The 288358-nt window shown below is 45.7% G+C and overlaps 6 protein-coding genes across 16 annotated transcripts in view; 5 read left to right on the top strand and 1 right to left on the bottom strand.

Moving 5' to 3' along the window:
- Positions 1-53050, top strand: part of LOC126543126 (A disintegrin and metalloproteinase with thrombospondin motifs like) — a 53789-nt gene extending 739 nt beyond the window's left edge. Inside the window, exons 2-13 of one of the 2 annotated variants that reach the window (XM_055062251.2) lie at positions 7551-7735; positions 8229-8321; positions 12820-12958; positions 13705-13862; positions 20788-20859; positions 20951-21078; positions 21176-21225; positions 24253-24361; positions 41976-42143; positions 51261-51399; positions 51520-51648; positions 52788-53050. In XM_055062251.2, coding sequence (XP_054918226.1) covers positions 7551-7735; positions 8229-8321; positions 12820-12958; positions 13705-13862; positions 20788-20859; positions 20951-21078; positions 21176-21225; positions 24253-24361; positions 41976-42143; positions 51261-51399; positions 51520-51648; positions 52788-52856 — 1439 coding nt within the window. In that variant the 3' untranslated portion in view covers positions 52857-53050. The remainder of the gene's footprint in view (positions 1-7550; positions 7736-8228; positions 8322-12819; positions 12959-13704; positions 13863-20787; positions 20860-20950; positions 21079-21175; positions 21226-24252; positions 24362-41975; positions 42144-51260; positions 51400-51519; positions 51649-52787) is intronic. The other variant, XM_055062252.2, reaches the window with a different exon arrangement.
- Positions 53051-88628: 35578 nt separating this feature from the next.
- Positions 88629-101170, top strand: LOC129380243 (uncharacterized). The gene is made up of 6 exons (XM_055062253.2): positions 88629-88691; positions 91658-91766; positions 92741-92908; positions 99530-99668; positions 99788-99916; positions 100922-101170. The coding sequence occupies exons 3-6, from the start codon at positions 92805-92807 to the stop codon at positions 100973-100975; spliced, it is 426 nt and encodes a 141-aa protein (XP_054918228.1). The 5' UTR covers positions 88629-88691; positions 91658-91766; positions 92741-92804; the 3' UTR covers positions 100976-101170.
- A 10091-nt stretch (positions 101171-111261) lies between these two features.
- On the top strand, positions 111262-163413 carry LOC126543114 (carboxypeptidase inhibitor SmCI). Of its 2 annotated transcripts, none has more exons than XM_055062250.2 (5): positions 111262-111383; positions 121519-121674; positions 128089-128253; positions 129130-129365; positions 163316-163413. In XM_055062250.2, the coding sequence occupies exons 1-4, from the start codon at positions 111311-111313 to the stop codon at positions 129357-129359; spliced, it is 624 nt and encodes a 207-aa protein (XP_054918225.1). In that variant the 5' UTR covers positions 111262-111310; the 3' UTR covers positions 129360-129365; positions 163316-163413. The 2 variants fall into 2 exon arrangements, with proteins under 2 accessions (XP_054918225.1, XP_050046217.1); XM_050190260.3 differs by lacking the exon at positions 163316-163413 and adding an exon at positions 138558-138742 and having other exon boundaries at positions 111270-111383.
- Positions 139348-170449, bottom strand: LOC126543109 (venom metalloproteinase antarease-like TserMP_B). Of its 3 annotated transcripts, none has more exons than XM_050190249.3 (13): positions 170360-170449; positions 168171-168346; positions 163683-163775; positions 160906-161044; positions 156828-156985; positions 155675-155746; positions 155465-155592; positions 155323-155375; positions 152279-152387; positions 151184-151351; positions 148889-149024; positions 141184-141306; positions 139348-139615 (listed from the first exon to the last, which is right to left on the bottom strand). In XM_050190249.3, exons 1-13 carry the CDS (start codon positions 170403-170405, stop codon positions 139496-139498), a joined length of 1521 nt encoding a protein of 506 aa, XP_050046206.1. In that variant the 5' UTR covers positions 170406-170449; the 3' UTR covers positions 139348-139495. The 3 variants fall into 3 exon arrangements, with proteins under 3 accessions (XP_050046206.1, XP_050046207.1, XP_054918220.1); XM_050190250.3 differs by having other exon boundaries at positions 168171-168343; XM_055062245.1 differs by lacking the exons at positions 139348-139615; positions 148889-149024 and having other exon boundaries at positions 141221-141306.
- A 19165-nt stretch (positions 170450-189614) lies between these two features.
- On the top strand, positions 189615-213621 carry LOC126543112 (uncharacterized). Of its 4 annotated transcripts, none has more exons than XM_055062247.2 (6): positions 189615-190383; positions 192124-192431; positions 203615-203723; positions 204907-205166; positions 207442-207601; positions 212863-213621. In XM_055062247.2, exons 2-6 carry the CDS (start codon positions 192255-192257, stop codon positions 213063-213065), a joined length of 909 nt encoding a protein of 302 aa, XP_054918222.1. In that variant the 5' UTR covers positions 189615-190383; positions 192124-192254; the 3' UTR covers positions 213066-213621. The 4 variants fall into 4 exon arrangements, with proteins under 4 accessions (XP_054918222.1, XP_050046213.1, XP_054918221.1 ...); XM_050190256.2 differs by having other exon boundaries at positions 189615-190637; XM_055062246.1 differs by lacking the exon at positions 212863-213621 and adding an exon at positions 208687-212825 and having other exon boundaries at positions 189615-190637.
- Positions 213622-216369: 2748 nt separating this feature from the next.
- Positions 216370-268915, top strand: LOC126543113 (uncharacterized). 4 transcript variants are annotated; one of them, XM_055062243.2, is made up of 8 exons: positions 216371-217178; positions 223866-223958; positions 231408-231808; positions 232153-232255; positions 239674-239753; positions 246174-246200; positions 262090-262304; positions 268693-268915. In XM_055062243.2, the coding sequence occupies exons 1-8, from the start codon at positions 216980-216982 to the stop codon at positions 268796-268798; spliced, it is 1224 nt and encodes a 407-aa protein (XP_054918218.1). In that variant the 5' UTR covers positions 216371-216979; the 3' UTR covers positions 268799-268915. The 4 variants fall into 4 exon arrangements, with proteins under 4 accessions (XP_054918219.1, XP_054918218.1, XP_054918217.1 ...); XM_055062242.2 differs by having other exon boundaries at positions 216372-217178; positions 223863-223958; XM_050190257.3 differs by having other exon boundaries at positions 216379-217178; positions 223863-223958; positions 262090-262297.
- Positions 268916-288358: the final 19443 nt, after the last annotated feature.

Genomic DNA, 288358 nt, shown 5'->3' with positions numbered 1-288358 from the left:
GAATCTCAGTTCTGAAGTCACAGTTTCGCCATATCACAGCGTCGTCATAAGGGTGAATCAGTTAAGGCGATAGTAACATGTTAGAATATTACTCGAAGTGTAAGACTCATAGCTGTAGTGACAGTATAAATTGAAGTAAACGTAAGCTAAGTAAAAAGGGGCTGTTGTGCTAGGGGTCCTGTGTCAGAATACTGACATCAGACGATTTCATTTATCTTTAATTAATAAAGCCAACGTCTTTCTTAGTAACTTCACATCAACTCTACCGTGTCGGGTTTGTTCTTTCAAACATGTTTGCTGTGCCGAACCTGGCGCTAGTGCAATAAACTTACGTCAATAAAATTACGTCACTTTGAGGTTTCAGCTACGTTATCGTTTAGCACGTTGAATGTCCAAGTCTGAGAGGATTGAAGATAAAATGCATGCTCAGTCGGTGTTTTGCTTGATGACATTAGTTTCTGACCTGCCATTCTCAAAACTCTGAGGAAAAAGTTTCTCAAGGGTGTATGACCTGTTATGAGCAACTTTAGTGATTGAATAGTGTGGCAATATCTCCCGCATATACCGCATGTCCTATAGCATGGCATGCCATGTAACATGCATATACCTAAATATATACGCAACTTCACGAAGGTGGTGACGGCGAATATTTGCTTGGTGTGTCCGTATAATTGCTGCCTCAATAAAATCAGACGAAGATACTTCTTTCCACGCACCGGCACCTGTTTTAAAGGACGCCAGCGAAGCAGCAAACTAAGACCCTTTGATCCATGCGCCTGCGCTTGGTTTTTTTTTTTTTTCGTGTGCTTCATTGACGATTAGAATCATGAACTTAACACTTGCAAGAACTAAAGCTCATCTGTTTTACAGCGACGCTGTGTGAAGTGATCTTTAAAGGGAGATGGAAGAGAAAAGTGCAGCGCCGTAACTACAGCGACGTTGTACACCTCTAGATCCTAATGCATTTGTAGTGTCCGTGGGCAAAAATGTGGGCCGACCCCGGAGGTATTACTATACCGGGCCGACACACGGCGGAGTTGAAGCAGGCTTCAAGCACTCCGCACCTCATAATAATCAATAGCAAAAAATGAATTACAGAATGAAGATTTCGATGTATTTTTCCTGTTTGTGCGTCCACAGTAAGGTGACCGTGGGCCGATTCCGGAGATCGCTAAATACCGGGCCATCACGCGTCGAAGGAGAATCCCGCTTCAGCATTTTTGTGCCGCTAATAGTAATTATCATTCAGACAATCAAATCAAAGGTGTTTATTAAAGTGTCCAGGTAGAACCTCGAGGGTCTTGGTGCTGGCGCACTCGGCAAAACAACACACAGGATAAACAATGCAAGTTCGCACACGTACCCACACGCACGTGGACACATAAAAATAGTATATTAATTTCGCGAATACAGATTTTAACAGCATAAGATGTGTACACGAAGAGAATACAAAGCAGAAGCGGAGAAACAGAAGAAAGGATTACAGAATGACGGAACACACAACATAATATGAGAACTTTGTTTCTGCAGTTATTGAAATTCCTCTGCAGCTCCTTTCAGAAAAATATTAGTTAGGCACGAAAATATCCAAGCACTCTGAATGGGCGCTATATGTCCCTTGCACTCTAGACAGAGGGTCACAAAAATCTCAAGGCTGAAAGGCGCGCTGTTTCCTTGTGCCTTTCTGCGAAATGTAAAAGCGAACATTATAAAGCAAGTGCGATTAGCAGATTTTTCCATGTATTAATTGAGGAACAAAAAGAACATCCGATTTATTTCTTCTATAGCTGAGGGTAGGTAAGGTGAGTGTCTGTGTTAGCTCTATGGAGATGGAATGCTTTTGACTGAACCGATGTTTAAACATAGATGTGAACTTTTTGCCCATTTTCGGGAAGTTCACAATTTGACCTAAAAGTACCGCCCCGAATCACGGAGGCGTGCTCAAGAACTGGAAGGCATGCGTTCTTATATAAGGTTACACATGGCCCAGGTCGTTTGAAGACTCTCATCACCCGACATACTGTGCTGAGCGTTTGAAGCGCGCGCGGCCTCGTCTGTTGAGCGTGGGGCGAGAAAATTAGAAAGCTACTGGACACTCCAGTGTCCTTCATCCCCTTAGCTCTTATCAGGAGAATGACTTTAACGCTATAGGGAAATAAAGTCATGTTAGTCTTCCGCGTGAAACTTACAACTTTCGTTTCTGATGCATTTATGAACAGCTTCTTTTCAGCACACCATCACCTAAAATTTTCAGTGTCCTTCTGTAGAGCGACGCAATCACAAACATTTTTTACCGCTTTGAAACGTTTTGCGTTATCAGCATATAACAAAATTGAAGAGCTTTGAATGACTGCCGAAACGTCATTAATAAACAGCGGAAAAAGAAGGCCCGTACAGACCCTTGACGAATTCCCCTTGTAACCGCATAAAGTTCTTACGACTGACCATTTACATTAACGTAGCAGTACTGGTCGCGTAAGTAGCTTCTTATCAGCGCTGTGACAGAGTGGTGAAGATCAAGTTGCGTCAACTTTTGAAGGAGTACTTCTTTATGGTGTTTTACATGCCAAAACCATATCTGCTTATGAGGCACGCCGTAGTGGGGGACACCAGAAATTTGGACCATCTGGGGTTCTTTAACGTGCACCTAAATCTAAGTAGACAGCTGTTTTCGCATTTCGTCCCCATCGAAACGCGGCTGCCGTCGCCGGGATTCGATCCCGCGACCCCGTGCTGAGCAGCGCAAGAAGGAGTATTTTGCGGCATACGACATCAACCCTGTTACTGTTGTCAAAATAAATGACATCTAGGTATCCTTTCTTATAACTGCTTGAGAGGCATACATGATGAAGCTACCGAGGCTGGTAGTTGTGGAGCTTCCCGATATGAATCCATGCTGCTGAGAAATGACAGTGTTTTTAATAGAGGATGAAATTATTGAGCGCCGCGTTGACTGGAATAATTAGGATGCTGCGTAGAGGAGGGACATTGGCCTGTAGTTACTCGCAGCAGTTTTTACCCCTGACGGCAACGACTCGCGCTGTTTCCCAAGCCTTTGGGAATGTGCTCATCCTTAAAGCAGAATTAAAAATACAAGTAAGCACTGCAACAGGCAAGGACCCATACATCTTAGTGAACTCAGGCGGAATTTCATCAGGGCCGCACGAAAAAGACTGTTTTAAGTGTTTGGTGCTCCTAAAGACAAGTTCCCCTGAGACATATAGCCTTGAATCCAAGGAAGGGTGATTGGAAAGCCAACTAAGTCCCTTTACCCTTCAGCGTACACAGACCCGAAGTGTAGTGCGAAGGTGCCGGCATCATCTGGGACAAGTTGGCTGTCGCCACTAAGTAGATACATTTCTTGTTTCGTATTGTTGGATGACTGTTCATGAACATGTCTCCAAAAAGACTGATTAGCAGACTTAGGTGGGCTAGTTGGTTGCTGGCTTGATGGAGCATGGTTAAACGACGCGTTTTGAGGGCAGGACACAAAAAGAATGCACACAGGACAGTCGCCGAACTTCAGGTGAAGTTCAGTGACTGCCCTGTGTGCATCCTTTCTGTGTCCGGTCCTGAAAACGCTTCGTTTTAACCATGTTCCATGACTTCAAAAAGACTAATTTTTTTTTAAGTACTAGTTTCCAGGTGGGCTATATAGATGGGATGATTACGCTTATAAAGACGTTTAGGGAGTGCCCTGTACATTTCAGAATGTATATGCCAGTGTTCCTGATTCGTGCGGTGTGCCTTTCTGTAAGCACAGTCTTTTAGGTTGAAACTTATTTTCAGTTCAACAGAAAACCAGCGGAGAAATTTAGTGCGTTTAGCACCTTTTAGTGGTATAAAGGTCTTCATTTCATTGTGAATGATACTCGTGAATGCCGTGACTTGGTCATTAACATCATTTAGTTCTACTGCTGAAGACCAGTCCACATTACTAAGACAGTGCTAAAGACCCACGTAATCTCCGCTTGAGATATTAGAATAGCGAGGTGTTGCTCTACCCTTTAATCTCCTGCTCCTAGGTTTCGCGAATTGTAAAGAAATATGAAGCGGGGGATGATATTTATCTGGCTTAACAAGGAGAAAGTCGCGCAGGACACATTCACACCTTTTGCGTTACTAAGGCATAGGTCTTGTACATTGCCTCAACAGTTGAGAATCCGTAACAGTATTGCAAAATTGGCGCAGAGATGTAAAAGATATAAGATCAAGTAACGAGTTGCACTTGGCAGATAAGTACAAAGAATGGGTTGCAACTTTACCAGTTTGCCAGGACAAGCCAGGCGTTATAAAATCACCAGTCACGAGTATTTTATCCTTAGCATCGGCCGATATAGCATTTCTAATATTGGCTAGAATAGTCATGTACATCTCAATATTCATATCAGGTGCAACATAGAAATTTCGTGCTAATAGCCTATGACAATCAACCCCAAAAATTTCCACCCAGAAACATTCCGTTCCATGTTCTAAATCAGGGCGCCGAACGGATCTGAATGAATGGTTACTCACCATCAGGACCTCACCACCCTTTGATTTCAGCGAAGAAGTATAGCGGTCTCATCGGAAAACTTGATAAGTGGGCGGTAAAGCTGAACTTGATAGTATTTCAGGGAACAGCCAGCTCTCTGTTAAGGCAGTGATAAGAAAACAAGATGAAATGACTTTGGAAAAAAATTTGTTCACCTTTGTGCGTAATCCACGAGCTTCTTTTAATCTCGCTGAACATTTTTCACTATCATTGTATCGTAAAGTTCACCTGTGAAGGGCTTGTAGAAGCAGGAGCGCCGCCACAGGGAAGGATCCCTTAGACGCTGATAGCAGTAGTCATTAAAAGACACTTGAAATGACACGTAAGAATCGTACTTGGTTTTTAGTCTAGTGCACGACAGGGGCTTTGCACCAACTGCTGTTAGGTGGGCGGCGATCTGTAAGGGATGGGTGTCAGGCGCACGTTTTGTCAGAAAGATAGCCCGAGGGCCCAGAGAGCGAGAAGCAGCACCCATCCCAGCGGTATCAGAGAAGCCAGCACACAGTGTTGACTTTCGCTTTAACTTTGGCTGACTGGGAGGTTACAGGTCCACTGTAGCAGGTAGGCACATCAACTGGTAAGCAGCTGGGAGCTTCGATGAAGCAGGCCGATCCTGTGCAGTAGGTAAGCGCGGCAGCTGGTCAGCGGTCTTCGTTGAAGCCGTCCGCACAGCATACGTCGTTGCCTTGGACGGGTGTGCCGGTGCCTAAGCAGGAGAAGTGGCCAATGACGCCTTGCGCTCTTTGGCAAGCTTGTCTCGTAGAACGCGCACCTCCGCTCGAAGAGCACCCATAGCTTCGGCTTGCTGTGCGGATACCTGTGCGCTTTCCCTGTGTAACCGTGCATTATCATTCCGCTGAGGTACGATATTCCTTCAAGCACCTGGAGGAGATGGCTGCGAAGGGTGGTCAGGTCAAGTACCGAAATTCGGAATGTGTCACGTCGGAAGACGCGGCCACAGATGGCGAAGCTAGCGTGTGGAGGTTGGGCAAGGCTAACAGCAGAAATGTCGACCTTCTGGAACCAGACACAGGTTAATGCCTGCTCACCCGACTTCAGCAGCTCCAGGTCTTTGTCTGGCCGTGCAATACACGGCCGTGCAAGAAAGACAGCAAAACAATTGCTGTTCGCCGAAAAAATGCCGGGAGCACAAAATACAGACGTCCTTACTCGGTGCCATCTTAAAAAAAATAAGAATACAAATAATAAAAAATAATAATGAAGAAATGAAAACAAAGAAAGGTAGAATAATAATAAAACAAGATGCAATGTTTCAAGTCTATGTGTATACTGGAAACGTTTCTTAACAACACATGGACTCACGACCAGACGGCATTGCCATATGCACAAACGGCAGTGTATGTATAGCCATACACACTTCACTCGCAAGAGGACAATGCCACCAACTGTAGGGATGTCTGTTCCGTGAAAACGAAAGGCTGATTGGTGATATCCACTCTGTAGATATATCCAGACATACCTAAGTGTGACATCGAGAAGTTCACGACCACGTAATTTGCATAGTTTAGCCGTGATGACATTACCCGGTGATCATCGTTATAGACTTCAGTGTGTACATATAAAAATCATACAAGAAATGGTTCACTCAGTTTCCGCTAGAAGAATTTGGTGTGAAGTGCCATACCAATCCAAGTCACTGAACTACTCAACAACGATTTAACTTTGTCCAATATTCTGTCTAACGTAACCAAACAAATCAGTCTATATCACTGTAATCACAAAGCTATCGTAGGTACTATTACCAAATGATAAAAGTAAATACAGGTACCCGTGTCTAACCCCCTGTGAGGTGCTACACCTTCCCTGGTCATCCACCTTCACACAGTGACATGGCTCCTCAATTTTTTTTTTTCTGGAACGTGAAATTTTATGGTGAAGGTGACCGGTAACCTCGACCTATGCAACAAACCTCTCGAAGCATAAGGAAGCCTCACATCGGAGCTTACGCCAGTGCATTGTGCGAGCTTGATAATTCGGGGACTGGCCGCTGAGATTGTACTATCATCTGAGAAGGGAATGGCCACAGCAAAAGGTATGGAGGCCACAGTACCGACTCGCAACACGCTGCAAAATCACCGAGTGCCAAGTTCCTTCCAGGGCGACCTTCTTGGAAACGCGGAAGGCTAGCTGGACGACTTTGAGCAAGTCGCAGCTTTCGACGAGTGTGACAACAAAGCGAAACTAAGGAACATGTATTTCAGCCTCGAGGACGGTGCTGGCATCTGGTTCCAGGACCACGAACAGGTCGTGACGTCATGGCGTGAGTTGCGTCGGTGATTCGGAAATCTACTCGATCGCTGGCAGAGCGTGCCCTTCAATCGCCCAATCAGATACCTAATAAAAGAAAGTGTGGCTGTGTAAGTGGAAGACCTGACACGTCGGCACGTTAGACAGCGCCTCAGAAGACCCGGCCTAACTACAACAAAAAAAGGTCTTTAAATAGAGCCCAATATATGTTTTGGTGATGATGTTGATGATGATGGCACTTCAGTTTCTTTCGTGTACTTGGTTGACGGTTCAAGACTCGAAGTCAATGCTTGCATCAAGTAAAGGTGAGCTGTTCTTTATAGAACATGACAATATGAAGCCACCGCCGTTTGACCACTTTCTCTTTCTAGACACTTCCTCCTTTCACATTCTTAAACAGACTGCTTATTTTCGCCCTGCTTTCTTGAAAGCAAGCCCTTCTAGAACATTGATTCGAAACGAGTAAGTTGTGCATGCCACTGCACAACTGCACCACAGGCGCGAAATCGCGCAACTGAGAATACTTTCGAATACAGCCCGACAGCACCATAGGCACTGAAATGGAGAATAACTGGACATATTGAAGCGTCATACTAAACGTTATGTTCGTTTATCAGAGTTATGAACACCCGTGCTTTCTTTATGCAACAGCCCCAAAATGAAAGAACACTACTTTATCAAGATGCCACCATGTACGTAACCTTTGGTTCTTACACGCATGTACTGGATGGCGATACCTACACTGCAGACGTGCTGCCTGTGACTGAAGCGTTCACTCTGGTGTACCCTCGCCTTCTTGAAGAGCGAGGACACGATGGTGCACTTGTACTTCACGTAACGGACGAGCTCATACTTAATCTGCAAAAGAGCTCGATAGCGGCACCCCTACTACGTGTGGTTCGTTACGAGAATGGCAAGCACATCACAAGCCTTGTAAGTAGCACTCCGTTGCGAAAACATTTTGCATTTTCTAAGAGTAATTTCAAGATGCGCAGTAATCTTCCTCACCCTGTAACTATCATTTCGCAAATACAAAGAGGGCTAAATCGACGTAAACTTTGCTTCCGTGGCATCGACTAGCATTAGGAAATAAATGTTTTTCAGTGGCTAAGAAAGAAGCCCGCTTTTTTATATAGCCGCGTTGTGAGACGTCTGCGTCAAACTTGACACCTGTTTATTTAGTTATGGCACATCAAAAAGTGATACAAATTTCACTATAGTCATTTAGAACTGCGACTTTGGTGGGAACAAAATAGTCTTTTTCCATCTGAACAAAGATATCTGCTGCTGTATTCATTTTGAAATGTTTCTGGCATATTGTAAGAAACCCATCTAGTCCACCTTCTTTGTGCCAATTATAAACTAGGAACACCCTCCCCAAAGCCCTGCCATATACAAGGCATAAAAAAACACCTTCCATTTGCAGCACAAAGGCGAAGAGTTTGATGGCAGCCTGTACCACAGCAAGGACAAGTTCGCATCAGTGCACGTTTCGCGTTCAGAGGACGGCATTGAAGTGGTGAGAACACACAGGAGCTTGCTTTCTTCTAAATGGCAGTCCTTTTATCATACGTATACTTTCATCATACGTTGATCATGTGAGCTATCCAGGGTGTAGGACGTCCGTGCAGATTAGTTATTTAAAATTGTTCAAGTGTACAATTAAGCACAACAGGACATGACGACTTATTGCCAGCCTTAGGACAGCGGCATATATGGAATGCTTGTCCTGCTGGAATTTTTGTGTTCTTTTAAAAAACTTTCTTTCCCTACCAAGCCATGGTTTAGAGTGTTGTAGTCGACAAATGTCTTATTGAGTAAAACTATTGCTGTCAGATATACGATCTCTTTCATGACAATAGGGATCATAGCGCTGGAAGACACGGACAAGGCCGAGACAACAGGACAAGCGTTAACTTCCAAAAAGTAAAACTTATGGGGTTTTACGTGCCGAAACCACGATCTCAGTATAAGGTACGCTGTAGCGGGGGACTTCAGAAATTTGTACCAGCTGGGGTTCTTTAACATGCATCTAAACCTAAGCACACAGGTGTTTTCGCATTTCTCCCCTATCGAAATGCGGCCACCATGGCCAGCATTCAAAACCGCGATCTCGTGCTTAGGAGCCCAACACCATAGCCACTAAGCAGCCATGGTGGGTAGCGCTGAATTTCAATTGAGTGTTTATTTGCAGGTAAACATCGTATTTGTAGGCCCGCACACCGAAAAGGTCCAATCACCACACATGAAAACCAGCCGCTTCCAGCCTCGCCAATTCATTTGTAGTCAGAGCAACTGAAGGGGAACTAGTGCAGTTATCAGCATTTCTCGCTATCAAAGCAACTTCAATATCTCATATAACTTTATTTATACTGCTATACAAAACGGAGCACTCCTCAAACAACGATTTACGCCTGCAATCACCACAGTGCAAAGGCACATGACCATCCCGGTATAGGTTAAGTTTTTGATTGCGTTCTCTTAACCTATCATTCAGGCATCTCCTGGGTGCCCAATGTAAATTTTCGCGTACGATAACGGAAGGTGATATACCACATTCTTTGCGCATGATACAAAAGGGGGCCGCGGGTGCTTTTTACAACCTGCGCATTTTTTTGGCAAACTGATCTATAGCACTGCACAACCTGAGCAATTTCTCGGAGCGGAAAATACCACCTCTGCTTTAACCGTTCGTCCAAGTTTCCGTAGTGCGTGTGATACCTCATGCAAATACCGCACAACCACTTTTTTCATATTGTCACAACTGCTCATGTGCGAACCATTCTGTTTCTTTAATTTCTTCGACGCACTTTCTGCTATCGAAACAAATACATAGTCCAGGTAACCTGCGTCTGATACACGCTCTTTCTGTAAGTCAAGTCTTCCAGACTTCTTATGGGGGCATGAGTTCCTGAGCACATCATGAAAACACAGGTTAGCGATTGCTCTTTTCACTAGCTTAGAATGACATGAATTTTTCGGAAGCAGCATCTTACTGTCAGGCGGATGATATTGCCAACGAACATGATTCTCGAACAAAGAAATAACTAAGTCTAAAAACTGGATAAAATTATTGACTGGTACTTCATGTGTCATCCCCACACTGTCAAGACATCGAAAAAAAATTCAACTAAATAGTTTTCGGAATGAGTGGAATCAAACAGGAAAGGCAACTGTTAGCATATTTAAGGATTTTGGTGATCATCACATCTGACATACAAGTTTCTATCATCTTGTCATAATGGGCCAAGAAGATATCACCAAGTATAGGTGCCAGACACGACTCAATGCAAACCCGTCTATTTTGAAGATAGATGTGTCCATCGCATTCTTTGTAGGTTTAATTCAAATAGAACGTAAGAAGTTACTGAAATGTCGGTCTTAGTTTGAAACCCAATTACTCCAAAATGATCAATGCATTCTACATAACATGTCAAAAGCCGCTTTGCGATATGGAATAATAGAAGTGCTTTACGTCAGTAGAAGAGGCTCATATCCCCTTGTCACAATTGGTTCTAAAGAACGCACCACTTTGCTCGAGCTTCTTGCAATAAACGAATCATCAATGTTCGACAAGCGTAATGCACCCTGTAGAAAACCGACAACAACTTTCTGCCAAATGCCTATCTCTGACACTATCACTCTGAAAGGCTATTCCGGTTTGCGACTTTTTAAAGAAAACATTACTTTTAAGTGAACTTCCTCACTTTTGCCCAAACACCTGCCTAACCGAGATAGGTTGAGGTGAGAGCACATTTTTTCCCCTCAGCCTTTATTTTCTTGAATGAAGCCCCCTCAGATGTTTTTATTAAGGAAGATACCCCTTCAAAAGCTTTTGATGCAAATTCACCCTCAGTGAGGACAACAAAACCACTGTGTTTATCCGCTGGTAGGACGCACAAGGAATTATCTTGCAAGGACTACTGCTGTACGCGACGAATAGGCTGATGGGTAGACGCAAGTTTCTTTCGGGACACCACAATGACGCATTCATTCACAACAATGTCATGATCACTATCCCAGCGGCCTTTGCCACACGCCTTGCCATGGAAATCAGCTGGGGGGGCGATATTTTAGTTCTGTTGCGAACTTTGGTCCCAGGCCAAGCGTCTTTTTGACGAAGTCAGGAAGGCGAACATTCCCTGACGTCTTGACACCCTGAGTCAACCCACGCCGCCGCTTTGGCGGGCTGGCTCGCAGCCTCACCAGAGTGACGGACCACAACCGCTCTGTTGAACGATCCATAATGTGACGGAATTCTCGGTAGCGACCGTAGAACTCCGAATTGTGCCTCGAGGATAAATTGATGTGCTGTTATGGGATGCTCCTGTAAATGCTGGCCTGCCTTTGCTACTAAGATCTAAGGATTCCTTCGATCCTCATCCCGTGACCAAATGAGGCCGCAAAACATGTGAATAATAACTTGACTTCATCTGGAACAACTTGTGCTCTGAAGTAGAAGGATAGCGCTCTGGCATGCCCGTGGTAAATGCGATGAGAGGTACAATTGCACATGAAGCCCGATGTACTAGAAATGAAGTTTAAAAGTATGGTTGTTTGGGCTAGCTGGTTAGATACAGCAATGAGGCTAATAGCACTGGAAGACAAGGGCAAGAGCTATACAACAGGATGAGCAGTAACTTTCAACAGAGTGTTTACTTGCAGAAACGCACCATACTTGTAGACCCGGACACCGAAAAGGCCCAATCGCCGCACATGGCAAGCAGCAGCTTCCAGCAACGCAAATAGATTTGTAGTCCGAGCAACTGAAGGGTAGCTGATGCAGTTATCAGTGGCACTCGCTATCAAAGCAGGTTCAACAACTTCAACACTCATTTAATTAAGCCATGGTATTCAGCAAGTGCTATGAAGTTATTTGACGGCATTTCTTTACAGGGTGATAGGTTTCGAACATTCGGACTATTGAATACGAACAATGCGTTATTGAACTTGTATGTCATCAACTGTATTTTCGATGGTAATTACATTTCTTGCGCGTCCACGGAATATTTTCTCGAATGGTCCTTTTGTAGAGCCCCCTTCTGTGGCTGCTAGACAAACTAATGTACGCGGCACTTGAGCCGAGGACTAAGCTAACAAACGTGAGCTCTGAAGCACTCAGAATATATAGCGAGGCTAGTTTGGTCGAAAGAATGGTGAGACCGAACTTGTTCAGCTTCGTATCAGCTTTACATTTAGGTGTCACGGCTGAGTGAATCAGGAATCCATTGCATCATATGGTATGCACAACGAGGCCAGGTATACATTATTTAGGCAGTTCATACCCGTGTGTCTTGCCATTCGCATGATGGGCAAGTTCCTACTTCACTAAGCATGAGCGATTTATCTAAGCATATCCAATAGTTTGGTTTTTATGCATTTGCTCGTTAACATAAGCTACAGGTCTTTTTCTTTTCCTGTATGAATAGTCTTTTTTTGGGTGCATCTGCTAGAGCAATTCTCTTCTTCAGCGCCAATGATTGGCATATCCCCTTTAGTCGCGGCGTAAAGTAGGCGACTTCTGATTCCCATTTCTGCGCAATGGTTGCAAAGAAAACAATATAGATTAAACTTTGGGTAAACTGACCCGTCTCCATATTTATTCGGGCTTTACTTCACTTGAATTTATTCAGCGTTGCTACACAAGACTTCTTGAAAGCCATTACACGGTTTTACGAAATGACCGACGTGCTCCGTTTTCTCATCAATGTTGAAGAAATAGTGTTTGCTTTCCTGCAATACCTGCAGTTATTAATCGACTTGCCCATGTGCTCTGCATTCGTGGCTCAAATCTGATTATAAAGAAGACACCATGCTTTATTGTGCAATTTTTATGGCTCATTACAATGCACACAACAGCGCATCCGACCACGTTTAGTATTGTTAATATAGCCTGCGACAATATGAAACCAAACGATGCAACACATTTCAGGTCGTCTATCCTAATTCGTTATTATTGGAGCATACATCTGATTACACAATTTTTTCAACAGTAGCTCTGCCTTTTCAATTCGCAGGAGGGCATCATTGGTCCATATAAGCGCATTGAACCGATGCCAACAATGGCAAGAACCACAGATGGACGAATTGCCCACATTGTACACAACATCGACGCAGGTGGAACGACTAATCGGGGTTCCTTTGACAATGAACTTGGTTGGTATTCTCTTACTCGCTTACGGCGAAGGCGCCATAAATGATGCCAAATACATGGTGCGCTTAATCACGAAATGCAGGTGGATAAAGAAAAGAAACTCTCATATTTCAAGATTGTCTGGAAGACGTCTTCCAAAACCTTGATTCAATGAAAAAGATAGTTGCGAAACGCGACATTCCACGATATTAACGCATACGTTTTATTACTCCTGCTTTTTGACATTGTGAAAAAGCTAAGAAAATTTAAGCATGAGCTTCATTCAAGTAACTGCTGCTCTAAACTTCGTAATTCTCGTTTATGTTCTAACGATGAAATCGCATTTTTAAATCTGCAATATCAAACAGTGGTATTTCGCAGCATATGAAACGTGTCTAAATGCTTTCATTCTCTCTAAAAAACGTATATGAGAAAGCATTGGGTATAAATTCACTATTTACATTCATCGTGCGCAGCTTCTTCCTACCTTGACAGCAAACTAGCTCCACTAAAGCAACTTCGGCGAGATAAATATGAAAGTAACATGTTTTTCACCTTGACACAAGCATTTTGTCTTTACGCCAATGCGTACATGACCCGTAATATTACTGAAAGACAACAAACACAGTGAAATCAGAGTTATTCTGCGACCGCGTTTCATCAATAGGCTTTTATCATACTATTTTACGTCATCTATAACAGTCATCTTTGTGCACAATCGTCCTAAGAGGAACATCCTATTTTAATTTCTGATAAATCCATATTTCAGCTCCCCGTAACGACAATTCTGCCACTAGCACTGGGACGCCGCAAAATGTTCCAGAAACTGTTGAGGTTGAATTGTTTGTCATGGTGGACACATTCCACAGCAGACATTTTCATGAAAGAAAGAAGCTTATTGCCTACGTCTGCATAATGATGAACACCGTAAGTGACGAAGGCCATTTCTTTAAATAGCAACATAAGTGGCGTTATACATGTTTTCAGGAATTGATGCCATGCTTTTCACGTACTTCAGAACTACTCAGCTTCAAAGGAGTCGCTCAGCAGTTTCGACAATGCTGCAGCCCCGGCTGCTCACTGAGTTAACGGTTTGAACAAAACTTTGTGAATAAGCTCTACTTCTGCAGTTGCTAACGGCCTCTAGCAGTCATGTGGTTAATATCGTGGTTCAATCTGGTGGAGAGCAACTAAGCTGAAGATTGGTATAAGCCGCGGCTTGATGCGTTCAAATAGGCTGTCACCAGTAAAAACAAGCACTCTTGCTCAGCTTGTTACAGAGCTAAAGCTTTAGCTTTCGCCCTTATTTATGTGCCCAGCAAGTGGAACGATAATGTGACTGTTTGGACGTGTTCGTAAGACATGACAAAAAAACTGACAGGAGACGCACTAGCGCTATCAATCTAGATACCTATCAATATCTATCTATCGATTGTTGTCTATTACAGTTTTCTATCATAGTTATCTGTATAATGATATATAACTATCTATGGATGGCTAGCTATTGCTCGCTATCTCCACATTATCGATGCGCTGCCAATTTCTTTAGCTGAGAACCAGAGCGCATGGGGCATTGCATGTCTTGAAATGAGCACATGAAGCCCCCCCATGATGATCCGGCATATAGACTAATACGCAAGAGATTCTAGAACGGCACAATGTAATGCCGACCTCAAAACTAGTTGCTAGAATAATAATCCTACCTCGAGCGGAACCAGCTCACAAGATATGGGCGTTGGTCACATCATGCAAAAAGCACAGTCTACAGACAAATACACGCCAGTTATCGCTATCAGGGTATGCGTCGCGGTGAACAAAGGAGTGTTTAAGCACCGTAACAATTCCGCCCGGGATCTTTTGCTCTCTCCAATATTTCCGGGCGCAAATACACTCTGTAGAAAAATTTACCCACGCAGTCAAGGGATGGTTGCTGACGGCGATTCCGTATTTTCGACCCGTAGCCCGTCGGCGGCCAATCATCGATACACAGTCGTCCTGTCTTCGTTAGTCTACTGCCTTTTTTCACCCCCCTCATCTGGTTGTGCACCTAAAAGTTTTTTTTTTGGTAGTGGAAGTTATCTATATTCACTACAAGAAGCGAGTTCGTCGAGAGGACTTCCCGTTCAAGATCTGACCATGACGAAAACAAGAACAAGCAAGGTGCCGAGTCTCTGAAGTCATTGCTTGTGTTTTAAATGTGATTAGCATTCTTTCGATACTACACCAACTCCGGTATCAATCTATGTTCATATATACCCATTTTCTTTCACGTTTTGGCACTGCCTTTGTGCCAGTGAATTTGTGCCGCTATTCAATAAATTTTGGGCGACAACTTGCGCTACTTATAGCTAGAATACGTGCAAGTTCTTGTCACCCTTGGGCAGAGAACTCAAATACTAGCACGCTTCCTAGCACTGGGTAGGTGCCAGTCTCCAATGAACCTCTTTGACGCCAACTTGGGTCACTAGGTATTCGCCATTGCACATGAAGCAATATTCACAATAGGCATCAAAACTTATAAAACCTATCACAAGATAAGCGTTCATCATAAGATAGATTTCAAATCATATTAACGCGGCCAGTTACCTCAAAATGGTCGATGTGCTGCCAATTTCTTCAGCTGTGAACCAGAGCGCACGAGGCATTGCATGTCTTGAAATGAGCATATGAAGCCTCCCCTGATGAAGCAGCATATAGACAAATACGCAAGAGATGCCAGAAAGGCACAATGTCATGCCGACCTCAAGACTGGCGGCTAAAATCATAATCATACCTCAAGAAGCAGAACCAGCTAACAGGATATGGGCCTTTAGTTACATCATGCAACAAACACAGTGTACAGACATAAACACGTGGCTGTAAGCAAAGGAATTTTTATGCCGCATAACAAATTCGTCCGCGAAATTTAGCTCTCTCTAATGTTTCCGGGTGCAAATACCCTGTACAAACATTTATGCGCGCAGTCAAGCGATGGTTGCTGACGGCGATTCCGTATTTCCCGCCAGTAACCCGTCTGCAACCAGTCGTCTATAGGCAGTCAGTTTCAATACCTATAGTAATGTCGATCAGATGGGCACTAAGTTTGCTTTCGTGCGTTTTTATAAAATTAGTTGGTTGAATTGTTATCCCCAGGCCATGGTCCTGAATTGCTTTTACCAAATAGAATAGACACGCAAAGTAAGCTTTCCTAGCAGCATGACGTCTCATGCCTTCAGGTTTGCTCTAAACTCGCAGCATGCCCAATGTTCGTCTAGAACTTACAGCGCACAACATTCGTACATTGCAAAGCCTTTATTCCTATTTCGTTATATACAATGCAAATGACGAATCTTTCAACGAGCGATATATATGCACCAGAACTCACCCAACAAGGTGTTTAGTCGCTGGTCGGCCCCAAATGCATGCGTTCCTAACAGTCATAACTTTCTAATAAACTTCATAGGCCTAAGCTAGTCTCTTTCAATGACGATCAAGTGTGAATGTGCTTGCTCTCTGCCTTCATTCACGTTCATGAAAACTTGCATTAAGTTTGATGTGCCTTATTGTTGGCTGTGTACAAGGTTCCTTTTCTTTAACACGAACGCGTTTTATGACGCACCCCTCCAATAATGTGTCCTATACCCGTACGTCCCAACTACGATAACAGGTTAAATATGGCGCACAGCACTGTAACAATCAACACTAGGCATTACTTTAAAAGACAGAGAGAGAAAGTGTATATCGCAGAGCAAACAGAGATGGCCTATATTCTGGTTGACATTGCGAGAAAAAAATAAATGAGCTATGTATGCCAGGTAATGCCTAGGGCAGATAACTGGTCAACCGATCAGTTACAGAATGGGCGCTAAGATCTTAGTCGAGGTCGCCAGAAAAGTAGATGGGCTGATAAAATTAGTAAATTTGCAGCGCAAGTTGGAATTAACTAGCGCTAGACATGGGTAATTGGAAATCGCTACGAGATACCTTCCTTCTGGTGGTGGACATTAAAATGGGGCGATGATGATGACGTACCTTACACGATCATCATCAGGCAAATCTGTGAGGTGGAGATACTTTGTCATTTCATGCCTGCTTATTGGCCAGGAAAGTAGGCCTAGAAACGAAGAAAGGTTTGCTTTATTAAAGGAATTGTGCTCTTGATGATGTATATTGGTAGTAATGAGGAAATTTCGAAGCGATTTGATTTATCCCTCAGTAATTTCGTTGAGAGTATGGCCGGCAGCCTATAAATAATGTTAGTAAAGAGAGTAGTGTTTGTAAGTGTATTACCGCCTAACTCAGTCGGCATTTGCGTGCGACGGCGTTTCTGCGGCTTTTTTCGGAAAGTGATCCCCTACAAATGCCACACCTCGGTGGCGGCTTACGCCGTCTGCGCGCTTCCGCTCACCTTAGGCCTCTGCTAATTCTCGCTTGAGCTGGTTATCGCTTTTAAAAACAACCTCCGTTTCATTAAACACGCGAACGCACCCGCATTCTCTACAATAAATTTCCTCATCGCAAGCTCCAGATGCTTTTAGGGACGCCTGGTGCTCTCTCGGACGTACGTTGATTGAGCGCTAATATTGGCCTACATACGCCTTGTCGCAGCTAGACGGAATTAAGTATACAATGCCTGTAAAACATTCCATATTTTACAGTGTACAATAGTACATTCGTATGGCATTCTGTGAATTTCGAAGCCAAGACGACAAAGTTTATCCCATGGCTAAAGGCTGTACGTCAACTATACAGGCTGTCCCAGCTAATTTTAGCCAGAGTTTAAATGTATGCAAATGTCACGTAGCTGAACAGAGCAAATGTAATTTGTTTGCGATCGTTTGGAGATACTCCGACTATTTTTTCATACCACCTAATTAAATAATTAGTCTCCATATTTATTCAACTTCTCAAATATTAAAGTTAGGTTAAAAGTTTCAATGAAAAAATTGTAGAGCGACATGAGAAACTCTCGATACAGCTTTCCGTTGCTCAATACGTGCTAATAAAAAGTTTTTTCTAGAGTAAACGAAGCCCACAAACACATGCAAAACGGCCGCGCGACTGGCCGCTCGAGGCACTTTGCATGCATTTGCGGGCTTCCTTCACTCTCGGAAAAACACTTTGGAATAAATCTGGCTAAAGTTAGCTGGGAAACTGCATATCTGAAACCTGCATGTCATTTGTGATTTAATTTGTGAGTTGTCCTATGTACATGCGGAATTATTTGGAATGTTTTCTAATGGCCACCTCTACGGCTGTGTGCCCTTCGCTCGATGCCATTCATTTATTTATAGTGCTAAGACAAACTGGTCAAATGGCAATCTGTGGAGAGCGAGGCTGTTGCTGTTCAAACTAGTGGACCGGCCGGTGAAAACTACTTGATTAGATGTTCACATCATTCTTTTTTTTAAGCGGAGGTTCCGAATTTTTTTTTTCAGCGAGGGCTTTAACCATTTCTCTTTTCGACAGGTTCGAGTGATCCATCGCGTGATCAAGAATAGACTTAACAAATCGGTGCCGATAATGCCAACTTACGTGATGTGGTTGAAAGGCCAATCTGAGACCAAGTACTTTAACTGTTTATCATGGGGTAATCAATAAGAACTGTTTTAAACATTTTAAAATCTTCACAGCGTCGCTGAAGGTAATATCAGCCTTAGTAAACTCTAGAATATCATCCACCATATTTAACCACATTCTTTCTATTTCTATAAATATGTCGTTGCAGGTGTGCATCATGCTTGTCAAACAATACTATTTTTACTTAATATTGGAGTGATTGACGGTCTAATGCATATATCTGAAGGTTGGACATAAAGGCCTCCCTTGACTATGGCGTTGGGCTGTTAAGCGCGAAGTCGCGGGATCGAATCCTGGTCAAGGCGGCCCCATTTTAATGGGGGCGAAATGCGAAAACACCCGTGTACTTAAATTTAGGTGCAGGTTAAAGAACCCCAGGTGGCCCACATTTCTGGAGTCCCTCACTACGGCGTGCCTCATTATCAGATCGTCGGTTTGGCTCGCAAAACCCCATGTATTAATTATTTAATTAAAGGCGTCCCCATCAACACACAACCGTAGACTTTAAATAAATGTAGTGCAACTCAAGAAAACTTGCGATCGAGGTTCCACAATTTATGTAAAAAGCTTTTTTATCAATATCGTGCGTGACAGATTCCCGGACACTGGTTATCAGTTCACTCATGTCGGATAGAATTATACGAACATTCCATATCAATATTATATGCAGTGAAACTCTTATGATTATCTATTTTCAAACACTTAGTAACACATTAGGCTCCACGAGGTATGAATGCCAGAGCAGAAGGAGTTTCAAGATAGATATTATGTATGAAACGAGTTATGTAGGAGGCATGTGCTGCAATGGGATATCTCTTTTGTACTTTGATAAGAACGCTCGACGCTATGCGCTCACGACAACGAGGTAAATTATATGACGTACGACAATAATCACCACGGCTGCAAACTCCATACACGGGTCTCCTTTCTCACAAAGAAAGGCGACGTTGAAGAATCGTGTGCATCCTGAAATAGCGAGCTTGTTGAGGCGCGACAGCATAAACACGATGAAGAAGCCCTGCAGTGGAGGCGAATTGCCAGGACCTCAATGAAACTCTTTCAGCAATACAAACACATAAATAGCTGGACAAGTCATCCATTGCCGCAGCTTCTGTTGAATTCTTCGATTGCAATTCCTCAACAAGAATGGCCGCCAGATACGCGTCAGTACCTTATTTAGCAAAATTTTGAACTAGTGGGGTGCAAGCTGAAAAGGTACGTGCGTGACCTGGCGGTTCCAGCGTTCCAGGCAGCGTTCGGTGTTATGTCACACCAGCCATTCCAGAATCGCTAGAATTTTTTTTTTACCTGTATAATGCGGTACACAGAACATGGCTCGGAGCAGTGCAGCAATCAGCTATGATCGCAGCTCGTGCGGACGAGTGTGCGGCAATTGATGAGATTATGATACTTTTTGCCTACTTAAGGCGTTTTGAGTCTGTCTGTCTATGCTATTGTATCACTGTTAGACAGTGAATTTCACTATCTTCTAAGCATGTGCGCCCATCCCAAGTAGCGCTTTTTCTTGTTTAACTTTCAATGGTTTCCCTTCTTTGTGATATGTTCATCTGTGCACTGATATTCTTCAGACCATGTGACATTTCTTTGCTAGGACCGTTGTTTGCAAACACTGATACATGTTGATCGTTTCAATAAAGATTTAGTTGACAATTCGCGCTCGCCCTCTTTGCTTCTAGTCTTCGTCTCTGTCCATTCACGCTCTATATCAACAATACGCTTGCATACCAACTCGCCCAACTGTTCATCCTTTATTATTTTATTTCCTATAACCTTTACCACCATACAGAGTGGCCAGCCAGCTTGAGTAAAGTTTCCTGTCTTCCTTCCTCTCTTCATCTACCTTTCGTTACTCCTCTTTGTATGTTTACGGTGCGCTGTGACATCTTTGGCATGAATTGCAAGCCATTGTATCCTCAAATTTGTCTCGTCTAAAATCATTTGAAACGTGATTCATGGAATTTTTATTCAGACATGCGCAAAGTTGTTCATACTCTTCTGGAGCAGTGCCTTTCTTCATGTGTCTTCAGCCGTAATTTGTTCTCGTGTTCATGAAAGCATGTTCTGATAACACGTCTAGTGATGAACCCCAAATCTGTACCACGGAAATCATGTAGATATGCTGTTTCGCGAATGTGACAATTTGCTGCCTAAGGTAAATATTTCCTCATTTTCATTTATTCAATGATCACACGATCGAGGAATAGTTTTTCTCGCAACCTAATGCCCGCTGTAATGTCAATTTGTAATGAAGGTAACTTACAAATACTTTCAGGTTAACCTGTATCTTGCTGAGACTAAGCAACCCACAATTAGGCTCCTGCTCACCGGTGTGGAGACGAGGGAGGTGAGTGTTTTCTTTTTCTTCCTGCATGTTCCTACGTTTAGCCTCCATACGTGTCCCCTTACGAACCGCATATTCATTTGATTTTCTGCAGGATGAGCCGTACCTCAAATCAAAAGCAGAGTCTATTAGCGCAGAAGAAACTATCCAGGAACTCAATAATTATGCTACTGCAAATAAGGATACGCACGGGAATCCTGATATCGTATACTTGTTGTCCGGGTACATTATTTCATCTTTGCATGTCTGTGAGCGTGCTTAAGCATGAAAAATCGGTCTTCGCAATTATACTGGGCCTAATTTTTTTCTTTTGCTTTAGCCGAGACCTGTACGGCCAAAGGTATGGGAGGGCAGACAGAGGATTGAGAGGTGAGAATCAATAACTACAGAAAAAAAGATCTCAATTTTTTTACGAGCCGTTATTCTTGCAAGATGTTTGCGCATATGCTACGTCCTGACTGTCAGTGAAAAAAAAATATTTTTTTTTGCGTTTCGCTTTTGTACCATAAGCAAATGTTACCTGGGAGATCGCGTATGCCCCGCGGCAGCTTCCCATGTCGAGCTTTCGAATAACCGTCTTTTTACTTCCGGCTGCACGGGTTCATCACAAAAATTCTTCAGCTGGTTAATGCCATACTTAATCTTAATACGGCACCGTTTTTGTCGGCGTCGTCATTAGTCACTTTTGTAATTACGGCTCCGCCGATTCATGACTGAAACTTTTCACCCCTGTTTTTGCTATGCTTGTAGTCTGCTTTGTATTTCTTGTGTCAGTCCCATCCTCACTGCTTAAGATGTGTTTTCTTCAACAGTAACCTTTTTAATGTCGCCCTTCCAGCCCTGCTTTTCAGCTACTGAGTGCTGCCCTCATCATTGCAGGGGATTTGATACGCGCGCTACGCATTGCCTTAGCATTACACACATAACGTTTCCAAATAAGTTGTAACATAAATAGAAGCAAGTAACAGAAACAGGCCTCTCCACTTGAACCTGTCAATACTTTATGCTATCTAGACGTAAGACTTTACAGCGGAAACGTAATTATCCGGACATGAAATCGGATCACCAGCAGCAGCCCCTATAATATTGCGCACTGCAGGACGACAATGTGTTTCAGCAATCTTGACTTATCCTTGTCTCGGATCAAGCAATTACATCCATTCCCTGAAAAAGTTCTAGTCTCATCGGGACATTTTAGGAAGCTGACGACGGCGTTGTTCGCGTGCTAGCCTAGCTTCGTATTTTCACTTTTCTGATTATTTTTATAAATCTGACATCATTTTATCAAGTCCACCTTAATTTTCACGAAGAGTTTATCCCTACCGGGTGAACACTAGCTCGGCATGGGTTACTGCGCAGTAAGCCTAGTAGGAGCCTAGTAAGCCTAGTAGTAAGACAATGTTGTCCTATTCTGAATAATATTCAAGTGTCTCGATGACGTGTCTGATGGATCAAACATTCTGGCAAGGCGATGGCGTGATCACGAAGTGCCTCACTGGGCTGACATTTTATTTGATGCTGATGACTCAACGATTGCTGATGCAGAAGAGTACGTGACCAATACAGATGTTCTAATGAATGAAACTGTTAAGGTGGTTAGTCATCGCAGAAATAAGACACTTCGTGAGTGACGTAAACAAAAATGTGCTTATGGCTTTCCTAAACTGGCCTTCTACCTTGATCCACCATAACTCTATCATTGCTCTCTGTAGAGCCTCTTGCTTATTGGTCGCCTGGCAGAAACATGGACGTTAGTGTTCATATGTTATGCTTCCTGAATATATCCAATGGTGACAGATCGAAGAAACTTAGAATGCGATGACTGCCTGAAGGGCAAACTCACTAGATGTCCCACAGGAAAGTGTACTGCTTGCTCCCCAACAATCCCCAATGTTGCTATGGGTGGTTTACTTCTTGCCATATAGTCTAGTACACACACGCCATTACACATAGGAATCATGCGAATAGCATCTGCTTTTGACTTTATAGAAAGCAGCACAAATGTTTCACAGTGCTGCCTCAACGAACTGTTCTTCGTACAGACGCACCTTCCGTCCGTACGTTTAATTATTTAAACCTACAAATCCCTGCATTGTGCTCTTCCTAAAGCTGTGTGAATCAGTATTGAAGAAGATCATTTCAGCAGGTTAACTATGTGCGACTTCTTCGCATCGAAATTGACTCCGGGGTATACAGATGACATGCTGCAACAAACTCCTTTGTTTCCTCACTTGAAGAGTGGGCCAGTGCTATGCGCCGAATGCACAGCGTCACTTTTATTGTTTTCCAGCGGGTACCCTAATATGCGATGAGGCTACCGGTAGTCTATAGCGCACAAGTTGAAGTTCAGATCAACAAATAATGCTACTGATTAATCAAAAAGAAGTAATACGAAGGCCTTGTTCAACTAGTTCTCCTCTGTAAATACTACGCTTAAGCTGTGTCATGAGGAACTCTGCAGCACCAATGCTGCCCTCATTTATTCCACGTGGTCAGCGTAAACTCGTGCATGGTCGGGAAAAACAGGGCTTAATGCGTCGTCGTCAGTTGTGCAATGTGATGTTCTTGTTGATCCTGGTCATTCCTTTTAGCGCACTTAATTTTATATAGAACGTAAACTGTTTGCAGATGGAGTGCACCATAGAATCGCCTCAAACACCAGCGCAAGTGATGGACGGGGAAATACCCGACGCTGGCGTTGTAAAAATAATGCATGTGCTGAAATTTGTCTAGACAGCAGTCAACCTCCAGAGGGAAGGGTACAATAATCCACAGTCCCTGATTCGCGTCCCTCTCACCAATGGTGTTCAGCTGGCTTGCTCGCATGAATCATTCAAACTACGAAATATAGTAAAGGTATTTCTGTGGAGCTTTCACATGTATACGTGTTGCAAATTCAAGCTTGCCGTAACCATTGACCATGGCACTCCTGAATTTTTTCACGAAGCATAGACTTTGGCTCTCAACAATGGTTTCAGCGCAAACGTGAACCGATAGAAAGAAGCTCGAAAGACCACTGTGCTGGCTCACAACTAATTGTTTATTGGTAACTATGGTAAATATGCATTATTACTCAGACTACTACTACTTACTTACAACAAGGCGGATACAATTATACAAAAACAAAAGTACTGGTGTCGAGAAATCCAAGTCATCTTACAGCAATTGTACACTCAACGTTCCATAATTTAATTTTTCTTCGGTAAACATACCAGATGACTGGTTTACTGGTGCGTCAAGTTGCTTCCAAATGAAAACGATTTTAAAATTTTTCGTGTCGACCACTTTTCGTGTCTGAACAGCACTCTTGTCCTGTCATACTCAGTGGCAAACCGACATCATCCCAACTACGTAATTCAGTTTGCTGCCTTGCTAAATTTTCGCATTATTATCAAGGTCTTGGCTACAACAGCGGCCTCTGTGCCTATTATCACGTCGCCCTCGGTGAAGACAAGGCTGGGACCTACAGTGGGGCTGACACTGCTGCCCACGAAATTGGCCACCTGTAAGTACAGCACCAAAATTTTCATTTCATTTACGAGCAAATGATATGGAAACATTTGTGAAACAAATCTGTGGTTCTATAGTTAGGTCGTATATTCATTAAGACTAAGCTACGTTTTCCTACGTTTTTATATTCATTGCTTCGAGTTTCTTTCCAAGTGTTTCGTATTTTCCTGCGAAACTAAACCGAGCGCAAATTTTGCAACTCGTGCAAACTGTCTATGTGCGTTTGACACTGTTTCTAGATGCACCATGGCGAGCAAAAGTTGAGAGAAAACCAAAACATTTAAAATACCTAATGGCATAACCACGCAGCGTGCAATTCTGCTTGAATACACTAGAAAAAAGTTCGGCCACTTCACTACCCTAGTCGCACAACCTGGCATGGGGTGAGCCGTACCAGTTGACTTCAGGCTTCCTGCCTTAAAGGTTGCGTAAATAATATGTATTCGCGGCATCTCTGACATCTAGCTTAGGCGGTGGACCAACATTCTTAGAATTTTCAGAAGTGTCAGTGATGTACCGCGACATACACTATTCCAAAAACCGTGGCAAGCCCTGTTGTGGAATTGCCCAGGCACATGCCAAGTTCGGGAACCGTCGCCAGAGGACGCTCGTTACAGGACCTTACTGGCCTTCCTGCACAATGTGCGTTTAGAAATATTTTATATGCTTTTTGTACTGTGCCTTAAAGCCAGCCATTTCAAAATATGAAAAAAAATATCATTCCTGATACGTGCCACGCTAGTACGAAGACCGAAATATAGATTACAGAGAGCTGCACCTAATGTGTTACGAAAAAAAAAACAGATGAAACCAAAACTGGCTATGAAGAATGCACGGCAGAATGACTCCTGACGAACATGTGCAATAATTTACATGTGCAATGTTCCTAAATTCCCTTCATTGACATGAAATTCTCCTCGTGGCAAATTTCGACCAGGGGTGCTATTCAGGATGCCCCGAGTTACTCGTACGTTGGAGTTTTACCCGAGTTTGCTCGATCGCAGTGAGCGAGTGGAGATAGCATAAAAAGAGCAAAAGCAGCAGGCAAAAATAAACATGCCGAAAACAACCTTCGTATCGTAACATGACCGCACCGTGCACGGCACACCGCTTCCGCGTTTCAAGCACAAAAGGCTGCGCAACGAAACGCGTCAGCGCCGCCTATTATTATCAGCGTGCTATCGCAACTTAGGAATGCCGTGACTGCCTGGCTGTCTATATGCACACTTTGCGTGAGTCGCTTACAACGCCTTTCTCGGGCGCGCAAAGGGTGTGCCCCTTCTTTCGGGCATTATCTTTCTATCCTTCGTCGAACGCGAACAAGGCACATGTGACGCATTCTTGGACCCACACTTCCCCTCAATGGAATGCGTTTAAATACAATAAACAAAATAAACTATAAAGGAGGTTTATTGGGGTTCGTAGCGACCGCCGGTTCTACGATGCACCGAGCACAGTCCCCGAGCTCGAGCCTCTGCTGCGCGCTTGATGCTGCCGATGCTGCTGACTGCGCGCACGTTCCTCATCTTCCTTACAATGGCCCCGCGGAAATAAAGGAGCCATCCTGGCGACTTAGTTTTCTGGAAGGATGGTAGAATTGTGATACGGCTTGAGACGCTGAACGTGAACAGACAGACAGACAGACAAAAAACTTTAATTAGTCCTAAGGGACTACGTTGTCGTAGTCGCGGGCCGCACCCGCGCCGGGGGCGGAAGACCGTGATCTTCAGCCCTGTCGCAGGCCCTTTGGACAGCCCGAAGCTGGACTTGAAGGTCGTCGCTCTTGACGGCTTCCTCCCAGTCTTCTTGCCTGTTGAAAGGCGAGTGGCGCAACGCAGAACATCGCCGCAGCATGTGGTTCAACGTGGAGCGTTCCTCGCCGCAGTCTGGGCAGCGGGGATCCACACCCGGAGTGCAGTGGCTCAGCCTTGAGCGAGACGGAAAGGAGCCCGTCTGCAGCATTCTCAGCACCGAGGCCTGGGGTCTGCCTAGCTTCGGGTGAGGAGCCGGAAACAGTCAGCGTTCCAGCTGGTAGTGAGCAGTTATCTCGTGGAAAGTAAGCAGCGGGTCCATCGTTCGGTCGATCCCCTGCAAAGCCGGGCCCCTCGGACCGGCGCGGTTAATGAGACCTCGCGCCTGGTCGTGGGCCAGCTCATTCGGGTTGATCGAGCCGGGGGAGACGTTCCGGCCCATGTGAGCCGAGAACCAAGTGATGACGTGACGGGCCCTGCCTGTCTTGCGGGTCCTCAGCACTGCCGCAGCCTCGGCCGAGACCGAGCCGTCGAGAAAGGCCATCGCCGCCGACCTGGAGTCCGTGAAGATCTGCGTGCGCCCGGGTTCACACAGAGCCAGCGCTACAGCGACTTGCTCTGCGACGGACGCCGTCGAGCGTTGGATAGACGCCGCATTCAGGATCTTGCCCTGGGTGTCAACCACCGTGGCCACGTAGGAGTTTGATCCGGGATACCGTGCCGCGTCGACAAAGGACGCGAGCTCTGGGTTCTGCAGGGCAGTCTTGATGAGTGCTCGGGCTCTGGCTGCGCGCCGGGCCTCGTTGTATTGTGGATGAACGTTCCTCGGGAAGGGGGAGACTCGAAAGCAGTCCCTTTCACCCTCGCAGAGCGGGACCGCGCACGACTCCTCGAGCATGGCTGCCAGACCCGCCATTTCGAGTATTCGACGGCCGGCCTTGGTGGTAGAGAGGCGAACGATCTGAGCCGTTTTCTGTGCTTCGATCACTTCGCTCAGGGTGTTGTGGACCCCGAGTTGCATCAGCTTCTCCGTGCTGGTTGTCACGGGGATGCCGAGGACTCGTTTAATGCTCTTCCTCGTGAGTGCGTCGATCTTGTTCTCCTCCGACCGCGACCAGCTTAGCGCAGAAGCCACGTAGTTGATATGGCTCATGAGGAAGGCGTGGTAGATCCTTATAAGGTTGGCTTCGCTGATGCCCCCCTTCCTGCTCGTCACTCGCGAAACGAGTCTGAGCATGTTCTCCGTCTTCGCGCTCAGGCGCGCGATCGTCTGCGCGTTGCTGCCCTTTGCATTGAGGACTAGTCCGAGCACCCTGAGAGAATCCACCCTCTGGATGCACTGACCCGTCTTCGTTCTGAGTTCAATCGGGACCTGGTCCAGCGTCGTGTCGAACTTGCGGCCTTTTCTGTCGGGCCGATACAGCAAGAGTTCAGACTTGGTCGGCGAGAGGACCAGCCCCGTGCCCTCGAGGAATTCTTCCGTGACGTGCAAGGCCTCTTGCAGGGCCCGCTCCACCACTGCGTCCGACCCACCGCCGCACCAGACGGTGATGTCGTCCGCATAGAGAGCGTGCTTGAGATTGACGGCCCCGATTCGGTCGAATCAGACTGATAGGTCTCTCATGGCGATGTTGAAGAGCAGTGGAGATAACACCGCACCCTGCGGCGTGCCGCAGGCTCCCAGCACGTATCCATCCGACTTGATCTGGCCCAACTTGATCGTGGCCTTGCGATCTCTTAGGAAGGAGCTCACGTACGCGTGAAAACGTTCGCCAACGTTCAGTGTCGTCACAGAGTCGAGGAGGTGCTTGTGTTTGACCGTGTCGAAGGCCTTGGCGATGTCCAGCGCCGAGATGCCTCGGACGTCTCTCATGACCACGTCGACTATCTGCCTCTTGATCAGCAGCATGACCTCTTGAGTGGACAGCGTGGGTCTGAAGCCGACCATATTCGGCGGGAGGAGGTGTCGTTCCTCGATATGCCTCGATATTCTGTTGTGGATGACATGCTCCGCCACCTTGCCCACGCAAGACGTGAGCGAAATGGGTCGCAGACTGTCTGTGGCTGGTGTCTTGCCCGGCTTCGGAATTAGGATTACCGTGGCTTCCTTCCAGGCATCCGGTACGATGCCGGCCTCCCAGACATCGTTGATTTCTTTGGTGAGCAGTTCGATCGAGCCGTCGTCCAGATTTCGAAGGAGTCTGTTCAAGATTCCATCCGGCCCGGGCGCCGATCTTCCGTTGAGGCTTTGAAGGGCCGCTCTGACCTCCGAGACGGAGAAGGGGGAGTCGAGCTCCTCGTCCGCCTTGCCGCCATAGGCCGGGTAATCATCTGGCCCGGACTGCCCAATGGGGAGGTAGCAACGCGCGACTTCGTCCTTCACTTCGTTCGTAGATGCGCCTTCGCTATTGAGCTTGTGGACCAGCCTGTCGATGGCCAGAGTGTGGTTTCTCTTGGACTGCGTGTCGTCCAATAACTGCTTGAGGAGGTTCCACTTGCCTCCCACACGCATCTGGCCGTCGACCGACGCGCAAACTTCGTTCCATTGCTGCTGGCCGAGCTCTTTACAGTGCGATTCGATCTCGTGGTTGAGGGCCGCGATTCTCCTCCGGAGGTTGCGGTTCAGCTTCTGCGTCTTCCATCTGGCCGTGAGGGAATTCTTCGCTTCGAGCAGGTGCGCCAATCGAGCGTCCATGCGGTCGACCTTGAGGTCCGTTTCGACGGTCCTGGTGACCGCAGCTACGTCCTTCTTGAGCTGCGCTACGAGGTCCGCAAACGACTCGTATTTTTCGTGGTCGTCCTTCCTTCTCTTTCGGAAGGCGTCCCAGTCGACTATTTGGAAAGCCCTCTGTGGGGCCGCGCTGACCGGTAGGGAGATTTCTACGATGTAGTGGTCACTTCCCAGGTTCTCTTGTAAGTTGTGCCACTCCGCTCCCGGCGCGTTCTTGACGAAGGCCAGGTCTGGGGTGGTGTCTCTCGAGACCGAGTTTCCCATGCGCGTGGGGTAATGGGGGTAGGTTATCAGTTCTAGGGAGCTGTCAGTCGCTGCCTGCAGGAGTCTGCAGCCTTTGGGAATGCTTCTCACATAGCCCCAGGCTTCGTGCGGCGCGTTGAAATCTCCAGTCAAAGCGAGCGGCGTCTCCCTCGCCTTGGACGATGCCTTGGTTGTTAGGCTGTAGAAGGTCTGCCGGTTGTCCCTAGGAGAGCAGTACACACTGATAACGTAGACGCTGTTCTTCAGCCAACTGTTGGGTATGATCTCGACGAGCAACGCTTCCAGTTTGGTGTTGCCAAGACGGATATCATGCTCCTGGAAGGCGCACTTCTTTTCAATAAGTATCGCGATGCCGTGCCCGTTCTCCGCCAACGAGGAGACAGCTCGGTAGCCCTGGAGGGAAATCATTTCCATCCCCGTTTCCTGCAGCAAAATGACGTGGGGCCTCTCTTGCGGCTCCCGGGCCTTGATGAACTGCAGCAGTTGAGGCCTGCGCCTCCGGAAGCTGGCGCAGTTCCACTGCCACACGATGAGCTTACTATCCGGTCTGGCCATGGTTGGGCATGTTGGACCGGAGGTGGGCTGGGGTGCCATCTTGTCCGTCAGCCCACGACTGCTGATTGTCTTGTATCATGTCACTGGACACCGCCTCCGGCCTGGCGGCGTCGCCGTAGTGTAGGTCACATCGCTTGGCAAGCTCATTCTCAAGCAGTTGCACTCTAAGTAGAAGGGTCTGGTTACTCTGTACCAGCTCAGCAAAGGATTCTTGCATGCGGTCCAAGGACCTCTGCATGGCAGCCTCAGCCGTGCTCACATCCTCAACCGTACCCTGGGAAGAGGTGGCTCTGCGCTTGACCGCCCTTGCTGTGGCCCCTTCTTCCGTAGACGTTTGCTTTGCCGCGGCCGCTTGGACGGCGCTGGCATTTCATCATCATCATCATCATCATCAGCCTGGTTACGCCCACTGCAGGGCAAAGGCCTCTCCCATACTTCTCCAACTGCCCCGGTCATGTGCTAATTGTGGCCATGTTGACCCTCCAAACTTCCTAATCTCATCTGCCCACCTAACTTTCTGTCGCCCCCTGCTACGCTTCCCTTCCCTCGGAATCCAGTCCGTAACCCTTAATGACCATCGGTTATCTTCCCTCCTCATTACATGTCCTGCCCATGCCCATTTCTTTTTCTTGATTTCAACTAAGATGTCATTAACGCGCGTTTGTTCCCTCACCCAATCTGCTCTTTTCTTATCCCTTAATGTTACACCTATCATTCTTCTTTCCATAGCCCGTTGCGTCGTCCTCAATTTAAGTAGAACCCTTTTCGTAAGCCTCCAGGTTTCTGCCCCGTACGTGAGTACTGGTAAGACACAGCTGTTATAAACTTTTCTCTTGAGGGATAATGGCAACCTGCTGTTCATGATCTCAGAATGCCTGCCGAACGCACCCCAGCCCATTCTTATTCTTCTGATTATTTCACTCTCATGATCCGGATCAGCAGTCACTACCTGTCCTAAGTAGATGTATTCCCTTACCACTTCCAGTGCCTCGCTACCTATTGTAAACTGCTGTTCCCTTCCGAGACTGTTAAACATTACTTTAGTTTTCTGCAGATTAATTTTTAGTCCCACCCTTCTGCTCTGCCTCTCCAGGTCAGTGAGCATGCATTGCAGTTGGTCCCCTGAGTTACTAAGCAAGGCAATATCATCAGCGAAGCGCAAGTTACTAAGGTATTCTCCATTTACTCTTATCCCCAATTCTTCCCAATCCAGGTCTCTGAATACCTCCTGTAAACATGCTGTGAATAGCATTGGAGAGATCGTATCTCCCTGCCTGACGCCTTTCTTTATAGGGATTTTGTTGCTTTCTTTATGGAGGACTACAGTGGCTGTGGAGCCGCTATAGATATCTTTCAGTATTTTTACGTACGGCTCGTCTACACCCTGATTCCGCAATGCCTCCATGACTGCTGAGGTTTCGACTGAATCAAACGCTTTCTCATAATCAATGATAGCTACATATAGCATTTCGGAAGGCCTCAAAGTCGGCTTTCATTCTCTGAATTTCCTCCTTGAGACTGGCGTTTTCGCTCATCAACTGCGCGATCCTTCGATCGTGCGCCCGCTCGCTCTCCTGTGTGGCGGCGTGTTGCGTCTGGCCTGTCTGCTTCGTCTGTTTCACTTTGTCGGTCCAGGTGGGACCTCCTGCGACGCGCACCTTGGACTTGGAGCGGCCTCTAGATTGAGAGCGCCCTCGTTGCACGGAGCGCCCACGTGAGCGGGAGCGCGTTCTAGAGTGGGAAAGACTGCGCGAGCGGGAGCGCCCCCTCGAAGAGCTCCTCTTCCATAGCGCTGACGTCAGTGCCTGGCTCATCTCGCGTGCCGCATTGCCGCCCTTCTTGGCGTCGCCAGTTTTCTTCCGCCGGCGCCTTCGGCGTCTCTGCCTGACGACATACGGCGTTTGGAAACGTTGCTCGCACCTACGATCAGCCGTTGGGTGAGGGCCTCCCCATATGCCGCATTTCGCCTTACACTGGTGGCCTTCAGTGGGGGACGCGGCTCCGCATCCCCTGCACTTCTTCACACTCGGGGTCGGACATACATCGGCCCTGTGGCCCAGTTCCCCACAACCGTAGCACACATCAACTTGCCTTCTGTATAAAGAGCAGGGCAGCATGCCCGCTCCACACATGACAAAGTTCGGCGCCCTCAGTCCGTCGAACAGGATGATAACCGTGGTGGTGGTCTTGATGCGACGCACTTCCAACGCGGTGGGGTTCCGCTGGTGTACGATCATTGCGCGGAGCTGAGCGTCGTTGAACTCGATGTCGACTCCCCTCACAACACCCTTGTATGTATTGTCCGAGGCGGCCATGTACGCGGCCACTTCAAAGACCCCTTCGCGCAGGTGGATCTTTTGAACCATCGCGTAAGCACGCGCGTTCCTTTCTTCTGGTGTTGAGACGACGTAGATGTTTTGCACGTTATTTGGGCAGACGATGTCTTCGCCAACCTCGTCGGGTGAAAGCGCCGCCGCCATGGCCAGCGCTTGTGCCACTCTAATAGTGCTAATCTTTATCACGTCGAGGCCACGCCTTGGCCTAACGATGATTCGAATATGGTCCCGTGGCAGTCTCGGGAGCCTTGAGGCAGCGGCAAGCTTCTTCAGCGCGTTCCGCGGGGCTGCCGTGCGGCGGCCGCCCCTGCCGCCTCCCTGCTTTACCGGGCTCGGCGTCGACTTGGAAGTTTCTTGCCTTGACTTCTTACTCTTGCCCGTTGCCGTGGTCCAGCCGGGGCACCTTGCTTCTTCGGGGGTCATTTCTACCCCCTCCACCATCTCGACTTCGGGCATGATGCCCCACCACCCCGGAGTTAGGCCAAATGCCTAGCCCGTACTCGTCACCAGCGTTAACCCGTTAGGGTTAGATCCGCCTGGCGTCGCGAAAAGTTCAAGGTCGTATAAGAGTTCGAGAAAAGCACCTACCAATATAAATCCGGTATCGGCTTGATCGCCACAACAAACTGCGTCGAATGATGCACAATGTTCAAGCGTTTTGGCGGACTGTACCACCGAAAACATTTGAGGAAACGGGAGCCGATGTTTGCGCGTCCGCACTTCTCGGCGCCCCCTGGCGATCCTGAACGTGAACGACTTCGCGGTTACGACGTCGCATGTCGGACGGTGGCGTTAGCGGCTCAACCAGATAATTAACGGGTGATGTTCTCTCGAGAACGCGGTATGGACCGTCGTACTTCGGAAGGAGTTTTGAAGCCAGCCCAGGCGTGCGGTCTGGCACTAACAACAAGACGAGAGCGCCCGGGAGAAAAGTGGGAATCGAGTTCTGGGCATCGTGAACGGCTTTTTGGCGGTTCTGGTCGTCCGAGGTGAATCGGCGGGCAAGCTGGCGACATTCCTCTGCTTGTCTGGCGGCTTCTGAGATCAGCAGGCATTCAGATGGGTCCGGCCGGTAGGGCAGAATGGTGTCGATGGTGTGCGAAGGATGACGGCCGTAAAGAAGGTAAAAGGGTGAGAATCCGGTAGTGGCCTGAGTCGCGGTGTTGTAGGCGTAGGTGACAAACGGAAGAACTAGGTCCCAATTAGAGTGATCAGGTGAGACATACATGGCGAGCATGTCACCAAGAGTTCGATTAAAGCGTTCCGTGGTACCGTTAGTCTGTGGATGATAAGCAGTGCATTTACGATGAACAATAGCGCATTCAGCAAGCAGTTGTTCGATGACTTCAGATAAGAAGGCGCGGCCGCGATCGCTTAAATGTTCACGTGGACCTCCATGACGAAGGAGAAAACGACAAAGTAGGAAACTGGCGACCTCCTGCGCTGTAGCATTTGGTAGAGCAGCAGTCTCCGAATAACGGGTTAAGTGGTCTACCGCAACGATTATGCACCTGTTGCCGGCAGGAGTCAACGGAAGCGGCCCGTAGAGATCTATGCCCACGCGATCAAAGGGTCGGGATGGGCATTGTAAAGGCTGGAGTTCACCGGCGGTATTGTGCGGTGGCGCTTTCCGGTGTTGGCACTCATGACAAGAGCGGACGAACTTTCGAACGAAATTATACATTCCCCGCCAGTAATAGCGGTGGCGAAGTCTTTCGTAGGTCTTGAAGACTCCCGCATGGCCACACTGTGGGTCGACGTGGAATGAGGAGCAGAGCTCTGCTCGCAAGATTCTCGGAATGACGAGTAACCAGGTGCGTCCCTCTGGGGCATAGTTGCGTCGATACAGTAGCTGGTCGCGAATCGCAAAATGAGGCACTTTGCGCCGAAGCGTACGTGACGCTGGAACTTTCGACGTATCCGAGAGAAGGTCGAGCAGAGATACAGTCCGGGGATCATTACGCTGTGCAACAGCGATAGTGTCAACGTCCAGAGAGGATAATGTGCACTCGCAGGGGGAGTCGTCACTGGACTTCAGGGAAAGCGGTGATCGGCATAGCGCGTCAGCGTCGGAGTGCTTTCGCCCGGAACGGTACACCACGCGGATGTCGTATTCTTGGCCCGATGGATCTTTGAGCGTCGACAGCCAACATAGTGCGTGGTGGTCGGTCACTACGTCAAAAGATCGGCCGTATAAATATGAGCGAAACTTGCCAAGCGCCCTCACAATGGCCAAACACTCCTTTTCTGTAACGCTGTAATTGGTCTCCGCCTTGGTTAACGTGCGACTCGCGTATGCGACGACGTATTCTGGGTGGCCAGGTTGACGCTGTGCCAACACAGCGCCAAGGCCTACACCGCTTGCATCGGTATGGATTTCGGTTGGTGCTTGTGGGTCAAAATGGCGAAGAATGGGTGGCGTCGTGAGAAGACAGCGCAAGGTTGTGAAGGCGTCGTCACACTCTGGAGACGTTGATGAGAGATCTCTAGCGCCGCCAAGGAGCTGCGTGAGAGGCGATATAATTGACGCAAAGTTTCGAACGAATCGCCGGAAGTAAGAGCAGAGGCCGATAAAACTGCGCAGCTCTTTCATAGTAGTAGGTTTTGGGAACGCAGTAACAGCACGTAGCTTCTCGGGATCCGGGCGAATGCCCTCCTTTGACACGACATGGCCTAAAATTGTTAGCTGACGAACAGCAAATCTACACTTCTTCAAGTTAAGTTGTAACCCGGCGTTGGTCAAGCAAGTGAGTACGTGCTGGAGGCGGAGCAGGTGTGTTGGAAAATCAGGGGCGAACACCACAATGTCGTCAAGATAGCAAAGACATATTTTCCATTTGAGGCCACGCAGAACACTATCCATCATTCTTTCGAACGTAGCAGGTGCGTTGCAAAGTCCGAAAGGCATGACGGTGAATTCAACAAGCCGTCTGGTGTAACAAAGGCAGTTTTCGGGCGATCGGCCTCTGCCATCGGAACCTGCCAGTAGGCTGACCGCAAATCCAGCGAAGAAAAGAACTCGGCTCCCTGCAAACAGTCCAGAGCATCATCGATGCGTGGTAATGGGTAGACGTCCTTCAGTGTGATCTTGTTCAACCGCCGAAAGTCAACACAGAAGCGGATGGAACCGTCTTTCTTTGTGACGAGGACCACGGGAGAGGCCCATGGGCTTTGGGAAGGTAGAATGACGCCTCGACGGAGCATGTCATCGACCTGGTCTGCAATGACGCGACGTTCCGTAGCGGACACGCGATATGGTCTTTGTCGCAGGGGTGAGTGAGTGCCTGTGTCGATGTAATGCTTGACTGTCGATGCACGGCCAAGAGAGGTTTGCGCAACGTCGAAAGAAAGGTGGAAGTGCTGAAGGATTGCGACAAGTTGAGATCGCTGCGAAGGCGTCAGATCTTCAGCGGTGAATGGGCTGAACACACCAGTCGATGTTGAGTCTGGTAAGGAGAGGGCACTCAGTTCATGGGCGGCAGTAGAAGACACTTCGTCGAGGACGGAGACAATTCGTGTTGAATCGACCGACTCGACGTAACCAAGGCATTTGCGGCGGAGCAGTGATAGCGGCGATGAAAGATGATTGTAAATGGGCATCGTGCTCACACAGGCGGCAAGGTCAAGAGCTGCAAAGGGCAAAGGAAGCGCTTTTCGGGTAACAAAGTGAGGAGAGGGCATGAAGGAGACCGTCCCATCGGATATGGTACTATAGAAGACTGGTACGAATGCTGACGAGCACGGGGGGATACAGGTGTCTTCTTTCACGACAATTTTAGCGGCAGGATGAGCATCGACCGAGGCCAGGTCACCAAGGTGGAAGAGTTCAGTCTCAGTCCGAGCGCAATTGATGATGGCATTGTGACGTGACAGAAAACCCCATCCTATAATAACGGCGTGGGAGCACGATGAAAGAACTATGAATTCAATCGTGTACAAAACGTCCTGTATGATCACACGGGCAGTAAAAGCAGCGGTAGGGTGAATGGGTTGAGCACTCGCCGTTCGGAGCGACAATCCAGACAGAGACGTCGTCACTTTACGAAGCGAACGGCAAAACCTGGCATCCATAACTGAAATAGCGGCACCGGTATCGACTAAGGCGACTGTAGCGACATCTTCGATAAGCACATCAATGACATTGGCAGGTAAAGGAGGAGGACTTCGGCATGTCGACACTTGCGCAGTTCTTGCCTCAGGAACTGCGTCATCTAGTTTCCCTCTTCGTTAGAGACGGGTCGTCGACGCATAGGGGAAAGCGATCGACGACGTGGGGAGGGTGACCGGAGGCGTTCGAAGCGAGGACGGCGATCAGTCTGGGAGCGAGCTGGTGATGGGTCGAAAGGTCCGTAAGGCGCATTTGAATCAGGCGGCACATAGGGCGCTCGGCGATCGTCATTGAATGCCTGCGAGCGGCGGCGGCAGAACCTTGCGACATGACCGGGACACCTACATGCGAAGCATATAGGGCGATTGTCCGGCGTACGCCACGAGTTAGCGACGGCAGTGCTGGTCCAGGGGACGGGAGGTGGAGGGCGGTGCACAGGCTGCTGGAAGCGACGCACGGGCACAGTGCGAGGGGCCATTAGAGCAACCGTAGCATAAGTGACTGGTGTAGCCACGTCATCCTGCTGGTGAACAGCCGGCAGCGCTTCCGCGACCTCTTCATGGACCACGTTACGGATATGAGACGGCAAAGTGCTGGCAGACTCCTGAGTGACGGACACCAGAGATAGCTGTCGTGCGACTTCTTCGCGGACGAAATTCTTGATTTGCGTTATTAGGGAGGCTTGTTCTGGGCCGGTGGTAAGGCTGCAGAGTGATGCCGCATTTGGTGTGGGATGTCGCCTTGTCAGAGCTCGCTGCTTACGCAATTCATCATAGCTCTGGCACAAGCTGATGACGTCGCCAACAGTGCGCGGGTCCTTGGCCAGAAGCATTTGGAACGCGTCATCGTCGATTCCCTTCATGACGGGCTTGATCTTTTCCGCTTCCGTCATGGCAGCGTTCACGCGCCTGCACAAATCGAGAACGTCTTCTATATAGCTGGTGAATGTCTCAACCGTGTCCTGTGCGCGTGTACGCAAACGCTGCTCGGCTCGGAGTTTCCTGACGGCGGGTCGGTCAAATACTTCTGTAATCGACGTCTAGAGCGCCGACCACGTTCGTATATCCCTTTCATGATTTCTGAACCAGAGACTGGCCACGCCCGCGAGGTAGAATGACACGTAAGCCAGCTTGTCCGAGTCATTCCATTTGTTGTGAACGCTCACCCGTTCGTAGGACGACAGCCACTCTTCAACATCGTTGTCGTCGGTTCCGCTGAAGATGGGAGGCTCCCGCTGGCGAACGGTGCCAGCGCAAGGGACGGGTGGCGATGGAAGGGTCTGCTGGTCGGCGTCCGGCATGGCAGAGGGTAGCGTGCGAGAACGGAGTTCCAGGATGGTAGAGAGGAACGTTACCCCGCACGGCTCCACCACTTATAAAGGAGGTTTATTGGGGTTCGTAGCGACCGCCGGTTCTACGATTCACCGAGCACAGTCCCCGAGCTCGAGCCTCTGCTGCGCGCTTGATGCTGCCGATGCTGCTGACTGCGCGCACGTTCCTCATCTTCCTTACAATACGTTTATTTCTTAACGTATCCTTTTGCGGTTTCCGTGCTATAAATTTCTGATGACAAATGGAGATCGAGCGAATTAATAAGTTTTGTACTTTCTTCCGCGATTGGCGACAGTGAGGCGAAAGCTTACAAGCGGATACATTCTAGAGAGCAGCATTCCGGGCAAGTTGGTAATCCATTACTCAAATGATATTGCGTAACAGAAAACGACACGGACGTGAGAGGACGACATACAGAACCAATCAATTGCGCTTGGTGTGTCATCCTCTCACGTCGGGGTCGTGTTTTGTTGCGCAATATCATTTGAGTAACATTCTAGATGGTCGCACACTCGAGGGAGTTCATACGGTGAGCAGTCGCCAGGGAAGCTGCAGTGCTATTCTCAATAAAATCAGTCATTACAATAATGTTACCATTTTTCGTTTAACAAGGGAATGACAACGCAGTGCCTCCGGCATGATTGTTCAACGCAGGCAAGTCACTGAGGCTATTAAGTCTGCCGCTATGCAAACTCAACCATCTATCCATAGAGACGGCAGCAACGGCTCTCGCTGCAAAATGGTGATATGCTACGTGTTCCAGGGCCTGTAGTAACGCAGCACAGTGAAAATGTGCCAGTTTACCTGTGTGCACGAAGCCTCACCGATGCGCTGCGAGTTATAATGTGCTGTCCAGCGACTCAACTCATCTGTTGTCGTCGCTTTCCCAGCGAAGGTGCATCTGTGCGCATGTACGCACTATTTGAATATGTTGCGCATTTCAAGGTGCTGGCCGATTGCCTCTGCTGGAGCTTACAGCAATTACAGATGGATATCGTAGACACCGCGGCAATTGCATTTTGGCAGGTGAGGGCTCTTGTATGCAGTTATGAAATGAGAGTTCGAACGGTGGAAGGTGCTGCAATTGTTTAGTACGCAGTGCTTGTGAAGAAGAAATGCCATCGCACTGGGCCTAGCAAAGGCAGCGATTCTCGACGCTGACCGTGTTTGCGACACTGCGGCTCCGATACATCACCAATGACAGACCAGCCACCTGAAACGACAGCTGCGATACATTGTCATTCGATAACACTGCCTTTCTCCACATCGTCGTCCACCACAGCGCATCGATGCCTTGGAAGCAGCTACAGTGACGTGCCGATAATTATTTGTCGTGCGCTCCGTCGCCACAATGCAGGCAATGAAACTGTGCTCTGGGGCCATCACAGCCCGAGAAGATATATGCGTAAGCCAGCGAAAGTCGCCGCTTTGTTTTTGATAGTGGCGCTCAGTACATCACCGATAACACTGCGTTGTGCGTGTTTTATTTGGGCGCTCAAGAAAATCCCGTCAGCTTAGCTTCACGTTGCTGTTGCCGAAATATAAGTTGGGCGTGGCCCAACCGTGGTGAGTGCACGCACAAAAGTTATACGCCTCACGCCGGGTGTGACCTACGGTTTTAATTGACAGGCGAATTCGTGCCAAACTAGTACAATTGCGAACCTGCCTTCCACCCTACCTCGAGTTGAACTCGGGAACATGGCGGCGACCGCAGGAGCCTGTGGCATTGCATCCAGCGGCAACAAGCGTCAATATGACTGTCTGGACTCGCTGACCTACATAACCGACTTAAAGTTTCAGCGTCATTTTCGCCTTTCCAAAACATCAGTGCCCTGGCTTTATGATGAGTTAGGCGAAGACCTTCATCTGCTTAGACAGCGTGGCGGGCAAATTACGCCTTTCGAGCACAGATTTCGCTGACTTGGCTGCGGCGGAACAGTTAGTGCTATCGCTTCGAGTTCGCCCCCGCTTCAACCATTGTGCATCCACCACGCCCCAGCGCCAGGCCAGGTCCGGCTGCGGCGTTGGAGTACTCGGGCACCCTCACGGACCTGGGATTCAATCCAGACCAACCAATCTGAAAGTCGAAGTGGTCACATTATATACGAAGACTCATAATTTACGCCAGGCTCCCTTCCGGTGCCACAGGTACCCAAATCAGTTGTCGCAGTGGCCTGCCGTGGTTGCTTAATGGCTATGGTCTTGGGCTGCTAAGCGCGAGGTCGCGGAATCAAATCCCACCCACGGCGGCCGCATTCGATGGGGGCGAAAACGCCCGTGTTTTTAGGTGCACGTTAAAGAACCCCAGCCCCACACTACGGTGTGCCTCATAATCAGATGGTGGTTTTGGCACGTAAAACCGTATAATTTAATTTTTAACCACCTCGGCCGTCCGACCGTCCACCTCTCAAGGCAGCAAGTAATTTGGCTAACGTACTTCGTGAGCAAAAGCAAGCAGGTGTGGCTGTTGAAGGAGATGACCGGCGACTTTTTTCCTCTGTCGGAGCTTACCATCGCCAACCGGAAGACATATGCCTGGGCGGACGTTAGGGACGAGCTGCTAGCGCCACCTCCACCCGGTGGCCTGGGGAAGTTAGTGCCAATTGGCGAATGCCTTCTTTTCGGCAAGTGAAAGTGCAATAGAGGCCACCTGATGACAGGAGATAATGTTCCGCCGAGCAGCCAAAATTACGGTGGTGTTGCAGATCGTGGACCATGCGTCTTCGGCCTGGTTGGCGTGACCACAGGAGAGCTGCGACTTTTCAAGGTCCACCGACGTGACACGGCGACGCTACCGCATCTATATGACAGCAAGTGTTCAACTGGGGATCATTAATCACAGTGACGAATGGGCCGCAGACGATTGTATACCATATTTAGTGGATGGTAATGGGGCCAGACGCAATTTGCATAAGGAGACAGTGAACCACAGCGTAAACCTTTGTGCACCCCATCACCGGCGTTCACACGCAATAAAATAGAGACATTTTCTTAAAAAGTGAAGTGCCACCTCGTCAGCTGCGGGTACAGGGCAACTGCACCGCTACTGGAGTCTCAACTAGCATGGATGTCGTCGCAGTCAAATAACGGCGACGTACCCTACAAAGACATTTCTTGCGTTTGCTAGAAGACATAGCTCGCTCGGGGCTACCTAGTATGATGGCTCTTTCCACCGATTGTTAGAAGCCATCGCAGTATGAAGGAGCGTCATGGCGGATCCCACGCACTGTGACAATCGATGTAAGCGAAGCATACGGTTCGCTTTGACTGACGTGGCAGAAATGCTAAAATTTTATTGAATTAACGGGCTCTGCATAATACAATTCATTTTATAATTGTATTTATGCATTGTATGCATACATTCACGGTCGGCATCACGTTCCGCTGCAAAGAGAAGACGCTCCTGGGACGCTTCTTTCTGGCCTGGATGTCCTAGACGCGCCGTGCACGCTTTGAAGTCATTTCGCTCGCGCATGTTTGCGTGCTCCTTCTGCACACGTGGCCAGCACGCTGTTGAGAAGTCAGCTCCAAGCGCTCTCTTCGGGCTTTGGACGATTGTATTGCTTACACTATCACAGCCCAGCACGTGATGTCCACAGCCCAGCACCTGCATTTTTATCGCGTAAGAAAGCAACTACAGCACAGGACATACGTACAAATCGTGAAACGCTGCCGCGGCGGCGCCGGCCTGGATGCGTGGAGGCGAGCGCCAACTGGTGCTGGTGCGAGAAACCCAGCGGTGCGTGCGAGCAAGACCACAGCAGCAGCAGCGCCCGGCAAAGCAGGAGAAGAGGCGAAAAGCTTCATTTTATTAAGGCGTCGTTGTCTGATCGTTTGCTTGTGTGAGTGTTTTAGTGCATTCCTGCGTGCTTGCACGGTAAGGGCGCGGCAAACCCCTTCTGCGCTAGCCGACGCTCACTTCGTCTGCAGCCTCACTTTAGCGGGAGCAACGAGCGATATTTTGGAAACCCAGTGTGAAAATCAGGCACTCACCAATCTGGCTCGCAAATGCGAGCGCAAGCATGCAGCGAGCTGCGCCAATACAATCCAAAGGAAAAAGGAGGGGGGAGCGTTCTCTCGTAGTAGAAAGCGAAACACAATAAATTACAAATTAGTGAACTACACATTCAGTGTACACCTTGTAAACTTTAAAATGCTTATAGACCATATTAAAGGCACCAAAATTTGTATACTAAATGCATTTATTTTACAACTTGCTTGTACAAGTAATGCACTCGGTGGAACAATAAATAACTGAAAGAAGGCTCCGACCATGCAACGACGGTATGATCACGTGAGTCCCAGTTTGTCGACCACCCATAAGGCAACTCCCAAGGCATGATAGCTACACATACTGTATCGGGATATATCAAATAAACTAAAGGCGTGCCGAGGGACAAACTTCGTCATGGTACCATTCGTTCTTTCATCTTGCGGCATTGCCAGAGCTCGTGAAGATACTAAGTTTCGCCAAACTCGGCGCATCCTGCATAGCACCTCAGCTATGTTGGTTTTCTTTCTTTTGTTTTTCAGGCTAGGAGCAACGGATGACGGGTCGCCTCCTGAGCCTCACTATCCCGGTAAACCAGACTCACGGAGGTGCTCAGGTTGGTATGGCTTCATCATGAGCTACATAAAGACGGGTGCGGCGAGCTACCACTACTCAGACTGCAGTCTCCAGCAGATGCGATATTGGGTCAGGTGAGATAAAAAATTTAATTTCCTAATTAGGTACAATCCTTGCTGACATATACGTAATGTTGAGCATTCACGGCTTGATGGAGAATGACTTTTGTGGCTCATATAACCGTTCCACAGCGAATGTTTAATGTTTATGCGACGTCTTCCCAACTTATGCGGAGTGCCGCGCATCGCGCGATTTGTTGTTGTTGTGACATCTACAAACACAAGTTTGTGCCAAAGAGGTTTAGTAAAAATCGCCACGTACCCAATGCATGCCTGCCAACCTGTGAACTTTAAAATTTGTGAATTTCACACAAACTCATCGCTCCCCCAACTCTTTATAAACATGCATCCGACAAATCACCCGGAAAGAAGAAGAGAAAGAGCCAAAGCCAGTCACAGAACACAAAGACGATAGACGGGTATTATACGCAGACGCTACCTGGTACAATGACAGAAAATCCGCAGTGGCTGTGGCCATAAATTTGGCCGAGGACACCGAAGCCACCATTCCGTGCGATTCCATAGAAGAGGCGGAGGAAAGCGCAATAGCACTAGCTTTCAACATAGAAGGGGAGGGAACAATTATCAGTGATTCAGAGAAAGTGATAATTAATTACGCAAGCGGCACAATATCAGGAAGAGCACTTAGACTCCCAAATTCAATAAAAAAAACATGTTAGAAAGTTCTGGAATGTGCCCCGCACATTCAGATCTCCCCGGCAACGAATCTACTGACGCCCTCACCCTAGGAATCGCATACCGGGTTAGAGGAGTACGCGCAGACAAAGATGAAGTGGGCAAAAACCCGGCACAGCCGCTACTCAGCTACAACGAAATCACCCAGCAGTAGAAACTCGGTACATAGAAATTTCCACAAGGACATAAAGCATTACATAAAAACAGTAATGGTTATGGAGGCGATTGAAAACGCAGACGCTTCTAACGCCAGCCTCTATGCACAGAATATATCAGAGATCCACGATCCCCATTGCAACCTCTGCGGTGGCATCACCACAAAATTTGGGAATGCCCCGAGAAAAAACATGCATTAAATATCAAGAACGAAAACAACCGGGAGACAACCATGGCTAGCTCATACCTGAAATCCCAATTGAATATCAACTGTCCGCTGAAGGCTGCGCCGCCTCCGTCCACGCGACCGAGGTCGCCTCCAGTGCATGAGCGAATGGGCGTAACCAACTCCCGCTAATCTTCCGAAATTTTGGAAATAAAATTTGTACTCACTCATTCCTCAGACACGACACGCGAGTAGGAATTGTTTCGACTTACTTTAGTCTGCTCTGGGCACGAACCTGTTGTGCTGGGCCTGCGAATTTTATAACAATCATTTATCTTTAGATAGAGAGCACAACTCGCAAGAAAATGACAAGCAGCACATTGTTTTTGAGATACCAGTGACATTTACGGCGACATTGTTTTTACCTATTTACATAGTACAGAAACATGTCTGACATAGGAGGAAGAGAAAGAAGTTCCCAGAGCTCACTGGTGCTCTGGGCCTCTCACTGTTATGCATTTTAGTACGTTCTTGCTATTTTCGTCAGAGTCATTTTATCAAGGATGAGCAAGAAGATGTACCCACGACCACCTGAACAAGGTCAGTCGCCAACTTCATCGCTCATTTTTGGGCGACGGGCCTTTGGAAGCTCGGACCAGCTCGATTCCTGGGAAAGCTCAACGCCAGAAGCCATGGACTCTGACGGCGAGTACACCGTAGTCATGGGCCGCCGTATGTCTACTGAGGCGACTTCATCGAATCAGAGTGAGCAGGAATCATTCATGGTTTTTTTACGTGCCACTCTCGACGTCACACAGCAGCAACTGCCTCAGCGGGCAGTTTCTAACCGAATATTTTGAAAGTGTGGCCCCTGGGTAAATCAACAAGATCAGGATCAACGTTCGCAACAACATCCTGACATTAGATGTGAAAAATTCTGCAATACTTGAGAAGTTAAGCACCATTCCACAGTTAAGCGCAATCCCCATCCGCTCCTTTATTACTTACTGGAAGGAGACAAGAACTGAAGTGATTTCCGACGTGGACCTTGAAATCAAGCATGCGGACCTCAAGAGTCTTTTGATGTCATCGGTGCGCATTCTTGAGATTCACCGCTTGGTGCACTCCCGATGCATCAAGTTAATATTACTTCTTCGACATTAACAGCGTCTGTCAAAGTGGGCTACGTGATACACTGAGTACGACCATTCGTTTCGAGGCCTATACAGTGCCGGAAATGTCACAAGATAGGACACGTGAGCGCTGTTTGTAGAGGCCAAGCCACCGCTCGCGTTGCGGTGGAGAGCATGATACCACCGACTGTAAGGCGTCCTCATTTAAATGTCCCAACTGTACTGGCTCTCACGAAGCAACTTCAAAGGAATGCCCGAAGATGAAACAAGAAGTTCGTATTCTTCGAAAAATGGCAAGAGACCAATCTTCACGTAAGGAGGCTGCTCAATCTGTTCGCCAAAGTGACCAACGATCGCGACAGAAGCATCACAAAACCATTCCAGGAGAACTACATAGCGTGGCACAGGCACCACGACCACTTCTGCCTGTGCGGGCATCGAGGACGGTAACGGCGCCTACTGATAATTCAAGGTCAACGAGAGCACGCGGCAAACGTTCACCTTCACCGGCTGATACAGACACGGAATGGCAATTGCTGCCATCTAGGCCCACGGCCATGCTAGTGGGCCCTAGTGGTCCTCTGCGCCATGAAGCCAAGAATTATAGGGCCAGTGAAACCGGTGACACTACGGGCAAGCAAGGAGATCAACACAATGAGAAGGAGAGTGTACTGAAAATGCTGAATCACCTGGTAGAATGAATGCGCGTGATTCTCGGTGGTCTCGAGAATCCGGCCGCTAAATGTCTCCTGCAAGTTCTGGCCGTGCTGGAGCCGCTTATCGCAGCTCTTTATATGCTATAAAGCTTTTGTTTGGCGCTTGTGCTGTTTGCGCAGGGGAGGCCCACACACCAGCTTCGTCCTAGCGCCGTTATTTTTAAGTTCCCTTGAATTGGTGACTACAGACTTGATACGGAACCTGATAGTGGCTTCATGGATGACATTTGTGAACGTTTATCATCAGAGTGCTGAACTTGCTTTCACCCTTGCGCATCCCACTATGTCATCATCATCCCTGGTCACGCCTTTATGTCCCCGTTCCCCATCCTCCTGTGCAGAGTAGCAGGCTAGAGCGCCTTAGCTCAGGCCGACCTCTCTGCCTTCTTCCAAATAAATTATATATCTCTCTTGTCTGACATAACCTGTACGAAGCAAACATCACTCTACCGTCCTTCGATCACCTGAAGATGTCTGAAAAGATATTTTTGTAGCCCGACGCGCAAAAATTTTTACGAACCAAATTTGTCGTATAACTTCACGCAGCTTTCTTAAAATAGTTAAATGAGCCCAAATATGAAAACACTGCCAAAGATTCGGGAGAGTTGGCAAGTATGCCAGCCCAAATACCCAGTGGCCCCAGGGGTACAACCTAGTGGCACATACCCAGTAGTTCCAGTGGCCACATACCTATTGACACATACCCAATTTGGCCTCAAAAAGGTTCCTTGAAGAGCCGCAAATACCCAGTGGCACACACCCGTGGGAATGGCCCTCAGTTCCTGATTTCACTACCTCTAGGATCGGCCAAGATTTCTAGACTTCACTTTCTTTGGTGTCGGTCCCCAGTTTGAGATAGCAGGTAGTGACGGGGACGGTCCAGATAGTAGTTACGCAAAGGTCGGTTGAACTAACCGAGAATAGTTCGTATTAAATATTGTTTGCATAAATGCCGCCGCCGCTGCAGTTAAGCGAGCCCTCGAATACTTTTTCAAGCCATCGTCTTTCCGTTGCAGGTTGCGTAGAGAGACGGTGGGAGAGATAAATGCAGCGACGGCAGTGATAGGGGTACGCAGCCCGAAGTTCTTCAGCAGAGAAATTTTGTAATACAAGAAAGAGTATTTGCCATCAACTCAAATTTTGTAGGCTATCTTGTCCCCATTTGTCTCACGCACTGACGTAATTCCTCGCTGCCAACTGCAAGAGCTTGAACCGCCAACGTAAGGGAAGTTTGCACTCCATGGTTGCCAGTACCATGTTCACGGACTGTGGTGTGATGATAGTGTCGTTACCATGGCAAGAAACCACGTGAAACTGCACCACACTGTTTGCCTATACCCTTTAGTGGAAAGCCGCTGTAAGTTATGAGCTTGGAATCCATAAGCTCTTTTTCTCCCAACACCTTCGGCGTCAGGGCTGCTCGTAATGGCGGCCATTGTTCACAGCCTTCCAACCAACGTGGAAGAAAATGAACCGATTCGGAGGCGTTGCTGTCACCGCGGAGCCATTCTTAACGATAGTACGGCTCAATGCATTTGCATGGATGCTCCTGTTTCACGGAATCATTCCATTACTGCCAGGACGAGCAGCGGCGGTAGCAACACGGCAACAACTACTCACCGCACACCATTCAGTCCGACCGGTGCATACTTACAAGCGACTCTAGAGGTTGTCCAAGTAGCTAGAAATGGTCGCCTCGAGCATCGCAGCCATCTACACATATACACGAATTCGCAAGACGCCGTACGCGAACTAGGCAAGAGGGACGCAGGCCCGATGGCAAGCGCCATCCACGAAGAAGCGGCCGTTTTGCGGCACAAAGGAACTGAGCTGCACATTCATTGGACAGCGAGTCACATGGGCGCACGAAGGAATGAGCGAGCGAGTGCTCTCACTCGCAAACTTAGGCACCCCCCTTCTCCTTGTCCCGCCTCCGTTCTAGCCCGATCGGCAGATGTAGACCATGTCGATGCTCACCTGCAGCTTCGACAGCGTAGAAAGCTCGCACTACAAGCGTTTCTGCCCGAAGGCCACGCACCCCTCTCACCTGGGCTTCCACACCGGGAACGCGGCGCAATTCCGCCGTCTGCGCACCTGCAAGGCAGTAACGCCTGCATTGAAATCCCAATGCCTTGACACGTCGCAAGACCCAACCTGTGTGACTTGCGACACGAGTGAGCCAGCCACAGCACACCATATGCTATAGATATGTCCTGACCTATCCTAACTGCGAAGAATTTGCCTTGCTGGGTTACAGAGCTAAGTCTTCAAGCTAAACGACTGCATCCTTTCAAGACTGACCTCTGAACACCCCAAAGCTATATACGACAGCTTGCCGCTCTGTCTAATAAGGAGCGAAACAATTCACCTAATCTAGGCACCTCACAGGAAAAACCACTGACGTTGACTTTGAACATACGTATATTTTTTTTTATTTATTAACGTCTTTCTTTCTATCTCTCTCTCTCTCTCTCTCTCTCTCTCTCACTCCCTCTTGATTATACTGACTGAGATGCACGGTTTGCTAGTGCCACATAAGCATATGGGACTGCGCAACCTCTTTTTCCTTCTTTCGTAGCCTGCGCAGGCAGTTCAGCACAGCAGCGCGAACAACGAAGAGGTTTCGGCAATAATGGGGCGATGTGAGAAACTTGCACAACTTGAACGACACTCACATGAGTGCTGCACATGCACGTGCAAAACGAGGCGACGACCAGGCGAGATTGCTCACAAACCTCGACAAGTGAGAAGAGAAGCTTTAGAATAAATCTGCGTGCACATTTGTCTAAGACAAGTGCGCAGTCTCAGAGGCCTGAAGCTAAAGAGCAGGGGTCGCGCCTCTACTGTGTTTTGTAATTGTAGAATTCTCTTTTACGCCTGTATGTCACGCGGAGTATGTGCCGAGGGGGTCACTCCTTATGTGCTGCTCTTCGCAAAACCTTTTCACACCAACTTTCAAACCTCTTTCATGACAGTGGGTATGCGCGGACATCGTGGCCGCGCCGCTAGATGTCGCAGTGTGTGCAGAGGTATCTTTGGGGCTTCAAGAAATATTAGGGGATGCGTGAAATCTGAAAAGTGTAACCGTGCCGCGCTAACGTTCGCCACTGCCATTCTGTGCTTAAAATCGAATATCTTGTCGGGCCTAAAACTTAACCAAAGATCGGTAGGCCGGTTGGCTTTGGGAGCCCCCGGCAAAACCACGAATGAGGCAGGGCATGGTTAGATGGGTTGGGCCTCGTTTGAAGTCTGAGAAGCGCAGAGCAAAATTCGTTTTGTAGAAATACTCTGCAAAATGGTTGTAAATAAATGCTCTGCTAAGGCGCATAAATTTCTGTACCTGAAAAGCGTGGACACAGAATGCACGAAGAGGTCAAGAAAGTTGGCAACCAGGTGCAGTCTAATCGAAAGTGTAAATAGACTAGTTGGAGTCATCAGAAAGAAAGTCAGAGAAACGCAAACAGTGAAAAGGATGCAAAGGATGCCAACAAGAAAGTGCATGGAGATGGAGAAGGCTGAGAAAAAAGAAATTAGAAGAGAAAGTCGGATAACACGAAGAGAAGTCCCTTGCTATTTGAGGCTTGAGCCGGGTACCTAAGGACAAAAACATACGGGAGCAAATATTCGTAACAGGATGAGGTATATGTATTATGCAGCAAAAACCCGCAGATCGCTCAGCAAATCTTAATAGGATGCGAAGGAATTCATTCAGTGAAACTCGTGAGTAACGCACACCTTTCCGAAGCACATGGATTTAAGCTGGAAGGACGCATCGACCGGTCAGCAGTCGAGATAAGCTAGAAAGGTTTAGTGTATTGGTGAGAAGAAAACCAGCAAAAAGGGGCACGACATTATCCATTGCTGGCATATCTATCGTAGAAAATAGATTGAAAGGTTTCCAGGAAGAGAAAAAGTTTAAGAGATGAATACAAAAATTCACAGTCACTTAAATATCCTTACTTGATTTGAATGCGAAAGCATTATGACTTGTCTAAGTTATCACCATAAATGAAAACTCCACCTTAATACACCTTGCTCTAATTTTTACCAAAATTATTCCACCTTAATCCATCCTAACTTACTTTAGTCCCCCTTAATCCGTTTCAATCAACCTTACTCCAATTTTGGGAGCGGGCAGTCTGGGAGTCTGGGAGTGGCCAGTTTTGGGAATCCGTCCGGCGCCGTGGCTGTTCACCGTAGGTGTACGCAGTGCGAGCCAGGTCCAGCGACGGAAACGGGACGTCTTCACTTCGTCACGTGGATTTTCTTGCCATCCGAGGTTAATGCCGGACGCTGGCCGGATTTTCCGCTTCATGGGACATATAAGGCTTTCGTCTTGAAATGCTAGAATGAAAAGTATGTATAGCATGTCTGAATAACTCAAGCAGACTAGGTAAATATTTCCCACCACCCCATTTCAAAAGGAATGCCAATAAGTCATCATCATCGTGGGTGCGAGATTGGAGCACGGCAGCAATACCCAGCGACACATACCCGTGGGAATGGCCTGTGGGATCGCCTGAATGTTACGCGTTTCGGCTATCATACATTTCAGGGTTTCGCAGTCATCATAGGTGAGGAAGCGCAAGCGTTGGCCACCGCGTCGCGCATCACAGGCTTAACGGATAGCGTTTACCATTATGGCCTTGGGAACGCCGTTGCGGTGCCTCGCTCGGCGTGTCGCTGGGAATCCGGCTTCACTCGTGCATGCTTAGAAAGTGTGCCAGCACCTGAACGTCGCAGAAGGGTGTTATAGATTGAACTAGAACGTTGTAAAACATCATTTACACTGAAATGTCATGGAGGAAGAAGGACCTCAGACTCCCAAGTGACTGGGCGAGCTCGAAATCGGGAACCAAAGCGCCTATCCCGCACCGCAGTTATCTCTGAAACGTTTGCGTTACACACTAGTAAACATCCTGCGAGCTTTTTGATTGCGGAAGCGTCAAATGGCTCGTTGAGGGAGAAGTCCGGCGCATGTCACGTGTAGCAGAAAGTGGAAGGTAAATTCCCACTGGCTCCCACGTCACTAGCGCGCGTCGACGTCGCCTCGACGCAGAAGAGCGGGCGAAAGAGAACACATACTGCCGCCTTAGCGCGCGAGGTGTTGCGCGAGGGGAGAGGGCACCGCCGCGACGCCACGTCACCCTCGCTCTCGCAAGCCTGTGTTATCCGCATGTTCATTGTCAGCGCAAGCTGTCGCCTGCGTTCTAACTGCGCCTCGCTAAGGCCAAGTGAAAACGCACCAGGTGTGTCAACGCGCTCGCTTGCCGGCGAGAAGCACCACTCAGCGGCTTTCAATTAGACATTAATGCTTTCGATTCCCGACTGATCAGAAGTGCTTAGGTGCCGTCGGTTTTTTGTTGTTGTTGTTGTTGTTCCGGTAGTGTGACGCGAGTAGTGACGACAAAGGACAAGAAATACAGCCAACAATGCGAGTTAGCAACCTAACGTTTCTCTTAGTGAACTTGTGCACAGAAAACAGCAGTGCGCAAGGCTGGCGAATCTCACCTCACTGGGGAAGTTCCCCCTCTAATTTTCTACGTAATCATAGTGCATACGGCAATAACCTTTTACAGCAGCTCGATCGTGTTGATAATGCAAGCCGCAGCGCCTTTGGACGAGTAGCAACTTACGCGAACGAGGGTCACGGCAATACAGTGATTTTTTTTTTTCTGTCACTCATGCAATGGCTCCCTGTATGAAAAACGCCCACAGCTTACCTAGTATTCTTGTTGCATCAATGACGCAAAGTTTGTTCAGCCATATTTAAATACAAAGCACAACCTGTTCTCTCAAATAAAAAAAAAAAATCCGGAGTTTTACGTGCAAGGATCGGGCTCTCACTGCGAGCCACGCTTAGTGTGGGGCGCTGAATTGATTTCCGCCACCTCCTGTTCTCTCAGGTGCACCCATTGCATAGTACACGAACGTATTAAAATTTCACCTCCAACGAAATGCGACCGTCGTGTCCGGAATTCAACCAGTGGCCTGGTCACAGCGGCACAACGCTACAGACATTAGGTGACCAAGGCGGGTTCTCTATCCCTAGGTAATCCGTTTCCTGAAATGTCCGAAAGAACCTTCATGTACCGCAGGCGCGTCTTCTACCCAACGATAAATTAATAATTAGGCTGCTAACGCGCGAAAAGCAAAATAATGCACGCGTGAGGATATTATTAGCCGAAAGTTAAATCATGCAACGCAAGTGGTAGCTCTTTTCTAAAGTTGTCATACATGTATCTGTATTTTTTTTTTCTTAAAGCCGTGTGGGACCTTCATGCTGGCGAGTGAACGCTAAAAAGATATACAATGTAACGAAAAAATATCCTGGCATGGTGATGACGCCAGAAGTTTATTGCCAGAGGTTATTTCCTAATGAACAGAATGTTACCGCTGACCCGGTAAGAACTTCTGAAAATTTTGTACTTCTACAAATCCCGCCTCTAAAATATTTAGCTTTGGTGAAATTCTCGAGCTGATTTCAATAGTGAATTTCAATATTTTTTTTTTCTGATTATTAGGGTGAATGGTTCAAGGCCACGTGCATGGTGCGTTGCTTGTACAATCCAAGCGGTGAAGTGATCCACACGGGGCATACCAAGTACAAAGACGTATACGCGCTGGAACATACGCCTTGCGGAGAAGAGAAGGTAATTTTTGCCATTCAGTTCCAGTCAAGCCGTATCTCCATATTACACATGCGTGTGTGTTGGGGGGTAGAGGGGAGGGAGGACTGAGAGGGAGTGAAGGATTGAGTGAGTGAATGATTGATTGAGTGAGCAGGCCGATGTTAAAGTTTTACTGATATCTTTCGATTGCGCCAACACGAAGAATTCTGCGCTCCCTGCTAGACACGTTCATAAACCATAGTGTTTTATTATATTTGTTATTATGAGCCGCACTATCATATTATACTTCCCACTTGCTGTCCCTGTTCCACCGTTAGGTTCTTTAGTGGTTCGTATTGCAGCCTAATTCAAAAGTTCAGCGCATGCATACAACGTAGGCATGCTCGCGCTTGTTTAGCATCGCCATAGGTAAGACCATATGTGCTATCTAGGCGAGATGTTGCCTCCTTCTATCTAGCTGGTTACGCGGGGCACGTTCACGTGGTACTATTGCGGTGAGTATAAACACAGCCATTAGAAATAATGAAAGAACTTTAAAAACTTCTCATTCAGCTAGATGCGTTCGCAGTGATCGCATTTACGCAGACTTCAATTAAAACGTCTACGCAGCTGTGAAAGGGCGACGATGCAGTTCTTGAGTTCCGCGGCACAATTTATTCATGTCGGCTACTGCGTCCAAAAAGAAAAAAAAAGAAAATTAAAATTACACGCGAATGGTGCCTTCTGCACCGTGAAAAATGTATCTTGACAGTTGTTGGAAAGCACCGGCCAAACATTGGTTCTGCTTTACGTATCTAAGGCGACAAAAAGCGTTGCAAACAGCTCCGTGGCAGGGCCACACTTCTACTAATAAAGTGAACCCAAACACAAATAAGGTCCGAAAAATAGTTTCTTCTCACCAGTGCATCTAAGGAACACATTACTTTCTTTGCACATTTATAGGAAAAATAAACATCAGTCGGCAATATTTACGGAAATGCTAAGCGTTGCGGGGTTTTTTTTTTCTTTTCCTTTTTTACGTTACTGGCACTAAAAGCTGTGTCCGAAATAACGAATGTTGAATGTGTGACCATGAGAAAAATTACGCTTCACTAGAGCATATATAGTGATTCATTATTTAGCATGTCTTATTGCCGTTTTAAATATATATCCCTTTTCAGGCGTGTATACAAGGCTTCTGTACAGAGAAGCCACAGAAGAAGCCCCCAGAATCAGAGAGAGGACAATGATGTGTTCAATTCCAACCAGTTCTATAATTCGCTCAAATTGAGATAACACATAATAACGAATACTTGAAAAATGCTGCCATCGTTTTATTTTTTCACAAATGTTGTCCGGCTAATACTGTCACTTAATCGGTGCAGTAACTTTTGCTCTTGGTCATTAAAAACCAAATCAATGAATAAATAAAGTTAAAATTTGATACGGTGAGGGTCTTCTCTTTTATTTTGCTTGCAGTAGCCAGTTACCCGCAAGAAAAAGTTAATAAAAGTTAGTCTGTAAATCATTACATCCTTGCATTTATAACAACGCCTCATTGCTATTTCAGTTTGTTAGTTCTGTTTTACATATCGTGACACGTGTACATTGCAGTCCTCAATTAACGGGAACAACAAAGCGTGCGGATGTCCACACTCTAGCTGCAACGAAGGCCTTGGTTTTCCTGACTGGAGGCTCCTGAAGCTACTTGTAACATTACCTCCCCTATTTTCTTTTGCGCACCAGTTCCTCGCTAAATGAGCTTGTGATCAATCAGTTTAAACTCGACAGAAGATGGCATATGTGATATTATTTTATGAATAATAGCTCATGGCCTATCGCCTAGGTTCAATAAGCCCGCAATACCATCGTATCTTAAGGACGCTGCACTTCAAGTACACAACTAAAACGCTACTGCGCTTCCAGAATTGTTGGTGACGTTCACCAGACAACACTGTTGTGCCGGGTGTAAGTAGCTACCACGTCCTAGCAAACATAAGATGACGGAAACCCTACTCGGAATAAAAAGAGCACAACGAAAACAAGAACGAATAGTTCCCAGGCCACAAAATTGCGTAGAGACCGTCCACCATGACTGCCAATGTAAGCGAATAGCTGAACGCATCTGGAGAGCTCTTCTCTTTATTAAAGGAGTGATACGTACGCTTCAAGGCTTATATTTGTAGCAGTGAGAATATTTAGGTTGCGTTTGTTGTTTCACTGCGTAATCCTGCAGAGAACAGAGCCGTTAAGTATACTCTGTCTCACAATACATTGTCAGCGAAGGGGAGGATGCGGTGCATATAAGCCAATCAGGAGCGATATAATGCGAAGGCTTTCTGTTCCTCCGCCGTGGAGCAAACATTTGTAACCTATAGCCTCTGAGACCTAGCAGCGCTGGTATGTAGACTCCACCGGCTGCTGATGGAGTCCAAAAACATCCAGCACCCCGTGCACAGCCTTAGTTACTTAAGAGCCATTTTTCACGTCTTTTCAACCACTACACGAAGTTGTCATAAGTGCAAGAAAGAAGAACGGAACCAGAAAGCTCCGTTGCCATAGCGCGTAGTTCGGCCACTTCGCCCGTCCAGCTGAGCTATCGTTGCTGCCGCTGTGTTCCTTGTTATCGCTGGGCGATTCCAGCAAACCACGTCACAATTGGTGTACGTTCATGGTACACCTAGAGACTTCGAACTTCAAAACAGTACTCTGCCATCCATTCACGTCATGACAAAAGACCCACCACCGTGTCCAACGGTTCCTATGCCTGCCGTGGCCAGCTCGAGTTCATTGCGTCAGCGCGACCCTGTCATTTTCAGCAGGATAGCCGACCATGACGTGGAGGACTGGCCTGCCTCCTACGAAAGGGTGAGAAACCACAGCAAGTGCGACGAGGCTCCAAAAATGAACAATGCCATATTCTATCTGAGCGACACTGCCAACTTGTGGAACCGCAACAACGAACCTGACCCATCGACTTAGGTGGTGTTCAACACGAGCTTCATAGAGCTGTCCGGGTGGCCTGCTGAGGCAAGCTTAGGGCCGAGCAACGTTTTCGAGAACGAGCGCAGCAGAGTGGTGATACATGCGAGAGTTATATCGAGGATGTCATGGATGTCCGCAAGCGTGTCAATGCGACAATGCCGGAAGGCGACAAAATCACGCATATCTTAAAGGAGGTTCATAACAATGTCTTTTAGATGCTGTTGGCAAAGAACCCCAGCACAGTGTCTGAAGTAGTGACCCTCTGCCAGTGCTCTGCCAGTGCTCTGCCAAGCGCAATTCATTAGTAAGCTCTTTCTCTAGCTTTACTGTTACCGCCTTTGACCCTTCGCTGATGACGCAGATTAAGCAATTTGTTCGCGAAGAGGTGGCCCGCCAAATTTCATTGGTGCCTCTGACACCAGACGTCCTCCTCTTCGTTGACGCCCCCGCTGTAGCACGCATTCCAGGAACAAGTCACTAAGTGCATTCCCATTCTCTCTCACAGCGCTCCTGCTGCAACAATCAGCTATGCGCAGCCTGCGACGGTGCCCGCATCGCCCACCCGTGCAGCGTTCCATGCACCAACGCAAACATCACCACCTCCCGCCCGATTAGTGCCACAGCATCCCCACGTGCAGGACCCATGGCGTGCACCAGACAACTGGCTGATTGTTACTCCTGCAGGATTGTTGGTCATGTGGCTCGTTTCTGCCACCGCCGGATGCCACCTACTGCTCGCTTCTGACAACCAACTTTCTACTACCCACCAAGAAAGTTTCAACGCCCTGCATCAACGCATCCACCTTTCGATTCTATGAGCCCATCGGACGAATCAGCTTTCGCCAGTCGTCGACCGCCTTCCCCTCGCCACCACTCCAAATGGCGTGTCAGAAAGAGGAAGGAACACAACCTCGGCAGTCAGTAAAGGCATGATCGCTTAAAAGAATATCCCACCCCAAGATGACGTCGCGAAAACAGAGGGATAAAGCAAAAGAAAATCGACACAAAGTTCCCCTTCAATGACGACGCGGGCTGTGCACGGTGGGTTGGCCGTCGCACATGAGGCGTCGGCTTACCACTAATCCCCAGGAAAACTAATCAAAGCAGTTCGGAGGCGAGAACTGCTTGTCCTGTGAAATCTTCAAGGCCTACGACTTCTCCTCGTAACGTGATTGATGTGATCTGGAAAGGAGCACAGACACATACCACTTGCAGGCACAGGAGCCGCACTTGTCGTAATGCACGCCGCCTCTGCCACAGACATCAGAAAGTGATGACGTCGCTTTCAGGTCTGTCACTGTGCACACAATAGGTCATTAGGAGCGGGCACAACCCGAGTCGTCGTTGAAGAAGATGTAATTTAATATCAAGCATTTCTTGGACAACATTTGACACTTTGACAATATCTATTTATCAGTGGCGTAGCCAGAAATTTCGTTCGGGGGGGGGGCTAACGTTGCAGCTCGGCCTCCTCCTAAGAGGAAACATTAGGTCGGATGCTCTTATCGAAATACATGTAGAAGGAGAATTGGTTTTTCTCTGCAACCACTGCACCAAATTTGATGAGGTTTGTTGCATTTAAAAAAAAAACTTAAATTCTAGTCACTGTTTGTTTCGAATTTTCGATTTAGGTAGTCAATATTTTATTGAAAAGTGGCAAAATCGAAAATTTTCAGGAAACGAAACAATGCAGTTTACAACTCTGTATATCAGCAATGAAAATTGATATCACAATTCTGTGATTTGCACATAACAGGACATCTACAGCGGACAAAGTTGATATGTTACACATGAGTCTAAAAAAATGAAGTCTTATGGAAATACGGCTTTTGCAGAACCCTTGTACATAACATAACCAATTCACGTAAGATACAAATAGACATATCGAATTTGTCCGCTTTGAATGGTGCAATGGATGCTGTTTACAGAAGCGGGATATCTGTTCTTGATGCAGAGCTATTAATTTGTAAACTTCGTTTTCTATTTTTTTCGAAGTTTCGAATTTTTCAAAATATTTTAAACAAAGTTCAGGCCCTAAATCGAAATTCCGCTTCCAACAGACACTAGAATTTAACTTACTCTCTGAAATGCGACAAATTTCATTAAAAGCGATTCAGGAGTTATCTCAGAAAAGCGTTTCTACGTTTTACATGTATCTGAATAGGCCACGTCGGAGTTCGGCCCGAGCTAAAGCTTCCTCTTAAACAATTTGCCTATGGATCAAATACATGAATAATAACTGCATTATCATTGCCAAAGATGCTGCAAACGAATTCTTGAACGCTACGCACTGTCAATACAAGTAAAATATGTATTCTTTTTATAAAATATTATACTCGTATGTGCCAAAAATTGTACCCAGCATAACTGGTGTCAATGCTTCCATGTTTTTCGTCTATTTAATAAGTAAAGAAAATATCACACGAACTTTAGAACTACATCAGTTCGAAACCACCAAAGCATTCCATGCCGCTGATATGAAAAATGTAAAGGCCATGAAATGAACAAGTTGAGGACAAATATGTTAATGAAACTTTGTCATTCAAGATCCTTGTTTACATTCTTGTACATATGCAACGGCCAGTGAAAAATCTCAATGACGCTGTCATTTGTTCCAATGTATTACGCAGGAGCAGCTGTCACCGGTCGTGTATCGTGAGTAATTGCACCGAAATTATAGTCGCAACAGAGAGCACGTATAAAAAGCAGGAGTTTTGCAGAATATACGAGGGTGAGTCAAATGAAAGTGAGCCAGTGCGAATATATGAAAAATGGGGTACTTTGTTTAAAAGTAGCCTTCATTTTCATTCAGACATTTGTCCCATTGACAAACGAGTCGCGTAATTCCCGTCTCATAGAGTTGCTTGGGTTGCTGCTTCAAAACGTCTGCAACTGACATTCACGTCATCGTCCGAGCCGAATCTGGCTCCCTTGGGCTGTTTTTTCGGTTGCCCAAAAATGGGGAAGTCGCAAGGCGACAGGTCTCAGCTGTCTGGCGGATGTTGCCGCGTTCCCCGCTTGAACTTTGCCAGTTTTGTATTAACCACATCAGCGACGTAGGGACGGGCATTGTCGTGGAACAAGATGACCCCATTCGTCAATTTGTCACGTAGTTTGTTCTTGATTGCGACACGCAGCCGATCCGGCGTTTAGCAATATCGGAAACAATTGATAGTCTCTCAAGATTTAGCAAATTCTATCAGTAATGGCCCCTGACAATCGAAAAATAAAAGTCAACAATACCTGTCCGGCGGAAATGACGGCCTTTGCTTTCTTTTGGGGTGGTGAATTCAAATGTTTCCATTATAAGATTTGCTGTCGTGATTCAGGCTCGTAGTAGTGGCGTGATGATTCGTCTCCGATCACAATTGCAGACAAGAAATCGTCACCCTTATTGTCATACCGGATCAGATGAGTGAAGGCAGCGCCGAACATCTCCGCATTCTGGCGGTGGTCCAAAATCTTGGGCATCCATTGCGCATACAAGAGCCGATAGCCGAAATGTTCATGAATTACGGCGTGAACGGTGACGGTGAACCGAACCGTGAGCGATGTTCACACGCTCTGGCAGTTCATCGATGCTTATCCTCCGTTCTTGTGTCATCAGCTCATCAACCTTTGCAATTTTGTTAGGTACCCGCCGTGGTTGCTCAGTGGCTATGGTGTTGGGCTGCTGAGCGCGAGGTCGCGGGATCGAATCCCGGCCACGGCGGCCGCATTTCGATGGGGGCGAAATGCAAAAACACCCGTGTGCTTAGATTTAGGTGCACGTTAAAGAACCCCAGGTGGTCAAAATTTCCGGAGTCCCCCACTACGGCGTGCCTCATAATCAGAAGGTGGTTTTGGCACGTAAAACCCCATAATCTAATCTAATCTAATCTAATCTAATTTTGTTAGGTGTGATTGCACGATGGCTTTGGCCCGGTCTGGGATCGTCTTTGCAACTTTCACGTCCTTCTTCGAACCGTTTGTTCTAACGCTTCACAGTGGCCAATGAAATGCAATGTTCGACGTACACGGCAGCCATACGGTGACTTAATTTCTTTTTGGGAAACACCTTCAGCTGTAAAAACCCTCACGGCACTACGCTGCTCAACTTCTGGAGCGTCAATTACGTCACGCAACCATGTTCATCCCAGTGTATGAGAGCGTTAAAGAACATTTATCCTCAAACCTGCGTGTCACTTTTGTAAATCACAGATGCCTGTGTGCTACGCGCAGGCCTTGCAGATAATGAACAGAACCATAATTGCGCGGGGTGGGTAGGCTCACTTTCATTTGATTGCCCTCGTACATTACAAATGCGAAGATACAATGGAATATACAAATGCGAAGACACAGCTTGATAACGGGCAAAAAAAGTGCCACTGGAAACATAGTTCACTGCACGTATACACAAAACATACGTATAAGTCTCCAATAAATCTACGTATCTCAGAAAGAGTCACGCTATATAATGGGTCAAACAAGGCAAATAAACATGTTACGCAATCACAGATTCACAGAATCCTAGATCCCGCCCCCATTCCATCCACTCCCCCCGATGTATTGTGCGCGACCGAAGGCGGCGCGCTTGCTCCTCACTTTTCTCCCTTGCGCACCCAAGACTGAGCCACCATCGTCAGCTCACCCATTCCCCCTCACCCCCCACATGCTTTCACTCGCACATACAGCATGCGGTGCACGGTCACGATGTTGTCGCCCTTAGAATTTATGCGGAACATGAGGGCGACGGCGACGGCAGGAATGCGCCTAGAGCCTCCATATAATTGCTATTGCAATAATATAATAAGAGTATCCGCAGCTGAAGCGTCCCATGGCCCATTACTTTCCGCAAAATAAGTAACAAAATAGAACTTTCACCACGCGACAATTCGCTGCGCCTCAACGTTTTTTTTTTTTTCTTTTGTGGGGCGGGGGCACCATAATGAACATAAAAACGCGAAGGAAAGTATGTTAATTACAATCGAATGCCTACTTTGGGCAACTAATGTGGCTATTAAAGGAATATCGAAGAAAACACAAGACGCTTGGTCCACCAAGAACCATGCGCATACTGCTCGGTATCCTACACCGGCGAGGCAAGACATTCTGGAGAGGTTGCGCTCAAGCGAACGCGGTGCAATCCGTCGTCTCCACAGTGATGGCGGCGAGCGACCATTGTTTCTTTTTCTCGTCTGCTAGCCAGAAAGCGTCTAAATCTGCCAGACGAAAATGCACTCGGCCAGAGAAAACCGAATGTGCACCGAAGTGCGCCGCGCGGTGGTCGGGGCAACACGAGAAAAACGCATGCGCTCTGGCTGGCTCTCGCAGCCCGCGGGCAGGGGAGCGAGAACAAAAAAATTGAAGGGGATCAATGTGTCCTCGCGATTAAAAGTCAAAGTAGAAAAAATAAATAAGAACGTAGTTACCTTGGCTGGCTTTAGTGCCTTCACTGGATGCTTTGGCGCAGGTGAAAAATATGTTATTTTTTTATGTGACATGACAGCAAGAATGAAACACCACAACGCTTCGTCCCATCGGGCCTCGCTGCGGGCTTTGTATAACTTGTCGGATAGTGTGTTGATTTGGCTTGTCTCGTTGTATGGCCCGATGTGTTACATTGGAAAAGTTAATGCACCTTTGGCGTCAAATATTTATGGGAACATTAAACTTACAAAATTCCGCAATTGAAAATCTAAAGCACACGTTTGAAATATCAATGCACCTTTCACATCAAAAGTTTATGAGAAATTTATACCCATAAAGTTTCGGAATTGACATCCACGCGCTCCGTAGATACCATGATAGAGTGTAGATTCCGTGGCCTCCGCGAGATGCCGCGCCAGCCCGTTCGCTATCAAAAGGTCCTTGAAATTTTGTGCTCGGATGGGGCTGCTAGCGTTATGTGACTCCCGGTGCATGGGCGTTGCCGCGAAATCCAGCCCCAGTTAGCAATTTTCGCGTGAAATGGCTTTTCGAGCGTGAAAAAGACGTTCTAGACAAAATCCAGAATGATTTCCGGCGCCGGGGCTTGCTTTGATCGGCGGTGAATGGACAGCACGAAAAAATTTTGGGGGGGGGCTGAAGCCCCATAAGCCCCCCCCCCCCTGGCTACGCCCCTGCTATTTATATATAGCCACCCACGTCTTGGTGATCTCATGGTTGTTTCGTTAACTCGGTATGTACCAAAACAGGCATAGTCTGAGAAGAGTATATGACGAAAATAAAGGATAGGTCATGACATGCGTGTCATATACGTGCTGAAACAGCCGCCTACGTCTTGGTGCTCTCATGGTCGTTTCGTTAACTTGGTGTGCACCGCAATTGCCATACTATGACAAGAGAGTATGAAGAACATAAATGATAGGTCATGACACGAATATCTTGGCATATTTATCATGTAGGTCATGAAACAGCCGCTTGTATACGTTTGTGAGATTTAGGTGCACGTTAAAGAACCCCAGGTGGTCGAAATTTCCGGAGTCCTCCACTACGGCGTGCCTCATAATCAGAAAGTGGTTTTGGCACGTAAAACCCCCCAATTTAACGTTTGTAAGTAGTGACATGAGGAGAACAAATGCTTGGGCGTTGGTGTCCATAAGACGAATATGCGCTGGTTGCAGGGAGAACAACTGCGCTATGTGACGAGGGTGCCAACGCGGGCTTGCTGGTTAGTGGTACTGAATTGACATTAAGTGTAATGAAACATCAGGACAGGGACATACGAAAGAACGACAGAAACACAGCGCTTACTTTCAACATCTGGGCAAAGTAAGCGCTGTGCATCTGTTATTTCTGCGTGTAGCTATATCCTGATGCACTCTTCGTGTGCATATAAGTATATTTTGCAGGCGTTCAGATGTTTGCAGTGTCAGGGGCTTCGACCCCTTTTTTCTTAGACAAGAAATATTCTGTCACTGCCGCGGCAATGATATGCTAGAGATCTCAAGCCTAGACTTACAGCTGTTTCTTTGACATGAGAAGGTACCCTGAATTTCGGTTAGCCAAAAAAGCTTAGGGGCAGAAGACCTTGCACAAAGTGTCCGGTAATTGTCACTGTAAGCCCACCCAACGCTAGCGGCAGAATGTTAAAGACACATGTTTCACTATTCGTTTCTCATGAAATGGGCAGGTGGCGCAAATTCACCTCTCAAGTAAATGCGAAAGCATTTTCTTCAGTGATGAATTTGCGCAAAATAATGCGAAAGCATTACACCGCTTTAGGCTTTCGAACGTCATGAAGGCGCTCATTTCATACATTCGTGAAGCGGCGCTACATCCTCCCTACTGGCTGCGCCGTCAAGTGCCCGATGACGCACGCACTAGGCCAAGTGTATATTCAGCCAGATCGCTGTGACGTAACGTGTGCAATGACGCAAGTACTAGGCACATCTTTTGTCACCCGGAACTGTGGAGCCACCGTGGCCTCGCAGAAGCGTGTTCGCATCACACCCGGGAGGGCCGGATTTGATTACCACACACACCAAAATGTGCCGCATTTTCATTTCGAGGCCATTAATTTACATTCTTGACAGGGACCTCTCTGAGAAACCTGACGTCAATGCGAGCATTTCTTATGTGTTTTTAGTCTTTGCGCCGCCGGCCATATTTCTTACCGTCTTTTGGTCACGCCGAGTGCAACGGATCTATGACGCTTTCGAATTCAGACTTGTAAGCTAAAAAACACAGCTGCTCATCATTAAAAGCAAGGCGAGATGTGTGGTCCTAAATATAATTGCTCAATGCCGTCAATCTTGTTGTTCAGATTTCGTTTCTGCGCGTATGAGATGACTTTTCAGAAAACGGCCGATACAAATTAGCTGAGGCGCACAGACGTCAATACACGTTTTTTCTAATAACATTTTGCTGACTATTTCACCCCATAATGCTAAGCTGCTTTCCTCTTAACCTGCAGCTAAGTCGATTTCTGTATTTGCGTTGTTACGCGGGAATTTTTTTTCCTTCATTTTGCAGTCGATCTATCTGCATCCACGTCACAGAAGGACAAACGATTGATCACTCACTCTGGGACCGCGCACCGACATTAGCGATCTGTCATTGCAAATATCAGAACACGATTGACAACTGTGACGTTCGGCTCCGCTATTACAAGGGAAACACCATACTCTCGCGCCTTCTTCGCATAATAAGACTGCCTTTTTTTCCGGCTAATATTTAGACCCAACTGTCGTAACTGTCGTCATTGACAGTGGCCTGGAAGCACTCGCTCTCTCTTGTTTTTATATGGAGCAAAACCAGCACTAGCGCTCACTGACCATATTCACGATGCACGGAGCAGCCGCAGTTCCTTTGGTTGTGACATCATTGACAAGTGAGTAATGCCACTGCGCGTTAATCAAGCAGGATCGACTTTTACAAGTGTTTTCTGTTAATGTGCATAAAAAAACTCAATAGTTACTTGAAAGTGCCTGAGCTTCCATTCCAACTATTCTAGCACCACTCTGCTTTTTTTTTTTTTTGCCTGCTCAAATATGTCACACTTTTGCACAACAACTGCTTATTCGCATACCCGTGCTTAATTTTCAGATTCACTTTTCACGGCAGCAACTACCGCGCTATATTAGGCGTTTTGGCAATCTTTTTGCTCGCCATTAGATCAGCACATATGCTGGGAAACTCGCAGGGCCAATATACACGTATAATTAACATTGGCTGGCGACTTTTTGTAACATCATACGTGCTGTCGCAGTTCCACCTTCCTCGTGAAAATTTCACTCGTGTATGCGTAAAATACGGGCACCCACTTAGCTGTAGTAAAGCGAATTCCCAAATTAAAAAAAAAAAATACATTATTCATGCGGCTGAACTTCCTCGTTGGCTATAAGAATGTATAAATATTCACGATATATTGTCGCTCCTTGCAACACGTGACGTTGAATGAGAAATTTGCATTAGCAGGATGTCTGCGCTTGTCTGTGGCACTTATTTCTTCGTGTCCTTGTTTTATTCGCGCCCTTCAATCTCAGTTCTGAATTAGAAAACATCACAGTTTCGCCGTAAGGAAGAATCAATTATAGCGATCGTGATATGCTACACTATTAGTCGAAGTATAAGACTCGTAGCTGTAGTAGCAGTTTGAACTGAAGTAAACTTAGGCTAAGTAAAAACGAGCTGTTGTGCTAGGGCTCCTCTCAATCCTGCTATCGGACAATTTCATTCATGTTTACTAATTGAAGACCACGTCTTTCTTAGTGACCTTACCGACGCTTTAGCGTATCGTGTATGTTTTAAACCTCGTTCCTGTGCTAATCCCAGAGTGTGCAACCGCTCCAATAAAATTACATCATCTTGAGCTTTGAGCTACGTCGTTGTTTAACACTTTTAACATCTAAGTTTTAGAAGATTTAAGATGCAAGGCATGCGCTGTCGGTGCTCTGTTTCCTGGCGTTCGTTTCTGGGCTCCCATTCTGGAAATTCTGAAGAATGACTCTGTTAAGAATGTAAGACCTGTTATGAGCAACTTTAGCGATAGAATGGTGTGTCAATATAACCCCCACCTACCGCATGTCATACAGTATCGCACGGCACGTACCATGCATATACCTAAATATACACGCGACTTCACGACGGAGGCGATGGCGAAAATTCGCTTGGAGCTTCTGCATAATTGCTATAGCAATAAAATCAGACGAATATGTTTCTTTCCACGTGCGCGCACCTGTTTTATCGGACGCCAGCGAAGAAGCAGCCCGAGACCTTTTGATCGACGCACCTGAGCTTAGAATTTTTCGTGTACTGCATTGATGGTTGGAATCTCGAACTCAGCGCTTGCATGAACTATAGGTCAGCTGTTTTTAGTGACAGTGTATACGTCTACATCCTAATGCATTTGTCGTATTCGTGGGCAAAAATGGGAGCTGATCCCGGATGTAGTGCTTTACCGGGCCGACACGCGGCGGAGGAGATAGAGGCTTCAAGCACTCTGCCCCTAATAACAATATTGATAATAATAACAGCAAGACTTGCATTAACTTGCAAGTGGGCAATGCTAGTGACTGTGGGTATGTCTGGGCCGTACAAATGAGAGACTGAATTGGGACATCCACGCACACCAAAGTGTGATATGAAGAGGTTCGTGAACACGCACTTGGCATGGTTTAGCAGTGATGACATTACCCCTTCGATCATCGTAGGAGGATTCAGTGTGGACATCTCGAAGAGAGACAAGAAATGGTTCCCTCATTTCGTGCTCGAAGAGTTTGGTGTGAAGTGGCACACTAATCCAAATCACTGAACTCAACAACCATCGTGTATAGATTTAACTTTGGTGAAGATTCTGTCTAAGGTTGTGACCGAGGCAATGAGTGTATATCACAGTAATCACAAAGCTATCATCGCTACCATTACCAAATTATGAAAGTAAATACGTGTATCCTTGTCTAATTCTGTGTGAGGTGCTACAGCTTCGCTGGCCATACACCTTGCCAGAGTGGAATGGCCTATTTTAGAGAACGTGACATTTCTAGGGAAGGCGCCAGGTCACCTCGACATATGCAACAGGCCTACCCAAGCAGCATGAACAGTAACACAGCTTACACAATTGCACCGTGCCCGCTTAATAATTCAGGGAGTGGCCGCTGACATTCCACTACAGTCTGAGAAAGCAATAGCCCCGGCAATAGGCTCCGGCTCTCCTGACCTCCTACGGCAAGCAAATTTTTTTCATCCCCTGATTTAAAAAGCGGCTATTGGCAGATTCAGGTCGACGAGTGGGTCCGTGAAAAAGCTGCCTTTGTCACTCCGGACGGTCCTTACGTATTCACGGTGTTGCCATTCGATCTATGCTCTGCCCCTCCAGGTTTGCAACGGATGACAACACTGAGCTAGCCAATGTGGAGTGGCAAAGCTGCCTTGTCTACCTAGAGGATGTGGTTGTTCTTTCAGCCAGCCTTTCCGAGCATCTTATCTGACTACGGCATGTACTCGAGGCAATCAGATCGGCTAACCTTACATTAAAACCTCAAAAATGCTATTTCGGCTACTCGGAGCTGGAGTTCCTCAAGGATGTCGAGAGCGCCAAAGGCGGCCGTCCCGATCCTGATAGAAGTGCCACCGTGGCGGCTTTCCAAGCCTCTACCGGTTAGAAAAGTGTCCGACGCTTTCTGGATTTGTGCGCGTACGACCGCCGCTATATGTAATTTTGCAAAGATTGTCTCACAACAGACGATATGCCATTCATTTGGAGTGCAGAACAAGAAACATCTTTCACCGATCGCCGGCACCGCCGGGCTTAGACGCCCATTCTTCCACAGTTTGACGAACAGGCCGAGACTGAAATTCACACAGACCTCAGTAACATTGGACTTGGTGCGGTACTCGTACAACGGCAGGAGGTCGTTGAAAGAGTTTGCAAGAGAGAGAGAAAAAAACTAATTTTTACGCCAAAGTCCTACGTTCACCTCTGGTCGGTCCTCGCCCAGCATGTTTCTAACGTGCTGGATAAGCACTGGTAGGAGAATGTTAGCTGCATGGAGTGGTGGAGTGAGCCCGTCCATTCATGACCATGGCTGCGTAAGAATGGTGGAGAGGGATGAATGCAGCTTCGGTTGAACGAAAGAATAATGCCATGGGCAAGGCTCTAGGGACGGATATTCGATGCAGTTCGGGCATTTTGGACGCCTAGTTTGGCGCCCAATTGCCTGTTGCCCTCTATTACGCCCAGAGTCCAACTACAACACTACGGAGAGTGTCTTGCAGCCGCATAGGCCCAAGCAATGGTTCGGCCTTACTTTTACGACCGCCCATTTCGGTACCTGATGATTACCACCCATTGTGGTGGTAATCAACGCAAGAGGCTGACACGTTGTCGCGCACATTCGTCCAACGTGCCGATCAAGACATCGATGACGATAGCGCTTTCATTGGGGCTGTAAGCCTTACAGATTTGTCCGTACAGCCGGGCACAGACAAGAAATTACGACTTCTAATTGAAAGTGTAGAAGGTCGCAAGACATCTCTACCCCGGAAAATAGCTCGCTGACTATCGTCCATTTGTTTACGACAGCTGGTTCTGTAAAAGAACTCTGCTATCAGCAACAAAACCTATCTTCTCGTCGTACCAGCAGACCTTCGTGACAAAATCCTGTGCGCCTGCCATGTCGAGCCTCTGTCTGGCCACCTAGGCTACATTAGAAATCTCGCTAGAGTGCGAAAATTGTAGTATTGCCCGAGTCTCGCCACTTGTGTTAAACGGTACGGCCAAGCTTGTCGTGGGCGCCAGCGCTAAAGGTCTCCAGCTGCGAAGCCTGCGGCATTAGTGAAATCCATTGACCTGCCTCGAAGGTCCTTGGACCAAATCGGCTTAGACCTGTCGTGCCCATTTCTTTTGTCATATTCAATAAACAAGCGGACAATCATCATTACATATTGTTTAACGCGCTATGCTGAAGCAATGGCTATTGCTGGAGGCACTGCTTCCAATGTAGCACAAGTTTTCATAGAACACATTAGCCCTGCTTTCTTGAAAACATGCCATCCTTTAACGCTCATTCAAAAAGAGTAATTCTTGCATGCACAACTGCAACACAGGCGCGAAGTTGCCGAACTCAGAGTACTCGCGAATGGAGCCCAACAGTACCACAGCCACTGAAAGTGAGACCAAATGAACTGCGGGAAACGTGAAGCGTCATATTCGTTTATAGGAGTTATGAAAACGCGTGATTCCTTTCTGCTACAGCCTCAAAATCAAAAAACTGTATTTTATCAAGGTTTCACCACATATGTAACCTTTGGTTCCTACGCGCATGTACTGCAACGGGACACCCACGCCTGCAGAGTTGCTGCTTGTGACTGAAGCATTCACTCTGGTGTACCCCCGCCTTCTTGAAGAGCGTGGACAGGATGGTGAACTTGTGCTTCACATAACAGACTAGCTCATTCTTAACCTGCAAAAAAGCTCGATAGCGACACCTCTACTACGTGTGGTTCGTTACGAGAATGGCAAGCACGTCACAACCCTTGTAAGTAGCGTTCAGTTCCAAAGACGTGCTTTTTCTAAGAATAATTTCAAGATGCGCAGTAATGTCGCTCACTCTAGAACTACCGTTTCGCAAATACAAAGAGCGCGAAATTGACATAAACTTTGTTTCCGTGCTTTTGGCTAGCACTACGAAATAAATGTTTGTCATATGGCCAAGAAAAAGCCCACTTTTTATATAGCCGCGTTGTGAGACGTCTGTGTCAAACATGACATCTGTATATTTGGTTATGGCAGGTCAAAAAAGAAATGATGTAGATTTCACTATTATTATTGTAGAGCTGCGACTTTGGTGGCAAGAAAATAGTATTGTTCTGTCTAAAGAAAGATATGTGTTGCTGTGTTCATTTCCAAGCGTTTCTGGCATATTGTGAGGAACCCAACAAGTGTACCGTGTCTGTACCGTTTACAAACTGTGAACGCCCTACCCAATGTCCTGCCTTATACATGGCATAAAAAACATGTTCCATTTGCAGCACAAAGGTGAAGAGTTTGATGGCAGCCTGTACCACAGCAGGAACGAGTCCGCATCGGTGTACGTTTTACGTTCAGAAGATGGCGTCGAAGTGGTGAGATCACATAGGAGCTTGTTTTTGTTTAAACGGCGTCTGTGCAAACGTTTATCACACGCTCATCAGATTTGCTATTCAGCCTGTAGGATGTCCATGCAGTGTAATTATTTAATATTATTCAAGCGCTCAATTACGTTCAACAGGACACGGTGACTTAGTGTCAGTTTTAGGAGAACGGCTTATAATAGCGCTTGCCTTGTCGGAGTCAATGCGTTCTTTTAAAGAGAAGTTTTCTTCGCCTGCTGAGCCACGGTTTGGAGGGTTGTAGTCGCTGAATGTCTGTCCGAGTGAAACTGTTGCTGCCTGCAGACATACAGTCACTTTCATGAGGTTTCGTGGGCCTCACCACGGACCCCATCGGACCCCATTGTACTGAGAGCGTCTCGGACGCTTTGGCAAGCTTATGATCTGTACACATTGCCAGGAACGCTCTCGGCTGCCTACTTCGACGCATCCGCGGCCGAATCGCGCGACATCGTTCAAAAGTGTTGGTATCAGTGAATGTGATCACTCGACAATGTTAGAATATCGCCCCTGGTGAAAATATTTGCTCTGCAAGGTACGCCAGCGTATCTCATGCCCGTTGTGGGACTTGTTCCTCTCGTAAATCCACTGCACGCTTTCTCACCGTGACGCGTGGTTTCGTATTGCCTACTTCATCGAAGCTTCACTTACACAAATTACCGAAGCGTGTGCGTAATCTGCATGACTTTTTCTTGATGCGCTTTGAAGTATTCGTGGCAGCATTTAGGCTGATAGGATAGGATAGGAATAACTTTAATAAAGTGCCGGCAAACGACGATTTAACGAGTCGTGACGCTGGCCAAGCGTCGACCCGGGGTTATACTCTACTCTGCACTAGCCCCGTTGGGCCCGTTTGTAGTGGGTCACGAGGCTTGTGCTTTTCGAGCGCACCCCGGGCCTGCTGGACGGCCCATAGTTGTGAGTCCTTGTCTGTAGACTGCAGTGCACTTTGAAGTTCTGGCGGGTAAGTCTTGGAGGTAGCTGCCGTCGGGAACCTGGCACAGTCCCACATGATGTGCCATTGGTCCGCCGGACCCGCTGCACAAACACCACACAGCCCACTCGGATAGAGCTCTGGGTGAAGCACGTGCAGCATTGCGGGGGCGAGGAGTGACGCGGTCTGTATTTGTCTTAGGATTACGGCCTCCTCCCGACTGAGTGCCGGGTGGGGAGGCGGCATTGTCCGTCGAGCTAAGCGGTAACACTTGGTTACTTCGGCATAACTAGTCAATCTGTCCTTGGTTTCGAACCACCACACGGAACGGTCACTCTCGGGGGCGCGGAAGGTAAGCGCTCGCGCCGCCGAATGGGCCGTCTCGTTGTGGTTCGGTGAGGAAGCACACTCGCCGGCGTGCGCCGGGAACCACTTGATACGGACGGTGCTGCCGCGGTCTTGAAATTGGAGCTTGCCGATGATGGCGGCCGCCGGCGCGCATATTCGCCCCTTGGCAAAATTGCGCACGGCATTCCTCGAGTCGCTGAGCACGGTGCGACACTCGGCCTCGGTGATCGCCAGAGCGATGGCAACCTCCTCAGCGTCTGTGGCGTTCGTGCACCGCACGCTCGCTGCCGTTGTCTTGGTGCCGTTAGCCGCCGCAACGACCACTGCTGCGAAGCCTTCCCGCTTGTATTCCGCGGCGTCCACATACCGGGCGTGCGGGTCTTGGGCGTGTTGTTCGGTGAGGGCCTTGGCCCGCGCCTGCCGCCGTTCTTGGTTGTATTCTGGGTGCATGTTCTTCGGGATGGGGTCCACGTAAATGTGGGCCCGCGCCTCATCTGTGATCTCGCACGGTTGCCGGCTGGGAGCTTGGGGGTTGTAACCCAGGGACGTCAGTATACTGCGCCCCGTCTTGGTGGTAGAGAGGCGCTCGAATTGCGCGGTGAGCTGCGCCTCGGCTATTTCTTCTAGGGTGTTATGGACGCCGAGCTGCAAGAGCCGAGCCGTACTCGTGGTCTCCATTAAACCCAGCGCCGTCTTGTAAGCCCGTCTGATCAGCGTGTTGATCTTGGTCCTGTCAGTGACGTGCCAATTAAGGTAGGCCGCAACGTAGGCAATGTGACTGATCACGAACGACTGGACAAGGCGCACGAGACTGTCTTCACGCATGCCCGCCCGTCGTGTAGAGATTCGATGTATGAGCCGAATGGCGTCCATTGCCTTGGTGGTAAGCTTGTTGGTGGTCTCGTCGTTGCGGCCGCTCTTGTTGAGCAGCAGGCCCAGTACTCTGATCTTGGGCACCTCGGGGATGCGTTGCCCCGATGCAGTCACAATTTTGATGTGATCACACTCCCGAAGAGGAGCGCGCTTCCGTCCCGGTCGAAGCGGTGTGAGGACGAACAGCTCGGACTTGGCGGGTGAGCACATTAGGCCTGTGCCATCAAGGTGCTGCTCGATGGCGGTAACCGCCGCTTGCAGCTGTTGCTCGATGCTGGCGTCGGTGCCACCGACCGCCCACAGGGTAATGTCGTCGGCGTAGATAGTATGCCGGACGCCGGTCCCCGCTACTGCCCTCGCTACCCCGATCATGACGAGGTTAAAGAGCAACAGCGATATGACCCAACCCTGTGGAGTACCCGTACTGCCGAGCTTGTGTTCGGGGAGCTTGAGGTCTCCGGCGTGCAGTTCTACCGTGCGGTTGGTCAAGAAGTCTAGAATATAATTGTAGCTCGTTACCCCCATGTTGAGTCTTGATACTTGTCCTAATATGGCTGAGTGTTTAACTTTGTCGAATGCACTTTGTAAATCGAGACCCAGAATTACTTTGCTGTCTTGTGTCTTGTTGTCGACGATTTCTTGTTTGAGTTGTAACATGGCATCTTGTGTGCTGAGTCTGCGCCGGAAGCCGATCATCGTGTCAGGATAGAGGCCTTCCTTCTCTAGGTATTCCTGCCACCGGTTGGCGACCACGTGCTCCAGCACCTTGCCCACGCAGGACGTCAGCGAGATGGGACGCAGGTTGCCGATGTCCAGTGGTTTGCCCGGTTTCGGAATCAGGATCGTTCTTGCCGTTTTCCACTGTCGGGGGAGCTTGCCCGAATGCCAGCATTCATTGAAGTAATCGGTTAGGGCTTCTATCGAAGCGTCGTCCAGGTTGCGTAGCATCTTGTTTGTAACGAGATCTGGGCCGGCTGCTGAGCGGGTGTTGAGCTCGTGCAGCGCTACCCGTACCTCTGATATGGTAATGTCTCGGTCGAGCCACGCGTTGGGCAGCCCTCCGTACGGCGGGTGGGTTTCCGTTGGCGTGTCTGGCAGATACTTGGCTTCCAGGCTTCTGATAACAGCGTCTTTTCCTTGCTGTTGTGTGATGGTGTGCATGAGGCGGGCCAGGCGGTCGCGCTGGCTTGACTTGGTCTTTGTGTCGTCTAGGAGGTGCCGAAATAGATTCCATGTACAACTGCGATGCAATTCCCTGTCAGCTCGGTTGCAGATCTCGTTCCACTGTTGACGGCACAGGAGCCTGCAATGTTGTTCAATGGCCCTATTTAAGTCAGTCACCTTCTTCCTCAATTTGCGATTCAGCCGGTGCTGCTTCCAACGCGCCTGTATCGAACGTTTGGCCTCTATCAGATGGGCCAGGCGGCTGTCCATGATGATGACGTCCTCGTCTGTTTCTATAGTCTTTGTGGCTGAGCGCACTGCATCGCGGAGTTCCGCCGTCCAGGTTTCGATCTCTGTGATGTCTTGCGCTGTGGTGAGGCGCCCCTTACGGAATTCGTCCCAGTCCGTCCACTTATGCATAATGGTATTGCTCCGTAATTGGTTGGGTATCGTAATTTCGAGGATGTAGTGGTCACTGCCCAGGTCGACGCCCGTGTTGTGCCACGTTACTTTGCCCGTGTGGTCATTTTTTACGAACGTAAGGTCTGGTGTGGTGTCTCGTGCTACGGAGTTGCCGATGCGGGTAGGATGCGTGGGGTCCGTGATTAGCACACATTTGTGGTCCAGGGTATCCTGCAATAAGTCCCGTCCCTTGGCCGTGTCCTTCACATAACCCCACGCTCGATGGGCGGCGTTGAAGTCCCCTCCGATCAGCAACGTGTTGTCTCTGGCTTGGGTGCTGGCTGTGTGTAGTAGGGTCTTGAATTTTTGTGTTTGGTGCTTGGGGTTACTGTAGATGTTGACGATGAACAGGCTGCCTTTCCGTTGTTTGCTTGGGATGATTTCGGTGAAGGCGTATTCCACCCTGCTGCGGCCGTGTTTGAGTTGGTGCTCGATGAACGTGAGCCCTTTGCGGACGAACGTGCAGACGCCCCGTCCCTCCCCTTGGCTAACGTGAGCGCGATACCCAGGGAGGGTGGGGGTCACCGTCGCCGTTTCTTGCAGCAGGATAATGTCGGGTTTCTTGTTTACTGTGGTAATATGTTGTTGCAGCACTGCTTTCTTGTTGTTGTAACTGTGACAGTTCCACTGCCAGACCGTGAGGCCTGGTAGCGATGCTATTGTGGATTGCTGTTGGGACATAGTTGTGTCGAGGGTGGAGCTTGCGTCTGTTCTTGGAGGTATGGGTGTTTGGCGAATTCCGCTGAAAAGATGGGGCTGCGGACTATGGGCTTGAGGGTGTGTTCAATGAATTCGAAACGCTCTTGTATGGTGCGGAAGGACGTGGTGATCAGTTCCTCCAGCCGTGCCAGTCGTTGGTCGGTCACGGCAGCGGTGCTGGCGTAGGTATTGGCGAGCGCTTCAATTTTGGCTTCGAGCTGAGTTTCCAATTGGGTTAGGTCCTTGTTATGTCGTGATGAAGTGCGTGTTCGTTTCTTGGTGGTTGGGTCAGTGATCTTCTCCTCCTGGGGCGCGTCTTGGGTTGTGTCCTTTGATTCTGTGACTTGGTGCGATAGCGTGTCGGAGTTCTGCTCGGGGACAACGGTGGGTGTTGGTTCGGTGCGTGCTCGTTTCTTGGGGGTTGGATCAGTGGTCTTCTCCTCCTGGGGCTCGTCTTGGGTTGTGTCCATTGATTGTATGCCTTGGTGTGGTGGCGTGTCGGTGGCGGGTGTAGGTGTCTCGGGTGACTGAGCTGGCTCTGTCCATGGATGGGCTTGCTGTGCTTGAAGTTCTTTCTTGACCTCGGCTAGCTCTTCGGCAAGCCGGCGCGTGGTTTCTACCAGGGTCGCATTGGTTGCGCGGAGTTGTTCGAGTTCCTTGTAGTAGGGGCTGGTAGTCCACGCCTGCCAGCTGCTCGGTGTGCTTCGGCCACTAGTGGCGCTGTTGGAGCTGGCGCTGCTGCCTTTAACTTCGCCCTTGGCTACGTCGGCCCAGCTGACTTTGTCACGGGAGCGCGATCGCCTTGCGCCGCAGCTGTTCCTGTCCGACGAGTCACGGCCGCGGGATGCGCTACGCGAGGCATGACGGGAAGCATAACGTGATGCGTGGCGTGAAGCATGGCGCGACGCGCTGCGGGATCCGCCACGGGAAGCGCTGCGCGAGCGGGAGCGTCCTAGGCGTGGAAAGGCGCTTGATTCGAGTGGTTGCTTTCGCTGTTCTTCGGCGTTACGGCGTTCCCATCGCCGTCGCCGCACGACGTACGGAACCTTGTATTTGGCTCTGCAGAGGCGGTCTCCAGTGGGGTGTTCTTCGCCACAGAGCTTGCACTTGGGGACACACTTGTGGCCCTCTCTGGGATTAGAAACACCGCATGAAAGACAAACACGTACGTTTGGTGTGGGGCACACGTCGCGCCTGTGGCCGACCTTCCCGCATACTTTGCACACTTCTATTTGCTTCCTGTAGAGACTGCACGGATAGAGCGTGGATCCATAACGCACATACCTGGGAACCTTGGTACCGTTGAACACAACGATTATTGTAGTCGTGTTCCCGATACGCTTCGCTCCCACGGCGAGGGGGTTGTACTTTGTAACGATCTGCTGCATTATTTCGGCTTCGCTGTCCTCAAGCGCTATGCCCCTGATCACGCCCTTGACTGTGTCGTGGGCGGTCGTTCCGTAAGCGCTCACTTCGTATATTTTGCCTTGGACGTTGATAGCTTGTATTCGAGCATACTTCTTCGCTCGCTCCTCACACGGAGTGCTGAGCACCATGATGTTCTGATGGATATTGGGACACGCCATATCCTCAGCTCGATCTGCCTTCTCAATTCCCGCTGCCGCCATGATGGCAGTAGCCACGCATGCAGCTCCAGCCTTGGAAATATCGAGCCCTCCGCGGGGCCGCACGACGATCTTAATTTCTTCCGCAGGCATTGCGGGCATGCGAGCCGCCCGAATAACTGCGGTCCTAACGTTCCTGTGGAATCTAGTCTTCTGCTGAGAGCTCGGAGTATCGGTACGAGAATTCGACTCACCCTGCGTTGCATGCAGGCGTGTTCGGCTCGTGTGCCCACCGTTGTGTAGCCATCCGGGCGTGCGATGAAATTCCTCGGGCATAATTTCTTCTCCCTCTACTTGCACGCACATTTGGGAAACCTGGGAACCGTGCGTCGAAGCGGTGGGGAAAACCTCCATGTTGTCGTGGCAGTAGCACGGCTGGCGAGGCCAAGCAGGCCTTGGCTTCGCTTAGGCCTAGCAATGCCTATTGGCGGTGAACCAGGTAAAGTCCGATAAATCGATGAAAAACGCACCTTTGGTGGAAAGTCGGGTGTCGGAGGATAGCGGATACCTTCACGATCACAGTGGTAATAAAATCTTCGGGATCCAAACTAATTAGAACTGCGAAAGCGGGCATTAATGACGGAGCCGATATGAGCACTTCTTTGTCATCAATGGCTCATACCCCTTCCTCCATTTAGGCTGAATTTGCCGCCATTCTGATGGCGCAGAAAAGCAGGAGAACGCGGGAGAGAGCTTGCGAGGACAAGGAACGCGCGGATAACGCAAGATCTCGAGAGCTAGAGTGAGCGTGACGTGGCGTCGCGGCGATGCCCTTTCCCCTCACGCAACACCTGGCACGCTATTGCTGCAGCAGGTGTTTCGTTTCGTCCGCTCTGCACCGTCGAGGCGCGCTTGTGACGTGGCATCAAACCCACTCGGAATTTACCTGCCGTATTCGCTGCCACAGACGACAGACGCCGGTTTTTTTTTTCGCTAAATGAGCCATTTGACGCTTTCGCATCAATCTATCGCGAAATAGAGTAGCGTAACGTAGTATGTAAGTCAGAAGGCATCGAACGATTGAATTCAGGAGTGGCGGGAACGAGTCGAATGAGCGAAAGCTGTTCGGGGTATTACATTTTTGCTATTGTTGCGAAAATGTAAGCGGGCAAGGATTACACTTGGTATTTAAATGTATTGTGTGTTCCAAGCCGGCCACGCTTCATCCTGCAGTGACAGTATTCAGGAACCGAATGCCCAAGATGTCCACCCATAAAACCGACCTACTACACCACCAAGCTATTGTCAAGCAGACGCCACAGCGCACCAAGCGCGCCACGTTGCAAATGCTCCTTTAACTAAGCCCTGGCGTTCAGCAAGTGCTATGATGTTATTTGGCTGTATTCTTACACAGGAGATAGGTTTGGCAGTGTTAAAACTGAAATTATTGAATGTGAACACTTAATGAAACTTATATGTCTTCAACAATGTTTTGGGTGGTAATTACATTTCTCACATATCCACGGAATATTTTTGCGAATGGTTGTTCTGTGGGGCAGCTTTCAGTAGCTTCTAGGCAAACCACTGCACGTGGCTCTCGATCCGTGGACCAAGCTATGAAACGTGAGCTCTGGAGCACTCAATTTATAGCAAGGCTAGTTTTGTCGAAGGAATGGTGAAGCCACACTTGTTCAGCTTCGTATCAGCGTTACATTTAGGTGTCATGGATGAGTGAATCAGGGAGCCCATGCATCACATGCTATGCGCAATCAGGCCAGGTGCACAATATTTAGGCAGTTCATTCCCGTGCGCATTGCGATTATCATGATTGGCAAGCTCCTACTTTGCTAACCATGCGCGATTTATGTAAGCATATCCAATGGGTAGATTTTTATGCATTTTGCTCGTTAACGTAAGCAACAGGTATTGTCCTTTTCCTACCCACCGTGGTTGCTTAGTGGCTTTGTGTTGCGTTACTATGCACGAGGTCGCGGGATCGAATTCCCAACACGGAGGCCGCATTTCGATGGGGGCGAAATGCGTAAATACCCGTGTACTTATATTTAGGTGCACGTTAAAGAACCCGAGGTGGTCCCAATTTCTGGAGTCCCCAACTGCAGCGTTCTTCGTAATCAGAGCGTAGTTTTGGCAAGTAAAATCCCATACCTTTTCTTGTCCTTTTTCTGTATTCAGTCATTTTTCTGTTCAATATGGCAATTCTCTTCTTTAGCGCCACTGATTGCATATTCCCTTCAGCCAGGGCATAAAGCAGGTGACTTCATTTTCCCATTTCTGCACAGTGGTCGCAAGTAAAACATAATAGACATTTGGCTTTGGGTAAACTGACCCATCTTCACATTTATTCTGGCTTTATTCGCTTGAATATATTCAGCGTTGCAATACACGATTTTCGGGAATCCACTACATTGTTTCGCAGAATGCCCAATGCGCCCCATTTTTTCACCAATGGCGAGAGAGAGGGAGAGAGAGAAAAACATTTCATCATCATCATCATCATCAGCCTGATTACGCCCACTGCAGGGCAAAGGCCTCTCCCATACTTCTCCAACTACCCCGGTCATGTACTAATTGTGGCCATGTTGACCCTCCAAACTTCCTAATCTCATCTGCCCACCTAACTTTCTGTCGCCCCCTGCTACGCTTCCCTTCCCTCGGAATCCAGTCCGTAACCCTTAATGACCATCGGTTATCTTCCCTCCTCATTACATGTCCTGCCCATGCCCATTTCTTTTTCTTGATTTCAACTAAGATGTCATTAACGCGCGTTTGTTTCCTCACCCAATCTGTTCTTTTCTTATCCCTTAACGTTACACCTATCATTCTTCTTTCCATAGCTCGTTGCGTCGTCCTCAATTTAAGTAGAACCCTTTTCGTAAGCCTCCAGGTTTCTGCCCCGTACGTGAGTACTGGTAAGACACAGCTGTTATACACTTTTCTCTTGAGGGATAATGGCAACCTGCTGTTCATGATCTGCGAATGCCTGCCAAACGCACCCCAGCCCATTCTTATTCTTCTGATTATTTCACTCTCATGATCTGGATCAGCAGTCACTACCTGTCCTAAGTAGATGTATTCTCTTACCACTTCCAGTGCCTCGCTACCTATCGTAAACTGCTGTTCCCTTCCGAGACTGTTAAACATTACTTTAGTTTTCTGCAGATTCATTTTTAGTCCCACCCTTCTGCTCTGCCTCTCCAGATCAGTGAGCATGCATTGCAGTTGGTCCCCTGAGTTACTAAGCAAGGCAATATCATCAGCGAAGCGCAAGTTACTAAGGTATTCTCCATTTACTCTTATCCCCAATTCTTCCCAATCCAGGTCTCTGAATACCTCCTGTAAACACGCTGTGAATAGGATTGGAGAGATCGTATCTCCCTGCCTGACGCCTTTCTTTATTGGGATTTTGTTGCTTTCTTTATGGAGGAGTACAGTGGCTGTGGAGCCGCTATAGATATCTTTCAGTATTTTTACATACGGCTCGTCTACACCCTGATTCCGCAATGCCTCCATGATTGCTGAGGTTTCGACTGAATCAAACGCTTTCTCGTAATCAATGAAAGCTATATATAATGGTTGGTTATATTCCGCACATTTCTCTATCACCTGATTGATAGTGTGAATATGATCTATTGTTGAGTAGCCTTTACGGAATCCTGCCTGGTCCTTTGGTTGACGGAAGTCTAAGGTGTTCCTGATTCTATTTGCAATTACCTTAGTAAATACTTTGTAGGCAACGGACAGTAAGCTGATTGGTCTATAATTTTTCAAGTCTTTGGCGTCGCCTTTCTTATGGATTAGGATTATGTTAGCGTTCTTCCAAGATTCCGGTACGCTCGAGGTCTTGAGGCATTGTGTATACAGGGTGGCCAGTTTTTCTAGAACAATCTGCCCACCATCCTTCAGCAAATCTGCTGTTACCTGATCCTCCCCAGCTGCCTTCCCCCTTTGCATAGCTCCCAAGGCTTTCTTTACTTCTTCCGGCGTTACTTCTGGTATATCAAATTCCTCTAGATTATTCTCTCTTCCATTATCATCGTGGGTACCACTCGTACTGTATAAATCTCTATAGAACTCCTCAGCGACTTGAACTATCTCATCCATATTAGTAATGATATTGCCGGCTTTTATTGAATCATAAAATGGAATTCTCGCGGATCGAGGTCTTCTCTTCTTCACGCTGTCTTCTCGTCGAAGAGAAGCCTCTTCAGCACCGGTGGTCCCTCATTCCAGGGCTCCACTGAGTTTGGCCGCGTCCCTAGCGTGCTCCACCAATGGCGAAGAAATAGTGTTTCCTTTCCTGCAATACCTGCAGTTAATAACCAACTTGTCCATGTGCTTTGTATTGATGGCACAAATTTCATTATAAAGAACACACTATGATTCACTGTGCAATTCTTAGGACTCACCCGAATACACACAACGCCGCATTGACGACCTTTAGTTTCGTTTAATAGAGGCTGCGGCACTCTGGAAAAAAAAACGGTGCAACTTGGACACATTTTAGGCTATCATAATTCCTTGTTATTGGAGTATGTATCGGTTTATACTTATTTTCGACACTAGCTCTGGCTTTTGAATTCGCAGGAGGGCATCATTGGCCCATATAAGCGCATCGAACCGATGCTAACTATGGCAAGAACCACGGATGGACGAATTGCCCACATTGTACAGAACGTCGAAGCACATAGGCCGCCTAATTCTTGGTCCTTTGACCACGAACTTGGTTGGTATTTTCTTACTCGTTTGCTGCGAAGGAGGCGTAAATGATGGCAAAAGCATTGAACGCCTAGTTATAAAGTGTAGGCGCCTAAAAGAAAGAAACGCTCATACATCAAGATTTTCTCGAAAAGATGGTGCAACACATAAACTCAACACAAAAGATGAAGCCACGTGAAACGACATTACACGACATTCCACGACATTACCGCATAATGTTCAATCCTCCTGCTTTTTGACCTTGTGAAAAAAGTTAAGAAAATGAAAGCATTAGCTTCATTCCAGTAACTATTCCTACAGCCTGCGTCATTCTAATTTATATTCTAACAATAAAAGCACACTTTTGCGTCTACAATATCAGACAGTGGTATTTCGCAGCATGTCAAACGTTTCTGGATGCCTCCATTCTCTCTAAAACACGTATATGAGAAATTATTAGCTAAATTCACTTTATACATTCATCGGCCCCAGCTTCTTGGTATTTTGTCAGCTAACTAGCTTAACTAAAGCAACTTCGGCGATATTAATGTCAAAGCGACACGTGCATTTTTCTTAGCATCTTTTTTTTCTTAACGACAATGTGTATATGACCCGTAATATTACTTGAAGCCAACAAACTCAATGAAATTAGAGTTATTCTGCGACCGTTTGTCATCAACAGGGTTATATCATATCATTTTACGTCACCAAAGTGTGTAGCAGTCATCTTTTGGCAAATAAATCGTCCGAACAGGAACATACAATTTTAATTTCTAATAATTCCTTGTTTCAGCTCCACGCAACAAACATTCTGCCACTAACACTGGGACGCCGCAAGACGTACCAGAAACTGTGGAGGTTGAATTGTTTGTCGTGGTGGACACATTCTACAGCAAACATTTTCATGGAACAAACAAGCTCATTACCTACGTTTGCATAATGATGAACACCGTAAGTGGTGAAGACCATTTCTTTATGTGGTGTCGTTGAGCGGAAGTACGGAAGGGAAGAAACGGCCTAAACAGGACAGGCGGTCACTTACAACTGAAGCTTAATGAAAGGTGTTCCAGGGAGCGGAGGGCCGCACGGGCGCAGTCAAAAGGCAGATACAACGCTCATGCGTAATCACATGCAAAAATAGCAAAACATTCTACCGGCCAAGGAGATACCGAATTATTTATCCGTCAAGGCAACTGACGAGACACTGACACATGTGGCTGACTGTGTGCATATCTGGCCGGCCTCAATAAATTCTCTAGCCAGTCTGCAGTTCGACTTGTTTAATATGGTTGCATTTCTAAATAGCAGAGTGCAACCGCTATGTAGAAATTAATTAATTAGGGTATCTCCTTGAGCGGTAGCATCTTTTACAATTTTACTGCCACGCGACTGGCCGATCGAGGCACTTTGCGTACCTTTGCGGGCTTCCTTCACTCTCGGAAAAACTCTTTTATTCAACAACAGCAACAAAACGCTGTATGGGGAGTTTTTCATGTCGCTCTACAATTTCCTCATTGACACATTTCATCTAATGATATTTGAGAAATAGGATATTTAAGACTAGTTATTAAATTAGGTGGAATGAAAAAACATTTTAGTATCTCCAAGCAACCGCAAACAACATTACCTTTGTTCTGTCCAGCTACGTGGCATTTGCGTATTTTTTTAACTCTGGCTAAAGTTAGCTGGGACACTATGTCTGTAACCTACATGTGATGTGGGATTTAATTTTTGAGCTGTCCTATGTAGATGCGGAATCATTCGGTATGTTTTCTTGTGACCGCCTCTACGGTTGTGTACCCTTCACTCGATGCTTTACATTTATTTATAGCGCTAACACAAATTGGTGAAATGGCCTTCTGTGGGTAGCGAGGCTGTTTAAACTAGTCGACCGGCCGGCGAAAACTACTTGATTGGGTGTTCACACCCCGCAGTGGCGTCTGCGTCAGCAGGCGTTTGGTGTGTTGTGACACCTCGGACCCGAGCGCACGAGGGTTGGACCCTCCCGCGCGTAGCCGTGCGCGGCTTGCGCGGGAGGGTCCAACCCTTTCCCGCGCGACCCGTGCGCGGGAAAGGGACAACCTGAGGGTTGAACCGGTGCCGGATGTTCGGACCTTTAAAGCCCCCCGGCTGAGAAAACACACCTCTTCGGCCTCTGCTTCACATAGACGGCACCTCCAGACTCCAGACATCTGGAGGAAATCGTCTGTCACTTTTCCTGTCCTCCTCAATCATCGTCTTTCCCTCCAGCCTCTTATTCTATCCTGTCTCCTTTTCACTTCTTACTTCCGAATTTCCTGGCGGCAAGGGTTAACTGTATGTAATATACCAAGTTTTGGGTATGTACATTAGGTTATAATGGCGGTGTATAGCAGGCGCCTGCAGGTTTCTCGGAACCTGCAGCGTTCCCTTGTTGGGATAGGTAGTGGGTGGCTACCACCGCAGCCGAAATTTGAAACCATGTTATGGCAGAAGCTTTCCCCCACCTTCCAGATCAGCCTTTGAAACGAGGTCGCACCAAAGTACCTTTCGAATTCACTTTCAAAGTAAATCCAGGCACATACATACATTATCATGTCATGCACAACGAAGCAACACCCCGATGCGACAACTCTTTCCTTTATTGGTGGCAAAATGCCTAAAGAATCGCTGAAGACTACAAAATCTCTAAAACGGCAAGCGGAAACGTTCTCCTGAAAATTAAAAAGAAAGAACAATTGGAAAAAATCTGCAGTCTCAACCGTATTGGTGACATCAAAGTAACGATCTCACCACACCTATCACTAAATACAAGCAGAGGCGTCACCTCTGAAGAATATTTCATTAACTTAAGCGACAAATAAATTCTCGAGGGTTTCCAAGAGCAAAACGCAATCAAAGCCCAGAGAATAACAATCAGGAGAAACGACGAACAAATCCCAACCAAACATGTGATACTTACTTTTGGCACCAGCATTCTTCCCAGTTCATTCGAAACAGGGAATGTAAAGAGGAGCGTTAGGCCATGCATGCCGAATCCGAGACGGAGCTTCAAGTGCCAAAGGTTGTAGCATGCGTCACTATGATGTAGAGGTAAAGCAAAATGCGCAATATGTAGTGCCAATGATCACCCTTTGGACAAATGTAGTGCTCCTCCACATTGCGCAAACTGCAAAGACGATCATGCTGCTTATTCACGATCTTGCCCCTTCTGGAGGAAAGAGAAAGAAATAAGGGCACTCACGGTGAAAGAGAAAATCTCTTTCTATGAAGTAAGGAAGAAACTATCTCACCTACCTTAAACGAGCTATGACAGTGTGGCGCGGCAGAGCGCTGCACCACATCGGTTCCAGGTATCTAAAGGGGTCACAATTGGTGGCTCCATAGTGCCTCCATCCGCCCCCTTAGTGGCAGCGGCCAGTGTTGCTCCATCATAAGTTAATGCGGGCCCACAGACTGCTGTATCGCAGGGCCCAAGACTTAATCGAACTTTGAGGTCCGAGACGAGCGTTTCATGGCCTAGTGTTCGATTCTCCAACGCCTTGGAGAAGGCTATAGAGGTTGACCCAAAAACAACGGCCTCGTCGGTTCCAAAGGACCAGCGCTCCCTGCAGCGCATTATAACAGAGAAACTTCTTGTAACTGCGCCTAGAAAGAGCCAAATAACCTGAATGGTTACCGCCATCGTTTAGACTAGCTATCCTATCATTACATGTCACCTGTCACCTTCTAGCACACATACATATAAGTAAACAGTTCTAACTGCTTGACAATGGCTTTCATCATCCATTGTAACTGCAGATGTGTGATACATAATTTACGTGACATAAAAGACATAATAAATAAGTTCTCGCCAGTGGCATTGTGCCTCCAAGAAACAAACCTAGGGCCCAAGAACAGTCAAATCCTTAAGGGTTTTACCGTTGTCCGAAGGGACCGCAAACACTCTAGCCGTTTGTCAGGAGGAGTCAGAATAGTCGTTCAGGGCGGCACCCTTGCACAAAATGTTTAGTTGAATCCTTCTTTTGAGGCTATCGCTGTCACCATTCTATCGCATAAAACCATCTCCATTTCTTCACTGTACATCCCACCCCATACTCATTTTACTACTAGACAACTGGAAAATCTAGTGCACCAGTTGCCGGAGCCTTTTATTTTTTTTTTTAATGCCCATTGCACCCTGTGGGGGAGCGATAGAACAGACCGAAGAGGGCAAGTAATCGAAGATTTTATTTTGCCTACCAGCATATGTTTTTAAACTCGGGTTCACCAACGTATTTTTCACCAACTTTACGCAAATTTAGCTGTCTCAATTTAGCGTTCTGCTCGCCATCGGTATTTAATGATGTTAAGTGAGAAGTCCTCGACACTTCATATGGAAGTGCTCATTTGCGGGCAATTATCAAACTACCATCCATATTCCCTTGCATAAACGTTAAGCCACATCGCTGGAAGTTACAGCATGCAGACTGGCCTTTATTTATGGAGAGCGCAAAACTTGTTGGAGTCCTGTCACCAAAACTCAACGTAGACAAAATTAATGACAACTTCACAGCAGTCTTAATAGCAGCAGCAGAAAAAGCAATGCCCCAATCATCGAACATTGTGCGTAAAAAGCTAAACCTCTGGTGCACATAGGAGTGTACACAAGCAAAAAAACAGCAATATAAGGCTTGGGGTATCCAGAGAAGTTATCCCATTTACAGTAATCTCATAAACTTCGAACAGGCTAAAGCGAAAGCGCGATATGTCCAAATACACGCGGAAAAGTCATCATTGCAAGAATATGTCTGCTAAATGAATAGTTCAATCTCATCTATAAAGTTGTAGGATCAGCTAAGGAAGTCCTGGGGAGACTATTCATCATATACAATAGCTTTACTCAGAGCCCCAGGCATGCATACAACTCTGCAAGAACAAGCTGACATACTAGGTGAACACTTTTTTATATTTCTAGCTGAACGAACCGCTCTGACGCATTTTTAAAGCACAAACAGTCTGCAAAGAAACAGAGATTGCCCATTATCGGGACATCAAATGAACCATACAATGCTCCCCCTAACACATCAAGAATTAAACAAGGTACTCTCTGTTGGCAAATAAACGGCAGCCGGCCATGACCGCATTCATTATTTAATGCTTTCCCACCTTTCACTTGAATCTGTAAAGGTTCGGCTAGAATTTTTCAACGAAGTATGCGATACAGGGATAATACCGAAATCATGGAAAAACGCAATCAAAGTACCTTTCCTAAAAGCCGGAAAGCCGCCTGCATCTCCCAGCAGCTACCGGCCGACAGCCCTCACTAGTTGTTTCGAAAAATCCTATGAACGCAACGTAAACACAATGCTGAAATTCACTCTTCAAAGACAAAATGTACTAAATATCCACCAATGCGGTTATAAAAAAACTGCTCCACAACTGACCACCTTGTCCGACTGGAAGATCAAATACAGAATGCATTTCTACATAAACAACACTGCCTCGGTTTCCTTTGACCTGGAAAAGGCGTACGGCACTACATGGAGATATGGCATATTAAGAGATCTGGCGGATATATGGATACGTGCGAGAATGATCAAATGTCTAACCGACTTTATGTCTGATCGAACATTTCAAGTCTGTCAAGGAACAGTGTTTTCACACATATTCGCCAGGAAAATGTGGTTGCCAAAGGGATGTGTACTAAGCACGGCTCTGTTCATTGTGAAAATGAACTCCGTAAATAGAATAATTCCATCTTCTCTCTTGCATTCAGTATACGTTGGTGATCTCCAAATTGCGTGCCGAGGATCGAACATAGTTGCCTGCGCACGAGAAGTTCAAACCACATTAAATAAACTCGCACAATGGGGAACGAAAAACGGCTTTCGTTTCTCCACTGAAAACAATGTTGCTGTGGTCTTTTTCCCAAAATATGAGCTTATAGGCAGACCCTATCCTGAAGATACACCAATCTGTCCTACCAGTTAAAAAAGAACACAAGTTTCTTGGCATTATGTTTTATAATAAGCTAAACTTTCTATCACACATAAACAGTCGGAAGAATAAAGCGAACAATGCACTGAATGTACCTATAGTCCTCTCACGCAAACACTGGAGCTCTGACCGGAAATGCCTTCTGCATATATACCGATCTTTGGTAGGCAGCAAAATAGACTACGGTTGTGTAGTCTACTGGTCAGCGAGACAGTCCCACCTAACGCGACTAGATCCAGTACATACTTTAGCGTGACGCTTAGCAAGTGGTGCCTACAGAACTTCCCCTGTTTTAGTGTATGCGCAGAAATTAACGAGCCATCTCTGGAACAAAGAAGAACACAACTCATGCTTACTTACGTTCTCAGAGTTCGATCATCTCCAGGACAAATACGCTACGATATTGTCACATACTGCAACACACGAATACACTGCGCAAATATATCGCATGCCGTCAAGCATATCATACTTCGGTATGAAGAAAAGTGTCGGGAGGGCGATATCCCATAAGAAGCCCTTCAGGTTGCAGATCAGCCATCCAGATTAGTCCCCTGGTGCGACTTTACACGATTTCTAGTTTACTCACTGACCGACCTTAGAAAGCAAGATACCCCACAGGAGTACATATTACAATAGTTCCGCACAGTACAAGAAACATACAACACTTACAAAGAGTTTTACACAGACGGTTCAAAGACACAGGATTATGTGGGAAGCAGTGTCATATTGAGAACCTGGGAACGGACTGTTAGACTCCCGCCATTTGTTTCTGTTTTCACAGCAGAATGTTATGCTCTGTTGACGGCAGTGCAAGAAGTCGTAACTAGAAAACACTAAAAAGCTGTCATTTTCACTGACTCTCTAAGTGCTCTCAAAACCATCAGTTTAATATCCGAGCAAGAATCTGTCGTCGCTGACATCGTACACACACTGTCATGCATAAATGAAAATCACTCAATTCGCTTCTGCAAGGTCCGAAGTCACGTTGGCATCCCGGGAAATGAAAATGCGGATATGTGTGCTGGTAATGCGAAACTCAAGCTTATCTAAAACCAAAGTGGCCCTGAGAGATGGGCTTTAAGCTATTTGCAGAGCACTTAATAACAAGTGGCTGTGTGAGTGGAACCTGAAAGATAATAATAAACTGCGCTAATCAAACCAGTGCGAGGGGAATGGAAGACCTGCTTTCAGCAAGAACGCTTCACTGAGGTAATACTAGCCAGACTCCGAATAGAGACACACACCCCACACACAATTATCCACTCAGAAAGGAAGCACAGCCAATATGTGATAAATGTCAAGAACCGCTTACAGTAATACATATTCTAACTACATGCACACATATCGAAAGACAAAGACACTTCCACAATCTATACTCATTGCACGTACCTCTACACCCCACTCTTATTTTGGGAGACAATTCCCTTGTTCCTTTTACAGATGTAGTGAATGTTCTGAATGAAGGGTGCTTTCAGAAGAGACTTTAAATACCCGCTTAACTATATCTATTACTGATTTTCTAACACCCTGTGTCTGGCACAGCAAAGCCCGAGTTGCTTTTGTGTCAATAAACCAAATTTAACTCTCTAAGTAGGTGTTCACATAATTTTTTTCAACAGAGGGCCCGAACAGACTCTAACGATTGCTCTTTGGAGTAGAAGGAGCTTCAAGAGAGATATTGTTGCCTGCCCTGCCTTCTTTAGCCAACCATTGTTAATTCGTTTCCGAAATGACAACTGACAGTGACAGGGGCCGCGGTGGCCACCATAAGTGGGGGGCCGAATGCAAAAAGAAGTCAGCGTAAGCGCCTCACGGTGGCTTTCGACGATCATGTATCAATATATAGACACGCGGTATTGCTACAATCGAAATTAGTTATGTATGAGGCATATTCTGCAATGGAATTTCTCTTTTGTACTTCCATTAGAACACTCGATGCCATGCACTTACTACGACGAGGGAAATTATATGACGTACCACAATCATCACCACGGCTACATACTCATACACGGGCTAACTTTCCCACAAAGAAAGGCGAAGTTGAAGAATCGTACGCACCCTGATCAAGCGAGCTCCTTGAGGCGTGACCGCAGAAACGTGATGAAAAAGCGCTGTAGTGGAAGCGAATTACCAAAACTTAAATGAAACTCTATAAGCAATACAAACACATAAGTAGCAGGACAAGCCATCCATTGCCGAAGCTTCTGTTGAGTTCTTCGATTGCATTTGCTCAACAAGAATGACCGCGAGGTACGCGTCAATGCCTTATTTAGCAAGCTTTTCAAGTAATGGAGTGCAAGCTGAAAAGGTGTGAATGCTGCTTGGCGTTTCCAGCGTTTTGGGCAGCGGTCGGTGATGCCTCCCGCCGGCCATGCCAGAATCCATAGAAATTTGTTCCCTGTATAATGCGGTTCGCCGAACGTGTCCCGGAGCAGCGCGGCGGTCAGCTGAGACCATAGCTCATGTGGACAAGTGCGCGGCAATTAATGTGATTACGATTCTTTTTGCCAACTTCAGGCATCTTGAGTCTGTCTATTATATACTATCACTGTTAGGCAGTGATTTTCAATATCTTCTAAACACAGCGCCCATCCCAAGAAGCACCTTTTCTTGTTTAGTTTTTACAGGCTTCCCTACTTTCTGATATGTTCATCAGTTCATTGATATTCTTTAGACCAGGTGACGTTTCTTTGCTAGGGTTTTTGCAATCACTGATATATGTTGATCAGTTCAATAAAGATTTAGTTGACAGTTAACACTCGTCCTATTTGCTTCTAGTCTTCGTCTCTGTCCGTTCGCGCAATAAACCAAGAATATGTTAGCGTACCAACTCACCCAACTCTCCATCCTTTTGTATGTTTAATTTCTTCCAACATTTACCCCCGTACAGGGTGGCCAGGCAGTTTGAGTGAAAAAGTTTCCGTTCTCTCTTTCTCTCTTCATGTACCTTTCCTTACTCGTCATCGTGCGTTTACGATGCACTGTGACACATTTAGTAGAAATTGCAAGCCTTTGTATCTTCAATTATTTCGTCGTGTAGTATTATTTCAAACGTGATTCACTGAACTTTCATTAGGACAGGTGCCTCTTTGTGTGTACCTTTATGTGCCTCCTGACATAATTTGTTCTCTCGTTCGTAAAAGCATCTCGTGATAACATGTTTAATTGCTTAACCATAAATCTGTACCCCGGAAATGACGTAGATATGCTGTGTCGTGGATGTCAGAATATACCGCCCAAGGTAAATGTTTCCTGATTTTCGTTGAATTAATCATCACCCAATCGAAAAATAGTTTTTCTGGCAACCCAAATCCCAATCTAATATAACTTTGTAATGAATGCACCTTTAAAACATATTCAGGTTAACCTGTGGCTTGCTGAGACTAGCCAACCCACAATTAAACTCCTGCTCACCGGTGTGGAAACAAGTGAGGTACGTGGGTGTGTGTTTTTGTTTCTTTCTGCACGTTCCGAGATTTAGCCTCCAAACGTCTTCGCTTACAAGCCGCATATTCATTTCATTTTCTCCAGAATGAGGCGTATCTCAAATCAAGACATCACTCTATTAGTGCCGAAGAAACTATCCAAGAGCTGAAAAAGTATGCTACTGAATATAAGAATAAGCACGGGAATCCAGATATCTTGTATCTGTTGTCAGGGTACACGATTTTGTCTTTGCATATCTGTTACCATGGGTTAAGCGTGAAAAATAGGTCTTCGTTATTATATTGGAGGTCATTTTTACTTTTGCTTTAACCAAGACCTGTACGGCCAAAGGAAAGGAAGGCAAGACAACACATTGAGAGGTGAGAATCAATGGCTATAAAAAAAAGATCTCAAATTTTTATTTTTTACGAAGCATTATTTTGACAAGTTATTTTCACATATGCTGTACAAAACCTTACTTTCGGGAAAAACAATTAATTTCATTTGCACTTTGCTTTTGTCACATAAACACGGGACATCCCGTATGACCCTTAGCAGCGTTCCATGTCTATACCCCGAATGATCTTTTTACTTTCGGCTACAAGGGTTCATCACAAGATATGTGCAGCTTGCTTTTTGCTATACTTAATGGTAAAACGCATTCATATGCAGCGTTTTTATCGGTGTCGTCATTAGTCATCTTTGTAATTTTGGCTTCGCAGGTTCCTCACTAAAATCTTTCAGCTGGTTTTTGCTATACTTGTAGTCTGCTTTAACATCTATTGTGACATTACCCTCCACTCTACTTCAGATGCGTTTCTTTCAATAATGAACGTTAACTCTTTAATATGACCCACCGAACACTGCGTTTAAGCTACTTGGCCCTGCCCTGATCTTTGCAGGAGATTTTACACGCACACTACACATTCCCTTATTTATAACACGTATAACGTTTCTGGATAAGTTCTGAAACAAATAGAAGAGAGTAACTGAAACGCTTCTCGCATTGAACCTCCCAGTACTTTGTGCTATGAAGACCTAAACGTTTTTACAGCGGAAAAGTAAATATCCTGACATGAAATTTATTCGACAGCAGCAGCCTCTATATTATGTGCACTACAGGACGACAATCTGTTTCAGTAATCTTCAATTATCGCTGTCTCGCATCAGGCTATGATATCCTTTCCCTGCCAACTTTCGACTGTTATTGAAACGTTTAGGACGCCGACGACGACTTCATTGGCTCCCGTGTGCCTAGCTTCGGCTTTTCAGTTTTCTGGCTATTTTTACATAATATTCCATCATTTCATCAACTCCACCTTTATCTTCACGGAGATTTATGTCTACCGGGTGTCCTAATGACGTGTATGGTGGATCAAACATTTTGACAAAGCGATGACATGATCACGAAGTTGCTCACTTGGCTGACAATTCATTTTCTCCTGATGAGTCGGTGATGACGGACGCAGAAGAAAACGTGACCAACATGGTTGTCCTATAAGACGAGGGTTTTAAGGAGGTTAGTCCTCGCAGCAACAGGACATTTCTTGAGCCACCTAAACACAAGCGTCCTTACGGCTTTTCTAAACTTGCCTGTATTATTGTTCTCTGTAGAGCCTGTTATTAATTGGTCACCTGGCAGATGTGGACATTACTGTCCATGTTTTGGGTTTCATAAATGTGTCTAATGGTGACAGACACAAGAAACTGAGAATGGCGATGTGTGCCTGGAAAGCAGGCTCACTAGGAGCCCCAGATGAAAGGGTACTGCTTGCTCCCCATACTATTCCTAATGTTGTCATGGCTCGTTCGCTTATCGCCATGAAGACTAGTACATAAAAGACAGTACACATATGAATCATGCGAATAACGTCTCCCTCTGGCTTTCTAGATAGCCGCATAATTGTTTCACAGTGCTGCCTCAATGCACTGTTCTTTGTACGGGCCCACCTTCAGTGCATACGTTTAAGCATTTGAACACCGATACCCCCCTGTTGTGCTGTTTCTAGAACTGTGGCAAAGAGCCATGGAGGGTGGATGAAGGTCAGCATTGGAAAAACATCAATTCAGCAAGTTAACTATGTACTACTTCTCGGCGTCGTAATTGTCTCCAGCATATACACCTTACATGCTGCCGTCTCCAACGTTTCCTAACTTGAAGCGCGGGCCAGTGCTGTGCACAGAATGCGCATCGTCGCTTTTATCGTTTTCCGGTGGCTGCCCTAAAATGCGAGCAGGCAACCGGTGGTCTATTGCACACAAGGTGAAATTTAGACCAACAAATAAATCTACTGATTAATTAAAAAGGACTAACATGAAGGTTGTGTTCAACTACTTCACCTCTGTAAATACTGCCCCAAAGTTGTGTCACGAGGAACTCTGCAGCACTAGCGCTGCCCTCCTTTATTCGACAGCGTCAGCGCAACCTCGTTCATGGTGCGGCAGAACAGGGTTTAATGTGTCGTCTTCAAGTGTGAATCTGATGTTCGTGTTAGACCTGGTCATTCCTTTTAGGGCACTTAATTTCATATAGAATGTGAAGTGTTTGTAGAAGTACTGAACCACAAAATCGCCTCATACACCAGCGCAAGTGATGGATGGGGAAACACCTGACACTTCCGGCGTACAAATAGGGGGGGGGGGGGGGGGGGGCTAAAATTTGTCTAGACAACATTGAAAATCAGGAGGGAAGGGTAGATTAATCCAGAGTCCCTGCTTAGCATCCCTCAGACCAATGGTGTTCGTGTAGCTTGCTGGAATAAATAATTCAATCTACTGAATATAATAAGAGCAGTTCTGTGGAGCTTTTACATTTGTATGCGTTCTAATTTCATATTTCCCGAACCCATTGACCATGGCACTCCTGATTTTTTTTTCACGACGCAAAGGTTTTAGCTCTAAACAATGGTATAAGCGCAAACGTGAACGGGACGAAAGAAGCCCGAAAGACGAATGCGCTGACTCCCTATTAAGGATTTATTTAGAAATGTGCTGAATATGTAGTATTACTCAGACTACTATAACTTACTCTGAACAAGAAAAGACGCATACTTTGAAGCAAAAAAAAAACAAAATACTTGTCTCAAGAGAGCCAAGTAACCTTACAGGATTTATAAACTCAAGATTCCACAACTTAATCACTGTTTCTTTGTGTAACACACCAGATGACTGGCTTACTCGTGCATAAACATGCTTCCAAATGAATAAGCTTTTTCGATTTTTCGTGTCGACAGTTTTTCGTGTCTGAACAGCAGTCTCGTCCTGTCGAATTCAAGCGCACACCAACTATCATTCCAACTGAGCAGCTCAGTTTACTGCCTTGCTAAATTTTCGTATTCTTATCAAGGTCTTGGCTACAACAGCGGCCTCTGTGCCTATTATCATGTCGCCCTCGGCGAAGACAAGGCTGGAACCTACAGTGGGACTGACACCGCTGCCCACGAAATCGGCCACCTGTAAGTACAGCATCAAAACTATTATTTCAGTTACGGGAATATGATGTTTAAACATCTGCTCAAGAAAGCAGTGGTTCTGTAGTTCAATCGTGGAGCCATTAAGAAGAAGCTCAGGCTTACGCTTCGAAATATGATGACCCTACGTTTGCAGGTGTGTTGCTTCAGGTTTCTCTCCCAGATCTTCCGATTTTTCTGCGAAACAAAAACGAGCGCAAGCTTCGCCACCCGGGGGAAGTGTGCACATGCGTTTCCCACCATCTCTACACACACGAACTGGAGCAAAAGTTGTTAGACCAGCTAGAAAGTTAAAATATATAATGACATGACCACGAAGCGTGAACTTCTGCTTGAATTCACTTGAGCAGAAAGCTCGGTTGCTTCGTTGGACTAGTGACACATGCACACGTGAGATGGCCTGTGCCAGCTTACTTCAGGTTGTGTAAAAAGGCATTTTTTGCGGCATCTCTGGTGTCTAGCTTAGCCGGTGGACCAACATCCTTAGAATTTACAGATGTGTGAGTGGTATGCCGGAAGATGCACTATTCCAAAAATCGTGACAAGCCTCGTTGTGAGATTGCCCAAGCATTCGACAAGTTCGGCAGCCATCGCTGGATGACACTCCTTAGAGGACCTTACGGCCTTCCTGCACGATGTGGGGTTAGGTTCATTTTATACACTTTATAACGTTGTCTTAAGGCAGGCCCCCTCAAAGTATAAAAGTAACCCTCCTGATACTGCCACGCTAGCAAGAAGACCAAAATAAACATTAGAGAGAGCCGCAATTAATGAGGTAAGGAAGAAGGATAGATAAAACGAAAACTTAATATGACGAATGCACTGGATAATGGCTCACTACAATATGCATGTGCGATAATTTGCATGTGCAAAGTCCGCAAAGCCACTTTAGCGACATGAAATTCTCCTTGCGAACAATTTCGAATAGCTCTATTTGTTGTTTTCTTTTTTTGTTTCAGTCTAGGCGCCACACATGATGGGTTGCCTCCTGAGCGTAACTATCTCGGCAAACCAGGCTCCCTGATGTGCTCAGTTTTTCATGGCTACCTTATGAGCTACATAAAGAGGGGTGCGGCCAGTCATCACTACTCGAACTGCAGTCTCGCCCAGATGCGATATTGTGTCAGGTGAGATTACCAAACTAAATATGCTTAAGCAGATTTAATCCCAGCTGACATCTAAGTAATGCCAAACGTTCACAGTTTGAAGGAGAACGGTTTTCGCGACTCCAGGGGGGGGGGAGGGTAATTGTTCTGCGGCGAACGTTTAATCCCTACACGACGTGTGGTCAACTAATGCGGAGTGCGGCTCATCGCATTAGTTGTCGTTGTTGTGGCATCTATTAACCCAAGTTGGTGCCAAAGAGGTTTAGTGAAGGGCAGCACATACCTAGTGCATGCCTGCCAACCTGTGAGGCTAAACATTTGTGAAACCCTTGATACACGACCCAGGAGTCGCGGCTGTTTCGACTTACCTTTCTTTTTGCCCTGGGCGTGAACCTTGTGTGGGGGTACGTGTGAATCTTGTTACAATTATTTACTTTTAAATGCACAACACAAGTCGCAGCAAGCTGACAAGCAGCGCATTGTTTTTGAGGTACCAGTGAATTTCGCATCGACATTCTTGTTGCCGATTCGCCTAGTACAGAAACTTGTCTGACACAACCTGTACGAAGCAAACTTCCCTCTATTCTCCTTCGACCTCCTGAAGTTATATGAAAATATACGTTTCTAGCCGGAAGCGCGAAAATTTTTATTAACGAAACTTTTTTGTATAATTTGACGCAGGTTCCTTAAAATCGTTAAAGCAGCCCAAATTGGAAAATGTTCCCAAGGATTAGGGAGAGTTGGCAAGTATGCCAGCCCCACATGCCCAGTGGCACGTATTCAGTGATCCCAGTGACACATACCTATTGGCACATACCCAACTGGCTCTCAAAGAGGTCTATTGACGAACAGCAAATACCCAGTGGCACACGCCCGTGGGAATTGCCCACAGTTCAAGACTTCACTATCCTCGAGATCCACCCAGATTTGTAGACTTCACTTTCTTGGGTGTCGGTCCACATTTTTAGACAGCACACACCCATGGATGACCCAGATAGTCGTTATCTAAAGGTCGTTTGAACTCACCAAGGATAGTTCGTATTAAATATTTCGTGCACAAATGCCGCCGTCCCTGCAGTTAAACGAGCCCTCGAACACTTTTTCAAGCAATCGTCTTTCTGTTGCGGGTTCCGAAGAGAGACGGTGGGAGAGATAAATGCAACGAAGGCGGTGATAAGGGTACGCAGCCCGAAGTTCTTCAGCAGGGAAATCTTAAAATACAAGAAATACTTGCCACCAACTTGAACCTTGCACAGTATCTTGTCCCCCATTTCTCTCCCGCACTGACGTAGTCCTTCGCTGTCAATTGCAAAGGCTTGAAGCGCCAACGTTACGTAAGTTTGCACTCCATCGTTGCCCGTACCGTATTCACGGACTCTGGTGTGATCATAGTGTCGTTACCATGGCAACAAACCACGTGGAACTGCACCACACTCTTTGTCTACACAATTCAGTGGAAAGCTTAAAATTCACGAGCTCCTCTTCTCCCAACACTTTCGGCGCCATGGGAGCCCGTGATGGCGGCCATTGTTCGTCCCCTTCCAAACAACGTTATAGAAAATAAAGTCGAAGGCGTTACCCTTACCAACAGAGGCATTCTTAACGATAATGCAGCTCATTGTATTTAAATGGCTGGTGCTGTTTCACAGAAACACGCCAGTGCTGCCTCGAGAAACAGCGACAGTTGCAAGACGGCAACAACTACTCACAGCACACCATTAATTACAACCGGTGGAGAGCTACGAGCCATTCTAGAGATTGCCCAAGCAGCTAGAAATTGTTGCCTCGAGCATCGCAGCCTTCTACACATATACAAGGACTCGCAAGACGCCGTATGTGAACTAAGCCAGGGTTACGCACGCCCGATGGCAACCGCCATCCACGAAGCGAACGTTCTGCGGCACACGGGAACTGAGCGCACACTCATTGGACACCGAGTCACATGGGCGCAGGAGGGAATGAGCGAGCGGACGCGCTCACGCGGCGAGCAAATTTACCCGCTCCCTCATTCTCCTTGCCCCGCCTCCATTCTAGCCTGATCGGCAGCAGATGTGGACGCTGTCGATTCTCGCCTGCAGCTCCTACAGTGAAGAAAGCTTGCACTAAAAGCGCTGCTCCCCGAAGGCCACAGACCCCTCCCTCCTGGCTTTCCAAGCCGGGAACGCAGCGCATTCCGCTGTCTACGCAGCGCCGCACCATTAACGCCTGTGTTGAAAGGCATCGACAAGTCGCTTGACCCATATTTTGTGACTTGCGACATGGGTGAGCCAGCCACAGCATACCATCTGCTATGAACACGTCCTGGCCTATACTCACTGCGAGGAAATTGCCATGCTGAGCAACAGAGCTCAGTCATTACACCCAACGAACTGCATCCTTCCAAAACGGACCCCTGAACGCCGCAAAGCTATAGACGACAGCTTGCTGCTCTACCTATTAGGGCCCGAAACAATTCACCTAATTTAGGCACTCCCCCCCGAAAGAACCACTGAGGTTGCCTTTTAATATATGTACATTTCTTTTATTTATTAACGTCTCTCCCTCTCTCTCTCTCTCTCTTTCTCTCTCTTTATGACAATGACTAAGAGGCAAGGTTTTACGCTGCCGCCCAAGCATCCGCGACTGCGCCACGTCGTTTTTCTTCTTTCATAGCGCGCGTATACGCGTAGGCAGTTAAGCACAGCAACGCGAACAACGAAAAGGGTTCGGCAATAATGCGCCGACGTGAGAAACTTGCACCACTTGAACGACACTCACAAGAGTGCTGCACGTGCAAAGCGAGGCGACGGCGCGGCGAAGCTGCTCACAAACCTCCACAAGCGAGAAGTTTTCTAATCAATTAACTACCTGCGTGCGCACTTGTTTATGACATAGGTCAAAGCTCAGAAACCTGAAGCTGAAGAGCAGGGGTAGCGCCCCTACTGTGTTTCGTAATTGTAGAGTTCTTTATTACGTTTGTTTGTCACAGCGTGTACGTGCGCCGGGGGTCAATGCTTATGTGCTGCTCTTCGCTAAACCTCTCTCACGCCAACTTGGGTCACAGCATATGTGCCAGTGAGTATGCGCGGATTTCGTGGCCACGACGCCGAATGGCGCAGTGTGTCCAGAGGGAACTTTGGGGCCACAAGAAATGTTAGGTGATGCGTGAAATCCGGAAAGCGGCAACGGTGCCAGTGCTAATGTTCGCCACTGCCATTCTGTGCATCAACTCGGATATCTTGTCGGCGCTGTAAGTTAACCAAAGATTGGTAGGCCGTTTGGCTCTGGGAGACCACGGCAAATCCTAGAATGAGCCAGTGCAGGGCGAGATGGGTTGGGCATCGTTTGAAGTTAGAGAAGCGCAGTGCAAAATTAATTCTGGAGAAATACTCAGGAAAATGGTTCCAAATAAATGGGTGCCTAATGTGCACAAGTATCTGTACCTGAAAGGCATGGACACAGAATGGAGGAAAAGGTCAAGAAAGTTGGCGACCAGGTACAGCGTAATTGAAAGCCTAAATAGACAACCAGGAGTCATCAGCAAGAATGTGAGAGAAACAGAGAAAGTGAATTGGATACAAAGGATGGAAACAAAAAAGACCATTGAGACTCACAAGACTGAGAAAAAATAAATTAGAAGGAAAATCGGTGCGATAACACAAAGAAAAGTCCCTTGCTATTTGAGGCTCGAGCCGCTTGTCTAAGAACAAAAACATACCGTGCCAAATATTCGTAACAAGGTGGGGTATGCATGTCCTGCAGCCGAAACCAGGAGGCCACTGAGCACATCGTAATGGAATGCGAAGGAACTCATCCAGTGAGATTGGTAGGTAACGCACACACTCCCGGCGCACGTGGATTTAAGGTGGACTGAAGCATCAACCGGTCAGCACTTGAGATAATCAGGAAAGGTTTACTGTATTGGTGAAAAGGAAAGCAGGGAAGGGAGTTGACACGATATAATCTGTTACAGCCATATGTATAGTACTACGAGGTAGATAGAGAAGCTTCCAGGAAGAAAAAAGATTAAAGAGATGTATACAAAAACTGGCAATCACTTAAGTCTCCTAACGTGATTTTAATGCGAAATCATTAGCACTTGTCTAAGTTTCCATTAGTAATTAAAGCTCCACTTTAATCTCCCTTGCTCTAACTTGTACCAAACTTAATCCACCTTAACTAATTTTAGTCCATCTTAATCCAGTTTAATCTACCTTATTATAACTTTGGTAGTGCACCATGGCATCCGTCCGACGCCGTGGCTGGTCACCGTGGGAGTACGCAGTGCGAGCCACAGTAGGACCAGCACCGGGAACGTGACGTGGTCACTTCGTCACGCGGATATTTTTGGCCATGCGATGTTAACGCCGGACGCTCGCCGGATTTTCGGCTTCATGGGACATATAAGGATTTCGTCCTAAAACGCTAGAGTAAACAGTAGGTATATCATGCCTGAGTAAATCAAGCAGGCTAGGTGAATATTTGTCACCGCCCCCTTTTAAAGGGGGTGCCAATAAATCGTGATAAGTGTGAGACTGGAGCGCGGCACCAACTCGTCTCCAAGTTACGCGTTTCGGATGTCATACATTTCGGCGTTTCACATAGTCATCATAGGTGAAGAGGCCCAAGCGTTTGCCACCGCGTCGCGCATCACAGGTTTAACCAGATATCGCTTAATATGGCTACACACGTGTGATATTTGCTTGTTTGAACGAGGCTCGTGGGCGCCATCACTCGAGAAAAGAGGAGGTAGAACAAACTGGGCTCGTGCTGTGAATCTAGCCGGTCAGCGCTGCAACCGCTGTTTTAAACATAACCTGTAAAGAGCTGCTCGTCTTACTGACTCGTCCTTCGCGTAATATTGTGGTGGAGGTGGAACGTTCCCCGTCCTCGCCACGGAGCTCCGAAGCGGCCGCACCGTCGTCTTCTCAGCCATGGCTTCCGATGGAACCACCCCGTCGCCACCTACACCTGCAGCGCCTACCACAACGTGGCCTTGGGAACGCTGGTGCCGGTGCCTCGCTCGGCGTGCCGCTGGGGATTCGGCTTCACTTTTGCATGCTTAGAAAGTGGGTGAGCACTAGAACGTCGGAGAAGGGTGCAGTAGTTTGAACTATGACGCTATAAAACATCCTTTACACTGAAATGTCATGGAGGAAGCAGGACCTCGGACTCCCAAGTGACTGGGCGAGCACAAAACCGGGAATCAAAGCGCCTATCCTGCACCGCAGTTATCTCTGAAACGTTTGAGTTAAACACTAGCAACCATCTTGTGAGCTTTCTGATGTGAAACCGTCAAATGGCTCGTTGAGCGAGAAATCCGGTGCCTGTCACGTGTACCAGAAAACGGCACGTAAATTCCCATTGGCTGCGACGCCACGTCACAAGCGCGCCCCGACGGAGCCTCGACGGAGCCTCGACGGAGCGGGCGAAAGAGAATACATACTGCCGTATTAGCGCGCCAGGTGCTGAGCGAGGGAAGAGGGCATCACCGCGACGCCACGTCATCTTCCCTCTCGCTGTCGGAAACGTGTGCCATCCACGCGTTCCTTGTCAGTGCAAGCCATACGCGCAAGCTCTCGTCTCGTTCTAACTGCGCCTCGGTAAGGCCAAACGAAAACGCCCCAGGCGTCTCAACGCGCTCGCTTGCACGCGAGGACCGCATAGCGGCTTTCAATTGGACATTAATGCTTTCGATTCACAACTGATCAGAAATGCTTAGGTGGCCTCGGTTTTTTTTTTTTTCGGTAGTCTGACGGTCGTAGTCACGATGAAGAACGATAAATGCACCCAAGAATGCAAGCTAACAACCTAACTGTTCATTTAGTTAACTTGTGCGCAGGAAATAGCAGCGCGCAAGGTCGGCCAATCTGAACTCACTGGGGAAGTCCCTGCTCAAATTTTCTACGTAATCATAGCGAATTCGGCAAATAACTTTTTACAGCCGGTCGATCTTGTTGATAACGCAAGCCGCAGCGCCGTTGAACGACTAGCAACTAACCTGAACGAGAGCCACTGCTCTGGAATTCTTTTGTCCTGTCACTCATGCAGTGTCTGCCAGTACGGAAAACATGTACATCTGGTTAGCCAGTAGTCTTGTTGCATCAGTGAGGGAAAGTTTGTTCACCCATATTTAAACAGAAAGCACAACCTGCTCGCTTTAAAAAAAAAACTTCTGGAGCTTTTTTTTTGTTTTTTTTTTACGTGCGACAACTAGGCTCTGACTCTAAGACACGCCTAGTGTGGGACGCTGAATTGATTTCGACCACCACGTGTTCTCTCAGGTGCACCCATTGCACAGTACAGGAAGGTATTGAAATTTCGCCTCCAACGAAATGCAGCCGTCGTGGTCGGAATTCAACTCGTGACCTGGCCACAGCGGCACAACGCCATAGACATTCGGCGACCAAGGCTTGGTCATCGTTTCGTTGGTAATCGTGGCTATCGCTTGGTAATCCGGTTCGTGAAATTTCCGAAATAACTTTCTGGTACAGTAGGCGCGTCATGTGCCAAACGATAACTTTATAACAGTGATACTAACCCGCGAAAAGCGATATAATGCATGGTGACGCTATCATTAGTCGGAAGGTCAATCATACAACGCATCTCGTAGCTGGTTTATATAAGTGTCATACATGTATTTGTACTTTCTTTTTCTTAAAGCCGTGTGAGGCCCTCATGCTGGAAAGTGAATGCTAAAAAGGTGTGCAACGTAACGAAAAAATACCCTGGCATGGAGATGACGCCAGAAGTTTATTGCCAGAAGTTATTTCCTCATGAACAGAATGTTACCGCTGACCCGGTGAGAACTTCTGCTTATTTTGTACATCGACAAATTCCCCGCATAAAATATTCAGCTTTGGTGAAAACCTCGAGCTCGTTTCAATACTGAATTTCAATATTTCTTTCCCCGATTCCTAGTATGAATGGTTCAAGACCGCATGCATTGTGCGTTGCTTGTACAATCCAAGAGGACAAGTGGTCCACACTGGACATAAGATGTACAAAGACGTAGACGCGCTGGAACATACGCCTTGCGGAAAAAGGAAGGTAATCTTTATCGTTCAACTCTAACCAACCTGTATCTATGTATTACATATACGTGAGTTTGTGGATGGGCAAGGTTGTGTGAGAGTGAGTGAGCGGGCCTATGTCAAAATATTATTTGAGAGATCTTTCTATTGCCTCAACACGAAGACCCCTGAGGTCCCTCTTAGGCACGTTCATAAACCATAGTGTCTTTAATATATTTGCTATTATGAGCAGCAGTGTTATACTTCCCATTTGCTGTCCCTCTGAACCGTTATGGTTTTTTAGTGGTTCGTATTGCAGCCTAATTCAAAAGTTCAGCGTATGCATACAACGTAGGCATGCTCGCGCTTGTTTAACATCGCCTTAGGTAAGACCATGTGTGCTATCCAGGCGCGATGCTGCCTTCTTCTATCTAGCCGGTTAGGCGGGGCACGTTCACGTGGTACCATTGCGGTCAGTATAAACATAGCCATTAGAAACAATGAAAGAACTTTAAAAACTTCTCATTCAGCTTGATGCGTTCACAGTGATCGCATTTACACAGACTTCAACGAAAACTTACTACACAGCTGTGAAAGGGCAATGATGCAGTTCTTGAGTTCTCCTTGGCACCACTCAGCCGTGTTGGCTGCTCCGTCAAAAAAAAGAAACAAAGGGACAATTCAAAATACGCGCTTGCAAAGTTTGCGTACTGCACAATGAAAAATGTATCTTTACAGGGGTTCTTGGGTAGCACCGGCCGAACATTGCTTCTACGTTACGTATTTAAGGCAACAAAGCCACACTTCTACCACTAAGGTCAATGCAATTAAAGAGGCCCAAAAAAAGGTTCCTTCATTACTGCATCTCAGAAACACATTACCCTCTTCGCCCATTCATATGAACTTTTACGCGTGGCCGTTCTTTTTATTTTTTGTTGTTACGGGCAGTGAAATGTGAGAGCACGAGTAAAATTCACTAAACCATATATTGCCCCTCATTATTTAGCATGGCTTATTGCATTAACTAGCTGTCCTTTTGCAGGCGTGCATACAAGGCATCTGTACAGAGAAGCCCTCGAAGAAGATAAGACACTGATGAGTTCAATGCCAACCAGTTCTATGATTCACTGAAATGGAGCTAACATACAAAACTGCATACGTGGGAAGCGCTGCGATCGTTTTATTTTTCGCAAATGAAGTTGCCCGGCTGAGACTGTCACTTAATCAGTGCAGTATCTTTTGGTCGTCATCGTTAAAAAACCAAATCAATAAATAACGTTAAAACTGGAAACTGCAAGGGTTGGCTATCTTATTTTGCTTGCTGTAACCGGTTACCCGCATCAGAAAGAGCATAAATGTTATCCTGTAAAACATTACGTCCTTGCAATTGTAACAACGCCTCATTTCTATTTCAGTCGTTTGTTAGTTGTGTTCTACATATCGTGGCACGTGTACAGCGCAGTCCACTGTTAACGGGAACAACAAAGTGCGCGGATCTCCATGCTGACGCTCTCGCTGCAACGAAGGCCTTGGTTTGCCTAACTACATGCTCCAGGAGCTACTCGTAACATTATCTCCCTGCTTTTTTGTGATCAGTCAGTTTATTATCGACAAAAGTCTGGCATATGTGATATTATTTTATGAAGAATAACTAATGGCCTATGGCGTAGGTTCTAAAGGATGGGGCACTCCAAGTACAAAACTAAAACGCTACTACGCTTCCAGAGTTGATGGTGACGTTCACCAGGCAATACTGTTGTGAGAGGCGTAAGTGTCTACCACATCCTAGCAAAGATAAAAGGACGGAAACCCTATCCGGAATAAAAAGAACGCAATTAAAATATGAATGAAACGTTCCCAAATGCCATAAAATCGTCCAGAAACCATCGATGATGACTGCCAATGTAAGCGAACAGCTGAACACATCTGGAACGCTGTTCTCTTTAAGGAGTGATGTGCTTCAAGCATCGTATTAGTAGCAGTGAGGATATCTAGGTTGCATTTGTTGTTTCATTGCGTAATCCTGCAGAGAACAGAGCCATCAACTATACTCTGCCTCACAAGCTATTGTCCGCGAAGTGGAGGCTGCGGTGTATATCAGCCAAGCAATAGCTCGACAGTGCGAAGGCTTTCTGATCCTCCGCCGTGGAGCAAATATTTTTAACATATAGCCTCCGAGATTGAGCAGCGCCTGTAGGTAAGCGCTGTCGGCTGGACTCGCAGGCCAAATATATCCTGGACGCCGTGCACTGCCATAGTTGCTTAACACCCGTTTTCCACGGCTTTTCAACCACTACGCACAGCGTTTGTCAGTGTAATAAAGAAGAACTGCACTAGAAAGTTTCGTCGCCATCTAGTGTCGCGCACCCAGTTCGCCCGTGCAGTTGAGCTATCGCTGCTGCCGCTGTGTTTCTCGCTATCGCTGGGCGACTCCAATAAACCTTGTCACATGTAGGGCAGGTTCAGGATATGCTTCGAAACTTTGATAGGAGACCATGACATGGAGAACTGGCTCGCCTAGTATGAAAGGGTGAGAAAACAAGTGGGACGAGGCTACGAAACTGAACGCCATATTCTATCTGAGCGACGTTGCGAACTTGTCGTACCGCAACCACGAACCTGGCCTATCGACTTATGTGGAGTTCAAGACGAGCTTCACCGAGGTGCTTGGGCGGCCTGCAGTCCGCAAGCTTCTCGTCGAACAATGTTCGCGGGAACGAGCGTACCAGAGCAGTGAGACAATCACAAATTATATCGGGGATGTCATGAACCTCTGCAAGCGTGTTGATGCGGCAATGGCGGAAAGCGACAAGATCAGGCATATTTTAAGGGGGGTAGATGACGATGCCTTTCAGATCCTGTTGGCAAAGAACCCTACCACTGTGTCTGAAGTACTTACCCTTTGCCAGAGCTATGATGAGTCGCGCAAGCAGCGGCTCGCCAAGCGCAATTAAAACTGTTCACAGGAGGTGCGTGAACAAAGAAAGCACTTATGGGAATCTGGAAAAGCAAAAGAAAAAAGAGGATGACCACGCTGTGAAGCCTTCTTTTGATAGGCTTACCATTGATGGTAAAACTTATAATTGGGACACTGATGCTCAAGACGTCGTGAAAGTAAGGTGACCCTCACACGCCCAGAAAGAGAGAAAGAAGAAGCCTCGCAATGCCCGTGATGTTGTTTAGTTGAATATGAACAGCCGTAGCGTGCAAAATAAAATTGATCACCTGGATGGCCTCATCGGGTCAGTAAATACTCACATCAGAATATTGGCTTGATAAAACAGTTTTTAAGTCTGAGACGTTCCCGTGTAATGCTCAGGAATAGCCGAAAGACCTGTCAAAACATAGTGGCGGTGTTTCCATTCTAGTGAGGGGTTCCCCTGTGTCCGAGGAAATCTTTATTCATAACAAGAAAATTGAATCTGTTCGGTGTCGCATAATGCAAAGTGACAGTTCTAGTTTTGTTGTTCGTGCTTTTTATCGTCCCCCTGTTTTTGACCCAAGTGTTATGCGTCAGCTGAGAAAAATTGCCTGCACTTTTTCTAAAGATTGTGTCGTTCTTGCGGGTGACTTTAACTCGCCGGACGCTAAGTGGACTAATGGCACTTGTGTTTTAAAGTCTAATTCAGCTACATATGTTGTAAATTTAAAACGTTGACTGACGTGCTTGGCCTCAAGCAGTACGTTTGAAAGCCCACTCGAGGTAGCAACATTCTGAATTTATTGCTCTGTAATACCCCCGATGTTATTCCTGGTATTAGCGACTACATGCTGTAGTCGCTAAGTAAAGCTACTATTAAAACAGAGACATATGAGCCTTGGAGAATCATATTTTACAGTAAAGCGAACTACGTTGAAATATCAATTCTACCGGAAAACCAATTTTTGTTTTTCGAGTGTAATGCAGACGAGGCAAGCGTCGATCAGCTATGGTTAATGATTAAAGAGCGCATTACTTGTCTCATTCGATGTCACATTCTGAGCGTGTCGAGCGATAAGTTTAAGAAGAAGAGGAAGTCTTGGATAAATGGAAAATTTATTAGGCTTATCAACAAACGCAGAAAGGCTTTCTCCCAATACTGCCAAAATAAATCTCCTAATATCTTCGACAACTTGAAGGACTTGATGGCACTTTATAAAATCACATCGAGAGAAGCTGTAAAAAATTTTGAGGGCTTGGCTACTGACATTCCCAATAAAAAGAGGTTCTGGAAGTATATGAAACAATGTTTTAACGAACGAGAAAGTTAGTCCGCCAAATCCACGTCATGATGGTTTAACAGTCACTGAGGATCGAAATAAGGCCACAGTTCTCAACCACTTCTTTTTTTTTTTTTGCCCTCGTACAGAGGTTGCGGTTGAGTGTAGAAGAGAGCAGTGTTTTCCCATGGAACAGGTAGAGCTTTCATTTAATTACGGATATATACTGTTACAATACATCGGCGAGAATAACGCGACAGGACCGGCCTGTATCTCTCCAAGAGTTTTAAAACATTCTTCTGAGGCAGTAGAGCACGTTACCGTTATGTTATATATAAAAGGTCACTTGCTGAGGGCAGGCTTCCCTATGACTGGAAGGTTGCTAACGCTGTACCTGCTTTTACAGCGATACTGTTTAAGTTTATGGTTAAGGCCGGTGAACGTGCGCAGCAAAACCTCGCCTTGCGATGACGTCATCGCGCGCGCCAGCACCGCTTCACCGTAACTTTGCCTCGCCGCGCCGTTCGGAGACCGCACATGCACAAATGCAATCTAAGCCGTGACGTCATCACGGAGGTATAAAACCAGCTCCACTCCGCCGCCGCGCCGACAGAACAGCCGGGTCTCCGTCGAAGAGAGAGATAGACCGACAAAACAAGAACGTCATTCCCGAAGGGAAGGGGACGCGACGTGAAAGCCGCCTTACCGCTACTCACGATCGGATGCGACGACTTCGCTCAATCCCCAATATTGCGCCGGCGAAGCGGCGGCGAGGTTTACCGGGGTGAAGACATGCTGGACGAAGATTTTGCCCTGTGTAGCTGTGCCGTCGGACGACGAAAGAAATGACTGGTACTGAAAATAAAACAACACATTGTACATACTTAATGACCGAGTGATCATCGATCTTTGGGGGCTGGCGAGGACACCACGCAGAAAACTTGACCGAGTCTCCAAACATAACAGCGCATAAACTTAGCCGAGCCAATAATTACCTAGGTGGGGCCGCCAGTTTCGCTGTTTGCCCATACTTCATGCCACTAGTGCGAAGCTGCCTCAAATGTTTAATAGTGTCTCTACATCAGAAGTGTCCGATTACAGGCCTACTTCGCTGATACCGATTTGTTGCAAGCTGCTTGAACGTGTTCTATATTCCGCCTTAATGAATCACCTGACTTCAGTTGGAGTTTTTAATTCTAGACAACACGGATTTCTAAAAAGATTTTCATGCACAACACAATTAATTGAATTTTATCACAATATAACATTGGCTTTGAGCAACAGAGGACAGATTAAATTGTTTATTTTTTGATTTTCATAAAGCGTTTGATACATTATCACGTTTCGTTTAATTACAAAAGTTGCAGAATTTAATCTTTCACAAAGCCGTTTTCAGATGGATTATGGATTAATTAACATCAATGAAACAGAAGGTGGTTTTAGGTGGATCATGTTCATGTTTAGTTTCTGTCGCTTCAGGGGTACCCCAGTGTTCTGTATTGGGTCCACTTCTCTTCCTTGTGTTAATAAATGATACTTCGGATGTAATCAAGAACAACATTAGAATGTTTGCTGATGATTGCATGTTGCATACTAATTTGACAGACCGAGCGGTTTCCACACACCTTCAGCGAAATCTTAATGAAGTAGAGGTATGGCGTAAAATAAATTACACGGTACTAAACCACAACAGGAGTGTTCACGTCAGCTTTACGAAAATGGTCTAAAGGTTCACGAATCAGTACGTTTTAAACAATCAATTAATTAGGAAAGAGAACAAATACAAGTATTTGGACGTTACGTTTTCCGAAGAAAGGGCATGGTCTGAACAAATTAAGTGTCCTTAGCAGGTCAGGACAAGCCCATGGCTTTCTACAACGAAACCTTAATCATGTGACTAAGGAAATTAGGCATACCATGGCCATGTCAGACTTACACTGCAATATGCCTGTCCTGTGTGGGACCCGCTTCACAAGGTCCATACATAATGATGCACTTGAGCGTATTCAGTCTATTGCAGCCAGATTTTTTCTGGGGAAGTATGATCGATCTGAATATTCTCGAGACAAGAAGAGAGGCCTCAAATGGCAATCTTTAAAAGAGCGAGGACGTAATCTTAGGCTTAAATTGTTCTGTTTAATTTATAACAAGAGAATGGGAATAAATACTTCAGTTACTTACGACCAGTGCGTTATCCGCCCTCCCGTTTGAATCTCAAATTTAAAGTTCGACCGTACACCTGCAGGACCAAGCTTCTTAACATTTGTTTTGCCTAAAAACAATTTCCCAATCGAATTTGTTGCAACCAGATTTGGCCGGACGCAAGACCGCGGATTCATTTTCTGAATTGTTTTGCACCTCACAATAATCCCAAAAATGGTGCTGGGGGTAATGTCCGAAATAAAATACATTATGTAAGATGTCGTGGCTGTTAGGCATGCGTTATTAGGAAAGTGATCGGCAGCAGTAATAGAGTATAAGGTAGTCGGCAAATCCGCATGCTTTTACACTTCTTTATATTAAGTTTCAAGAGCAATACGTGGCTGAGTGCTGCTGAATGCCGTCGTCCAAAAAGGAAGCCGCGGATGAGCGGGTTGTGACACGATTCCATACAGCACAGACACGTAACGCTCGTCTGCGGACTGATGAGGCGACACGTCGCGTGGTGTGAATGCAAAATTATAAACGTTAATCTGGGATCTTGTAACGCGAAAGATGTAATGTGAACATTAAACGCCCGCCACTGGCGGATTGGCCTTCAAAGCACTGCTTTTGAAATGAACATAAAGGCGGCATTGGAAAATCGCAAGTACTGCCAGCTCCACAAGGTATCGCAGAGCGGCAGCACAGTCTTTAAAGTGAGAATGTCCAAAAGAATCAGGTGCTCCACAGTAAGGACTCAAGAGAAAAACAATTCAGCTGGAGGAGCTTTTAAAAAAACTTGCAAGGAAACTGTATTGTAATCTTCAAGCAGACCCGACGAAGGAGCTAAAATGAAGGATGTACGACTGTGTCATACCCCCGCCCTCTCAAATCTCGGGCCAAAGCTGTTCCTCCGCTCCACCGAGCAGAGCACACTGTAGCCCTACGACTCAAGAAGACACTGCGCTTCTAAAGGACTGTCGGCGAGCGTATGTGTAGAGCAGCTAATCACTTTTGTCGATGGCTGGCGCTGCCATAAGCTCTCCGTAGTCGAGGTTGAGTTTAAGCGGAGGAACGTTCTATAATACGAGGGAGAGAATATTAAAATACAATGAGAGGGTATTATGTGGCCTACAGAGAATGCTCTACTATATCGTACCTGCATCTCAAGTACGTTTCACCTCTGCACCTGTTATCTGTGCATAATAGTTTCACGGTGCCCTTGCCGAGCACCGCCAAATACGCTGTCCTCGCGTTTCAACCGCTTGTCGCCTAGCGCGTAACGCGGCGACTGCGACCCCCGTCGGTCGTATCATACGTTGATTTTAGAAACAAGAAACCGTGCAGAGCAGGGACAACAAAGAACAATCTGATTGTGATAGAACAAAGGTTCACAAAGGTTAGCTGTTTAAACTGCAAGGAGTGTTTTTTAGCTTCCCACTAACTTGACGACAAATATTGAAAAAATCGAGCGATCCGAGTTCCGATCATTAAAAATAATTCTAAATTCTAATTTCAAATTCTAATTCTAAAATGGCATCATCATGAGACATGCCATATAGTGAGCGACTCAGGAATAATTTTGACCACCTGGCTTCTTTATTGCGCAGCGTAGTCTAAGTACACAAGTGCTTTTGATTTTAGCCTCTATCAGAATTTGGCAGCCTTGGTGGAGATCGAACCTGATACCTCGAGGTCAGCAACGCGAACGCCATGCTTGGGTGGCGGGGCACTTTACAGCAAAGCTGTATATGGCTAGCCGATTGGTCCGTCCGTCCGTCTGGCACCTGTACGCCGAAAACTACTCCGGCGCAACCCCATGCGCATGCGCGAAAAAAAGAAAGAAAGGCACGCGGTTGTCTGCACCAGTAGTGACGTCGTCGCTCTCCGTCGCAGCCGAGCGCGCGCGCAGCAGTTTCCCTCCGACTCCGAAATGGTTAGGTCACGCGTCATACGCGCCCCTGAGCAGCAGGCAGTTTTCGATCAGCACCGCCGCGAGCAGAACCGGGAACAAATTCGTCTACGCCGGGCAGGTGCTGCAGCCCGGGCACAAGAACAGGCTCGTGCATGCCGAGCGCAAGCAGCAACTGCGCACCGGGGATCCGGCAGCCTACCAAGCCATCGTTTCATGAACCCACAGGATCAAGCCAGTTATAAACACGGCGGGCACACGTTTCAGCTTCGCTGGTTGACCATCTGTGCGGAGTGCTTGGGCGGTGATCTCTTTTTTATTATAAACCAACTATAACCTGACCATATATTTCGTCTATACTCTGATGGTGGGGGTGGTCGTAAACTTTATTGAAAAGGGGAAGGGGAAATCGGGAGGTGGCTGAGGGATCGGGCTCAAATAAGACCCGGGGCATGCTTGCCTTCTCCGCCCAGTCCACCAGTTCAAGCTATCGGTCAACGTCCCCGGAACTGAGCCAGGCTGTCCAGTCAGTTTCGCTGCTGACGGGGAGATGATAAAACGGGAGCGAGGTGCATTCCCACATTGTATGTGTGAGTGTCCCTGTTTGTGAACAGAGCCTACATAGGTCGCTTTCCTTGCCCCCAGTGATTTTGTTAATGTCCTTTGTATGTGGGTATGTGTTTGTCTGGAGTCGCCTACACGCGACCGCATGCGTTTTATCTAGTTGCTTGGCTGGTGTTGGGAGCGTGCGACACCTCAAGCGATGCCTATGGGCTATTTCGTGATAAGTCTCGCAGGGTTCCTCGTGTCTCTCCTCCTCGTTCACGCCGTCCGCATCCGCGGACGAGGCTCGACGCGCGGTGTGTAAGTCACGATGTCTAATCATTTTTTAAATACTCGCTACTCTAATATACGGGCTCCCCATACAAAAATACATTTTGAGCTTATAATGAAGCATTATTAGGCTCCTAAAAACACTTTTTCTAGCTTTATCGAGTTTTGGTTCTTCGATAGAAGAAAATGAGGCGTAGCAGACCATGCACAATCATGCTCCAGGATCTGCAGACAGGGCGAAAAAATTGGACGCCGCCACTTATAACAAAGGCTGTGAGCAGCCGCTCTACTCGGGCTATTTTTTACCTGTCGGCGATTGTGATTCTAGCTCCATTTCGAGACGTGTTCAATGCAGCAAGAACTATTGCCTAAAAAATTATTAAAGATAACAAAAGTGACATCTTGACCCACAATTCTCCCTAAGAATAATGCGTCATTTATTTGAATATGTTTTAGTCTTCTTTTAGAGCTTAGCTCTCAAGCACCCGTTCCTGCGTTTTGCGTCGGCGTCGCACCTCGGCGTATCGGAGCAAATGAGCGCAGTGAAGGGTGAAAGAGCGAACACGGAGCGCAGCATGGGATGAAAGACGGCGATAGCGAAGAGAGAGCGAGGAGGAAAACGGAGGGGGAGCGTATGGCGAAAGCTTGATGAGAAAATCGTACTGTCACGCAAGACGGGCTCTGTGGAGACGACCGCTACAACATGGTGCCAGCGTAGCCCGCCGTCCTCTGTTCACTGACGGCATGCGGCGAGCGTGTCCACCGATACCATATGTGAAAACAAAGCGCTGCATAAGGGGAGGTCCGTCTGCGACGGCTGCTGTGAATCGCGCCTCCGCTTCACACAAGCGCCGCCTCTCGCGATCTCCCGATTAGCGTAGCATTTGCGCCACACTTTGCTCCATTTGCAATGGGCCGCACGAGAAAGATTTTGCGCAAAATAAAAACACCTATAGAGTTGCGCTAAAATTTCCCATTAAGGGGTACCGTCATCGTTGGTGAATTAGTTTTGCTTGTTTTTTTGTATGTTTTCCCTTTTCAATGCATCAATGATTTGAGAACCGACTCACACATGATCACTAGCAGCCAACAGCATATATTTCTTGCACGACGCCACGACCATTGTTTTGGTGTCTGTGGAATTTCAACGTCGGTAATAATCGTGAAAGTGGTGCTCAGTTCGTGCTTGCGACATAACTACTGCTTGTTTTAGGTAATTTCATTTTATTTTGCTGGGAATAGTTACAGATGCTCCAAAGGGTTCAACCATGCGATCGCCGTTTTCACGGGCAAAGTATTGCTCTTGCTGGCTGAACATAGTGAAAGTTTTCTGTAGTTGGCTGTTATCGCGGGTTGATAGCTTCTGCCAGTTACTCGTGGCCGCTCAAATACAGGCTTGATAATGGAAAGTAGGTGCGCTTGTGCAAAATGTGATTGTTCTGGGGTCTCTTTAAAAATCATTTCTGACGCTTTGTTCATGTGGCCACGACTGGCCGCTCGAGGCACCTTGCGTGTATTCGCGGGCTCGTTCCACGCTCGGAAAATACACTTTTGTGTAGCACGTATTGAGCAACAGAAAGCTGTATCGGGAGTTTTTTTATATTGTTCTACAACTTTCTCATTGACACCTTTCATCTAAATATAATATTTGAAAAGTTGATAAATTATTAAAACTAATTACTTTATTAGGCGGAATACAAGAAAAGTATTCAGTATCTCCAAGCGATGGCAAACAACATTACCTTGGTTTTGTCCAGCTACGTGGCATTTGCACATTTTGAAATCCTGGTAGGTGATACTTTGGACACCCTGTATATGTACATTTATATGAACTAGACATGGCTATAGTCTGGCAAAGGGTACGAAAGCATTCTTAATTTAATCGCTTTATGCTGATGTCCTTGAACACGTGATAAATGCACGTTCGTGGGTTCTTCCTCGCCACGGACTCAGCGTTAACTAAGCAACTATTCACAAATAACTCACTCGTTGTTTCCGACAATGTTCTCTTCGGACCATGACGTAGGAAGCAAAAATTCTCGCACCTCCTAAACGCCCCCTCTGCTTCGCACTTCTCGGTTTTCGCACGAATGCACAGGAACAATGGACAATGTGCTGGGGAGGAGATAACCATCAATATTAAAGATTCCCGCTTTTTCTATCACAGCCGCGTTCGAACTTTGCATACAGTTTAGGCTTTGAAACCTCAGACTGTGTGCTCCGGCATTCTATGTGCCTGTATTTTGAAACCTCCTTGCTTTTGTCTCAAGCTGCAGGCGCACGGCGCTTATAAGTAGAGCAACGCCAAAAGCTCGGGCCGCAGTCAGGCGGGAAAAAGACACAATGAAAACCTGTGTGATTTTATTGTCTACCTTTCTCTTCGGATCTTGTGCGGCTACGAGCTACTCGCCGGAAGGTAGGTGTTTCGCGATCCTTCGTGGCTTGTGGAGTTACGTCAAGACTTTGTCCTAACCTTTGCTGAAAGTAACGCGTGCGCGCTCATCTTAAGTTGACTGTATTCCGAATCTAGTTACCAGCTCTCGTTAGGCTGCAATAAGAACGCTGTCATACTCCCAGCGCGCCAGTGCGGCTGCGCAGGAACGATGAGAAAGCAACAAATGCGTCACCGTGTTGTGCTAGGTTGTCCTCACCTACGGGTGCAGTCCTTCGTGCAAAATATGTGTAGCTTCTCGTAGTAATACATAATTTTCTTCTGCGTGGCCTTCAAATTTGTTTCATAAGTGAATGTTCCTTAAAGCAACTTCTCGCATTACGGATGTTTTTGAACAATTTTCGTGTTTTGTTTCCTTCAGGCGCAAATCTAAACAGCCTTCCGCATGTTACCAGTTCATAAACCTACCCATTTACTTGGCTCTTCTATAGCTGGAATCACGGAATGAGCCACCTACAGCACATGTGTGTTTAAGAAACGATTAAACATCTGTCTGACTGCCCAACATATGAAGATGCGAGATTAGGGCACTCCGATGCAACAGGCTTTACACACAAGATCTTGGGGCCGTGGCCACGTGCGTCTGCTATGTACAAAAGCACAGAAGCGCTGGTTGTTCCTCGAAATGGACCAGCCTATTTGACTGCTTATGACTGACTCAGCGATGAACGCTTGGTTCTGTGTGCACCAACGCAAGGTGTGACCTTCTCTCTTTTTTCTCCTTTTTAACTCCCCTTCCCACCTTCTAAAGCGCACGGTAGCCTGCGGGGCTCAGCCTGGTTAACCTCCCTGCCTTTCTCTTTTAGCTTCTCTCTCCCGCTTGACCCTTTTATTGCAATTATCAACCCTTGACAACTTCAGGCACTTCAGTTTATCTCTCTTGGGCCCATGGCCTCGTGCGTCTGCTATGTGCAAGGCCACAAAGGCGCTGGCGCGTTTCCTGAAATGTGCGAGCCTGTACGGCCACCTGTGACTTACTCAGTGGTGCATGCTTGTGTTCGTAACAGTGGAGACTGTGACCTTCCTTCTTCCTTCTCTTCTTTCAATTCCCTTTCCCGCTACGGCAGTGCAGCGTAGCCTACCGCGCTCAGCCTGGTTAACCTCCCTGCCTTTCCCCTATGACTTTCTCTCTCAATTTATCTATCTCTCCCTATCTGGACTGTCTATCTATCTCTCCCTATCTTTCAATTCTCTTTTCAATTCTCTTCTTTCAATTCCCTTTCCCGCTACGGCAGTGCAGCGTAGCCTACCGCGCTCAGCCTGGTTAACCTCCCTGCCTTTCCCCTATGACTTTCTCTCTCAATTTATCTATCTCTCCCTATCTGGGCTCGCGAGAGGGCCGTCAGGTTTCACCTGATGGTCCCCGAGTGGGCCTAGCCAGGTGACGTGGAGCTTGCTTACGTCTATAGTGGACCGAATAAAGTTTTCTCTCTCTCTCTCTCTCTCTCTCTCCCTATCTGTCTGTCTGTCTGTCTGTCTGTCTGTCTGTCTGTCTGTCTGTCTGTCTGTCCTTCTACGCCGATTGGGTAGATAACTTAGGCAACTAAGTCGTGATGCCGTCGTGGTCGTTGCATCATCGTCCCTCCAGCTTTGTAATCTGACTCTAGTCATGCCTTCGTGGTCACGTCGTCCTCGTCATACAGTCGTCATGCATTTGTTATGACACCATCGTCCTGATGCCGCTGTGGTCATTCGGTCGTCGTCACTACAGCTTCGTCATCCAACTGCCGTCATGCCATCGTCGTCATACAGCTAGTCGTCCTCACACCATTGTCGTGACACACTCATCATCATCTGCTGTTCGCATACCGTTGTCATGCCACCATCGTCCTTACGTCGTCGTCCTCGTTAATTCGCTGAGATACCGTCGTCATAACTGTAGCTTAGTCATCCAAGAATCGTAATGCCATCTGCCATCACACACACTATTGTCGTCACAAAGTCATCGTCAAGCCACTTTGGTCATGCCATCGTCGTCATGCTGTCGTTCCAGCTTCGTCATCACTTCAGCCGCATCATCCCATTGTCGTCATGTAGTCGTCGCCATACCGGCTTCGTCGCTTCATCCATGGCAATTCGTCTTTATCATTCCATCGTAATCGTGCTATAGTAATTCAATCGCAGTTATGCCGCGGTTGTCGTGCCATCTTCTCCATTGCGTCGTTCTCAGACAGCCGCTTTCATGCATTCGTAGTCATACCACCACTGTGGTCCTGCCATCGTCATCCCTGCAGCTTCGTCATGCCGTCGTCATCAAACCACTGTCGTCAACAGTCACTGTCATCACATTGTCCTCACACCATTGTCATTCCATCCTCGTCATTGTGGCGTCGCCATACAGTCGTCGTCATGCCGTCGTTGTCATACCGTCACCATGATGCTTTGCGGTCGTTATTTCTTCCTCAACCTGACTTCTTCATCCGACTCTGCCATGCCTTCATGGACGAGCCATTGATTTCACGCAGTCATCGTCATACTGTTGTCGTCGTGCCGTCATCGTCATAACAGCTTCGTTGATCGATCGACATCAGTCTCGCGTTATTCGACGCCAGACAGTCGCGGCAAGCATCTGCTGTCATACCGCCCTCGTGATGCCGTTGCGGTCGCGCCATATTGTCATTCGTGCTTCGTCATCCTGTTTACCTTGCACCATGGTCGTCCCGCCATCGTCATCACATTGCCCTCATGCCGTCGTTACCATGCTGTTGTTGTTATACCGGCTTTGTCGTTCCACTGACGCAATTTCTTCCGGGTTATTCTATCGTTGCCACTGCATCGGCATCATAAATTGTAGTCATGCCGCCGTTCTCATGAGAGACTTTCGCAGGAAAGTGACATAGCAAAGCCGGACGATACTGAAGCAACATAACTCTCAGAATTACAACTACAGATCTTAAATAAACTTCAATTCAGACATATGGTGTGTTGCTACACTACTTGAGTGTTAATCGCATTACCATCGACAGTCATCGACAGATGAGGTCTGCCGTATTTTTTTTATTTGATTGTCGACCATTGCTCACAACCAGCTGATTATGCTTATGACGTGAGGTGGAGTGCCGTTAGGGCCTTTAGCAAAGCAGGCAAAGAAAAAGATTTACGGCAGAATTCCTCTCACGATGACTGTCGATGCTAATGCGATTACGATTCGAGCTATGTAGCCGCATGTCGTATATCTGCAGTCACATTTATTTAAGATCTGTAATTGCCAGACTTCCGCTGCTTCAGCTATATGCGACGCGGTCTTTTTGTTGTCGCACTTTTCTATGGTAGTCGCTTGCCATAGTCGCTCATGAGCATGATAGTATGACGACGACTGTATGAAGCAGGGAAGAAGTTTGGGCGTGTTGGTAGTTCAGTCGTAAGCTGGGATACATAGCGCAAGAACGACACAAGCACGACCCGTGTTCAAGCTCGTCCCGTGTTCCTGATTCGTCCTTTTATCGTGCTTGCGCTATGTATCCCAGCTTACGACTGTATGAAGCCAACGCAGTGGTGACTATGAAATGACGAAGTATTGACGCCGATGATATATTGAATTCAGTATGACGACGATGAGATGGCGGTTCTTAAATAATTACTGTGGTATAAGGACAAGAGCGTGACGACTAAGACATTAGGACAATGGGTTGACGACGAATGTATGACCATGATAACGATGGCAGGACCAACACGGCATCACGACTATGGCAAAGCAACAAATACATGTCCACGTCTTTATGACGGCAACGGAATGATGACAGTGGCATGACCGTGGTATGAGGACAATGAAATCTCCACGACGATATGACAATGGCATTATGAAGGCTGTATTACGAATCCGGTATGACGGCGACAGCCATTCGATGGCGGCATGTAGAGAATGGGATGACGAATGTGGACTGACGGTGATGGCATGACCTCGACGGCATTACGATGACAATATGACAATAGAAGCATGATTGCAATTGTCTGTCGACGATACAATGACGATGATAGCATGACAACGGCGGCATGCTCACGATTGAATTGTAACTGCATAATTACGACGAAAAGAAGACGAAGCAGTGCCTTCGGTTGCACGACGAATGCGGAAAGACGACAGTGGGATGACGGTACTGAAGTGATAACGATGATAAAACGACGGCGAGATGACAGCGATGACGGCGGCAGGACAATTTTATGACGACAACTGTGTGACGGCGATGGCATGACGAAGATGGCATAGCGAGAGTCGGACGACTAAAGTCGAATAACGACCATGCCATGACAACGGTATGAGGATAATGGATGACGACGACTGCATCACGAAGCCTGTATGACGGCGATGGCTTGACGACAAGGGCAAGAGAGAGTCGGATGAGGAAGGAAGCAGCGAGCACGGAGGCAACGACTAGGAGCATGTACCACTCCGCTCTCTATCTTATCTTTCTATTCTTCTTTTCCCATCCCCGAATACAGGGTAGACAACAAGACGCATTTCAGATTAACGTCCCTATACCTTCTCTCTATCTTTCCACCTGGCCCTAGAAGTTCAAGCTATTACACAACTTGAGCCCCTGGGTCATTGCAGAAAACGTGAGGACGGCGGCGTGACGAGGTCCGACCACAAAGCTGCAATGACAACGGTAGATTGACCACGGCGGCATCACGACCACGGGCACCTGCCCAGTGGCCCAGGCTGGTAGACAACTTGAATCACTGGGTAGGCGTGAGTTTATCGAATACTTTCGCTGCACCGGTGAGCGAAAATTCAACCACGCGCATTTCTGCATGGAACAAGTAATTCTGCGAAAGCCAAGGACGATGACTGTCAATGTAAGCGAGAAGCAAAGCGCTTCTGGAAACGCACTCGCTTCAGTATTTATTTATGTCTTTGTTATTTATTCATTTATTTATTTATTATACCTCAAAGGTCCTTGAACAGGACATTACGTGAGGGGTGGGCACATATCGAAATAAAAACGGCGTGTCAGTTTAAGTAATGCGACTCTAAAGATGGCCTTCGATGGCAGCTTTTAAACCAGAAACGTCAGTGATGAGGGCGTTGTCAGAAGGAAGCGTATTCCGTTCACGGGCTGTGTGTAGAAAAAAAGAACGTTGATACGTAGTGGAATGGGCCCGTGGTAGATACACAGCTTTAGGATGCGTGTGGCGGGAAAAACAATGGGCTGGAATGATGATTTGGTTAACTGTGGGTTGTGGATCAAAGAACCTAAAAAAAATAAAGAGACGAGCAATTTTGTGGCGGTAGGTGAGCGAGGGAAGACAGAACCTGGATTCTAAGGCTGACAGACTTGTATTATGGGAGTAGTCAGAAAGAATTAATCTGGCAGCTCGGTTCTGAACCAATTCAATGTTGTTATTCATATTCACCTGATGGCTGTCATAAATAGCACAAGCATATTCTAGTTTATTTCGAATTGAGGTTTTGTATGCAAGTAGTTTGACTGAGGGAGCTGCTGAAGACAAGTTACGGCGTAGATAACATAGCAATTGGTTGCAGGAATTAGTTAACTGCTTGATATGGTGGGTCTCAAGATAACTCACTCGATATATGCGCTCCTATGTATTTAAACGTTTCACACTGTGTTAAAGTGCAGCTGTTAAGGGAAAAGGTAGGTACCACATAATTACGACATTGATGAAAGCACACGTAAGAACACTTACTGACATTGAGGTACATGCACCATTTGCTGCACCATGCCTGGATTTGGAGGGGGTCTTCCTGAAGAGCGGAGCGGTCTAAACAATTTGTTATTTGTCGGTATAAAAGGCAATCGTCCGCGAAAAGGCGTATGTTGGATGATAAGTTAAGTGGATGGTCATTAATATGTATGAGAAAGAGGAGAGGCCCAAGGACAGAACCCTGGCGACACCAGATACTACAGGAGATAGGATTGAGCAGATCAAGTTAGCGGAAACAAACTGAAGGCGATCGGTTAAAAATTCCTGGATCCAATTAAATATGACTGGGTGAAGATTAAGATGCGAGCGTTTATGCAGGAGAAAAATATTATCAAAAGCTTTTTTTCGAAATCGAGAAAGAGAGCGTGAGTGGGGGTGTTGCGATCGAAATGAGAATGCAAATTGTGTAGGAACAGAGCAAGTTGAGTTTCGCGAGAATGTGCTTTGTGAAATCCGTGCTGGTTAGGATGAAAGAAATTGACAGATGACAGGAAAGTGGCAATGTGTGAATGTATAACGTGTTCCATCACTTTCTAGAAAACACTGGTGATGGAACTTGGACGGTATTTGCTTGAATTTGTACGGTCGCCTTATTTAAAGAAGGGAGCTACTTTACCAATTTTTCAGTAAGTGGGGTCTGATCTCGCTCTGCGAGACTGTTGAAATATTAGCGTTAGAAAAAGACTTCTGGTGTCCTTAGTGTTTTTTAATGCCTTGGAGTTAATGCCGTCAGTACCATACGAGAATGAATTTTTTGAAGAATCGACAATTTTTATAATTCCGTTCATATTAAAAGTAATGTTCACCATAGTGGGATAAGTAGAAGGTGGCAATACGGGAAGAATTTCAGGGTAATGATTAGTAAAAGCCGAACAGTATTCAGTGTTTAAAGCGTCAGCGACCTCGGTTTCGTGGGTTGGGGAGCCAAAACTGTCACGTAGAAAAACAGTGTTGGACCACATGCAAAAGAACAATGCGCTTGCAGGCTCATATTTCTTGCGTTTACGCTTTTTAGGTAGCCTTTGTTGTTTCATTGCGTATTTCGGAGAAAAACAGAGTCGTTAACCAGTACATCTGTCGCGGTAGCATATGTGACTATGGAGCCAAGCCAATTCGTCGTACGTGTGCGTTTTCTTCGCCAGTGCGAGCGCCAGCGCGGAAGGCTAACGTCGTCCTTCTCTCCCACTACGGATTCCCTTGCCCACAGAGGCGGCGGAGAGGGTGGTGTGGGAAGAGGGATGTCCTTTCTCAGCGCCCCCCCTCCCCCCCCCCGCCAACTATTTTTAGAACCTTCAGCCTTCGTGCGACAGCACGTGCGTTTCAAAGAGCTATGGTTGGCGTTTGTCGACGACCGCGCCCCCCTTTGAATTATTGCCTTTGTGTTAGTGCCGAAATCCTAACCACCGAGAGAACGAGCGAGGGAGGGAGCTCTCCACTGTAACATTATTCCACCTGCTATTTAAGCACGCATGAAAGCCTGTTCGCTCCACCCAAAACCCACTTGTACGAACACAAGTAATCTCAGGCTGCACAGGCTGTCGCGAAGTTGCGGGCAATTATACGCATTCTGATTTTAGGTCAATTCCGTTAATTCTACGCTAAGAGTGCTCAAAAAGAGGAGATCGGGTTGTGCGTCGCGCCATGCATACGACATTCGTGCTGTCGAAAACAAGTACAATACTCGGCTGCGTCTGCTGTGCACACGCTAGCGCTCATGGATGTTCCTTTTATATTTTGTCGAACAAATGCTGCTATGAAAACTCCGGAGACAATACACCATCAGTCTATTCGTGCCTCGAGCTAGCAAGGTCGCTAAAACACCTGTGGGCAAGTTCACTGCAAGCGAAGAGACCGCGTAGTTACTGCAGAAAAACACGTGATTCATTTCGAATCGAAAATTTTCTGTTCTTGAGCCCGCAGCTTCAGGCTAGAATCACAGATACTGAATGCCCTATTTGCGTTACCAAAGACGCGTATTAAGTAGTGCCACGCTCTCATACCGAGCGACACAATATATGTTAGCAAACCTTCTTTACTGCGTAAAAATGGCATCATCACGCCCCATTCGCAGCATCACTTGTTCCGATAAGTGCGTAAAAACACCGCTTCCCCTATACTGATGACTACTGAAGCTAAGTTAGCGGCAGCTATACAATGATGCGCTATTCTTAAAATTAGCGATAACGTTCACTGTGTCACCCCATGACATATAAATACCTTCCTTTATTGCGAAAATCAATTCAAAATGTCAGGGACTATTTGGCTGTAAATGCGAGAGAAACCCGTCTGAAGTACGTCACACCATTTTGAAGTCCTCGATGCATGGTTTGAACCGCGTTCACCACATTGCAATCAGAAGCTCACTTGACACGTTGCCCTGCCTCTTCGAGGAGCGAAATGTAACTGTTTGCATATATATATATATATATATATAAAGAGAGAGAGAGAGAGATAAGATAATGCTGACAAAGGCAGGGAGGTTAACCAGAGGCAGTTCCGGTTGGCTACCCTGCGTGGGGGAAAGGGTTAAGGGGGATAAAAAGAGAAACAGAGTGAAAGGGGGAGAAGAAAGAGAGACAAGCACGCACAAAGCGCGTACACTACAGAGCGGTAGGGGCGGCATTCTTAGAGTCTCTCGTGAAGCCCCGTAGACCGCAGGAACCTTAATAACGCGAGTAAGGCTTTCAACGCGGATGTTCTTTCTGAGCATTGGCCTAAAGCTTTTAGTTCTGATAGCGGACGATTGTCCAACTGGTCCAGTACTCTGCCCATCACTTGTCTCTGAGCACTATATCGCGGGCAGACACAGATAATACGTGCGAGCGTCTCGTCGATGTTGCATGTGTCACGCGTAGAGCTTCGTACAGTACTTACTAGATGTTAGTCTGGCGCTGGTGTCCACAGGAGTGGCAAGTATGGGAGTTCGACCAGCATGGAAATGATGGGGGCTACATGGACTTGCGTTAGCTTCATCTTTCCGCCTTCAAGTGGCTCTGTGTCTTTCAAAGTGATTTCTTTCGAGAACGCATTGCATTATACATGCAGCAATGCGCAATGGTTATGCACGTGCGTCGCGATCTTCTGTCTTGCCATGTTCAGAAATACAGGTCGCTTGAAAATGCCGAAAAATAAAGCGCAATCAAACAGCGCCTTAAGCACGAACAAGCATTGATGTGCCGCCAGTCAGCCCCACGATAGCTCAATATAGGCGGCGCCAGAGTGCCCTTTAGTACGTTTTGGAGAAAACTTCAAGCGCCATACAGCTTGTAAGAATGGCAGCACTATTTTTTTGCAAGCAGAAGATCAAAAGGCTTCCGGTATCGTCCTCTCGAACAGAGCGTTAAATATAATGGATAACGAAGAGATTCGCCAGTTGCAATCCCTCGGAAATAAGAAGGACGCTCTAGCTGGCAGAAGTTTCGCTCTGCAGTTAATACGAGGCTTCATGAATGACTGCCACTCCTATAGGCCAAGTACACGAGCTGGCCGTAGGTGACTTGTTTATTAACATTGCAGACCTCGGCCCATGGCCTGACACTGCAAGTTCAAAGCGTGCCACTAAAGTGTTGTTAAAGTTTCTGCAGGACACCAAGCTCAACGAGCGGCTCTAGCAATCCAACTGTCTCATATACACAAGCACTCACCACTTCTCTTATCATCCTCACCCATCCCTGTACTTTCACACCCCTTCACTCTTCCGCAGTGCAAAGTAGCAGACTAAAGCGCACTAGCTCAGGTCGACATCTATGTCTTTCCTGTCAATAAATTCTATTCTATTCTAACATTACAGACCAACGTATTCCTATAGACAACTTGCACCAAGCAGCTGGCGCGACTGCGTTTTTGTCACCCAAGCGCCACCGATGCTGGCCGCTATGTGTGCTTAGAAAGTGACACGTCATTTCAGACAAGAACGACCTCCGCTTCACCGCTCGTCTGAGTGTAACACAGAGAGCGTCGTAGAGCTCAAGCTCACGAACGTTCGGGCTTGTGATCCCGATTGCAAAACCTCTCAGACACTCGTGATAAATGGTCGGAAGTGTAACTCATGGCGAACGTTAATCGCGCAGCAGATCTTTTGTTGGAGCCACTTGTGCATGCCAGTTTATCGCGTCCCTTCAGCTTTGCTTCCACCACTCGATAGGTCGTGTGTTTTCTAGAGCAGCTGCCGATATGAAAAGTTCTGCATAATGTGCCCTATAGCTTAACGGATAATAAGATACTTCTGTTGTCAAACTTGATAGCCAAAATAGTGCCACCGGAAGTGGTCGGACATCACAAACTGACACAGCGAAGAAAAAAAAGGCTCTATGTACTGACCAGTGATTGAGTACGTACGTATCACTTATGGATTGAATGTGCTCAAGTGCATACCTGATTTCAGGCTTCGTTATGACCTTCTTGGGCTTTGTTTCTCCTTGTTTCTCTACAGATCAAAAATGCCTCACAAGCACGCTCATATTGCCAGAAGGGTACTGCTATCAATCGTTTTGGCAGTATAATCCCTTTTATAAGCAGTGTGTATCAACTTGCAACCCGTGGGCCCCTTTTCGTACTAAACAGGAATGTGACGGATCCTGCCGCTCCAGTAAGTACTGCTAACTGTTTCTTTTATTCATTGCACTCTAGCGCCCCGCGTCTGAAGGTCACACAAATAACCTGCGGGCAGCAGCAAGCAGACTCTTTATTGGACGAGTCGTCTAAGCTAACGCGTCACTCATAGCGCCAAATTGCGCAGTAGTCGCCTTTCTCATTTCAACATTGAAAGCGCATACATGGCGTTTCCTGAAATGCGATCTAGACGTCATTAATCTATCAAAGCTGAGAGATTTGGGTGATCTTCCCTTGACTGCATTTACCACAATGACCTACGTATTAATATGACTAGTACATACAAGCTAGTGATTATAAAATTAGGGTAAATATTGCATTCCCTGAAAGGGCCAGGCGATCGAACATAAGTCGAGCCGTGAGCCCTTCGGAGGACAATTTCATAGTGGCTTTCAAACCGGCAATAACTGGAGCGGCTAACTTGGGCGCAGTAATAAATTCCAGTTAATTTCTCTCACAGAACCTAACAAGTTCCAAGTGTATGCCTAACCTTCACAAGTGTATGCCGACCTGAGCAACTGCTATATCAAAAACAGTAAAGCTGTAAAGAAAATTATCACACTCTCAGGAAGTCTATAGGCTTGCCTATTACCACTGCTAAAATGCACCCAATAACTTGCAAACGCTCCATTATATACCTGAACCTATCCAAATGCTTCATTAGATCCAAATAGAAACAGCCGTCGACGACCAGTCTTTGTAGCTTTAGACCAGTTTTTCTTACGTCGGTGCCTGGGCATGCTTTCGGAGAGCATGGGGCATGCAAGAATAATATGGAGGTTAAAGGGAAATTTTGGATTGTAGCGCGAACTGACACGGACACGCTACAATCCAAGATCATGTTACCGTACCAAGTCGCCCAACTTTCTATCCTTTTGTAAAGGGAAATTGCCTTCCCCCTTATACAAAGAACGAATTCTTGCCTGGTCTTCTATTCAAGACCTTATGCGGCGCTTAAACAAGAACGTTCTAGACACGTCGTCCTCGTTTCCTCACGTAGTCCTTAGGGTAGACGCTACAGAAGCTTTCAGCAGCCTTCCCCATACCTCCATACTGCAAGCTGTACAAGATATATGGGCATCACAGGCAATATGTATGCGTAATCTGACTGCTACATGACTTCAGAACAGAATATTTCAAGATCAAGTACGTAGACAGCTGAGCTCCTAACGTCACAACCGGGTTAGAGTACCACAGGAAGCCGTAATCCCCACACTACTCAATTTCGTCTTCGCAGTTCTTTCAGCAAACCTAGAAAAAATAGCTGGTATTGAGCAGGGAATTTACGCAGACAATGTGACACTCTGGACTGCACGAGGTTACCTAGGAGAGCAAGAAGGGGCACTGCAGACGGCATTAGATGACGTCAATAGTTTCATGGCAGCTGCAGCGCGACAGACGAGAGCAAAAGGAATAGAAGGGGGCACAATCAGCGCCGTATTGTGTCCCCTTCAATTACGTTTGTCCGCATCAGGCGCGCTGTAGCCACCACGAAACTTCCCCAACTAGCCCAATTTTCACCTTATTTACGTCGAGAGCTTCACGAGCAAGATAATATTCACATTAGCACCGGGAAAAAAACGGATTTGTGGTTATCCCTGGTGGATGAAGGTGAACGTCAAAGGACGGAGATAAGATCAGCATCCATGCCTTGATCAGGCACCTATTCTCAGGGAGCAGGTCGTCCGCATACTCGGAATGTTCTTGAATGAGCGATGATTATTCACAAAGTGGTTCGACGAAAAGATGAGGGTCCCCAAGTAGGCCACACCAATCCTCCGCAGGATCGCCAAATGTGTGAGGGTCGTCAAATGAAAAAAATGAGACACTTTCGTTACACTTTCTTACATTGTTGTATACTGTATGACGCCCCTTTTCCCCTGATCATTTGAACACAGCTACGTGCCATGGACCACCTCAACAACGAGACCAGGTAAGTAATAACAAGGCTGCGAAATTGCACACCACCCCCTGCACTCAAAAGCAGTTCTGCTTTGGTGTAAATCGCTGAGCTGATCTTAGGGCCCGAATGAACGCAGCTGACACGTCTGAAGTTTACAAACGGAGGAAAAGCCACCCGAACTAAGATTAGGTATGACAGACGTACGTTCCTGCGCTTCCACGCATATTTTACCTGTGGGACCACGTGCGGATTGCACACCCCACGCAACTACCTGAGAACATGATACAGGCTTAGTCGTGAAGGAAACAGACCCACGCCAAGCGCCTCAAGGAACATGCTCTGCAAGTACGCGTGGCAGGGACCTGTGAGGCAGGTGCCCTTTAGTTTATGTGGATGCGTGTCTGGGAGGACTTGAGAAACAGCCGATATCCACCATGGTCTGGACAAATTGGAAAGCACCGAGCGCAGAAGTAAACTCCGCCTCACGAGACACGTCGTTCTCTGCTCCACGACGTAACTCTACGCAATCCTAGACTTTGCCAGACACGGCGAGTCCGCTGGTCGCAAATAGTCAAGAGATGCCGAGCATCGCTTCGCGTCGCTTACGGACTCCTCAAGATGCCTTTCGTGTCTGCAAAGACACCTTGCACGACTGCCATTGCGGTTCAACAACTGCACGACCTCTTGCGTCGTCTTTGTGGCCAAGGATGCAGTTTTCGCTTACAGCTGATCCCGAGGGACACTACAGGGGACGCGGACACAGGATGGAGTGCTACCCATGGAGTCAAAACAACTTATACAAATGTGGACCCATGTACCAGAAGAAAAGAATCATAGGTTTGGTGGTACGATTTCATCAAAGCAGTAGGTCAAGGCAAACGTATCGGCGCTGCTTTCTCCTCCCTACATCCAACCCCGTAGACATTTTTTTCTCTTTCCTCCCAAGCTTCTACTGGCTGGCAGCAGGTTCTTCTCCGGCCGGTAAATACTCGAGCGTTCCACACACCCTTCGTCGAGCAGCGTTCTCGCAGGAATGAAGATCCCTTTGGTTTTGAACATTTACATGCGGCTACCTGCAGGGGCCCTGCAACGACCAGGCATACCTCGAACTGAAACTGCCCTCTGTACTCGGGCATCTGACAATAAACACTTGCTTTGCTCCTAACTGAACGACGGACTAAATTCCCTTCAGGCCTGAGCACTATACACCACTGGCGGGGGTGCGCTGTAGTGGCACAGCACCGAAGTGGTACTGTGCCTACTGCGACCGGCAACGAGTCACGACAATCGCCAAGCGAATCCTCGCATTGCCCTGAGACTCCAACCACTGTCATCAGGCGCACCCATCACTGACACGGACGTACCCTTCAAAGCGACAGTTCCCACGATGCAGATTATAAAGTCTCCCCCATCGGCACTCACTTCGTTTCCTGTTCACGTTCAACGGTTTCCGAAGCAAGTACCGCAACTGTGTCAAGGAGAAAAGTCATTAAAGACATTTAACAACAACCGCTCTGCATAAGCGTTGTAGAGCTCCACAGCGTGAGTGTCACGGCCCCAAAACGCTCCCGTAAGTTGCCTCCTCCCCATTGTCGAGTGACCACGACGCGAATAAGACAGTTGGTTATGATAAAAGTTAAGAGGCTCGCTCGTGATCTCACGAAAGTAACGCGGATAAAGACACGTCAGTCTGAGGCGCCTGCTTCGGACCTGTCAGTTGCGCCGTTGACCCTCTTTTAGTCTCGGTGCTCTGGCTTAAACTAGCTGAAATTCATTACTCGGCAGAAATTAGCAGCCTAAGCGTTTTGCCGGCATAGAAACCATTGTGAACTCTTCTGAGTACTGGCTTCAAGTATCCGATTACCATCAATCGCCTGACTGCTTCGGTTAAAAAGATAGTTAGTCAACTTATTTTGTAATTACTTGCCTATGTTACTAATTTAGGCACGCTGAACGCGTCTTGTGATGGCGAAAACAGTCACACAGAAATCGCCTACATTTCTACACTTTTTATAGTTAAGCAATTTCGAAAGCGATTGCTGAAACACTCTCCATATTACGTGCTTCAAAATATGCGTTACACTTCTATTTCGCAATATCACATGAATGTTTATTTTTATTTTTATTTCTAATAATCTGATCAGATTCTAATTTGCGTTACATGTTTATTTCCTGATCAAATGTGGTGACAATGTTACATATCATTTTTTTCTCATTTCCATTGATTTGGCTATCATATCACTGAACAAAAATTATATCCTTTTATTTTCTGTTTCTATGCATGTGTGAAATTCATTCTCTTCTGTAATACCAAGTGTCTGTAGAAAACTATGCAACTCTAGGTCAACAAAATTACATGAACACCAAATTATATATATAGGCGATTGATGTAACTATGTTGTATATACTTATTCAATGCTAAACCTGTGGTGGTCAGCCTCTACCATAGAGAAAGCGAGTTTGCCCTCGATTCATGCCGTGCTACGACGTTACTTCATCCGATACGACGTGGCCCCGGAATCTAGTAGAGCTGATAACCTTGCATTCAGTGCCCAAATTCCCATAGGGAAATAACTTTGATCTTGTTGTACATTTAATTTTTCCACCAATACATTTATTGAATTTGCCTAAATCTAGGTCACAATGCGCTCATGAAAGCATTGCGCATCAGAGCTTTCATTATAGCGTAAAAGTCCCGTTTAAAATTGATATTTTCTTCTTTATAAGAGAACTACTTCCGTGTAAAATATTGGTTGACAATCCCGTCGATTGGTATGACGCCCTGTAAACACCTCTCCCCCTTTCTTTTTGAAAAAAAAAGGAAACAAGTAAAAAATTCGGCATACATACTTTTCACTGCTGGCGTGTGGGTAATGCGAAAGCATTATAGTCGCTTTGATTAAATGTTTTGTTAATGTGCGTTCCCTGTCAGCGCAAGCTCTCCCCTGCGTTTTAACTGCGCCTCGGTAAAGCCGAATGAAAACGCGCAAAGCGTTTCAACGAGCTCACTTGTAGGCGAGGAGTTCATTACTCGAAGGACCGCTCAGCGGCTTTCAATTGGACACTAATGCTTTCTACATTGGAGCTGTTAGAACTTCGCTGGGTTTCTCTTGACGTCCACAACTTCACCGACCTGGGGGAGAGAGATTTGGGAGAGCGCAGCATAGCGACGGGGCGAGGGTGGGTGGAGCCTAGCGGAGAGAAGGAGTGGCGCGGCGGGAGCACAGGTGGTGTGACGTCATTGCTCTCCCGTAAGAACCCGCGCGCTCGCTTCGGCGGTCCCGTTTCTCGCAGCGAAAAGAAAAAAAATTATGCCTGGCTCTACTATCGCAAGCACCAGAGACCAGCGGAGTTGGGGGAAGCCCAGCAAAATTTAGACTCAGTGTGCGGTTTGGAAATACTTTACAGGCCTTCCCGCACCTCCGCTGGTCTCTGGCGTTTGCCATAGCCGAGCCACGCATAATTTTTAATTCATACACTCATTTTATACATTGAAGACGTGGCGCCATTTCTTCCACATTGGAAGCGCTAGGCCACACGTTTAGTCAGCCAGATGGCTGCGACATGACGTCAGCAATGACGCACGCACTAGACACACGTTTAGCCAACCGGAACCGCGGAGCCGTCGTGGCGTCGGCGAAATGTACTCGGCCCGCTTTCCGCAGGCATTGGTTCAAATCTCACCCAGACCAAAATTTAGCTAAAATTCTTTTCGAAGGCATTAATTAACTTTGTTTACAAAAACCTCCCTAGGAAACTTAATTTTTATGTGCTTTTGCGCTTTTTTGTCGGTCATTTTTGGTACCATCATTCGGTCACGATGCCGACTACAACTCCATATTTTCGGGTCATGGGGCATATAATGATTTCGCATTGAAACTGTTGTCTGTTTTACTATCTGCGAATACAGCACTTGTATTGTTCTGAGCTTTGCAATCCTAAATAACGGCACTATGATAAATGAGATCACCCTTCCTAGCAAAGCTTCAGCATAGGGCGATTGAATTTAGGGTAATGAAAAGAGCACCACAAGATTTTCGGTTTACGCTGCAATTACATTCGAAAACAAGTGGAACTAAACAAACGTAAAATAAAAACCAACAACATTAATCCGAAAAATAATGTCGTTTATTTGGTCACTTGATCGTCACATCCTCAGCCATTCTTCCCTAACCTTAACCTACACGAAAGAACAGCAAAATAATTGAAAATCACCTTAATACCTCCAAGCGCACAACAGCACCCAATAAAGCATAAAGCTATCATTTGAGAGTCTAACGCTAAAATGGGAATTGAAGGTTTTGTATTGAGGAAGGCTTGTGGGACGGTAGGCCTACTAAGGTATTGTCGCCCTTCTCTCTCCTTTTAAGTGCGTCAACTGTCGTGGTTTATTAAATTTTGAATTTCAAAAAAATATACAACTTTTTTCTTTGCAAACCTGATTGACGAACATGGTTAATATTTTATTATTTGTCTAAAACATTTCAGAGGAAGTGTGCAAAATGGTCAGCCCTATTTCTCAATGCACGTTTGGTTCTTATCCCGTGTACTATTACAACCCAAAAACTAAGAAGTGTCACGAAAAATTGGACTGCTCGTACTATGGAAACAACTTTCCCACAATGCGTGAGTGCAAAGAGACATGCATGAAATGTAAGTAATATATATGTTTTTTTTTTCTAATTGAGTAACGTTTTTCAAATACCTCTTCCCGTAATAGATAAATTTTATCCTTGTAAGCATCTGTTAGCAAGTATTTCATATAACTATACATGGTCGCAGGTGAGAATGGGTACAAATGCGCCAACTACGTAATGTGAAGCATACAAAGACAAAAAATTGGCCACTACACTTTGGTGTGGAAGGCCAGGAGCTCTAGAGCACAACCCTTCTTTCAGCAAAGTGAATTTATTTATTTATTTATTTATTTATTTATTTATTTATTTATTTATTTACGTCGTGGTGGCGGATGCTTAGACACCACTGAACAAGGCCGTGACGTGAAACGTGAACACGTCGCTTTTTATCAGGTTCATTTCAATAATTTTTCCGATGTATACCTCAAGTCATCACGTTGTTTGTAAAGCATTGTCCTAAACGCATGCAACGCGTATACAACCTAGCAAATAGCAAGCAACCGAATATTGGCCAGCTCACAAATCACTATGAATATTAAACTCATATAGCGACAAGGATTGTCAAAAATCTACGTTACGAAAAATATATAAATCTTCTAATAATAGCGAGTGTTTCGTGCGGAGACGTTTCGTCCTCTCTAGGAATTCGAAAAGTGTCCAAATGTGTTGGCTTTCTGCCGATGCTCCACGCCGATCGATCACCAACACGATCAGCCCGTACCCATCACAGCGCATAATTAGCTTACACATATCGACGATGCACCTTCATTGTGGCAGGGAATAGTGCGTCCACTAATCGCGAGCAACGAACGCTCGCGTGGTGTGCGCAAATCTGGCGTGAACTAAGAGAAAGGGTGCCTGATGTGGTTCCAACCATTTTTCCCTCCAACAGATCAGCCGACGGGACCGAACGTCAACCCATGCACTGTGTTGCCCAGCGAAGGATACTACTGCAGGAAAAAATACGGCTCATTCCGCTTCTTGTACGATTCCAACACCAAAACGTGCCAGCTCTTTTGGTATAGAGGCTGCGGAGGAACCGAGAACAACTTCCCCACTTATTATGCCTGCCTTGACCGCTGTACGAAACAGTACCTCGCCGAAAATGCGGGCAAGTTCTAGAAAAAGGTAAGCCATCAATGTTTTCAGAAGGTGATTTATACGCCATCCATAGCACCAACAGCACTGCGCTTAGCTAGAACGGCGAAAAGCTCTAGCGTGGAAAGTACTTGTCGATGCAAACGAGCTACGTTGCTGTCCCATAAACGACCAATTCATTCAATGTCATTCCACAAAGAATTTGGCGTCCAAATCGGTGTGGTATTAATGAATTTCCCACTAAACCACTTAAGAACGGTACATGTAGTGCGTTTCATCGTAATCGTATGCGCATTTAACTTTCGGAAACGTTTTGAATAATACTAGAGAAAGCTAGGGCTAACCGTCCTCACAGTATAATTTTAAGCTTTAATCGGCTCCGGTGACTATGATGTGTACTATATATTTGTTTTAGAGCGCAACTCTAAGGCACCCGTTCCTGCGGCAAGCGTTGACCTCCTCCCTCGGCGTCGAAACCGTGCGAACGAGCAAAGCAAAAGGATGAAATAGCGAACGCGGAGCGCGGAAAAAAGACGGGGATAGCAAAGAGAGCGCGACGAGGAAAGCGCAGGAGGAGGGTAAAGCGAAACTATGAAATGGAAGGCGGAGGAGGAGGGCACGGCTAAAGCGCGAGATGAAACGCGTGGTGCCACGCATGACGGGCTTTGCGGGTACGATGGCTACGTGATGGCGCCAGAGTAGCGTGCGTCGTCTGCACGGAAACAAAGCACTGCATGAGCGGAGATCTGTCTGCGGCGGTTGCTGTGAGTCGTGCCCACGCGTGACGAATAGCGAGGCAGTGGCGCTACACTTCACTCCGTTAGCAAGACAGATTGTCCACGCCAGCCAGTATATCGGGAAATGATAACACATATACAGTTGCGCTCAAATTTAGCATTAGGGAGCATCGTAATCATCGGTGAATATTTTTTATTTCTACATACTGCAGCCCAATTTGATCTATAGCATGCGTGGGTTACAAAATAATGAAACAATAAATTCTACATACAATTATAAGCCCTCAGTGGTTGCTAGAAATACATTTACACGCAAAGCACTCCACCACTGAAAGGTACGGGCTAAAAACTATACTTAAACGTCTTTGTACAAGAAATATATGGCATAATATTACGATTATCGTACTGTCTAGTTCTTGGATGTGCCATAAAGGTAATATATTCAAATGAAGTGCATCGTGACGACTTTACAATATTGAGCAAAATTTTCAAACATGTAATGTGATGACGTTTCTGGGAATGTGGTTAGATACAAGTCTGAAAGGCTTGAAGTAGGTGAGAAACTACTCTCATAACGGCGGCAGATAAATCCAACTGCTTTTTTGTACTGATTGTAATTATCTTATTTTTAGAGCGCAGCTCTTAGGCGCCCGTTCTTGCGGCGAGCGTCGGCGTTGCCGCCATACTTCTTAACCGACCAAACGAGCACAGCGAAAGATGAGAGCGAACGCTGACCGCAGCGGAGGATGAAAGAAGCAGCGAGAGTGAAGAGCGTGCGATGAGGAACGCGGAGGAGGAGGGTATGACGAAAGCGTGATGAGGAAGGCACGAGGAGCTTCGCGGCGACGACGGCTACGTGATGGCGCCAAAGTAGCGCGCGTCGTTTGTGTGGAAACAAAGCGCTGTATGAGTGGAGGTCGTCTGCGGCGACTTCTCTGAATAGCGCCCACGCGTCACCTACACGCTCCCTCTCGCGATCTCCCGAGTACCGAGTAGCGAGGCAGTTACGCCGCACTTCCCTTCATTTGCAACGTGTGGCACGAGACTGTCCGCACCAATCAATCTATCGCAAAACTAAAACACGCGTTCTGCTGCGCTCAAATTTCCGATTAGGGAGTATCGTAATCTTCGGTGATCTTTTTATGAGGATTCCAGGTTATTGAGGCATATTCTAAAATCGGACGAATAAGATCTTTGTAGATTAAGAGCTTGGTGTGGTGCGGTGGCAGAACATAGCGTGCGCTGTAGATAACCTGGTTGTTGAAGCGCTTTATTGTATGTTAGGTTAATATGCGAAGACATGTCATGCGAAAAGACAACTCTCAAATATCTATACTAATAAATTTTGCATAAGTAGCGGCTGTTAAAATTGTACGTGAAATCAGAAATGAATTGACGTCTTGAAAATGGCAAAAGAACAGTTTTACTAAAGTTGATGGCCATATGCCACTGTTGGCACCAGCTACAAGAACTTTCAAAACAAGTGTTAAGGACGATATGGCCAGTGCGAGATTTAATGACGTGATGATGGATGACGCAATCATCGGCATATGAGCGGATATTTGAAGGGATGTTAGAAGGTAGATCATTTATGTAGAGCAGAAAATTGAGTGAGCTGAGCAGGGAGCCCAGTGGGACGCCAGATGACACATCTACAGCCAAAGATTTGCTGCAGTTGAAGAGTGCATACCGAGAATGTTGGGAGAGAAAGCTGCGCAACCAGTTTACAATGTTCGGTTTTTTTAAGTTACCTTTTATGCCAGACTTTAGTGTAAACTACTGTGCCGAAAGCTTTTGAAAAAATTCGTAAATACCGCATCAGTTTGGACACCAATGTCAAGCGACTGAGTTTTACCGTGGGTATATTCGTGTACTTGGAGCGTTTCTCAAGTAGAAATTGTTTAAGATTATCCATAGGTTGTGCGAACTTTCTTTATAGTTGTTGTTAACTAGCCTTCAGGGAAGGCTGTCAAAATATATGACCTCCCCACCGTACGAAAATGCCGTCCTTACCTGTACTAGCATATTAATTTGAGCCCTAAAGTTCTCTGAAAGGTTGAACAACAAAAGCAGAGTGACCTATGAAATGGTATTTTCACTTCTTTTTCGCAGTCGAGGGGGCAAATGGATGTTTGGATGCCTGATACTTCTAAATACCAGTCCAGACGAAAGCGTCTAGAAAAGATCGCAGCTTTGCACCCTGTCACATATTGGACTGCTTCCTCAGCATGACTCAAAAACATTACTCAGAGTCTCTGCACCCCTAATATTCGTCCATACATCTCACTTTGCAAACAGACATAATGGCGGCTTATCACTCAATTGATCCACAAGAACGCCTATACTATCGATGATGATGCCCACGAGGTTGGTGCACGCAGGTGGCGATCTTAAACTTAAGATGTCGCTATAACCCCATCAAAAAAGTGGTTTAACTTCAAAATTAGTCCCTGTTATTCAAGACATTGCCGCGACTTTATTCCCTTTATTGAAAACTGCGAATTTTTATTAATTAAGGAGTTAAGCAATAAAGGCCAGCTCATCCAAACGATTCTCTGCTCTCATTACAACTTTTTCATAATGTTGGGTGTTGCAAGTGTGCTGCCCTGCTCGAAGGTGTCGTCGACTTTTCTCGGAATTTTCTCGAACCAGCGGGTCGCCAAACTTTCGACACCGAACCCCACGTTACAACTATCTAGTGGCTCATTGTCACGTCTTCCGTAGCTAACTTTGTCAGGCGCGCAAGCATACAAACATGAGCAAACCAAGCATAAATACGGGCCAGTTTTAGGAAGCTCAGTCTTCTAAGCCAGAGCAGTAACACGAAGGAAAACGTCGGTGTTAGCCACGAAACAGCGAGCTTCGTGGTCTTTTGGTAAAAGCTTCGAATGTTTTAACGTAGCGTCAAATACTTTCTTGCGCGCTCTTCTTCTAGCCCGTTTAGGTTGGTTGGAAGGCATACTATAATATTACTAACACGTCTGCATATTCAAATAACTCGCTTCGCATTTTTTAGGCTTTTTTTACATACAATTCTCCCTGAACTCGGAGGACTGCACATAAATTTCATACGCTTATCACGTATACAATACGGAAGGCATACTAAGTGATTTTAGCTATACATGGAACGCTTTAGCTGTCCTGCCTGTTACTTGCAACAGCCTCGTTGTAGCTATAATATTGTTGTTGGGCCGACAATATGCAGCCAATATCGCTCGACGCGGTCAGCGTGACCACAGTATTGCGTGGTTGCTAAATCAGCAGAAACAACCTTTCGCAATCTTTCAGTTGTGCGCAGCGGGCGTTTGAATCGGCATAGCAGGTAGTTACCTAACCCTCCCTTTTCTGGCGACCAATGACCGGCACATCACTGTTATAACGAAATGAGCAGATCATAATCATCCGTCTATTTACGTCTACTGCAGGACGACGGCCTCTCCCAGCGATTTCCTAATGCCCCCTGTCTTGCGCCTGCTGACTCCATGTCAAGCTTGCAAATTTCTAATTTCATCCCACCATATTATTCTCGGTCGTGTTCGAATGCTCTTCTCTTCCCTTAAACAAGAAAGGGGCTGACAGATGGAATAGCACACTGTGGTATAAAGTTTGTAAACAGGGATGAAGTGCCTTAGACAGGCTGGCCAACGTTTCGATAGGAGGACTTATCTTCGTCAAAGGCGGCCTCGTCATCCTCGGCGTGTTAGTTTTAAAGGGTTAGTGCAGTGACGTCACGTGCGGGTGTTGTCGCTGGCGGCTGGTTTTAAAGAGAGAGATTACAAGAGGAAACAAGCGCTGTCGTCCGACGTCTGTTAGCTTCATTCTCAAGACGAGGGGACAGGGGCGTGAGAGTGGGCACGCGGGAGAAAAGAAAAGAAATAGAAGCAGAAAAAAAGGGGGAAAAAGGGGGGGGGGGGAAACCAGGGCGGCACCAAGACAGACAAAAAAGGGGGGAGTGAAAGAAAAAGACAGAGAAAAGTGAAATCTTTAAGAAATACGGGGGCTTGGGAGCGTGTTGGGGATGCGAAAGTTTAGGAGGTATTCAGGGGGAGTCGTTGGCGGCATGTTTTTGAGGCATTAAAACGGCCGGTCAAGCGGTCAGCGCGCGAGTAACACAAAAGACAAAAAAAGGGAAAGGAGAAAACCCAGACAAAAAAAAAAGAAAAAAACATGAGTTGAAAGTGACTTGAGTAGCATAGTAGTAATACTTCGAGTAATTTTGAAATAGTTAAGGTGGCGACGAGGAGTCTGCGGTGCAATGTATGGGGTGACTGAAAGGCAGCGGCATGGTCTTTCAAGGGGCACTGCCACAAGCGCTTAACGTAGGTGTCGTTACGGCGGCCTCCAGAGATGGCGATACTCTGGGTTGAGGCGCCGAAAAAGGCATATTGACTTCGGAATGTGTTGTCGAGGGGATTTCAAGAAAAAAAAAAAGATTAAAGAAAAAGGGGGGAGGGAAGGGAGAGGGGGAGGGGGGCCGAAACCGGTATAATAAACAGGAGGGTGACGCGCGCAGAAGGGGGCAAGTGTACATGGAAGAAGGGGATCGTACAGTTGGTATAGACGTAAAAACCTGAAAGAGTACATTAAATTGAGTAGTAGGCAGGAAAAATTTTTTCGAAATGGAAGAGTAGGTGAGGTTAAGAATTAAAGTTGGATGGTGGCCTAATGTGTTTTGTGTATTGGTTGATGATATGAGAGTTTCAGATTTAAGTTACAGCTTTTAAAGATTCTAAGTTGCCGCGTGCTAAATTAATTCCTGTCGGGTGTATATAGGCAATTAAACTTGTGTATGAGGTATGATTCCGTATACTTCCTTTCGCGAGGGGAACGGAAATTTGTTTGTAGTATATAGAGCCTTGCTTTGTCAAACATATGTCCATGTTCATTAAAGTGGCTGGCTACTGCTTTGGGTAAATTGTGTTTTGTGTCCGCGCGGTGACCATTGAGTCTTGTATTAATTTGTTGTCCAGTCTCACCTATGTATTGTTTGCTACAAGCGGCGCATTCTAGACAGTAGACTACGTTGCTTGATGTGCAGGTGAAAGCCGAAGTTACCTTGTGTGTGTGTAATTCGACGCTGTACTTTTTACTGTAGTAGTAGATTGAATGTGTTTGCATGTAGAGCACCTGGGGCGGCCACAGGGATTGGTTCCCAACTTCTTCTTTTTCTGTAGTTTGGCGTGCACAAGAACATCTTTAAAATTAGTGTTGCGTCTGTAGGCCACTCTGGGAGGGTCGGGAAAAATCTTCTTAAGTTTCTGGTTGCTGGTTAGAATCGGGTAGTATTTACTTAGGATGTTATTCACGTTTGGGAGTGCGTTTGAGAATTTAGTAGTAAGAAGAGGCGTTGTTGTTCTTGTGATCCTCGGGCGGGGTTTGAGGACCTCGGCTCGATCAAGTTTGGTTGCAGCGATGTAAGCTGTTTGAAGGTCACTGTTTGGGTGGTTCCTGTTTGATAGCGTTTCTTTAAGGTGATCGAGTCTGTCTATGTAGTCTTGGTTTTCCCTTGGCACTCATATTGTTACTCTTATAAACCGGTGGTTATCTGCATTAGCAATACACACCCAACTCCGTTTCTGCGTCTTTATGTCAGATGGAATGCCGACTGCAGCCCTTTTCTAATTCACGCCACTGTCTTCCTGTCCCTTAATGTTTTGTATAACTTTTTGCTGTCAACGATGTATTCTAATAGAACTAATCTATATGACTAAGTATATGTGGGCCCCTCTCTATTTTGTTCAAGCGAGTTGTTAGTGTATATTGATGTCGTTCAAAATTGCGCAAGTAAATACCAGTGTTGCCAAGCAAACTTAATTGCACATTAAGAACTATGAAATATATCAGATGTTCCTTTCTTTATTAATCCTGCAGAAGGTTTTCTTTTAATAACAAGGGTCATATCTAGGCACCAGCCATCTTCTTGATTTTCGGATAATCTACGTGTCTATAGCTTACATATGCAGCAAAAAAAATGGCGACGATATTTGCGATATTCATCAATCAACGAAACAATTCAAATTTATTAATATGTAAATTAGTACAGAAGCAGTCGTATACAGGAAGTTGTACAGTTGTATATAGTTGTATACAAGCTAAAATGTTCTTACCTAGGTTCTTTTTCAGCCAATTTAGGCATATGTTTTAAATGTGAAATTGAAGCCGAAGAGTAGCGAATTAAGATATCCACTCAGCTGAAATCGTAAGGCTAAGACCTTCTCAGGTATGCCTCACGAAAATATTTTCAGCGCCTTTACGCTTCACTAAAGATCAACCCAAACGATTAAGCACCCGTTCTTGAGAAACTTTTAACTGGAACGCCACTGTGTTTCGCAGTACATTTTAAGGTCGCACACTCGGGTAGTATTAGTCTTAGGATATCTGCTAAGTACAAGGGCGAATCAGAAAGCTTTTGCCCCTATGTTTTAGTCAAGTAATGCCTGTAAATGCGAAGTTAAAATATCCATTATCAGCGATGGACCATTCTTGGACCGGCCCGGCCTTATCTGCCGGTAGCTCCACGCACGGTGCTGCTGTCAGGTATTGAGGTTGGCGGTTGTGCTTCACACGTCCATGGCGTACAAGCAACGAAGTGTGGCTCATTTTCCAGGAGCAAGAGACGAACGCCCATCGAAATCCGCAGGGAAATCAAGTACGCATATGGGGAAAGGTGTCTCGCTTTGAGAAGTGTGAGGTGGGGGGGTTGTGAGTTCGCAAAAGGGCTGTTAAGGCTCGCATGACAATGAGTGTTCGGGGAAGCCGCGTGCGTCGCTGATAGACGACATTTCCCGCGTAAATGCAATGGTGAAAGCGGATCGGCGTGTGCACCTCAAGGACAACTGCCGGGAGCTTGACATTTCGTATGGGAGTGTTGACGACGTCGTTCACGGGTCCTTCGGGTACCGGAAGGTTCCATGGCGGTGGGTGCCTAAGCAGTTGAATGACATGATGAAATGCCGAGGAGGGTGAAAGCTTCCCGTATTGCATTGTTGCTGGCGATGAAATGTATATACCGAATTTCACACCGGAATCGAAGCAGCAGAGCATGGTGCAGATCCGAATTCACCTGTGACAAAAAAAAAAAGTTCGTTCAGTGCCATCTGTTGGGAAAGCGATGTTAACCGCTTCCTGGGATCGCTGAGGACCGCCCCTGCTGGATGTCGTGCCACAAGGTGCAACCATGAACACCGACAGTTATTATCCCATACTGTCACGTCTGCTCGCTGCCATCAGGCGAAAGCGCCGAGGGATTCTCGGTGTGTACAACGCGCATGCCCTCCACGACAATGCGAGGCCACATGTGGCGATCAGAACCGCCTAGAAGCTGCGGTCACTTCACTGGGAGAGCTTGGACCACCCACTACAGAGTCCGAACGTCGTCCCTAGTGACTTCCACGTTTTCAGTTCTTGAAGAACTTCCTGGCAGGACAGCGATTCACGTGCAGCGATGAAGCCAAGGCAGCAGCCCAGCGATGGTTCTACAGTCAGCCAGACGAATTCTACCACAGGGGCATCTCAAATTTTGTTCTGCGACGGGACGAATGTCTGAACCGGTGCGGGGAATATGTGAGAAAATAGTGTAATGTACTACGTAGAATAGTACGTACATTTGTAATGACCTCTATGTACCTTATCTTGACTAGTAGAAAATCGGGGCAAAGGCTTTCTGGTTCGCCCTCGTAAAAAGTGCTTAACCACTTAAGAGTTTCACTAGCAAGTACAACATGTGGCCAAAAGCAGGTAGGTAAAAACATATTTTCTACATTTCAGTTAAATAGCGAAATTAGCGTTGACATGTTCCTTGATGCTAATGTCCGCCTAGTTCCATGGCCTATGCGCAATAACAGCAGGGGTCTACTAGATATGACCGTTTCTTTGTTAAAAAATTGTTCTGCATAGAACGAAGCACCTGGTATACGAACCACCTACGACTGTAGATATATTACGTAAGCACCCAGCCTTCTGTGATAATTATTTTCCATAAATAACCTACGTGGATACAGCTCGCGGAATTGCTTGGCCGCCATTAATACCATGGCTGTAGTTAATAGCACGAAGAGCCTACTAAGGCGCAAGAGATGACACGTGCTTTCGTAAAAGTTTTAAAACCCGCACGCGTAAGCACATGGCAATGGCTACTTTCTAAAAGATTAATATTTCTTTTCTTGATAGCTGGTTAATGATAAGGAGGCTAATAAACCTGATACATAATTGCTACTGGCCTGTTGAGTGTTTCGCATGTAAAGAACTGTGAAGCTTCTATAGCATGCATTTTGTCCTAAAATTTGTACCAGTGATCAGATGTGCACAAGTTTTCAGAAAACTCGAAATTTATCAACACATTTGCTAGAACGATCAGTATTTTAAACACTATGGTCAAGCTGACATTAATTTTTTTCTTCTTTTTAACTGTATTTAGGAATATCTTTAACCTCCTTGTTATCGCATGCCCATATAATTTTTGATAATTTTCATTGCCTTTCTATAGGAACACAGAAGTAAGAGGCAAGACAAACATGAAGCCAGTTTAATAATCGAGTTATAAATCCTAAGAGCGGCATATCAGGCGCAACAACCACATGCGGAACAGTGGTGGTGAAATCTTCCGCTATCCTCCAAGCCGAAAGCTAGGGGGATTCACACACTAGAATAAACAAAAAATTGCCTCTGAAATTGAAACTGTCTATCTTTGCTTTGACGTTCATCGGTTTCTGATTCATCAAGCATCACACAAAGCAATAAATGTGTTGGCATTTCTCTCTTCTTTGTGTCCCCCCCTTCTCCGCCCATTGCAAAACTCCTAAGCGCATTTGTTCCCTTGTTGCCAGAGCAAAATGAAGTCGTAATGATTGAACGCGCGTTGACATAAAAAAAAAAAAGAAATGTACTTGTTGGCTACAGCACCACAACCAGGACAACGAGAGCGCAGTTGTGTGCAGTGAAGATTGACACAAAGCACGAGAAACAAAAGGGACGAGACGGCCCGCTGTAGGAAAAAATGTACTCCACGACAATGCGAAGTTGCGTTAATTGGTTTAGCATCGACGCTCTTCAAAAAATGATAATATTAACAGCACTAAGTAAAAGAAAACAGAAAAACAAACCAGTGCCCGTGGTGCACGCCCTTCCGCGGGCCTGTAACCGGCGGCATTTCTTTTTTTTTTTTTTTTTTTTTGCAGAATGCGCAAGGCTAGATTATGTTGTTCCAAGTAAGCTCCCACTTCAGTGACAAATATTTCCTCTCGAATGCTTCGGTGCCGGAAACCGAATAAACAAGCTCTTACATCGCCACAATTTATTATTTTGGGAGGAAGGGGGGAGAAAGGCGCGCTCTATTGCCGGTGGCTGCACACTTAATATCGTGACGAATGTCTTACAACGCATTCCTCTTTGCGGCCAATGACTCCTTTACCTTCTCCTCTAAGGCTATTGGTTTGCGGAAGCTGGTCTTGGCGGTGGCGTGGCAGAACCAGGAAGGACCTTTCTTCCTCCAGTATTCCTTGGCGGAACGTTTGGTGCGTACACGCAGTAACCCCTCACACACGCCTGAAAACAAGGGAAAGGCGAAGTCGTTAGGACGTTTCCGCGGTGTGGGTGGTATCCACTAAGTAATGTCACGTCCTTTTACAACCATCCGTTATTCGTCCTAACGGCAGCCGTGAGAGTTTAGTCGAAGGCATCGGGTAACACAGTAACGCGGCGACTGAAAAGAGAAATCGCCAAACTCCGCAAACATTTGAAAGAAAGGAAAAGGCGACCACACGCGCTCAAAGTCTGGTATTTTTGGTTGGAGCTGCCGCAGAGATACGCTCGGTGGATGGCAACAGTGCGCGAATTCCTGGCTAGCTGATTGGTTCGAGCCAGTGAATTTTCCCTACTAGCCTGTGTATCATTCCAGACTATAGCCTCAATATCGTTGCCAACCTGCTGTAGTTACTGCACTACTGCTCCTATGTGTGCGCTACGTCTGCGTGCAAAGTGCCGTGTGACCTGTGTTAGACAAAAAGAAGGGGAAACGAGTGGGCTCAATTTTTGTTAGTTCAATCCGTACGAATTCAAGAGATAACGAAGCGAGGTAAAGAGTAGCGGAATTTCTTTGTTGCTTTAATTGAAGCGTATTAAAAATAAGCTAATAGGAAACGAAAGTTGACGAAAAGAAACACAACTTGCCGCTGATGGGAACTTAAGCCGCAACCTCCACCTTACACGTGCGTGGCAGCACCAATTGAGCTAAGGCGGAAGCTGTTCCCACGTTCAAATTCTTCGGTCTTTGCGTATGTGTACAAGAGGTTAGACCACGCCACTCGTGGCCACAGAGGCGGATGTAGAACATGCTTATTTTCTTGCCCAAATTTTCTTGTACTCATTTTCTGTTGGCTCTATATGTATGTCCTGTGTGCATGAGTTCACTTATATTTGCATTCACATTGAATACTATGCTAGGCGTTTCCCACGGCATACCTCTCCAGTTTTCATTGAATGGCCTTCCTTTCTCTCTCCTCAGAAGGTGCACAATGAAAAAAAAAAAAAACACCAGGAACGAATGCCCACGGCATGCGCACAGACAGACGCGCCCATGCTATGACCATTTCAAAGTTTTTTTCTAAATGAACGCTTCCTCCTTAGCGTGCCAATCTCGCAGATATGTTGGGATCATATCGAGTACATGGTGCACCCAAAATATAAGAAGCTGAGTGAAATTCCAACTGATTGAATAAGTGGTGGAATGCGTGGGTTGGGGCGCAGTGTGAACGGCAAACAGCACATGCCCAGAAATTGGCAAAAAACTTTGGATACTGAAGGCCACCAGAAGACCACATGGAAAGATTTATTAAAATTGCGAGTGTTACGTCGTGAGAACGCATTTAATTGTCAATTAGCAGAATGCAAACCGCCTATACGTGGCTTTCGTCATGATGATATCCATATTCACTACACCATTGTGGAAACTAAGGGTCTGGTAACTTTTCTTAAGCAACTAAGCCATCAAAGAAGTTTATTCCAACCATCACATGGCTCCGCTCCACGTGCATATTTCTTGCCGCATTAATTTTATGTGTAACTTTTACCTCTAAAGTCATTCGCATAAGTTAAGGACGCATAGACAATATTACCTTCTTGTCTCCACAAGGCGTGTAGTCCGGTGCATTCTTCGTAATAGAGTATGTCTTGATATACATTCCTACATGCACCTGATGCTTGCATTTTAATTTACACTCGTTTGTTCTTGGAATTACCTGCAACAAATATTTTGAGCTGCAGTTAGTCCCGCAAGGACTACGCTGTTCTTCTTCACTCCAAATAAGCCCCAGTCATGTCAACAAATTGACGTTTATTTCAAATAATGCGACTAGTTCTCGTAAACGAGTTTTCAGACCACGGAATTTGAGCAAAGCAGAGCACAATATCAACATACCATAATGAATTGAGCAGCCAACCTTTATTTATATGAGGTGCCATTTCACTGTGTGCACTTCAGAGCAAAACGTCTAGGTTCAAAAGTAAACTAGCTATAAACTAGTAAAAAAGGTGAAGCGTATTTGTGGAACTAAGCTAAATGAAAGCCTTCATCGAACACCACAATGTTTATTCGTATGCGATTATAGGCTTTCGAGGTGGCCGTTTGTCGATGGACAACTTTGTCCATCTTCTCTATTCCATCCAGCAACAGAAACTAGCCAAGCGTCTGTCGGTAGCGCTATTTCAATAAGTGAAGGGCATTTATGATTATGCTTCTGAAGTGCTTCTTGATGTATTCGCGGCTGTTGACATTAGGGATCCGTGCAGTCAGAGCTATGTCATCCGAAAATGTTTTTTTTTTTTTTGTTATTTTCGCTGAAGGTGCTGAACCTACCGAGCTCTACGCCAGTCGTGGATTCCGATAAGGTGGGGTTTAGAGCCCTCCTCTACTGAAGTTTACTTTTCTTTTGCTTAGCAGAATGAATAAAATAAGTAATCGTTCTCCAGATTTACTTAGATTACATATGCATATGAGCTGCTGCAGTGACTCTCCAGCAGATCCACGCAAGATTGCAAAATGTGCCAGTGCTGAAGCCAGCCTACCTTCCCAGATAGGATCTCAATTTCGCTACAAAAAAAAGTGCTTGTTATGTTAGTCGCTTTCACGCGAAAGTCAATTACAACATACGCTGCATCCATAAATTGGTATTTCCTCCAATATTTCCTCCAAGAACAAAACATCAATATTTACGCATCATTGTCAATTGGGGCATCTCCTAGAGACCTGATAAGACCCACCTAAGAAAAAAAATGTACCCATTATTCTAATTAGATTTATTGTCCAAAACGTCGTAACCAGCGGCCTGGCGTGTTCTATGCTCGACCCAAGTGCACAGAACGTTAATTGTGGGGTTTGTGCACCGCAATGCTCCAGTATAATCTCATCCACCCGTAAGTCAAATCTCTGATTGCTCAAGAGACATCCCCCCCTCCCATCTCAGCCCAAGTAATTAAAACCTGTCTTGGTTTTCCACGATACCCCGCTTCAAGAGCTGCAAGACCTACTTCCTAGGATTATACCATCACTACGCGTGTTGCCATTCACACGTTTAGAACGCATCTTCAGCACCGGTCCGGGCTTCAGTCTTAACGCCTTGCTTCTCTTCGAGAAAGCAGACCAGGAATTATTTTCGAGCCTTGTAGCCTCCTATCGCTTATCTCCCATCTTACACACCTTCAGCAACACCAACCCGAACTTTGTGGTTTCTTCAGAAGCCACAAGTGCTCCCCATGATTCCCGGAGTTTAAAAGAAGTCTCAGTTCCCCACGTTGGCGTTGATGCAGGGCACTCTGCATATAGTGCATGACACGTACTTTGACCGAATTCACATTTGTAGATTGCTCTTTGACTCTTGTTCGCTCTACTTATGCGGTGTTTATTTTGTCGACTCAACCTGCGAGAAGTGAATCTCTCGCGTCTCAACGTCGACAAAGTCTGAACCTGTCGCCCTCTGATTACAGTGCCTAATGTTGACAGTAATTCTCATTCCTGGCCTATTAGTGCAGTTCTCATTCTTTACCTACTTCGGGTACTTTGAATATGCCGGTCTATCCAGCCTTATACGTCTACCCCCTCACCCCAGTTATCGTTTAGATTGGGCCACTAGGTATGTAGCCGTGGCTCTCTTGTGGTCGTTCCATCGTGCTCGATCCAGCTTCGTCATCCGATTCTCGTGACGCCATCGTGGTCAACCCACTGTCGTCATATCGTCGTCGTTCAATCCACGTCATTGCTTGTCGCTATGTTATCATAATCATGCGGTCGTCATACCCATAATTATGCCACGATTGTCATAACATCGTTGCCATTGTGCCGTCGTCACACAGTCGTCGTCATCGCGCTGCCGTCACACAGCATTCGTCATGCATTCGTTGTCATACCGTCAGCGTAATGCCATCGTGGTCCATCCGTCGTCATCCTTCCAGATGCTTCATCCGATTCCATTCATATCATCCTCGTCATACCGCCGTCAACTCGTCGTTTACCTCACGCCATCGTTATCATAAAGTCGTCATAATTCCATCATCGTCATACGCTTGTGGTCATCCCATTGTTCTCGTGCCATTGTTGTCGCGCTGTCATCGTTGTACCACAGTCATGATTTTGAAATTGTCGTATTGCCGCCGTCTTCATGCCGCCGTCTTCATGCCATCGTCACCTTCGTCTTTCCATCGATGTCATTTAATCGTGGATACTGCGTCGTGGTCATACAGTCGTCGTCAAGCTGTCGTGGCCGACCCTGGCGAACGAGTATCATGGCAAAGAACTACCACGACACCAATACTACATGCAGTGGACAGTATAGCGATCCCGGAAATAGTGTATGTCGCATATAGATGAAGCAATTGAAATCTAAGAATGACCAATAGAGCTTTAAGATAAAGGTCTCTCCAACAACAGCGTGTAGCTGCATTGCTTGAATGCTAATCGCGTCAATATAGCAGTCATCATGACATTGTTTCTAGTGGAATTTGCTTTCATTTCATTCATTTGCTCTCAAGTTAGTAACTTTACAGGGAGGACTTGTCAGGTAAAGAACAGCGTAGTGTAATGACATAAAGTTAGTGGAGATACCGGTCTTGCAATTTTTTTGCATTCGATGATAGAGGCAACACCGTCAGGAGGATAATCAAGTTCGTGCATCAGGTTCGGGTAGAAAAATTAAAGTGCGTATTGGTACGACATTGAGCAACACCAATTACGAACCGGTGGTCGTTGCGACAAGAAACGTATGAGGACGGTTTCAAAAGCGAGTCATCTAGGATGGGGTTCTGCGGGAATGAGACTGTGAGGCTCAAAGGCGCCCTCGTTATATCTCTTCCCAGCTCTGCGGCGCGGCACCCGTTGACAGCTTGTGTTAGATACTACGATATATTATCATCGAGGTGCTTCCTCTATGGAACGAAGAATGAATGGCTTGACGCCAAGAGACGAGGAGACGACGGCGTGGATTGGATAGCAAACTCGGTACCCGCTATTCTAGTTGAAGTTAGGAGGAAGAAAGAGAGTTGTACATGCGCTGCGTAGTACAAATAACCGGTGGTGTATTGCAGTCACAGAAAGGAAGCGCGAGCGCGACTGGCAGGATGGCAAGGCGTGCGGCGAGTTAAGAAATTCGCAGGCAAGAGGGAGCCATCTCGCCCAAGACATGGGTGATTGAAGATCCCTTCGTCCGGCAATGCACATAAAATAACATAAAGAAGAATATGATTATTACAATGGTTGAGTGGTTGGCAGAGTCCACGACATCATATATCAGCGATTACCGGAGCACTTGGTTATGCTCGACAAACTAAATTGCCCAATACGTTGCCCGTCCAGCACAGGGAGAAGTGGAATGCCCTTCCTTTCTGTTGTCGAGAACGGACGTTGCGCAGTGCCTTAGCGTTCTTGCCCTTAAATACACATTCACATCCGCCCCGAAAATCTGAAAATTGTGCTATACCCTACAGTCGCCTAAATATTACAGAGCATATGCTTCGTAAAAAAATAGTCGTATCTATTCAATATATAATGTATAGTTGGAACCTGCTGTTCTTATATTCTTGTCATATTTTAAATGCATATATCGTGTTTTCTTCTTGTTTTTTTTTTCTGAAGTGTAATAAGGCAAAGTTCCTGTTAGTATTTATGTCATGTAGTGGTCTAAAATACCCACGTCATGCATTCGCAACATGGGAGGCCAGAATCCCAATCACGTGAACACGCGTTGACTTTTTGTTCAAGCGTTCTCGTATATGTTGTAATGCAAAATGGAATTTAAAAAGTTCTATTAAATACGATCATGTTGGCAAAATTAAATTCGCCCACATTCGCTAACAGACGCTTACACGCAATAGAGCCGGCCACACATGAAGCTACAAGTCATGCGCGGCCAGAAGAAACCATACTGTGTCGTCTGCGAATAGCCGTCGCATATAATGGCACTTATCGATTCCTAATTAGAATGGCAGAAAATGTCATTTGTGACGTGTGGGATACGTAAGAAACTTTAAAGCACATATGGTGTGTAACTGTCCTTTATACGGTGCAAACAGACTTGATTTAGCAATTATATGGATACTCCAAGCGCATTTCTGCCGTCGGCGTCGCCGTTAGGTTGAGTATAAAGTCCAAGCGCTATAATATCGTCGCCGCTCGCCGTATGCTATTATGTGCGAGGGTGGGCCAGCGATCGCGGCTCATTCTCGCGCATGCATGAGAGGAAATCGGGGAGGCAGCGCGCCCGCCCGGGTCACTTTATCTTGAAAGTCATCTACAACGGGGACAAAGTCCACCACGCGCTGTGTTTTCACAGTTTAATTCACGGTGATACGAGATTCAGCACGAAGGTCAATTCGCTCGCTGCAGGTGCCGCGCTTCGTCACTCCAGTGTCTCGGCAGCGAATTTTCGCTGTCATCGGGTGAGACGTCTCCATGTTTGCTTGTGCGTGCGTGACAGTGTGCTTGTTAACTTAGCATGCCTATGTTTACAAGCTTACACGGCCGATAAAACTACTAATTTTCTTCGTATAGCTGTCCACTATTTTGCTATCGCAATCGTTGCTTCGACTTTCGGGCGAAACTGCGCCTCTTTTATTTTTCCTTCGCTCTCATCTCGTACACTACAGTTATTGTATTTAAGGAGCCAGAATTGTGCCACTGTTTTCAACACACCACTCGAGCCGCCTCTGGCCATTCTAGCACCGCTATTCGCCGAGTGCCATCACGTGGTCAAAACGGGCTCCACTGCCTATTAGAGAAGCCAACACTCCGCGGCCACGCCACCAACACTCTGCAAGAACCGGTTGACCGAGCGCAATTGACATCGGCGCTGTTATTATTCTTGTTGCTTGTTCCTTGATGCTGCTAGGTGAAGGATACGTGCTCACAGGTACTCTTTTGCTTGGTTAAATTGCAGAATCATTCTCACACGACGCAACGATAGCTGTTGCAGTATGACGGGATATTAATAAAGGGCTTTTTTTTTTCTAAGCGCAGCACTGCGGAACTTGCACAAGTCGTGACGTGTAATACCCCTGTCAAGCGGGCAAGTTAAGTGCACTTACGTTGAGTGCACTTCGGGACCTTGAGTCACACTTTAGGCAACGCGCTTCTTTACGGGAAAACAGAGTGCACTCGCAGTAAAAAAAAATGGCGACAGACTAAGAGCGCGTTCTTAAAGATGTAAATTAACAAGAGGAAGCTGCTAAAAAGCGATTGTTTTAAGTAGAATTATATATAAAAACAAACTTCATCTATTTGTCTCAACAAAAAACGAAGATGTTTTTATTATAAGTGTGTTGCAAGTCAATGCTGGCCAAGACGAATGCCTAGCCAATCCAAAACAACACGGCGGTGTGCGGCAGTTGATCCTGCTCATGATCCTGCTAGAACAGAATATGAGCGAGTATATATGAGCAAAGACGGCGAGTTCGATATTTAGCTACACTGCAAAATGCCACGCACACGGCTCAAAGCACGACTAACGTGGTCAGCACGCTTTCACACCAAAATAAACACGAACATAATGAACATGGCGGCGCCGCAGTGCCGCATCATTCTGGCGCCGTTAGTTGCGTACATGATAAATTCGTTTCTTTATTGTGCTGTTTCGCTTCTCGCTAAACACAAATTATATTGTTAAAAGCTGTCCAATAACTGAAATGAACTGTTGTGTCCTTTTTCTAGGCATTACATTTTGCGTCGTTGAAAGCGTTGGCGGCGAGGCTAGGCACTCCTTTAAACCGTTGGCGGCGAGGCTACGCACTCCGCCAGCAAAGTGCGTTCCGTGAACGTACTCCGACTTGAGTGCACTCATCTGAGAGTACACTCCGCTGCGACGTTAATATTTGGGAAAGTGCACTTAAAAACCGAGTGCACTCGCCGTAAGTGCACTTAACTTGCCCGCTTGACAGGGGTATAAGACGCTTAAATGATGTACGGGAATCGTTAGAATCAACATAGTTGTGCAAAAGGGGGGGGGGGGGGGGGGGTATCAATGCAAGGAGTCTATGAGTGCATGCTGTTCCTCGTGTCATTCAGCTGGATCGTGTTGTCATGTTCTAGCGAAGATGAACGACGCAGTGTCAAAACTACGAGTCATGAATTTATTTTTTGAGAGGGACGAACTTGTGCTCTGCAAAACAAGCAGCACAACGATAGCGTCGAGCAAAGTCGGCGATCATCGAGAATCTGAGCTGCGGGTTGAGCGCGTCGGCTTTGACACATGATTCATCGAAGGTTCCAGCGTAATCGGTGGTGCTCGCGTGCCTTCCAGAAAGTACCACGCAATTTGCGTCGCGCGCACAGTCACATTACACAAGGTTCGGTGACAACAGACAACGAATAGAACCAGCGATAATAATCGAGGAACCTCAAGTACAGAAAGGCGCGTCTTGCGGTGCGCAATTACCTTGAACAATTGTTAGCCGGGGAAAGACGGCCACCGGGAAAAGCAATAAGTGCACGTAGCCATATTTAGCTTGCCTACTTTACACACAATTGGTGTTGGGCGTGATTTCTTGACTACGTACATTCACGTCTTTCAGCTGTCGCGAGCCGTGGTCACTTGCTTGGCTTAGAAGAATTATAGGTAATGTATCAAAGCTCAGCATTTTACTTGACGCTTGGCATAGAAATTGGAAAGGCTTCGAGATGTTGCCACCATGCACTTTTACGTGATCATCACACGCTGAATTTTCATTAATCTTGAGATAATAAGGCACTCAAGCGTAAAATCCAGGCTCATAATCATGAGATGAGCTGTCGGTTTGTATCCGCAAAATGATAAGGAATGAAAAGAAAGGAAAAAAAAAAACAAGCGCGGCTAGCATTGCCGCGCGAGCGCAGCTCCTACGCGTACGTTGAGTGACTTTCCCGCATAACTTTGGAGCCCAAGATGGCGTACCTTGGCGCAACACTGGTTCCTTAAAGGGTGCTTATACAGTAACTCAATCGTGCCCCATCGAGGTGCGACACCTGGTGGCACTTCTCATCACGTAAGCGTAGGGTGTCTCGATAGTACCGCTTATCTACGGCGGCGCTGCCAATCGGATACACTACGCCAGCGTTTTGGGGCGCACTTAGCTCTACAATAAACCTCGCTGACGCTTTCGCTGGTTCGATCGCCTTTGGGTGAAACTGTCAGGTTTGAATCCGCCCTTTCCGTGTTGTTCTAATTACTGAGTTCTGTTATCGCCAAGCATCTGGACAAAAGGCTCAGTACTGTAGTGAACAAAAAAAATCGCTATCCTTTATGCACAATGACTGTTCGCAAGAGCAAGTTAATCGTGTGTGAAAAAAAAACTAGGGCTTACCACTTCTGCTTCTACGTTTTGTATATTTGGAAATGCTTTTCTGCAAATCTTTTTGATTATGTTTCTATAGCCCGGGTACTTTTTGCTCACGTTCTGGGGTGTAGATACGACTTCCCAGCATTCCCTGCCTCGCAATCTGAAACACAATTAGGCATTGAGCATTATGTATATATGGCGCAAGTAGGAGCAAAGGCCGATAAAGCTACGTTCATCCTTGACACACTTCGGAACAGGGAAGTGTGTCAACAGCATGGATTTTGCCTGTGTCCTTTTGCGCTCCGTTCGCATAAATGAGATGTCCGAGCACGGTAATCTGGCGGCGGCCAAAGTGGCACTTTCTTGCGTTCAGTCGCAGACCGGCTCGACTCAAAAATAACCAGTACTGCTGAGAGGTGCTCGAGGTGCGTAGTGAAAGTTGTGGAGAATACTATAACGTCGTTCAAGTATAGCACAGGCACATGGACCATTTGAAACCGTGAAGAAGAGAGTCCATCAGCTACTCAAATGTGGCAGGAGTGTTACATACACCGAACGGCATCACTTTTAATTGATAAAGACCGTCGGGTGGTACAAAGGCGGTCTTCTCGCAGTCTAGATCGTAGTATGGTATAATACATATATCATGAAGATATCTGGCATGGTGTCTTATTAATTTTGCACGAGTACACCGCCTGACAGCTTTACTCTTGTAATAGTATATTGCGTGACAGACTACGCCTGGTTGCATGAGTCATGTGGCCGCTATCGTTGATCATATCGCTGTGCATGTCCTTGATTACGGCATTTGGGAAAGGAACCGTGCCTTTCGTCATAACAATAAAAGCGGCAATGCACGTGGGCAATATGAGAAAGTCTGGCGTTTGAAGAACGTTAACACAATTCCAAGGAAATAAGAATGAATAAAGGAAGCAGCCATCCTTTCTTGCCCAAGAAAACAAAAGCGCTGCGCAAAAACATTTCTTTTAGTGGCTACCTTTGTGCGTTTCACTTCGTACGGCTGTCATCAATGATGTTTGCCATGATGCGCCACTGTCGTACTCGATGATAAGAAACCCTTGCCTTCACTAATCTCCATCAAGTTATTGTTTCTCTGTCACTTTTTCTTTCCAGTGCCACTGCATATAAAATATTGCATTGTCTTCTCTGACAAACCCATAAGGCTAATTTTCTTACTAGTACAGACGAACAGTGTAGAGTCAAGGATAATTTAAAGAACGGCCCATTGAGAGCGCTAATTGAAGCTGTTAGTGCAGTGAGGATGTCACTGCGCGCAACGTGTTCAAGGTCGACAAAATTTGTGTCATTGAACTATAACAATACCTCAACCAAGGGCAGAGCGCGATTGTGTGAATCTGGGAAGTAAGGTCTGTTATACTGCAAATGTGCCATACGTCTTCTGTAAAAGCACAGCATGAGACTTCGTCAAATTTCTCATCGCGTTTTCTTGGTAAACACGGCACCTCTTCCGAGGATCAATTCATGGCTCAACTTCATCATTTGAGATAATGAATTGCCGGGCGAGATACTGGCCGCGTTAACATGCTTAGATATGTGTATTGTTAGAAAACAAACATCTCATGTCAATCGTCGACAAGCGCCTCCTCTTGTCACTACGAAGCCGCCTGCAGTAGCAAACACTATTCAACAAGACAGAATGCACTGACGATATCTTAGAATTTGTTGACTGACTCGAAGCGGCGATTTGACAATTCTTTCATGCATCCATCATCGATATCGCCTTTCAATGTGGAGTGCGAGCACACGTTGAAGTTCACCAAAGCACACGTGGAAGAAATTCGAGTTTATGGGTTAGGCATCACTAACCTGAATAGAACGCCTTCCCATGCACGTCAAGCAAATTTTCCACCTTTGGTGCTTATCTTGTTCCCAAACAATAATCGTCATATCTCTTGCATGTTTTTTGACGCTGCGTGCCCGGTACTTTCAGGCTGATTTAGCATTCTTTACAGAAAAGTAGCACCCGCAAAGTTTTCGAGAAAGGAAACACAAACAAGACTGATGATGATTATTGTTTAGGTTCAAGGTACGCCCTAAAGGGTGTAAACGTTTTTCAAAGTGTGTTTCCAGAAAAGAAACCTTTATAATAGGATTGCGCGGAGTGTCCCTCTGTTTATTAAAAGACACAGCTAGACAACGATAAGTCACTACAGATCGACCACCTATTAGGAAATTTTGTCGACATCAGCACGCGAAAAAAATTCACGAAACAGTGAAACATAACACGCCATCTTCGCAATCACAGCAAGCCAAACAAATGAGCACAGGGTGCCTTACGTGAGGACATACTGCATCTGCTTCAAGCTGCAGTAGGAGAACTGATGATGCTTTGGACCGTTGTCGACGTAACTCATTATGTATCCGTTACCCCACGGGCAATTCACAGCCCCTGGGTGTCGTTCGATCGCAGAGCTCGGGCCACTTCCATCATGCACGCTACCGAGCCTTCAAAATGAAAACAATTTTTGCGTATCATGAAAGAGCATTTTGGAGCGTGCCCAAAAGAGCACTTTTGTAAATGTGGTAAGTCTAGATAACGCTGACATAATTCATCCCATGTGATTCTTAATCACAACGTGGAATACGTCAGCGTAGATAAATTAAGTGTCAGAGTAACTAACAAGGGGAATTTTTGCTCTAGAAGCTACGTACTCTAGCCAACTAGTAGCAGTAAACATAGTGAATAATAATAAAATGTTAGACATGTGTGACAGGCATTAGAGGCTCAGAACTATTGTCATCATTTGGGAATTCTTGCATAAAGCCCATATAGAACTGTGGGCGCAGTGCACAGATATCGAGATAATAATAGAACAAAAATACTACTAAAACAAGACACAACTTTTTAAACTTGCATAAAACGCACTGCGAGAGTAAAAATTCTTATGGACATAACGTCCTCACAAAGAGCTCAAATCGCAGTGTGGCCGTGTAGCTTGTGAAACAATGAGAACACAGCTTTCTGAACATACTACAGCGGTAATCAGCTCCTACTTTCCGGGCTCCATGGCCAGGCTTTACGGCCATTTATCTGTTTCGCTGGTACCGTGCCTATTGAAGTTTTGTTTACGTCGCTGTTGTCACTTGTACAAAACAACATCTCGTACGATCATTAGCACACACGTATGACGGAGAGAAGTGCTTGAGTGTGATGAAAATTAAAATTAAATGGTTTCAAAGGTCTAAAAACGCAAATTTGTAACATGGAAGAACGGCAGATTGGGCGCGTTGGTGGTTTTTCGTAATGTTTGCTTTACTACAGCATGGCGTATAAAACAACTTATCCCTTTCCAACAGCATCTGCGCAACCTTCGCAGGCATAGAGATGCGATTCATGAGAGTCCTGACCGGAGGTCAAACAAACTTTCTTACACATGAGCGATTTCGTGGGTCATTGTGTGCATTCCAGTAAAGAGACCTGGAATGTCCTCGCCTAGAGCAACGTAGTGGCTCGTGCAGATTCCAGCAACGTAACCAATTCCTGCGAAAAAGGAAAAAAATACTTGCGACTTCAGAAAATAGACTACTTAGTGCACGGACCATCAAATGCGAAGCTTCCGATGACTGATTACAGTAACACGTAAGAAAATCAACTGGACATTTTTCATTCTATTATATGAGATGTAAATTGTCTTTTATTGGAGAATTACTGTTGTCGTGTGGCACAAACAACACAATATGGCCGAAAATTGAATATATTTCTCCGCTGTGTACAAGTAGTATGCGCCAAACGACGCCTTAAGGGCTCAAGGTAGCCCGGTCATTTGCTTACGTAAGCCGGCAGTGCCTAAAATAAAATCGTGGCTGTGGCTAAAAGCACATCCGACGTCTCCCTCCAACTTTTTTACAGGCAGTTTAGACGGATTCAGCAGTGTTTTTGTTAATATACGTCCGACGTTTATCGTTGGTTTTGCAATGTTTCACGTTTAAAATACGTCAGGCATAAGCACCTTGAACAGCTAAGTACATGTTTAATTCGCATGCGTGCTTATTTTTCGTGTGCTTCGGTGCAGCGTGCTCCCGTCATCGCAGCTCTCGAAGATCAGCGTGTTCGCGCTGGTAAAAGTTTGCTTCGAGATCATAAACCACTTTAACTCGCACCGGAGTCCTGCTAACGCACTGGCTGTTTGTGTTCAATATGGTATAGATTAAATGTCAGAGCTGATACCAACAAAATGTCTTCTCCCGCTCTCGACAAAGTCTGCTCTTAACTTATAGCGCACCTTTTCCCTCCACTTCCATCTGCGACTGCTGGAAATGTACAACGCCTCGTGGACAAGTGGTGCAGTGCCTGCCGAATGGAAACTCGCTAGAATTATACCTGTCTTCAAGCCTGCGAAACAGCCGACCAGCTACGCCTCTTTATGACCTATCGCTCTTCTCAGCTCTGTTGGGAAACTAACGGGAAAAAAATGATTCATAAGCGAATAGCGTGCTTCCTTGAAAGGAGAGGCGTCTATCCGAAGGAAATGAAATTAAAAATTAAATTATGGGGTTTTACGTGCCAAAACCACTTTCTGATTATGAGGCACGCCGTAGTAGAGGACTCCAAAAATTTTGACCACCTTGGGTTCTTTAGCGTGCACCTAAATCTAAGTACACGGGTGTTTTCGCATTTCGCCCCCACCGAAATGCGGCCGCCGTCGCCGGGATTCGATCCCGCAACCTCGTGCTCAGCAGCCTAACGCCATAGCCACTGAGCAACCACGGCGGGCCGTCGCCGGGATTCGATCCCGCAACCTCGTGCTCAGCAGCCTAACGCCATAGCCACTGAGCAACCACGGCGGGTCCGAAAGAAATGAGTGGCTTTCGGCAGAATAGATCAGCACTGGACAGTATAATATCCCTGATTTTCTTGGTAGAAGAGCATCGCACTATTTGGCATATTCCAATCGCCATCTTCCTTGACATCAAAGCCGCCTTAGACGCCTTTATAGATGGCTAATGAACCTAAAGCAATCACAGCTAATCGGTACAATTCCGTCCTTAGCGCTGGTAATTCCGCCTACTGCCAGCACGAAGAGCTAATGACAATGAAGACATGTACAGTGCCGTGGACATTGATTTCCTTCGACGATGCACAACGGCGGTCTCTGCATACCTGCTTTTGTGCGGCAATCAGTGAGATGCCTGCTAAGTTGCCTTATAAAGGCAACATTAAGGTTATTACGGCTCGTAGAGTGACCTTACCGTCACTCTGAAGCCGGCAATGAAGACCATTGGCCATCGCCTATCACTGACAAGCTAGGCGTTCACTTAAAAGGCAACAAAAACCACGATCATTTCTTTTTTAGAAGTGCCATGCATGAACGAAAAGAAAAACTGCATATTTATTTCTTCAAGAAATTGTGCACAAACCTTCGAAGATTCCTAGTTAAATTCTTGTTGAAATCATTGAAGTTTACATGTCTTTTGTCCCCCCTCATGTAATGCCTTCGGGCCTTTAAGGAGAAATAAATAAAATTAAATGCCTGCCAATGTAAGCGAATAGCCCGAATGAAAGAACAAGCAAAGGAATTTAGAAACGAACGAACTGACTAAATAACGAGCGAGACAAGAAACGAAAGTTTTCCTTACGGAGTTTGACCACCGGCCACCAACCATTCATGAAAACGGGCGCAAGCGGCAAAGGAAGCCATCAGCTTCCTAAGCCCCGACACAGCGCACCGTCAAGCAAAACTCTAGACAAGCGTGACTAGACAGCTAGTGTGCTAAGTTTTGTTTTTGGCGCATCGACGACATGTGGGGCAAGCGCCCACCGCGAAACGTGATCGTCATGCACGTCGGATAAGAAAGATGCTTCGGTTTGCTTCGTACAGACCGGGAGGCGTCAAAACACGGCAACAGCGGAAGCTTCTCTTGTGCATGTGATTTCCTGCATTCCTCAAGCACCCAACGACAAAACGAGAAACTTTATCGTGCTTCAGGGTCCAGGCCTCCCTGTGTTATTTGAAAACTGATTTCATATCAACTCGTCAGTAGGTACAAATTTTACCGTGTAAGTAGCGGTATAACAGCTTCAATAACTTGATTAATAATTGTGTTTAAATAACTAGCGAGAAAATTCGAACACGTGACCAGTTTTCAGAAGTCCGTCATTCCCGATAATCATGTTTTTTTTAATAGCATTTTTATCGTGAACGCTTTGTTTTCAGGAATTTTCGGCAGTCTTCGCAAGAACGTCCGGTACCTTTCTAGGACATATTGGTAATTTGAGAAACATTACAACAGGCTGTCATTTTTCAAGCACAGCGTTCCTTCAACAATATTATGCTGGATAGTTATATGCATGGTGCGTCCAACAACCACGTAATTCCACATACCGATTTAGGTGTTCAGACTTTGTTGAAATAATGAACTGTGAACTTCCATCTCAAATTCTAATGCCGCGACTTATAGACAACCGTACATCTCACCTGCAGCCATCCTGTCCAATTTACCATCGCTTCCATCCGTGACAACGTCACGCCTGCAGGAACGCGAAGCACAGTGAAAAACCATGTTGTTTCAGTTTCGACAAAAGCAGCGCGAAGCAGAAATTCAGGGAAGTAAATTTACCCGGAAAGGAGATACACGACGTCCGGCCTTCCGAAATAGCTTTTCTTCTTGAAGGCATAGTCTTGAAATTCTTTTATTGTCCTAGTGTCGTGCATCAAGTCACTCGTACCATGCAAATAGTCCTCTGACTGATAACGAAAATACGTCAATGTTAACGAAAAACCCCTGACTTAGAGGGATATAATTGCTGAAAATCAAACTGGCTCTTACCGAAGGCTTTTCCAAGCCAGTTAAAACGAGCCTCACCATGGGGCTTGTCATGTCAGTCAACCGAAGGTTTACCTGAAAAGTATGCATTGAAGCAGCATGGTGTATTGCACGCTAACATTTAATAGCTTCCGAAATAATGGCACTAAACTCGATCCAATTATCCCAAACTGCCACGCTAGGACCATTTCGTCACGTGACAATATGAGTTTTATAAGTATATATGGTCTTTTGATCAGCAAGAAACGTCTTTCTGTATCCCCGTGTTCCCTGCAGTGAAAGATTTGTCTGGTGATATGGTGACGGGTTTTTTATGTCACTTGATATTTTATCTAATAGGTCAAGAGACGTGCGACCTCTTGCGTTTATTGGGGCACAAGTGGCATGCATTCGAGAATAACACGCAGCAATTTCAGGCTGGGTAGAATTGGAACGCCCGCACTTACGTTCACACCAACTTTCATTAGGCTTTGGACGCAGGAATCAGCATCGTCCTTGTGATATCACTGAGTCGTTCGTATCACAGCGGGCATTGACAAGCTGCTTGTATTTATGCTTATGTTGTGAGCAGTGTAGTGCCCAAACAAAACCACTGCATCAGAATAAATTTGTGACCTGTACATTGCACAAACATAAGGAATGCAGAAGCAAAACGTTCTATGTATATGCGACAATAAATACCACTGTACGCATCGCATTTAGTCGTATAGCATTAAATTAACCGCTACACCAATCGAATTTGACTCTGGGGTTTTGCGTGCTAAAACTACGATTTGGTTATGAGGCACGCCATGGTGGAAGACTCCGAAATAATTTTGGCCTCCAAGGGATCTTTAAATTGCCCCCACTGCACGATACACGGGCATCTTTCCATTTCACCTCCATTGAAATGCATCCGCCACGGCCGGGGTTTCGCCCCGCGACCTCGTGCTTAGCAGCGCGACACCAAAGCCGCAATGCCACCGCGCGGAGAAAAAGAATCCGCTTCCAGAAGGCACCGTTTAACAGGAACTTCAACATTGGCGTTGAATATGCAGAATTATTTAAATATATTGTTATTATTATTTTCCCAAGAATTACGTATAAAAGGTGCCGGCACTCCATTAGCATAACATCATTCTAATACAGTGATGTAGTCTCTGAATCCAAAACTCACAGAGTTCATCATCATGCAGATGTACACTAATGTTTCTTTTGTGGTCTTGAAATGCTTGTGATGAGTTATGTCTGAAACAACGAAGACTTCAACGACGACTTCTCGTGGAACGTTTTCTTTGGCGTCAGCATATCTCGCAGACAAGCGGGAACCTTTAACTGGAATGAGAAGAGTAGGCTTATGTAAAGCAGGTTCCAATTCATCAGCATTAGTGGCATTTTAGCAGAAAGGGCATGAGGAGGCACCGCGTTTTCTTTCTTTTTTTTTAATGCGGAGCATTTCTTGGCGAACATTTGCCACTTTCACAGTATCTATCTCTCTGTCTATCTTCCCACTTACGTCTTGGTTCTCTGTGCGCGCAAGAATTCAGCAGGCAGCCACGTTAACCTGTTCGTATCCCCGCAAACAAGACCTTAGAGTGTCCATCGAAAAATGCGCGTTAATCGCGTTTACGCGCAAACCCATGGCACCGTACCCTGTTTCTCTAAATGGCTGGGCTATCGAATACCAGAAGTCTCCCCGCTTCTTAGGTGTGATTATCAACAGGGACCTTTCATGGAGCCCCCACTGCGCATAAGCGGAGACTAATTTTGATTGTACATATACTGAGGTGCCTGTGCGGAAAAACCTGGGGCATGTCGGTACGGTCCATGCTGCAGCTGTACAGAACACTGTTTCTGGGCTTTTTACAGTACAGCTTGCCGGCTTTGGCGAACACATGTAAAACAAACATACGTACTCTCGAACGTTTGCAAGGCCAGGCTCTACGGATATGCCTTGGACTACCACGATGCGCCTCGACTCACGCAACAGTTATGATTTCTAGAGGAGACCTAGTTCCAACATATAAAACGATTGACAACCTTAGAGCACACCTTCCACATCTTTGACGCGTACCCAGTCCCTATATTGCTGCTTTGCCAGCACAGAGACCTCAAGCCACACTTTCCAAACTTGTTGGACCAAGTGAGTACAGGAGCGCCATCAGAGCTTCGCCGTGGAGACGCCACGCTTTTATATCGACTGTGGTTGGGCGTTGCATTTACCAAAGCCTATGCGTTCCGCGTAGGGAGGACCGACACCGCAACTTGTGACTACTGCGGCCATGAAGAATCGGTTGACCATATTTTGTGCACCTGCCCGCAATGCAGTCCACAGAGGGAATGCCTTCGCCACATAATTGACCAGCTATCGGAAAAAAGCATTTTACACCATCGAAAGGACCTACCGTCACAGAAGGCTGTGCAAGCACTATTGCGCTTTTTGGGATCTACCGGCCTTTGTGAACGTCTTTAATGAACGTCTGTGAATGTGTGTGTGTGCCTCCATGTGTGCGCGTTTTTTAACGTTTGCCTCTCTGTCCTCTTTCTAACCCCTATCTCTCATCCCCAGTGTAGGGTAGCAAACAGGAGACTGATATTTGGTCAACCTACCTACCTTTCCTCTTTATCTCTCTCTCTCTTCCAAACTTGTTGCGACCCATCAAGAATACCTTCCGTCGGGATTTACACCAGCACCAAGACCACTGTTACCCTTGTGGTTCCTACGGCAACCACAAGTACGCCTCACGAGTCTGGGAATTACGAAGAAGACCCGTTATTCAACAGTGGTCTTCGTCAGTTCACACTGTCATTACTGAACGAGGCATATGAACAAAGAACGCACATTTACACCGATGAATCCGTCTCAGCCACCAACTCCACAGGCCTGTTATCATCCCGACCTTAAAGTTACAATTACTTTCAAAGCATCCCATATAACGACCTCTGCGGCAACAGAACTTGCTGCTCTAAGTGCCGCTGTTAATTACATCGCACAAGCCAAACCTCGAAAGTGGGTTGTTTATTGTGACTCCAAGGCTGCACTTTAGAATCTGCAGTCAGCCTTATGACGCAAGACACATGTACAACTATTGTTTGAGACCAGAAAGGTTCTCCACCAAGCACTCATAAACCGACATGACATCATCTTTCAGTGGATTACGGGGCACTGTGCTATCGTCAGAAATGACCTTGCCGATGATGCCTCCCGGTCAGCCGATGATGCCTCCCGGTCAGCCGATAAAGAAACCCTGACACTTCCGATACCCTTATCAAGGACAGATGCTCCGAGGGGTCTTCGTTTACTTGCTCAAACTAAGACTGAAACTCTGTGGAACACCCAGATTTTCTCGAACTGCCGTCTCCACCAGCTGGATCCTACATTGAGGTTGCTGATTCCATCGAACTTCTCCCGCCGTGATGCAACTTCACTGTGCCGCCTCTGGTTAGGAGTGGGTTTTACGAAAGCCTACTCATTCCTAATCTTTATGACAGAACGCGATGTTCATCGGAGGTTGTTGAACAGATTAGTAACACACCGTTTTCAGAGACTAAGATTCTCGGACCATGGCCCCACGTGTCGCAGGCATTGGACCTTCGAAATCACCCATCCCTGCAAATGATTCGAGTGACTTGTCCAGATTCACCTCTTGCATTTACCTTCAGCCACGTTCGCACTTATTCATGCAGCTACAAAATCAGTATGTATATATCTATAGGCCACTTAGAGCAGAATTATTATGATGCCTATGATATTAATATGACTATCATTCTTAGCTTCTACACTTTTGTGTCTACCTACGTCTACACTTTTGGATACACTTTTGCCTACACGTGTGGATACCTACGTATCCTCTTTGCGCCGCTCTTCGAACAACAGTAATGCTTCAAAATTTATCCGGTGCTGGGCGGATTCAAACTCGCAACACGCGGTTTCCTCAAGCACATCAATCTCGCGCTTTAGAGCTGCGTCGCGAATGCACCTGTACAGCGCGATGTTAATTCTCAGCTTTAGCACGCACTGACGCGCCAGCTGCGCAATCTTGGAGGCCATGCAAAGGTAGACACATTTCGTGGGCACGCCGTGACATGGCGCAACATGTCCAGAGGGAAGCGCGAGGGAGGAGCCATACTGCAGTAAACGGCTCGCATATATACACATGCTTCGGCGTTCGCAGTATGGTGTGTCTCTACATTACATACATTAGCCGCGTTTACATGAATGCGACAGTGTCGCATCGCATCGCATTTCTAGCGCATCACATTCATGTAAACAGCGGATGCGCTAGGAAGGCGCATCGCATTAATGCGCCAGGCGAGGGTAGATTTACGGGCGCGAGTCGACTCTCGCGGAGCATGTAAACCACGATTTATACAGTAGGTCGTGATGTAAACGCAGGATCGTCGCATTAGGAATTATGGGAAGGAATTAGCCACCAACATGGCGGCGGTCCCGGCTGCCCGCTTCGAATTGAATTTGGCGTTTCTTTTGTAAAATGCGCTTCGTTCGCAGCAAATGATTGTGCAAACGGCTTTCGCTTAGTCTCAGGCCGCTTCGACGACAGAGTATTATGGATAACCTTGTGGTATTTTCGAGATCGCTTCTCGTTTCGAACGAGTCGAAGCATAACGAAAGAAACATTCGAGATGTCAGCGCTACCTATCGTTACAGTTGAGAAATAGCCCCAAAGACGGCATATAGCCTCTGAGATCCGAAGATCTCGCTGGCCAACTAAAACTAAAAAACGTGCGCTGCTTAGCGTACGTTATACTATAGCGTATAGCGCATGCTATAAGTTGCGGACGCTAAACTAAAGCTGTATATTTCTCGGCACTCAGCCACCAACGTGCACTCGGCCCCCCACCGGAAACCAGTTACACCGGAAGTCGACTGCACTTCCCTTAAACGACACCATGTGGCGCTACGTTCTCGCGAGAGTTAATGCTCTACATGTAAACGGCGTCGCATCGCCTTTCCCAAATGCGCTTGGAAATGCGATGCGCCACTGTCGCATTCATGTACACGGGGCTATTGCTTGGATGCTAGTCGCATTAGCATCGATGGTCATCAGGATATGCGTTCTGCCAGAATATTTTACTGTACAGTTTATTTGTGTTTTCATTAGTTCAAGAATATTTACATAGTGGTTGACGCTAAAGTTGCACAAACGCTGTTTGGGTCTGAAGAGCATAACCCCGTAAATGTCAAGTAAATAAGTGAACACTCCGTAACGCTGCCTGCATAATTGGTCACGTACCGTTTTCAACGAAGGAGAGCGCTTTGTCGTACACTTTATCGCGCCTAATTTCGTAGACCATGTGCGGAATGAGTCCGGCCTCCGAGCGTTCCATTGTTGGCACCGGTTGAATCCTGTGATTCTGTCCCACTATACCTGCCTGAAATGAGCAATGATCAACAAGTTAGCCTCACATGGGCGCTACAAAATGAGGATCGTTCATCTCTCGTGCTCAAATGCGGGTTTTCAGCTAGCTTCAATCCTTGCCTTTTCCTTCACTTGTCCACGAAATTATGTTTGAAACCACCGTAGGCAGTGGTACTTCGGTATTTTAATCTTTTCTTGCAAGTGTTTCAAGGCCAGGTGTCGCGCTCTTTCTTAGCTTGTTGAAAGTGCTGATATGCATCTGATTAAGATAGAAAATAATAAACCAATAATTTTCATGAAATAAGTCAACCGAATCTGAAGTTATATGATATTCGTCTGGCTAACCTCACATTTCTGATGCCGGAACAGCCGCGCGATATGGATTGCCAACAGTGCTTAGTAATTCGCACACTTTGCGCTAGTTGTCGCATAGAGACTAGTGCGAAGCGAGTTACCAGACTAAAACCGAAGAAGTAAGGGCGCCGAAGTTAAAGAAATGTTGGAGATATTAGGCTTTCACAGGTCAGCCCCAGATGAACCAAAGAGCTTCCGGAAAGAAGAAATCACGGCAATAATTGGCCGCTAATATGGACAACAGTGCAAGAGAAAGAATATTACCCATGTACTCAGACAGGATCCGGGAGACTGGGAAGCAAAAAATACTAATGTAATTCCCATGGTCGGTCCAGCGCGACCTCCTTTAACATGCCAGCAGGTGAAACGAAGTAGAAACTTATGTCTCGTCGAATGGCGTAATTGCTATTCAGGTAGTATTCTATTCCTTAATACACAATTCAAATTACTGAATAGTCGATTCTGTGGAATGTAGCGCATAACAGCACGTTGAAGTCTCGAGGGCGAGTGACCGATGCAGTGAGGACTGTTCCCAATGATTCTGCTGATGGAGAGTCACGGCTGTTACACATAGGTTCACCAGTTCCTGATCTAATTAAGGCACGGGGGCTCATAACTTTTACTTAACAAGTTCATAGCTGTCATTTAATATAAAGGCCCCGTTTGGGGCAGCCGATAAATCTGCTAGCTCGATTCAGGCAAAGAAATATTTTGGGCAGCCTCACCATGTTAGCATCCCATTAAAACTGAGTGGTCCATGTGGTAGCACACTTACCTCCTTCAACGAACAAGGCAGATTTGCATATATCTTTACGTGTATGTGAGGCATGCCGTTTCCTTAATTACTTCATGGCTGTCGTTACAGTGCACTGGATAACTGAAAGCAGCCGTTTATAATTTACAAGCTACTCGATTGACCCGACGCACGGTTCAGAACGGCAATACATGCAGGTATGAAATACAGGGTGTTTCAGCGAACACTCTCAGACATCTTTAAAGGTTTCCTGTGACAGTTAGCACAATTTTAGTTCATGAGTTGCTCTACTCGAAGAGGAGCACATCACTTGAACAATAAAATGAGATGCATATTCGACTAATTAACACTAATTAAGTAATTATGTTCTGACTAATTACCTTGCGGCCCATATTGCAATTTACAAATTCCATCCATGGAGTTCGCAAGGTGGATTCACTTGGAACGAATTCTCAGGATGACACCAGTTTCGAGATATTAATTCCTGAAGTTTGCGGAGAAATGCATTGGCGGTCCAGTGACTTTCTTAACAAAACGTTGTCTTATACATTGAAGCACGAAAGTGCTTCAATGTTAAGAGAGCCGGCGTTAGGAGAGCCGGTACAGTGTGCAGAAACATGCGTACAGTATAATGGAGAATGCAGAGTTATACTGAGCTCGTATATAGTGAAGCATTCCACAGAGCTCGGGTATAGCGAAATAATTACACCGGTTATAATGAAGTATTTTCAATTTACCGAGCCAATTTCGGGCCCAGGCAAAACAGACCCGTAAGGCTTTTGAAGGGTGCAAGAACTAACTTATACATCTAAAAACAGCTGCATAGTGTTTCTTTAAGGACTCCACCCAAACACATTGCGTTACTGATTTTCCCTTAGGTTTTCAGTAAGCACATCATCATTAATCAACTAGCTATTCCTGATATTGTTTTTTTCTATTGTTCGTTTTCTTTTTGCCACTCAAATGTATTCTTCAATTGATTAACATATGTATGCACTCACTCCTGCAATATCTTGCTATGCAAGATGGCAGTATATGTAAATAAATAAAAATAAATAAATAATTAAAAGGGGATGGCAAATACAAAAGGATAACGCTGCCAAGCGAGGTGTTTGCGCCAACCAAGACTGCGAACGGACTGACCTCTTAACATAAAGCTAATACATCGATTTCCAGGGATGCTCGATTTGGTTCCCACCGCAAGCCAACAACCTCCGACCACTCGGAGCCTCTCCGCAGCAATTTTACTGCAAATAAATCAGTTTTCACCACCACCAATTGGTTATTGCATGTCGAGCTAACGGCTCTGACGAAATATTGAGTATTGACGGGCAAGAATATCTGAAATCGCCTTTACAGCAGCGTTTCTTTAAATGTTGAGACATCATAGCACTCATTAAATGCTACTGTTGTCATCTATGACATCGCTAATTTCAACTTAGTTGGAGCGACGTCCTTAGGTGTGCAAAAAACACAGACGTGTAATCTTAAAGACGTTTATACAGTGACAGAGCAACAAAAGTTTTTAACAACAGGAACTCACAACTTCCGCGTTTTTTCCGTTCATCTTCACTGACACTGTCGCCAACTGATCTCGATCCTGGTAAAGGTCTCTGTTGATTTCGTGTCCGTCATACTGAAAAAAGAAACATGAAAAACTACTTTTCCAACACACTGATAATTGCCTCTAAAATGCGCGTTCTTCTATCAATTTAATAAAAGTCAGATTCCGAGAAGCGTCATGCGCTCTACCCAATGGATCCTCTGAATCACAGTGGCGGAGAGAGAGAAAATAAGGGGTGAAAAGCCGACAGCTTAAGCAGAGTAACTGTCTGATTAAATACAAATGTACTGTGATAAATGTAATAAAATACAAATGTAGAAACATAGGAGGGCAATCTGTCCGAACAAGCAATAGGCCGGCAACTGATAAAGACTAGTCTTTCATACAGCCCCAGTGCTCTTAAATGCAGGGATACTTGGACTGACTACGGACTGACTGAAAAAAATGTCTGTGCACTCTAGTTCGTCGAGCTTCTTTAAGTATGAAATGCTTTTAGCTCCCGTTGCCGGCGACTTTCAAGTGACCTTGAGCCAACAGCTAGAGCCGTTAACCAGGCACTCAGACGAGAACATCCCTGCATCGTTGCAAGAAAAAAACGAGATCATCCGAGCAACCAGTCAAAACTTAAGAAAATGCGGTCTCTGACCCCCAACCCTTTGTTCAGGACCACTTTACATACGCTAATTACTGCCAAAACAAGTTACAAAAATATTGCTTTCGAGTTCCTCCTAATGTTTGTTCGCAATATCACTCAAGCTGCAACTTCTTGTACGTTGATGTTGTATTTGTCATTTCCAATAGCGACGTTCAAAAGGCAGATGCAGTGCACCATACACTTGATTGTCGTCTTTTGGCACTGAGACAGGGTTGCCTCTGCTCTTTTCAACGCCAGTGGTCCAGGAGTTCCGCGGCGCAGGTTTTGCGCCGCCTCCTTCGAGAGATGGCGCCACACTGCATGACCAGGCCGGCAGCGTCGGGTGCGCTGCGGATGGTTGTGAGATGGTTGTGATTGGGTGTGAGAAGGTTGTGAGCAAGCGTCGTAATTACTCCAACCAATTTACTTTGCCGGTAACCTTTTCACGCTTACATCTACTCTCGATTACGGGAGAGCCAGCATCTTTTTTTTTACAGTGAAGCTGTATATGACTAAGATCCCGGGATTTGTTCATCTCCGTCGATAGACAATTCAACCAATCACAGCGGAAGGCTCGCGCCGCGTGCGCTGCTGGGTTCCTTGCCACACCACCAGATGGCACTAGCCTCCGCGCATCCATAGCAGCGGTGCCGCGGGCCGTGCGGAGGGGCAAAACAAAGAACCAGAAAGCTCGCGTTCGCACATCGCACTCAGCTCAAGCGCTACCGTTGCATAGGCTACAGTTGCCAGGATGCGGCAACAGTAGCATACCAAGCAGGAAGTGCCGAAACTAAACTTTCGTATGTAAAAGAAGAACCCGCGAAGCAACTGATTTCAGCAGTTTATAGCAACTGACGCCACGTCACTCTCACTCTCACTCTCGGAAGCCTGTATTATCCGGGCGTTCCATGTCCGCGCAAGCTCTCGCTAGCGTTCTAACTGCGCCTCGGTAAGGCCAAATGAAAACGGGCTAAGCGCCTCAAAGCACTCGCTTGCCGGCGAGGAGTTCATACCTCGAAAGCCCGCTCGGCGACGTTCAATTGAACATAAATGTTTTCGCATTCACAACTCATAAGAAGTACTTAGGTGTCCTCGGATTTACTTTTTGACAAATAGAACATTATATTGCTATTTAATAAACAAGATGTGATGAAAAAAAGTGATCCAGAAACCTTTATTGCATTTTGGAGCCAGATCGGAACACCTGTTATTGCAAACGCCTGCCGAATATTTTTCTCAGAAGTATTCGTATGAAACGCTTTGGTTCCATCGGTGAATACGGTACGTTTATATCATGGTAAGACTTACTCAATCAACTGTGTGCTTAAAATTCTTAATTTATGTGGAGCGGTTGGTTGAGCTGTTAAGACAATAAAAAATATCGTGAAACTATAATCACACAGTTATTTTGGTATATAATGTTACGATGTCGGGGTCTTGAATCCCACCTCTTGGCATCCAACGTTACAACGTGGTCGGTGACCGAGGGTGACTGGTAATGGGCTTCGGGTGTTGAGAGGCCAGGCAATCACGAGGCAATGACAATTTTTTCGAATGGTGAGAATCAGAATTGACAGTTATGAAGCAGCGGCGCCACAGTGCAAACCCTTCGAGGCCCCCAAACTGTCCCTAGTTCCCTAGACAGGGAACTGACAATGCTCTCGGCAGGCTTTTTCTGTTCTACCTTTGACGTTGCGTGCCTGCATGCCACACCGAAAGCGACGAAGATTCAAACGGCAGCCACAATATCTTTAATGGTTCCCGAATGCCGTGGTTGCACACTGAAACGCTACTAGAACGGCGGAGCCAATAATAAAGTTAACTATAAATGTAGGGGCACTCGCGCTCGCTTGCGAGGGCAAGCTGAGAAAGACGGCTTGAGGCGGCGGTGCCTTCTAGCGCTCGTAAGGAAGGAATGCGGGGAGGATGCGCGCCGTCTTCTCGTATAAAAAGTGCAATAAATGAAAGTAACAGTCTGAAACTACAGACGTTATTTAATATTTCAATGATAACTATAAATTCTTTTGTATTACAGAAATGAAAAGGTGTAATAAATATAAATCGGTTGTCCCTGTATACGCTTTGCGGTGTACCCAGCTTCTTCTTTATTACCTAATACCGCATGTTGTGGACTTCTAGATTTGTATACATGAACAGACTTTAGCACTCTGCGTCCCCCCCCCCCCCCCCCATGACTAAGTGGGGTGAATTTATTTAGTAGAAAGTTATTACTTCAATAAACCTTTTGTTCGCAGATGTCTGACCAAAGGCTCGTGCTAACTTTCTTTTGTTGTTGTTGTAGAAGGTGCGACTTTTACTACTTCAATATACTATACTTGATTCAAACAATCTTACTGCACCATGCTTATCTTCGTTTCTTTAGTGACATTACGGTGAGATCGCGTTGTGCTCAGTGTAATAAGTTTGGAGAACTTGTGTAAAAGCGTTATATTTTATGTTTCCATTAATCATTAGGGCAACATCCAAGGAACTACCGCACCGACGTTTCGGCCGTGCGGCATTTTAGAGCGCTTTAAATATCGAGTTTGTTTACACCATTTCTTACTGTGTTTGTATAAATCAATGTTTAAGCCACCGGGGATTGGAAAGTTGCTGTGTTAAAGGCTTATTGCTTGTTCAGGTTCCAAGACTCACTGTGAAGGCCCCACTACGGATTTATTAACTCTGAAGCCAAAACTTTTACCTGATGTCACGAGCGACATGGCTCACTGCCACCTACGAGATTTGAGCGATTGTTTCCTCCTCTACATGTGCCGTGCTGGACACTAGGCAGCTGAGAATACTGTGAGCGGCTGTGTGAACTACGGGGTGTTATCGCAGCGACGTCGCTGTCGCCATTGATGCGGTCGAGGCGTAGGTTCTTCATTGTTATCAACCAAGCGCCTCTATTATTCTATTGTCGGCATGTCCCACATCTGAAGCGGATCATCGTTGTTGCAATGTGTGCCCTCTTTGTGCCGTCGACGCTGCTTTCGGGAGAATGACAATTACGAATTTCACGTCAAAGTACGGCCATCTTGTCGAGGACAATTTCTATGCGATGCTCATAATGCCATCCTCGTTCAATACATTATTGCTTGTTCGGCCTCCGATATATATCTAGTGACGTTGCTCGATAGCGCGTTTCCCGAAAAATTTATTTCCTTGATCGCAGGGTTTCTGCAGGCCTATCACGAATCCTACATTTGCAGAGACTTGTAGGCTAATTAGTACGAACATGTAACATGGGGGATCTTGGGGATGTTCTAAAGGCAAAAACAAAAGCGAATTAAGAATGCTGTTACACGAGCATCCTTCTTTAGGGCTCCTTGAAGGTCGTCTCGGGAAAGCATAGCATCCCTGCGGTCTGTGAAGTAGTGTTCCATAGTCTCTTCACGTAAGCAGCCCAAGCGGCAGCATAAGGCTTGATCGAGGCTTCAGGTTTCAAGAACAGTGAGGAAAACAAAATACAAATGGCTGTGGAGATTAGTAATATTGCTGGCGCTAAGGAAGGGACAACACGCAATAAAACGAATTGCGTACAGTGGATAACGCAGCTTAGAGCACAAATGTATTTGAAGCTTTAAATGCACCAGAAAGCTTCAAAGAACGAGGCTGGCGTCATGTGCAACCGCACCGTATCAAAGGGGATGCTGATATCATCGTTATCATTTGTTGCACAATGTTTACGCACCGCCCACGCCTGATCACGTGTTCGCAGCCCAGGACGGGGCCACGGACGCACAGACACAAATGCATGCACGTTACTGTTACTGGGGCGCGCGTGCTAAATGCAGAACGGGGTCGGTCGTTGAATGCTTCCGAGTACTCACCACCTCCGTTACTGAAGCACCGTTTTCTTCTCGAAGAACACGAAGTTGCGGAGCCGCTACCGACGCCCTTTCGAGGTTCAGCGTGAGGTCGTCGTGTACTTGCAAGACAAGCCTGCCATCTGAAGAGCGCTCTTGCAGAAGGCGTGGGTAGACCAGCAGCGGCTCCTTCAGACCTGCTAAGTAAAGACACGTTATTTGATACCGACTTTTCCCCCCTCGACTAACTGTTAAACGGTAAGAAGAAATGAGCAAACGGGGTCAGCCGATATTCTAGTTGACCCTAGGATGACACAGTGGGGCTCTGCAGACACCCAAACGCGTATGGTGGATGACCGGTGGCCTCTTAGAGTTACAGAATGGGTGCCAAGAGACCGCAAGCGCAGCCGAGGATTGCAGAAAATTAAATGGTGGAATCGAATTAGCGAACCTGCAGTGCTGCACGACAAATATGAAGTTATCTGTTGTAAAACAGGAGTAATTGGAGATGGCTGAGGAAGGTCTTCGTCCTGCCGTGGACATAAGTGAGCTGGTCAAGATGACTTCGTAAAGACCGTTTGACTTTTGGAGAATATTAGGCTCCTGGTGTTTTTCAGCAATGCAACGTCAAGCACTCGGTTTCCTCTTCGGAAACCCTGAATCAATGAGCTCTGTTTCAAGGCTGTAGTTGTCCTTCGGATATAATCTATACACAACAGAAAAAGCGACCAATGAGACAATATGACAAGTTGGACTGGGATATCGACCACTGAAGATGCCAAGAGTAAGATCAAGATAATGGGATTTCTTGCTATTTTATTTTAACCTTTTCTTTTCATTTTCCCGCTATCCTTCCTCTGAGGCCTTTCTCTTATTTTCCTTCCTCCTTGCAAACTAGCGTGTAGGCGAATACTTCTTCGCTGTCTTTTAAATAAAGAGCTGTCTCTCGTTCAAATGTCTGACCATGCAGTTTGCTTATGCTAAACCAACGCATAACTCTACATACGTACACTAAAACATGGCAACTTTTATAAAGTTGAACATCTTCGGATTTTTACAGGCAAGAGGCCGTCTTTATGTTCACAGTAGTAGTACAGGCTCCGATGTCGTTTTTCTGCTTTTTCCTAGGTGTGGATGTAGCATCGATGTTAGGGCACCTCTGACTCAACCTAGCGACACCAGGCTTCCAGCATACACGCATATAAATGTTACTTTAATTAGATTATACGCCTAATTCATTTCACGTCTTTGGCTCGATAAATTGAACGACTTCATGGAAGAAGTTGAATACATGGTGGCGAGGCCCATCGCATCATGCTATACGCTTGCATTGTCGCAGAGTGCCTGTTCAGAATTACAGGCTTCAACTTCCGTCATACGAAACGCGTGGAAAACTTGTTCGCTTATCGTTTTTTCCCATCGCCTACTGTTATTGCTTGTCTAAACCTCAAACCGACATTCATTGGCCACTCCACATTTGAGCACGCTGACCCCGTTCACAAGGTAACGTCTAGAGATCTTTCTCAAAACAATAAATGTTCCAAAACTGGTCCTTAGTTCTTTTAGAAACCAATAGCATCCCTTAGCACCAAGCTTTGTCACACTAATGCAATATTTTTTTTGAAAAGTACTGATAACCTGTTATGAACCGGAACTAATACGTAACGTTACAGATACGTTGGACCAATTCGGGTTTTTTTTTCTGTTCGTTTGTATTGCCCTCGTTTCTTTATATTGGTATTCCTGTCTTTTCTGTTTTTTATCACCGTACATGATTTTCCTTTTTTCTTTTACTTAATAACATTAACAACTAACATTCTAATTCAGCTATGACCCGCCGTGGTTGCTCAGTGGCTGTGGTGTTAGGCTGCTGAGCACAAGGTCGCGGAATCGAATCCCGGCCAGGGCGGCCGCATTTCGATGGGGGCGATATGCGAAAACACCCGTGTACTTAGATTTAGGTGCACGTTAAGAAACCCCAGGTGGTCGAAATTTCCGGAGTCCTCCACTACGGCGTGCCTCATAATAAGAAAGTGGCTTTGGCACGTAAAACGCTATAATTTTAATTCAGCTATGTATGTAGGGTTTCCGCTACCAGTCTAAAACTGTTCTGCTTGTGCCTAATCTCTTGACCCTACCTAAATTGTTATTGTATTATCAAAATAAAGCAATTTACGGAACATAGATACATCGACAAAGAATACGAAACATACCTTTAGCAGTCGCACATAGCAAAAAAAGCGTCATTATGTGGTGCATACTGGCAAAAGGAAATTGACGTCTGTGCCCACCTTAGTGTCGAATCGTTTACAACGATACTTCCAACAAAACGCTACTAATATCAACCAATACGCACCAAAATGTCGAAGCCCCCCTCTCTCCCCCCTCTCTTAAGGAAGCGTTCAAAATGTCGTGATCTTTCATACGACGCATATTCCAGTTTTCAGTGGCCCAAAGCCAGTGGTTGTTTCCACGAACACTGATGGCATTTCTTTGACGTATTTTGCTTCCACTATAATCAATCATGAACTAGGAAAGAACAGCGCCAACTAAGACAATCACGAGCGGGCAAAATAGACAGCTGGCGCTGTTCTTTTCAAGTTCACATATGCACCATCCAGCCGAAATGAATGTTGTTCTGAATGATTAATCAATCATCATGCCGTTCCTTTGGTGCTGGAATCAATGAGAGCGCCATATTAGTGGCATTATCCGCAAAAAAAACATCTGGTTTTGACAGCCTAAGGAGGAAATCACCTTACGCGATAATCTCTCGTTACTGCGCGTATGGTCCGCTGAGCTTCAAAAAGCCTTTTAGCACGTCGATTATTTGCATTCAAGGTATCCCATCGGACGCGGCTGCATACAAAAGTGCAGTATGTTTGTTATTTAATTTATTTAATAGTTGTTGGCAATGTCTTGATTATGTACTGCTCTTTTGAACGCCTTCAGACGTAAAGAGACATCCCTTAAGACATGCACATGTATATTTCCTTATGCCAAGCAAAAATGTTCTGGAAACTTAGTACAGCACTCCAGTGCGACATTCAAAGTGCAGCTAAAGGACGTGTGTTTTGCCGAAGTTAAAACACACACAAGAAAGGAAGACACATAAAGATTAAGATTCTTGGCAGAAGTATAAATCAAACAGCACGTGAGTTAATGCAAGCTTACTATATAAAAAAGAAAGGTTCAAAATGCCTTAGCGATACATCTATCATGATCTGCAAATCAGAAACAAGATTGTTTGGCCACTGGGTAACGTAGATTTGTGGACAGCCTGCGCATGCGTGTATGTGTACATATATTTACGGGTCACAGCCCAAATTACATCAGTTGGAAGTGCTGCCCGTGTTCTCCTTATGTGTCTTCCTTTTTTGCGTGTGCTTTAACTTGCGGCAAAAAAACGTCTTTTACCAAGCACCAACAGGCCAACAAGCAGTTCTGTTGCAACACATTCAAAGTGCAGCTTTATGCGTTTTTATGTGCAAGTGGTGCCACAGATATGAACATTTTTTAAGGTTGATGAAAACTGGCATGATTATAATTATTCTCCAGAAAAAAATCCTACATTTCAACACCTTTGGCACCTTTATAGGTGAACTGATGAGAAATTTTTTATAGCGTAAAAACATTTGTAGAAATAGTGTAGCTACACAAAACACGTTGGTGTAAAATTTTGCGCTCTACATGCGAGTACTAGTATAAGCTACAACTTGCGAAAATTCATGTATTTTTTTCTGTCGGAATGTTCAAAAATCACCGCCAATACAGCCCACCAGAAGTCATCATTCAGAGCCCACATAGGCACGGCCCCATCCAAACCGACACGAATGCTCACTGCATCACGCGTATATTTTATATGCTGCGTGCTGCTGTACGTCTACGACGTTCTCACATGTCCTAACGGCAAAAAGAAAATTCATTTGGCGCGATTCCAGCCTGCCGCGTGCGATTCTGGAATTGGCGACACCGCTGTAGGGGTGACTATCGCTTCGTACGAGATGGTCTCAAAGCCGTAAAAATGCACTAAATAAGCTTAATTATAAAACTCGTAATTATTATTCTAGACGCCTATTTTACTTATTTTGATAATTGGTTCATTATCAGAAGAAACAAAATAAAGGTAGGAGCTAGTTTTCTTGATTTTATTTATTTCCTCGCCAGCCCCCGTTGGGAGTTTCGTTACACGCTGGAAGTTGTAGAGCGCCGTCCAGTGAGCTTTCTACCACAAGGATTCCTGATAAAGGGATTAGTATTCATGTACACCGAAGTAAATGAAACCTCGCCAGGCGTTGTGGTGAGGAGGCGTGAGGCCCTCGCCGCTAAAGTAATCCCCTATTTTTCTCTCAACCAAGGCCTGCAAGCCACACTCTTGCCTTTTCCCTTTACGACAGCAGCATTACGCATCGCACGCGTAATACGAAGACGTGGGTTCGTATACCACCTGCGGCCAGTAGTTTTTTCATACACGTTCATTTCTATTCAATTAGAATTTCTTTAACTCATTTAGTAAATACGCCTAATTCCCCCTATGGTATCAATGGTGTCTGTTCGTTGGCTTCTTATGAGATCACTAATGAAAATGGGGCCCTTCGGTTCGCTTTCTTCTACTTCTTTAAACAGGACACACATAACGTTCCTTTAGGAGTGCGAGAAGCGCCTTGAAGGAAACTGCGAACACCGAAGAGCGTGACCTGGCTTCAGTGAAAAAAATAGCGCGTGTCTTCTTGGTCTCTCTTCTCTTCTTTCTTTCACCTTTATGTCCCCTTCCCCTTCCCCGAGGCGCTGAGTCGGGCTCCGTAAAGCGCTGCTGAAAATAGCGCATCTTCCTCTTGACAATCTCTCTCTCTCTCTCTCTCTCTGCGGCTGTGTTTTGTGCGCGCGTTTACTCCGCGCGGCTGAAGACATCCGCAGCTCCTAGGGATCTAGGGAGGATAGAGTGTATTTAAGGAGCCGCTGACGGCTTCTCAAAATGCACACGACAGCAGGTTAAGGAAATTGAGCGCGTCAGCTACAAAATCAAAATTTGCAAGCTCTGCGACAGAACACATATGCATGTCAAAAGGTCAAGGATCGCAGCCTTTTGATGATTTTGATTAAAAAAGCTGGCCTCAAAAAACACGTCTCTATCCGCGAACTAACGCTACCCCTGCGCGCGCGGCCGCGAACATAGACTGTTGCTGCCTCCGCATGTGAGCTTTCGGCGTTCTACGTTTTAAGCACGAGATGCTTTTAGCTCCCGCCGCGGGTGACCTCGGCGCCAGAACGGAGGGAGAACACCGGCCTGAACCTAATCGAAATTTGCCGAATTTTCGGCCTGCCGCATGGCGCCTACGTGGCATTTCGCTCGGACCCTTCCAGCCCAAATTGCCCCTGCTCCAACGCCAACGTAGAACATATCCTCTTCCGTTGCCCCACAGCCAACGCATCGATCCGTGCCCTATACAACTCCAAACCCTCTCCCTGTATTTGCTATCACTACCCGTACCAAATGCACCCATCCCCCGCAGGGGCGTCTGCGTCAGCAGGCGTTTGGTGTGTTGCGACACCATGGACCCGAGCACACGAGGGTTGGACCCTGCCGCGTGTAGCCGTGCGCGGCTTAGCCGTGTCTGGGAAAAGGGGATCCTGGGGGTTGAGCCGATGCTGGGTGCTTGGACCATTAAGGCCCCCCGGCGGAGGCAACACACCTCTTCGGCCTCGGCTTCACATAGACGGCACCTCCAGACTGACTCACCTGGAGGACATCGGCAGTCGCCTTTTCCTGTCTCTCCCTCTTCGAATCTTCGTCTTTATCTCTCACTTTTTGACCTTTCCTGTCTCCTTCTCTCTTCTTTTTACTTCCTTTCTCCTGGCGGCAAGGGTTAACCCTGTGTGGCTATACAACCTTGGGTAGACCATATTCGGTTATAGTAACGGCGTATGACTGGCGTCGTGCAGACTTGTATGCAAGCTCTGCCGCATCCCCTCGTTGGGCTCCGTGGTGGGCGGTCGGCGCTGTTGCCGAATGTACATATTTTTTCGTGGAAACTTCTTTCCCCTCCTTTGTTGATCGCCCTCAGAAACGAGGGCGCACCGAAGATGTCTTCAAGTTTTTCGGACGCCAAACCCAGAATTTTCCCCGCTTCCACGTTATTCATTCTGAAAAGCCAAACAAAGCAGTGCGAAACATTTCTCCATTCCTTGTCTCAAACTCCTGGACTGATGTTTTTGGTCCAGGTTACAAGGTGTCGAGGATGGCAAGCGGTGACCTCCTCTTGGAAATCCGCGATCTGAAACAATATGAGAAACTACCGAAACTAGTGTCATTTGGGGAGACCCACATAACAATAACCCCGCACCGTACAATGAACACCACCCGCGGTGTTGTGTCGGATCTGCTTGAGCTTACTGAAGCGGAACTCCTGGAGGGCTTCAGTGGGCAAAATGTTATCAATGTCAGAAGAATTAAAATGAGGCGAGATGGTAAAGAGATCCAGACCAAGCACCTAATAATCACCTTTGGTTCAAGTGTCCTGCCCGAGTCAATCGAGGCCGGGTACATCAAACTCCGTGTCAGGCCGTACGTGCCCAACCCACTCCGTTGTTTTAAATGCGAGCGCTTCGGCCACAGTTCGCAGAGCTGCCGAGGACGCCAAACTTGTGCGAAATGCAGTGCACCCGAACACACCTCTGAAGCTTGTGAGAACGCTCTCCACTGTGTAAACTGTGATGGGGAGCACGCCGCGTACTCGTGGTCGTGTCCGTCCTGGAAGAAAGAAAAAGAAATCGTAACGATCAAAGTAAAACAGAATATCTCATTCAAGGAGGCACGCAGGCGGGTTTCATACCTGCACAAGAAAAGATTTACCGATGTGACACGTCAGGGGGCAGCGACACAACGGCCACCGGCGGCTGTCCGACCCACAACCAGCGAGTCGGCAGTTACGCCATCTGCCCCCGCGGCGGTTGCAGCTAGCGCTGCTCCGTCAACCCACCAGACGGGGCCAGCGACCCCGAAGGTGGGCGCAGCCGAGGCTGCCCCAACCTCCCCGACCCCTCCCAGCGTTGGCAACAGCAGGCGCAGCCAAATCCCTCAGGGAGCCCCATCGACCTCCGGGCTGGTGGGCGCAGGGGTCTTGCCCTCCAAGGCGGGACCCTCGCTGATAAATTCTCGCTCGCAAGCGCACATGTCCGGCGCCTCACAAGAGGCAATGGACACTACATCTATCCTCAAGGCGCACCAAGCGCCTAAGGAGCGGCGAGGCTCCCTCGAACGCTCCAGAAAGGGCAAAACCCCGATTACAGGGCTTCGAAAGAGCTCTGTAATCTAAGGCATAACTTCCGTTTCCGTACACACAGCACCTATTGACTTCCGTTATGGATACACAAATAATTCAATGGAACGTCAGAGGTCTTCTTAGAAACCTTGATGATGTGCAGGAACTCATCCAAAAACACAATCCAAAAGGGCTGTGTTTACAGGAAACACACTTAAAACACGAACACACAAGCTTTCTCCGACAGTATGTAACTTTTCGCAAAGATCGCGATGATGCTGTCGCATCATCGGGCGGTGTCGCCATTGTTATCCATAAGAGCGTTGCGTGTCAACTTTTACAGCTACAAACGCCTATTGAAGCAGTGGCGGTTGGAGCTGTTCTCCTAAACAAACTCGTCACCATTAGCTCTCTTTACATTACCCCCCATTACAAATTAACGAAACCTGAATTCCAATCCTTTATAGATCAATTGCCAGAATCTTATGTTGTTCTTGGCGATTTCAATGCACACAACTCCCTGTGGGGCGACTCTCGTACAGATGCGCGAGGTCGTCTTTTTGAACAGTTCCTTATTTCTTCTGGTGCGTGTCTGCTGAATAAGAAGGCACCCACATATTACTGTCTTGCAAACAAAAAGTTTTCTTCAATTGATCTTAGCCTAGTTTCCCCGTCACTACTGTCTGAACTTGAATGGGAAGTTAACAACAATCCTTACGGAAGTGACCACTTCCCCATACTGCTAAGATCACCTAAAGAAAACGAATATCCACCACATGCTCCTAGGTGGAAGCTGGACACTGCTGACTGGGAGAAATTCCGAACCCTAACTATTATATCATGGGATGACATGTCCTCGTTAGGAATTGATGCTGCTGTGCAGTATTTTACAGCCTTCATAATAGATGGCGCATCTAAATGCATACGTGAAGTAAGTGGCTCGGCATGCAAACGGCATGTCCCGTGGTGGAACGATGAATGCATAATCGCACGTAGGAATCAGAACAAAGCGTGGGGGCAGCTACGCGCTTCGCCCACTGCAGAGAATCTTGTCAACTTTAAAAAAGTAATGTCCCAAGGTAGGAGAACCCGCCGACAGGCCAGAAGAGAAAGTTGGCACAAGTTTTTATCGAGTATTAACTCGTTTAGCGATGAGGCCAAAGCCTGGTACAGGGTTAATAGGATTAGAGGCCGGCAAACATATTCCCTCCCTCTAGTAAATACACAGGGCGATACACTGCAAGATCAGGCTGACTCACTTGGGGAGCATTTTGAGAGTGTATCAAGTTCAAACCATTATTCGCAATCCTTCCTTAAATATAAACAAATAGAAAAATGCATGCCACTCATCAGAAAATGTCGACATAATGAACTGTACAACTGTCCTTTTAGTGCTGCCGAGTTGAGAGCTGCCTTGAGCGCATGCAAGAGCTCTGCACCGGGATCTGATAGGATCATGTATGAAATGCTCAAAAACTTACACAATGACACGCAAGTTACACTACTCACACTTTTCAACACCATCTGGGATGCAGGGTGCCTTCCAACCGCTTGGAAGGAAGCCATTGTGGTCCCTGTTTTGAAACAAGGCAAAGACCCTTCCTCAGTGGCAAGCTACCGCCCGATAGCACTCACAAGTTGTATTTGTAAGGTGTTTGAAAAAATGATAAATCGGCGACTCATTCATTTCCTTGAACAGAGCAAAATGCTTGATCCTTATCAGTGCGGCTTCCGAGAAGGGCGCTCCACAACTGACCATCTTATACGTGTAGAAGCAAATATCCGGGATGCATTTATACATAAACAGTTCTTCCTATCGATATTTCTCGATATGGAAAAGGCGTATGATACAACGTGGCGTTACGGAATCTTAAGAGACTTGTCAGAAATGGGCATCCATGGTAATATGCTAAACGTAATAGAAAGCTATCTGTCGAGTCGTACTTTCCGGGTAAAAGTCGGTAATGTACTTTCGCGTCCTTTTACGCAAGAAACGGGTGTACCCCAAGGAGGCGTGCTCAGCTGCACACTCTTCATCGTGAAGATGAACACGCTTCGCGCTTCATTACCACCGGCAATCTTTTATTCTGTCTACGTGGACGACATACAAATAGCTTTCAAATCCTGTAACTTCGCAGTGTGCGAGAGACAGGTACAGCATGGCCTGAACAAAGTCTCAATGTGGACAGACAAGAATGGATTTAAGATCAATCCTAGCAAAAGCTCTTGCGTTCTGTTTACAAGAAAGAGAGGAATGATCTCAGATCCTTGCTTAGAACTGGCTGGACAACAAATACCTGTAAACAAAGAGCACAAATTTCTAGGTGTTATACTTGACTACAGACTCACTTTCATCCCCCAAATTAAACATCTTAAAGAACAATGTCTAAAAACAATGAACATAATGAAACTTCTATCCCAGACTACATGGGGTAGTGACAGGAAGTGTTTAATTAATCTCTATAAAAGCCTCATTCGATCACGACTAGACTATGGTGCCATGATTTATCACTCTGCCGCCCCGAGCGCACTAAAGATGCTAGACCCAGTCCACCATCTAGGAATCCGACTGGCCACTGGCGCTTTAAGAACGAGTCCCATACAAAGTTTATATGCAGAATCGAATGAGTGGTCACTTCATATCCAGAGAACATACATCAGCCAAACATATTTTCTGAAAGTCCACTCTAATCCTCAACATCCGTGTTATAATACCGTTAACGAGATGACATATGCTACACTCTTTCATAATCGTCCCTCCGTAAGACAGCCTTTCTCGCTGCGTGTGAGGGAGCTTAGTGAAGAAATGCATGTTCCACACCTTCAGCTTCGCCTAATGCATCCAGCCAAGCTGCTACCTCCTTGGGAGTGGCAGCTCATACAATGTGATATATCTTTCGTGGAAGTCACAAAGCATGCTCCAGAGATTGAAATCCAGATGCATTTCCGGGAACTCCAGCATAAATACTCCTGCACGGAGTTCTACACAGACGCATCGAAGTCACACGACGGGGTGTCCTATGCAGCCGTCGGTCCATCCTCCTCGGAAACCGATGTACTGCATCCGTAAACTAGTATCTTTACGGCTGATGCTTACGCACTGCTGTCGGTCGTAAAGCTGATAAATAAATCAAAACTCCAGAAATCAGTTATATATACGGACTCCCTTAGTGTTGTGAAGGCCTTGATGTCTTTCTGTAACCACAAAAATCCGGTAATTAGTTAACTCTACTCCGTACTGTGTAAAGCATATATATCTAACCAACATATCATTATATACTGGGTGCCTGGACATAGGGGCATCGAGGGAAACGTTCTAGGGGACCAGATGGCCACATCAACTTCATTGCATGCAGTTAGTCCTGCTGCTTCGGTCCCTGTCACAGACCTGAAGCGTTTCTTAAGAAGAAAACTGCGAAACCCCTGGCAACGTATGTGGGACGCAGAAGTAAATAACAAACTGCACATGATAAAGCCACAGTTAGGTTCTTGGCCCTCCGTAACAAAATCACGGCGAACAGATGTCCTATTCTGTCGCCTCAGAATAGGACACACATATGGCACGCATAACTTTCTACTCACTGAAAATGATCCTCCAACCTGCGGTAGATGCGGGGAGAGGCTGACCGTCCTCCACGTCCTCCTGGAGTGTCGGGCAGCCGAATCTGAAAGAAGGAAACATTTTTCCCTAGCATACCGGCAGCACATGCCCCTACATCTCCTAATGCTATACTCGGGCCAGAACCTTTATTTGACACCAACGCAGTCCTAAGTTTTCTGAAAGATGTTGTATTGCATGTTTTTAGCCCAACATGTTCGTAGCGGGTCCTCTCTTCAGAGGATTGCGCTGTGATAGCTCTTTCGCATAGCACGTGCATCTAGGCCCTTGTGTTTCAAGGGCTCTGGCGAGGCAGCAGTGCTCCAAGAAATTTTACCGTCTTATATATTTTCTATTTTGCACCATTCTTCTACGATGGATTTTAATGTTCATAGTACTCATCATTAGTCATCGCCATAATCTTATAGCACGTAGATTTTACACACTTTACAGCGACTATTTTTAGGCCACTTTACAGCCAAGTCACATCCTCTTCACAGAACTCATCATTCTACCGCGAAATCACTAACACTGTCTTGGCGCTCTTTGGCCATATCTGGCCCTTGCGCCACTAAATCACACACATTCATTCAAATGCACCCGTCGAACGAGTGTTAATTTAGCCAGGTCTCGCTCATTAAAACCGACCTTCGAAATAGAATGTCGAACGAGACATTGGTAGCGCTCCTCCATGTGAAGTTTGGCCTGGCCTGGAACGGAGGTTGCTGCAAGAATTTTAAACCGGGCCAAGAATTTTCGTCCCGTTTGAGCTCTGACACTTTGTACGGACCAAGCAGTTCTGCTTCTCAATAAGCTTGTGATGCTTAATAATAGCATACTTTTTATGTCTATATATCGTACTAGATTTTGTACCAACCGCCATCTATTGTGTTAGATTTTGTCTTGAATTTTTTTGTAGTATTCCGTTGAGTGCATTGTGTGGTGTTAAGCGAAATTATTATGAGCTGTAAGTAATAATACTGAACGCCTGAATGCATGCCATTGCTTAGCGTGTTTATTGCGCAGTGCTATTTTTTTTTTGTTGTTGTTATTGTTCTCTTCGTGATTTCTTGCTGCTCTGGGAAAAATAAAACATTGCACCGGGCCAAGAACTTTTGTCCCGTTTGAGCTCTGACATTTTGTACGGACCAAGCAGTTCTGCTTCTCAATAAGCTTGTGAGCTTAATCATAGCATACTTTTTATGTCAATATATCGTACTAGATTTTGTACCAACCGCCATCTATTGTGTTAGATTTTGTCTTGAAATTTTTTGTAGTTTTCCGTTTAGGGCATTGTGTGGTGTTAAGCGAAATTATCATGAGCTGTAAGTAATAATACTGAACGCCTGAATGCATGCCATTGCGTAGCGTGTTTATTGCGCAGTGCTATTTTTGTGTTGTTTTTTTCGCGATTGCTTGCTGCTCTGGAAAAAATAATACATTGCATTTGCCATGAAGACCGCATTTGCCTTAATATGAATTTGCCTGCATGTCTGCGTTTCTGCACTTCTTGCGCTTGTGCAGCATCTCTTTTCCTTTCCGCATGGGCTCCGTGGCGATGCGCGCGGATTTCATGCGTGGTCATACGTGGTCATGCGTGGAAAAGCTAATGTTTTTGAATTTGAATATATCTTTATTTCCAACAGATTGGAGGAGAAAAGGAAAAAAAGCTGCAAGTGCAGCTTAAAAAATTGGCCGTGGCTTAGCTCGGCTATGCCAGAATATACGTAGCGAAAGCTAAGGCATATAGCATGGTTAGCCTTGGTTAATCTTGATTGCAAGTCCAGGTTAGTCTGGTTGTCTAGCTATGTTGCGGCGTTTGGCCAGTCGTTCGGTGCGCTGTTCGTCTGTTTACTGGGCGATTCGTTTCCTCTTCATCTGGTTCCGATGTCGATTCCAGGCCTCCTCCTGCTTGTCAGAATTGTCGCCGTCCATACTGCCGTCTCAACTGCGGTTGCGGCGCACGCGAGCTCTCCTTTTCAATCCTCCGACATGTTATCAGGCATGCGATGCAGCTGGCGACGCGAGCGGAGGCGAACGCAACGACGAGGAACGTGGTGTGATGTCATGCGCCTCCTCGGAGCACGGCCACGGCGAAATGGTGCGATTTTCCGTGCGATCTGTCGTACGGCACGTCGTGTGGGACTTGCCGCATGCGGCTATTCGGGACACATGGTACGAATGAGCGAGCGGCGGGTAGCTCCGCCCAGAACCGGCGCGCCTGCACGGAAGTTCGGAATGCTGCGTAACTTCGAACAGAAAGTGAAAGCAACCGTATTTGCACAGCTATCTTGTTTCAAACAAACGATGACAATATAAACACGTCTATGCGAGCACTGTAGACGTGTTTCCGCAAGGCCGCGTTAGCAGTACCGGATCCGTTGACAGCCGCCGATGGCCAGGAGCCGGCAGGCATAGCTCGCTGGGCCATCGAATCCCACACTGGTGGCGCTTGTGACACGGTCGCTTGCAGCTCGTATAAGGAAGCGCCTATGTTAGTCGGCACAACGTGTACACAGTTATGTCACGCTTAAATTGCAGCACATTTGATTTCATTGGCGCCGACAGAAGCGAACGAGCATGCCAGGCGAGCTTACGATCGCTGGGACACGATGTAGGCCTAGCTCGCCGGCCGTCTATCCGGGGCCGAGGGTCCTTGCGATGCGTCCGCAGCTCGTAATAAAGCGCCTAAATTCGTCAGCACAATCAATGCCGGAACATTTTCTCTTGCGTGAAAGTACGGTTAGTTTTCCCGGTGCCGTTAGTAGCGATGAGTAAACACGCCAGTCAGGCGAGCCGCTTCGTATACAGACGATTGCTGGCGCGTCTGCGCTGACCGCGTCCGAGTAGAAATCACGCCAACGATTTACTATTTCGCACAACGTTTTATAACACGCACTCTTTCGAGGTCACTTTATTCTAGAAGTTATTTCGTGTCAGAAACAAATTGTAGCCGATTTATGTCAGCGGAGAAAGAGGCCCGCGTTTCGACCAGGGGAAAGAAGAAACAGACGAGATCGGAGCGGCGAGGCGCCTGCTCGCCGGCCCCGCCCCGCCGGGTCTACCACGTGGCCATGACGTTCACGCTACCGGCGCTGTCATTGGCTGCGGTCGTCCGACCGATGCGGTAGTCATGCCGCATGGATGCACGACTTTTTTTTCTTTCTCTATGGCACGAGCAAGTTGGTCGCAAGCGCGGTGTGCGATTCGGCGCCGCGTGCGGCGGATTTGGTTGGGAACCTGTTGAGTGCGGCTGCCGATGCGAATGGTCGTACGACCGATTGCACCCAAAATCGCACCATGTGTCTCGCGATTTAAAAGCACCCTGCCCCCTATGATCACAAGACATGGGCAGCGCGGAGATGCCGCATGTTTTTAACAATACAAAAATACACAGTTTTGCAAGAATGCATGAGAAATGAAAAGTGAATATTTGCGCGTAGAGAAGTTACAAAACGTTTCACACATCACGGAGGGGAAAAAAAACATATATACACATATATATGTAATATAAATGTAAACAAAAATCTGTACACTCAACTAATCTGCACTCCTGAAATAGCTAACCGTATAAACATGAATATTAGTGCTGCTCATTAAGTCGAGAAAATTCTGATGGGGTAAGGGCACATATATTAATTCCAGATTTGTTGTAAGCATTTAAAAGCCTTGGTAAGTTGTTTTTTAGCATTTGTGGGCTGTAATTAGTTCTAAAATGGTGCACTGTCCAGGGTTTTGTGTTTCCTGTTAAACGTGAGGGGACACGTCCTTCTAAGCGTGATAATTTAACAAGGGATAGATCGCTTTTCCAGTTCATGTGATAAAGCTTCTGCAAAAGTAGACGCCTATAAATTATGTGCACTGTGATAATTTTAAACTTGTCAAAGAAATGCTCGGTGTGTGTATCGTACGGAACATTTGCGAGGACGCGTGCTATCCTTTTCCGCAATAAAAATAATTTGCTTAAATTCGTATCAGTTGTAGTGCCCCGTACGAGGTGACAATAATTGATATGAGAGGCGAATAAGGCGTTATATATTAGTCCTTTAATTGGTGTAGGAAGAAGGTAACGGTTACGGTAACGGTTAAGGTATTCTTGCCGCAAATTAATTTAATATGCTTAAGAAATGACTTCACAAAAAGACAAAGCTTTTTGGCTACTTTTGGGCTACCCAAAGTTTCGCTTTTGCCTACATTTGGGCAACTGCGGAGGCCAATTTGGCCACCTGTGGTTGAAGCGATCTGGCAACGCTGTCCAAAAATCCCTCACGTGACCTGATCCTAGGTGCCTAGGGACAGCATCGTTTAGGGATTTTTGAGAGGGCGCGATGCTGGCGCCGAACGACGCCGTGGCGTGTTCGTCCTCGGCATGATCGTTCTCTGGACCGCGCGTTGTTCAACATTGCTCATGTGATTGTACGTGCGTTGCTTGTGTGTTGGTTGTAGGTTCTATGTTACTTGGCGGAAAGCCGTGAGTAGTGGTGGTGCGGCAGTGCGGCTTTGGCCTCGGTGAGCTCTGGCAGTACAGAATCTGCGTTGTGTGACCCGTGCTTTCTTGAAAACCCGGCGGTGGTGACAATTGAAATAATTAAGTGGCCTAGCGCCTTGGCAGCGAACCGCGATGTGGCGTCGCCGTGTCTGACTTTGCTTAGCGGACATCGAGGGATGAGCTGCTCGCTGCAAGTCATGTAAATGCAACTGCGTCGACCGCCCACTGTTCAGCGCTGAATGTGTGTTTGGTGTGCTGTGCTTGAAACGAGTGGTGCAGCCGTGCAGAGGGGGTGGCGGAGTAGCAGAGTGGCTTAGGGGCTCCGTTTGCGAATTCACAGACATGTGCTCCCGTCTTGGTCTCATTAGCTGCTGTCGCGGGATTGTGGTGTGCTAGCTCCTTGCCTAGTATGAAGTGATGTGATAGCACAATTTTTATTAAGGGGACAAGATGTTGCCGAGATGGTTGCAGCACAGCTTTTTTTTTTTCTTCCAGGCACCTTTTCTACTTGAAGCTTCCGTTGCAGTGTTTCGAGCCTCTTTGAACCAGCACGTAGTGTATATAAAAATTAGACACTGATTGGGAACATCACCTAAGTTCATGCCTACATATAGTAAATAGATGTAGCACGACCAGACAAAATAAAAGAAGGGGGTAGCTGCAGCAATACTAAGTGTTAAATGGTGCTTTATCCTTTCCCTGAGTTTTCTGTATTTGTGCTTTTTATGGATCCTCCGCAGTAAGCACGCGAGTGCCTAACTTGAGCTTATTGGTTTCAAGTCTCATGGTTGTTACTAACAGAACAGTGTGATAAACAAACAAGGACTTCGAGGCATCCGTTCACCTTGCTTGCCTCATGGTGCTGCTTCATAAGCACCGTGAGCATCCAGGCCAACTAGGAAAGGAGGTTTGTTGCAATCGCTTCTGAACTGTATTGCCACCAAACCAACAGTGCTCTCAATGACAGCTTTTGGACAGTAGAATGCTTGCACCCAGCAAAATCATAAGAAGGAAGCATTCAGGATGTGCAAAGTGGGCTTTTGAAGCTGGCAGCATTACTGAAGGGGCTTTGCCCATGTGCCCTCTTTATGGATACACAAAGATGATTTCCTCTTTAAGAGGGATTGTTTCAGAGGTCGTTACATGCAACAGTGTTGGGTGTTTAGTAGCTTGTCTTTGCCCACTGTTAATAATCTGTTCCTTCTCCAGTGCCCCTGTGAAGTGCCTACTTTTTGGACACAATGTGCTCTCCATGCATGCATGCATGTTTAGCTTGTAAAGACTTCTATTACCCCTTGCCTCAAGCTGGTCCTTGCTGATGTCACCCAAGAAGGCATTGGGGAGTATGGCAATTTACACTTACAAAACACTGTTGATACCAGTGAAACCAAATTAATGGAGCTGCTGTTCTTTTTTTGTCCACTCCATCCTTGTTAGTTACAATGAGCAATGTCCGAACAGAAGGCATATGTAGTTGGTCGTGCATAGCCTGCGCACTAAGACTTGTTGGCATGTTATGGCCTTAACACAGTGTTTAGATGTAAAAACCTTCTGATGTGTTGATGACTTCCTTCTCTTTATCATACTTTGCCTGATGGAGCCAGCCAGTGGGTCAACCAGATGTTCAACAGGCTTCCCACTAGTTTTCCCAGAGTCTCCTTTACCAGGGTGCTGCTCATAGATATCTGTTTTCTTGACCTTGCACCGCACTTCAACCATGGCCACACCTGCTAAACCTATGGCATGCGATCAAAAAAGTGCCATAAATCATGTTCCTTCAAACTCGTGACATGTGCTACAAGGCCTTGAGGAACACCCTCATTTATTTACGCCCTCATCATACTGTACGAAGCTTCGCATGATAAGTGCGACAATTAACATCTGCTGGTTTTTCAGTGTTATTCCTGTCCAGCTTGCTGAAAGCTATCCTGAGTGTTTCAAAAGCAAACGACCACTGCTGGACAAGAAGTGCTTAAAACAAGGGTCGCTATAACCACATATGTCACACGAAATGAAGGCCACTGAGTATATAGGTGGTTTACTTCATATCCAACAAGCTTGGTTTTACCTTTGCTAGTGAATACTCAACTTGCCCCGAATACATGGCCTGTGACAAACTATGTGCCAGATGCTGTGTCCCCTGCAAAGCTGAAGATGTGTATGAGATCCTGACACCCTGCAGCGGCTTCTACACTGGGCAACCAGGCTACTATAAAAACGACTGCCTTTACTAATATGCTAATAACATGAAAACGGGCAGAAATTTGGCTATTAATTGGACCCAACTGCAGGTGCAAGCCACTCTTCCACCAGATGTGTGTTGTTCATAGAAACTGGAGCTATATAAATGCAGATAAAAACAATGATGTTTGAAAGTAGCAGAGTTGAACTATATTCTGCACAAACAGTGCTACCTGCAGTGCTGGTACCTTATAGCCACAATTCATAGCTGCATCACCATGCAAAGGCACTATTCTTGAATTATTAACTTCTATTATATTTATGGTGGCCATATATAGCAATTACATATGATCCACATTGTGTGCAATATGGTTAAATGTCAATTATGATAGCCATTCCTAATCTGAAATGCAACAAAAGAGCAAATATAGGCAACAAATTGCAATTCAAAGAGAGAACCAGTGCACAGGATAAGTGACAACACTTCCTTTTATGGCAATTTTCTCATTGACACTTTTAATCTAACAACAATATTTGAGAAGCTGAATAATTAATTAGGACTAATTATGTATTTAGGTAGAACGAAAAAGAAGTAATGCGAGTATCTCCAAGTGTCGGCAAACAACATTACCTTGGTTCTGTCCAGCTGTGTGGCATTCGCATATATTTAAACTCTGTCCAAAGTTAGCTGGGACACCCTATATATCAGTGAGCTGGGACACCCTATATATCAGTGAAGGGTTCAATCACAGGATTCAGCAGAGAATTTCAATTACAATAATTGGAGAGTTAGAATTGCCCCACGCAAGGCAATACTGATATAATAAATTCGGCAGGGACACTTATGACTGCTTATGTGTGGGAATGCGAAAGCATTAGTCCTTTTGCTGAAATGCTTTTTTTTTGTCCACATTCCTTGTCTGTGCAAGCTCTCGGCCGCTTTTCTGTGCCTTGGTGAGACCAAATGAAAATGTGCCAAGCATCTTAGTGTCCTCATATGCCCACAAGGAGTTCATAATTCAATAGACCACTCAGCGACATTTAATTGGACATTAATGCTTTTTATTATACGCACTCACTTTATACACTCGTGACGTGGCGTCACCTCCTACCCATTGGCTGCACTGCCACGTGCACAACGACGCACGCACTAGCGCTGCGACGTGACGTGCACAAGGATGCACACACTGGGCGCTCATTTAGCCCATCAGAACCGTGGAGCAACCGTGGCATTGGGGAAGTGTGCTTGTCTCGCACTCCGGAGGCCCAGGTATGATTCCCACCCACACCAAAATTTACCTAATATTCTTTTCAAGAAATGTCACATGTGTCATGCCACCAGCAGTGGGTAGCAATCTTTCAAGCTTGGGTGACAGAGGCAAAACTTAGCAAAATGCTACAATCACGCTGTAAAACGGCCTTGGACACAACAAAAAACGACATCATATTGTACAGAATGAAAGGGCAAGACTCCATCTAAGAACAGTCTATGGCACCACATACTTGACATGGTGTAAAAAATGTTGACATGCCCTACCCATAAAGAAAAAGCAACAAACACAGAAAACATGCAATGTGCAGAGTCTGAAACCAAGAATAAACAACCTGAAAAAGGCTTTAAGGCTTTCAGCGATTAAAATTGTCAAACTGTTTCATCACCTCTTAATGAATCTGCACAGGTGAAAATGAAGGAAGGAAAGCCCAATAGCAGGGCTGCAGAAAATGTCACCGAATAAATATACTTTGCTTACCAACAATACGTGTGGTTTAGTTGTGGTCTGTGTATAAACTTTTCTTGTTTAGAATGGTTTAGCAGATAGGGAAAAAATGATCATAAGATCACCAGGTGTATGCATAGTCTACGCACGAAAAGCCACTGCTTTCTTACTTTTATTTTTTTCTCTCTACTACTATGCATGAGTATTTAAGTGCCTTAATAGCACTGCTAACATCCTACTGCAAAACACAAGATTGGGCAAGTTGTGGCATAAAGAAAATTGCAGTTTCACTCATAATGTGAAACAATGATGCAGTAGCTGGTGAAATATGCGCAGAAAGCTTACTTCATGCAGCATTTGTGAAACACTTGCCAATGCAAGTCGGTAATCTTAAAAGTAAAATAAGTAAGAGTCGTATTTATTTGTGGGAGTTGTGCCTCCCAGTGTTGAAGTGGAAAGACTCGGCTTTTCTTCCTCCTCTTTCATATCCAGACTTGGCCACTGCTCTACACCGAAACAACCCTTTAGCTTCTTACTGCTGAATTCGTTTTGGTGTTCTCAAATCTATATTTGGGCTACCCATTGCTAGGTGTCGCGCTTAATCAAAGAATGAATCAATGAAATGAATCATTTCTCAAAGAGCATGTGCAGTCCAGCCAAAAGCAGGGGCAAGAATCCACATTGTGCTCCTGCATGGAAGGTGAATAACACATACCATAATGGCGAATGTGCTTTAGTAAGCTTCCCTGCAATATTAATTTGTAATGTACAAAGAATTGTCAATGAAGCTTACCACGAGCACAGATGCACTTGCAAATTATGTCACAATTGAAAATAATGAGCACAGTGTAAACCTATGTGCCCTTTCCACTCTTAGTATGCTTTACTGCATGATGCTTATTTACACCCCTGTATTGCGGTGTAGCAAGGTACAAAAGAAACGTTGCATAATTAGGTTTTTACGATTATCTTTCTCGCAATACACTAATATTTCGCGGTGAAGCCTAAGCAATGTACTGCGGTGAAACATACTAAAAGTGAAAAGGGGCCACTGTCACCGGACATAATAAGAGTTCTTTAATTATACACTCGCGCACCCGCCGCCTCTCAGGTCGCCTAAGTGGACATACTATGCTGGCTGATAGCGGCCCCCTCCCACTTTTAGTATGCTTCACCGCGTAATTAAAATGTACTGCGGCGAAGAAGCCGTACATTTTTATTGAGTGAATAAACAAATGGTTTTTACAACAGTACAGCAATAAATGCGCACCATGCATCAGTCTACCACACGGAAGAGCGTCGCAACATACGGTAGCTGATTCACACAGACATGTGTTTATGTTTACGTTCGCACTCCTTGCGTAATAAGACTCCCAGAACTTCCACAATAGAAAGTAATTTACAACACACAAACGCAAAGAACACAGACATACGTCTCGTTTTCAACTCGGCCGTCATGCAAATGACATGTAGCGCGGAAAAACGTGAACATGCTGTGTGTTAGCGTCGTAAACTTCATACTAGGCAAGGAGCTAGCACACCACAATCCCGCGACAGCCGCTAATGAGACCAAGACGGGAGCACATGTCTGTGAACACGCAAACGGAGCCCCTAAGCCACTCTGCTCCTTCGCCACCCCCTCTGCACGGCTGCATCAATTGTTTCAAGCACAGCACACCAAACACACATTCAGCGCTGAACAGTGGGCGGTCGACGCAGTTTCATTTACATGACTTGCAGCGAGCAGCTCATCCCTCGATGTCCGTTAAGCAAAGTCGGACACGGCGACGCCACATTGCGGTTCGCAGAACTTCGCTGCCGAGGCGCTAGGCCACTTCGATATTTCAATCGTCACCACCGCCGGTTCTCAAGAAAGCACGGGTCACACAACGCAGATTCTGTACTACCAGAGCTCACCGAGGCCAAAGCCGCACTGCCGCACCGCCACTACTCACGGCTTTCCGCCAAGTAACACAGAACCTACAACCAACACACAAGCAACGCACGTACAATCACATGTGCAATGTTGAACAACGCGCGGTCCAGAGAACTATCATCATATGCTATCATGCCGAGGACGAACACGCCACGGCGTCGTTCGGCGCCAGCATCGCGCCATATCGCGCCTTCATAGAATAAAGCGCCTTCTCAAAAATCCCTAAACGATGCTGTCCCTAGGCACCTAGCATCAGGTCACGTGAGGGATTTTTGTACGACAAATAGACGCACGCGAGAGGTCCTACCCCTTCCGCGCGCTAGGAGAGAAGTGTGGAAGAAGTGACGTAGAAGGTTCTCCTTTTTCTTGCTGTTTTTTTTTTATTTCTTTGCTGTAGCGGTTATGCCTTTCGGGCCACAATGGCGGCTTTGTTACTGTTCTGTGCGCATACACGTGTTGCTCCGTAGGTTTCGAACCGTGGCAAAGGCGCCGTGCGGGCAGGTTTGCGTTGGTCTCCGTGTTTGGTTGCGCTGTGTTATCTGGACTGTGCTCTACCGAATGTTGCTGTGGCCAGCTGGGACAGGAGGAACTAAAGTTCGTGAAATGAACGCGCATGCAACGCTGTACGCAATGTACCGCGCCACGGCTATAGCAACGGACGAAGGGATATCCGCGGGAAATTTTGCCCTATTTGGCGGAGTCATTCTAACGTGCTAACGATTGTTTATTATTGCTGCGGAGCGCGCGCGTCCGGGCAGCCCGGTTGCCCGCAGCGCGGCGTGGTCTCGCGAGAAATGTAAACAAGAGAGGAGGGCTGGCCCGATAGGCGGAGCAACGCCATGAGCAACGCCAACTTCCGGCCTCACTTTAGCTTCACAAAGAGTGACGTCAGGGCCCCTCCCGTTTTCTTCCGCCAGGGTGCGAGAGGGGGTTCATTTGCTTTGTGGCGGTTCGTTCAACACAGCACTGCTTTTCACTCGCTGCCGTGCATGCGTACTGCGTGTTCCAGAAGCAGGATTTCTTCCTTGCCTTCAGTTCCAAAATCCTGTTGACGTAAGTAGCGCACTCTTGGGAACTGTTATCAGGCGCAACTCGCGTTTCTTAAATGGCTGGCAGTATGTTCACGCATGTGGACACGCGCGGCATTCCGCGCAGACAGTGCACGTCTATCGGCTGCGATTGCCGCAGCTTCACCCGACCCTTGTCGTTGAACATTTGCCATGTACAAGTCGCCTTTGAACCGTATGGCTGGTACGGCTGGTGCCGCGGCTGCGGCCACTCACCGGTCACTCACAGCCGTGTTGCAGGTCAGTTTGCTTTCATTGTACTGTTGTTGCATGCATGGACATGTTGTAGACAAGGTGATATGGTAACCGCTGTTGCACGCACAGCTGTGCCGGCGTATGGAGAAGCCGGAATATCCCACTCAACGTACGGTGTTTCGCTTAACATTTTCTCACATCAAAGCTATTCTTCAGTTATGTTCGGGCAGGGGGGCTTATGCGCTTGCTGCTTTATTTATTTTTAAGCGCAAAGCATTGTTTGCGAACTTGGGGTACTTTCAGCATGTTAACTTATCGAGCCACCGCTTCTTTCTGCCACCCTAGAGCAGCATTAGAAGTACGTAACTAGAGTGTAACGCAACTAAGCATTGCTCTAGATTAGGGTTAACGCTGAGCCTAGTGTCGCAAGATGGCGGCGCCGCATTCCGCCTTGTTTTCGCACTGGGCCAACTGGGCTTTCAAGACAGATAGCTCGCCGCTCGCGCTTAAAGACGACGCGAGCGTCGGCTGGTGCGGAAGTGCTTTGCCGCGGGCTTGCCGTGTATGTAAGCACGCAGGAATGCCGGAAAACATTCATACAAGCAGAGTCGGAAAACTACGCTTTATGTTCCTCTACTTCGATCGTGATGTACCTTACACTGGCTAGCGCCGAGCGATGGTTTCTAACAAACGCAGAAAAGAGTGTTTTCAGCGCGCGCGGCCGTCAATTGACTGCCACCACAGCCATGTCGGGTGCGACTCCAGCAGCGGTTCACTTAGCTAGCACCCGGAGGTGATGAGGTGGCACCTCACTTTTCTCAAAGAACTTTACATTTTTTGAATGTGAGCGCCTGTGATGGGGCTCCACAAAGTTCACACTGTGGTTTACTGTCTCCCAATGCAGATTGATGCTCGCTTCGTTAGTATCCACTAAATTTGAGATACAGTCCTATGCGGCCCATTCGTCACTGTGAATAATGGTCCCTGGGCGAACATTGGCTGCAATAATGGGGCCTAGCGTGGCCACGTCTTGTCGGTCAACCACAAAAAGTCGCAGCTCCCCTGTGGTCGTTACCATTATTAGGCATCCTTATTTGTTACTAAAGTTGTCTCGAAAAGCCGGACCTGGTGTCACTGACATTATTGTGATGTCATGACACAGAGTAAAGTTCGTTAACATTGATTGTGTAGTAATATAAAGCTAGGCATGATGGTGTCACACATAAAACAAAATAAATGAGAATGCTGTGCATGTTCCTTCAGGCTGTGCTTGCATGTGGCAGTTTGCAGCAATTATAGGAAGTGAGTGAACCAGTGTATCGTAAGGTCATGACATATCCACGTCGTGGGCACGAAAAACTGAAATTGTTTCGTAGAAGCAAGTATAACAGTAAGCAGTTAATGGTGGTACGCTAGTTTTAGAAGGGTAGGACCTTTATTTCACATTATAAAATGAAATGCAATCCTCTCGGTACTCATTGAATTATTCTCGATTAGTAGTTGTGTACTCACCTTCACGTTATGCATGCAGAAACTAGCACTTGCAGTGAGCAGCCATGGCAGGTGGACGTTTCACGCTTATCTGGCTCTCAAGAAAACCTGGAGCAGGATTCCACGCCGGAAGCAGATCCAAAGCCGCAGAGCTGCACCGAGCAGCAAGGGATGGCCTGTGTTGGAGAATTGGACAACCTTCACTTGAAACTGAAGCCAGATTCCATCCCTGAAGAAAACTCTGAGCTAGAGCAAAGCTCACAGTCTGAGCGGAGCCGAGAGCAGGTAACAAGTCCACAGCAAGAGGCAAGGTCAGCCACACCTGAGGAGAAGAGACATGACAAAGAGGTAATTTCATTTTTCCAGCTTTTTACCACTTAAATTTTTATCTAGGTAATGGCTTTGTAAATTTTCATATTGAAACTTTTCGTAAGTGTTGAATTGTGACGTGGATTTGTGAATGTGAATCATGACATGGCATGTTTTGCTGTATTGGTGTGTGAATCTGCCATCTGCCAAACTCATCATCTTTAGCAGCACTGAACAACTGGAAGTGCATTATCTATGCACATATCAGCAAAGTGGGAAAAATGGAGACCAGTAGAACCAGAGTTAAGTCTTATGTAAAGCTTAAAATGTTTTTTTTTTAATCTACCTAGAGCAATGCATTCATATGATGAATGTTAGTGCACCGGCGATGAAATGCTCTGTTTTTGGCTCCCTGCCATAAGAAGCTACTAACTATAGCTGAGCTTTGATTTGTGGGTGAAGTTTGTGACCTGGGAATGCATGGTGCACTAATAATTATGCACAATAAAGAAAATGAAAGTGTCCAAAAAATTGCTGGCTTCTAACCAATCTTGTAATGTACAAAAGGAATGATATGTGTCAATTGAGGGCATACTTGCATTTCTGCCATCTCCACTTCAAGCAAGATTGGCCTGTAAATCTTGCTTTTGCACTTTGACCAGAGTACACACTCCACATTTAGCTACATAATTACATCTGACTCTTGAGTAATAATGTGCGAGAGGTGTTTGACTCTGAAGTATCCCTGTCATTTTTCATTCTCTTAGTGCAGTAAGGGTACATTTACATCTTTTAAATATGGTGATGAAACTAAGGAATATTCAGTTACGTAAACAAAAGCTTGTCAGCAGGCTGGTTGGTTTTACATGACTCAGCATTGTATGCTGCAGTTTTGAGCAGCACAGATTGGTGGAACACATGACCAGAAGCTTGAATAGCAAGTGCTTATTTTAGCAAGACAAGCAGAATGTAAAGACGGTGACATCATATTGACAGTGATGCTTTAGTGAGCCTGATGCCATTGGTTGTCCCTCCTGCCTTGATTGCTCTGATCTTCTCTTCTTTATTGAATTAAAAAAAGGAACTGTCTTGATTATGTGCACTTCACTGATTTGGTTTGTTCTATTGATTTCGATTTACACACACACGTACAAAGGAGTGGAAAATGGAGATGGATGAGGGGGGAAATCTGCACAGATGCAGCTTGAGGCAACCTCACCCCTTTGGCTACACTATGGCTGCGTGCAATAGCACATGAAGCACCTCATATATATTTACAGTGGCCATAAAGCATTGCAGTCATACAATATATGAAAAAGAAAGAAAATATTTGTACAAATAATGACATTACAAAGATACTGCGGCAATGAAATAACTAAATGATATGCACTTCATAACATACACGAATACATAAACAAAAGGAACCATAACATGTATTATTAACATTCATATACGTACTCTAAAGAGGTGAAAGCAGTAGTTTTAAATACTGACAACAATAAATACTGTAAATGATAGCCTGCTCTATCATATGAATTCAGTAATTTTTGGAGATTATTACACAGCATTTGACAACCATAGTTACTTCTAAAGCACGGAACCTTCCATACTTCAGGTTGTACAAGTTCTATAACGGTATAAACTGGTGGATAGGTTTGCAGGTTCTACGAGTAAGGTATTGTTATGTTTGGAACTAAGGTAACATTCGCTTAAGAGTCTGCATTTATAGATGTTACGGGCTGTAGTAATGTTCTATTTTTCAAACAGGTTTTCAGTATTCGCAGCGTACCTAGCGATGACACATATTATTTTCTTTTGCATACGAAATAATTTACTCAAGTGACGCAGCGTCTTGGGGCCCCATACTAGATGCCCATAATGAATGTGAGACACAAATAAAGCATGATAAATTAATAATTTCACAGAGACAGGTAAAGTGTATCGGTTTAGATTTAAAACACCTGTTATGCAGCTGTTTTTGGATTACCAAGCATACATGGTCTTATCATTGCGTAGTACTTGTGAAGTGTACTCCTAACAGTTTTACAGTACGTACAAGTTCTATATTTGTAGATCTATAAGCTAACTTTAGATCTGAAGGGAGACTTATACGTTTGGCAGGAAAAGTTACAGCCTTTGTTTTCGCCATAGTATTTACTTTTATACAGTTTTCTGTGAGCCAATGGGACCGACTACACAAGAAGTAATTAAATTTGTGCAAGAACCAGATGAGATGAAAACACTTGTGTCATCTGCGTAAATTATAAATTTTTAAATTTTATAAAGTTCGCAAACTGAACGATTTCAGCGGAAAATGCTGGCTCCAAATCATTTTTGTAGGTTTTCACCAACTTCTCAGCCTGCTGTGCCAGAGAGGCCTCACTCCCAACTTCTGTGAGCAATTTTAAGAATCCGAACCTTTCGCAGAGTTCAGTCTAGGCAGCCTTTCGCACTCGCAAAGCAGAGCCTAGACTGTCAAGCACAACATTGTAGGTCTCTACGATAAAATATTTTTCTACCTTGTAGTGCACTATCGCTTTCTCCGTCCGGGTGCTTACTCAAAACGATGCATTTGCTGTCATCCTGATAACACTGATTGGCACTTAGCATGCATGCTCTCTCTTCGAAGGTATCAAAGAGAAATTGCAAAGAATTAAAAAAGCCTTCTAGAGAGTTCAGCAGGTCTACAGCAGTTGAAATGTCTAGGCCTGGTTTCTGAAGTGCTACGCTTGTTTTGTTAAAGTGCTCCAAGACTTCACTCCAGAAAATCGCCATGAATGCAGTCTCTAGTTTTGTCATTTATTTTCTTGGAGAGAGAGCGCACTTCATTCCTAGTGTCACCGTTTTCTTCCTTGTTCTTTGATATAGCTTCAAGGCAACACAAGACTGCATTGAAATTTTTCAGAATGGCCTTACATCTTTTTTCCTTTCCTGCATAGACTCTGCCATCAGACTCATCATCATTTGCTATCAAACTCATGCTCTCCAGCCCAAATTACCATCACGATAAAGAAAAGTCGAATGGTAGGCACTGTTGGGTACTGCAGCACATCTTTTCTATGAGAAGGACAGCGGCGGAACTATTTGAGAGGTGGAGGGTGGCGTGGTGGCGACGAGGGGTAAGGGAGATTTAGGTCCTCATCCCACATTACATGTTTTAGGTGTTCCCCCCTTGCCCTTCCTCTCCAGACAGAACTGGACGGACCAACGTTACTAGACTAGCTTCAGTTTTAAAACTCGGCGCCGTTGCGCAGAACCGACACCCGCCCACACCTTCGTGGCACTGCAATCGCGCCCAGCTTCACTTCCTGACTAGCCGGCTACGCGGGCGCGCCGAACTAAGCTTGCGGTGCAGCGTTGGCGTATTCTGTGGTTTGTTCTTGACAGCGAATTTCAGCAAGCATGTCATCCGTGGAACTGTAGCCTTCACCGAGTTTCTTAAGAATATCAGCAGACGATGCCGACGTGCTGCGTACCTGGCTGCATAGACCGCTATCGGAACGATGTCAACAGTTCGGCGCAACACTTTTTCTGTGCTCTCAGCAATGCGATGCTTCGCTCAGCGTGAAACAGAGCGATTCCTCGTGCCGACAGGGAACACTCTGCAAAATCAACGGCACGCGCTCGTGCCACTGCTCCCGCGTTCGTCGTCGTCTTCCACAGCTGGCTGCATGGCTGTTCATCTTTCCAGCGTAGAATTTCACTCCACTTCTGTCATCGTAATGGGGAGGTCGCGTTTACGGGGGTATGAGCCATTGCTTAAGGGAGTATGAGCCACTCGTGGTCTTACGTAACGGAAAGATTTAATCTTGAAGAGATTTAATTTCGCAGGATCACAAGTGGCAAATCACAGGCGAAGGCTGCTAACCGCGCCGCCGAGCAAACTCGAGACATACCATCAGTGACGTCATTCTCTCCGTCGCAGCCGATTGTGTTTGTAACCTCATTACTGAGAAATACTTTAATGAACCCTCGGGATTAACCCAGTGATAAACACAGGGGCCGCACGTTTCAGCTTCGCTGATTAACCATCTTCACGGAATGAAAAATCCGACTTCTTTCTTTCTTTCTTTTTTTTTTTGTGGCATGTGTGTACAAAGACCGACCTCATCTTTCTTTTTGTAGCGCTTCTTTGGCGTGGTGAGAAGCTTCGGTGGGGATGAAGATCATCCTACCATTACGCACTTTGGCCAGATATTCAGGCTCGTGAGCCTAAACTGCGCGAAACGTTAAGACGACAGGAAGAAACACATTACATTTAGAAACGCAGCTTCTGCGCTTCGCTCTATGCGTTTCTTCCTTTCATGCAGTTTACCCTTCTTTCAGTATAAAGGAACTGGCGCGATAAATCTTATTGCTGTAGATGGATACCGCTTTCTCGTGATAACGCCAGCGAGCGTGAAACATGCGCAAACTGTCCGTCCGCACGAGCTCAAGGCTGTGACTAGGCGTCTGCAGTGGAGCCCGATGGAACAGCGTTGCCATCTGGCGGCTGTCACAGAAGTGGCGACAGCGGCTGTAAGCGCGCGGGCAAGGAGATTGACAACTGAAGCTAGTCTAGTAACATTGGGACGGACAGACTGACAGGAAACCACGAAAACTCTTCTAAGCAAACGCACCTCGCTTTGTAAGAAAGAGGGCCCCACCGGAGTGGCGGGGGATTCCTGTTTTTGCAACTCGACAGGTTCTCCCCAAATGATCAGGCTAAACACATGCTGTTACATCAGGCGGGGGGCCCCGTATGCTCATTCTGGTTTTCTCACTTCATACATGTCGCTCAAAGTTCCGTTGCCCATGGTTCCATATGCTAAGCAAGTTAGAATGAGTGGACCCCCTTCTCCAACTGTCCGAGGTGAGGCCCTGGGCGGCAGCCCCCTTAATCCTGTGCTGATTTTAGGGCTAGTTGGTTCGTTGCATCAATTGAAGTCGTAGCACTGGATTGGCATGAACAAGAAAGACAACAGGGTGTGCACTATCAACTAAATCTTATTTCAGGAAAGCATGGTGCTTATACCGATCAAACGAGTGGAAATCACCGCACGTGCAGCCCAACATTTTCCAGATTGGCAGTTTTCTTTCTGCTTAGAGTAATCAACGGAGCACTGATGCAATTAGCACCTTCTTTTGCAATCAAGCTTGCTTCTACAATTTCCTCGTATCTACATATCTTTCTGAACACAACTGCACAATCCCTAAACAGTGGTTTACACCCGAAATCATCACAATGCACGAAGACACGTCCATCTAGATAACAGTTCAATTTTTGCTCGTGTTTCCTTAGGCTGTCATTGCAGCATCTGCCTGTCTGCCCTTGTACACTTTGCCGCACGAGAAAGGGAAGCAATATACCGCACCTCGTGCACAGTGCATAAACAGCGGCCGATGGTTCTTTGTGCATCCTCCTCACGTCTTTCTCAACAGATTGGTGGCCTTGCATATGCTTGATAGCTTTTGTGGAGCAGAAAATACGATGTCCACTTCCATTTTTTTTTTGAGCCAACTTCTTTAAACCATGTGATATCCCATGCATGTATGGTACAACCACCTTCTTTACCTTTTCGTGGCTATGCTAGCGCTTACTACCCGGTTCCCCTAGTTTTTTTTAGTGCATTTTGCGCCACTGATAAAAGTATGCAGATAGGGTAGCCTGCTTCCAGTAGCCGCTCTTTTTGTCTTGAAAAACTCCCAGGCATCCGGTGTGGGCATGGTTTGCGACTGCTCACATCACCAGCTTTGAATGGGATGAAGCATGCGGAAGCAGCACCTTTGTTTCCCTAGGGTGGTATTCCCAACAACGATTGGTGGTCAAATTTAGTTTGATACCTAAAAACTGGATAACATTGCTAGGTAGCTCATGCATAATAACCAGATTGTCAGACATCCATTGAATACAGCAACCACATCATTCACTGTTTCAGTGTTATTTGAATTGAAATCATACATCACGAGGTAGTCGTGCACATATCAACAGGAGTAGCGCACGTCCTGTCGTCTTTCTTGTCCATGTCAATCCAGTGCTATGAAAAAATGTTGTGTTTGCGTTTTGTGTAATGTGCCCATAATGCAGCATGGGGTGATTGAGGTCAACGTTTATGTGTACAAAATAATCATTCTAGGTGTTTGCCAAATCCTGCTTTACCAACAACCTACCATTTAAACTAATATGTTCGGTTGAATCACTCCTCTCTTTTCTGTTCATGAGAACGTTTAGTCTATCCCATAGTTAGTTTGAGTCATTCATACAAGACGAGAACATCTGCAGAAAATAAGCACCACATGCTTTCTGTAATTCCTTGGTTAATTTGTGAGGAAACATTTTGAATGCTTTTAAGTCCAGAGGCTCTCGAGTTTTGATAAATTTTGCATATAGTTTGTCACGCTTCTTACTTTTCTTGCAAAGAGCATTCATTAACCATGGCTTTCTTAGGCATTTTTTTTTCTGCTATTGATTTTGTAAACAAAATGTTTTTTATACGTGGCAAAAAAACCTGCCACGAAATGTATTTATAAGCTGATTCAACATTATTTTCTTGTAAATTATCATTCCAGTTAATTTGCTTCAACTCTATCTGAAAAGCTGTTAGGGTATCCTCGGTTACTATCCGGAAGGTTCCGTTTGTGTCTCTGTGCAAGGTGCTAGCTATTGTAGGTTTGACAAACATGCAAATATGCATATGGTCACTTATAGCACTACTCAAAACAGCACTTGTGATACACAGAGGAGCGTAATTTGTTATAAACAAATCAGGAGCAGCTTCCATATTGATATAACCATTTGAGATGAATACCCTTTCAAAATGAGATCGGTGTATTGTATTCGAGCCAATATTTACATTGAACTCTCCTCTAATAATCAAATTTAGATGGTTTTCATTAGCGAAGACTAACAGATCATCAAAGAATTCAAGAAAATGGGCAAGAACGCCATCGGGAGGGCAGTCGCATGCAACAAACATGCCTTTCTCTTCATGAACACATAGCACTTCGTAATTGTCTGTTGTATGCGAAAAATTAGGAAGTATATCGCAAGATATGTGCTCTGACAGTAATAAGGACACACCTCCCCCGTGTCTTGTTAACCTATTAAGCTAAAATGTTTTCTTGTGAGGGAGCTGAAAAATGTGACTATCATTCGTATACCAGGTTTTGGGCTTATCATAACAATGCCGCACAGCTTACCTATCCCCACAAAAAAACTTTCGAATTCTTCTATTTTGCTAGAAATGGATTGGGTGTTAATATGTGCACAACGTAATTCCCTTTTGTTCAGCTTCTATGTGGACAAACCATTGTTGTTTAGAAAGCGACCATAAGCAGTTCGTGGTGCTGTGGAAGTATTTCTAAGTTCAGGTGCCTGCTATGCCATTCAAGGGCATCAATGCCATCCTGAACCTTACTAAGGTCCTGAGAAGCCCAAGCCCCTTCCATCTCTTCCAGGTTGCGCTTTACATTGTTGTTGTCTTTTTCGTGACATTTGAGACGTCTCTTAATTTTATCAAATTGATTGGACAGCATTTGGATAGATTGCTCAATGACACTTTACTTGGCAAGCCCAAAAGCAAGTTAAGCTTCTTATCTAATTCTACCAACTTCACTATCATTTTGAGATCTTTTACCTGACCCTGTACAAGCACGACAGTTTTGCCCCCTTTTCCTTGGCATGTCTCACACTTCCACTTTTCTTGAAGGCTCCTCGTTTGACATCATTCATGCCCAAACACTGTCCAATATACAAAAACAAACGCACAGTCGGAGCACATCAAAACTCGGTCATGCTCGCTATTTACTAAGTGGCACGCACAACGTGAAATTGTAGGCAGCTCTTGCGTAACCATAATCTCCAGCGCATGTCAGAAATGGTATGGTTATAGTGGCTGAACACATTAAGGATAAACGCAGATGATCAGTTTGGCAGTAGCAGCACAGTGCAAAAACAGGAGGGCTAAAATTGCAGAGACAGACCAATCTGTAAAACAGAGGACTGTTCGAGGTTTCGTGCATGATGTGCTCCACTGCTGCAACCAAATTAAATTTTTTCTCCATTCTCCAAGTGTCCGTAGTCTCCATACTGTTGAAAATCTGTTTTCATTTCCAATACAAAGAACAGCTGATAATTCCACTGTGTATCATGTGTTTGTGTTCATACCCATCATCAGTCTTAAGTATTTCATAACTTTAGTGCACACTCTAAAGTTACCAATTATACACTCACACAACTACCAAAGTGATATACACAGTAAACTCTGAGGCCATGGGTGGACTTTGACTTATCAGTAAGCCAGATATATTTTATTCTGAACCAAAGATAAGCTTGACCAGTACACTCGAAGTCTGTGAAAAAAGAAACTCTAGCCTTCCTTTAACCTCTGTTCTGTTTTCACTTCACAATTTTTGTCTTAGTACTGGGGAGGGGAGAGGCTAGTATTAGGTTTCGTACATCATTCTCAATTCCTTGAAAACCCTTGAATTTGGAAAAAAAAGATTCAAGAACCCTTAAGACATCATAAAAATAAGTGTCCTCCTTGAATTCCTTGAAAACTACAGTTTGTGGCAACTTTTGCACCTTCAGAGCAACAGCAGAGAGAGAAATGAAGAGGGAAAGGTAGCGGGTTAAAGAAGCATGTGCCTAGTTCACTACCCTAGACTTGGAAAGGTAAAAAGGGGAAAGCATGTGAAAGAACAGAAAGATAAGGAAAATGGTGAAGAGGCAGTTTTAAAGTAACATACTTCGCATAGGGAGCTTCGCATGGGCGCCGTCTATTGGGAAACAATCCTAGTATCCTAGTATTTTATTCTGAGAGTTGCTAAACCATTTGCATCATGGCATGTTCACAACCTCCACCCACACCGAGGCTTGTTTAAATCACCACTTCCGTTGTGGTGCTGGACCATGCCAGACATGCAAGCAACCAGTGGCGCCACTCTGCTTCCATTGTCACTCACCCTTCCCTCTTCTCTTTATCTTGCCACTCCCTCCTATCTCTTAACACACATTTTATAGAGTGAATATGAAATAATTTAAAAGGGAAACGCTCCTAATTTTGCCTGTAATTTTGCATTCATTTTTATCCCTTATGCACTACAAACAATTCAATTTGCTGTTTTTGTTTTGTGACATTATTCGCTTAATTTAGCACTTGCTGCTGTTTCAGGCATTGAATGCAGCATTTATTAGCGCTGCTTCGCATACATTTCGAAAGGACTTCAATAATTGGGAGCCCGTGCTTCAACGACTGTCCCGTAATTTCTACAATTTATTGCACTTATTGCATGATAGAACCAAAAAATTACATTCACTCATTGATCACGTAGACATTGCTAATTAGGGGGAAACTTTTTCTTTATGCATTATGATACATTAAATGGCCCACCACATAAGCCTTTTGTATGAATTAGCCATTTTTCAGAGTTATAGCAACCAATGCAGCCTTCAAGCCACGGAAGCACAACATTGAGCATGTGTGTGCAATTTTTAGCAATAGAGTGAGCAAATAGAAAGAGACAAAACATTTCAGGGTCAATCTCACTTTATTCTGAAAGTAAGAGAGGAGTGAGTGTCACCCACCATGGTAGCTTAGTGGCAATGGTGTTGGGCTGCTAAGCACGAGGTCGCAGGATCGAATCCCGGCCACGGCGGCCGCACTTCAATGGGGGCAAAATGTGAAAACACCCGTGTACTTAGATATAGGTGCACTTTAAGGAACCCCAGGTGGTCGAAACTTCTGGAGTCCCCCACTACAGCATGCCTCATAATCAGAAAGTGATTTTGCCACATAAAACCCCATAATTAAATTTTTTTAATTTAGGAGTGAGTGTTGGATTTGTAATCTCTGTTCTCCCCTTCACCCGATGCTCTTGTTTATCACAAGCAGCCCAGTGAAGTGTTTTTAAACGAACACATAAAGGAAAGCGACTCTAAGCTAACCTTCCCTGTCACAACACTTTTAATATCATCATCACCATCATCAGCCTGGTTACGCCCACTGCAGGGCAAAGGCCTCTCCCATACTTCTCCAACTACCCCGGTCATGTACTAATTGTGGCCATCTCGTCCCTGCAAACTTCTTAATCCCATCCGCCCACCTAACTTTCTGCCGCCCCCTGCTACGCTTCCCTTGGAATCCAGTCCGTAACCCTTAATGACCATCGGTTATCTTCCCTCCTCATTACATGTCCTGCCCATGCCCATTTCCTTTTCTTCATTTCAACTAAGATGTCATTAATTCGCGTTTGTTCCCTCACCCAATCTGCTCTTTTCTTATCCCTTAACGTTACGCCCATCATTCTTCTTTCCATAGCTCATTGCGTCATCCTCAATTTAAGTAGAACCCTTTTCATAAGCCTCCAGGTTTCTGCCCCGTAGGTGAGTACTTTTAATATGATGCTACTTGCATCATTATGACTCGCACCACATATACCAGTGCTTGAAAGCTTCAAACAAGTACATTGTTCTGTCAGCATTTCTCCTCTCTAGCTTATTCTCTTCATTGGCCCATTCAGCTGCCTGGGCGCAGACATTTACTGCATTCAGCTAGGAGCCAAGGAGAATACAAAGGCTTGAGCGTCAACCACAGCACAGTGAGTGCTCAGCATGCTGCACCCAGAGTGGTCCGACCCGCTGCTTCCCCCTAGTGACATCACTACACACGACCAAGCCAGGCCACCATTTTGTCGGTTTGCTAGTCGGTTCATATTGCAGCCATCATGGCTCTGGTGTCATACCCTAGGCCTTAGAAATGCTTGGCAAAAAAGTAAGTTTCAGCCATTTCGCATTAACGTGATAAGTATTTTTGGCTAAAGTCTGACACTACCAACCGTAATGCCATAAGGTGATTGACATCATTACAGTAAGAAAGTCAACTTGGAAAAGTGGCGTGGAGAGCTTGAAGTGTGTGACGAACTCAGCAGGTCCTAGAGCGTAAGAAATTTCAGCTAAGGTGGTGGTTTCACTATTTTTCAGTGTCTGTGTGCGTATACGAATAAGTTTTGTGTCTCGCTCCTTGATTTTTGATGTTTAGCATCCTTGAAATGTCCTTAAATTTTGAGTCAAATGTTCTGTACAAACCCTTAGTATTATTTACACAACTTCACCCAGTAGTGCCAATTTACATCAATTGACACGCTTCATTTAACTAGATAACATTTGGTACACTAGCATGGATGACAAATGGGGCCTGCGCATTGCAGTCTAGGCTAACTGTGGTACATATGGCGGTATGCAGGAAGCCCCGACTTGCTCACATATTGTGGAGCGAAGCTTAAAACAGCTGAACGAAGAAAAGGATCATCCTGAAAGGCAACGTGATTGCTCAGATGCTGAAGACATTTCTGGTAAGCTTTGTCGCTCTGCTGTTTTTTTTTTGTTTGTTTTTTTGAACTACTGCTTTCTGTTTGCATGTTGGTTTTCAATGAGTCCTCAGCTACTTTTTGCCAGCATGATGAAAGGAAAAGGACTAACAGGGAGCACGACATAGTGCAGCTAGCCTGGGCAAGGCAGCCTTCTCTGATGCTTCCCTTCCTTTTCACTTTGGGGACTTGGCTGCAGATTGACTCTTGGAAAATAGGCCCTACCTGGCTGCCAGACCATTCAGGACATTGTTTATTTCATGGCAGCTCTTAGTGATGTCCTCATCACGATCGGCGCTTGCCACCACCCTGACCTGCTCTTTCTTGTTCTGTCGGCACGATTGCTTGCTAGAAATTATTGCTTGCCTATCACATAGCGAAGGGCTATATTTCCCATGAGCCTTTCCTTTGCAATTTTTCTGTCTAGGCTTCAAGACTGTCATGTCATGCTCCTGCCTAGGCTTCTTTCATACTGTGCAGCATCTTTTTAAAGTTGCCATTTTTTTACTCCTGTATTTGCAACAAATCTGAGAGCCAACCATAAAGTTAAGTCATGTTCTTATTCAATCCTCTAGCCTAGATTGTTTGACTTCCCAAGTGAAACTTACTCCTTGCTTTCTTTCTACTAAGAATGCAGTCGAGATTCAAAACAAGCTCAACAATGTGGGTGTTTGGGCGTGTTGGTAAGACATGACAAAAACTTCAAGGGCACAACGAGACGAGGAACGGGAAAGAAGACTGAAACAGACGAGCGCTAACTTGTAACAATCTATGGAGACCTGCAAAGCGCACAATATAAAGGCATTTTGTGGCGTACCATCACACAGGCGCAGCTAGAACAACAATCAGTAATGACGCAAGTATTGTAATTCCTGCAAGTTCAAGCAATCAATGCCTTGGACACACGGTTATCCCTTAAGCTATCAATATCTCTGCCTTAATTTCATGCGTAAGTTGGCAGCTGCTTCTCGTGACGATGGACCTATCTTGATAGATTGGTGTGCGGCTCGATTTTACACCGGAGTTTGCACTTTGGCCAAAACTGGAAACAGCACCAGCATCATCGCTAGATTCACACTGACATCTGTGCTGCCTACTTCTTGTTTACAAAGTTTTCGATACTTACAGAGACCTAGCAGAGGTGACTTTGCATGCTTATTTGTTACAGATGCTCACCTGCTGATCAAACGACTCCTCTTGGATACCCGCACAGACCAGTGTGACAGCATTCAAGACCGGAAGCAGATAAGGCACCACGCGTGGCTGCTGTTCGACGGGCCGCCACGAGTTCAGGAGGCCTTCTCGAACTGGGACATGCATCGTCTGCAGCCATCGAGAGTCACACTGCCGAAGTTGCCTGCAGAAACGCTGAAAGAGTGGGAAGCACTAGAGAAAGCTGTTCAAGATGACGGTGTGGCTACAGCCTTGGTATTTACCTTGTCCTTTTATCACAGTGGTTCGAATCTCTCCAGATAACCATATGACAATGCTCATATCTTTTTCTAGGCATTCCTACTTTATTTGGCAGTAGCTTGGTTGTAGTTTCAGAGTTAATAAGACACTTTCGTAAGTCTTCAACAGTGGTCACACCAGGACACTTGACAGGTCTCCTTGCTGAATTATTGACTTAAGAGCCAACATTCCATGGTTCAACAACTGCTTATAACTTCGTCTCTACTTTCCTGTGAACCTCTGTCTTGTTTGGGTTTCCAGAAGTTCTTTGGTATATGACAGATCAGATACTTGTTTGTTGAGGTTCATGACATGGTGTAAGTTGGTACGTACAATATTGAAAAAGAAATTTAAGATTAGAGCAGACTGAATAGTAGTGTGTAAATGTTGCTGCTCCCCCAAGTGTCATGCATGTACTTTGAAACCCTTTGAACATTCTTATCAAAGATGGAGCACACAGGTTGCCACTGAGGCTTGGTGAAATCTCTCGATTGATGACAGGAAAAGCAAATTTAGTGGCGGTGAGTCCCAGAACATGACATTTACTGGCCCACTGCTACACACACTTGTAAAGGAAGTGGAAGAACGACTGCGGTGTTTAAAATAAGTTAGGCTAGTTGATGCCATTTTGTCTGTCCTGAACTAGAATCTGCTTTGGTAATTTGGTGTTCCTCTCAATATTACCCAGCTGCTGTTCTTAGAATCCATCCGAAAATCGCACAAGACTGGGAGTATCTGTCACTAATTCTCTGGAAAAAAAAAGTACTCGGCCTGCCATTGTCTGTGCCTCACCACACAGTATCGCACCTTTGCTGGCTACATGTTCACTGTGAAACTTGCTCGTAATCCTCAACATCCTCTTGCGTAATTTGCAGTGATCGAGTAGCATGTCTAAGGTTACAGAACCTGCCACAATCATTTCTCTTGTTGTCGGTGGAATTGTAGTTTGAAAGTTTCTTGAAACATTGTTTCTTGCAGTCGCCACCAGAAATTACACAAGTATTTCTAAGTAACTTCTAGTACCATCTTTTTTCTATTTTTTTTCTCTCTCTCTCTCTCTCTCTCTCTATATATATATATATATATATATATATATATATATATATATATATATATATATAGAAACTGGTGCTACAGTCACTTCTGGTAGTCACTTCGTAGTCCACATATGCATTGTTCACTGTCCTGTGGTGGCTTCTTGAAGGTCATGATGCAGCAAAAAGCCACTTCTCCAAGAAACCTAGTTTTCGGGAAGAAAAAATTGAATTGTAAACTTATCTCCATATTTACCCACAAAAGCTTTTTTACCTGCTCACATCTTAAATCTAATCAGTTCTGTTTTCATTTTCCGATTACTGTAAAGCTTCTTCCTTCCAGTGCGGCTGGTTTTTTATTGCGGCTGGTTTTACACATGTACATATACTGCTGCCACCTTGTGTAATCACTTTTGCATGTTTAGGCAGATATGAAATAAGTTAATGAGGCAAATAAACTTTGGACACATTATGCTATGGTTCGTGTTGCTGAGTGGACATTGTTTGATGCTGCTTAAACTTGGGATGTGTTTATCAGTGTGATAGTTAAAGATGAATGCTTATGCATTGACATAATAGTTCTGCGGAAACCCGCCAGGTGGAGAGAAGTAATTAATAAGGGGAAACGAGACATCTACCCAAATGTAGCTAAGTGCTACAAAGGAAACCCATATGGGTTCCTCGAAAAAAAAGCCTCGCAGTTGACGAAAAATTTGTCCTGGTCCGGGACTCAATCCCGGGACCACCGCCTTTCCGGGTTCGAGTGCCGGGCCTGGACGGAATAGTTCCGGAACCTACGCATTGTTCGATCGTTCCCGACCTGCGGCAAGTTGTTTTTTCATCCACTTTCATTTCTATCAGTTTATCGTTTCCTTATTTCATTTCGCACAAGTAATTTCCCCTATGTTGCTCTTGGTGTCAGTGTTTGTTGGCTTCTTATGATATGACTAATAAAAATCGGGCCCGTCGGTTAACCCTCCTTCTTCTCGTTCATAAGCATGTATGAAATGCACCTGTAATAAATAACAGGTATATAAAAAGCTATTTCTTGTTAGATGCAACTTCGTTATAATGAGGGTCAGCTGTATATTGTGTGGCAAACCTTGCCACTGTTATAGCAGGTGAGCCTCGACTGATGTCTCAGTGGGGATTATATTTGCTGTAGCATATGTCACATGCCTCTTAACAGTTAGTGTACTTTTTGGGCTTATTTGCAGCGTGAAGCGCTTCTTAGCCTGAAGGGCTCCACCTTGCGAAAGGTGGCAACCACCGTGATGAAGAAGATTATGGGTCACTCTGTTCAGCAACGCTATAGCATGTACGGAAAAAGGGGCAAGAAGGCTTTCATAAAGACGCGGATATGCAGCGTGGTAACAGGTGACGGTTGCTTTTTCTGTTTTTCTTTTCCTGTTGCTCCTGCGCGATTCTCGCTGCATTTACTCGTGTAAGACATGCACGTTTATGTTTTTCAAGTTTACTGGGTGTAGCTCTAGCGTGTGTCAGGTGCATGACTACCCCTAAAACCACCAACAACGCGGTGAATGACGTGCAGAATAATGCAAACTATGCTTGCACAGTATACCTGCCATGGTTTCTTAGTAGCTTTGGCACTGCACTGCGAAGCACGATGTCGCGAGACCAAATCCCGGCCGTGGCAGCAGCATCTCGAGGGGGGGGGGCAAAGTGTGAAAACCCCCATGTGTTGTGCTTTGGGCACATGTTAAAGAGCCTCAGGTAGTTAAAATTATTCCAGCGTCCTTAACTGTGGCGAGCCTCATAATTGGACTGTGTTTAGGGCGCGAAACCCCGCCGCCCAGAATCTGATCTAATCTGGTTACGCAACATACTCAAGCTTCTTTAAGATTGAGCACCACGAATCAAGTGCCATTTCTGTTGTTCCCATCATAACCACCGGAGCTCACTGCCTCATCAGCGAACTTCAAAAGAAGGTTGTCCTTAGTGACGGTCACGGTGCTGGATATTCAGAAACTTCAAAGCATTTAGTGGCACTATCGACTGACACGTAATGAAAATGCATTGAAAATCCAGTCCACGCTGCAACTTTTTTTTTCAAAATTTTTTTGACCTCAAACGTAGGTGGTGCAGTTCTTACGCTAGCAAATGTGGTATACATGCCTACCACTGCATTATAATCTCGAAAAATGGAGCTCGCATATCCCAGTGTGTCTGATGTATCTGTTACTGCTTCAGTGCTATGAGGCGGGGCTTTCAGTAACTAAAACATTTCATATATTGGGGAAAAGAGATGGTCAATAAAAGTAAATGTGCCTTGCTTAATTGTGCCTTCTGCTTATTGTCAAAATGTAACTCGAACAGAAACAATTTGAAATGCCACTTTGCGGCATTTAATACTATACCACGTATGCAGTGACATGTTCTCCTTGTTCAGCCAACACTCAAACGCACGACGTAGCATAACTTTTTTACCGTGTGTCACGCAGGAACCTGGGACCTTGGCAGAACGGTGGACTTACAACTCTTGCCGAGTCGTTCCTTGCATACTTTGCATGCTATCGATGTTGTGTTGAGCAATGTAATCATTATTCGTTTAAAACATGTGCTGCAAATGAAGCAAATGAAATCTATTTATGGGGCTATGGTTGAATGCATAACATAAATAGAGAGTGGCACTTTACGTATTTATATGTTGCACTTTATTTGTTTTATGCTGTTTTTATTATACATTGCTTTACGTATGATATGATCCATTTTGACAAGTGATTGAAGATACTCACGGGGATGCCGATTTGAGTGGTGTAGCAATGCTGTGCTACATTTGAAATGTTTTTGTTTTCCTTTTCACATTTTGCTTGTCATATCTTTGTACGGCCATTCAATTATAATTTGAAAGATTTATCGTGTAGTTGTTTCACAGTGAACACACTACAAAAAGTTTTAATTCTTACAGAAGGTCCCACGAGGAAAACCTGTCACAAGGACCTTTTGAGAGTACAGTACATGCAAAGATGTATAAAGCAAATAATAGCATAAAAAGCACAAGCAGTGATGATACAGGAAATGGATAACTCAATTAAGATACAAAATAATAATCAAATAAATCATAATACTAACCCAACACACTCTGGAAGTGTGTCGTGCCTTAGTAAATAAAGACAGCAGGTTTAATAGGGAGGATGCAGCAGGAATTCTTAAAACAAAAAAGTGAAGTATAGGCATTTTTCAAAGCAATTTTTAACATACGTTAGCAAAAAAATTTTCTTCGGTGCTTTTTTTTTTAAATGACTATGTGGAGTGGGATAATTTGATGTAGATAGGCAACAAGTTCCAGGCAGATATAGCTTAAAAAACTGTTGTTTGTTTCCCATAATTAGTTTTAGCTTCAGGCAACGGTAAGTTCAGGTTTTCAGAAACTTGAGTATTATTTTGGTTTGTAAGTTATTCCAGAGTTATATAACTGAAGGCAGTGTCTTTATTACTCAGACAAAATATGAGCACAGTTAGCTTGAAAGACAATTGATGAGAGAGGCAAAAGAATATTGAGGCTGGTTTATACGGGTGGTACTGTTGCTGAAGGGTCACTAATAGAGTTGGCGGGAAGTGCTCAATTCAGTGAATGACATATACAGTTAAACCTTCATCTATCAAACAGCACGGTTAATGGGAAATAGTTCGATATAGCCAGAATTTGATATATAAAATCGCGTTAAATACCCATAAAAGCTTGTACAAATCAATCACTGAACCAGACGGGCCGCAGTAAATACTCACCTAAAGCTTCACATAAAGTATTTATTTCTTTGGCTGAAATTACTGCAGTGTAACCTGCTTCTTAATGGCAGACACGTGCTTAACCATGGCATCCTCAACGTAGTCTAAACGATCCACAAGCGTTAGGCTGGTACCTTCTGTTGCACTGTAGTAGCGGCGTAGAAGGGCAAAAGCAGCTGCACCCTCAGTTGAAGTTGGCAGCGGGGCAACATCAGCACTTGTGAGATCAACGTCGGCAGCATCTTCATTTGGCCGCTACTTCCGCTACGAACTCCACGTCCATTAATCGAAGCATTTTGAAACACTGTCAATAGCAAAGTATTAAGTGGTCTCTGTTGTGGCATCTATAGCTCACACCACATATACGCTTGCGGATGCACGCAAGCTCGCGTCCACAATCGCTATTCCTCGCCAGGCGCGGCATGCGCAAGGCGCGAAGGCGTGAGCTTGCGCGTGTCTGCAATCGTACATGTGGTCGGGGCTTGTGAGTGAGCCCAGTGAACATGCGCTGTCACACACCTCTGTGGAAGCAAACCGCCGTTCCTAGTGAGGCGCAGAGCACGGCACTGAGGAGGAGTCAGTGCGGCAAATGCAATGCATCATTGGTGTTGTTGACCTAGCCAAGGCGCCGTATGCAGCAGTTCAGAACGCCCATTGCGCCACCGCTCTCTTCGAGGGTGTTGTGGGAAAGGTCGCTGCCTGTTAACAGAGTGCATGCGGTCTGGGGTGTTGGAGTTTAATATATCCATTTTACGTTCGACCCCGTTCATAATAAAAAAATGACAAATGCATGCGATTCTCCAGGCGACACATAGAAAGTGTTCGATATATGCAATAATTCAATATATCCGTGTTCAATATATTGAGGTTTGACTGTATGAGTATGACAAATACTACCTATTGTCTACAATCTTGTGGCAACACTTATGCAATGAGTCCCATGAGTGTTGCCCCAAGACTGTAGACAATAGGTATTTGTCTACAGTTGGTTGTAAGTGGAGTTGACTGTGATCTAATATAAAGAAAAGTATGTGTAACAATGATGCCTTATTGACAAAAAGACGCAGATATTTGTTTGTGACATGTGTACCGCCTCGAGCAATATGAAACAAAAGCACTCTAGTTCCTTTCAGGAGGTCGTAGTGTGTAAACACATTCTCCTCATGCAAGTGTTCAATGAAATTAAATATTCAATAGGAAAGCTACTTACTGCATATTAGCATGTTAGATTCAAATGCACATATCACATACCTAAGTAGTCCTTACTTGCAAACAAACCAGATGTTCTATCTTATATTGCTCATAGGTGTGCTGCATTTCCTCAGGGTAACACTTTTATCGTGTGACAAGTGAGAAGAATGGAGAGTTTTAGTTTGTTCATAAACTTCTTAACATTTGCAGATTACCAGGTTGACGGAGCCATTAACGGCAGTAGTAAAGCTGGTAGTGACCTGTTGTGGGCGATGTGTCCAACTACAATGTCTGCAAAGAATCTTTGCATCGTGTCAGTGTTCTCAGAGAAAAAGAAAATTGTAAACATACACTGCATGTTCACGATTGTGTTTCTACCAATTCTTTGGACCAGCAGTGTAGTGCAATGTCTAGGTCTCCGGAGTATTAGTTTTGAGTGCTCTCTGGTTAGGCACTGTGTCACCAGGTGTCGCTGCCAGCGTTGCTGCTGCTGTACATCTCTCCGTGAACCCAGTGTTCCACAAACAGCATTACATTTCGGGACATCCTAACCGAGGACCTGAAAGATTCCATTTTTTTTTGTTAATTACAATCGTATGCAGAAAACAGACAGTGAAGCCTTCAAATGCATAGGAAAAATAATTATGTTTCATTGAAATGTAGAAATAATACGGAAAAAGAAGAAATAAAAGTCGATGAAAAAAACATGGGGGTGGGAGCCAAGCTCACCTCTTCCCGTCCACTTTCTTGGTTATATGTGTATGTATACAAGATTACCCCTACTAATACATGACACTGCCGGTTAAAATCGTGTTCATCTGCTGCCGTGGCTTAGCACGGCGCTGGCTAATGTTTCCCAGGGCTAATCTGGCACTCGTATACTAAGAAAGTGGATGGGCACATTGACCGCTGCAGATGACGAACTGGTATAGTACCGCACACGTAATGCAGAGGAGTACCCACTTCCATTTGGGCAAGTTGGTGCGACATACTGCAAGGTTACATATTGCAGCGCGAGAACAAAACAAAGAACACTTACGCACAGGATCAGCACTGGTCCTGCGTGTAAAGGTTTTTAGTTTTGTTTTTGTAGTACTGGATTTAAACTTGCAGTACACGTAGTGCAAGGATATGGGCTCAGCACCCACCTGTGACAAGTTCTCTTTTGATCTACTTCCATTTTTCTCATTGTTTCTACATTTTTAATAAATTTGATAAATGAATTTCCCCTGTGCTTTCTCTGGCTTCGTTGTCTATATTGTGCATGCAGTTGTAACGGACTTTATATTGTGGTAGTTAATTGTATAAGTTGCCCCCCCCCCCTAATTATTGCGAGTTTCAAAGAAAAAAAAATGGCATACAACTTGCACCAGTGTATGAGACTCCTATTTTAACTCGGTTGGCATAATAAAATGTGATTATGGTGATGGCATCACTTCATAGTCATCGGCAACTACAAAATAACTTTTACGCGACTTTGCAAGCACATAGCTGACATTGCTCCTGCAGCGTGGCTTGCTCACTTAAAAAGAAACGTTCATATTGGGGGTGCCAGCATGCATGGCTTTATGCATATATAAGTTGCACCTTTGTAAAAAATGTCCAAAGTTTTTTGGGGAAATGCGACTAATAGTCGGGGAAATATGATGTGCTTTTTTGACGCCTGTCTTACTTACTGTTACTTTCATTCTGTGCAGAGACCATATGCATGAAGCAGAAGGTGGAGAAGGCAGCGGTTCTCGCATTTATACGAAGGTGGCTTGCACGTTCAGCTCACCGATGTGGCGGCGAAAGAAGCATTCAGGAAGAGGCTTTGGGAATTTGCAACCATAGAGTCCTGTATGGCGCTGCACCTGCTTCAATGTTCCGTGCAGGCAGATTCTCCCTCTCAAATTTCTAAAATTCTCTTGATGTGCAACACTTGACATGAGGTAGGGAAAGCTGAGACATGGGATCACTCCCTTCCTTCCACTGTGATCTAGTCCCAGCTGAATGTGTTCCTAGGGTGTGGGGTTCCTAAAGTGAGGCATTCCTGGAATGGGGTGCTCCTAGGATGTGGTGTTCCAAGGCCTGTGTGGCTACGTGCAATCAAAGTGCATGGTTTTGTGATTGACGACAAGAAAGGGGGTTTTTACCCGATTTTTATTAGTCATATCATAAGAAGCCAACAAACACTGACACCAAGGACAACATAGGGGAAGAAGGTTGTGGGATCATTCCCCACGTCCGGCAAGTTGTTTTTTCATCCTCTGTGATTTCCGTTAATTTATCGTTTCTTTATTTCATTTATCAAGCACAAGTAATTTCCCCTATGTTGTCCTTGGTGTCAGTGTTTGTTGGCTTCTTATGATAAGGTTTTGAGATTGTGTTTTATGACTATAAACTTTTATTTGTGATCATGACTTATGACTAACACGCTGTTATGTTTTATGATTAATAAACTGAATGTTCATTTACGCACTTGGGTTATTTTTCCAAGCTGGTGGTGGATGTTGGCACAAAACTACAAGCCATCATTGCCATATGACCATTTACAAATTGGACGTTTGGAAGGCAAATGACATGCATAATCGTGTGTGGATGTTAAGCTTGTAAGCACTATGATATTTTCTTTTTCTCGATCCACCTAACTGCAGCTTCCTGCTGCAGTTAGGTGGATGACAACTTCCCTTCCTTGAACCGTTCACCACCTGGCGGACTTCTGCGGAAATGATTTGCTATATATGCTTCCAAATTTGATTGCCAACGTTTTCAAGCCTTGCCCTAAAATTTCCTCTGCCATCTTTAGGTTCCCACATTCGGGATCTTTCTCATTAATGTCTCTTGAACTTTAAAGGGACACTGAATGAAGTAACGTGGAGTTTTATTACCAAATTGTCCTTCTACAAAGCGACAAAATGTTAGTGTGGATAATTACAGCGTGCGGTCGTACCTAGTCAATTTTTTATCGGTCAAGATAGACTAAACTGCATTCTAAAAGCCAAATGCTAAACTGTTAGATTCAATAACTTTAATGAGCAAGAATGGCTCCAATAAGAAAAAGAAATGCTATGGCATCACATTTGCTATCGGTGCAAAATTAAAAACGAAGCAAGCACCTTTACTATCTCGTGTAATAAGCACTTTATTACCAAAAAACACATGAAAATAATTTCGAAAACGTCAAGGCCCATTTTGGACCACCGGCGCTTGAGAAAGGACGTCTAATTTACGACTACAACCATGTATATTGTGTCAAAGAAGTAAACAGCACGGACATCACAACGAGGCGCTTAAATTATGAAGTTTTAGGTGCCAAAACCACGATCTGATTAGGAGGCATGCCCTGGTGGGAGGCTCCGGAATAATTTGGACCACCTGGGGCTCTTTAACCTGAACCTAAATCTAACTATGCGGGTGTTTTTGTATTTCGACCCCATCAAAATTCGGCCACCGTGGCTGGGATTTATTCCCGCAACCTCGTGCTTAGCAGCCCAACACCATAGCCACAAAGAACCGCCGCAGCTCGCGAAGTATTTGTCACAACAAAGCAAGCATGCTTACGACGTCGAACTCAAAGTGAGTTAACAAATCATTATTTTATGCCACTTAAGCGAGCTAATACGGTCGTGTACGTCTTTCAATTGTCATTTGTCACTTCATTACTTGGAGCGTGCCCAGCACCTCGCAATTGTAGATGTTTTGGCGAATTGGCAGGTAAGTGCTTGTTGACAAAGTGCCTCGAGCATATTCTGCTATTGTCGTTCGGGCTCGAATGTGAGAGGGCATTACCGCTGAAGCATCATAGAGGGCAATCAGCTGAGACTAAACAACATGAAGACTGAAGAAATATGCGCTAGCGTGTGCGAGAGAAAAGCTAATTTTCGAATACTCCACGTGTGCTGCAGTGTACTGCAACCTTAGTTCTGTTGTTCTAAGCGCGAGAAAATATTGGCACGAATGAGCTCGGTTCCAGCATTCGCGTCCTGATCTTGGCGCAGGAAGAAATACAGTGCGTACAAAGCTCCAGCACGGAGCGCTTACGAAGCTATATTTGGCACGTGACAACCACTGCGCGTTTGTTTTGGAGTAAGACGAGCTAAACAATTATCTAAACTGATTTTTATGCAGTTGACGCTTTATTGTGTGTTTTAACGGATGCCGCTGTTGGTTCTTATTTATTTTTTTTTCTTATTTTTGCATTTACGTCTTAGTTCGTTAAACGGAAATTCGCAAGACCGACACGAACCGTGACGATCCACTTCAGCCACTGGGTTGCTACCTCGGGTTTTGAAGGGAAGTGGTACAATTTGATACCGACATCCCCTTAAAGGTTGCGATAATCCTCAACACAGCAGTATGTGCACTTGTTCTTTTTGTTCACACTTCTCACGAAGGAGCTGCCAAGAGGCCGCGGTGAATCCATTGGAAAATTGGAAAAGCAGGCTTTCAGGTACGCCTGAGCGCACCATGGACAATGGTGAAATGACTGTGAGGGCCTACCCGCGGGTGCTCACCGCCGCTGCTAGGGGGCACGACACGCAGGCAAACTTCATTGCAAGGTGCCCATACTCCTGCAGGATTCACTTCCCAGACCAGGAGGAATTTTGCTTGAACCGTGAAGTTCTTTTCTGAGTAACCCGTATGTTTCCCTTGTAGCTTCATGGTAATTACACAGGTGGAATACTCCCCTCCCCCCTTTTTACATTTTATTCAAGTCATGTCATTAACAAAGTTCTATACGCTCTGGACATTCTGCCAAACTTGAATTCTGCTATCTTGCATTTTCATCCAATTTTCTATGACTGGATGAGATGAGAAAGTGGAGTCGGGATCCGCGATAAATTCCGCGACAGCCGGTGCGGCAAAATCGGCTCTTTTCTTGGACACAAGCACGTGCATGTACGTGGCAAGGAACCGCGCCTCGGCGGATACTTGGCGGGCGAATAATGAGAAATGTGTTTGATAGTGGCCAACACGGCACTGCGCCATGCTGCGCCCTTGAGGGAAGGAGAGGGAAGTGAAAGAGAAGCAGAGTAGATCTCAATACCTTCGCTCTCTTCTCTCTACCTGTACGGCTGCAAACACAAGTGCTTGACTCCTTGCTATACAAGGCTAGGTGGACATGTCCTTCGGACATGCTGATAAATGTCCCACGCAGGGCGACCTGAGCTCAGAAGGCATCATACTTCTTTATGTGGAAAAGAGTAACTGTATCTATGAGCAACAAGTGTTGCTAGTCTCGAAGGCTGTGGAACAAAATCACTTCAATAACGTTTTAAGCGACGTATTGCTGATTGAAACTGTGCTGAAAATATCAGAGAAGGCGTCGCCCTTCTAAACGACACTTAACCAACGTTTTCACTTTTTGTTTAGTTTTTTTTTTAGATGGCGCTACTTACTGCTCTCATTCGAGAATAAAGTTACGTCATACGTCCACACGCAAACTTCTCGTCGCTTTTCATGGCGTTTCTTCACTTTTTTTTACCTTTCTTTTCTCTCGTTTGTTTTGTTTCCTACACGTTTTTTTTTTCTTTTTCTTTTCTCCGTTCCCTTTCCTGCTGATTTTTTATTCTATGGTCCTACCGGCGACGGTGCGCGAGTTCCTCGCATGTTGTAATCGTTTCTGTGGCGGCTCGTTCAATTTGGTGCTGGTATAGCGGTACTGTGAGTTCGCTCGTATTCTTGCGCGTTTGTGTAACCGCTGCATCTCCGCGCGGTACGCGCCGTAGATTGCACCTCGCTGAGAACTGAGGCGTTCGCGACAAACTCTGCGCGATAAGAAACGTGTTGTGACGAGCGATCGGCGATAGCCCTCTTCTGTTTGTTGCCGGCATGTTCACAAACGCTGACATTCGCGGTGTTGAGCGCGCACAGTGCTTGTCAAGCGGCTGTGATTGCGACGGTTTCACGCGACCCACGGCTCTCGACACGTGCGGTGTGCAAGCCGCGTCTGTACAGTGCGGCTGGTGCTGCTACTGTGGTCACTTGCCTGTGTCTCACTGCCGTGTAGCAGGAGTATCGTCCCTGGCAGGTAAGTAACCGCTGCATTGTTTTGTGCTTCTTTTTCACAGCGATAGGTGTAAAATAGAAGGTGTTTCTTCCTGGTCATTTCAATGTCCATCGCTGTTCGTCGCTGGAATCACAAAATCCTTTGCAAGACAACCCCAAAGAAAAATTCTTCTGACGCAAAAGATTGGAACTTATGACTAACGAACTGGCAGTCCAGGATTCTAATTCTCAGACAGTCTACTGATGTTACAGCAGGGAAGAAGAGTGATATTGAAGAGCGCGACCGCACCAGCAGCTGCCGCGGTTGTCTAACGCCTGCTCAACTCCTGTGTACTGGATAGAGCTGGTGTACATGCCTACGTGTTCTAGCGCACAGCCTTCCCAGTTGCGGAAGCAGTTCTAGATTGGGTTTTGTTCTTCTGCCTGTAATGATAATGATCAAGCCTGTCTGCTTCGTTTTGATTAGTCATCTTCTAGTGCTTGGCTTCGTCTCATGTCTTCTGGATGGCGCTGACGTCTTCCAGTTTTCTTTAAAGAAATATAAATTTAGGAAGATCTGAATGAAAGTTCTTGCAGCCAGAGCCCGGTGCCTAAGTCAGGATAGATAAGAGAAGGAAGATGAGCTGAGGCTTTCTGCTTCACCACCAGGAGGCACAAACTTCACAAATGAATACTACTCCCACTTCCTTTACTTCTTGAAAGGAAATTTCTTGCTCGCAACTGTGAAGGTTCACTCCAACAAACGCTGCAGGAAACAGTCCCAGGATAAGTATGCATTAAATGTGCCAGTCAGCGTGTCACTGCTTGCCATTACAGATGAAACTGCCAGTCTTTTTTTTGTGACAAACACATGAATTCGCCAACGGACAATGACGCCAGGAAACGCTCAAGGGAAATTAAAAGAGACCCGAACTAGACCTTGGACTGGGTGAAACAATGTAGTGCGTAGGCAGCATACGCTGCTGGGAACATTTCAGCCAATTTCGCTGTCGTACGCAGTGCGTGGAGCTGGCAGGTGGATTGTGAAGTTCTGGACACTTTATTTCGTCACGGGACGCTTTATTTTGTCATTCTCTTAGGCAACTGCTATTGGCTGATAGCTGACATTAAGCTGTAGTCGGCTACATGCCACAGACACTGCAGCCTCTGTGGAGTGCCGCCACGAGTCCACTGGCTGAGCGCACTGCGGCTCGCTGAGGACAACTGTGTTTGGCTTATGTTCAGTGTGTCCTAGGCATGAAAACTGGAAGTCCTGGCATCTATGTTAACATCCAAAATGTAATCTGAACTGCACAGCAAGGTGTCATATACAAGGCAGAGTGTTGTGGGCATGCCCCACTGCGCCGTAGCCTTCGCATTGCAAGGCATTGAAAAAGGAACTGGAGCATAGCGGAGACTGTGTTTGATTGCCGATAACTGCGCTTCTGCTGAACGCATTCAAATATTTTTTGCGACAAAGTTTTGGGAAAATAGATTAATTCGGGATCAAGCTACAGAACAGGTATTCGGCTTTAACTCGGGAAGAGCACCTTAGTGTTGAAGCACTGAACAACAATCTTATGGGCATCATTAAGAAGTGTGCAATAGAAGTCGGTGGCAACTTTGTTATACAGGATACCGGTAAGCTATCGCAGGAGATGAAAGATCTGATCAAGAAACGCCAATGTATGAAAGCCTCTAACCCTACAGCTAGAATAGAAATGGCAGAACTTTCCGAGTTAACAAGCATAAGATAGCTGACATAAGGAAGTATAATATGGATAGAATTGAGCATGCTCTCGGGAACAGAGGAAGCCTAAAAGCAGTGAAGAAACTAGGAATAGGCAAGAATCGGATGTATGCGTTAAGATACAAAGCCGGCAATAGCATTACTAATATGGACTACATAGTTCAAGTGGCTGAGGAGTTCTATGGAGATTTATACAGTACCAGTGGTACACACGACAATAATGGAAGAGGGAATAGCCTAGAGGAATTGGACATCCCACAAGTAACGCCGGAAGAAGTGAAGAAAGCCTTGGGAGCTATGCAAAGGGGGAAGGCAGCTGGGGAGGATCAGGTAACAGCAGATTTGTTGAAGGATGGTGGGCAGATTGTTCTAGAAAAACTGGCCACCCTGTATACTCAGTTCCTCATGACCTCAAGCATACCGGAATCTTGGAAGAACGCCAGCATACACGAATAGATGTTGGCACTACACACTACGCAAACAAATCAGCACTATGCAGACAAATCAACGGATCTCTTAGGCATGTAGGGCCCTCTGGGCCGTACTTTTCGGCGACAAGGTAGCCTAGCCGCCTGCGGGATTATCTTGCTGAGCTATGTCGAATGCTAGATTGCGGTAGCCTGAAGTTCAAATCCCTCCCCCCCATTTTTATTTTCTTTTACATTCTCTACTGCACTACATCTGCAGGCTTGGAGTGACACGGCAAAAGATGCCGAGAGTGAGTGGGGCTATACTAATGCAGCTACAACCAAATTAGGCAGGCCCACTAAGCTTGAACAAAGGCACTCCCTCACCAGAACAGGAATTGGCCTTCCTGGTGTAGTATTCAGCCACAACCTCCCTCATGATATCTACAACTAACCAATGGGCCTCAGTCCCCAGCAGCTGCGGAGCTCCTGACCAAGGCGGCGGTCAGACCTGTAACGCAGCAGAGGGTGCTAAGAATCTCTGGGAACGGACAGGCCGCCAATGGAAACTGACCCTTACAATGTTTAACACCTAAACCCTCTCGACTGAGGCTAGCTTAGCAGGACTCTTTGAGGAGCTATCCGACTTTGTTTCGGATATTATCGGCCTTAGTGAGATTAGAAGAACTGGTGAGGCTTACACATTGCTAAATAACAGCCATGACCTCTGCTATAGAGGTCTCCCTGATAAGAAGCAAAACAGGGTAGGATTCCTAATCCATAAGGACATAGCAGGCAACATTTACGAATTCTACAGCATTAATGAGAGAGTAGCAATAGTCGTAATGAAACTTAATAAGAGGTATAGATTAAAGGTAGTGCAAGCCTACACTCCAACATCCAGTCACGACGATGAGGAAGTAGATCAGTTTTATGAAGATGTTGAATTAGTGATGAGAAAGTGCAAATTTGGTATACAGTAGTAATGGGCGACTTCAATGCAAAAGTGGGGAAAGAGCAGACGGGTGAACAGGCAGTTCGCAACTACAGCTTCGATTCTATAAACGCTAGAGGAGAGGTGCTAGTAAAATTCGCAGAAAGGAATAAGCTGAGAATAATGAACACCTTTTTCACGAAATGTAGCAACAGAAAGTGGACCTGGAAAAGCCCTAGTGGTGAAACAAAAAACGAAATTGATTTCATACTTTCTGCAGATCCCAGCATAGTGCAGGATGTAGAAGTGATAGGTAGGGTAAAGTGCAGTGATCATAGGTTAGTTAGAGCTAGGAGTCAGCTCAATTTGAACAGAGAAAGAGTAAAATTGGTCAAAAAAAAACAGGTCAGCTTAGAGCTAGTAAGGGTAAAAACAGACAAATTTAGGCTGGTACTTGTAAACAAATATGCAGCCTTAGAACAGAGAGATGATGATGCTGACATAGAGGTAATGAGTGAAACCGTAACGAGGCTGGCTTCAGAGGCAGCAATCGAAGTAGGAGGCAAGGCACCAAGGCAACCAGTAGGCAAGCTCTCCCAAGTAACAAAGGACCTAATAAAAAGATGACAAAGAATGAAAGTGTCCAACTCAAGAGATAACATATATCAACACTGATCAACAAGGCAAAAGTAAGCGATATTTGAAATTATAACGTGAGGAAGACAAGAAGCCATAAAAAATGGACGCAGCCTGAAATCAGTGAATAGGAAACTTGGCATAGGACAAACCAAGATGTATGCACTGAAAGATAAGCAGGGTAATATCATAAGCAATCTCAAAGGTATAATAAAAGCAGCGGAAGACTTCTATACTATACAGTACCCAGAGGACTCAGGAGTACTCTATTCGAAACAATAATGAACAGTACACAGAAACTCCTATAACGACAGATGAGGTCAGAAGGGCCTTGCAACGCATGAAACGGGGAAAAGCGGCAGGAGAGGATGGAATAACAGGTGATTTAATCAAAGATGGAGGAGACATAATGCTAGGAAAACTGGCGGCTCTCTATACGAAGTGTCTATCGACTGCAAGGGTCTCAGAAAACTGGAAAAATGCAAGCATTATACTAATCCACAAAAAGGGAGACGTTAAGGAACTGAAAAATTAGAGGCCCATTAGGTTACTCCCAGTATTGTATAAAATATTTACCAAAATAATCTCCAATAGAATAAGGGCAACACTGGACTTTAGTCAACCAAGAGAACAGGCTGGCTTCAGGAAGGGATACTCTATAATGGATCACATCCATGTATAATCACGTTATCAAAAAATCTGCAGAGTACAATAAGCCTCTCTATATAGCTTTCATAGATTTTGCAAAAAGGTATTTGATTCAGTAGAGATACCAGTAGTCATAGAGGCATTACGTAATCAAGGAGTACAGACCGCTTACGTAAATACCCTGGAAAATATCCACGTAGATTCCACAGCCACCTTTATTTTACACAAGAAAAGTAGGAAGATACCAATAAAGAAAGGGGTCAGACAAGGATACACAATATCTCCAATGCTATTCACTGCCTGCTTGAAAGAAGCATTCAAGCTATTAAACTGGGAAGGCTTAGAGTAAATATCGACAGTGAATACCTCAGCAACCTTCGGTTTCCTGATGACATTGTTCTATTCATAAACACTGCGGAAGAGTTACAAGAAGTGATTGAGGACCTTAACAGGAAGAGTGTAAAAGTGGGGTTGAAGATTAATATGCAGAAAACAATGATAAATAACCGGGCAAGGGAACAAGAGTTCAAGATGGCAAGTCAGCCTCTAGAGTCTGTGAAGGAGTACATTTACCTAGGTCAACTAATTACACGGAACCCTCACCATGAGAAGAAAATTCACAGAAGAATAAAAAGGGATTGAATCGCATATGGCAGACATTGTGAGCTCCTGACTGGGATCTTACCATTATCATTGAAAAGGAAAGTATACAATCAGTGCATTTCAGCAGTGCCGACACATGGGGCAGAAACCTGGAGACTGACAAAGAAGCTTGAGAACAAGTTGTGGACCGCGCAAAAAGCGATGGAATGAAGAATGCTAGGCATAACTTTAAGAGACAGAAAGAGAGCAGTTTGGATCAGAGAGCAAACGGGTATAGATGATATTCTAATAGACATGAAGAGAAAAGAAAATGCGCTGGGCCGGTCATGTAATGCGCAGATCAGATAACCGTTGGACCATTAGGGTGACAGAATGCATACCAAGAGAAGGGAAGCGCAGTAGAAGGCGGTAGAAAACTAGGTGGTGTGATGAAATTAGCAAATTTGTTGGTGCTAGTTGGAATCGGTTGGCGCAGAACAGGGGTACTTGTAGGTCGCAGGGAGAGGCCTTCGTTCTGCAGTGGACATAACATGGGCTGCTGCTGCTGCTGATGATGATGATGATGAGGAGGAGGAGGAGGAGGAGGAGGAATCCATACTTTAGCTTTACTTTGTATTTGCCTTTATTCTCCCTTTAATACTTTCTGTACAGCACAACATTACAGCTCTTTAGACGGTCATAACAGCGGCTGTGCAAGTTCGCTGTGTTGTTCAAACAACAGTGTTGCAGAAAGCTTTGTTTCAGCACATGCCAATTTTGAATGACTTCATTAGATTGTAGCTAAAGCAGGACACATTGCAGCAGAATAATATAGATACCTCAAGGAAAATTAGCGGCATTCATGATTTACAGCGCACAAGGACTGAAACAAGAAGAAAGTATGGACAACACAAGCACGGTATTTCAACTGAAGCTTTGTGCCAAAACTTTTGCCAATTATATACAAGGTCACAAAGAAACAAGAATAAAATGTAAAAAGGGGTGGGGTGGGGTGTGAAAAACAGATCAGTTCACCTGTGAAATGGGCAAAGTTTTCCAGGTCAAGAAGCGTGCATAGTCATGTGTAAGCCAGCCATTTATCGCTCTAAGCAGGAGTTGGCCTTTCCACACAACACATAACTGCACCTCACCCATGTGACCGCTGTTTCTATCTCCCCACTTTTTACATTCCCATCTTGTGTGTTCTCTTTTTGTGACCTTGTATATAATTGGCTCACATTTTTAATAAACCTTCAATTGAAAGACACTGCTCATGCCGTCCATAGCTTTTTCTTGTCTTTGTCTTTTTAATCTGTAAATTGGGAATCTGTTTCCACTCGCAATACTCCATTCACATTCAGTAAGCTGAACAGCAGCATGCAGTAAGGAAGAGCTTGATGCCATTATTAGCAGCCCACCATGCAGGAGTGGGCAGGAGAATTCAATCAAAAATAATGGTTTTACAAGGTAGCTTGTAGAAAGCAGCTTCCCAGGTGATAGCTTTGCATTGCAAGTGTTGACGTGAGTTGTGTATGTTATGAAGTTCTTGGAAGCAATGCAAAACTACTTCCTCCTCCTGTACACAAAAAATGCTCTGGCGATTGCATTGTGACAGATCTGTTCGAGAGCTACATCTGTACACTTGACATGTTTGTAACATTTTCTGAAAAAGTTCTCTAGCTGACAATTTGTGGATGGCTGCTGTGCCATAAAAGAAATTGCATGGTCACCAAGCACACTGTAAATTTTAACCATTGCTGTGCATTTCAGCAGAACCAAATGAAAACAGCAGCATTCAGCCGGCAAGTAGTCCATTAATGGTGGGTGCTGTCTGGACATCATCTCCTGGCAATTTGTCATCCTCTGGTGAGTTTCCGTGTCTAGTTATGTAAACCTGGCGATGGCTTAACACACAGTTTATGCGTTGTGTATTTATGTGGCAACATGGCATACATTCACCCACAGAAGTTGTACACATTGAATATGACTTGCATGGAACATGAGTGAAAGAGTACAAAAGATAGATCTGTATTGCAAGAGTTGTAGGTTACCTACTTATTTATGTGCTCTGAGGTTTAAGTATGGGTGCAGACAAAAGTTAACGGGAGCTGGGACTGAATTGCATCCCAGTGATCTCTGGCTGCCTCGGAAGGAAGCTAGACATTAGGGGTGTGATCTTGTACGCGTTCCAAAATCGAACGGAGGCAGTTCGTTCTTTACGTCTCGAAATAGGCGGTCTATTCCGTTGCGTTCGTCTGATAGCAGACTACACAGAATGATTGACAGCAGCAAGACATCACGGCTCACGGCACAATTTATGTCATGGTGTTCGTCACGGTTCAGATCGACCAATCGTGTGCGGCACGGTGGAACGGATCGCCTCCGTTCTATTTTGAAACGCGTGCAAGATCACACCCTAGATCATGCATGCACTCAAGGCCAGTACCAATAGCCAGTTCACGCCTCTTGATCTGTTTCTTTACCCATCAATCAAAGCAATGTACGCAGCTTCCGTGGCTGAATTCGCCATGCTCCGTTTTATACTTTGTGTGCAATGCTGTGGAAGCTACAAAAGTTCGGTCATCAAAAGGCGTAACTTTGTGCCTTTTGTGGTTGTACTTGCCACCAATTATACATGCATGCATGTGCTCTCCCCGGTCACAGTACAAGTGCCAAGTCGTCTCGTAACTGTACTGGCAGCCATTCAGAGCTGCTTCTGATGTTGCTGTAATGATTTGCTGCCTTCCTCACTCTTTTGTTTGCTCAGCTGTTACATTTTTTTTCCATGGTCCCTTGAACTGCATCATTGAGGTTCTGCTATGCTTATTATGAAGAGTCTGTAGGTCGTAATATCGCCTTTGGCACAATAGACGGGAATGGTTAACACTAAACCTTTTAGGAAGTTGTGTTCTTACAGACGAATCTTTACTTGTGCTTCACCTTCTCTGCCCATGGGCCATCTGTCACGAAAGTGTTACTTTATAGATAACTTTACAGATACTCAGTGTATAGAGACACACGAGTTTGCCCTGACGAAAATCAATCCCCTTGTTAACAAATGGGCTCCAGCTTCCGACATCCCTTGCTCAGCCACTGTTGAACACATTGTATGCTCAGTCAATCACATCTCAATGCACTTCTTGCGTCTTTTCTATGATGTGCCACTTTCATGTGGTAGATGGTCAATGGGAAAACCAGGTGTGGCATAAACAATAAACATTCATTGTTGAGAACATTACTTCCTAAAATCTTCACCTTACTCCCACCTTTCGTGCCACTGCCAAAAATACAGCCTGCAAAACCTTACTAAAATGTATAACTAAGCTAAAAAAAACAATGTGATCAACATAATTGTGAGTTTGTTGACAGCTGCCACATTGCTAAACAAGAAAGCGCATATATCAGCATTTAAGCCAGCTTTCTATCACATTGATTAAAGGGGAGATCGTGTTCTTCAGTAAAAACCTGGCAAACACAAGTCCCCTTGTCTAAATGTTGGCTCTAGCCTAAGACATCGCTTGTTTGACAACTGTCTATCACTTGTCTCCATGTTCCTCAGAAACTCTGTCATGACTGGGCACATGACTCTTTCTGACATGAGGAGGTAACTTTGACTGCCTCTCAAAGGGCTTTTGCTGATTACTGAGCTGTGTTCTAAAGGTGTTTATGCCTCATTATTGTGGTGCTTTCTATATGTATTAGCTTGACACATATTCGTATTGGTTTTCTTTTTGTTTTGTACTACATACTTTCTAGTGAAACGTATGTTTCCATGCGCATGTAAGAAAAGTCGTGCTGATAGACATTGCTCCTCTAGCTGTAGTTACGCATCTTGTGCACGCCTGCAGCTTTCCCAGTTTCTGCATGATGTTTTTGCGTGTGCCCATGAGAGCACATTTTCAAGGATGCCTCCGAACAAAGGAAGGCGCCTGAATTGGCTACAGCAGTTTTTGAATCTGGCATATAGCGGCACTGACCAGCACACGAGCAGCTCCTGCACGTGCCAGTGAGCAACCCACTTCTCAACTTTTGCGTTCGGCCAGTTATTGTTGCTTCATGGGTGTGCACTTTCCTATGTGTGCACACATTCGCGCACTGTATACATGGGCGGTGGCGAACGTGCAACTGTGTAATTTTTTCCTTCCCCAAGTTTCGGTGCACTGTCCTCAATGCACGCTAAAGGCCCGACCTCACGGTGCTCATTGTACGTGCCTCTCCACATGTCGCATCTTTGAGGCCATATGTGTCTGTCCTACGCATCTCACAAGGGAAGATGTATGGGCACCATGTATATCTACCCATGAGAGAAATGAGTATATACATGCCGGATGTGCCAAGCTGCGTGCCAGTGTCTCATGGTCGGCATATAAACTTCTCGCATGGGAGCTGAAACAACTTGGTTTCAGTTTTGAGCATTTCTACATACAAACTCTGTGTGATTCTTAAACGGAAGAAAAAGAAAACGCAGTATGTCTGGTATCGATAAATTAGATATATCATATGTCGCATAATACACTTCAGAATAAGCTTTCCTCAAACCCAAACATCAGTGGTTCTGCTGAAGGTGATACAGCAGCGCTGTACTATGCTCAAGAAAGCGCACACTGTGTGTATCTAGCATGTTATGTGGCTGATCATCCTTCCTTTCGTGACTAGTGTACAGTCAGAGCTGCGTATCTTGTGTTCCGTGTGGCCAGACCTTTAGTAAGTGTGAGACTCCCGCACCGTTGCGCCATTTTGATGCAAACGTAAATTTCTGCGTCAAACTGTGCCAAACACAGAAATGACCGAAATTGCGCCATGCTGTGCCAGAACAGCTTCGGCATGTGTGCTCTGGCACCGGTTGTGAACAGTTACCGGATTCGTACTCCGAAAAAGTGCACAGCTGTTCACATTTCGCACACTGCATGACTGGGCCTCCTGCACAGTTTCTCATAAATTTTGTGCTTATAACCCCAAACTTTTCGGTGCTTCCGGAAATCAGCCAGCGTGTGCACGGCCACGCCCGGCTGTCGTCGCTGCTGTTGAAATGATCAGGGCGGCTGTATTTGAAGTGTACTAGGATACTGTTGAGTGGGCAGAGTGGTGCAGCACTCCCTAGCTGAGGCGCAAAACAAAGAAAAGTAGGCTGAGGGCACTGTAAGTGAACTAGTTCTAGGGAGGTGGGCACTGCAGCTGGTTCAGCTGGCAGACGTCTCTGTCCCCATGGCAGGTATAACGTAAAACTGTTCCAATCTATTTTGTGCCCATATGGATGAGACCCGAGCTATTTTGACCTATCGCAAAGGGCCACTGGTTGATTTGGAATAAAAACAGATTGGAATAGTTTTACATTATACCAGCTCAGGGTTGGTTGTGGCTCTCTGGTCCTGCGGTGAGATGTGGTGACCTAGAAATTGTTACCGCGTCAATTGGACCGCATAATTTGGTAAAATTTTTCGCGGCCATCATGAGTGTCAGTGCAGGAATGTATAGTTCGATCGTAGTGCCAGCAGTGTTTTTGGCATTACAGGAAAGCATGTGCCGGGCCACTGCTTGACCCTCTCTTCCACATTCTAGTACGCTCTAACTGCAAAGGGCACTTCTACCAGCCCGCATCCTAATTGGCTTGTGGCAAAGTGAAACTATTTCTATTATGTAGAAATGGTTTTCAATAAACCACAGTAGTTCATAACTCTGGCTTCTCCGTATGATCTGTTGCTGAAGTGCATTTGCAGGCACTTCAACCACACTGTCGAGACATTAAAAAAAGATGTATTTATCAAAAGTGTCCTAGGCTTCTTTTTGAAAACTTCTGACTCATTGCTGCAGAATGCGTTTTTTTAGGGGATTGCTACCAGTAATTAAACATCTACAGGCACATCTACAGGCACTAGACTGTTTCAGTATCAGGGTAATCTGCTTCAGAGTTCAGCTTAAGACAGTTGCAGTACAGTGCTCTTATTGGCTTATTTTGTGTTCTGTTGTGGTTTTGAAGTGGGCTGCTATATTCCACCCCCCGTTCCATTATTCCGCCAAAATTCAGATTGGCCTGCTCCAAACTGCTTCAAAATGAAATGTTACCTGCTCTAAGTTGCTCCAAAACCCATTCTACTTCTCAAAATTTCTCCTAAGTGACTTTGGCCAGTCAGACTTTAGGTTTGTTTAAACATACTCTCAGATGTTAAAATTGACTTGCATGGTTTTCGTTGTCTGTTATACAAAGAAGGTCCTATTTCTTGCCCTCAGCACTTGTAAAAGTGCTTACTTTCCAGCTCTTTTGAGTCTGTTTTGTGCATATACAGGGTGCTGTCAACCTTTAATTGCCGAACTCTGTCGAGTGAGGCTAGCTTAGCAGTACTGTTCAAGGAAATATCAGACATTGTTTGGGATATCATGGGCCTTAGTGAGATTGGAAGAACTGGTGAGGCTCATACGTTGCTGAATAACAGCCATGTCCTCTGCTATAGAGGTCTCCCTAATAAGCAATATGGAGTAGGATACTTAATCCATAAGGACATAACAGGCAACCTTGACGAATTCTACAGCATTAATTAGAGGGTAGCAGTAGTCGTAATCAAACTTAATAAGAGGTATAGATTAAAGGTAGTGCAAGCCTACGCTCCAACATGCAGCCACGACTATGAGGAAGTAGAACAGTTTTATGAAGACGTTCAATTAGCGATGAGAAAGTGCAAATTTGGTATACAGTAGTAATGGGCGACTTCAGTGCAAAAGTGGGGAAAAAGCAGGCGGATGAACAGGCAGTTCGCAACTATGGCTTCGATTCTATAAACGCTAGAGGAGAGGTGCTAGTAGAATTCGGAGAAAGGAATAAGCTGAGAATAATGAACACCTTTTTCACGAAATCTAGCAACAGAAAGTGGACCTGGAAAAGCCCTAATGATGAAACACGGAATGAAATTGATTTCATACTTTCTGCCAATCCCAGCATATAGTGCAGGATGTAAAAGTGATAGGTAGGGTAAAGTGCAGTGGTCATACGTTAGTTAGAGCTAGGATTCACCTCAATTTGAAGAGAGAAGGAGTAAAATTGGTCAAGAAGAAACAGGTCAACGTAGAGGCAGTAAGGGTGAAAGCAGGCAACTTTAGGCTGGTATTTGCAAAAAAAATTTGCAGCCTTAGAACAGAGATTATGATGGTGATGACATAGAGGTAATGAATGAAACCGTAATGAGGCTGGCTTCAGAGGCAGCAATCAAAGTGGGAGGCAGGGCACCAAGGCAACCAGTAGGCAAGCTCTCCCATCTAACAAAGGACCTAATAAAGAAACAACAAAGAATGAAAGTGTCCAACTCAAGAGATAAGATAGAATTAGCAGAACTGTCATAACTGATCAACAAAGTAAAAATAAGCAATATGCAAAATTATAATGTGAGGAAGACAAGAAGCCATAAAAAATGGACGCAGCCTGAAATCAGTGAGAAGGAAACTTGGCATAAAACAAACCAAGATGTATGCACTGTAAGATCATTGCAATCTCGAAGGTATAAATGATGCGGAATAATTCTATTCTGACCTGTACAGTACCCAGAGGATTCGGGAGTATTCTATTCGAAACAATAATGAACAGTATACAAAAACTCCTCCTATAACTACAGATGAGGTCAGAAGGGCCTTGCCAGGCATGAAACAGGGAAAAGCGGCAGGAGAGGATGGAATAACAGCTGATTTAATCAAAGATGGAGGAGACATAATGCTAGGAAAACTGGTGGCTCTCTATACGAAGTGTCTATCGACTGCAAGGGTCCTGGAAAACTGGAAAAATGCAAGCATTATACTAATCCACAAAAAGGGAGACGTTAAGGAACTGAAAAATTAGAGGCCCATTAGGTTACTCCCAGTATTGTATGAAATATTTACCAAAATAATCTCCAATAAAATAATGGCAACACTGGACTTTAGTCAACCATGAGAACAGGCTGGCTTCAGGAAGGGATACTCTACAATGGATCACATCCATGTCAATAATCACGTTATCGAAAAATCCGCAGAGTACAATAAGCCTCTCTATATGGCTTTCATAGATTTTGCATAAAGGTATTTGATTCAGTAGAGATACCAGTAGTCATAGAGGCATTACGTAATCAAGGAGTACAGACCGCTTACGTAAATACCCTGGAAAATATCCACGTAGATTCCACAGCCACCTTTATTTTACACAAGAAAAGTAGGAAGATACCAATAAAGAAAGGGGTCAGACAAGGAGACACAATATCTCCAATGCTATTCACTGCCTGCTTGAAAGAAGTATTCAAGCTATTAAACTGGGAAGGCTTAGGAGTAAATATCGACAGCGAATACATCAGCAACCTTCGGTTTCCTGATGACATTTTTCTGTTCATAAACACTGCGGACGAGTTACAACGAGTGATTGAGGACCTTAACAGGAAGAGTGTAAAAGTGGGGTTGAAGATTAATATGCAGAAAAGAATGATAAATAACCGGGCAAGGGAACAAGAGTTCAAGATGGCAAGTCAGCCTCTAGAGTCTGTGAAGGAGTTCATTTACCTAGGTCAACTAATTACAGGGAACCCTCACCATGAGAAGAAAATTCACAGAAGAATAAAAATGGATTGGATCGCATATGGCAGACATTGTGAGCTCCTCACTGGGATCTTACCATTATCATTGAAAAGGAAAGTATACAATCAGTGCATTTTAGCAGTGCTGACACATGGGGCAGAAACCTGGAGACTGACAAAGAAGCTTGAGAACAAGTTATGGACCGCGCAAAGAGCAATGGAATGAAGAATGCTAGGCATAACTTTAAGAGACAGAAAGAGAGCAGTTTGGATCAGAGATCAAACGGGTATAGACAACATTCTAATTGTCATGAAGAGAAAAAAATGGCACTGGGCAGGTCATGTAATGTGTAGAGTAGATAACCGTTGGACGATTGGGTGACAGAATGGGTACCAAGAGAAGGGAAGCACAGTAGAGGACGACAGAAGTTTAGGTGGTGTTACGAAATGAGGAAATTTGCGGGTGCTAGTTGCAATCGGCTGGCGCAAGACCGGGGTAATTGGAGATCGCGGGTAGAGGCCTTCGTCCTGCAGTGGACATAAAATAGGCTGATGATGGTGATGACAAGGTGCTTTGATTTGTAACCATTGAGGGCTATCAATTGGTAATTAAGTAAATGTACAAATAAACTGATTAACATTGTATTGTGGCTCAAAATTGATGTTATGCAATGACAACAAAATTATTCCCTCATAAAATATTCTGACGAGCCAGTAGCACCTGTGGGCTTCGATTGTGTGCTTATTATGTGCGAAAATTCTGTTCTAAGGAATATGGTGTTCATTACAGGCAATAAGGACAGAATAGGTGAAGAGCAAGCGGATGGGGTCAAAGCTGTTCAATGTGACTTGAAATTGGAGCCAGGTTCTGTACCAGAAGAAAATTCAAAACCGGAGCCAAACCTAGAGCCAGAGCTGATGCCAGAGCCTGAGCTAATGCCCGAGCCCGAGCCCGAGCTGACGCCCGAGCGTGAGCTGATGCCAGAGCCTGAGCTGACTCCAGAGCATGAGCCGATGCCAGAGCATGAGCCAATGCCAGAGCATGAGCCAATGCCAGAGCAGGAGCCGATGCAAGAGCCTGAGCCAATGCAAGAGCCTGAGCCAATGCAAGAGCCTGAGCTGATGCCAGAGCCGGAACTGATGCCAGAGCCAAGTTCAAAAGTACCGAAAAAGAGGAAGCATGATTCGGAGGTAATTATATGTTTGTTACATTTGTAATGTCATGTTGCTTGCGTAATAGACTTGTAGATTTTCTTCTTGAGTATTGCAATCATGCCTCAGTGTACTGTTTACGTATGTTGATAGTGAGAAACAGACCTCTCCAAAAGAATGTTTTTAATCAGCGGAGAAGTTCCCTGCAGGGTTGTCTGCATAGGCAGGCGTTTGGTGCGTTGTGACATGACAGACCTGAGCACACGGAGGTCGGAATATAGGCAGAGAGTTCTCATTTTTCTAGGGGGAAGAATTACAGCTCAGTGGGAGGCCAGTGTCAAATTGTGCGAACATATTTTGAGGCATGTAACGGTGTTCTGCAGGATGACCCGACATGTTCCTGCGGACTGAAGCAAAAGGTGAAGCAACTAGAACAAGAAAAAAATAAACTTGCAAGGCAGCTGGAGGATGCACAGAACATTTCTGGTAGGTTATCTTTGTCTTTTGTAGAATATATTGTGATCTTAGTGCTAAGGAATGTTTCTAAAATTGATTTGTGTACTGTTAGGTGTCTGTCGGGAGTGCTCTTGCATGTTAACAGATCAGTATATTTCAACCATTACCGTGCTGTCACCATAGACAGATGAAACTGTTGCGAGGGCTTGTAAGAAATCTGCATTCCCTGCCAACTTCAAGGTGAGGTTGACTGCTGTTCATTAGCTGAAAAATTGCAGTTTTCCAAGTTTTCCTTGTCATTGCTGGGGGTCAGTATTACCTTGCTTCACTGCTATTTCACTGCTCTGCTTTAGTGCAGAATGTAAAAGTGGCATTGCTGCCATTCCTGGAAGTGGCCACAAAAAAAAAATGATCTCTAAATTGTCCACAAATACAATGAACCGTATGTTACAGTTTCCAGGCCCCTCTCCACCAGCTCTATAATACTGTTAAACCTCGATGTAACGAACTTCAATATAATGAAATTCTCAATATAATGAGGTATTTAACTTTTCATAAGCTCTTGTCCATGGAACGCCATGTATTTGGAACCTCAACATAACGAAGTGTGTTAGTATGCAATTTCAATACAACGAAATTTTGTTTGCACTGCAAAGAAAGGCTGAGACAGTAAACGTAAACTTCCGCGGACACAGATGGTCAAATGATTGAATTACAAGGGGCTGCTTGCCGGCGCACCCCTCAAATCACGCACGGCACAACAAGGGTAACCACCGAAGGAGAGCCGCATCATGTTATATCCGAAAGTCTGTTGTACGCGGGTCCATTGTAACGGGAGTAAACTGTATATCCCACGTCCTTCATTGTCGCCAGCTCGTCCCCATCAACACTGAAGCAAGGCAACAGGACTACAAGAACCTCTATGATGCATCTCATCGCACAGTCTCCTTGCGCCCGGACACTAGTTCACACTCCTGGCTTGTGGGACAAGCTTCAGTTTCAGTTCATAGGCCCATACCCAGTCTTGGAACAGACGTTTCCCATTAATTATCACGTCTAACCTGTCGTTGCTCCAACTGACCTCCGCTGTCGCACTGCCGAGATCGTCCACGTCTGTGATATGAATCCATTCACAAGGCATTCTCAGTCCCGTTAAGTTGCGGCCAGGCTGGCCGCTTCCATGTGAGGGAGAAATTAGTGTGGGTATTTCTTAGGTACTTCTTTTATTTATTTATTTCTCAATACCGTAAGCCTTCAAAGGCTCGTACAGGAGTGGACATACAAACAGCACAGGCATAGCATTTTGTCATACTGGGGATACATCAAGCTCAGATGGAAAAGGTAATGGTTACAGTTGACATGCCATGCAAGTAAAAAGTAAATGCAAGGGAACAAAGACAAAATATACAATAGGTACACCATGTAAAGTGCAAGAAGCAGCTATTACAGAAAGAAATGCACAATGTGTGCATTGTCTACACATTATCATGTGCACATGTCTGCATATGATCGTCATATCGGGTTCCTCATCTTCATCGCTTGTGAGAACTCGTCTTGAGATTGATCTGTACCTTGAGTGTGATCGGCCCGCCACGGCTTTGGGGTGTAGTAAAGGTCGCGGTAACTGCTACGCCACAGTATTTCAGTGCTGCGAACCCCTGATTTCAGGAGGCAAGAGCCACTGCCAAGAGTGACACAATTCCTTCTCTGTGTTCTCCGATACCGGAGCTTAAGGATCGTGTGATGCATATGTTACGGACCCCCCCTGAATTTTTTGTTCCCTTGCTTTTTTTGCTGCACGGCGCACTTCCACTGATAGTTTCGTGCGTGAACTGTTGCATTTGTCTCGTTTCACGCAGCACACGATTTTGCGTGCTGTGCACGAGAACACCTGATTAGCAGTATACCATATTTACTAGAATCTAGGCCGACCCCGATTCTAAGCCGACCCCCTAAAGTCCGAAGCCAACAAAAAAAATATATATATTACCTTGAATGTAGGCCGAACAAAAGAAGCAAGGACAGCGGTAACAAAATGCAAACAGCATTTATTGAATCTGAACATGCAGGCTCATTCAACATCGTCGTCACTGTGTTCCTTGTCGCTGTCACCTTTAAACAGTGCACTATATCAAAATACACAGCCGTCTGGTCGGCGTTGCCGATTTGCCCAAAGTTGCAGCCTGCCACTTCTCTCTTTCGCAGCACGTAGCACTGAAAAGCTATCAGCTTTTCTTCGAAATTGCTTGGCAGCTTCTGGGTTATTGAAGTGCGACGTCGGAGACTGAAGCCGAAGCGCTTCATGAATTTCTGAAGCCAGCCCCAGCTGGCTTTGAAATCCTTTGGCATTAGGCCTTGCTCCCTCGAAAGTTCCCTAGCTTTCGCTTGGAGCACTTCTGTTGTCACTGGAAGGGCAGCTGCTCTCTGCGTCTGAATAGTCTGCCAAAACTGTCCTCACTTCGTGGTGACCGCCTTTCTTTGGTCCGCTAAATGACACCCTCGTGTTGGCACACGCAAAAAGCTGCTGTCGTTTTCCCCTCCAACGGCGGACATTTTTCTCGTCGATGCCGAAGTCCCGCCCGGCCTGAAGGTTTGGTGATGCCTCTGCGGCTATCACAACTCTTCACTTGAAAGCGGCACTGTAGCCCCGGCTGGCTTTGAAATCCTTTGGCATTAGGCCTTGCTCTCTCGAAAGGCAAGTTGGCTTAGTGCCATCGCGATAACACCACGCCGCACACCGATACGGCTGACACGACACAGGTTAAAATGGTGACCTCACTTGTGTACGGTTGGCTACTGGCATGGCTAGTAGAGGCTGCGATACTGACTTTTCTAGATGGCGCTAGCTATGCACCATATTTAGCAGTTTCAATGAAAAACTGACGCGATTTTAAAATCCTCGATTATAATGCTCGAATATCGAAATCCTTGAATATGATTATTTGAAAAGAACTATTGGCCTAGATTCGAATAAATACGGTAAGTCAGTGCTACGCAAATACTGAGGCAGGCACAAGCAGTTCATAAAGCATGATCACACGCTGGAACAAGGTAGAAAATGACATACTTTCATTGTCTGTTTGTGTTACTGCATGATGTAGGCACAAGCAAACAAAACGGAAGTACATTTCTCTTGCTTTGGGGAAAAGTAAAGCAAGAACATGCAGAGATTCGGTTTGTGTCTTTTGTTATTTCTCTAAACTTTATTTCGTATATTGGAGCAGCAGGTTATACAAATGACAGATGTTGCCTTGAATAGTTCTCGAAGTCACATGTCGCTACGAGTGATGTCACAGCAGTGTAATGTACGTAGATGCACATGTGCGATATACGTCGACTCTCCAGCTCGGAGCACGGTGCCCGTGAGGAGGGCAAACAGCATTTGGTTTGAAATTTCAGCTCTTCCTGCGCCGTGTAGCAATGTAATACTTAGCAGACATGATCGCTAGCGTGAATTGTATGCATGGCACTTGTCAGCTCATAATGACAAGAGCTGTTGAGGGTCCCCTTAATTGGTAAAACACTGCATGTGAAGTACCGAAGATGTATGTTTGGCTCTGTCCTGCAGCAAGTCATCTTTCAGTCCACTTTCTTCCCCTCTTCCCGATTGCTTCTAGATACAAACTGAAAATATTAGTTAATTTCCCTGACACTTTCTCCAGCTTCATTGTCGATTATTTCGTATGGTTGTAAATTAATGAAAAATTGGCACTTTTGTTCGGAGGCAAAGCATTTGAAAGCGAGGAGGTTTAGCATTGCGCTAAAGGTGTCTCACAAAGCTGGCACTGCCGGCAGCATTGCCAGTGTGGTGCCTCAGTGCTTTACGAGATGAGACGAAAGGTAAACCGTTGACCATTGGCATTAGTCAAGGCCGAAAGAAAGGATTAGATACATTAAGCTTGACGTTTGCTGTCTGTTCTGCTCAGACCAGTGTGTGCACTGTGGTGCGGTATGACACACTTGCTCAGTAGGAATGCTGATGTGCTTGTGTACACAACGATCGCACTATCAGCAGCAGATGCCAGAATGCTGCCCTGGCTCCGACGAAGCCGATTGAGTGGAACGCCTACTTGGCTTCATGACTTTTGCAGCCAAACTCGCTGCACATCTCTGGAAGCCTTCTAACCCTCCATGTTTGGGCTGTGTATGCACGTGGATACCATGACAGTACAAGAGTGACATTGGCAATGCTAACAGCAATAGTGCAAATGTGCCTCGAGCGAAGTTGCTGCTAGCTCTGGGGAACTTTTCCTCGGTCTATGGATTTTAGGCATTGCTTAAGAAAATAGGGAAGTCTATCGAAATCTAGGGAAACATTGCACTGTGTCATTGAAACAGTGAAAAGTTGGACATGACGGTGTGTTTAGATTTCAGTCACTGCAAATTGCATTGCTTTAGCATGCGAAGTATTCTATCAGCCATATTGTAGTGCAGCGAACGCCAAGTAAACAAGATGCAGTTGACCTGGGGTCTTTGACTCTTTGAGGGTCGAACTTGTGTGCAAGAACTGTGCCCTGTGGTAAATTTTTTTATGGCAGTTTCGAGCATCAGGAAATCATAGAAAAACTAAAGAAAACAGCAAATATTTATTAGAAGCAATATTTTGTCTCAAGAGCACGTTACTCGTGCCAACTGTATACTGTGCAACAGGTACACTATGCAGTGAAAGAAAATGTCTAGCAAAGTTTATGGCTGTCTAATTGCTGTCCTCAAAATGCATTTCACCACCAGAATATAAGCTTGAGCACAGTTCTGATGAGTAAAGGGACTGCCGTGTGGCAATACTAAAATTGGGACTGCGCACATCCTAGTAAGAACACATGAACCTTGTCAGCAGATCTCATGAACACATGAACCTTGTCAGCAGATCTCATGGCGTCAAGTGGCACACTGTTCTGACAATGCTATGTTCACTAAAGAAGGTCCAGTGCCGAACTTCCTTGCAATTCAAATAAAGTAGCAAGTTTCGACAACAAGGAAGTATAAATGTGCTGATGTCTTCTGTGAACTTGTTAAAGGCTCCTTCAAACAGTCTTTCTTATACGCCTAGGTGTAGAGGGTATCTCTCAAGGATTGCTTTCTCACAAGAATTCGGTGTCGGTGTGCTGCAATAACACAGGTACAAGGGGTTAAACATTACCCTCCCCTCAAGCCATGGCATTCCCCCTCAACTTTTACTGTGCAGCCATCGTGTCCCCCCTCCTTCAAGTGATGATGCAAGTTCTGTCTACTTCTGATTGATTTGAACTGAGTGTGTTCCCACATCTCTTTCCTGTGCTGTTTTTATCGTTAAGCATAAGCTGCATTATCTCTCAAGAGAAAAGTGTATAACAGCTGTGTCTTACCACTACTCACCTACGGAACAGAAACCTGGATTCTTACGAAAAGGGTTCTACTTAAATTGAGGATGACACGAGCTATGGAAAGAAGAATGATAGATGTAACGTTAAGGAATAAGAAAAGAGCAGATTGGGCGAGGGAACAAGCGCGAGTTAATGACATCTTAGTTTAAATCAAGAAAAGGAAATGGGCATGGGCAGGACACGTAATGAGGAGGGAAGATAACCAATGGTCATAAAGGGTTACGGACTAGATGCCAATTGAAGGGAAGTGTAGCAGGGGGCGGCAGAAAGTTCGGTGGGCGGATGAGATTAAGAAGTTTGCAGGGACGACATGGCCACAATTAGTACACGACCGGGGTAGTTGGAGAAGTATGGGAGAGGCCTTTGCTCTGCAGTGGGCGTAACCAGGCTGATGATGATGATGATAAGCTGCACGGAGTGAAATTTAAAGACGTGTCGCATGCAGTCGATGCAGATGCTCCCACACTATGCATATTGTTCGCTCGCTTTTTTTTTGTCCTTTTTTCAGTTCTGTGTGAAGCGAAAAAAGGCGGATGCTGCTGCGGGCATTCGCCACATTGCTGCGAGTGTATATGGAATCTACAGACTACAATGTAGCTGTTCCTGTCATTATTTCAGTTTGATAATTGCCCATAACATTAGAATATCTAATACCTATGTATGTTTAGGATTGTTTCTATAATGTGCTCGTAGGATTTCTCTGTAGCCGTTAGTGAAAAAAGAATGTGCTGCCGCTAAATTGTGAATGTAGTGAAATGAGCTATTTATTATGTTTTAGCTACTGTAGAATCTGAAAAAAAAAGAAAAATTATGAAGGAAAGGAAAAGTAAAGTATAGCCATCTAGAATTTAACCCACACTTATGCATCAAAGCAAAAATGGCACTGTCCATCCCAGGGAAAGTAGGTGGAAGCAGAAGCAGTGATTCACTTTGCATTTCAAGGAACATAATAGAGACTTTTAGCGTGCCCGCTATTCCAGCAAGTGGGCGCGGTTTTGGCGGATTGCCGGATGGTCCGGGGCGTAAACGTAAGCGGCCGGAGGGATGCAGCCACCTGGTGTTGTGGAGCGCAACCAGACAAACACAGAGCTAAAATTGCAGTAACCTACTTTATTCTGTTTCGCTGCTGGTGCAAATTTTCGGCAGTGGCATAATTGTGTTCACAATTACGCCGCTCCCAAAAATTTACGCCCCAGCAAAGAATAATATAGTAATTGGCTCTGTGTTTAGGTGGTTAAGCTTTGCACCACCAGCTGGCACCACCAATCTGGCCGCTCACGTTTACGCCCCTGCTCATCCGGCAAACTGCCCGCGCTTGCCGGAATACCGGACGCACTAAAATTCTCTATTGCCAAAGAGATTTTTGCCGAGCTGATTGCCGCCAGCTTGGCATAAATTTCGTGGGCTTCCCTTGAAATCCCTTGAACATTGGCCATAATTTCCGGCACACACGCACGCAGAGGAGGTTGCTGTTTTTAAATCCCACTTGCCATCATTGAAACGTTACTAGGACAAAATGCAAGTTTTAAACTATTTTTTTTTTGCTGCATCATCTGTTGAAGCCAAAAAGAACTAAACAATATTTATCAGGGTAACTTGACTGCAGCAGTGCACAAGCGCTTGTTCTACCGCGGACGAGCCCAGCTTGTCTTCGGTGGGAGCAGTACAAACCATGTGGACAAGCTCAGCTTGTCTATGGTAGGGAAAGTGTTAATTAAGGCACTCAAACCCGCAACCTAAGGCAGAGGTAATTAGAATTAATTAAGGCACTTGAACTCACAAACTTTGGTGTTTATTAAGCCAAATTTAGTTAACGTATCTTTAATTATGGTAAAGTTAATTAAGGCACTCGAAGCCACAACCTTTGGTAGGAGTCGAAAACCTTTAAATTTTTTTTATTTTCCCCCTCATGAGCCATACAATGCTTTCGAATTAAAACAAGTAAACAGAACAAGTGATAGGAAGTAAGAACGCATTCATATGAGAATGTCAAGTGATTTAATGAAAGTCTCGGGAGTGCGCAGGCTTTCACCTTTATCCTGTTTAGCGTATGCTAAAGTAACCGTCAATTTTGTTTTTTTACAGAATCCCTTCAATTGGTCAGAGAGCTCAAGGCACTGATGTGGACTGTACAGGGTAGCAACAGAGTCATTGAGACGACAAAGGTAGCATTTTGTTTACTCACATTGTTCTGCTACACACCAAGACATTGTGGGAGCAGTAGACATGGCAATGAAATGCATGCAAGCACTGGCTTGCAACTGTTAACGAATCAATAATGTTTCATGACGTTAGGAAAGGGGGGGGGGGGGGGACGAAAGGAACTGCAATAAACCACAGAGTGCCAAAGTTGATCACAAAAGCTCAGATGAAATCTTCTGCTAAAAAAGCTTTGATGATTAATCATCCTGGTACTGCTTCCATGTTTTGCCAAAACTGTAGTGTTACTAAAACTGCATCAAAGCCTTTTGTTCACAACAGTGGCTACTAAGAAATTATTTCTGCTTTGTATTCTTTCAACATACAATTGGGAGCAAAGGTTTCTGGACTGCACCCACATAGAAAGTGCTAAATTTCGTCAACTTCAGCACGCACAACATGGAACTGAGTGATGCAAGATGATAAACATTGTCAGAGACGCATGGAATGTGAGGTGCTCTGTTCCTCATGCTGAAGCGGGGCTTCACTTATTTATTTATTTATACTTATTTATTTAAATTGCCCTCTGGGGCATGTGGCATCAAAGAGGGAAGTTGTCACAAAGTAGTAAAGTAAAACAAACAAATAAGTGCAGTGAGTTCTGTAATGTGATTCTCCTGATCATACAATGTTCGCTAATGTTTCGCGAGAAAGTTTATTGTCAGTTATGGCTACTGTACGTGAGGGAAAGTGGTTCCATTCTTGAGGTGTCAAGGGGAAAAAAGACTGCAGGAAAGACATGAAACATGTAGCATGAATCAATTCCTGCTTTACTGCGATGATCAGCGTGGTTTGAAATGTACTGAGGTCGCAGAAGTCGTGAAGTGCAGTGTTATGGAAAATATTATGAACTAGTGAAAGACGGGCAACTTTGTGGTGGGTAGTTAGTGGAACAAGTGCTAGGTTAGTTTTCATTGTGCTTATACTCATGTTGCAGTTCTAATAATTATAATACAGTAGAACCTTGTTCATATGTTCTGGAAAAAAGCTTACCAACAGGGAAAATGTAAGATCCAAAGTGACTAAATAAATTGACAGACTCAACTATTGTTAACATCTTTGTAATGCGAAATACAGTAAAACCTCGTTATAACGAAACTGGATGTAACAAACTAATGGCTATAACGAAGCAATTGTGATTTCCCTTGAAATTCCAATAGATGCCCATGTATCGAAACCCTTGTTTTAACGAAGCTAAAATTTCCTCACAATGGGTATGATGAACCTTATTTTTTAGAGCGCAGCTCTTTGATGCCCGTTCTGCGTTTCGCAGCGCCGCCGTGCCTCGCCATAGCCAGCTCCGTAGCCGGGGCCAGCACGCTGCTCTAGCTGCGTGCGCTCCAGGCGCCATCGCTTGCTCACAGCGCGAGCCTTGCTCTCATCGCTCCTCCTCCAATGCCACCCATGTGCGGCGGCAATCAGAGCGCGAGCTCAGTGGTGGCTGATCTCGATGATATGCTGCTACCCAAGCCAAAACGCATAGCCACCGCCGTTTGCCACTGCGTGTACCCCTTTCTCTCCTCCGTGGCGGCGACCGTGCGAGAGCGCGCGGTGTTCTCCAGTTGCTGAACTGCTGGCTCGGTATCAGCGGATCGTGGTGCGCGCTTCCCAAGCCGAAACGTAACGCCACCTTCAGTAGACTCGCTAGCAGCGTCAGCGGCGTCAGTCAGTCGCTGCCATGACTTTGGCGCGCAACATTCTTATGCGCCTACGTGCTGCCTCCTACAACCTCCCGATAAGCGAGGCAGTTCTGCCAAGCTACGCTCCGTTTGCAGTGGCTGGTGCAAAATGTTCCGCTCCAGACGGATTGTCTGAGGCTCACAGATGGCTTATATTATAATATAATCCGTCTGCCTATATAAGTAATTTATTCTCAGCCAGTTCTTTCTGAGCCATGAGTGAGGCAACCAGTGGAAGTCCTTCATTTGCCGCTGCTGCTAAATGAGCAGCCTGAGTAGAGGCTCAGCGCTGTCACCACCAGAATCCAGAGGTGTGCTATGCCGAGTGCAACAAGTCTAGCATATATCCATCTATTTTTCCAATCACAAAGCTACCTTCATGACAATCAAGAACTGGGAGTGGAATGTTTCTTGATGAAGTGAAGAATAAAAAGTTGTAACTGTACATAGATGTCTTGCTCGAATTATTTGCCTCAGTATATAGAAAAGCCGAAACATCCGAAGAGCTGTGCTCAAATTTTGCATTAAGAATAATGTAATCGTCGGCAATTTTTTTTTTTCACAACGAGCATTTACTGACCATTTTGGTACCCGTCAGATCAATGTCTTATAGCATGCAACGTTCGCGTCTCCCACGCACGTCTCCCGGCCTCCCCTTTCCTGTGGAACTGGTGGACCCGCCCGCTCTTCCACTGCATCCGTGGGGCGGCGCTGACTGCGGTTTTGTTGTTGCTTGTCGTTGCCTCTGTGCGCATCAACGATATCAGTGTTTCTATTGGTTTGTTCGTGCAAGTTCCCACCGCCAGAAAGGAGATGGACGATGGCAAACGGAAGCGCAAAACGATATCAATTGAGCAGAAGGTGGCTATGCTGAAAGCTGTCAAGTCCGGTGTGAAGAAGAAAAAAGTGGCCGAAGACTTCGGCATGGCATTGCGCACGCTGTCGATGATTTCGAGCAGCAAAGAAGCTGTCACCAGTGCTGTCGCACGTGGCGTAAAAGGCGACAGAAAGAAGCTGCGAGCCCCCACTTTCAAAGCTGTAGAGAAAGCGGTCTTCAAGTGGTTTTTGGATGCAAGAGGAAGTGGCACTCCTGTGAGTGGGGCACTGTTGCAGCGCAAAGCGAGGGACTTCGTGTGCATTATGGGACATGACGATTTTGAGGCCAGTGTTAACAGGCTGCAGCGTTTCAAGGAGCACCATGACATCGTCGGCAGGGCTGTCAGCGGGGAAGCGCAGTCTGTCAACCGCGAAGCTGCAGCGGCATGGGTGGAGACAAATGTTGGACAGCTGCTTGAAAAATACTGTGCCAAAGATTTGTTCAACGCGGATGAGACATCCCTGTTCTACCAGATGCTGACGCAAAAAACCTCGGCCCTCAAAGGGGAACGCTGCCAGGGTGGTAAGCAGAGCAAGGTTCACGTAACCGTGTTGCTTTGTGGGTCGGAAAAGGTGCCGCCCTCGTGGTCGGCAAAAGTGCGTGACCAGGATGCTTCAAAGGCAAACGAAAGCTCCAAGTGAGTCATGTGTCAAACCATATGGCTTGGATGACGAGAGAAATTTTCACGCAATGGCTGCAGGAGTAGGACGAGCGGCTGGGCAAGCTGAACCGGAAGGTACGCCTCGTACTGGACAATTGTGTGGGCCACCACATTGCTGCTGTGCTGAAAAACATAGAGCTATGCTTCTTGACGCCAAACTGCACTGCAGTTGTGCAACCCCTCGACCAAGAAGGTATCATGAACTTTAAGTTGGGCTACCGCAAGCGCGTGGTTGACCAGATTCTGCTCAATATGGGCATGAAGCGTGAGTCCATGGTCGACTTTTACATGGCGATCGAGATGCTACAGGCTGCTTGGATGGCTGTACCGGCAAGCATGATCGCCAATTGCTTCCGGCATGCCTCATTTGGCGTCAGCAGCGGCAGTTACAGCGAAGATCTCGGTGCTGCTGCCAATGAGGGTGCCGCGGGTGACCAAGCCCTAGCGTGATGATGCCGGCCTTGTGCTCGACTGCGACACCTTCTGCACGTACGTCAGTGCCGATGCTGACGCGGTGATGACGGAAGAGCTAATGGAGGCGGAAATTGTGCTCGCGTTGACAGGGGTGCCTAATGACAATGAATGTGTCGATGACAGCCCGGAGCCTAATATTGGCGAACCCGACGTACCGACGCCCGCACAAGCACTGGATGCCGCATACGTGCTCCACCGCTTCTTTGGTGCTCACAATGACGGCGAGGACGAACTCAAAGTAGCCGCTGCAGCTGAAAGACCCATCATTCGCCTGAAGAAGACGTGGCAAAAACCTATCAAGGACTTTTTCTGTGAAGTGAGCCGCCAGCTGGAGTGCTGTTGATCAATCAGTGATGAGCCGTTTGGCGTGACTAAAGTAGCAATTCCTTGCTGTCTTTTTTTTCGCTTGTTTTCTTCCGTGCGAGGGCCGTTTTCTCTTTCGCGTGGCGGGCTGCTGTGAGATTTGGTGGTGAGTACATCTTATCTTGCTTGCTAATTCTGGATAGAAATGGACAGTGGCTATAATGAACTAATGGTTATAACGAAGTAATTACGACCCCTCCTTCAACTTCATCATAACGAGGTTTTACTGTATTGCGCATGTCGTTGCGGCAGGAGACGCCGACGTGCGTCAAGCTGGTTTAGCTCCGGTGGCCTGAGACGCATTTTGTTGTGTTCATATTGCATAGTGTTTTAAGAGGGTGACAGGAAACCGAAACTAAATGGAGCTGCTGGGCGACACCGGATGCTGCTGAAGCAAAGCATGATGGCCACATCGCGCAGTCTGCAGCAGGGAATGGCGGTGTGTTTCGGTTATCGCTTGTTAAAAGCATGCGCTACGCTTCCAATGGCACCATGCTCTGTGAAACAGATAGGCAAAGATGCGTATCGCAATAAGATTGGCAGTGGTAGCTGTGAATGCTGCGTGCGACGACCTCGTAGAATATTTGCTGGCACCGAAATGAAAAACTGAGTGCGTGCCGGTGTTTTCATGTGAGACGGGCGGGCGAGTATTGTAGTGAAGCTGCTACGGTGGACAGCTATATACTATTCTTGATTGCATACGCATCGCACATTTCCTTGTTTACATGGGATCCGGTAGCCAGAAAACATATCATTCGATCACAGTTTGGCGACATACTGAACGTTGGTGCCGAAAAATATTGTTTCCCACAAACGCATGAACTGGGAAAAAATCTGTAACTCTATTGGGTAATTTTTTGTGTTCTTAATTGCAAACGTTGGCAATAAGAAAACGTATGTAACAAGAATGTATTTATGACGTTCTACTGTAACTGTAATAATTGTAATATAATAATTATAATAATTATAAACTTTGCTCTGCCGTCTGCGAGCTGCTTGGTTAGCTCAGATGGTAGAGCGGCTGCCCCAGAAAGGTTCTGGTCCCGAGCTCGTCTCTCAGACCAGAAGAGATTTTTCTTCAACTGCGAGGCTTTTCTTTCGAGGAACCCGTATGGGTTTCCTTTGCATCAATTGCTAGGATGGGTGGGTGTCTAATTTTTCCTTTATTAATTGGAAAGAATGGAATAAGTAGAGTTATTTTGTACTACACTAGTTCAAGTGAAGTAATAAGACTAATGTGACTGGGATCCCATATTGCAGATTCATATTCAGCATATTAGAGTCTTGTAAAGCTGCAGTTTTAAAGATGGTGCTTTGGAAAAGTTGCACCGTAAGTAGCTCACCATGCGATTAGCTTTGTTAATGTTGTACTCTATATAAATACTCTATGTAAATATACTCTATATAAATATTGTACTCTATATAAAGTTATTCGTAATGTGCACGCCAAGATATTTACGTGACATGACTAAATCTAAGGCAACGTTATTAAGATGGTAGGTGCTAGGATTAGAATTAGATCTGGATACCCACATTAGTTTACATTTGTTAATATTTCATTCCATTAGCCACTTCCCGCACCAGCCAACTATACTATCCAGATCAGCTTGAAGTGTTATGGCATCATCAGCATTGGTAATTTCCAAGAAGATAACACGGTCATCTGTGAACAGATGTGTCTTAAAGGATATTGTAACAGTCAGATCATTAATATAGATAAGAAATAACACTGGTCCAAGAAATAACACTGGTCCCAGCACAGACCCTTGTGGTACACCTGATTGAACTTCAGTGGGTGGAGAGTTACAACCGTTATCAGCAACGAATTGGAAATGGTTAGTAAAGAAATGCTCTACCCATTTCAGAATGTTATGGTTGATATTTAGTAAGCTTAGTTTAAAAAGTAGTAGCTCATGCAATATTTCATCAAATGCTATACTAAAATCCAAGAAGACAGTGTGGGATGAGCGGTCCGGGATGCGATGCAGCTGATTAATTAAAGTTTCACAGGAATATGGTTTTCAAAAACCATGCTGTGCGTGGTTAGCAGCCACATTCATGAAAACTACATGCTCTGACAATTTACAACTACTTGTGAGGGATATGGGTCGATAATTAAGAGTTCAGTTTCTTGGGCTGGACTTATACATTGGGATCATCTTCTCAATTTTCCATTCCTTTGGAAGCTCACATGAGTTCAGGGATTGTTGGAAAATTTTTGTCAGTATCATGGAACTAAAGAGGCTAGTTCTTTTAAGGAATTCGTCGTTAATGCAGTTGTAGCCAGGTGATGAATGATACGGTACACTATCTATTAATTTGTTAATTGCAGGTACCTGAACAATCACAGGATGCATTGGTAAGTAGGCTCGTTTTTATTCAATAAGTGTGCGCCTGAAGAAACAAGGAAATGTTCCATTAACAGGCCTTTAGCATAGCATTGAGAGCCTCCCTAGAGAGTGTGGTGCGCGTTGAAATCCCCAACTAGTACGTAAGGCTCAGGCAACTCCTAAGTTAGACAAAGGCTAAGTACAGCACATAACACATAGTCTGCAATAGATTTACTATCTGCTCTGGCACGCTTCCACCATGCCTAGAATAGGACGTAGTTAAAAACCCATGTGGGAGTGATCATTTCCCCATCTGCCTCAAAGCTTTCGAACAGAATAAATTTCTCCCACATCCTCCTCAATGGAAAGTTGCATCCGCAGATTAGCAAAAATTTGAGGAAATCAGCCACATGCAGCGAAACGCTTTTAAATATTTCAGTGTGAACAGTGCTATTGCTTATGTTACCGCTTTTATAATTGATGCTGCAATAGAGTGTATTCCACAAACAAAGGGGACTACAAAAGAAATAAAGAGGGAGAGAGAGAGACACGCCGTGGTTGCTCAGTGGCGATGGTGTTGGGCTGCTGAGCACGAGGTCGCGAGATCGAATCCTGGCGACGGCGGCCCCATTTCGATGGGGGCGAAATGCGAAAACACCCGTGTACTTAGATTTAGGTGCACGTTAAAGAACCCCAGGTGGTCGAAATTTCCAGAGTCCTCCACTATGGCATGCCTTATAACCAGAAAGTGGTTTTGGCACATAGAACCCCATAATTTTTTTTTACAAAAATGCATGTGCCGTGGCGGAATTAAAATGCAAGAATGTGCATGAGGAGCAAACCAAAGCCTGGCATTTACCACATCAGTCTCCAATGGCAGAAAACCTCCTGAACTTCAAGCATGTAAAATTCCAAGTCAGACAAACGCAACGTATTGCTAAAAGAGAAAGCTGGGGAAAATATGTCACAAGCATAAATTCCTATATGCAAGAAGTAAAAATCTGGAACAGGCTAAGAAAATTAATTAGTCAACACACCTATCTTATGCCTTTGGTCGATGATCAAGGCTACAGCCTTCAAGACCAGGTGAATACTCTCGGACAACATTTCGAGCATGTGTCTAGCTTTGTAAACTACTCACAGCCATTGCAGAAACATAAACAGATAGCAGAAAGTAAGGCACTGAACTGTAAATGTTGTGGAACTTAACTGTACAACCATTCTTTTAGCAATGCCGAGTTCAGAGCTTCTTTGAACAGCTGTGCGAAATCTGCACCAGAAGCTGATAGTGATGTACATAATGTCCTGATATGCAGATGGCTGTGTTGTCTATTTTCAACATTATTTGGGCCACAGGAGACATTCCATTGGCATGGAAAGAAACGATTGTAATCCTTGTCTTGAAACAAGGTAAAGATCCGTCCTCTGTGGCAAGCTACCAGGCCATAGCACTCACAAGTAATTTATGTAAACTCTGAAAAAAAATGATGAATCGCAAGCTCTCACACTTCCTTGAATCAAACAAGTTCCTTGAATCAAACACTCATCAGTGTGGTTTTAGGGAAGGCTGATCGACGGCAGACCACCTTGTTCGCACTGAAGCATATATTCGCGATGCTTTCATACACAAACAGTTCTTTCTTTCTGTGTTCTTAGACATGGAGAAGGCTTACGATACCATGTGGCGGTACGGAATACTGTGTGATCTATTGGAAATGGACATCCGTGGAAAAAATGCTTAATGTAATTGAAAGCTATTTATCAAATCGCACGTTTCGTCTTGGGATTGGTAATGTTCTCTCGAGACTGTTTAAACAGAAACTGGAGTACCACAAGGAGGCGTGCTTAGCTGCATATTTTTTTTTTCATAAATATGGATCCCTTGCGCTCATCAGTACCGTGTAGTATATTTTATTCAGTACACATTGACGACATTCAGATTGGATTTAAGTTATGTAATCTCACCATCTGTGAGCAGCAAGTACGGCTTTCTTTAAAGGGGTCTAAGTGGACTGATGAAAATGGCTTTAAGCTCAATTCCAGCAAAAGCGCCTATGTTCCTTTCACACAAAAGAGAGGCCTCATAGCAAATCCTGATATAGAACTTCAGGGGTAGCACATACCTGTGAACACAGAACACAAATTTTTAGGCGTAATTTTAGACACAATATTAACCTTTATTTCACACCTGAAGTACTTTAGAAACAAATGCCTAAAAACCATGAACATTCTTAAAATTCTGTCGCACATGACGTGGAGTAGTTATAAGAGGTGCATCATGAACCTTTACAGGAATCTCATTCGAACACGCTTGGATTACGGGGCCATAGCTTATCAATTGGCTACTCCTATCACATTGAAGATGCTGTATCCTGTCCATGACCGGTGCCTTCAGAACAAGTCCTGTAAAGATTCTCTATGTTGAAGCTAATAAGTGGATGCTCCATCTTCACAGGTCGTACTCAAGTTTTGTGTACTTTCTGAAGTTAAATGCAAACCGCAAACATCTTTCTTATGTAAGTATAAAGGACATGACATATGCAACTTAATAATCAACCGGCAGTTAGAAAACCCTTCTCACTGCGTGTATGGAAACTTAGTCAAGAAATGGATGTTCCACTTTTTGAAAACCCTCTAATAGCTCCTGTCAAGCTATGTCCTCTGTGGCAATGGTAGCTCGTTGAATGTGATACTCCATTTGTTGAAGTAACAAAGAATGCTCCCCAGGTACACATTCAAATTCACTTTCTTGAACTTCACTCGAAGTACTCTTGCCAAGAATTTTACACAGATGCCTTAAAGTCGCATTCCGGCGTTTCGTATGCAGCTGTCGGCCTATCATTTTCAGAATCTAACATCCTGCACCGGCAAACAAGCATATTCACTGCTGAAACATATGCTGTACTGACAGACGTTAAACGTATCAAGAAAACAAAACTGCAAAAGGCTATTATATTCGCAGACTCTCTTGGCGTCGTAAAATCTCTATTGTCACTCTAGAAACACAAAAATCCTGTTCTCAGTGAGCTATATTCGCTCCTGTGCACAGCATATACATCTAATCAGCATGTCATAATATGTTGGGTGCCTGGGCACAGAGACATTGAGGGCAAAATGCTTGCAGATGAAATTGCCACATCCATTGCAGTGAAAGCTGTTAACTCTTTCGTAGGTATCCCAGTAACAGACCTAAAGCCATTTTTCATCAAAAAACTTAGAAAGCATTGGCAACATAGAAACATTGGCAAGTGTGACATCGAAACCTCCAGTAAACTTCATTTAATCAAGCCACATTTAGGAAATTTGCCACCAATAACAAGAATATGGCGATTCGAGGTCTTTTTCTGCTGCCTTAGGATAGGTCCTACATGTGGCACACCCTCTTACCTGTTGACCGGTAGTGAACCTTCTATTTGCTGTAGATGTGGCGAGATACCAACCGTCCTCCATGTCTTGGTGGTGTGTAGAGAAATGAAAGCTGAAAGGAAAAGACACTTCCCTCTAGCCTACTGACAGAATATTCCATATTATCCAGCAATGTTGCTTGGTGCTGACCCATTTCTTGACAGAAAATCAGTTTTTAACTTTCTGCAAGATGTTAGTTCATTGCAAATTATAGGTCCAAGAGTTTCATAGCACAGCATCTTGTGTGAGGTTGCTGCTGCTATAGTAGCATGTTGTAGTCCAAGTGCCTACAGGACGTTGCATTTACAGGGTGTCTACCAACCGGGAAAACCGGGAATTCTCAGGGAAATTGAATAGTATGGAAAACTCAGGGAATTTGTGCTTTTATCAGGGAAAATTAGCTGGAACTTTATTGAAATGGAACGAAAGTCGTGTTAATGCTGGCTGCAGTAACAGAGGAATTGCAACGAATCGTCATTGACGCCGTGTCATCGGCACGATGTATTGCCAGAATAGTTAACGACCGATTTTCCAGACGCCCGATTTTTCGGACATGCCCGATAATTCGCACGCCATTGCGGCACCACCACGTACTCCATATAGTCAATGTATATTGCCCTCTGCAGGTCTGAAATGGCATTAATCAAAACCGCCGCCGCCATTTTGATTATCTCGCCTACAGTGTTCTAGAAGGGGGCAGTGGGCTCACTGTCGTGTCCCTGCGCCGCTCCGCCGCGGCGCACTCAGCGTCGACTTCCCGCATGCCCGCCAAGGGCGCTGACGCATGTTTCACCTGAAAAACTTCTCTTGCCTCGTGTTGCGGTTGCGGTGGTGCGCTCGGTACAGCTCGGTTGGTTCGGCGTTGTCGGCGCTCGACTGCAAATACCGCCGGCGTTGTATGTGTGGCAATATCTCTCTGTGCCTGTGCTTGGTGCTTGGCTCAATGTGCAGTACGTGACTGGGCTGACTGGACTGGATTGTAACAGCGACTGGGCTGCGTGTCACAATCTCAAGCACTCTTGAGCTTCTTTCGTACCTTACAAATTTAGGTTATTCGTATCTTATGACATCCCGGCTTAGTCAGGACCCTATTGAGAATTTGTTTGGGATTGTCAGACAAGCCTCGGGCTGTAATGATCATCCGACGCCCACCCAATTTCTCATTACGATGAACTGCATGTCTTTTTACAGTTTAGTGAAAACCGTGAGATATGGTAATGCGGATCCATGTGCGGTAGCTGCCTTGCTAAACACACAGCAGAGCAGCGCAAGTTGCTCTCCCAGCAACAACTTGTGGGACCAGGTAGATGCTCTCATTGTTTCGGGGAATTTACCAGGCGCCGAAGTATACTATATATAGTGTTGTCTTCGGTTGATCACGACCAGCACATAGAGAGGAGCGACTCTCGGATAACTTACTATGTGTCTGAATATGTCGCACGAAAGTGCGTAATGAAAACCAACTGCCAGGATTGCATGAATGCGCTAACCGTGTCGTCCGAAGATGAGAATCCTGGGCTTGCTGCGTTGACACTGCACAGGGATAGAGGTGGGCTTCTCTACCCACAGGGAACACTTTTTTCGTTTGTAAAAATGCTTGAAGACAAGTTTACTGAATGCTTCAGCAAAAAACAACTACATATGCTGATAGCATCTTGGATGTGCTTAGTCTGGTGAAAGCAAAGTGCTCGCACAAAATTGGTTGCAGTGAGCATTCAGCCGAACTCACCAAGAATGTAATAAGCTTTTATATTACAAATCGGCTCCATTTTTTTACAAAGGGCATTAACTCGGAAGAACACGAGAGAAGGAAAACAGTCATGCATAGAAAGATCGCGAAAACTTCCTGAGGCGAGTCTGCTGGTGCATGTTTATATCAATTTGTAAACATCTCCACTTATAAACGTTCAGCCTTCTTGAGCCTGATTTTTCTGGTCCACATTCGTTCCTCATTTCTTTGTAAATAAACATTGCATAAATGTACCTAGATTTTATATTTCCTTTCTATATGCTGTGTCGTGTTAACAGTGCGAACGATGTCATGCATATAAATCATGAGCTTCACACTCGAAAAAGCGATTATCTAATGTTAAGTGTCGTGGAAAAAATTTTGCTTTGTAGCGCGCATTCCCGCTGCAGGCCAGCGATTACGAAAAAAAAAGGCAATGCTAAAATTCTGTCCAATATGACTGCTGCATTAGCAAAACCACATTGCACATTTTAATAGCAGGAAATAAAAGAGGATCGTCCGTTGCTTCGCGCCCTGTATATGCGTTAATAGCCAGGCGCGTTCATCCGCGCTTCCGGTACAAGACATCGCCTACGCTCCGTAGATCAGCCACAGCGGCGGTAATTCTTTTCTCTGTACACTGATAAGATGCACCAGAACAAGTATCGCGCATTGCACCTCGTGAGTGTTGCATTTCTTTCGGGAACTGCAGCAGTGCGCGGTACCCGTTCTACTCCGACATGGCAGCGAGTTTCAGGTGACGCTGCGAACCGCGCCACCTGTCGGCGGCGACACGAAGTGCATCAAGCGCCGCCACCATGTGAGCGCACTACCTCCTTCTAGAACACTGTAATCTCGCCGCCTCGAACCGGCACTCTCGCACGCAGATCCGCTGGCAGCCGTAGCCAACACCGCAGCAACGTTAGGCCTAGCTGCTTCTACGTTCGCTATTAAGCTTCTTGCCGTGCAGTGCCGTGTTTTTCATTGAAAGAATTCGCCGCTGTCAGCAATGGCACTGACTCCGCCTTTGTAATCCTCGCGATTCGCTTCGAAGCTCGCATAGCACAGCGTGTTGTGTAATGCCAGTCTCCGGAAGTTAGCTTCGCCTCAGTACAGAAGTGTTAGGCGGTGAAGCATAACAAGCATGATAAGGGGCAATTGTCACGGGATACAGTATGTATTCCTTAACCCTTTCGCTGTCGGACCTTTCTGGCCGTGACGCACCCCCAGTGTCGGCTTGGTTTCAGGGAACGAGCATAACAGGGAATGAACATAGCAATTTATTTTTGATTATGATTGGTATACAAATAACGTAGTCAATGTTATATGCACATTTCAGTGTTCTGCAGCTGCTGTTAGTAAACATCATCATCATCATCAGCCTGACTATAAAATCCGTTCAACATCCGAATCTGACGATGCGGAACCCTCTTCCTCGCATGCGACTCTGTCCGAGTCCGAATCCGAGCTCGGCTCGTATTCTAAATCGGAATTGAGCCACCGCACCAATGAGCAGACGAAGGTCCCGCGCGCTCAGCCATCCGAAAGTAACCGCGCGCTGGGAGGATGCGCTTTCAGTCGCTCGCACAACGGAGAGACATGGGACGTTGCGTGATCAAGAAGACAGAGGGAGATGGAAAAAGGCTAAACAAAGTTCGAAGGGCTTTACGTTTACTGCTGCAAGTCGGAAGCGAGGGTTCGGCGAGAGAGCGAAAGCAGCAATCGAGTCACTCTTTTCGGAGAGGCAATGGCACGTGCGCCTGAACTTGACGCAGCATAGCAGACGCACCAACAGAAGAAAAATAAAAACCTTCAAACCAGCGGAGATGGCAGAACAACCCTTGAACCCATAACCACTCGCGCGCGACGCATGATCCAGCGAACGCGGAGCCACCGCGCCACTCAGCAAAGAGAAAGTGGGGAGTGGCAGTCGCACCGTACTCTTCAATACATGGGTTAACACAGGTCAGGGAGAATATACGAACTTGTAGAAAGAGTCAACAGATGGCGTGGCCAATTAAGGAGCGCCAGCTTTGCGCTCAGGCGCGAAATTTTGAACGCACGATAGAGAACGTACCGGTACGTCAGTGACACCGTGGGGGGGAAGCGCGATGACGTACCGGTACGTCCGTGACAGCGAAAGGGTTAATTATACACACATGCAGCCCCGTCTCCTGTCACAGTATGAGCACCGATATGCCTAATTAGTGTACTGGCAGGCCTTCAGAGCTTTTTCGGACGTGCCCGTGGCAATTTTAGCCCGTAAGGGCAGTTAAAGACATGCATCCATTTTTTTCGGACTGCCCGATTTTTCGGTTGTTTTTGCGGCCACTAGGGAGTCCAAAAAATCGGACGTTGACCGTACAACTGACCAAGAGAATGCTTCAAATCATCCATGGGGTGAAAGCGTGGCAGAAGGAGAATGAGAACAGAAAGGACCGGCGCAGTGAGGAATTAACGGGAAAGGAAGCGTGCCGCCGCCTCTTTGAAGCAGCTTGAGCTCCAAAAACAAAGTGTTGGCTGACGCTGAGATGCAGGTGTCCCTCATCCAAACCAAAATAAACTCTTTAAAGCAGTGAAACGCAACACTGAGATGTTGTGTACGGGCTGAGAGTATGTCAGGACAGTTGAAGTTGACTTCCCAGCTGCTGAGAGAGAATCTTAGTTGTGACAAAGTTCAGGCCTCATACCGATGAGCTTGCTATCAGTTGATAGAAATAGCTCATATTCAGAAATACTTACTTATGTATGCATCTCCTTTTCATTCGTATTTGATCGCGGGATCGAATCCCGGCCACGGCAGCCGCATTTCGATGGGGGCGAAATGCGAAAACACCCGTGTACTTAGATTTAGGTGCACGTTAAAGAACCCCAGGTGGTCCAAATTTCCGGAGTCCTCCACTACGGCGTGCCTCATAATCAGAAAGTGCTTTTGGCACGTAAAACCCCATAATTTAATTTTTTTTTTTCATTCGTATTTGAATATGTTTGACTCCATTTGAAATGGGTTTTACCATTTTTTAGCTGTGCATTTTACTAACCCCTTCCTTCTGTTTTGTTTTCAATTAAAATAGATTACTTACTATTCAAACTGGATTAAGTCACTTTTTGTTTCAACATGGTTACTAGAGAGTGACAGCATTGGGCAACACTGTGTCAGCCTGTCTTGACATAAAACAAAGTTCTGGCTCATTCAGGGAATTTTGCAAAGGTGCTCAGGGAAAACCTGGAAAACTCAGGGAATTTAGAAATGTCAACTTGGTAGACACCCTGATTTAAGCGCCTCATTGAGGGAATAGTGCTGTTCGCATTTATATATTTTAGTATCTTATTCAATCAGAGCATATTCTTTAGATTCATAGCATATCTGGCAGGTCAATGTGACTATTTTAATAGATACATGTTTGACTACTTTTTTTTAGGCCCCTATACAGCCACATTATATTGTTTTACCGAACCATGAGGCCATTTATCATTAATTGCATCATTGAGTGCATTGCAACATGGCTTGGCACTCTTTGGACATGATTGGCCCTTGTGCCACTACATATCATCATCATCATGCATTAGTAAGTATTCGTACTGGTATGTGATGGGAAGTGGTGGTGGTGGGTCCGGCCTGCTTACAAGACTTCTGACTTACATTCTGATCGGTCCGCGGTAACAAATTTATTATCTCGGCAGAAGAACATTAACCAACAGCTGTGTGTTTCAGTGTCTTTGAACAGTTGTTTTGCGTGTTACTTTGCACGTGACAGTGGAATGGCGGCTGTAGTTGCTGTTGCAACTGCAGCAATACAACATAGAACTGCACTGTTCTTCAACATTGTTATGTAATACGACGCGAGGTGGAATTATTTACAATGTGTTTACACTGAGGTACACAGCAGCAACCAAGATGGTGGACAGCCTGCACACCAGTCTTCTTCGTTGTCTGCTCCAGGGAGAATGCTCTCTCCGAATGAGTTGGCTTTGTAACATTACCCCCGGTGGTAGGAGTGCCATCTTGGTGCTCTCTAAACATTGATGTTAGTAGGTGGGCGGTGTGCTTTCAGTCTGATGACGTGAACTATGTCACTGAGAGCGATCGTAGGTGGCGCAGTCGGCGAGGCAGGAACAATCCCATAGGTGACATCCATGACCTGTGGACGATCTGGTAAGGGCCTGTGCACTGAGATAAGAACTCTGACAAGCCAACATGACGGAATGGGCACTACAGGAGAACTAAGGCACCGTATGAGAAACAAACGTCATGATGCCCACTGTCATAAAGGTGCTTGTGGGTTGCTTGCGAGGCCAACAGCTTAGTGTGGGTGTTCTGATGCGCGTGATTGGCATGAGCAGTGGCATCACGGGCATATTTGCTAGGCGGCGCTGTAGCAGCCGGAAGTAGGGTCTCCATTGGTAATGTCTGTTCACGGCCCAAGTGCTTATAAAAGGGTGCATAACTGGCGGTGTAGTGATGTGATGAATTGCAGGCAAAGGTCATGCAAGGTAGCGCCAGGTTCCAATCACAGTGGCCAGATGAAACATACACCGAGAGCATGTACGTGACGGTGCGAGTTAGGCACTCGGTGAGGCCATTTGTTTGGGGATGGTAGGAAGTGGTCAACTTGTGCTGCATTGAGGAGTAGTGAAAAAAATCAGCAACGTCAGTAGCAGCGCTGGTGAAGAGCACTCATGTGATTGCATGCCTGGTCGCATAATCTATAGTAATGGTGACCCATTTGTTGCCAGATTTTCACTCAGGAAAAGTACCGAAAAGGTCTAAACCAACACGGAAGAATGGTTCGGTCGCGATGGAGAGCGGTTGAAGCAGTCTAGCAGGGTGTTTTCAACGTTGGCATTTATCACAGGAGGCCACGTAACGTTGGACAGACTGGGTGAGATATGCCAAGGTGACCAGCAATTGGTTAGTCGTGAAGCTCATGCAGGACCGTGGAAAGCAGATGTTTGGGTACAACGAAATGCAGCTCAGGGCCATCTGGCTGGACGTTACGACAGTAAAGTGTGCCATTCAAGAGGACGAACATGCGCAGTGACGCAACAGGTGTAGATTCGAGATGGTCAATGAGCAATCACAAGGAAACTTCACGGCATTGTTCGTCACCAATCTGGAGAAACTTAGACATGAGGCATGGGCTAGGCCATCGTATGGTACGTCTGGCGGGTCAACATGGTAGCGGAACAAGCAGTCTGCGTCCAGATGGAAGTGGCCAGAATTGTAGGCAACTGAGTAGAATACTCCTGAAGGCGCAGTGCCTAACGACCAAGTCGTCTAGTAGGGTTCTTCAGTGAAAAAAGCCAGCAGGGTGCGTGATGGTCAGTTACAACACTGAAAGGTCGGCTATACAAGTAAGGACGGAATTTTGAAATTGCCCAGACAAGGGCAAGGCATTCCTGTTGTGTAATATAGTAGTTGCTTTCAGATTTAGAAAGACGACTGGCGTACGCAATGGCGCGATCAATGCCTTTTTGGTTTTAGGCCAAAGCTGCACTGATGCCATGACCACTAGCATCCATGTGCACTTTGGTGGGAGCACCTGGTTCAAAATGTCAAAGAATAGGTCGAGTAGTTAGAGCGCCGATCACCGATTAGCTGAGAGAAGGCATTAGCTTGTCGACCCCAAGAAAACGGGATGTCTTGTTTGGAAAGGTCAGTGAGTAGGCGTGCGAGTGCCGCAAATTTTTCTTGAAACAGCGAAAGTAGTAGCACAGCCCCACGAAACTACAAACGTCATGAACAGAGCGTGAAATGGGAAAGTTCATGACATCGTGTACTTTAGCTGGGTCTGGTCGCACACTGGAAGCACCAATAAAATGGCTCAGCACAGTAATTTGACAAAGAGCGAAGAGACATTTCGAGGAATTTAGCTAGAGGCCAGCTCGTCGGAATATTGCTGGAATGGTTGAAAGCTGTTCAAGGTGTGTTGCAAAAGTGGGTGTGGAGATTGTCACGTCGTCTAGGCACATAAACACGTCGACCATTTAAATCCTTGAAGCAATGTGTCCATCACTCTCTCAAAGGTAGCTGGCACATTGCAGAGACCGAAAGGCATGAAGTTGAATTGGTAAAGGCCATCAGGGGCCCCCCGCAAGTGCGTCTGCGTCAGGAGTTGTTTGGTGTGTTGTGACACCACGTACCTGAGCACGTGAGGGTTGGACCCTCCTGCGTGTAACTGTGTGCGGCTTAGCCGTGTCCGAGGAAAGGGGATCCTGGGGGTTTAGCTGATACTGAGTGTTTGGACCTTTAAGGCCCCTAGACAGAGGCAACGCACCCCTTTGTCCTCAGCTTCAAGTAAACGACAGTAAGGGCCAGAGTAGCGTGAAAGTAACTTCTCCAAGAGGCCAACGCGTTGCAACGGCAACCAAAGGAGAACCAGGGTGCCCGGTGTGTAATGGACGTCACGATGGCGGGCGTCATATAAGCGCCGCTGATTGTCCTGCGACTCCACAAGTCGACATCGGGCAATATGGCGTGCTTCTTGAGCTTTGAGTATGGCTTCACGGGCATACTCGGACGTGGAATTCAGGCTAGCAGGCAGAATGGTGTCGAAAGGTAGCGTAGGGTTGCGGCCAAACAAGAGGAAGAACAGAGAGAAGCCGGCAGTATCTTGGCGAGACGAATTATAGGCTAAAGTAACGAACGGCAGTGCAACGTCCCAGTCGCGATGGTCAGCGGAGACATACATGGACAGCATGTCAGTAAGGGTGCAGTTAAGGCGCTCGGTTAGACCGTTCGTTTGTGGATGGTGAGCAGTAGCAAGTTTGTGTTTAGTCGTGCATGAGTGCAGAATGTCATTGACAACTTTAGAAAGAAAGTAGCGGCCGCGGTCGGTGAGGAGCTGTCGAGGGGCGCCATAGTGAAGGATGGCGTTCTCTAGGAGGAAGTCGGCGACATTGGTTGCACAGCTTGTCAGAAGAGCCCGTGGGATTGCATATTGGGTGGCGTAGTGTGTTGCTACAGCAATCCACTTGTTTCCTGAATCAGACATAGGAAAAGGGCCTACAAGATCAACACCTACACGGAAGAATGGTTCTGATGGTACGTCAAGTGGTTGAAGGCGACCAGCAGAGAGTGTGGTCGGCTTTTTGCGTCATTGACAAAGGTCACACGCAGCGACGTAACGGCAGACGTCACAGTATAGATCAGGCCAATAGAAGCACTGACGAACGCAGTCATAGGTCCGTGACATGCCAAGGTGACTGGCAGCTGGGACATCATGAAGCTGGGGGAGAACAGTCTGACGCAGATGCTCAGGCACAACAAAGAGTCGAGCAGGGTCGTCCGGGCACATGTTAGAGCGGTACAATATACCATCTTGGAGTTCAAACATGCGAAGGGAAGGATCGGGCTTCATTGAAGTGAGCCGTTGAATAAGGTCTTGTAAGGAGGCGTCCTGATCTTGTTCGGCTCCAATATCGTGAAAAGCAGCCAGAGAGAGAATGGTGACAGGTATGCCGGCCGCAGTAACGTCTGGAGGGTCGACAGGATGGCGCGACAAGCAGTCCGCTTGTTGATGTAACCGGCTGGTCTTGTATACAACTGAATAGTTGAATTCTTGAAGGTGCAGAGCCCAGCGGCCAAGGTGCCCTGAAGGATCTTTGAGGGACGAAAGCCAACACAGAGCGTGGTGATCAGTGATTACTGTGGATTGGCGGCCGTACAAATAGGGGCGGAATTTACCCACTGCCCCAACGAGAGCCAGACACTCGCGTTCAGTGATGGAATAATTGCGCTCAGCAGAGGAAAGAAGGCGGCTGGCGTAGGCAATAACACGTTCTCACCCTTGTTGTTTCTGTGCCAAGATAGCGCCAATACCGTGGCCACTGGCATCAGTACGGACTTCTGTTGGAGCTGACGCATCAAAGTGAGCGAGAGTGGGTGGGGACGTAAGCAGCCCAATCAGCTCGGTGAAAGCACCAGCTTGCTCAGGGCCCCAAATGAATGCAGCGTCTTTCTTGAGGAGCTGAGTGAGAGGGCGCGCAATGTTCGCAAAATTTTGGACAAACCGATGGAAGTAGGAGCAAAGGCCCAAGAAGCTGCGAACATCCTTGGCACATGTTGGCACGGGAAAGTCTTTCACTGCTCGTATTTTATCGGGATCAGGGTGTACACCAGAGAATCGACGAGATGGCCGAGCACAGAGATTTCCCTACGACCGAAGTGGCACTTGGACAAATTTAATTGTAGCCCCGCCTGACGGAAAACAGATAGGATCGTCGATAGGCATTCGAAGTGTGTCGCAAAAGTGGGAGAAAAAACGATCACGTCGTCCAGGTAACAGAGGCAGACGGACCACTTGAAACCATGTAGGAGGGCGTCCATCATTCGTTCAAATGTGGCAGGGGCATTACATAAACCGAAGGGCATCACTTTGAACTGATACAGGGCATTGGGAGTAATAAACGCTGTCTTCTCGCGGTCCATGTCATAGACGGCAATTTGCCAGCAGCCGGAGCGAAGGTCGATGGACGAAAAATATTGTGCTCCATGCAGGCAATCCAGGGCATCGTCAATGCGTGGTAGCGGATAGACGTCCCTCTTGGTTACGTTGTTGAGGTGTCGATAATGCATGCAAAATCCCCAACTGTTGTCCTTTTTAACTAGTACAACAGGGAATGTCCACGGGCTGCAAGAAGGTTCGATGATGTCTCGAGAAAGCATCTTGTCAACTTCATGTTGGATGATTTGTCGCTCAGTAGGTGAGACGCGGTAGGGTCGCCGATGGATCGGGCTCGCATCACCGGTGTTTATTCTATGTTTTACGACAGATGTTTGTCCTAGAGGATGCTCTCCAAGGTCGAATATGTCCCAGTATGAGGCAAGGAGGCAACGTAGTTCATTAGCACGCTGGGGCGGAAGGTAGGGAGCAATTATTTTTGTCAGGGCATTCAAGTCTGAAGGAACAGGGGGCAAAGCAAGAGTTGAACACGCGGAGCTGTTACAAGTTAAAGCCGAAGTGTTGTAGTCTCTGGTCGGCGTTATTTGCGCCAGGGATATTCCGCGCGGGAGTACTTGTGTACAAAGTCCAATGTTCACAAGTGGAAGGCAGGACGCGTTGTCCGAAATGGTCATGACGATGTGAGGAAAAGCGATGTTATGCGAGAGCAGGACATCCAGATTAGGGGATACGATGTAGTCACCGTCTGGTATAGGTGGAACAGGGAAGACACCTATGTAGGTAACGGCACGGTGCGGGAGGCGAACATGCTCTGTGGAACATAGCCGTATCGGAGCACTATTGGGAGGGTCAATAGCAGCAGGTAGAGCGAGTTGCACAACACCAGCAGAACAGTCTATCAAAGCGGAATGTGTAGGCAGAAAGTCAAGGCCCAGAATGAGGTCGTGAGGGCAGTGCTCTAGAACATAAAATAAAACGGAAGTATGGTGTCGGGCGACACTCACGCAAGCCGGACACATGCCAATAACGGCTGGTGTTCCACCGTCGGCGACTTAGACCACAGGCGACGGGGCAGGAGTAAGGACTTTCTTGAGACGATTCCGAAGCTGAGCATTCATCACAGATATGTGCGCGCCAGTGTCAATCAGAGCCGTAACAGGTACACCATCCACGTTCACGTTAATTTGTTTCTGATGTGTGGGCAAGGTCAGAAGTGGATTTTTGCGTTGGGTCGGTTTGGCAGCATCACCTCCAGGTGCTGCACCTGTTAGTTTTCCGGAAGGGTGCGCCGGAAGGAGCTAGGGGACGGTGATCGGCGAGATGGGGTTGATCGGAAGAAGGAGGCACGCAGGTGGGTATCCTTCCTGCGAAAGAATAGCTTTGCTGAAGTGGCTGCATCAGGGGGCTCGTCAACCCGGTGGCAAAGAGCGATAATGTCGTGAATGTAAGCAATGTATGACCCGGTAGATGTCTGTGCACTAGTCGCCAGTTCATTCCGTACAGTAAGCTGCTGACTAGTGATGTCATCGAAAAGGTTTCGGATCTTCTCTGAAAGAGGCCAAGCTTGTAATGTCAGCATTGTGGGCCTCAAACCACACGCATGGTGGGCCATCCAGGTAAAAAAGCAAGTGGGCGAGCATAAGGGTCAGGTCCCACCTGTAGCTGGCGCTGATCCATTCATAAATGTTGAGCCATGTGTTGACGTTAACTCCATCCTGGCCGGAAAACACGCAAGGATCATGAGCAGGAGGGAGAACCATGTAGGTGAAAGCCACAGGAGGGGCAGGTGGTGAAGATGATGTTCCGGCACCGAGTGACATGGTTTGAACTGTGATGAGGTGGTCGTTGCAGAGCTCCGTGATAGGTACAGGGAACAACCACCACTTCCACCACAAAAGTTGTGGCGTAAAACAACATGAGGCGTGACAATATATTTACACTGAGGTACACAGCAGCAACCAAGATAGTGGATTGCTTGCACACTGGACAGACCTGTCTTCTTCGTCATTCTCCCTCATTAATTGTGCAAATTTAAGATGCCTAATCGCGATGTTACTTCTGTTCATGATAATTTTTTTGTGGTGCTTTGATGTACAAAGCCATTGTTTTTCTTTTTTTTTATTCTCACTGCTTCCTAGCAAGTGTATGGGTGGAGAGACCTTAGTCAGGCAGAGTTCATCTGCCTTTAGTCCTTTCAACCCAGGCAATGTATGTCTGAATAAACAAACTGAAACTGAAATCAGCTGATTCAGGCATACCCGCTTAGCCGCAGCAGCTTATGCATTATTCTCTGCCATCAAATGCTCGTCAATTGGCATGATAGCACCAGATGCATGCCTCTCTTCCACCGGAATTTTAATTTTAGTTTCTCTATTCGAGGTGGACATTGGTGGTGGTGTCTTGGTCGACAAGTTGCGGCTGGACCAACTGCTCCTGGAGCGCTGCACAGCGGGTAGGTTTGCTCGCTGCCTGCTCCGTATGGCGTTCACCCATGAGGAGTTGCGAGGGAAGACCCTGTGTGGGAAGTCCTGCCAAGACAAGGAGGCCAAGGAATCATTGGATCCTGTGCGGCTCAATGCAGTCATTGGTATGAGGCAAGCTTGCTGCTGAGGCATCTTGATGCATTGATAAACTTAAAGGGTCCACAACTGCCCAGGACATGTCATGAGAGTTTGATGGAAATGACCACCACTTACAGAATCAGCCATGCTGTTCGTGGTTGATATAAAAAATGTAATTTGAAATTTGCACCGAAGTTCGAGAAAAGCAGTATGTCGGACATCCCTTGGTGAGCAAAATGAGAACAAGGTAAAAGCGGGAGCCAGTGCTTAGACAAGTGGACTTGTCTTCTTCAAGGCAGCCTTGAAAAAGACAAGTCTACTTCATGGATGTCATGAAACATCATGCATGTATTTTACATCATTCATGCAGGTCATGTCATGCCACTTATGTAATTCTTTGCATGTCATGTCATGCATTGCACTCCAAATACATGTCATGTCATGCATGTCATGCCACGAGATACATGTGTCATGCGCGGATATAAATCCTGAAAGCCACTGTGCAAGCTTGAGGTGGCTTTACCACATGACATTGGATCACAAGATGGTGAACCTTTGCACAACTCTGGCTCCCTTCAGGAATGATGTAGAGTAACTCTGAACCCACCGGTTACTCTCTGACACCTTATGCATGCCTCTGGTCTGCGCACACTTGCGCTTTGGACTACATTAAATCGATGGTTCAGTGATAATTCATCTGGCTGGGAGGAGGCGTAAGAAAAGGTAAAATAGAGATATGTTGACCTAAAATGAAAAGGTTTAAAAAACTTCCAAGCGTTTTGGCTTCTGTGCGGAACAAGAGGTGAACAAGGCGTCTGTACGGAAACTAAAATGTCTTGGAAGTTTTTTAAACCTTTTCATTCTTGGTCATCATTTTTGTGTTTTACCTTTTTATGTAAACTACATTCCTTTGTTGAAGCCTCATAAAGAATGAAATGCTTCCGAAATGAAGAGTGCATGCATGACTGCAGCAAAAATTATGCCAATGCATCTCTTGTAAAAGTGTTGCTTTATTTTTGAAAGCTTGGTTTGGCTTGGCTAAGAAAACGGGGCTTGCCTTGTACAGTCAATCACAAAATTTTTTTGATTACGGGATCTCAAAAAACGTTTCATTTTCGGGCAGCCTGTAACAGTAGTCAGTAAAACCGAATGTCACAATGTTGTTCACATATACTGGTAAAGGCTGTAATTGCAGATACTAGGCCACGTTGTGAGGCTGTGCAGATATTCAGCTTTTTCTCAAATATCATGTTCCGCAATAAATTTTATGGTGGACTGTACATATCAAAGTACCTTGCTAGGAAACAGAAAGAGCATGTAGCTATTATTGTAGAAATAATTCAACAGTTCAGGAAGCGTGAACTGCGTGAACATTGCCTAGATAAACAAAAGATTAATTTTTTTACGGATAGGGTCGCACTTGTCTTCTCGTGCCCTATCATGCAGGCATATAGTTGCTATCATGCTTGCCTATCTGCTTCCAACATAGGATTCCATAAAGGCAATCATAACTACAGATTTAAAAATTCTGATGAAATATATTTCTGAAGTTCCTCTGTTAGGTTGGACACACTGACAGGTAAGCTTTTCCTTGAATTAAAGAAATTTGTTGCCATGCTTCTTAAACGGACACTAAAGGCAAATACTAAGTTGACACGGACTGCTAAAGATACCGTTGTAGAAACCTCGCAGCGCTTGTTCCATGGCAAAAGAAGAAGACTTGGTTTATGATAAAATTGCGTCTGAAGGGTCTGCATGCCTTTAGCGCAATTCTGTTTCCCCACCCTGTGCTGGAAGTGGTGACATTACGCATGCCGTCACCAACCTCTGCAGCCATTGGTGAGTAAAACGGTGCCCGACAGACAGTGCTACGGTCTTCTGTGCAAATGCGCAGCCGTGGAGAAACTGAGCCAAGACAGTGTTGGATTCGCCACTGTAGCTGCTCTTTGTCAAGTGGCATAGACCCTTTGGGAATATCATAACATCACATGGACGTAGCATTCTCTGCAGCAAAACCAGCGCAACACTGTGCAATAACAAAACTGGTGAAACACGAAAGGGCGGGTAGTGCAGAGTGGGGAGAAAACAAAACCTTTCAACTGCCCAAGTTGTTGTCAAGGGTAGTGTCAATGAGTTCTTTTTTCTAAGTATGAGATAGAACAGCACATGTTGCATCTTCTTTCATCTTGTAATGCAATACGGTGATCTTTTTTATTACGAGTGTTTGAGTACTGGTGACAGAATTATGATGAGGAGTGCCTTCGTAATCGGGCTAGTACTTATCCCAGGGGAGTCTAATCGCATCCGGCATTCACCTCAATTTCTCGATTACTGAAGCTCTATTCGCTATAATATTGGCGCCTTAGACGTTTTGGAGCATTAATCTATCATGTTAGCTTGACTTAGTACAGTCGCCAACCGATTTTTCTGGATTTCGCGGGGACCCAGAAATGGTACGAAAAATCAAACAGTCCAAAAAACTCATTCTCCCCCAAAAATACAACTTTTTAGGCTTAGAGCGGCTTAAAATTATCACTGTTGAATACCTGCATCATACTACACTTGGAGGCGATCAGACTTGCTTGTATTTTTGCAACAGTGACGTCTCCGTATAGTCTGGCAAGAGCATCGCTACGTTGGCGATCTCCGGTGCCAGAGAACGGCATTAAGATTGAATAAATGAGTCACATTTGTTCACACCACTTGGCTCTCGCGAAGGCATGTGAGGGGGTGCCAATAACACAAGTACGAAGCCACATAAACACACACAAAGATGAAACGCCTCTGAGACACGCCTGCTCTGTAGACATACCATGGGCAAAACAGGAACCTAAACTTAAAAAAAGAGATTATGTATCCTGCACAAAGTGGTTATGACGATAGTGCTGACCGAAAAAAGAAATTTGCAGTTCTGCCAGTAAGGCAAAGCACTGATTGTGATAGCAAATTAGCAGGCAGCTGTACGAAGTAAGGATAGTAGTTTTTTTGTCCGTGTAAACTTGTAAACATTCACTTACTAACTAAATCAATAGTGATAGAATGCGTAAGCGTGACTCAGTGATGACGTAGAAAGAAACAGACACACGGACACAGCTCTGTCTGTGTGTCTGCTTCTTTCTACGTCCTTGTTCAGTCGTGCTTACACATTCTATCATGGATTCAAACCAACTAGCCCGTCAGCGTGTTGTAACTACACCAGCACGGTGTCACGCGTGCACAGGTAAATATGAACAAACATCGCTCGATGACAGCGGAAACTGTCTGTGAAAATGCTCAAGTTAGGAATTGCGCAGTACCCCTAAGCCAATGGACCTCCGTGCATCTGTCACTTCAACGCGTACGAAACGTTGAAAGCACAGTGCATACGAAGGTACCAGCACTATGGGCATTCTGCAAGCATCGCAGATCGCTTTGAAAATTACGCCCGTGCAGACGCGCACTTTAGCCGCATAGCAGACCACTTTCAGGACACATGAGCACCGTCAATGCGTCCCTAAGGCATCCGCCAAAGGCGTCTACTACGGCGTCCGTGATTCATGGGGCCAACGCCGTAATAGACGCCATGGTTGTGTCCACTCTGTACGGAGCAACGAGTGAGCATGACATTGAAGCACCTTAGCAGCCGCCGGAAAAGAACACTCCTCCTCCCTCGCCTCACCTCCCTGCCTCGCGTGCCACAGGAGAGGGCACGCATACAGGCCGCGTTCCTCGCTCGTGCACGTGAGATTGAACCGCATTCGCTGGCTCACCCTCGCACGCTTTCACTCATACGGAACCTCACGACGACGTCGACATTGAGCCAAGGAAGAGTGGGCATGGCCTCAGAGACAGAAGCTTTATGCACGCTCTCTATTGAAAGCCTGTGCCTCCCAATTTTAGGGTCTATAGAGCGGGCCACGGCAAGCCAAGCCTGGCCAAGTGAGATGAAAATTAAACGTGGCAGCCCCCTGTGATTGAGTAGCGTGGCTTGTAATTAGCGACTTAGTCCAGAAAATCAAGCTTTGGTGCCTAAATTCGTCCAAAAAAATTGGTCGCAAAATGCATTAGCTCTATGGGAACCCTGACGGTACATTTATGAAGTCCGGAATATCCATTAAGTCCATATTTTGGAGTCTGAAAAATTCGTCGACAACTGCATTTGCCTTTAGTATCCTCTAAAGGCACTTGACCTTAGCTCGTCATGACCGATCGTCACGATCATTACCTCACAACATGCACAGTCCGCCGCAACATGCTGGTAGACATTCTGTTGTCATAACATTATTGGATTAGGTGTTTGAAGCACTCGTTGGTAAATCAACGTAGCAGCATTGCAGATGAGCAGGTGCCTGAACATTGCAATGTTCTGGTCGCATGTGACTGCCTTCTGTGTGCCGACACAAACCTCTTGGAAAATTATATCGAGACTAGTTTGTGGAAAGCTAATTTTAATTAGGGTGCTCTGTGGCTTGGAGTACTTTTTTAGGAGGTTTGAGGTTTAGGATATTTATTTATTACAGAAATGAAAGGTCGAGAATATTGTGCCAGTATACATTTAGGTGTGAGTAAATTTACATTCTGTAGAAGTAGATTCTGAAAATCAGTTTTTTTTAAATATATGTTAGATATTCACTGTCGTCTTACTCGAAAGCCAAACAGGTTGGCAAGTGTGTAAAAAAATGCAACACATGAAATTTGCCTAGTAAACAGGAGTTTTTCTTAATCCAAGATGCAAGTAATTACAGGTATTACACGTAACATATCAGAAGCAACCACTTAGCATATCAGAAATGACCCTATTCATGCCTGACTTTCCTGTGGAGCTGGTAGTGTTGTCACGCTGCTGTAAATTAGGCCAAGAAAGGCAGGGTGTGTACATCTCCTTGAATTCCTTGAAAACCCTTGAATTTGGAAAAAGATATTCAACGGCCCTCAAAACTGCTTGAAAATAAATGTGCTCCTTGAACTCCTTGAAAACCTGGGTTGAAGGTAACTTTGTACTATTCAGAGTAACAAGCTTCACATAGCGCCTAAGCCACCGACACTGTGTATCGGTAAACAATCCCAGATATTTTAAGCATGCCACTAAATGATTGCAATGTTCTGTGTCTGTAGCCACCAACAACAGGCCTGTTTAAGTTGCCAATGCCATCGTGGAGCTAGACAAAGCCAGATCAAGCAACCAAGCATTGCCACTATTTTGTTATTTTGCTATTTGGTTCACACTGCAGCCATCATGGCTCCATTTTCGAGCCCTATAGGCTCTAGAAATGCCTGGCGGAAAGTAAGTTTCAGCCATTTGGCTTTCACGAGTATCTTTGGCTGATTCTGGACACTATATTAACCGTCATGCCAGAAGGTGATTGACATCACCACAAGAAGAAAGTCAACTTTCAAAAGCGACCTCAAGAGCTTGAACTTGGCAGTTGCTTAGCTGGGCTATAAATTTCAGCTAAGAAGGAGATTTCACAAAGTTCTGGTGTATGTTTATGACTAAGATTTGCTACCCCTTCCTTGAACTTTGGCCTTTGGCATCCTTGAAATCCTTGAAGTGGCATTGAATTTTGAGCCGAATGTTCTCTGTGAACCCAGCAAATAGAGCATATTCTAGCAGCAGCCACAAGGCCAGCTTCAGGATTTCAATTTTATTTTGAGTTTCAAGAGGCACACGCCGAGTGTGGTGACAAAACCAGCAATCATGTTGGCTTGATGGGCAACACTCGCCATTGACCGTCTTCATTAGCAGCAGCAGCTGCAACATAGCTAACACAAGTAGCTACTAACTGACGATGATAAAAACATAGCATACTCAGGTTTGTGTACTAAAATATGTACACCCGTGAGCAAAAGTATGCGGACCACAGGGTCGCCGAAAAAACTGAATTTCTTTGTAATTAACGTGCATAAACTGACACTGACGAGTACAATGGAAAGTTCCCAATGCCAAGTTTCGACTGCAGTCTTCAATTCCAAGTTGTGCTGACAGGCAGAGGAAAAAAATCGGCTTTATCGCGCTATCCCTGGTCCGTATACTTTTGCTCATGGGTGTACATCATGTACTAAGTCATGCTGAAACAATGAAAATAGCTACCATATAGCAAAAGCAAATGAGAGAGAAATAAAAAACAAAAACAAGCAACAATACTATGTATAGGCATGCAGAGTGTGTAAACGTGGTGTGTAAACATGCTCAGTAACACCGTGAAATAGGCGTTTTTGAATAAAAATGGGCAAATAGCACTTGTTTATGAAGTGAAGATTAAAAGAGACATGAGGAGTTAAAAAAAAGAAGTGAGCATTGTAATGAATTTCAGCAACTTGAAATAAGACTCCGTAAATAATCTGTTTGAAGTGAAACTATTTGCGACGAAAATAATGTCACCTTTTCGATCGTAGGTACAGTCGCAGCATTATTGAACCTTGTTATTGCTTTTTCTTTCAGGCTACACATGTCGGCGCTTCAAAACATACCCTGGCAAGTTGAAGAACAGCCTTTCAAGCATGCTGTCTCGAGAAATAAAGTAAGCAGGCAGAATGACCTGCTGTGACCTGTAATCATATCAAGACATCAAAAACACATAACATTGCTGAGCTCTCTGAGCCTCATTGAAATGGTCATTACAACTAAAACAGGTCTTTTATCAAGAATAAATGTTGCAGAAGTGGTTTCTGACTTGTTAATTATTTCTGTACTGCACCCATTGGGCATAGTTAACCTGCTGATGATGGTTTGAAACACCGCTTTCGAGACCTTCTGCAGCGCTCACAGACATGCTGTGTTATTGGACGTGAAGGAGGAGACCTATGTTTTTGTTTTCCCAGCAGTTCGCTTTTTCCTTCCAGGTGGTGGTTTTTCATCATGCTCCGAAGTTTACGTGATCGTCAAAGTAGAAAGCAAAAATGGCTGCCCGCTGTCGATGGTTTGAAACAACGCTTTTTCTTAGTAGGATAAAACTTTATTCAGTTTTATCCTACAATCTTGATTCTAGCGATTTATATCTATTTTATGACATACATACATCTCGTTAATAATACTTTTATGCATGAAAAGTGCATTCATTCTGCTTTTTGTTTCTGTATTAAATGAAATATTCAGTCTAGTAGCTCCTTCAGAAAAAAAAAATCTGGCGTAACCTACAAAAACACCTATTTTCCACGCCGCTTACGAGCACTCTGTGCCACAGGAAGTGAAGGAGGAGAACTATACTTTTGCTCTCTGTGCAGTTGAATTTTTCCCTGCCAAATGTTAATTTTTGAACGCACTCCGAAATTTCCTGTTGTCAAGTAGAAAGAAAAAATGGCTGCCTTGGGAACGGCGCGTGCACTTAGAAAGATCGCATATCTCACGGTTCCGCTGCATCTGCGGCTGATTTTATCGATGGATTGAGCAGCAGCGAGTCTTGGGATACTGCTTTTTCGTCGGACTTTGACTCTGAGAGCGACCACAATGTAAGCCGGCCCAGAACATTGGTGGCCACAGCCCGGCACGCCAAACTGTAGTGCTTGCACTTAAATTGCACTTAAAAATTTTGTAGTGAAATACCTGTTCAAAAAAAAAAAAATTCGATTTTTTTCGGAGGTAGTGCCTGCAATACATTTTGTACATCTCCTAATTTTTGTTAAGGCTTTTCATGTTTATTGGTCTATGAAACTCTCCCTAGCTGTTTCAGTTATTTCATCACATGTGCTACAATTTTTAGTTACAATATGTTTTCCTTAAGTGTGGCCACACTCAATAACGGAAGTTTCAGAACCTATATTTCTTGTTCACTTGATTCGTACAAGCAGAAATCTTCTCATTTTACGTCCGCTATTGAATGCAATGGCCAGATATGTTCTCAGTCTACATCAGTGGGAGTTAGTTGCTAACAGTAAATGATCAATGAATCGTGACTTTGGAAAGTGCCTTCATGTTATGCAGCTGTAAGTTAAGGGATACTTTGGAAAGCATGTTACGTGGCTTATTTGAGAATTATTTTATGCCAGTAAGTGCACAAATATTTGTGTTTATTTCTGGCGTTCATCTTCCTTAATAACTTTCTTGGTTCAGCACATATATATGAAGCAATGATGCTGGCTTGTTCTTTATTTGTATTAGCAAATTACATTAATCATATAATAGCACACTTTATATAATTGAGCACACTAAAAGTCACTTGGCGAGCAAAACGTGTACTTGTCTTTTTGAATATCCCAGCTTGTGTTTTAGTGTGTTTAGTTTTAGCAGTTCGGACATGATTCTTGAGAAGCACTACATCTGTTACAAGTAGGTGATGTATAATTACTCAGCAGAGCAAGCAGGTACAAGCTGTTGCAGACTGGTACTTACCACACAATGCAAATCTAATCATGCCTCAGGATTTTTTTTTTTTTTATTCACTTGGTTTGCTACACAGCATAACGTCATTATGCCTCAGGATTGCAGAGGTGGATGCCGAGTATATATAAGGCGGGGGGGGCGGGGAGGGGGGGGTCCCTTGGCGTGAACACTGGTAAAAGAAGTATTATTTGTAGGAGTAGCGAATATTCGAAGTTTTGAATATTAATCGAATATAACATGCTAAATATTCATATTCTAAAATAATTAACTATGCGGCATTGTTGGTTACGTAAAACTAGCCAAATATATTGCAGTAATACAGTGTTAATGTTGGTACTGTTGTCTGGCTCCTAACAGTGTCACAAATTATCAGAAGTGAAGCAACATATGTTTTCGAAGCAATGCAGAAACAAAATGAGTAATGTAAGCTTTGGTTTTGGTTTCGGGGGGGGGGAAGAATTCATGACAACCCCTGATTTTTGCTTATCTGTCATTTAATATTATTGGCACTCTAGTCATGTAAATTTTTATAACCAGAGATTTTTTTCATGCAACATGTCCTTTTACATGTATTTACAGTAAACAAGTCCTTCAGCAGGTTTTGTTTTCCGTTTTCTCCACTTCTCTTTTTTTGGCAACCATTTATTTAGGACTTTTTTACAGCTAGTCATACAGCAGCTATTTATTCTTAGGAATCTTGTTTGCCACCAGGCTCTAAAGATTTTGAGAGGCTGTTTGTGCAGTTCTTGAATGAGAAATAGTAAACTTGTGTTAAAAAATAATCCTAACCTTCCTTGATAGTTAGCTGTCTCTCTTTTACCAGTCATGGTATTAGAATCATGATGCTTAATTCCAAGATAAATATGCTTGCTCTAACTTTGTATTCGACTATTCGATACTTACTATTCCTACTAGAAAAATGTGATATTTGCCAACCTCTAAATATTTGCATGGAAGTAGTGAAGAGTTTGACGGCAGCCCATGTGGTCTGGTCGTAAGAGGCATGATAAGTAGTTTAAAATTGGATGCCAACCACAAAGATGAAAACTAAGGGATGGTTCAACTGGAGCTTTGCTCACAATCATTGTGAACAAAGCTCTCATGGGGGAGTCAAAACATGATATTTTTTCATTTTTTTTTGTTTGCATCTAAATTCACATTAAAAGAGGTGACAATATGTTTGGAGTACTGCTCTTTGCCTTTTGTTTCCATTGCACAGCTTTCTTTAAATGTAACTTCGTGCACCACACAAGCACAACTCGTACATTTTCATTCTTCCTTGGACGCCACTACTAGTGGAGGGCATTTTTCTGTTCTAACATAACTATTTTGAGATTTCCAGTAAATACGTAATCCTTGATCATAAACATTACATAAATTATTTTGGTCTATGCAATCATTCATTAACCATGTAGGCTTCATCAGCTTCGGACATGACTCGGTCTTGGCAAACTTGTGAGCTGACAAGTTTGAGTATGCAGTCACCACCCTCCATATTTCTTTCGATGAAGGCTTGCCCTTTTGTGCTACTCTGAATCCACCCCCGTTTCATGCAATTACCACTGCGGGCTTCAAGGCACACACCCTCAGGAAAAAGTTTCATGCACAAACCTGGTTATTTCACACTTTTGCTGACAAAGACGGACATTGAAAGCAAGGATGGCATAGCAGGCATGCTAGTTACAAAAGTACTCTATTTAATAGCGGTGGGAGGGGGGTGTATCTGTAAGTATTCACCTAGTGGAGATGTCCATTTCGTCTTCTGCTGAAGTGCTCATTAGCTGGGGGCGCCTGTTTCCTTCTCATGCGTACCCCAGTCCAGCCAATCAGAACTTTAGTAGCAAATGAAATGGACACTTCCACTAGGTGGACACTTCAGAATACACCCCATGCTCTGTCCTATCTTTTCACCCTTCTCCATGTATTTTACTCAGTAAACTACTTGTTCAGCACGTTGGTCACCTTAATCAATCTTCCAATAACTCGGCACTTGGATAGGTATATACTACAAATAAGGCACTGTAAACCCAAGCAGTTAGGTTGGTGATTGCCACTGTTATGCACCACACAGGCTCAACCAATGGCTTCACCATAGCTTTCCAGGTTAACTTTACTAAACATTAAGTGCAGAAAAGGCAGAATATAAAAACAGACTAGCATTTTTCTAATATGCCTCACCCCGTCTGCTTTCTTGTGTTATTACAGTCAGTATATTCAACCCAAATGAAGTTACAAAAAAGGAAATTGTGACAATTTCATTTCACTGTGTCATTTTTAAAGGTATAGCAAGATTTTTTAAATTGCATTATGAGTTGTTACTCATGTTTCCATCTTAATGTTTCGGATGCTCCAAATAGGGCTACAACTGTTTACTCATCCACTGCTATCAAGGCCTTTGGCAACTTTAGAAGTTCTCTGAACTCAGTAAATGCAACACATTTCATAACTTCTCGATACATTTTATTAATGCAATGCAACCAATACAACCCACAGCTGCCTTTAACATCTATAGTTTCTCATTAAAGCCAGCATTTCTCTTAGACAGGATGCAAGCAGTACACTTCAGACAATTACAGATTCTTACAGAAACCCCAGACTCGTGCACGCCATATATCCAGACATGTACACTACAAACAGATGCATATCGTATGGTGAGGTTGCCGCACTTAATCACATGTTATGGGAATGTCAGCACTTAACAAACAAGTCGGGCAGTGCCGACCCCTCCGTCTCTTCCACCGCCAGCCTCTGCTCACGCTGGAAGACCGCACTGCTCAGCTCGAACCTGACAGCACAACTCTGGGCCGTCCAGCGAGCCGAGGAAGCCGCTTAGAGACAAGGTCTCGGAACCGCGTCCACGGCGGGTGCCCAGACACACTAAAAAGACGCCGGACTCAAATCTGATTGATTTGAAAATAAAGTTTACGCTCTCTCTCTTCTGACCGCCTTTATAGAGCTTGTGGTAGTGTATGCCTAACATGAAAGATGGGTGCTTTGTAGTGCTAGTATGCTTCGTCTTAGCATATTGTTTTATGCGAAAATTGCTGACATACATTTCTGACAAATACCACATCAAGCATTGGTGTTTGCTATTTTGATTTCTTTTTCAATTTTATTGCATGCATACATTTTACCATTGGACTAGTAGAAAGGGTTCAAGGCTGTTCTTTACTTCCCCATATAAGTGGTTTTGCTGAATAGAATACAGAAATACAAGCATAATGAGACAGCAAGGAATGTGTGTAGGAACACTTTATTTTCTGAACACATTTTTTATGAAGTGCTGCTATACTGCTAAAATCTGCGCTTTCGATAAAAGTACACCGCTCTGCTTCATCACTCCATGCTGAGTGGAAGTATCCTGTACCAGGAAGTCAAACCAAGATGCGGGATGTTCATTTTGGGAAAATAAAAAAGAGTTTGAAACATTAACGTGTAAAAACTAAAGCACACTCAAGAAAGTAAACAAAGCACAACAAATCCAATGAATCAGAATTTAATTTATATAGTATAATTTAGTGTATCTTATATAGCACAGGGAACAAACCTTATATCTCCAGCTTTTTCTTTGTGTGAGAAAATATGGAAGTGCATCTGTCACCTTTTCACACACAAATAGATGTCTCAATTCGCCCAACTGTCTTTGCATATCCATTTCTCTGTCTCATACCATGATACCTACAGTTCAAGGCTGTAGCAATGCTTAGCTTGAATGAACCAACACCAGCTACATGCACTGTGCTGTTGAACATGGCAATGTAATTTAAGTTCATGCACAGCACATTCATGTGCTATATACATTTGATCTTGATTGTAGGTGAGATAAATAAAAAGAAGGCATGTAAATAAGAATGTTGCCTGATGAATTATGCAGAAGTGCTCTCCCATTTGGACAGAAGCCGAGCACAACTGCAGTGAACAAGAAGACAACTTAGACATTTAAAAAAATCTAGGATCTACATGTGCTATAGATTTTTCTGAAATTATGCTTGAAAATCTAGATGTAATGGTGACGGACGTTTAAACAGGTCTCTGCTCGGACTGGTAATTCCATGTGTCGCCTTGTTTTATAACATATGCCCTACCACTGGTCTCCCAAGCTAAGGCTGCTGTCCAGTTGCAAGTGCAAATCATTCAATTATGTCTAGGGCACACTTCAGCAAAAGGTGGCCAAAATTACTGTGCCACTGAGAATGTACCTGAGGCTTCAACAAAGTTGAAAGCCTGCATGGACTGAAGCACGAGAAGTGTGTTTTGGGTCTAGGTGTGCGCAGCTTTCAGTTGCTCATGAATGCTATTTAATATATTTTACATATTTCAGCTAGTTCTTGGTTTCAGGCAAGAAATGTTAATGCATTCTGCATCCTTTCCACCATGAAATACTCAAACCCAGGGTACCACAGGTCTGTTTTCCGACATCTGAGTTCTTGGAAAACTACACTCTTAAAAAAACTAAACATTCACAGCAACTAATCCCCAACCTCTCTTGAGAAAAGCCATCACGCTAGTCTTTGAACACTAATTACTCAGCGATTCCTTGTGATGTAATAATATGTGCGTCAGCACCTTACAAAGTGCCGAAAAATTTAATAATGGCAGTATGACAGGTACACAACAAAGCGAAAAGATAAAACATCACACATGCTGCCATCAATGTTCACGTCTCCATTTCAATGTGGCTGTTTTTAGCAGTGAATATACTCTCATACTGAGTTACATAATATCAAGAAAGCAAATGGCGAGGGTCTTTACATTCTAAAGTGACAAATCTGCTTTAGTATGTTTCACCGCAATACACTGTGGTCACGTAGGCTTTCGGCTAACCACAGTGGGCGTGTCCTGCAGTGAGGCATCTTCTGTAATGCAGCAAAGCATATTAATAGTGGCAAGAGCGATTCTGGCATGCATGGCTTTAGCCAACAGAGTTGTCAAAACATCATCCTGTGGCGAAAATCTGCTTTGTTGAAACTAGAGCATTAGGTTCGTCGCTGGCTTAAACCCTACATTCCCGTTTCGCGTGAACCCTTCCCACTATTGGCATGTTTCACCGCGATACACAAGTATCTTGCGGTGATATAACTGGCCGAAAAGGCAAGTGCAAATGTTTAGACGGGGTAGCTTGCCTTCAGCACACCAACTGCTTTCGTTGGCAGTTTTCACATATGGTAGTCTCTCCCACTCCCAACGGGGAAGAATTGCTGGTAAGAACTTTGCCAAACGACGTAACGACAAGCATTTGCTACTGGCTAATAGAGAGGCAAGAGTCTAAAACGCGTTGTGAAATTCGGTTTCGTAAGGTTAGCTTTGCCGCCCTGCAAATATAATATGCATTTAGTCATTCAGAATGTTTTGCGGTAAAGCATAGCAAGGGTGCTTGGCATTTGATGCAAAGCAGCTTCTCAAGAGGCACGCTGATCTCACGGCTAGTTACGCAGCTGCACGCGTGCGAGTGAGTATATATACCCCGCGTTCGGTGGTGTCCCAGTGACATACAAAATGTCATTGATTGACTGTGTTGTAAGTGGGTGACGGCACTACTGATGCAAAAGCGTTGTTTCGCTTTCGAAAACTTCGCTCGGCTAAAAAGGACACCTCGACTTGCAAATGGTCAAAGCAGTTAGACAGGCAACTACGAAATTATGTAGCCATTATTGAAGAAATCAACAGTTCCGAAAAATGAGCGTGCAAACATTGGTATTTATACCCTTGCTAAAACCATTGGTAAATACCCTTGGTAAACCAGGGGTATTTATTTGAAACGATGAATGAAGCATTTTTGTATCTTTCCTCCCTAAACCGTCTTCTCGCCCATGGTTTGTAATGGCTTCGATAAATGCATTTTTCTTTTTTAAGTACTCGTTAAACATCGACTGCTTCATTTTAGGCTCAGAAAACGAGCAGTAAACGTGCCGTGTACATGTAAACCAGCGCTAAAGTCATGCAGAGCTGCTCTTTCTACTTATGTCCCTTGCGATCAAGCTAAAAAGTATACGACCACAGCGTTGTAGAAGGCACGGGGTTACTTTTCTCTCGTGATCCGGCATATGCTGTAGCATTCCAATCACGAGAGCTCTACCAACTAGTCATCAAAATACAAGTCTTTATTTACACCGAGAATTACGCGTTTTAGAAGCACGGTTTTTGAGCGGGACCATTTTAGTCGCGGAGGCAATCGGCTGTCGCGCTTCGGTCATTTGGACGGGGGCCTCCCCTTTTTTTCTAAAGTTGTACCCGACTATAGTTACCTCGATGGCGATGTGCGCTGGTGGGGCACACCTCATGGCGTAGAGGCATCTTTGATTGTGGTCCCGCGAGTGATACCTTTTTAGAGTTCAGGGCTAGACAAACGACGTTGCACATAAGTATCGCCAACGTTCAGACGACTCGCCTCCTATCAGAGCTGTGGCAGCGCTTCTATAGGCCCGTCGCCGTTCGACATTACGGCTACAGACCATTTTATTGAGGCCACCGCCATTTGGCGATCACAGCGCCGTCTATCGTCCGGCGCCATGCTGGTATGTGGGATCGCGTTGGAGGGTGCACGGCGAACGTGCTGTGGCGTATAACATCAGCTGCTACGCGGCGGTGAAGAATTATAGAGTCCTTCCGCCTGCAACGCGCTGTAGCACGTTCTAACTAAAAAAACGGCAGTGGCTTAGCTCGGCTATGCTAGGACATACGTAGCGAAAGCTAAGGCATATCATGGATAGCCTTGGTTAATCTTGATTGCAATTCCAGGTTAGTCTGGTTGCCTAGCTATTTTGCGGCGTTTAGCCAGTCGTTCGGCACGCTGTTTGTCTGTTTCCTGGGCGATTCGTTTCCTTTTCATCTCGTTCCGATGTCGATTCCAGGCCTCGTCCTGCTTATCAGAATTGTCGCCGTCTATACTGCCGCCTCAACTGTGGTTGCGGCGCACGCGAGCTCTTCTTTTCAATCCTCCAACATGTTATCAGGCATGCGACGCAGCTGGCGAAGCGAGCAGAGGCGAGCGCAACGACGAGGAACGCGGTGTGACGTCATACCAAACGGCAGAAGCGGCAAGGGGCGGCGCTACGCAGTGGCGGAACACCTGTTGCTCGGTGCTACTAGTGGCGCATGCGCAGTAGTGACTACGGAGCGAGCGAGAGAGAGATATCCGCGGAGAGGCGTGCGTTGTGACGTCATGTGCCTCCTCGGAGCACCGCCACGGCGAAATCGCAAGTTCGCGGCCAGTAAAGCTTTCGCTTTAATAAAGAAAAACTGTTACGTACAGGCGTAAGCCCCTATGTCGCGAAGCTCGATCTGCTGTGCAAGTGCATACTGCGTACTTAAATGGCACTTCACGCTACACCGACCAGGCCTTGCTTCTGGTAGCGTGTTTCGACAACTCCATATAAACCCTGTTTTGTTTGTTAAATACCGCTACATGGCACTCACAATGCTCTGGAGTACTTATTTATTCTCCGACCTGCGATAGAGACAATAAATTTCGGAAACGATGGCAAAAAATGAAGAAAACGTTGCAGCTCTAATACAAAATAGCTCAAAAAGATATTCGAACATTGGTGATCTGCAATTACCCCCGCGATGTCGAAAAGCCTGCAGATGTAATGCTCTTTGGTGAAGCTTCTGGCCGCTTTTCTGTGACCAAAACGTGCGCGGGTGGGAGGCGTGCTGTGTGTGTTAGTGGGCGCCGCAACACGATGGCGCCACCGACACGGTAGCGTTGAGGATTGCATGTTTGCAGCTCTGATGCATTTTGCGCGCGCGAGTGACACGCGCCTGCAAGGGGATCGAGCAACGTCCTTCACTGCCTTAAAGAGTGCACAGACTTTTGTTTCGCATTGCTCCGTAAAGGACGGCTTGTAAAGTGAGCGCTGAGAAAGTCGCTCTCAGCGCTCACTTTACAAGCCGGCTGCATCAATGAACTTTACACTCAACTTTACAATCAACTTTACAAATGCGGCTGCATCAGCGATGCAGCCTCATTTGGGTACGCGAAACGTCTAGCGCGTGCTGCGGAGGGTACGGGCACTAGGGGGGAGGGGTACAGAAACTACGTAAGGAAAGGCGAAAGTTGGTTATTCACGCATTATAAAGCTTACCTCCCTCGCCTATCTTACAAATAGTGGGGTTCTTACGGCCCTATTTCGCAATCTTGCTCGCTCCCCGTTTGTTTTGCAGAGGGTGTTCGCGAACTAGATTAAAGCAACATAACGTAGAAACTTGGGCTTGTTGGTGGTTCACTGGAAAAAAAAAAAAAAAACACATCGCAGAAAAGACGGACACGAGAGAGCGACACGCACACAGGGCTGTTTCTTCATGAAGGGATGAAGGAATAAATATATAGGGTGCTACCATTCGCAACATGTGAATAATCGGCAAAAAAACTGGAGCATCATTTCCAATGCTAATAATGTTGACCACGTGCCGAAAGTACACGCTGAATAATCGGCAAAAAACCAGGAGCATCATTTCTAATGCTGTTAATGTTAACCACTTGCTGAAAGCACACAGTGCCATTCAAACTTTAAGATACGCCATTTCCCAAGATGAAAGTGCAATCGAAGGAGCACTGACGCACGAACTATCATACTTCCTGATGAAATCTGCCTCAAAGATTTCACATGTCACTTTCATTGAGGCAGATTTTCATTGAAGATGCTTCTGTTAAATGCGGCTTTACAACGCGGAATGACCGATTTTGAAGACGTTTCACGTCAAGGACATAGAGAGGCGACAAGGCGATGCAAAAGCAGAGTTTTTCAAAACTTGAAGAGGTCATTGAATAGATGAGCAGTTTGCTACATATGCGAATATGGAGGGTATAGATAGTTTTGAGGGTTCGTTTCCTAATTATGGTATGTGCTGCAAACGCCGCACCTTGACTTTTTAGCTTTTGAGGTTCGTGTTTTCGACTGTTTACTTTGTTGCGAGCTGCATGCGACATGTATTTGGAAGTGTTGAAATCCGAATTGGGCTAATAAAATGTGCCGCATCCGAAATACGTTGGCACGACCAGCTCAAAAGTCAGATATGTGGGCAGTACTTTGAAGCTGTTTTAGGTATCTTTGCATGTAGATATGGTTTTTGTTCATTGCTTCCGGGTTTCCGGCTCACTAGTGAAACTTTTTTTCTGGCGTCTCTCGGAAATTATTCACGGGAACTGGACTTACGTTAGAACAGATATCGCAACTTTGTTAGAACTTTCGAAGCCATTTTCTAAACATCGCGGCGATCATGAAACCCCGAACTCATTCTGATATCATTCTTGTGAGTAACTCATTCCAGTCACAGTTTATTCATACGAAAAGTTCTACGTGGAATGCTCCCAAAGTTGACTCCACCAATCACAAGGATGTAAGACAATTTGCAAGCATGATTTCGGAGACCCAACGTAAGGTATGGTCAGTGTTCTGCGACTTAGTGTCTTATCAGTTTAGTACTGTACAGCTTAGCAAACAGAGAGTGCTAGAGCGTGCTTTCAAACACTCCGCTTATTTCTCAGGCTCGCTGGGCTCCAATGACGGGCCCACGTGAGAACAGTAAAAAATAACGCACACATAAGCCGGCCGTCTTGCTTATTTCATATCACGCCAACATACTAGCATTATACTGCTACACGGCGCCACCAAATTTTACTCTTTCATAATCTCACGGTAGTGACCATAACAAGAAACAGCATTTAAAGGTGATTTAGGACTAAATTAGTATAATATACGTATTCGTCTGTTCCACAGCCGCCATGCTCGCGAGTTTCATATCTGCAGGGCCGTGCAGATTTGCGAATAACACTGTTTAGATGACTGGGAAGTCTCATACATCTTATAGTGCGAGAAAATAAAAGTGAAACCAATTAAGCGCTGCACTCAGTGTTTTACAGAAGTCTATGTTTCGATTGTGCATTATTCTGAACTAATATTTTAACTACTTAAAACGCCTTCAAGTTTCCGAGTTAAATAAATCCTTCCATACATTAGAGTATGCGCAAGAACAAGAACATGCTATAGTTTTCTATTTGTGCTTCATTGCTTTCGATGTCTTACACTCTCCCTCCTGTTATGGTTGTTTCTGTTTTGCAGAGTAAACTTCCCTATGCTTTCGCCTTGATCACACTGTTAACATGTGGTCCTAGTTTTCACAGGTTATTGGCTTTCAAAATGGGCTGATTTGTTGCTTACCTCTTCGTATTGTTTTCCACTGATATTTCCTTTTTTTTGTTGCTCGAAAGGTACGCATATATACAGGATGTTTCATCGAATACATTCAATTTCTTTTTTAATTTGCCTGTGACAGATACCACAATTCTAATCTATGAGCTCCTCTACTCGAAGGGGCAGGTATTATTTGCACAAAAAATTGAAATGCATAGTCGACAAATTAACAGAAATCAGTAATTAAGTTTTAAGTAATTACCTCGTGGTGCATATTGGAATTTACAAATTATAGCCGGTGAAACTGCCAGGCATATCCACTTGAAAAGAATTGGGCGGGTGACACCATTTACGAGATATGCGTCACACTTGCGGTAAAAATTCACTGCCGTTCCACTTATCATTAACAAAACGTGGTTTTATGCATTGAAGCACAAAAGTATCTGGAACGTCAATGCCGTTCTCCGCAAAGTTCTGGAATTAATATATTGAAACTGGCGTCATCCTGATAACTCGCCATCCTGATAATCTGCCTTGCGAACTCCTCCGCTAGAATTGGTCTTTAGTTAGAAAGTAATTAGTTAAAAAGACGATTAGTGAATTTTTGTTAATTAGTAGATTATGCATTTCAATTTTCTTGTGCAAGTAATGTCCGCTTCTACGAGTAGGCCAGCTCACGAACTAGAATTGCGCTATCTGCCACAGGAAATTCTTCAAAATATTTGAAAGGGGTCGCCGAAACACCCGATACATTTTTGCGTTTGTGAGTTTGTACAGTACGCTTTTTCCATTTTCCTCCAATGAGACATCAGGCTTTAGGATCGCTTATTTTCTTGATGCTTTTGTACGTGGGTGCTTCTTTCTGTGATTACTTCTTCTTTCGAAATGTATTGCTGACAGAGTGTGCGTTATATATATATATATATATATATATATATATATATATATATATATATATATTTACAGATTTACGTGGTTGTGACAATTTTTACTTGTAGCATCTGCGGTGTAGTGAGTGGGACTGCAAGTGACATGTGTCTGTTGATGTGACATATGCTGCATTCGCTTGGCAGAGTGAGGACATGTGAGCGTTCTCTCTGTCTTTTTTCTTTCGTTAATATACGGGGACGCAATAAAATTGTTCTTATAGAAGTCGGTGCTACTTGTGCATACATCTACCAATCAGCATACCTTAGTGAAGTTGACGAATAGTATCTTGCATATTTTAACGTGTCTTTGTGCTTGCTTGGCGAAATAATAAAAAAGTAACTAAAATCACAGCGACTACTGCAAGACACAGCTTTAGCGTCTATCTTCTCTGTCACGTGGCATGTAACATAGTGGTGACATCTAGCAAGCGATGGCGACGAGCGTAAAAGCTGACTTAAAGCTTGCAGTTCTTTTTTTTTCCACAACGCGCACGAATGTGGCACGTCTTTCTCTATCACAATTTTTGAGCAAGGAACCTTCTTGGCGTTCGAGGCCTTGTGCATGCGAGGAAACAGGAAAATATGGTCGTTCACCCAATGTTTTTCATTTCTAATTTTTTTTTTCCTTTTCCACACACACACACACACAAAAAGGAAATTGGCGTTTGTAATGCTTCCTCGGTAACCAATTCTTGAGAAATTATTTGCTTGTCCAGATAGCATCCTTATTGCCATATCACTGATTTTTATTTGACATGGGACATGAGTTGATTCTTCATAAAGTGCATTCAGGCACAAGATGGCGTGGCCTGTCAATGCAAGTATAGTACGGCGGTAGGAACTGTTTGACGTATTAGCTCACCTCAAGGTTACCATCGTTCTATGCATCTCTGTTGGGGTGAAGCTTTTAACAAGAACAAAAAAGTTTGTCATTTGATGTATACCACTGCCTAAAGCATTGTTCCCGGCTCAAATGTGTAGCCCGGCTTCTAAAGATGGCTCTAGAGTGGATGAAATTAATGTTTGTCGACGATTACTGACTCTACTTGACCGGCACCACATTTTACTTGATTTTTGTATCTAAGAAACTTTTGCGCTGTGCCACTAAAATTCGGAAGAAGGCTATCATAATATACGACATTATTACTTAGTCAAATTTTATAAGTGCTATGGTATCCGCCTTGGTAGCATAGTGGCTTTGGCTTTGAAGTGCTTAGTCCGAGGGCGCGGGGTTGAATCCCGGCGGACGCGGCAGCAATTATTTAAGGGCTAAATGCAAAAATGTCCGTATGCCGTGGATTGGGTGCACGTTAAAGAGCCCGAAATGGTGAAAAATAAGCCGGAAAATTAAGCTCCCGCTACTGTGTGACTCGCAATCATATCGTGGTTTTGGCACAAAAACCCCAGAATGAAAAAAAGAAGAATGCAGTGGCCACGTATTGAAGAACCACTCCTTCCTTACTTAAAGTCTCACACTTAATTTTCCAAATAAGCTCTTGCTGAGAGTTTTTTTCTCAAGAATGAGCTAAACAAATTTCCGTTATCCTCCGGATTACATTGGTCTGGCTGCAATTCATGGCTGGCACACTGAGCGAATGTGGTGTACTACGATTCCGTACTGTTACATTGGCTTACGACTGTGCTGCGTTGGAAATAAAAAAAAAAGGAACGGTGTTACGGAAGGAACTAGAGGGGCATAAGGGGTTGCTTGTAAGCAGTTGCGGTCATTAATTCCATGTTTAGTTCAGATCTCGTGATAGCTGATAATGTCGCTCAGCGTACTAGACATTCAGTTTTTATTTCTTCTGGCCTGTGCAAGATCACCGAGTAATTCGACTTGACGCGCGTGGTAAAAACAGCAGAAGTGTAGTAATACTACGTCAGAATCGGCGTGTTAAAGGCTGCGTGATATAGTTTACGACGTCTTTTAGCCGCTTAGGCTGGAGTATGTTGACGGGACAAGAATATGTCTCGTTGTGAAGATGTTCAGATATTACTCTGCAGGCATACAATATAAAGATGAAAGAAGGTAGAATGGGTACTTACAGTATTATGACACACGGACTGTGTTACATATATTGTGTTGGAGCCCTGCCTTGTACGTATATTTTACAACTTGGTCAATACAGGTATGTACCATGCGCTCTTTCAAGGTACTGTTTTGTTCATCAATCATAGGACTGATGACAGCGATAGTGGAAGCAAACACTATCCGGCAAAGATCACAGTGCCCAGCAGTGTGTCATAACTAATAAAGAACACTACACGCAGAATATACCGCGTATGGTGTAAACAGTTCTGTGTTTTGAAATAGTGAATTGTATCTGTCTTCGAGGATTGTTGGGGTTTTTGTTCACGGTGTGGCTGGGGGGGTCCTCATGGTCTCCTGTTGAACAGCTTTAGATGCCTACCCACTAAGCGACTTCGTCAGGTGAGAACTGGAAATCACAGCGTGTGTCCCTGACTTCAGTTGTCGTCGACGTTTTCTTTTCATGAATTTCGATACTGGCATGTATCAAGCACATGAACTTGCTTCGTCTTGGCTGTACGCCTTAGAAAATCTGATGGTAATACAATAGACGGGCCGATGGGTTATCCATCAGTTGATAAGTTTTGAAATCAAACCCGATGTATTGGCACAGTCTCACGACGCGTGCGTATAGACCTTCGCTAAAATTTATCTCTGGGCTATCGGTCACACTACTCGATCGCTGGGACAGGTCGGTCCGACATTTCTTGTAAACTGAGCGCAGCGCAAAAGGACGACGTGCTGCTGACTAAAACCTAGTGTGTAGCTGAGGTCGGGCAGTATGTATCGTCGACATTTGCCGACCACGAAGCGCTGACGTTAGAGCCCGGAAAGGACGACAGCTGCTAGGCAGACACTAACTTATTGGAAGAGCACCGCCGAAGCGCGGATCGAGGGCGATGGAATACAGCGATAACTATGAAATGACGTCTCTGTTGCCTTGTGTGACCCAACCGGTTTTCAAGCCGTGTCATTGCCCTTTGTAAGCGCTCGGCACCAATGACGCTTGTGACGGACCTTCATTTTATTTATGTCTATGCGTTCTTTTTCTAAAATTTATTGCGGTCTCCTCCGCGTTGAAATGTACTTGTCCGACATATATTGCATCCAGGCTTTCAACAGCTGGTCTGAAGAACTTCAAGAAACGTCCGATATGTGTCCCATTCGGCAAAACGAGCGAATAAATGGCCGAATGTGCGTTTCTGATGCACCCGAAATAGTGCGATCGCGAGAGCCATGGTTGATACGGCGCTCAAATATAGCGACATAATTTTTTTACGCTCACCAACATGGCGTTCTCTTTGCGTGACTCGTTTGGTGTTTCACACCCTACCTCAATTCCGAGACGAGTACAAGGATTCGAAAAGGGACCTCTACTGCTATATCAATAATAAACGGTTGACTCTACATGGGTTTTCCGTCAAGGAACTTCTCGCCATCTGTTAGGCGCTGTGCATTTCATACGATCTCAGTATAAAGATGCAGGCGGTTGCGTTGTCGGAAGAAGGAAGCAAGAAATGGTAGACTTGTGATGAATACGGAGAGCGCTGCGTCAAGATGCGCTTGTTGGCAGTCCATGGCGTACTTTACGCCGTGGACTCGGAGATCGCCACAAGGCACACTTAAATGTGCTTGCATTGGATCTCGAACTGTAGAAGATGGAAGAGACTGAAACGAGAGCAGTCGTGTTCGCGCGCTGATTTGTCCTCTCCATCGTGAGAGATTCGTCGAAGCGCGATGCCTTTCGGTAAATGATTCACTGCAGTGATCACAATGTGTCATGAGGTTGAGTTTTCGAAAGGGATGCTATTCCGCTTTTATTAGTCCCAGTAGCGTCAAATATGCTGAGGCATCGAGATGGCAACATATAGATTTTGTTGGTATACTTTCAAAACGAGCTCCGAATGTTCGGTTTATGCCTCTCATCAGAAGTATTTCCTTGCGATGAGGTGGACAGATCAGTAAGGGTCTCGCATATAGTGTACAGCTTCCTAATAGATCCGTCGAATGCCTAATATACATATGAAGAAACAATTAGAGATTACCTCTTTTGCTTATTCACTGCGTAATATGGTAATCTAATGCAGTGAGCGAGCCCCATCGTGCTGAAAGAGTACGCAAATTGGAGAACTTAAGAGGATATGAGAAGAATGTTATGGGTATTACTTGGTATGTTACGGTGATGGTGTTTACACTGCGCTTTTGTCTTACTAGATATAGTCTTGCTCAATCAATACAACAGCGTGGTATGCACGGTGAAGCGAATTAATTGCTCGCGTGTTGTACCTGGAATATAAATGGCACAATGGCGCTTCATACTCCATGTCTCAACGAACGTGCTCAGGCTGATGCGTGTATCTCTTATCTGTCGCGTTGGGTTAGTGCCTATGGAGTTGCGCTGACACGTACGAAGTAGCTGGTTTGTGTTCCGGCCGCGGCGGCAGCATTTCAATGGGAGCGAAATGCAAGAAAAAGAAGAAAAATAAGAAAAATAAAATGGTTGTGAACCGGTCACTGGGTGCACGTTAAAGAACCGCAGGTGACCAAAACGAATCCGAAGACCCCCACTGCCGCGTGTCCCATAAACGGATCGCGGTTTTGGCACGTAAAACCGAAGAATTAGTTCTAATCTAATTCAATTTCGCGTGTATGCAGAGTTTGCACTGGACCTTTCTGCCGGTCTCGTGATGGCATTGAACATATATTACATGTCGTCGTATCATATATCTTATATTACTGCTACCGAGCCCCTATTACACTCACGGTGGGTAATAAATAGTGAACGAAACGTAGTGTGTAACATCTGTATAATCGCGCGCGCGCGCACGCACGCACGCACGCACGCACGCACGCACGCACACACGCACGCACACACACACACACACACACACACACACACACACACACACACACACACACACACACACACACACACACACACACACACACACACGCACACACACACAAACACACACACACACACACACACACACGCACGCACGCACACACGCACACACGCACACACACTACATCTATAAAATGCTAGATTGTCCCACCAACATCGGTCCACATCAAATACAGATAGTTCGCCAAGGCGCGTTGTACATGTGACTCGCTGTCTTTAGATTGGCCAACGAACTTCTATTTAGAACTTCGTTCATCGACTAACCTGTTATTTATCGAAATAAATCTGATGAAACCTGGGCACAGATTTGTTCTTTTACGCATCGCCTGCGTTGTGCTACGTTTTACGAATGTTGCCACAAATATTACGAAAAACTCAGCGCCCTTGCACTCCGTGAAGAAGGAGGACCAGCGAAGCTGTGCGTATGGCCCGAACTGCACCTCTGACGCGGGCCAGCCGGGCATTGCACTATCTTCGGGATTAGCCCACGTATGGGGAGTGCTTAACGCCTGCTTCACCTCCGCCGTCGGTCGGCCCAACATTGCACTATCTTCGGCATTTTGTGTCTACACACGGGCACGATCCTGGGAGAACTAGCCCTTAACAGCTTCGCTGTAAAGAAATTGTAAATTCTCGTCCGAAGGGCCAAGCATTGAAAGTCATAGCAAGGTTCACGGTCGCATTTGAACTCCTCCGACGGTGTTCTGACAATAGGCAGGAACGAAATGTCGGGCAGACTACTTTGGCGACTCGGCAGGGGAGACCAGTACTGTTATCAGCGCTCGGGGAAACCCCTCCTAGAACCACTGTGCTGGCTCTCACAGCTACGAGGCGTCTCATAACGCTGGTGTGATAAGGAGCCTGTGGCATTTCCCGCGTCACGCATCAGTGGTGCGCGAGAAAAGACAGAAAAACTGTGGACGCTTGTCAGCGTTATTCAGTTTACTTGCCGTCTGCCGTCCATTGTTCGGCACACAGCTCCTGAACAGGAACGCTAGTGCGCATGCGCGCAGCGCTTATGTTAGCAGTGGAACGGAGAACGCTGCCCCATGGCTTCGCCTGGCCGCGTACCATGGTGCTCTGTCAAGGCGCTCTGTCAAGACTCAAAAGAGTGTTGACAACGCGCCTTTAAGGAAGGCCCGATAATGTGCCCTATTTCGAAACGGCGTCGCGAGATTACTTTCGGTCGTGCGTCTGTCACGCGAGAGGCCGCAATGCTGTTTGTGTGGGAAGTGTTCGCTGTTCTGGCGTAGTTTTCGGCACGTTCTTGTTTTGCGCAACGAATAAAACGACACGGCAGTGTTCCTTACCCAGGCCTTCGGCTGTCGTCTGCGCACGGCTTCCTGCGAAGTGACAGAAAGAACCTATTAAAAAGATATACTTTTGGCGCGTTATTCAAACGTATCTCCGCAGGTAACAATGCGTAAGCACCCTGCTACCGACAAGGCAGAAAGAAGCATTCGCGCCGGGCCTGTGCGAGACAACCGAGCGGACTGTCTGCTAGTTGCCATGACGACGTAAGAACTTCCTCGCTTTCTACCCCAGAATTTAACATTTCACTGGTATCTTGCGCCAATTTTTTTCACTGGCTGACGCTGCGATCACCGGTCTCTGTAAGTGCACTCTAATAAGGGTAGTGTGAAGGGACATCTGTTCGTGCTCGCGACGGTATTCGTTGCGACGTGTTCGAACCTAAAGAATGTACAGATATCTTACACTGTGCCCCAGACACTGGGGTCAGTTTTCGCGTCACCGCCAGTGATGGCGCCCTACTCGAAAACCAAGAGCAGTG

Source organism: Dermacentor andersoni, chromosome 10, assembly GCF_023375885.2.
Source record: "Dermacentor andersoni chromosome 10, qqDerAnde1_hic_scaffold, whole genome shotgun sequence".
NCBI lineage: Eukaryota > Metazoa > Arthropoda > Arachnida > Ixodida > Ixodidae > Dermacentor > Dermacentor andersoni.
The sequence above is the reverse complement of the archived record's forward strand: the minus strand, read 5'-3'. Positions and strand labels throughout refer to the sequence as shown.

What these genes read in the sequence shown, in the direction of transcription:
- LOC129380243 (XM_055062253.2), top strand. Translation starts at nt 92,805, where the DNA reads ATGTGCTCAGTTTTTCATGGCTACCTTATGAGCTACATAAAGAGGGGT. An exon ending in AGAATGTTACCGCTGACCCG is followed by an intron (nt 99,669 to 99,787) that starts GTGAGAACTTCT and finishes CCCGATTCCTAG; the next exon opens with TATGAATGGTTCAAGACCGC. An exon ending in CGCCTTGCGGAAAAAGGAAG is followed by an intron (nt 99,917 to 100,921) that starts GTAATCTTTATC and finishes GTCCTTTTGCAG; the next exon opens with GCGTGCATACAAGGCATCTG.
- LOC126543114 (XM_055062250.2), top strand. Translation starts at nt 111,311, where the DNA reads ATGAAAACCTGTGTGATTTTATTGTCTACCTTTCTCTTCGGATCTTGT. An exon ending in TACGAGCTACTCGCCGGAAG is followed by an intron (nt 111,384 to 121,518) that starts GTAGGTGTTTCG and finishes GTTTCTCTACAG; the next exon opens with ATCAAAAATGCCTCACAAGC. An exon ending in CAAAGAGACATGCATGAAAT is followed by an intron (nt 128,254 to 129,129) that starts GTAAGTAATATA and finishes TCCCTCCAACAG; the next exon opens with ATCAGCCGACGGGACCGAAC.
- LOC126543109 (XM_050190249.3), bottom strand. Translation starts at nt 170,405, where the DNA reads ATGCACCACATAATGACGCTTTTTTTGCTATGTGCGACTGCTAAAG. An exon ending in TCTGCATGATGATGAACTCT is followed by an intron (nt 155,747 to 156,827) that starts GTGAGTTTTGGA and finishes CATACTTTTCAG; the next exon opens with GTAAACCTTCGGTTGACTGA. An exon ending in CTGGCTTGGAAAAGCCTTCG is followed by an intron (nt 155,593 to 155,674) that starts GTAAGAGCCAGT and finishes TTTCGTTATCAG; the next exon opens with TCAGAGGACTATTTGCATGG.
- LOC126543112 (XM_050190256.2), top strand. Translation starts at nt 190,436, where the DNA reads ATGGCTGGCAGTATGTTCACGCATGTGGACACGCGCGGCATTCCGCGC. An exon ending in AGAAGAGACATGACAAAGAG is followed by an intron (nt 192,432 to 203,614) that starts GTAATTTCATTT and finishes GGCGGTATGCAG; the next exon opens with GAAGCCCCGACTTGCTCACA. An exon ending in GATATGCAGCGTGGTAACAG is followed by an intron (nt 207,602 to 212,862) that starts GTGACGGTTGCT and finishes CATTCTGTGCAG; the next exon opens with AGACCATATGCATGAAGCAG.
- LOC126543113 (XM_055062242.2), top strand. Translation starts at nt 216,980, where the DNA reads ATGTTCACAAACGCTGACATTCGCGGTGTTGAGCGCGCACAGTGCTTG. An exon ending in AGGAGTATCGTCCCTGGCAG is followed by an intron (nt 217,179 to 223,862) that starts GTAAGTAACCGC and finishes TGTGCATTTCAG; the next exon opens with CAGAACCAAATGAAAACAGC. An exon ending in AACAATCACAGGATGCATTG is followed by an intron (nt 246,201 to 262,089) that starts GTAAGTAGGCTC and finishes TCTCTATTCGAG; the next exon opens with GTGGACATTGGTGGTGGTGT.